General features: G+C 42.4%; 6 protein-coding genes and 1 non-coding gene across 24 annotated transcripts; 3 read left to right on the top strand and 4 right to left on the bottom strand.

Annotated features, from left to right (window-relative positions):
- Positions 1-44,538: 44,538 nt before the first annotated feature.
- On the bottom strand, positions 44,539-113,455 carry AMOT (angiomotin). 6 transcript variants are annotated; one of them, XM_074600569.1, is made up of 14 exons: positions 113,297-113,455; positions 91,951-92,465; positions 86,878-87,044; positions 84,522-85,440; positions 77,517-77,970; positions 75,557-75,701; positions 74,052-74,144; positions 71,219-71,364; positions 61,370-61,519; positions 59,406-59,596; positions 57,033-57,155; positions 56,123-56,355; positions 55,065-55,289; positions 44,539-54,024 (listed from the first exon to the last, which is right to left on the bottom strand). In XM_074600569.1, the coding sequence occupies exons 4-14, from the start codon at positions 85,391-85,393 to the stop codon at positions 53,924-53,926; spliced, it is 2,733 nt and encodes a 910-aa protein (XP_074456670.1). In that variant the 5' UTR covers positions 85,394-85,440; positions 86,878-87,044; positions 91,951-92,465; positions 113,297-113,455; the 3' UTR covers positions 44,539-53,923. The 6 variants fall into 6 exon arrangements, with proteins under 6 accessions (XP_074456670.1, XP_074456669.1, XP_074456668.1 ...); XM_074600568.1 differs by lacking the exon at positions 113,297-113,455 and adding an exon at positions 100,615-101,472; XM_074600567.1 differs by lacking the exon at positions 91,951-92,465.
- A 3,116-nt stretch (positions 113,456-116,571) lies between these two features.
- On the bottom strand, positions 116,572-129,571 carry PGK1 (phosphoglycerate kinase 1). Its single transcript, XM_074601915.1, has 11 exons — positions 129,379-129,571; positions 127,021-127,071; positions 125,762-125,917; positions 125,499-125,643; positions 123,279-123,382; positions 122,428-122,547; positions 120,291-120,405; positions 119,819-119,998; positions 119,109-119,286; positions 118,742-118,840; positions 116,572-117,049 (listed from the first exon to the last, which is right to left on the bottom strand). Exons 1-11 carry the CDS (start codon positions 129,441-129,443, stop codon positions 117,009-117,011), a joined length of 1,254 nt encoding a protein of 417 aa, XP_074458016.1. The 5' UTR covers positions 129,444-129,571; the 3' UTR covers positions 116,572-117,008.
- Positions 129,572-142,001: 12,430 nt separating this feature from the next.
- ATP7A (ATPase copper transporting alpha) lies at positions 142,002-167,152 on the bottom strand. 3 transcript variants are annotated; one of them, XR_012588967.1, is made up of 25 exons: positions 167,002-167,152; positions 165,164-165,205; positions 161,693-161,828; positions 158,444-158,933; positions 156,982-157,716; positions 155,008-155,214; positions 153,805-153,968; positions 153,138-153,299; positions 152,459-152,535; positions 152,070-152,295; positions 151,417-151,650; positions 151,026-151,117; positions 150,467-150,594; positions 150,145-150,299; positions 149,702-149,836; positions 148,639-148,833; positions 148,277-148,459; positions 147,742-147,955; positions 146,930-147,076; positions 146,336-146,478; positions 145,144-145,347; positions 144,418-144,535; positions 143,819-143,921; positions 142,589-142,978; positions 142,002-142,131 (listed from the first exon to the last, which is right to left on the bottom strand). XR_012588967.1 is itself a non-coding variant. In XM_074600151.1 (23 exons), exons 2-23 carry the CDS (start codon positions 161,798-161,800, stop codon positions 142,702-142,704), a joined length of 4,497 nt encoding a protein of 1,498 aa, XP_074456252.1. In that variant the 5' UTR covers positions 161,801-161,828; positions 167,002-167,148; the 3' UTR covers positions 142,553-142,701. The 3 variants fall into 3 exon arrangements, 1 of the variants encoding a protein (XP_074456252.1); XR_012588966.1 differs by lacking the exon at positions 165,164-165,205 and having other exon boundaries at positions 167,002-167,148; XM_074600151.1 differs by lacking the exons at positions 142,002-142,131; positions 165,164-165,205 and having other exon boundaries at positions 142,553-142,978; positions 167,002-167,148.
- A 68-nt stretch (positions 167,153-167,220) lies between these two features.
- MAGT1 (magnesium transporter 1) lies at positions 167,221-184,585 on the top strand. Of its 5 annotated transcripts, XM_074600401.1 has the most exons (11): positions 167,221-167,350; positions 169,649-169,729; positions 173,060-173,229; positions 174,064-174,181; positions 175,517-175,657; positions 176,162-176,302; positions 176,636-176,725; positions 179,181-179,244; positions 181,273-181,347; positions 181,765-181,855; positions 183,056-184,585. In XM_074600401.1, the coding sequence occupies exons 3-11, from the start codon at positions 173,060-173,062 to the stop codon at positions 183,069-183,071; spliced, it is 906 nt and encodes a 301-aa protein (XP_074456502.1). In that variant the 5' UTR covers positions 167,221-167,350; positions 169,649-169,729; the 3' UTR covers positions 183,072-184,585. The 5 variants fall into 5 exon arrangements, with proteins under 5 accessions (XP_074456502.1, XP_074456504.1, XP_074456500.1 ...); XM_074600403.1 differs by lacking the exons at positions 167,221-167,350; positions 169,649-169,729 and adding an exon at positions 170,271-170,416; XM_074600399.1 differs by lacking the exons at positions 167,221-167,350; positions 169,649-169,729 and adding an exon at positions 171,825-171,954.
- COX7B (cytochrome c oxidase subunit 7B) lies at positions 167,832-170,489 on the bottom strand. Its single transcript, XM_074600405.1, has 3 exons — positions 170,095-170,489; positions 168,582-168,706; positions 167,832-168,030 (listed from the first exon to the last, which is right to left on the bottom strand). The coding sequence occupies exons 1-3, from the start codon at positions 170,129-170,131 to the stop codon at positions 167,956-167,958; spliced, it is 237 nt and encodes a 78-aa protein (XP_074456506.1). The 5' UTR covers positions 170,132-170,489; the 3' UTR covers positions 167,832-167,955.
- TRNAL-CAA (transfer RNA leucine (anticodon CAA)) lies at positions 170,451-170,566 on the top strand. Its single transcript has 2 exons — positions 170,451-170,488; positions 170,521-170,566. It is a non-coding gene; the product is annotated as a tRNA-Leu (tRNA).
- A 4,841-nt stretch (positions 184,586-189,426) lies between the features above and the next one.
- On the top strand, positions 189,427-274,184 carry ATRX (ATRX chromatin remodeler). 7 transcript variants are annotated; one of them, XM_074601612.1, is made up of 36 exons: positions 189,427-189,620; positions 196,253-196,394; positions 200,947-201,059; positions 203,466-203,521; positions 204,110-204,162; positions 205,832-205,956; positions 207,170-207,289; positions 213,765-213,874; positions 216,088-216,155; positions 217,093-220,007; positions 223,318-223,396; positions 230,047-230,177; positions 230,681-230,860; positions 232,431-232,524; positions 233,065-233,173; positions 233,824-234,003; positions 234,396-234,537; positions 235,708-235,817; positions 240,460-240,606; positions 240,814-240,991; positions 246,365-246,502; positions 247,432-247,607; positions 248,779-248,896; positions 250,559-250,689; positions 250,984-251,072; positions 251,244-251,416; positions 253,781-253,934; positions 254,228-254,331; positions 255,673-255,781; positions 256,820-256,997; positions 258,398-258,592; positions 266,754-266,903; positions 268,559-268,684; positions 269,616-269,711; positions 270,277-270,405; positions 271,229-274,184. In XM_074601612.1, exons 4-36 carry the CDS (start codon positions 203,501-203,503, stop codon positions 271,505-271,507), a joined length of 7,107 nt encoding a protein of 2,368 aa, XP_074457713.1. In that variant the 5' UTR covers positions 189,427-189,620; positions 196,253-196,394; positions 200,947-201,059; positions 203,466-203,500; the 3' UTR covers positions 271,508-274,184. The 7 variants fall into 7 exon arrangements, with proteins under 7 accessions (XP_074457713.1, XP_074457711.1, XP_074457710.1 ...); XM_074601610.1 differs by lacking the exon at positions 196,253-196,394 and having other exon boundaries at positions 230,684-230,860; XM_074601609.1 differs by lacking the exon at positions 196,253-196,394.
- Positions 274,185-280,021: the final 5,837 nt, after the last annotated feature.

Genomic DNA, 280,021 nt, shown 5'->3' with positions numbered 1-280,021 from the left:
GGTTTGCCCTAAATGAGATATATGGTTAAAGACAACTCAGAAATAATAAACAAGGGGAGGATAAATGCTGTATCATTGCGTTTCGATTGAGGCGCTATGAATTCGGAGGAGTAGGCTTAGCACTGCGTCTGGCTTGGAGTAGTATATTTGTTAATCAACTGACAGTGCATTGTTTAAAGGCATCGCTGGTCTCCAAATCAGGCAGACTGAGGTGTGCTGCTGGGAGAACACAGCTGAGCTCTTTGCTCAGTGCACTGGGGGTAGCGGCAGCTCACGGCCTGGGGAAGAGGGCAATGGGATCTGTGAATCTCCTTCTCCATAGGACTACATAAATAAAAACATAGGGTCTGAGGACTACCAAAATTAACAAACTTTGTTCCTTAACTGCTTTCTTCTGCTCCTTAGCGTCAGGTTTGCTGAGAGCTGTGCAGTGTGGGGTGCCATACGTGACTCCAGCCCCATTGCCTGGATCTACGGCAAGGGGTGGGAGGTGGGAAGGGTTATTCCTGCTTCAGAGATGTCTGCAACCTGTTGGTGGCCACAAAGTCTGTGAGAAAATAAGGAGCTGAAACAATGTTCACGGCCTTGACTATCGCCTCTGCCATTCTCTGGCATCCAGCTGATCCTGCCGGTGTTCAGGGCGTGCGAAGTGGTGAGCCCCCAAACAAGGAGCACTCTTCAGCGGTTCCTCGTCACTGCCAGAACACAGCTTTCCCTTTAGCTCAGCTGGCATAGTGATAAATTGACTCCACCAACCCCAAGGTGTAGGAAGGGCCCAACATAAAGTAAAACATTAACAGTTATTAGTATTTGAATAAGATTTGGCAATATGGTTAGCAAGTTAAATAAGGATTAATGGGGCTTAGCTGCCATGGTGTATGTGTTTGCTATGGGAAACACATTTTCCCCACGTTGCATACACTGGAAATCTCAGTGACCATGTGACACATCCCATACAGTACCCATGACTTTCCAAGTGATGTGAAAAACTCACCCATCTGCACCAGATAAGGGGTTTGGGGTTTTTTTGTTCCTTTTTCATCCTCTAATGATCTGTCTGCTGCAAAATGAATTTTCAGTTGGCTGAAAACCTAGATGTGCTTTCAATATCTATCAAAACTTCCCAGCCTGACATTAGTCCTCTGCAACCACAAGCATCCATCACTGTTTCTTCTCCTGTCTTCAAAGCATTGTATCATGAATGGGCGGGAAGCACGGAAATTCAGATTATTTATATGGAAAGAAAGAAAATCCCCTGTTTACATAGCAGACCAGATTCTGCCTTGCATTTTCACACACCCAGTGTAGCACGCCTTGGGGTACATCTCTGGTGGGGTCTGAGCTTGAGTCCCTGCAGGTGGGGTCATGCCACAACCCATGTCTCCAAGGCAGGGGCTCCTGGTTGTGCCCGGGGCACAGTGCCAGGCTCCATCACTCAAAATCCTGGGAACGTGTCCTTGGTCCTTCTGTCCTGGGCCACACAACCTACAAATGTGCTTTTCTTGTAGACATGTATTTTTTATAGGCAAACATTCAGCCTACAAACTCCAGGCATCCTTTTGGATTTGTTGTCACAGCTGAAAAAATCTGATGGTAATAGGAGGGCTTTTAGGTATAACACACATGGTGGTTTTGCCACAATTTCAAGTCAGATTAGTCAATGCAAACAGAGAGCCTGATCCTGTTCTTAGCATCAGAGATGCACCATCTATTCAAGCTCTGAGTATCTTGTTCAGCAAAGCACTTAAGCACATGCTTAGCTGAATGAACATGAATCCTATTGCCTGCACTCTGTGGGATTTGCGGCTGTGCTTATAGATAAATACATCTCCAAAGTGGCTTAAGTACTCAATGAACAGGGATGAAGCACCTCATAAGCTTACAGTCTTTGCCAAACTGGGGCTTTACACAGATTTGATGGCTTTTAGAATGTTTGTGTTTTCCCCCAACACAGACAAAGCCCTGCGAGGTGAAGGGGATGCTGAACAACCGACCCCACCCTCATCTCACTGTCTCCAATAGTCACATTTGTCCCCATCTGACCGAACTCCCCGATACCTGCCTTGTACCACAATGGCCACTCGAATCCCACCGCTGTGATCATTAGGCAGACGCCTAAAACACAGCCATCTTTCACAGGATTCAGTTGTGTCTCTGTCCAAGTACACAATTTGTTTGGCTACCCCCAAAGCTGTGGTTAGAAAGCTGTGGTTTTCCGTGTTTATCTATTTCATGCAGGTAAAAGAATATAAACCATAAAAATAGTTTCTGTTTTAAGCTCCTGCATTCATAATATTTCCCATGTATATATATTTTTTTGTCTTTAAAATTACTCTATCACGACTAAACTGCAGCATCTCTAATCTGTACAGATGAAGATGCAGGAAATCCAGAACACGTTATTAATATACAGTAATTTCCACAGCATTAAGAGCAGACACATATTACGGCAGATGCTGTAAAACAACAGAAATACCTAACAACATGTAAAACGAGAGCAAACTGTATTCTGGAAAGCTTTTAAAAGCTGAAGGATGATGTAAAACACAATGGGCAGAAGCATCTGGAGGTGAGGGGAGCACAAGTAAGCAGGCGCGTTGAAATGCCGTACAGAAATGCTGAGCGCATCCCTCGCACAGCTTGATTGCAAATTAATTGCCAGGGACGGGGACGGCGGGGAGCTTTGCTCTGCCTGTCCCTCTCTAGCAGCGGGGCTGCCAGGGGGTCGCAGCCCTTCTCTGGGGCCCAGACAACGCTCAGGGCCCAGAGGCAGGAGCTGATGGCAGGATTTATCACTGCCATCACACTTCATTACAGCCGTTTAGTGTTTAATGGAGCGAGCAGGGCTCCTCCGTTGCACTTGTCCCCCGGCTGCGGCCGGCCGGGCGGGAGGGGGGAGAAGCTGCCCATGCCCCGCTGATCAATACGGGTTGAAGTGTTTTTAAGGGTTAATTTAATGAGCCCATCAGCGTGAGAGCACCGTTTCTCTTCATTCATCATATGAGGCCATTTTAGTTTGTCCCCCGGGTGGGATGTGCAGAGCCTGGGAGTGACAACAGACCTTGTGGCACAGAGAAGGCAAAATATGTCAAAAAAAGGGAATCACATCCACGGCCAACAGGAGCAAACCTCTCTCCCACAGCGCTGCCATGAATGGCACTGCTGATGGCTTTGCTGCAGTGTGCGCTCTGCAGAGAAACTGCTCACTTTGGGCGTGCAAAAACGAACGTAAGTGTGCAGCGAGGCTCTGCGCCTGCTGTCGTGGGCCAGGCGGGTCCAGCGGAGAAAGCCGATGTGTGTGTGCGAGTGTGTGTGCACGTGTGTGCTGGAGTCAGTCTTTGTGCTCTGTGCATCCCGGAGATTTGGGGATGTGCCTGGTTCCCCAGGGAGGCAATGGAAACAGCGCCAGGTAGGAAAGGGGTCTAAACAGTGCTGAGGGTGAGGCTGGCGAGTCACTGCCCAAACCAGGCTCCCAAAACCAGCCTTCCACCCTCACTGCTCTGTCTCGCTCATCTTCGGCCCACTTTGCTACCCTGAAGACACTAACAAGTGCAGAGCTTGTGTGCTGCAGGTCTCCATAGAATCATAGACTGGTTTGGGTTGGAAGGGACCTTAAAGATCACCCAGTTCCAGCCCCCTGCCCTGGGCAGGGACACCTCCCACTAGACCAGGCTGCTCCAAGCCCCATCCAGCCTGGCCTTGAACACCTCCAGGGATGGGGCAGCCACAGCTTCTCTGGGCAGCCTGGGCCAGGGGCTCACCACCTTCAGAGTGAAAAATTTCTTCCTGATATCTAATCAGGAGAAGTATGTACAAATGATTGAACAAATAACAATCGGTTTGGAAAAGTAGAAGCAGTAGCCAAAAATCCCACTGTGTGATGGTGTTACGGATGCTGGCTGTCACACGCAGTGACCCAGCCCAGTAATTTGCTGCCTTTAGAACTCAAACAACTTCATTTTTATTGCTTGAAATGTTAGCTTGGTGTCGATTGCTTTCGTACCACCTCCATTGTGCCCTGGGAAGAAAAAGTAGCCATCTATATGTGCTGCTGTCCTTCTGGCCACACATGGAGCGATGCTGACCTTGGCCAGTTTGAGGGATCTCAACGTCTCTTGCTCCTGCAATTCATCCAAATTCATCCAGCTACTTTGTTTGTGGGACCAAATAGGACATAAAGAGCCTCAAATTTCGCATCCGAGTCACGTAACACACGCTAAAGAGCTGAGAGAGTTAAGCCAGCCTCAGCTATATCGCTTTAATTTTTTAAATGCCAGAGATCCCCAAAAAGCATCACTCAGAAGAGTTTACCTACTTAAATCCTAAACACTCTAATAAAAATGCTATTTAAACCACTGGGATATATGAAAAAGAGGCCCTTGAAAGCGGATAAAACAGATTCAGCAAAGTAATTGTGCACACATATAAAACACTCATCCAGTAAACACTTCACTGGTTTTACATTATAAGCTTCAAATAATGCCCCATGAATTAATGCTGAATATAGTATGAGAGGTTACATCATGAAATAAAGCGCAGTAGTAAAAAAACACCCAAACCCAATAAATAAAATCTGCCTTCTGTCCTATACTGTCCCCCAAACACACGTTCTTGTTTCACCCATGAATTATAGTGCCTGGTACATCGGACGTCAGGGATTTCATTTCATTATTTCATCGAAGGAAGATCATAAAACCCGGTTTTACAGCTGCTGTACATAGTCTGAAAAAATGCCCAGAGAGGAGATGGAGCATACCGTTATCCCTACTCAAGTCAAGCCAATTAAATTGATTTCATCAGGAGGAGACTATTTATTAACCTCTTCTCAGCCTCTCTATAACTGGAGTTATTTAGGGTCCGTGCCTGCGATACAGGGGGGCGCAGCAGCAGAGGACACACGTCCTCACAAGCACCTGCCCGCCCCGGGAAAGACTTGGTGATGCCGAGGAGTCTCTGCATTCCTCTGCAAGGGTGAAATTTTCAGTTGTAGCACATTTTGGATAAAATCTCAAAATATTCCCTGCCTCATCTTTACATTCAGCCTCTTTTAGAGGCCACTTTGTTTATAAAATGAACTTTTGCCCCATCTGCATTTTCAAACTCAGTGGAAAAGTCTGGCTGAGTAACCCAGATGGCCCCAGCTCTCATCTCAAAAGCATCTTTATCAAGGAGAAATGGGAAAAATAAAAGTTGAAAGCCAGCCCAAACCAGCTCCAAATCCAGCTGCTATTGAATTACTTGGCAAATATTGGGAGGAACCTCAGCATTTTAAAAATAAAACCAGACATCTAGTTTTCTATTTTATTTAAATAAATTGTTCTGAATGTTTTGGTCATTTCTGCAACTAAAAGACACTTGCTAATTGTCCGTGTTGGGGTGCTGCATTCTCCAGACAATCCCTTTGCTTGGGATGCCAGGCATGTGCCCTCCTTCCAGGACAGTGCGGACCGTGTCCCTGCACGGGGACAGCCTCAGGGACTGCTGGAGGCTGTGTCCTTGGAAAGCAGTGACGGGATGCTGCTCACGGCCATCACTTGCGCCTTCCTCCACACGTCCAGCTACGATCCGAGAGGTGATGGATAATCTGTCTCCTCTGTGAAGGGCAGCTCTGCCTGGGGGAGAAAATACACTAAACTAGAATGGACCCTACCCATAGCCCCAGGTTTAAGCTGAAAATTTTTTCCCTCCACCTTTGAAAATATTAAGCCTAATATTAATACTAGGTCTAATTTTTAGACTTCTTGTTCCCTGCTTCCCAGATGCAAACAGGGCTGGAGCACAGCAGCAGGGCAGAGCTCAGCTCTTGTCCTTCATTCAGTCTTCATAACCTCTCCATTTTTCTAGGTTGGATTTTATTTCATGCCAATTGGTGTATGATAAACTGGCTCCTGGAGGCAGTTAGTGAGGGACTATCTTCCTCAGCCGCAAGAGAGATTTTGCCCTGTCTGTCATCTGTCACAGACTACAGTGCTTCAACGTTATACTCTGCTCCATGGAGAAGGATGCTATCCTCTGCTCCATCACCTGCCTATACGTGCTATGCCATATAACAAACTCCTATTGCTGAATTGAAGGAATAGTTTCCTTGCTGAAGTGGCAGGGGGAGAGAAGCAGAAAGGCCACCAGATTGCTTTCATTCCTCAAGGACCTCTCCAGGGTCACACTGAGGAGGGGGACAGGACGACACTCGAGTCCTTTGGCTCCAAGCGAAGCCCTGCTCCTGGTCTCATGCTGCAGAAGGAGCCCCGGCGCTGCCAGTCCCAGAGAGATTTCTATAAGGGTTTGCTTGACTCACAAACAGAAACTCTGCCAGAAATCCTAGTGAAAAACCCTACGATAAGGTTAAGAAGTAGAGTCTTGGGGCAGTGTTACGCAACCCGGCTCTATTTTAGAACCTCCTGATAAACCGATTTCACTTAAATTACTGAGCTGGACCTCTGCTTCAACGAGTTTCCGTTCCAGTCTGACCCTGCAGTTAATGTTTCCAAATATTTCTATATTTTCATCAATCATTGTGAGACCTCTTGTGCTGAAAGCATCCACTTAAAGGTCTGCCAGGGTGAATTCAGAACCAAATCTTGTAAAGAGAAGGCGTCGTAATGGCCTCGGGTTTGTACATATTAAAAATAAAGGTAAAATTCTTGGCGTTCACAGGTGCTGAGTGGAGCCCTGAGCCATACTGGGCCCACAAGTTGCTCTTTTAATGTTTTTTTTTCTCTCCTTTGCTTGTACTCCTCCATCGAAACGCCCAGGCTTCACACACCAGGGCTCTTTGCCAACACTTCCAGAGCTTTGTCCATGACTGGTGTATCTGCAAGGGGAACGTTTCCCTGTTGGAAGAGGAAAGTAAGCACAGCTCCAGCTGAGAGCTGGGAGGTGCTGGTGGGGAGGACCATGGTCTCATGCCGGAGCTCCCCAGGCTGGCATGCAGTACTGCCCTCCAGACTACAGTCTGTGATTTTCCAGGGAAAAAAGGGAAAAAGAGAAGGATTTTTACCCCTGTGCATGCTCTAAGCTCTATGTCACTCACGCCCGGCTGCTACCGAAGGAGCCACTCTTCCAAAAACAGGCTGTGGGAGATGGGGAATCCCAGCACAGCATCCTCGGAGGGCAGAGGCAAAACCTCTCGCGGCAGCGGCCAAGGGGTGCTCACAGCTCCCCTCCTACAGCTGCCTTCCCCTGCCTGCCGCTCCTGAGAGCGGGGACTCACGTGGGGGCTCCGTGCACACCAGGTGTGAGACAAACTGCCTCTGAATAATTTACAGAACATTTTCTCAAGGCATTGAGCAGACTTGAGCACGTCTTATTTTTCACTGCTTTGTATTATGCATGTAAGAGACTCTAAATTACAACTATTGGTACCCTAATTTCTTTAAAAGTAACTGCCTGTGGGGCAAGGTGAATAGAAATTATTTTTCTTCAAAGTTAAATATTCTTTATTTCAGCACAGATCTCCAGCGGAGAATCTGACACCCATAAACCAGGAGATATTTTTCACTCTTTTACAAGTGTGACTCAAATATGTATTGACTGCAGAAATGATTTTCAACCCGCAAATAAAGAGTTGGAAAGAGACGGCATTTACACTGACAGATGTCCTGGACTTTAATATTAATGACACTCCCAAGTTTGCTCCCAGGAGGCAGCACTAACAGTTGTTGACTTAATGATTTTTTAAAGAACAGTAAATCATGAAGTGTTATGTCATTTATTTTGAGGTACCATTTATTCCGGGTCAGGGGAAAAAAACCTGCTCAAGACTCAAAGTTCATTTAGGTTTTTTCTTTTGTCTTAATAGTTTAGTCCTGCAGTGAGTCTGAAAATGTTGGTCGAAAATCTTATTCTTTCACTATGAGACTTTTAAAATTAAGAGGGTTTTAGTGAAATATTTGTTTTCTTATATATTGTTTAGGCATTACCTGGCTTGGGGGTTTTGTACTCTCTAATTTTAAACATCTAAATTGGGGTCTGGGGTCTCTGGAGAGTCACTGGGAGTCTCCGTAGGTTCATTCCTTGCAAATAACTTCAGGATCCTCCTCTCCATGTGGGTGCGCAAGTGGGACACAGTAAAGACCCCTGGCACTGCAAAGTTGCTTGTCTGGCTTTGGTGTTTGGCAGCTGTCATGGTTTAACCGCAGCCAGCAACGCTCACTCCCCCCAGCTGGGATGGGGGCGAGAATAGGAAGAATAAAAGTGAGAAAAAAACCTCATGGGTTGAGATAGAGACAGTTGAATAGGTAAAGCAAAAGCCGCACACACAAGAAAGCAAAATAAGGAGTTCAGCCATCCCCAGGAAAGCAGGGCTCCGTCAGGTGTAATGGTTATTTGGGAAGACAAACGCCATCACTCCAAACATTCCCCACTTCCTTCTTCTTCCCCCATTTTTATTGCTGAGCATGATGTCAGATGGGATGGAATATCCCTTTGGTCAGTTGGGATCGGCTGTCCCAGCTGTGTCCCCTCCCAACTCCTTGTGCCCCCCCAGCCCACTTGCTGGTGGGGCAGCGCAAGGAGAAGAAAAGGCCTTGACTGCTCAGCAACAACCAAATCCATCATTGCACTATCAATCAACTCTGCTCTCCTCCCCAATCCAAAACACAGCCCCACACCTGCTGCTGGCAAGAACGTTAACTCCATCCCAGCTGAAACCCTGACAGCAGCCCAGCCTGCCCTCTGCTTTGAAGGGGCCAAAGCTGAAGCTAAACTGTCGAATTGTTAAACCAGATCAGGCTTAATTCAGGTTTCCCACCTGCCCAGCGTCCCAGCCATCCAATTCCACAATAGCCCGTGGATCTGTCATCATGGTGGAGGAGATGTATTTTTTCTTGGATGAACAGCAATTTGGTATTGATACCTGGCACATCATTTCCCTCTAAAGCAGCGCTACACAAACAAGAGGGATCTCTAAGGAGACGCTATCAAAAATGAGAGGTCAGAAGGGAAGCAGAAGAGCTCAGGTATCCAAAAGCAGCCTGGGGCATGGTTTGCATTATATCACAGCTTGTAAGATTAAATTGTTCGGAGAAGAAGAGCAAAAGCTTTTTCTTGTCTTTTTTTCTCCCCCCAGTACTATTTTAATCAGTTTGGCAGGAGAAATGAGGTCCACAAGGCATCTATCACCAATTTATTTTTTTACGGGTAAACATTTATAAAATGACAGATGTTTCTATGGAGACTTGGATCCCACGGTTACTTGACAAGTCGTAGACAATTAGACCAGGGGCTTGTAACAGGTAATATCAACCATGCCATGCTATGGTAATAGAAAACACCCACCTTGCTTTGTGAGACAATTTCTAAGGACAGATGTGTTAGCACTTGGAGATCTGGCAAGGAGCAGCTTTGCAGGATGGATTATTTCGAGCCGGATCCTGTTCCCGATGATGACAGCAGCAAAGCTGGGGCCTGAAGATGGTTTTTAAGATTTCTAGGTGCTTCACCTTCCTAATTCAACAATATTTAACATTACACATGTATCCACATGCGCATATACATATGAAAAACAATAAATAAGATTTAATTATTACTTTCTCTGTAATCATACAGCTGCACTATTCTGGGAATCATTTTATTGCAGCATTTAGGAACAAATTAGTCTAGTCAATAACTGCTGAGTGACAAGTGTGTTAAGTGTCATCTCTTCCTGGATGTTTCCTTCTCCCCCTCTCCTGCATTTAAGTACAGACTAGCATTTTTCACTTGCTGTTTCTCTGCATTCAGGAGCAGAGCCGTGACTCTTATCTATCCCTGTCAGAGGGGACGGACACCCGACCATATAAATATATATATTCTTTTACTATTATTATTATTATTATTATTATTATTATTATTATTATTATTATTATTATTATTATTATTTCCTCTTCCATTACTGTTCTTAAACACAACCCATGAGTTTTTGTTTTGTTTTGTTTTGTTTTTTCACCCTTCTTTTCTCCCTCTCCTCCCTACCCTACTGCAGGGGGGCAGGTGGGGAGTGACCGAGCGGCTGCGTGGTCCCAGTTGCTGACTGGGGCTAAACCATGATGATACATGGTGTCTGTAAGAAGATCTGAGCATGGGCTCGGGTCCCAGCTGAAGCCAAGAGATGCAAACACAGGGCTGGCAAAAATCTGACCAAAGGGAAAGAGTTGCTCTGTGGTATGCCAGGAGGAGACTCCAGAAACCCAAGCAAGGCATTTAAACTGAAAGAGGGGAGAATTCAATTAGATGTTAGGAAGAAATTCTTTATTGTGAGGGTGGTGAGCCCTTGGCCCAGGTTGCCCAGAGAAGCTGTGGCTGCCCCATCCCTGGAGGTGTTCAAGGCCAGGCTGGATGGGGCTTTGAGAGACCTGGTCTAGTGGGAGGTGTCCCTGCCCAGGGCAGGGGGGCTGGAACTGGGTGATCTTTAAGGTCCCTTCCAACCCAAACCATTCTATGATTCTACGATTCGGATGGGCTTGGTGCAACATCACAGGGGCTGCAAAGAGCGCTCTGGTGACCTGATAACTGCGCTGAAGCTGACCACTTTAAATGCTGAACTGATTGAAGCAGCCTGCCAAGAACAAATATCTGTTCTTCTTGCACACTTCTTATCAAATTAAAGATCCAGTATTGTTCACTGACTGCTTTGAGCTCATTAGGGAGGAGAGGGGGGAGGTGGTTGAGAGAAATCCATCATTCGCTGCTAAGTGCCAAAATGCCATTTAGTACCTGGGATCCAACTTGTTTCTGCTTATGAGAATGGCAGAAAATCACCCCAGCTCAGGCAGAATTTATTAACACAAATCTGCTATCATTGTGGCAGCCAGCATAGCCTTTTGCTTTGCACACTCGTGTGATTTGCCAACCCAGGAGCCTTTTTTCCCCTCGAGGCAGTTGATCCCCCATGAAATGCCGTAGCCCTGGCCCTGCGGTGGCAGGCTGGTCCCCAGTCATCCCCAGTGCCCTCATTCCCGGGCACTCCGCTCCTCCCACGCCGCGCCGAAATCAGTGTTGGACTGAGGAGTTTGCATCCTCTGGTGCCTTGGAGATGCTGGGGGTGGGGCGATGCTGTGGGACCGGGGCTTTTGCAGTGCCAGGGGTGAGACATGCACCAAGTTCAGCACTTCTACCAAAATTCGCATCATGAAAATGGGGTGTTGAGGGAAAAAAAACCTTTGGCCTGCCAACAGTCTAACCTGCACCCTGGTTGTGTGTTTGATATCTGTGGATATCAGCAAAATGTTTGTTTTCTGCTCCTTGCGATGAGCCCCCAGCGCCTCCGCCCATTTCCGCCAGGGCGGCTGGGTCGGGGTGCAGAGCCTTAGCCCCCTCTCCTTTTTTCCTCCCCAGTGAAATCAGAGCAAGCTTTTACTTTCATTTCCTCCTCTCTTCCCCAGCAGGCAGGGCTGCATAGATTCGGGCTTTACTTCCAGGCATAGACAAGTGTTTTGTATCAGAAAACCCAGCATCCCCCGGAGCCTCAGCCTTCAAAATCAAATTTGTTCCTCGCCCGAGGTCTCATTACACTCGCTGCCTCTTCCTTGTTTGATGTCCTGCGTTGCAGGCAATCACATCGATGCTCTTACTCATACCTGCAGCTAAAATAAAAGGCTTCTTTGTAAAGAAAATGCTCTGTGTAGAGCTGGCAATTGCACCTACGATAGAAATTGTCGATACGGATATATTCCCCGATAGCACCTACAGGCGGCGGCAGCTCTCATGATGCTCTCGGCCCTCGCTGGGGCCAAAAGGCTGGGGACCGTGCCCTCTGCTAGCGCTGCTGGAAAACACCTTCCTTGGTGTCAGGGCTCGATCTGTTGGTGAGAAAAGCTCTTTGATTTGTTGTTCTTGCATTTGTAACAGAAATGCAGCACAAACACCTATTCCTGCGGGAATTTTCTAGTTGAGTTATCAAGCTGTTTAAGATGAGCTGGGGCTAAGCCGCCTGGAAATCAACATGACAGAGGAGGCTCAGCTCTCCTTCGGGTTGTGAAAATACTCCCAGGCACAATTTTGGGTCAGGAAAAGGTGTGATGGAGCACCCAGAGCCCCCAGCCTCTCCCTCCCGCTTGGTGAGCTGCCGGGTGCTCTGCGCTGGAGATATTACAAACCACCCCATAAAAAAAACAATTGTAATTTGCAATATTTTAGTTTCAGCTCTCGCGGGAGTGGCTGGCACACCTCGCCCCTCATCCATCCTTTCAAGTGGCCCCCGCCGGCCGCCGCTCTCTGCTCCCTCACAGCCTGCCGGGAGAACAGCACCAATTTGATCCTGCTGTTCTTTAGTCTCTTGACGAACATTATTTCCAAATTACAGCCCTGAAAAAGATTTCAGCAGCCCCAGCAGGAGCAGCGGGGGAAATGAGGAGGAGATTGTGAGTTCCAGCCCCACGCAACAGTAAATATGCGATGGGGAACATGCTAACACTGCGGTTAAACCTGACACTCGCGTTGGGCGAGTTATTGTGTGCGTTGGATCTGGGGGATTAGGAAAGCTCTCGGGGAGGGAGCATGTTTGGAGGCTTCATGGACTCTTTTCTCTGCAAACAAGTTTTATAGTGTCTAAAAGCCTAACTATTCTCAACAGATGTATGAAACGACCGTGTCTGTTTATTGAGCAGTGGAATCGGTGATCCCTTAGGAGAAAGCAATCCCCCCCTAGTGCAAACCTCACTGCCACACCAGCAGCCCCGTGTCACTTGGGTTGATTTAGGTGAATGGCTCTTTGCAGCCCTCTCTAAAAGAAAAGCCAATGACAGCCCCAAGCACCGGCTGTTGGGAAGGATCCAGCCCAGGTAAGGCACCGAGTACGATGCGGGGAATCCACCCTACGGGGGCTGGTGACCCCACAGAGGGAGAGGTGGCAAAACAAAATCCATCCCCCATCATGTATTTTAAAGATCAGTTTCATCTCCCCTAAGAGATGGGGGATGCAGCTCAGGGTGTGATGCAGCCCCTTATCTGCCTTCCTCTTAAACCAGCAATCCTTCCTTTCACCAAACCAGGTTAATATTTCCCAGCTTCTCTCTCGGTTCTTGAGTAATTAATACTGATGGAAAATAAAAGTTGTAGGTGCTTGCTTTCCTCCCCTGGAGACTGCTGTTGTTCGGTGTTGTGGTTTGTCCCCCCAAGCTCTGCCCGCTGCCCATGTGGGCTTGGTAACCGGCCCCTCTGCACATCCTGGGACAGGCTGCAGGGGTGCTCAGGTGCTTAATTACCTCAAAATCTGATCTTATTTCTATTGATTAACAGTGGCCCAAAATTAAGGCAGTACTTAAGGAAAACCCAAGGCAAAAATATTTTCGTTGCCTGCTAGAAACCGGAGGGGAATTGACTGAAATAATCTGCTAAACCGGACTCAAAATCAGGGATAATCCATCCATATTGTCACTTCCCGACACAGGAAAGCACAGCAGACATCCATCAGCCCTGGTCCTGCTTTAGCATCGGGATCAAGCGGGCAGCCGCCCTTCGCAGGAAGGCAGGCTTGCAGGACAAGTGGCGCGGTTCCGCCGGGAGCCGTACCCTTCCCAATAATTCCTAATGGCCAAACAACTTCTAAAAAGATGTCAGTGCTTTCTAGGGCAACGCTGGAGCCATATTTCTGTGTCATTTTCTCTAGTAATTGTCATTTATTTGGGCCTGTTGCAGGTTGGCAGGAAGAATGGGTAGGCAATAATGGAGCAGGTTATTAATTATGCTGCTTTATAAACTCTCCATCATAACTACAAGCAGATCTTTACTCTGCCGAGAAGCCTATGCATGCAGACACAGCAAGTTACAAGGTATTATTAATTGTACCACATCACTGTTTACAGAGATCCAACCCCACCCCCATCTAGAAATGGACTAAACGAGACCCCTTCCATAAGTTTGTGTGAAAAATGGACCTAAAATGAAGGCGTCCACGGGGATGTTATTTTCAAGCCAGAATTGCATTTTCACCGCTATGGTCCTGTCAGCCCTGCAGCAGGGACGTTAGATTAAAGAGCAAAATTTAAACAAATGGCACTTTAAAAATGCCCTGAAGCCAGCCAGCTCCCAAAGACGAGGTGTCTGCAGGGAGAGACCACCAGCTTGGTTGTGGCATGGGCGTCTTGCCTGGATGGGGAAGCTCCTGGTCAGGAGAGCCCCATACGACCCTGGCTAGCCCTTATTCCCTTATTCCCAGCAACAGGGCAAAGCCTCACCTTTCCCCATTGACTGTTTTTACTGACTTTTAACATCGCTAAGCAATTAGACAAGTCGGAAATTTGCTTTTAAGATGGCCGTGGCTCACATTTCTCAGGTCAGGAATTACCTGGCACAAAAGCCGGCAAAGCTTCCTCCGGCCTATTCTGCCCGGAGCCCATTCCCGTTGTCTTTCCAGACTAACAACAGAAATCCACGGGGGCTTTTCTTCCCTCAGCTGGGTTTTGCATAGGGTCAGAAATTTGGCTGAAATACGGGAAGGTCCTCAGGACACAGAGAACATAACGTCGATAAACCTCTTTGTTCTTATTAGCAGTTGTACCCAGAAATACTTTGTCTTTTATCCATGCTGTCCAAGTTACACAAATTTTCCCTATTTCCCAAAATACCCTGCCAAACAAGAGGCCTTCCTCCGCCCCATCCTCCCCTCCTCATGCCACCGCAAAAACACAGACATGCTTTTTCGAATAACTCACCATTACTGTTGTCAAATGTTGAAATAATCCTTTTAGAAAGTTGCCTACTTTCCGGTGATTTTTTATTGCCGGGCATCTTTTTTTTTTGAGAAAAGCAATCCATTTGTATTTCCCTCTTTGGAAAATTCCTTTGACAAATTTCCTCCTCTGAATTGCTGTGACAGAAATCACTTCGCTGACCTTTCTGCTTTTTAAGAAACGGGAAAATCAGAGACAATAAATGAAAAACCTCCGAGTCATGTTGACAGCAATACAACTTGGTTCAGGAAAAAAACATTATTTATAGTTATCAGTATTTTCCTAATTTGTTTCCGTTTTTCAGTTGGGTCTCCTGAGCCTGTGACACATCTCTGGGATGGTACTTACAGCTTCTGCTCGTACAGGCACAGCTGCCCCTGGGGACACCACCTGTACTTTCCAGCCCTGTACGCAGAGAGGAGGGCGATGGTGGGATTTATAGCCTGGAGCCGTTGAGTATTTATGTGAAGGGCAGTTTGTGACTGTGATGGTGCTGGGGGAGGCTGGGTGCTCACTTTGCCAGTGCTTTTGTATTGGGAGTTGCCTCTGATTTTAGCGGAACAGACCCGATGGATGGGGCTGTGCCCCCGCCGAGTGTCCCCAGCTTGACAGAGTCAGGCAGGCTCAGCCCCGAGGGTGTTATCCGCAATGGGTATCATGGCCATCAGAAACCAGATGCCAACAGGGGGAAAGCAAACCAGTATGTAAGGAAAAAAAAGCTGAAATGAACAAAAGAAATGTAATCAGTTGAAGTATCACATGGCAACTGCCTTCCAGACCAAGACCAAGAAGACACGGAGGAGGCCATTTAAAGTTCATTCTGGGAAAATCAAAGGGAGAAATAGGAGTCGAAGGGGATGTGATTCAAGAGGGAAAGGTAGCGCAGTGTCTCAGACAGAGGAGCTGCTGCGGGCGCTGGCAGGGAGGGCAGGCTGGGCTCCTCCGAGGGACACCTGCGCTCGGGCAGCGACCAAAGGGCACGGCAGGGATCGGCAGCCAAACGTCGAAGGAGTCGTTCCGAGCAAACACTGCACAATTAAGGATTTGTTTGGGTTTTTTTTTCTCAAGATCATTGATAATTCTCTAATACTGTAGAAATTGCCTCCTCACAAGCAACAGTTGTGAACCACCTCTGCCTGCCGCTCCTGAAGGGCACAGCTGGGAGCCCTTGGGGCAGAAGGTGCTAGGGCCAGCGTGGGGCTTTTTTTCCTTTCTCTCTATTTTTATCATGAGGGAGCGTTCAAGATCAGCGTCGGGCAGAAATCCTGCCTCTTCAGGGAGTGCAGAACAGAAAGTGTCTCAGGCATTTCGGAAGCGACGCTAAAAAGCAAGCCTGCACACAAAGCACTGGGTACTCAAACACAACTCAAGCAAAGTAAATTATAACTTGGTGTGACATGGGCATGCTCTGCGGACAGAGACCTGACACATCCTTATTTTCTATAAATCCTCCAGATATCATATGATGGGCCATTTTCATACAACGCAAAGTATCAGTGAGATGCTGGGTGCTGCAAGAGGGACCACGGCGCAGGGGGTCAGCCCTGGTGCTGGGACAGACCCAGCACTCCCCAACCACACCAACGTGATGCTTGCTCTTGCGCTTAGATACCAGATAGGCACTCGATATATGATTACTTCTCAATTTTAAATGCTTTCTTTTGCCACGTTCTCTTGCATAGAGCATCTATCCGGCTGTCCCCGCAGCTGCAGAGCCCCTTTTGCGGCCCTGGTGCCCGCGCACAGCTGGTGCGTAGCTGAGCCAAGGCAGCAGTCGCCGCTTTCTCCTCTGTGCTTCAGCATCACAGGCAGAGAATAAACTCCCTTTGCACTGGCATCCATCCCCGAGCTCACAATGGCTCTTCTTGCCTTCTGTTTTCAAGGTTTGTTTAGGGTTTTTTTGAAGTATTAATCCTTAAAAATGGGGAGTCCATCAAGATAAGAGACTACTGTTAACCCATGCATCGGCCAGAGCCCCAAAGACAGCATCCCACAGCCAGACTGCGGCAAATCCAGCTTTTGCCCCGTACGGGAGGGCGGAGGATGAGCTCTGCGTGCCGGTAGATGCAACAGGTCCTTGTAAGGCAAAACCACAGATTTCTCCAGGGGCGGAGGAGCAGCGTGGAGAGTTGGGCAGAGGCAGGCTGGAGGGAAGTCAGTTTGTTGCAACATGATGATTTGGGCGTTGCGGTGCAAGATGAGGCTGGTGCTTCACATGAAGAGGGTTCCTACCTGCTCGGCACGGACCTTTCTCCTGCTCCATCTCCCGCTCCCACATCTGTTATCGGCAATGGCGGAGGAGGAGACCCCCTGCCACTGAGATGATGTGGCATCTCAAATCCCTGTTGATGTGAGTATCGGAGGTGCTACTCGGGAATTCCTGCCTTGCTGCTGCTGTGGGAACAAGCAAGCAATTAAGTGGGATGCCGAGCAGCTCCAGAGGCTGGTGGATGACTCAGTGTTTGCACCGGGCTGTGAGAACGCAATTGATTTTGTCCTTGTAGGGAATCGGTGTTATCAGCCTGGCTTTTGCACATGACAGGCAGTTTTTCGAACATTTTATGCAAAAGTTCACAGTAGGACAGTTGTATTTTTGGATCTCGCAGTGAGTGAAAATTTGGCAGAGGGAGGCAGAATTTGGATGGAGGAAATCAGACAGGGCTCCACCTCATGTCTCTCCAGCTTGTGGGATTTTTGGATTCGAGCATTGACGCCTTTTTTCTTTGGACACAGTGGAGCTTTGTGACTGAAGTCCCAAAGAAGGCATCAATAAAAACAGTGTGTAGGAGGCCTTTGGGAGAGCCACATTTCTTCCTGAAACCCCTATAACACCCCTCTGGGTGTCACTGGGGAAGGAGGACCCCCCACCCCATCCCTCCCAGCTCACGCTGGGTGCGAGACCACCCCACATCCCATCCAAAAAATACCCCTGTGGGGAGACGATTGCAAAACCTTGGGACAACCGGGAGCTCTGCCACCACATCTAAATCCATCAGATGCACCTTGTTGGAAGCGAAAAGGCCTGTGATTAGATTGCACTGAAAGCTTCAAGAAAAACTGCTTTTTGATGACAAAAATGATTAATTGCCATCCTTTCTGGGTAGATCACATCCGTCTGCAGCAGCAGCCGGCAGTCGGAGCGGTTCTGTGCTCTGCAGCTGGGGGGGATCAATCAGTAGAGGAAAGCCTGGTAGTCATCCAAGGGAGGAAAAATCTCTCTTTTTCACATATATATATGTATACATACATATATAGGTATCTTGAGCTTGAAACCTGTTTTCTGCAGCCCAAAGAGCACCTGTTTTCTATTCAACGACTCTGCAAAATACCCTGACATCTTGCATATTCCTGTTCGTGCCTTCATTTGCATTTGGTGTCTGCAGGACAGGACGCTATCTGGATGACATAGGAAGTTAATGAAGCCACGGATAATGAGGTTTCATTAATAAACAGTTTGTCTGTGGCAGCTTGGTGACAGATTTTCCTCAGACTGCAGCTGGGTGAAAGCAGGTATAAAACACAGAATCCTTTCTCCAGTCAGTGCTGTGGTCAAGAACCTCACCAAGAAGCAAGTGCCGATCTATTAAAAAGCATGCGCTTTTAAACATAAACCCAACTCCCGTTGCAATTTCCAAGCTGACTCTTTTATTCTCAAGCCACCAGGTGAAAACTGCTCTGAGCAGGCTGGGTGGGATGCAGGAGCTCGTTCCTCCTCCTCCTCAGCCCCATGTAGCTGCTCCCCTGCAGAGAGGTTTGGACTGGGAAGAGAAGGTGTTGCAGTAACATCTGCTAAAGCCTCAGCAGGTTTTAGTGCCGCTCCTCATTTATGGTGGCATTTGTACGACTGCTCTGAGAGCGGCTCTGGCCGTGTAGTCTCTTTGCTGCCTGGGCAGGTCATCGCGTGGGAAGGGGTTGGGATGTGCAAAATCTCCTCCAGCAGCACTACAAGAGGATGTAAAATATTTGTAGCATCAGCAAGCCATGCAAGATCAGGATCTGTCATGACACAGGCATTTCTTTTTCCCAATTAGAGGAAGAAATCAGCATTTAAAAACTGCAGAGCCTGCTAAGGTTGGCTGTCAGGGTGATGGGCTATCAGGCAAGCACCACCAAACCTGAGGTCTTCTCTGCGCCTTTATAATGGCCTTAAGTATTGTCTGGAGGCGGTGGTTTGTTTTTAAGCGATGTCATTGATTCCTCAGACAGAAGCCACCAGGAGCATCTCCCGGAGGCACAGCAGCCCATGGCGGTGGGCTAAGGGCACGCTGCAGCCCACGCTTGTAGAGATACGCTGTTACCTGAATAATCCCGTCAAACCCCCCGCCCCGAGTCCTCCGGGAAGGCACAGGACCCACTCGAACGGGTAAACACTGGGAACGGTGATGGAGGGCAGCAGGGCTGAGCCCCGCGAGGTGAAGGTGCTGCTTTCAGCGTCAACACGGACACTGGTTTTGCACAATACACCAGCCCCGCTCGCACGCCATATGCAAATGCCGGCCACGCCACAAAGCTGTTAATATTAATCATTTTCCCCTAGCTAATGCAATTTTTATTTATATGGGACTAATAAGCACTAGTTCTCACACTGATGATTTTGTGCTGAATAATTCATTCGCCAGCACATTCAGAAATGTGCAGCGCAACAGTTTGCACGCGTGAGATTTTCACGGTGATTTCTTTGGCGCTTGCGATGACGGCTTGGCTCCGCGTCCCGCGTGGGGGTGACGGGGGCTATGGCGTGCAGTGGCGAAGCACGGCGGCAGGCACCCACATGGTCTTTGCTGTTGTACCCAAAACCATCTCTCTTTCTCTCTCTCTGCAAAGCCCTGAAAGGGGCTGGTCTGTGTGCCGAGGTTTTCTGTTCTCTCCCACCAAGCCCAGGTTGGCTTTCACAGGGTGGCTCACAGCAGCCTTGCGCTTACCCAGGACCTGCGTATGTATATACACATATATTATCGGGACAAATTTTTTAGCAGGCCTGCTGCAATAGGACAAGGAGTAATGGTTTTAAACGTAAAGAGGGTAGATTCAGACTAGATATAAGGAAGAAATTTTTTACACTGAGGGTGTTGAGACACTGGCCCAGGTTGCCCAGAGAGGTGGTAGATGCCCCATCCCTGGAAACACTCAAGGCCAGGTTGGATGGGGCTCTGAGTAACCCGATCTAGTTGAAGACATCCCTGCTCATGGCAGGGGGGCTGAACTAGATGGCCTTTAAAAGTCCCTTCCAACCCAAACCATTCTATGATTCTATGATCTCTATCTGTGTATGTGCATGTGTACAAAATACACTAGAAATTACTGCTCTTCTGATGGTATCTCAAAAGCATCCTGACTGACTTTGCCTGCCTCCGGCACATCAGGAGGCAGTCCCATTTCTCCAGGCACTGCCACAAGACATGCCCCACAGCCAGTGCAAGGGCAGGCGCCCTGAACCCCCAGCTCCTGCCCCATTTCCAGCACTTTTTCTCCCACCTGTGGCCAAAGAGCCGTTTCCCTTGCTATTTAGAATACCCTGGGTCTGTAAGAAATGAATTGTACATATGCAGTCCATATCAATTGTCTTATACTCCCAGATTACTGAGGTGGGAAACTGTGGTCTGCCCATGCACAAAAGCCCGTCTCCATTGGGAGGGGACAGCCCCGGGTGCCCAGTGATGACCTGTCTTTGCTGAGGGCGACACCGGACCCCGGAGCCGGCCCAGAGAGTGGGATACAGCCCAATGCCACTGGTATGTTCCCCCCCGCCGCAGCAGGAGACACTGCAGGGACACAGGGCCCCGGAAGCTCCATCACCCTCATGTCATTGGCACGGCGGTGGCCTCCAGGCATCCCTCATGGTCCACCTGATGTCACCCCAAGAGCACTGTCCCCGTGGTCCTTTCTGTAAGCTGATGCACTTTTCTCTTGGCAGATGAGCTGTGTCAGACACCCCTGGAACCTATTTTGTACCATGTCCCCCAAGCCAGCTGCTGGGCAATGTCACTGCTCCCCTGGGAGGTGCCGTGTTCGATCAAGGTTTTAACTCTGAGCCATCCCCTTCAGCAGAGCACGTAGTTCACCGCCTTTGAAACACAACACATTTGGATATGGGCAGTCTTTAAGTTATAGACCTAACAAAGAGGTTTGGGTGGATGATTTATAAAGGATGGTAATAAAACGGACTGCACAGTTTAGATCTTAATAAAACTGCAGTGCCTTGTGTCTGATTTTATAGCCAATTTTTATTAACTCAGTACCTTTGTACCAGAAAGGTCTGACAGGTTTCTTATGGCTGAGGGTTCTCCTGAGCAAGCGTGTGTGTTTCAAAGAAGATCAGAAACATTTATCGCCCAGCAGCGGGAGATCGCAGACCCCTGGCAAACCCGTCCTCTTCCCGCGGGCCAGGGCCGGCATGGAGCTGCAAGGAGAAGGGACGTGCCGGGGAAGCACTGCTGCCATCCCTGGCTGCCGTCCGGCCGCCAACAGAGCCTGGCATCACACGTGCGGGACAGCTGGTGCCTGAACGCAATGGTAATTAGAAACGGTTTGCTAACAAATTTCCTTTCAAGCCGTGATCAGCAGTAACCGAGTACCCACCCCAAGCAGCCCTCTGCCCCATGCTGACCACCTCACGTCAAAGAATATTACTAAAAAATACGGAAACATGTCTTGGGCTATAGTTTGTAGCTGTGACAGAGAGGGATTTCCCACCTGGAGTGTGTGTGGGGACAAATCAGGGCAGCCCCCTGCCACGCTGTGGCGGGGAACCCCTCGGGACACCCCCGGCAGCGGCTGTGCCTCCACTGTCCATCCCCATCTCTCCCTCCACGGAAACAAAGTCCAGGTGTGAGGAACAGCCTGCAATGCAGCGGCCGTCCAAGTCACACGTTGTGCAGAGATGTGTTTATCCACTACTGATTATCCAAAGGATTTTCATCTTCTCTTGGACTCAGCACAACTCTTTGTGAGCGAACTGCTACCTATTTTTGCCTTGCTTGTTAGATTCGTTGCTTCAGTGGATGAATTTCTGCGGTGCTGGTTCAGAAGCTGCAGGACACTCTTGTATGAGATCCACGTGGCCATGGCCGTGGGATGGGGGGAAACGGCCTCGGGGAGCTCTCCTGCCAGGAAGGGCCATGGGCTTTGTGTTGTTTTTCCCGGAAAGCCTTCATCCCCACGGGGTTTAGCTAAAGGATTGTAGCTGGGGTTTCACTGACGAAAAGAAAGGAGTGAGGGATGAAGCAGGGCAGCTTCAGGTGCGCAGTGCCTGCAAACTGCCCCCAGCAAAGGCGAGTCTTATCCCTAACTCATCGTCCCAGCCTCATCTGTCTGTGTTCATGAGAAATGCAAATATGGATTTAAAAATACACATTAAAAGCATCAGTGGTAAATATTTAACCCGGAAACCTTGTACTTTCTCCTCCCGCTGTTTCCCTGGGTGCATGCGCAGTGAAGGTGAGCAGACAGGAGAAAGCACAGATTAATGCAGGGCTTGATGGATCATTTTAGTTGCTTTATTAAACCATATTTATATCTGATTTATTTATGCCCTGCTTCAGTTGTTTCATTGCATGAGTGAGACACGAAACCTTTCCCAGTGACATGTGCTGTTTTTTTCTTTTAGAGTTTTTGAAACGTTTAAGTCCCATGGGTAAGGGCAAACTCTCTGTGTTTGGGACACAGCTCTAAGAGTCTCCTTAAAAACCTGCTCTCATGCCAACCACTCAAAACCAGGGCCTGGCTAATGGGGGACTGTAGCTCTGGCTGCTTTTCTTAGCAGAAATTAAGAGAATTTGTGTGTCTGAGATCTTAGGAGGCCATGACCTGGAAGTAGCTTTTAATGAATGGAGACAGTCTTGAAAAGTCCCTTGCAGACCTTATCTGCGCTGCGCCTCATTGATTTTTATTTCCTACACTAGCTGCTGGCTAATTCAAGCCAGAATTGTGGCATTATTTCATTCTCTAATTTTTATCTCCAGATGATGAGACAGAACAGCCCCACATTCAAAGTACTGGGACAAGTTTTTGCACGACTCACATGCCTTCAGTACTGGAGGATTAGATGAAGGCCACGCTCCCATTGCTGTTGATAGAAAAAGCCACCTAGTCGGCTTCCCACAGAAGCAGCACAGAAATGGGGGTAAAAATGATCAAAATAGACAGCGAAGCTGCAAGGGCAATGCTATGAAAAGAGCGCGGTTTGGTTAACAAGGCAATTAGAGTACCCGGGGGAGCAGGAGAGGGAAAGCTGTCCGAAGCAGTTTCAGTCTCAGGGATTCCTGGTGGACTCTTTTAGAGAAGTTCTTATGGCTGCAGAAATTCAAATTTTACCCAAATTGGTGAATGCTGCTCCTCCGCTGGCCCAGGCGTTCCCGGTGTCCCGCTGCAGTGGGACGGCGCGGGATGCTCAGGCGGGATGAAGGGATTTTCCTGCAGCCAGCGATGGGCAGGTTTTCATTTACCCACTCAGGCGCGTCCAGTGCTAAAAAGGTCACATCCAGCTTCAGAACCAGAGCGACACGGCCCATATAAAGAGATCACTTGAGTGTTTTGCTCTGCTCTTTCCTGCGTGTACTACAGCGCCAAGAGACACAGGAGGGCGGGGGGTTTGATCGGGACCCAAACCCCATCCCAAGGCATCAACACCATCATTGCTGGCTGCTGGAAGACACAGCCAGCGTCCTTCTCCCTTGTATTCCAGGGTTTAAAAAAAGGAAAAAAAAAAAAAAAAGGAAGAGAAAGAAACGGAGTTCTCGTTTTGTTGCCATAGCAGCCTTCTGGATTATTTAGACTGATAGCATTTGTAAAAATTCAACAAAGGGTAGAGGATCTCTTGGAAATGGGAGCAGATGTAACGTTGTGTGCCATATGCCACTGGGAAAAAATCTATTGGCAAAGGCAACATCGTCAGAACGAAAGCCTAACCCATATTGTGCAGTGGAAAATGTCACTTTCTCTAGATTACAGGGTAGAGCTATAAAGCAGAGAAAATTATGTTCACATATATAATTGCTGAAAGACGTTCTCAGCAAAGAGCCGAGCCGCTGCTGCGGGAAGGTGGGCTTTTTCTCCCCTCCAGAACTTGATGAACCGCCATGTGATACAAAGAAAAGGTTGTTAACATTAAAAATTAATTAACCCGCACACGCAGCTTAATGGAACTCACTCCCGAGAAATCCTGCCTGCACAATAGATGAATTATAAGGGTCTCTGCGAGAGTGGTGAGTAATGGCGCCCTTGGAAAGCCGCTGCCTTCATACCCCAAGCTGCTGCTGCAGCAGCCACTGGAGTAATGTCGGTGCTTCTCAGTGAACCAGATCTAACCACAGAGCTGCTAAAAGGGGTTTGAAAGATGCTGGTGTCCTGATGGTGTGTCGGGGAGTTATCTGAGCAGGCATCGGGGCAAAAGCCTGCCAGGAGGGAAGGGGGAGCGGAGAGGCTGCAGGCGAGGGGGGGCGGCTCCCGGCTGCACCCTCGCCCCATCGCTCCCAAAAACCATGGCCCGATGCTCCCCGGATCTCTGGCTAACACAAAAAAAACGTGCAAGAGTTGAACAGAGGCTGGCCCATCCAATACCTGGGAGGGTGGAAGCCCGGCGGGGGGAAAGCTGTGGTTCTCAGGGGTCTGCTCTTGTTCGGATGTGCTGCTGCTGAAGAAAGCCCCGGGCAGCTCTGGCCGCTGCCTGCCCCCGGCACTTCCCATCACCAGCTTCAGGGGGCAAAAATTCCTCCTTTCCATAAAATTTGTCATTGCTGGTGTTTGCTGGAGGGTTGCAGGTTGGCTGAGCTCCCCCCTTCGGTGTGCTCTCCCTGGTTCTTCGATGCTCAGAAAAAGGGAGGAATTAATAACAATCTTTTAAAAAAGGGGTAAAAAATTATTAGCCCTCAGATTTTTTTCGAACGGGGGCAATTCCCTGGGGTAAATGAGAAGCGGCAGCCGGGGGAATGGAGGTGCTGATTTTCTGCCTCGGGTGCTGGTGATCGCAGGGTCCTGTCCCCACGCTGGCAGTGGCCAGGTTTGTCCTCCCTGTGCCTCCACCAGGCCCAGGCATCACCCTGGGCACCGCTGTTTGGGGGGAACTGGGCTTTTTTTCTGTCTGCTTTCAAGGGAAATGTTTCTGCCTGCTGAATGTCTTAATGATAGTATACAATTTGGAGAGTAGCTTTGGTGCCATCACAGCCATTTTCCCTGCACCTTCTCAGGAGCAACCACCTCACATCTCCAGCACCGGTCTCCAAAGCTCCCTGGAGCCCAGGTTTTGCCTGGACAACGTCCCCGAACGCAGTGTCCATTCAAGCGATGCTCGCTCTGTGCCCTTCTAACAACCAGGCCCCAAACAAAGCCAAAGGTGCGCAGAAACCAGGGACAGCCGTGGCAGCCTGGCAGGCACTTGCTGTGCGGGGAAGAATAAATGATAAATCCCCACCTTGGGCGGGTGAAGGGATGGAGCTGCCGGGCGGCATGAGCAGGACGGGCAGGAGGTGGGAAATTTGGGGATGAGCGGTGAGACAGTCACTAAACACAAACCTTTCTCCCTGCAGTAAAATGTGCCTTTTGTCCAGGCTCGGCGACTGCCCCGTGCCATCCCAGCCGGGACGTCTGTGCTGGCAGCATTTGACCTGGCAATGGCCATAGCTGCACGGCGGGGCCGCGGCAGGAGGCTGAGGCTGCCGGCAGCAGCGCTGCTGGCAGGGCCCCCTGGCACCTGATGCTTGTAGTTGTAGCAAAGCACTTCGGCGGTACGAGGTGATCAGAAAAATGATGTGCGACGCCACCTCGCATGCCTACGGCTCCAATGGGAGCACAACGAGGGGTGACAAGGAGCCGGTCACCCCTCGCTTGCTGCTGTTGCAATTTAAAAAAATAAATCAGAATGGTCATGTTCATTATAGCAAATGAAGACATGCGTTAAGCCGGAGCAGTGGGGAACAATTATTTGCTACCCTTCAAAGCCCGAAAGCAAACAGAAGTGGAAGGGCTTTGCTGCAGGCGGGAGCAGGGGCTGCCAGCCCAGCTCCCTGCCAGCCCTGGGCAGGGTTGCCCCCCCAGCCACCGGCTGTGTCCCCCACCTATGGGACCGGTGCGGGACCAAGGACTAGGAGCCGTGAAGGAGAAGCAGCCACTGGGGCCAGGTGACACAGTGCAATCACAAGAGCCGGTGCCAGCAGCAGAAGGGAGGAAGGACGTGGCTGGAGCCGTGGAGCCGGGGCAGCGGTGGGGAATGGAGCCGAAATATTCAGGACACACAGAGCCCCTGAGCCACCGCGGGCATGGAGCTCTCCCCAGCGCCTGTCCCTGCTCTGGGGTAGCCCAAGGCCAGCTGAGACGCATTTAACAGCCCCCGTGGCTGCTTGGGTTGTCCCTGGGGCGATAGATCACAGCCTCCAGCTGCGGCCAGTATCAGTGGCAACTCTGTCAGCCTGAAGGCCAGCAGAAATTACCTTGTCTGCACTTTCCGAAAGAAAAAGTTGCTTTATTGAATTGCCAGCCTGTGAAAAATTAATACCGTGTTCCTCTCAAGGGGAGAGAGCCACATAAAAGTTGGGCTCATTTTGACAAGATACCTTCAGCGAGTGTAAATGACTTGTAGGTTAGTCAACTTCTCTTTTTGGGGAATTCTGCAAGTTAAATGACAAAGCTTCCCCTCATCCTGAGGGTTTTTACTAAACTAGTAATGAATGCAAGCATGCTAATGTCTTTTTTTTTTCTTTTTTTTTGTATAAGAGTGAAGCAGCACAGTGGCTTTACCGCCTGGGAGCTGTTTGCCATCAGTACAGGACATCACTGGCTGTTTGCCTTGCTTTCTCCTCAAATATCAGTAAATAAAAAATGATCACAGAATGAAAAGAGAATTTTATCCATCATGGCAAATGATTTTTTGATGCACATTCAAAGCAGCAAATTAGGCATCTGCTGATGCTTTTCCATTTGCCACACCGAGGGGACAGCACGCTGGATACGGCCTCCAGTGGCGAGCAGGGGCCAAGGATGTGAGGGAGGGAGGAATGGAGGGAGGGTCACGGCCACTCCATGGGCACATGCTGAGCATGGATGGGGTCACCAGAACCAAAATACAACAAAGATCTCAGAAATCCACAGAAAACTCAGAAATCCCCCAAACTGCTCGCAGCCCCCGTTTATATCCGCTCTAGCGATGGCACCGCAAGCTCTCAGGCTGGGAGATGATGGGACAGTCACGTCCCAGCCCCATGCCAGCTCCGACCTGCACGGCTTACCCCTGCTGCGGTACCCAGGCACTAAAGCCGAAATGCTTTGCAGGCTGCTCGGGAGCTATTTTAATTCAAAGCGTAATTATTTGAAATGGCAATTATGTGTTTGGCGAGACGCAGACACAGGCGTCTCCAAAGTCCCCTCTGAAGGGGAGGCTCCTGGGAGATGCAGCTCATTGTCTGCCCCGATGTCTGTGGGGTTTTGCCCTTTTTGAGGCCAGGGCTTCTTCCCCTGGGAAGCTGCACCAGGGATAGAGGAACCTCCTTCTGTTCCTCAGTGCAGACTGCAGCATTTCACCCATGAAATCACTGTGGTACCTTAAAAAAGTCTTTATGAACTTAGGCAAGTTTTACTCATGTCTTAAAATCTGCAGCGTAAAATATTGTCGTTTTTAAGCCAGCTTGTAGCAAGATTTGTCAGCATGTAGGGCAGAGAGCTGGGGCCAGGGATGCTGCCCCTTCTCCCCGCCCCTGCAGAAATTCAGATAAAAGGGGGGAAAAAAAAATCCCTCAGTTTCCTACAACAAGGCTCGGCAAAAACAGGGATATGCCGTTAACGAGGGGAGGTGATCTTACAAGCTGCTGAAATGTTTTCTCCAATTGACTACTAATAAAAGCTAATTTCTCCAGACTCATTAGAGCTGTGCTGCTAACAGGGGCAGGGGCTGCAGCGAGGGGGGGCTGAGCGCCTGCCCTGGGCAGGGGTGGCTTCTCAGCAGGGCTGGCAATGCCTCTCACACCACATACAGAAAGTCCAATTATCTCCATGATATGTCGCATAAATGATGGAACATGGCCTTAAAAATAAACGCTGTCAAGGAAAGCTGTACGACAAAGCTGTTAGCAATAAAGGAGTTATGAGGGGAGGGGAAATTTGCCATTCAGAGAAAGATAACCTTGCAAATACGCTGTATTCCTGCCATGAAAAGAACAGAAACAACATGCTCCCTGTTCTCCCACCTATCTGTCCCTTTCAGCAAAATCCAAGGTTTCCCACAAGCTGCGCAAGGACCATATTTTATCTGCTCGTTCCCAGGTTCAGCCGAGGTTTCGGTAGGAGCTTGCTGAACTGTCGCTGCCTGCAATTAACACTTGCAACTATTTTTATAGCGGGATCCGGGCTGGGTGGTTGAAAGTCCCTGGATAGATGCTCAGACGTGCGCTGCGGCGAGTGCGGCTTCAGGAAGCCCATCGCCCCGACTCCACAGGCTTCTCCCCACCCTTCGTCCCCCCGATGCTTGCTGAGCCCCGCAGAGCTCCAGAGCCGCGTGGATCAGTGCGTGGGGAAAAGGGAACCGGGGCTCAGCTACACCTTTCTCTGCAAATCTTTGGTCTCAGCCCAGCCCTTAGGCACTGCCCCGCTTGGCACCAAGGCTCAGCATGGTCCTTACACGGCGTTTTTAAATCCTCAGCATGGCCAAGTCTGCTTCTGCCCTCTGAATGTCACCACCAGAATAGAGCGGTCTGTGACTTCCAGTGTCTTGAGGTTGGAAATTTGTCCAAAAAAGCTTCCAGGTGTTATTTGTGCTGCGAGGGAGCCAGCCTACAAAGGGTGGGCTGGAGCCAAAGGGCTGTGCAGAGAGCTGAGGGGGAAAAGCTGTGGGTTGCGCTGGCTATGGGCTCTCCTAGCAGAGAACCAACGCTTTTGGGAGCAGAGGGAGGCTGTGTGTAAGACAGCTGAGAAAGGCTGTGAAAAGCTACCCTAAGGACAAGATCCTGATTTATTTTGTGGCTCAGTAAATGCAACGTGGCTTTGTTGAGCTTCACAGCATTACCCTGGGTCCCGGCAGCCCAGGACACACTGCCCACTGCAGATACAAATTTCTCCTCTTGTGACGTGTCCATCTCTGCGTGGTCTGAGATACAAGACACTTTCTATAAGCAGAAACAACAGTCTGGACTTGAAAGCTCCTGAGCTTTGAAGTCTGGGGTTGAATATACCTTTGGCATCCCGAGGCCATCTCTGCTGGTAGCAGAAGCCTGCTGGTGTTACCTGCGCTATGGTGAGCTCAAAACCTAGGGTGACGTCTGCTGCTATTGCCCAGGCTGTGGATATGAAGCACAGTATTTTATTAGCTAATTCCTAGAGTGAACCAAGCGTAGATGGCAGGTCGTCTTATCTTCATAGCCCCAACAATGACTTTTTTGCCTCTCTCATTACTGCAGGCTCTGCAGAGCCAGTGATCACCCACCCTGCCCCAAAGGGTACTTGCTGGAAAGCCACAGTCCTCCTAGAAGATGTAAGTCAAAAAGCTTTCAATATAGGGGTTTTTGGGGGGTATAAACCCAAGAGAAGCTGCTTTGCCAGTGGAAAGAGGCAGGAGCGAAGGCCCGTGGGACAGGAGGAAGCTCTCGGGGCTGCTGCGGGCAGCACTGTCCCGCATGAAAGCTGCAGGCTCCAGCCTCCAATAAATTTAATTTGGGGGGAAGAGGGGCTGTTTTTGTATTTGCGGCAGTATTTTACCCCCCTTTGGTGGCAAGAAGGGGCTCGCTCTCCTGCCTCACCAGCTTTATTCCCTGCAAGCTATGATTCAATGCTTCTGCTTTTTAAGCTGCTTGGGAGAATGGGGATAATTAGTAATGAGGCACACGTGTTAAGAACATGCAATTATAACCCATTGGGTTATAATTTATGTCTTATCCTTCTGTGCAAAGTAATTAATATAGTAAAAGATTATTTATACCTAAGTGCCTAGAAGGCAAAGTCAGCTCTGCAGCAGCGACGAAACCCGTCTGAACCACTGCGCCCAAAAGAGGCCGGGGGCTGGAAATCCAGAGCGGACAAGGAGGGGCGAATTTCAGAGGAATTCCTGACTGACCAGAAACCGACGTTTTGGAAAGCCTCCTCTTCTTCTGGGCACCTTAAAGTGGAGGAAAAGTCCTGCTGGAGAGCAGCGGGGAGGTGGCCGGCTGGTCCCTGCTCTGCCCCTGCAGGGCTTTGCTCCTGCTGTGGCTCCACATCGGGCAGGGGCTGCCCGTGCCCTGTGGGATGCGTCCCTCAGCCCTGCTGAGGCTTTGGGCAATAGCACATTGAGATTTATTAAAGAATAATTTGGAGACCTTGTTTCCCACCCAGCAGCCACATTTCCTTGTCTCCTGGCCACAAGCAAGCAGGGCATCAGCGGGCTTGCAGCAGCCATCAGTAAGGTGGGGTAGGGCAGCTGGGACAGGGGACTTCAGCCAGCCACCAGCGCCACTTGGAAAGAAAAATGAGACCAGATTTCAGCTCTAAATATGGTCATGCCTATGCCCATGCAACAGTTTGTGGAAATTAGCAGGGACTAATTTTTTGGCCGAGGGTGTGCAGGCAGTCAAGACCCCGTGGTGTGATGAGTTTTCGTTCCTCGGCTCTGTCCTGCCGCTGGTCCCCACCAGCACAGCAGTGAGACACAGCATCAGGCTGACATGCACACCAAAATCACTGCAAACTCCTACTGGCTCACAGAAATAGGGAATTATTAACCCTCAGCACCCCAGGGAAGGTTGCAGCATGTCCAGGACGCCCCAGGACGGAGTTTCCTTGCCCTGTCCCTGCTGTTTCTGGAGCTGTAAGTCCCCGGGGCTGAGGCTGAAGGCAGCAGGGATGAACGCAGCCTGTCCCCTGCCAATACCCCCTCGGTGTCTGCTCAAAGGCAGATTTTGTTTGCCTTGGCTCTCTGTTTCCATGGCAATTCACACCACTGCGGTGGGAGCATCCACATGGGATGTACCTGGGAAGAGCAAGGACCGATCACTGCTGCCAGCCTCTGGCATGGACAGACCGGCTAGGCGGGAGCGTGAGGATGGGAGTTCAGGTGCCAGAACAGCTGAGGGGATCACCACTGTCACTATCCATGTCTATCCAAGGCAAAACCTGGATGCTCAGAGAGCCAGGTCTGTGTGGAGCAGCCGTAACGCAGCCGAGGATGAACACAAAGTCTCCTTGGGGTTGTGGCCTTGTGCAGAACCCTCCAGAGCAGGGCAGGGAAGAGACCTGCAAGAAGGACGTCTGCAGGTCCTGCAAACAGGTTCGAGTCTACTTAAGCTAAGAAAAAAAAGCCTCTGCAGGAGGTTTGATGGCCAGACTTGGCACAAGAGACCTTCAGCTGAGCCATGTTGGGGCAAATGTAAAAGGCCAGGGTGTTTGCAACGGCCCCCTCAAAGATGGGAAGCTAGAGAGGTATTCCAGGGTCTGTCACACAAAATAAAGCTGTATCAGGAAAACAAACCTCAACTGCAAAAGCCGTATTTTACACCACTCTACCCAGCAGTGCTGCTGCCGTGAGAACAGAGCTTGCGCTTCCACCCAAAATACACTTACATAAATAGCCGTTCCAAGCTCAGGTTTTTGCCCAATTTGGGATGGAGCAGGGGTTTGCGAGTCGCTTGCTGTGTGCCCATGCCTGCTTTCCAGCAGCTCCTGCTGCTTTCAACCATCTTGACCACCTCTGGCATGGGGGTTTTGCCAGCCCTGGGGGCAAGATCCTGCCGGAGAGAAAGAAAAGTGGGAGAAAAAGGTGTCTGTGCGGAGGCAGCTGGCAGTGTGCAGGCTGAGAGGGTGACCCAGGGGAGGTCATGGTCCCCATGCAGGTGGCAGGTCCTCCCGTGCCCCAGCTGTGCAGGAGCCTCCCCGGCCATGGGCTGCTGCTGCCGGAGTTTTCCCAGGGTGGAACAGACGCAGTGGGGTGCACCAGGGAGCCCAAGTCCTGGTTTCTGCTGCCAGATTTGAGCTGAGCATTTCATCCCTGGAGCAAAAATGGGTGTGAGAAAACAAAAAAATAAGTCGTTTACCAGAGGCACCCTAGTGCCGGGTCCCTGTCATAAACCTTTCTGTATGTATACTCACCACTTTACCGTGGCACAGGAGCTGCGGATCCTGCTGGAGGTCTGCACGGGGCATTAGGGTGGCCTGCAGCCATACGGTAGGACTGAGCGTGTGCAGAAGGAGCCCACAGGGCAGCCCTTCTGCAGAGGGAGCTCGGGCCACGCTGACAGACAGTCTCTGGGGCTTGGGGCAGACGGCTGTGCAACAGCCAGGCTTTCCTTTTTTTTTCTGGCACAGCCTGTATCCAGAGCAATTGCCAAGAACCCTTTGAGGGTCATTCACCCTCCAAGAAAAATTGGATTTTTTACGGGTGCAAAGGATTATTGCCCTTTGACAGTGCTGTAAACACTCCGGTGTGGCTGCTGATGTCGGTGCAGCTCAGTGGTGCCCATCTGGCCGTGAGTCTGCCGTGGCATAACTGTCCCCAGGATGCGGCATTGGATGGATGAGCGTAAGCAGGAGCATCCTCACCTGTCTGAACAGCACTTGCTCCTCCGCCTGCTCCATCGTGGCTTTCAGAGGTCATCGATACCACGGCGGCACTCAGTTTTTGCCTTACCCCATGGCAGCAGGACCTCATGCATACATACATCTCATCTGGGGTCCTTGTGCTCCTCCTAAAGGTCACAGCAATGAATTGGGGGGATTATTTCTCCCTTCAGGCAACATGAAAACTTGCAACGCCTCGTGAAATGCATAAAGCTCATTCTACAGGGAGAGATGAGCATTAAGCAGCACAAGAAGGATATGCCAAACACTAGCAGTGAAATTAATATTTTAAATTCTTTCTGGCGCTGTAAAGATGGGGAATTCGGCAGCAGGCCATCAGGGACCTCGGCTGGTGGTGATTTATGTTGCTCCGTGATGGAGCAGGATTTGCAGAGACACAGCTCCCCCCTCTCCTCCTTCCCTTCTCCTGCACAGCGAGGACTTAGTCAGGAAGGATGAGACATTGAAAGCCGTCCAGCTCCTTGTAGTGTCTCTGCTCAGCTGCTGCCCTGGGCTTGAGTGCTGCTCGACAGTGCTGGTGGCCATGGGAGGTGTTTGTCAGCAGATGCTCCTCACTACTGCTTCCAGAAACTGCGTTATGAAATGTAGTGCAAAGCGCTGTAATGAAAAAAGAGCAGAGAGAGCCCTCCAAACGCTGATCTGCCAGCAAAAGCCTGCTCCATCACGGAGCAACATAAATCACCACCAGCCGAGGTCCCTGATGGAGGGGACCTTGTGGCTGCTGATTTGTGCTGCTGGAGCTCAGCGATGCTGTCTCTGCTGGAGGTTGGTGAGCCCCCAGGAGCTGTTGCTGTGTGGTGCTCAACCCTGTTACTGGCAGAAGCCAGTCCAGAAACACTTGGAGCTGGATGGTGATGGTGGCTTTGATATGCTGATCCAGCCGGTGGAGCATCCCTGGTACCGGTGCAGCGCTGGGTACCCTGCCCCAGCTGAGCACACCAGGCGAGGACCCGGCCATCAAGGGCATCCCGGCCCCCTGCCCAAACCGGAGTGTCCCTCGCTCCTCTGCCTGCTGGGGTGAGCAGCCCCGGTGCCACCCTCCCCGTCGGTGACAAAGCACCTTCTCCCTGCGTCGGGAGATGGATCCGCTCCCACCGCACCCTCACTTCCCACGAGCGCTTCTGCGAGTGAGGGTTTTGGCAGGGCTGTGCGCAGAGATGGCAACTTTTCAGAAAATACTGTACAGTATTCACGTTTTTCACTCCATAATCACAAATATTCCCCCTGGAAACCATTGTAAAAGGGTTACATGAAGCCAAGTAAGGATGGAAAGCAAGAGAGCCCCATTGTGGCCGTTTGGGTGCATCCTCTAATGATGGGGGAAAGGAAAAGCATCTCCTCCTCCCCTTACCCTAGGAAGGGGCTTTTGGGTGTGGGATTTCCCTTTCTGTCCCCAGATGCCAGCCCTGGCCACACACCCGGCGAGACTTGCTGCCATACTTGGGTCTTGCATCCCTTGCAGGCAGAAAAGAGAGAAGGTTCCCCAAGTCCCACCTTTCTTGAGCCATTTCCATCAGAGGTGGCTTTTATCCCACCTTGTGTCAGGGAAGCTGTGCTGCTGGACTCCATTTTCTTCTGCCTTCACCTACCTACTCACCATCACTATTTTTTCTGTAAATCTCCAGTTCCTGTGTTCAGCCAGGCTCGAGAAGAGAGAGTTCAGATCCCAGAACAGGTTTCTTCCCTGGCGCTGGAGGATTCCCCAGGATTCCTCCTGGGATGTGCCCCAGCATCCAGCCAGCCCCAGTGATGCCTCCCGGCCGTCTCGAGGTTTGGATGGATCCCACCTGGACACCCCACAGAGTCTCCCCTCCTGTTCTCCGGCCAGCCCTGCTGTGGAAGGGCCACAATTTCCTGTTTCTCTTGGAAAAGGCCAAAACAAAAAATCAACAGCTTTTTCAAAGACCATGTTTTTCATGAGCAGGTTTTGGAGCACCAGAAAAAGCCCCAGGTGCCCAGAGGCTGGTGATGTGCAGCACCTCATGCCTGCCCTTGCCATCTCAGACTGGGAGTTTTTTTCCAAAAAACACCTGGGTTTTGATCCAGAAAAGAAATTAAACAAAAAATCTGCTAAAATAGCCGAAAAGGTCAATTGCGAGCTATTTCTGTAGCATCCCTGGCCTGAGCATCAGCCAGCGCCAGGCTCCCCTGGGGGACTGGGGACATCCCGCAGGCAGCTCCCTGGTCCCAGAGCAGGATCTCCACCTTCCCCTGCAAAGGCTAAAATTTTAGTTTTGGGGAGGTAATTTTCATTGGGTGGGGTTTTTTTCCACCAAAAAGCTGAAGCTCACCAGCAGCTGGGGTTAAGGGGATTTAGCAGCAGCTGTGTTCGCCAGTGGCTGGCTTGCGAGGAAACAAGGCACCGGCCGCGCTCGCTCCTGACAGCCCACCACGTCACCGCTGATTAGACCATTGCTCAGTGTATAATTAACCTCATGCTAATGAAGAGTGCTGCAGCAGTGGTGACGGCAGTGGGTGGCCCTTTCTCTGCCCCTGTTTTCATCCTCATGACAAGAAAGACATCGAGGTGCTGGAGCGGGTCCAGAGAAGAGCCACGAAGCTGGTGAGGGGTCTGGAGCACGAGTCTTGTGAGCAGCTGAGGGAGCTGGGGGTGTTCAGCCTGGAGAGAAGGAGGCTGAGGGGAGACCTCGCTCTCTACAACTCCCTGAGAGGAGGCTGTAGCCAGGTGGGGGTTGGTCTCTTCTCCCACATAACAGGTGATGGGACAGGAGGAAACAGCCTCAAGTTGTGCCAGGGGAGGTTTAGATTGGATGTTAGGAAAAATTTCTTCACCAAAAGGGTTATTAAGCATTGGAACAGGCTGCCCCGGGAAGTGGTGGAGTCACCATCCCTGGAGGTATTTAAGACATGTAGACGTGGCGCTTAAGGATGTCAGGAAGAGCTGGGCACGTGGCCGGGACCTGTGCCCAGCAGGCAAGAGCCACCACAGCAGAGATGCCTGCAAGCTCCCACTCCCTGTGGGAAGGCATCAGCAAGGAGGAAAATCTGTGCAGGTATGTATTGCCTCTGGTTTAGCTTCCCAGATCCCTGCCTTTTGCTTTGTTTGTGGGTTCAGGTTGGGGTTCAGTTTGCTCTTACACCGTATCAGCGCAGGGAGCTGTACGGGGGGGAGGCTTTATGCGAGTCCTGCCTCTCGCTCTGCTTTCCACTGCGGCCGCTGACAGCCGCAGGCACCCTGCTCTGAACAGAGAATAGCAACGCATCCAGCTGGGGACAAGGATAAACCCATGGTCTTCCAGCCCATTCAAGATGTCAACTGGGTGGCAACTCTCACACTGGGTCTGTTGTCAGTCTTGGGCATTTAAAGCTGCAAAGTTTCCTTAAATGCCTCTTGTCCTCTGAGACAAGTGATGGCTCCTGGCCGTGGAGGCTGGGGGATGATGTGCAGGTGGCAGAGGTGTCCCCACCACCCGGCAGGGCTCCTCGTCTCACCAGGGACTGCAGATTTCCCCAAATTTCATCATTGCTCAAAAGCACCTGCGAATAAACCCCAGCCCGTGCTCCACCATTTCATGGGAGCACTTTGCACACGCGTTGTCCCCATGGTGTTTGCAGCCGGGGTCCCTGCCTGTGGGCCGGGGGGGCACTGCTGGCTCTGGCCCCTCCAAGGACCATTCGGCCTCCCAAGAGCAAACCTGCAGTGGGCTCTGCTGCTTTGCAGCGGGAGCTCAGCGCAGGGTGAGCTGAAACCTGCGGCGTAAAATCCTCTTTCTATTCCCAGCCCTGCCGGGAAGCTTATTAGTCTGATTTCTCCTGGATTTGATCCGTGGTACAGCCTGTGAGCTGCGGCATGTGTGCTCCTGCGAGTGAGTAGGGAGTAAATGACTCGGCGATGCTCCTACTGAGCATCACCTTCCCTGTCCTTCATCACGAGCTGGGTTTTTCCCATGCGGGAATGGGGGCAAAGCGATCAGCAAGAAGCCAGCGAGCCTGGGGTGAAGGAAGAAGCAGAAACAGCCAATGTGCCTGGGACCGCCTGTTGCTCCTGCTAGTCAATAAACACGCGGTGAATGGATCCGTAGGGAGAGGAAACTCTGTTAGGTCTGGGATTTAATGGCCCTATTTTCTCAGCCGTGCCGATATTGCTCTGACCCCAGAGTCATTGCTCCCCCCACAGCCCCTCTGCCAATGCTGCCCAGAACCACCTGCGCCTGCTGCAAAGCCCATTCCTCGCCCTGGTGTGGGCAGCACGTGTGGATCGGGTAGGGCACGTGTCCTGGGGCGCCCGGGGACAGAGCACCCCCGCACGGGGAGGATGCGATGGGGTTTGGTACCGAGCCACGGCCTCTGCTTCTGCATCCTCTGCTCTGACCATCACATCCCTGTGTGTTCAACACTCAAACATTTAGAAAAACACCGGGAAGAGAAATATTTTGGAATATCATTTTGGAAGTGGCTGCAGGGGAGGATTCAGGGCATCGTTGGGTGGATTAAGAGCCCTGGCAGCAAAGTGCCTCGGAGCGCTGCCGTTTGTCCTCCCGGACAACGGCACCGAGAGCTGCTGCTCCAAGAGGAGTCTCCAAAGCCAGCAGATGCAAGGGCAAAAGCTAAGCAACACTCAGAGCTGGCGGCTTTGCATCTGGCTTCTGCTATGAAGGAAGTAATTAACAGGAATAATCACACAAGAGCAGCAGCACGCTTGGGAGTTGAGCAAGTTTTATCAACCTCAGCGTGCTACGTCTGCCTTCACTGGGAGCAGTAATAGCAAAAAGCAGACGAATGCAAAAAATCCCTGTAAAAGGAGAGACCAAGGCTCCAGGCAGAGCTTGGGGAGTTTCCGTCCACAACAGACACCGGGCTGATTTTTCAGAGGAGATTAAATAATTTAGTGGCCTGGCAGCACTGTAATTTTCTAAATCTTTCCCCTTGCAGAGCAGTGATAAAATGCCCCATTTATTGGTGTGGGGAAAGGATAAAGGCACTAAGAGCAAGATAAGGTAGATGAAAAGTTCCCCTGTGGGACTGCTGGCTGTACCCATCACGGTGACCCCTGAAACAGAGTGGGGCCAGTCCTGGCACCCGTTACCTGTTGTCCCATGTGCTCCCCGGGGCGGCGACAGCTCCTCCTGCTCTGGCACAAAGCTCCTCCCCACCTGGGTGACATCTGCCTTGTTCACGAGGGAGCTGAAAGATCCTTATAAAATCAAACTAAAGCACTTAAAGCATTCCTGGGAGCTTGCAGGAGGGACTCAGGCTCCCCTGTTTGTTGCTGACAGCCACATCAGGAGCGGGGCACGCTCCTTGCAGGCCACCCCGCGGGAGGACAACATCAGGTGCCAGCAGCAGGACGCAGGCTCCTGCATGGGGACATGGAGCCTTTCGAGGACAGGCAGGGAGTGGCAGCCACTCTGACTCATCAGGCTTGCACACAAGACTTGCAGATGGATGTTAAAGGCGTTTAAGTTTTAATTTTTTATGGTGTCTGACAGTTTATTTTTTAATTAAAGCTGCGCTTGAGCAGGAAGGGCTGTAGCTGTTGTTTCTAAGGCTGCTCTGCCCTGGCAGATGCTTGTGGTCATGTTTCACCCATCAGGTTTGGGAATGGAGTTCAATCCAGCTGGTGACCAGTCACAAGTGCTGTTCCCCAGGGCTCTGTATTAGGGCTGGTTCTGTTTAGTATCTTTATCAACAACCTGGAGGAGGGGATCGAGTGTACCCTCAGTAAGTTTAGAGAGGACCCAAACTGGCTGGCAGTGTTGACCTGCTTGAGGGTAGGAAGGCTGCAGAGGGATCAGGACAGACTGGGTCGATGGGCCGAGGCCAACAGTATGAGGTTCAACACGGCCAGGTGCCGGCTCCTGCACTGGGGTCACAACAACCCCATGCAGCGCTACAGGCCTGGGGGAGAGGGGCTGGAGAGCTGCCTGGTGGAAAGGGACCTGGGGGTGTTGGTCTACAGTGGTCTGAATGTGAGCTGGCAATGGACCCAGGTAGCCAAGAAGGCCAACAGCATCCTGGCTTGTGTCAGCAATAGTGTGGACCAGGGGAGGTTTAGATTGGATTTTATGAGAAATTTCTTCACTGAAAGGGTTATCAAGCGTTGGAACAGGCTGCCCAGGTAAGTGGTGGAGTCACCATCCCTGGAGGTATTTAAAACACAGGGAGATGTGGTGCTGAGGGACACAGTTTAGTGGTGGACTTGGCAGCGTTATGCCAAAGGTTAGGTTAATGGTCGGACTTGATGATCTTAAAGGTCCTTTCCAACCTAAACAATTCTATGATTCTATGAAGCCCCAGCCATCAGGGACCCCCGACCTCACCGCTCCAGCACAAAGCAGCAGCTACTGGGGAGACTCACCTCCTGAGGCAGAGGCTGCTGGTCAGATCCATCCAGAGCAAACCTGACTCGTTCCTGGGAAAGAGTAGCCAAAAAGCCCCTGTTTTGATGGACTGACACATGGCGGTGGTGACTGCTGAATCGGTCCCTCCTTGTTTTGCTTTTCACAGGCGCCCCGCTCTCCACCAATCGCTAAAGCCAGGCATAAAAGCAGACTTAATTATGTTAGCAAATGGCTCCCAGGAAATAATTGCCTCTTTTATGGAAGTGACCTCATTAGCCACTGTTAAATTGGGCAGTAACGGAGACATCTGGTGTCTCTGACATCACTGCACCAGCAAGGGATGGGATGCGACCACGTCCGCGCTCTTATTCCCAGGGTTCAGTGGTGGGTTATTTTTCTGTCCCTATGGTCTGATCTTAACACGCGTGGCCACGTCTGTGACGAAAGACGCAGAAGTGCCCAGTGCTGCCGAAGGATGGTCTGCGCCAGGGAACTACGGGATTAATTCCTGGCCTGGGAGACTGTGAGTCCTGCACAGACCTGCAACACAGTGGGCTTTAGCAAAGGGAAGATGGAAAAACACAGATGAAATCCTGAAGGATCCATCTGAGTGAATCCTGAAGGATTCATCTGAAGGGCTGCCTAGGCTGAAAACACATCTAAATCAATAACCAGGCAGCACAGCACAAATAGAGATAATTAATTACCACTTACTGCATTATTTATTATTCTAATGATTTGTCATTTTCTATAACGGTTCATAATTTTCTATCTGCTCCCTTCTGCGGCCCTTCGTCCTTGGTGCCTGGTGAACTTCCAGCCCTGGGCAAATGTCTCACCGGTGAAAACTAGTCCTCCAAAGATGATGGGAAAGCTCTTTGGTGCCCAGCATGCCAGCAGGTCATCCTGTTTCTGACCCAGAATGAATGAGCAGCCCCTTTTTTGGGGGGGTGATTGTGCCCAGCTGTGCTGGGTGGTGCACACTGGGCTGCGCTGCTGGGGCTCTCGCTGCTTCCCACCCTGACTCATGTCCTACACCTGCTAATGGTCCTTGGGGGTGAAAAAGAAGGATGCACCTGAGGGGCAGGAAGAGCCCAGGCACTTTCCTTGAAAAATCTGAGCCCGTATTTGCAGAAAAGTTGTTACCTGTGAAACTGAAGGCGGAGGGCGGGCAGCAGGACCGACGGAGCCTCCTCAGCTGGAGGGAGGATGCAGCAGCTCCAGTAAATCAGAGGTTTTAATGTGAAAACTTGCTGCTGGCTCCTGCAGCAGCTCAGTAACCTGCAGAAAGCAGAGATGGAAATTAGAGAGGAAAAGTTCCTGTGTATGTGTGAGCACGCAGAAACAAAGCTGGAAGGTGACTCTGGCTTTTCCCCATCTCCCATCACAGAGGCTGAAAAAAGCTGTGCTTATATTTTATCAGAGAAAACTGGCAATATTTGCCATATTATCTGCCTGGCAGCTGCTGTGAGCAGCCCCCTGGGTTGGAACCGCTCTCCTTTCTTAACACAACAAATGCAATTTACTGCGTCCATCACTGGGGACTGCCCGGGACGGCTGCGGTGCTGCGCGTGGCAGCGCTCCGGTCGTGGGGACTGCTCTTGACAATGTTGTGCCATGATCAATGCTGTGCCCAGCCCCGAGGGAGGCAATATTTGCTCTTTCCTGGCTTGAAGCTGCTCCAGTCTCACCCATTTGCAGCAGGACCCGGCTGGCTCCTGCCCGCCGCAGCCCCGCACAGGGCACCCGGCCAGCGGCTCCTGGCTGGGGGTGGCCAAAGCCGGAGTGTCCCGAGCTGAGCCCACCCCAGCACCCACTGCAGTGAGACGGCCTGCAAAGCCTTCCCTGCATGAGCGGTCGCTCTGCCCGTAAAAAGATACTTTTAAGTTCAGATGTGATGGGAAAAGCCTTTTCTAGCCAGCTAGGAATAAAATGGGTGACTTAATTATGATTTTTTTCCAGGTATGCACGGCCCCTGCAGGACACTGCCACTGGTGTTGGGGCCGATGGCAGACCTGAGACGTGCTCACCAGCTTGCCCTCCTGCTCCGTGCTCCCAAAGCACAGCGCCAGGTCCCCCGCAGAGGTGCTGCAGCAGCAGGGGGACACCGCACACCCCCCGCAAGGCCAACCAGCAGGTAGCAACATAAAAAGGGTGCTGAGAAATAACATCAGGCTCAAAGCATTATTTCTTCCCAGGCAGGATGCGACACCGAGGGTCACTGGCAATAAAGCCGGTGGCTCCACAAGCCACAGTTTTCCCAGCGAGCTGAGAGAGCCGGGGAAGAGGCGCCTCGGCAGAGCTGCGAGCGATTGCCATCTAGAGGCTTCTGAGAAACGAGTGGCCTCAAGCCCACAGACACAGCCCGAGACAGGCAGCACCCGGGCAGGGTCACACAGAGTGGCTTCCCCCAAGGCTGGAGGTGGCCGTGGTGGCCCATGAAAGCCACGGCAGCCGGCACACTCCGTCCCTGAGCACTGTGGCGGCTGGGACTGGGAGAAGAGGCTGCGGTGGCAGTGAAGGTGCTGACTTCAGGCTGTGCCAGGTCCAACGGTGAAAGAAAAGACCGATTCCAGCTGTATTTGGCCCATTCCCTGGGATGGGCCCCAAAGGGCTACAGGGAGGAGAGACAAACCCGGGTTTGTCGCAGCCCGTGTGCCCTCCAGCAGGGATACCCTTGCGCTTGTTCCCAAGCCGGTGTACCTTAACGTCTCTGCCCGGGGGTGGCTTGTGGGCTCTGCTTCATGAGAGGGCAAAGTGCAAAGATGGTCCAAAAAAAAAGATTAGGTTGCAAAGATGCAATCTCCAAAAATGCATCATTTCAGTATTGCATCACTTTTAAAGTTTCCTTTGTGACACCAGGGCAAACCTGCACCCGTGCTCCTGCAGCCTGTCTTTCCTCCCGCTCTCAGGTTTTGATGTGCTCAGTGAGAAAAGGACTGGAGGTTGTTTTGATTTTTACTTTTTTTTTTATTAAGTTAATTGCATTTTAGATTTCCCTGCTTCTTGGTCTTCTGACAGAGCCCCAGGCTGCTCTCCCAGGGCAGCGACATGTTTCATGCCTCCTTCAGACCCAACAAGGCACCAATTGTTTTCAGAAGCACAAATGAATTTAATAAGGGTCCCAGCAACGTTTTTGAAACCACGGCTGCCTTGTCGCACCTCCAGCCCCCCGGGTTGCATTTTCTTATCAATCTGTTTACAGCCACTGCTGAGAGCACTGCCCATCACTGGCGCCAGAATCCAGCCCGCAGCACGGAGCGGACACTGATAGCACTATTTAGGTGACAAATGAGAAGTGCCTCTCATTCAGCATGTTTATGAAGCATGAAATACCTTTTTTTTTTTTAAATCACCAGTGTCTAGGAAAGTCAGCAGTCAGTTCCTTTAAGTTTCTTGCTGTAGGTTGTGCTGAGCTGCAGGTGGAAATGCCCTTGGCAAACCCAAACGCTGCTGCTAAACTTTGGTGTTTTGCTTGAACCTCCCTGGAATAAATGCTGTTTTCCAAAGCCCCAGACGCCGGCTCCAGCAGGTGCTCTGCCTGCGAAGCACTGCCTTCAAAGGTGCTTACCCAGCGAAGCACAAATAGCTGCAAGTCAAGGTGAGGTTGGTGTCGCTGTCACCTCTGTCTGGAGGGACATGGGGACCCATCCCGGGGCGGATGAAGCCGAGGTGCCAGGAGAAAGTGGGGAGCGGGAGAGGAGCCCAAGGCTTGCAGAAGAAACCCAAAGCGGAAACCTGAAAAACTGTAAATTTTGGCATTTTTTAGAAGTACAGCAAAGTTGGAGGAAAGAGGGGGGTGAGGTTCAGTGGAGGAGCAGAAATGAGCCAGAGGAATAGCTAAGTACGAGATAAATAATAACAGGAGATCAGATGGCCCCCGCTAACGATGCTCTGAATTAGTCAGAAACCCCTTGTTTGGGAAGCGCAGCCACTTTTTATATCATCTCTCACCAGGCTGGAGATTTCCTTCTAAATGATGCTTTCCTGGGAAAATCAGGAGGGGAACAAAGAAGGGATTTTTTTTGCAAAATGCTGTGGGCAGGTTCCCCCCAGTCTGTGCCGCCCTCCGCTCCCGCCCGGGCTGGTTCCAACACACCAACCCCAGGAGCCACAGCCCAGCTTTCCAGCCTCACACAAGGCACCTTTCCAGGGAAATCTCCGCTCCTGGAGGGGCCCCGCCTTAGAGGCTTTAGGGAACTTTACAAGAGGAACTTAAGTCGTCATCCAGCAAAGTTTGGGATTGGGCTTAAAACCCACGGTAATTAAAAGAATAAAGATGATTTCAGCACAGCTCTGTGGCACAAAGTTCAACATTGCTTTCTTTCCCCAACAGCCCCTATGCAGAGGCGAAAAAAAAAAAAAGAGATGAGAGGAGAAATTTAGCCGTGGAAGCTGCTCAAATGCTTTGCTGGGGGTTTATTTACTTTCGGTGCTGTGGGATAACTGCGATGGCCAGCTTAAAACAAAGACCAACAACGCGCGCACACAGAGAAAAAACACCAGTGAAATGTTTAACGTTAACCCAGAACACAACTTTCCTGGAATCCATCCCTGACCTCCCCAAACATATGGTTTCATTCCTCCTTTCCTTTGCATTAAAAAAAAAAAGAAGAGACAAAGGCACAGCAGGTGCAGGGGGTGTCTCCAGTGGTGCCTCCAGCACAGCCACCGTGGCCAGGGGACCCTTGGGGTGACCTGTCCTGGCTTGGTCCAGTCTCCCTGACAGGCTGGACACTGGAAAATATGCCTTTTTGTTGGTCTGATGCCTGAAAGTGCTTTGTGCCATTGCAAGGAGGAGCTCAGCAGAGCATCACCTTGTTGGCGACGCCCCAGCGCCCCGAACCCCTGATGTATAACCTTAAAGAGTAAATACATGCGTCAGCATCAAAGCCTTTCCCTACGCGTGTGAAGCGCGGTCGGTTCAAGCCTGGTTTGCTCAGTCCCTCCGTAAAGCGCTTGTTTCCCCGTCCAGGCCTGGGGTGCCTTTTTTGAAGATGCGGCAGCAGCATTTGAGGGTGAAACCACCAAACAGCCGCGCACGAGGGGAGCTGGCATGGCACGGCTGCTTATCTTCACTACACCGAGCGTTTGAAATACAACAGAAATTTAGGTTTCATTATCTTAACAGGCTGTGTGAGGGGCTAAACTCAGATTTCAGGTTTGTAACCGTGGGGTGTCACTCAGCAGCGTTCATTTGGGGCTGGATGTGGGGGAGCGCAGACGCTACCCGCTGCGTCTGCACAACCGACCTAAAGCTGTCCTGACTCTCCAGGTTAAACCTGAGTTTTATTGGTAACGCACAGCTACGCCGGCTGTTGCATCTTTAATTTGTATTGTTTACTTAGTCAGCTTTAACCTCCTCATTTTCCACTCGCAGGTAATTTGCAGTTGGCACTAATGCAATTATGTTGCAATTATTATTTCCTTCTAGAGTTAGGATGCAAACATTTTCACGTGCTTGCAAATTTCTGGAAACACTCCGGCATCAATATGTGGAAGTTTCTACCATGGAGCGAAGGCAGATGCTGCTCGCCATGGCCAGCAAGAGCCCGCGGCACCCGGGGAGAGCCCAGGGCAGGGCAAAGGCTGCCGGGACAGCCAGGGCTGGGGGCTTGATGGGGACAGTGTCCCACCTGCAAGGGCAGCGAGGGGATGGACCTGCCAGGAAGGACAGTGCCCTGCAGCTGACAAGAGGGTGGGACCGTGGGTTTATAAACCAGCCCTGGAGCCAGCCTGGGGCCTGGGGCCACGGCAGGAGCAGGGGTGCTTGGGGACAGGCACAGTGCAAGGGGTCAAGTCTTTGGGGGCTTGCAAAGCAGGCCGTGGGAGGAAGAGGGTGTCTCCATGTGATTGAGTAGACCAGAGCTGGACAAGCTGCTCTGGAGGATGTTGAAATCGTGGTGTGTCTTCCCAAGCCCTTAGTGTCTGTTCCATAAGCCCCAGGCTCTGAGTGCTCACCCTACACCTTAACCCTGAGCTCACCGGTTTGCCACAGTCGGAGGGCAGGACTGGCGAATATACCTTTTCTTCTATTCTTCTTTGTCTTTTCTTTTAGTTCTTGGCTCCGAAGCAGCCCAGGAGACCCTCCATCCCAGGGCCAAGGTGGGCTGGGCTGCAGCAGCTGTGGTTGGGTGATGGTCTGGTGATGGTCCTCAAGAGGCTGAGGTTCTCCTCTGCTGCTAAGAGACTTGCTGAGGGTTAACAAATCCAGAAGGAACTCCCTCCTCAAATGAAGGACTGGGAAATCCCTTACTTCAGCACCCTGCAACCCCCCATGCTTCACTCCTTATCACTGGAAGGTGCCTTTTACCTTCCTCGCTACAGAGCATGGCAATACTTTACTATCTAAATCCCCTTTCACTCCCTGCAGATAGAGCGATAACAACCTCATGAAGCAGCAAACCTGGACAGAAAGGCTTTCTCCAGCCTGTCCAGGACCAAAACATCAGCACCTTGTCCCAGCTCCAGCTGGAGGACCTCACACAGGAAAGCACTTTTCCTTGCGTGCCTTGGGACACACGCCGAGGCTACCTGAAGGCAAGTGGCCTGAGGTGTGATCGTCGGGGTGGAAACGTGGGCAGAGTCCTTGAAAGCCTCAGCCTTTGCAGCTGCCAGTGAGTTTATCCCAACTTTTAACCCTCTGCACCCGAGTTATCCATGATGCAGACTCAGAAGCAGTAAGATCTGCCTAGAGAGAAGGGCTGGAAGACTTAATTAGCTGCCTGCTGGCACTTAGCAATTACTGCTGTACGGTATGCCCCAATTATGCTACTATTAACTTTAGTTCTCTGGAAATTCAATGATTAATAATACTAATAATTCTACTGACCTCAAAGTAATTGTGGAGCATTAAAGGAGAAAACTGTTTCTAATTAAGCAATTCCCAATCCTTCTGTTTTCTCTTTTTCTGAGCCTCTGGTGCCCTCTTGGCTGTCCCGGCATGGGGCTCGCCTGGCTGGGGAGACGGGACGTGCAGTGGGGCAGAAACTGCTCTTCCCCCCCCGCCCAAGAAGTGACATTCCTGGATCTCTTCAGCATTTAAAGAAACCAAAGCCTGGGTAAACCATAATCCTGCGCTCTGTAAATGACTTCTGCTGGGAAGTCTTTGTTTCGCTGCCTGATTAAGCCTCCTGAAGGAGACTCGTCAGCCTCCACCGGCCCCCGAATGTGTTGCCACAGGTTGGAAAGCAGCAGAGATGCTCGAACACCAGCTCCCTCGCACTTGCTCAGCGCTGCGGTCTTTCCATCGATTCAGGATTTAATCACAGAGACGAATCGAAAGGATAAATACTTCCCTCTAGGGAAGCTCTTGAGGACAATAAAAGGGTCCCAACTGCTCTCAGCTTTGTGTGGGGAAGGCAAAGGGATGGGAATGAGTTGAATGAAGATGAAAGTTTACCTGGGAAAAAACCCATCAACTGACCTACCACATTTCCAGAGGCTTTCCCTGAGCAGGACGGGCTGAAGGGGTGCATTCCCGGAGCACACAAGATGCCAGACGCAGCGGTCACACAGCCCTCGCCGGAGGTTGCCCCTTTGATGCTGGTTGGCTCCGGGAAGAAAATTCTTGTGGTTTCCTCTTCCTTCTGCTGCAGACAGCGCTGGGGCTGGGGTCTGGGCTGGGATGGACAGGCAATGAGCAGAAACACAGCTCAGGAGCTGCTGGGAGTCACGCCGGGAGCTTTTGCAAGCAGGGAAATAGGCAGAAGCGTTCCTCTCCCCAAATCGGGAACAGCCTCTCCCTGCGAGATGGTCACAGAAAACCCCAAACCTTTCAAATAAAGGAAATAAAAAAAGCCCGTGGTGTTTGGAGGTGAAGAAAGGGCTGGGTGCCTTTGGGGTTGCTGCCGTGCAGCATCATTGCCAGCTGGCAGGGCTCTGACTCAGCCCCAGGCAGCCCCAGCACGCGGCTTCCTCCTGCCAACCTCCAAAAATGGGTAATTTAATAAAAATTGATGCTAGCTCTCATGATCTGAATGTGATGCCTTTCAAAATGAGAAACAAATGGAAGCAGTCCAGCCCCAGTCTGTGCTGGATGCTTGCAGTAATGCTGCAGGAGGCCTGATGCAGAGCTCAAATGCAGCCTAGGTGAGGCCTGTTAACTCTGAAACCTAATGAGGCAAGAGGCTGCATGCTGCTCAGTGCCTTGCTTGGGGCACTACAGCTCAGCCAGCACGAAGCCAGGTTGTGCTCACTGCAAGAATAGCCACAATAGCCCTGTCTCCACGTGCTTCTTTGGCAGGAGGCAAAGCCCTAGCCTGCCCTCTCGTGCTTCGGCCCATTGGTGAAATACTGAAATAAGACTGAAATAAAGAACTGAAATGCTGCAGATGGGAGGGTTTCTTTCTTATCATTTTTCAGTTCCAAAACGTAGCATCAGAAAACAGAAGAGTAGAGAAATAACAAAGTTCCAAAACTGACCATTTATGTTTAAAAAATGACAAGGGATGAAAAGAGAATTTCATCTTGTGCAATGAGGCTCTCAGAATCATCAGCTTTCATACATTGTATGTGTTTATATGTATGTGTACATATATATATATAAAGGCTTTATATTTAAAAGGTTAGTACTCCTCTTGGCAAGGGATCAATGAAAATTTCCCTCCCAAGTTCACCTCCAAAATGCAAAGTGAAGATTATCTCATTCAAACATGTCACTATGTAAATATCACTTTAAAGGCACCTTTACGAGGCCAGTCTTCTGCTGCCATTTTATATTACTCTTTCTTACAAAACTCAAGAGAAATGTTCCAAAACATATAAAATCCTCAAATTTTGGTTGCCTTGGGGAGCGGGAAGGGGAGGCAGAAAGCTGTCTCCAGAAAGGTCCTGCGTTATGGAATTTTGCTTTTCTTCATAGCTATTTAAAAGCAATGATAGGCAATGTTTTGCAACAAATAAAATAACACACCTAGCAGTAGTACAATATTTGGGACCTGTTTTAGCTTCTAAGTCCCTTCCAGCAGCCCTGGGAGCAGTGGGACTGCCAGGGAAACAGCTGAGCACTACCGCAGTTTTACTCAGCAAGGCTTTGGAGCAAAGGGGCTCTTTCATTTAAAGGCTGAGCCAATTGAGGAAAAAAACCCAAACCCTAAACCAAACAACCTTTTAATCTTTTTCCCCACTTTCAAGCCCCAAATCTTGTCAGGCTGAGGAGCAGGAGACGGGACTGAAGGAGGTGTCTTTACCACGCACATGTCTGACACATGCATCCAGCAGAGTGGCCACCTGGAAGGGACAGCCTCTGGGAGATGGGTACGTCCGAGCGGGTTGGTCAACACGCTTCCAGGAAAGGTAAGGGGACATGAAAACCCAAACTATCCCTGCGTGGCTTCTCGCTGCTCCTCGTGGAGTCACGGTCGGATCTTCGCAGGCTGTCTTCCATTGGTGTCCTCCTTCAGCCGTCCTGCCCGGCCCTCGTGCTAACAGGGGTGTTGTGAAATGTCCAAACCCTCCCCTCACACCCGTTTGCAGATGGGCCACAGTTGTTTTGTTAAATAAAGCCAGCTATTAGCAAGCTTCTGTAGCTTTTTTTTTGTCTGGCTGGAGTTTTTTTTTTGGTCGTGTTGTTTCTACTCTGGCATGCCAGAGAGATTTATAGAAACAACATCAAAAGGCCTGAAGGCGTAGGGGATGTATGTGCTAAACTGACCACTGGCCCCCAGATTTGTCAAGCTGGTATTTATTACAGTGCTGGCAACCAGGGGAGGCGACAACTATGTTAAGATCAAATTCAAAAGTCAACAGTGAAAAATGCATCAAGGCCGACCCCTTTCTACCAGCTTCCCAGTAATCCCCTCTCCCTCCCTCTGCCAGAATGACAAGGGAGGAGAGATAAACTGGAAGCAATGAAAAGCACCAAAAATATATGAACAAAAAGCACATTGGTCTATTGAAGACAGCGATGTAGAAAGTACTCACATGACCGCAGGTTACTCACGTGCTGTTACCCTTAAACACCTGAAAAACAGTCCAGCTGTCAAAGACGACTGGCACAGTCACCACAGCTCAAAGTGACGGTAAGCAAGTGTCGTCCATCTGATTATTAAAAAGGCGTGAAAGCATGCGGAGTTGTGTGCAGCTGCAGCGCTGGCCAGAGGAAAAATAACAAGTGATGCTTAAGGGAGGAGACTCGAATGACTATTTTATCCTGAAAAATCTCCAATTAGGAGCTGAAAACCTAAAGACAGAGGCCAAGCAGCAGTGAGGACTAGATGAGGTGAAGACTGGTTTTGTTTTATAATCAATAAGGTTTTCATACTCAGAAAATTTACTGAAAAGCAAGCAAATCAGTGGAAAAAATTGAAAACACAGGGTCAATTCTTTAAAAACACACAAAATACTTTTATAGCTAACTACAGACATAATGATAGACATTTACAAGATCTCTTAATGCATATTTACACTTACTTTTTTGTTTTCTTTCCTGGAATTAAAGCTGCCATAATTTTCAAAGACTTTAGGGCTGTTTCAACAGCTGAATTACAAAACAGCTCGGTCACAAATTACAAAATAAAGTTGACGGCTTAAATAAGGAGGAAAAAATAATCCACGTGATTCACTTCAATGTAGATTTATATAGAAAAGATCATTCTCTTGACACATTTTCTAAGGTTGTGAAATGGCAAAATTTTAGTATTTTAATTTATGCTTTGATATTTTGGATCCTAAAGAGGAAGCAGCTAACTGGTCACTTCTTTCTCGCTTTTCAGACCACAACCCTGCTGAAAGGGAAACTGGGTTGAAGCCATTTGCCGCCTCCTCTAGAGAGCTCCTCCTGTAGACAGCTCCTCCTCCACAAGTGGAAAAGACCTAAATGACAGGACGGGAGTCCTGAGCGACGCCTCTGTCAGGGCGAGCCCTGCTCCACAGCCACAGCTGAAGGGCAGCTATTTCCCAGCGCTGCACGCAGGCAAGCCTTGGAACTGACATCGCTCCAGACTGCTCTCCAGTTATTCCAGCATCTCCACTTCTCATCCTGAGCGGAGCCCGAGCTGAACAAAATCAAGTATTCAAATACTTCAGAACTCGGAGCCACAGAGGTTCTGCTCGATTTAGGAGGGCAGAGAGTCGGCTTTTTCTTAAATCTGAATAGTTGAGCGCAGCATGGTATGGCTGCACAGCACAATGCAAACCAGAGGGGTTTCCACTTCTGAAAGCCTATGAGATGGTTGTTGTTGTATGTATGGTTGGACTCGATGATCTCAAAGGTCCTTTCCAACCATGAAGATTCTATTCTATGAGATGATGTTGTTGGAAGTCAGACTCTAAAACCAACTTAGAGGAAGATCTTTTTGAAAAGAAATGTATTTTCTTCATAAATACAGTACAATTACATTTTACAATGTCTTTTTTACTTTCTAGACATAAAAATGCTAGCTTTTAAAAAAGAGTTCCTATACAAATACATGAAAAGAGACACCCCCCCACCCCACAGCCCCCCACCCCTATCACGGAGCAAAACCATCGGCCGCGGCGTGAAGCAGCACAGTGAATCCCGGGCTAACCTGTGCCAGCCCTCGTGGGGAGGGAGGGAAAGCCGAATTACCCCTGGGGTTTTGCTTGTCCTGACTGCATGGAGATTATGTTGCCACCATTTTATAAGCAACGGAAAAAAGTGCATTGTCTGGATGCGGTTGTCGGGATTCACTGTACGGGCGTCACGGCTCATGGGATGCGGTTGTTACACGTCTCACGCACCGCTGGTCATCGGTGTGGGCTCCTGGAGCAGGAGGTGTCCTTGGAAATGGTTCTGGCCTCAAACTCTGCAAGTCCCCTCACTCAGGCAGCCTCAAAAACGAAGCAAAGCTAATGCCAGTTTTCAGCCTCTCACTCCACAAACTTGACAACAGAGGCAGGGACCACAGATGAAGAATTTCAGCCCCAGACACTACTTGCTGACCTTGGCCACCCTTTGCAGACTCCTGAGGAGCAGCTCACAGATCCCCATGAGTCCTCAGACCACAGAAAACTGCTGCTCTAGACCCCACGAGAGCTGCCAGGTAGGAGCTATTTGAAGTTCAGAATGACATCAGGCCAGACGGGAACAAAGGCCTCTAGATCTCAGGCAGTTCCCTGAGCCATCAAATCCCAAAGGAACTGCTCAAGGGAAGGACTTGTGAGTTTGGCCATTCTGTAAGCAGTGAAAGGAAAGAGGAAAAATAACTAAACTTCATTTTCTGGTTTCGCTCTACAAAGAAGAATATGTGGCTTTCTTTATAAAAGCTACAATTCTGCTTCTAATACCCGAGTTTAAGAAAAACTCTTAGTCTAAAATTTTGGTTTGCAAAGAAGGTCATTGCGATCATTGTGTTAAAAAATCACGTTCTACTAGAAATAAGCTCTACAGAAGGAAAAGGAACTAGGTGTGCAGTTTGTCTTCTTAAAGCAGTTTGTTTAAAAACAAAATAAAAATCTGTACAGAGAGACTGAAGACTATAGTACACATCTTCCTCAAAGCAAGCAGCTCTTTTACATTCACATCAGGATGGCTCTGAGGAAGCTCAAGGAAAAGAATACATTCCTGATGGCTCCTAGTTTGTCAGCATGGGAAGATGACCTCAAACTTCCATGTCAAAAGTTTTGGGGGTTTTGCTTTTGGAAAAAAACAAAACTACAAAATAGGGCAAAGAATCTGACCTTAAACTGCGCCATCTTCTTCCAAATTTACTTCCATGGGCACAGAACTGCTAAGGCTCCTGCAATCCTGATGCCTCGGACTGTCAGAGACTGCCTGGCTTCCATTTTTGGAGAAGACATTTGCTGTCCATAATCTGTATTTTATTCATAGAGAGCTATTATGTCCTTTTTTCTTTGTAAAAATAGATTACAGAGGCATTCAGTTTGAAAACAATAAGCTGCAAGGAGGATACCAATCCCCCAATATCAATTGGGGAAAATCAGTTTTCTAAAACAGCTTTTATCTGCAAAGGATGCAAATTTTCCTAGACATCTTAGAATTAATGTGAATCAAGTGAGTCGGAACTGTTTACCTAGAGCCCTACAGTTGCAAAACTTCTTTTGTACTGCTGAGAAGTACTTGTAAAGGTGGAATATAATTTTTCCTGACTTTAGAAGAACAGAAAAGCACTCAAAAATCTCTCCCCCTCTCTCATACAGACACTCAGTGGCATTTGATCTCCCTTATTGTGCAATCTAAGCTCAAACCACAAAATATAATCCAGAAAATTATGTTGAAATGGCAGAAAGATTGACACCTTGAGCTAATGAGAAAAGCTTCTCCTGCATTTTCAACTGTGGAGGAGGAGGAGAAATCACTTCAAATCACCCAGAGTGGGCATTACTTCATATAATGGGCTGGAATTAAGCCAACAGAAATAAATGTAAGACATTCTCAGAGATGAGAACGAAGAGGCTGTGAACAGTTAAGTCCAGAAAAGGGTGGAGAACTAATTCAGACAGATTATTAGAATACACTTAGGCAAGGTCTATCGCACTGTCCAGAAAGACATTGTCCCATACGGCAGAGACAGTCAAAGCCTTAAAGAGCTGGCTCTGAAGTGTCTAAAGTAGTGGTGATAGAAGGGAGTTTGTGCTGCCTGTTAGAGCAGTCACTGGTAAAGCCAGGCTATTTAGACTTAGTTCATATCTTACCAAATGCATTTTGCCATCTCTAACTTCTGTGGGTCTAGGAGTACAGCCTGAAGAACACTAACAAGCAGCAAATCTGTTAGAAATGATGGGAAGTGTTTTCCTTGTTTTTTAAGTGATGATCACTAGAAGACAAGCAGCATCCAACTCACTGCTGATCATCAGGCACCGCTAACTCACCCGTGCAGCAGACAGAAGGCACGTCCTTTCACCTCCCAACCCTCCATTGGGAGATTCATGTTCTATCTGTTGATCTGGTAAGGCCATTTCAATTGGACACCGTATTAGTAGTGTCAACTAAGTAGGAACTGAGGATATTCGCTAACTGTTCAATGATTAATTGCTGATTTTCCTTATTTCTGGGGTGAAATGAACTGAAATGAAAAACTGGCTACTCTAATGCTGCAAAGAAAGTTGAGACTAGCCAGGTTCCCAATGTGCGACCATTGCCTAATTAAGTGTTTTAACATTCAAGTAAAAAAAAAAAAGTAGTTTTTAGCAGAAATGAATATTAAAGTGTTTTAATAAAATGCAAAAACAGTAACAAAAAAAACCCCCACTCATTTACTTCTATTGGTCTTAATATCTCCCTATAGCATCTGCAGCCAAAGCATCGCTGCATCTGTGCTAGTTCCCAAAAGCGAACCTAATGCCTTAAATGTGTAACTTTCTTCTGTAATGCCTCTGGAACTGTCTTTAAGCTGCTCTCCCCAGTTCGATGAAGAAAAAGAATATTTTGGAAGGAGAGAATTTGCCATCTGAAAATTTACACAAAGCTCCTCTTTAAAGCTCTATTTCTGAGGCTTTGCTGTATCAAAAAGAATCTAGTATCTCCGAGAGGGAGGGACATACAAAGTAGACAGGCATCTGAAATATAGAAAAATCTGCTATGGAGAAAGATCTCCACAGATGCAGTAGATTAAGTTGCTAACACTGAAAAGCAACAGGGCTTGCCACTTGCACTATGGTAAATTTGGAGTAGTTCCACTAAATCCAATGGAATTACAATGGCAGAAATCTGATCTAACAGATCAAGACTGAGCCTGTAAACTCTCCTTTTTTAATTTACGTAAAACATGAACACAATATATTATTTACTATCCACTGTATAAATTATTGAAAAAGTACTTAAGTATAAAAGTGTGGCAAATCTTTCAATGAAACTAAAAATGTGAAATGCAACATTAATCACCGGAGTAATTTTTTTTTTAATAAAGAAATAAGACAATTTGAGAAGTTAAAAAAAAAAATAAATGCTACCACGCTGAACATGGAAATCTTTACAGCCTATGAATGTGAAATACCTATTCTGAGTTCTTACATTGAGTGTAAAGAGAAAGTGTAAAGAGAAATTTCCCTTGATCCCAGCTCAAATTTATAGCTTCTCAGGACACCTGTATTCTAAAACCATTAAGTGATGCTCACAACTAAGTCCCTGGTGCTGATCGTTATAAGCCCATTATGCCCATCTTACTGCATTCAAGCTAGACATTAAACCAACAGCTGTGAGAGTAGGTACTTCTGTTTAAGAGACTGCAAAAATACTGAAATGAAATACCAGACATAGTGCACCTAAGTTCTTGTTTTTTCTCCAGATGTTACCAGATCCAGTATTTAAAAATAAAGGGGGAAACTTTCAAAGAACAAGTGTTACGGGTTTTTATAATTTAGAACAAATTATAAATTAACCTGTCCATACTTCTGAGACATAATATACAAGAGCAAACAGCTGAGTGTTCTTTTATTACTCAGGTACTACAATTTTTTCCCAATAAAAATGTCTTTTAAAAATTTCTTGCTACTGTATCCCAGCTCAGATCCTGGTACAGCCTTTCAGATGAGGTATTCTACCATCTCTCCATCTGGGAGGTCCTGCCCCATGGTCTGAACAGGGGCTTTTCTTTCAAGAGTGCTGGAGTGGAAGAGTGGCCCATCTACGTGATGAGGAAAAACAAGAGACAGACAATCAAAGCTGTAACTTCAATGGGGTTAGAAAAATTACATTAACATTTTAAAAGTCATCTTCTGTCATTGGCCAAAAGAGAGCTAACGACTCCTTATTTCATTTTAAAAAATTCAATTCTTCAGGTATGTAGCCAGACAAATAAAGATATTTTATCAAATTCCCTTTGGGTATCTCCCACTGATACGCAAGGGCATATAAAACTGGAGCGACTGCATTTAAACCAACGTAGTCAGTGTAGACTTCCACCACAAAACCTGTTCCCCTGTCTCCCTCGATACCCATTAAATAGCATAGCACGGGCAAGATGCACAGCAGACCAGCCAAATTCACTCTTCCATAAAGAACAACATAATTGTAATGTGTCTGTAAGTAGAAGAGGCAAGGTTGTGTAATCTGCATTGATTTGGCAGAGTGGTCTGGAAAATGAGCAGCTCTTGCCAGCTCAGAGCTCTGTGGGAAGTAAATTCAGCTTCTGTGACAGTCACTGTCAACTGGATCTACTTGTGCCAACACTGAAGTCGGTCCTGCGACTGAGACACTACAATAACAAGACAGCTTTATCACGATAGTTAACTTTCCTTCTTCTCCCTCCCTCTTGTCTGAGGTCCACTTTGCTCTGAATACCTACTAAAACGCAATGGCCCGTTTCTGCAGCCCATTTTCATATGCTGTTTAAACCCTGTGTGCTACTCGCAATTCAGGGTAGACACTGACTCAGAGACTGTCCTGGATTTTGTATATACCTACTCCAATTCTTAAATCTCGTTATACCTCTCTACCCAGTGTGTCCATGCTTATGCTACCACTCTTACGGCTTTTTTTCCCTTTGGAGCATTTGAGACCCCTCAGAACATTGTCAAGCTTGCCTCTGAAACCCATCTGTCCTCACAAAAAGTAAACCCAGTTTTCCTGAATGGAAAAAGGGATGGCAGGGCCTGTCCCACAGAGCAGAACTGACGGCGAGTCAGTGGCAGGGACCCCTCTGGGAGAGCACCTGAGCTTTGTTACCTGTTTTGTCCGCGCTGTAGGCCAGGCTGGTACCGGGGAGTCGTCCTGGTGTGGGAGCTGCAGTGGAAGGTGCAGTTTTGCTCTGCTCGTTCCCCCGGTCAGTCTGGGTGCTGCAGTCTCTGCTGCCTGTTTTTGAGTGGGCTGACAGCAGCGGTGTGGAAGGAAGGACAGGAGAGGGGGTGGAGGGAATGGATTCGGAGCGATATTCTGTTCCCAGCAGAACACCTTTGTGGAAAAAGGGAAGGAAATTTCACAATCCAAGAAAACTAACTAGTATAGTTCTGCACTCCTCTCTGGTATTTGCTCTAGGATCAGGAAAGTGCTCCGTGCTTCATCAGCCAGCACTAATTTACCTTTCTATTGCACCCTTCACCACTGGATGCTGAAGTACATGAAGAATGGCAGTATCCTCATGTTGCTGCATGCAAAGATACGCAAGTGGGCACTAACACCTTACTTCCCTGTCTCTAAGCAGTGGCCCATCTATGGCAGGGTAAATCTGCACACCCTGAAATCAGCTGCCACAGATTCTCATTTACATTTCAGGTCTAGTCTCACAGGGAGGGCCTTTAGGCTTAACTACCCCCAGAAAAAATAAATCACCTAAGATTTGCTCTGTTACAGCTCATTTTCTCCGAACAATGGTGTTGAGCCATTCTAGACAAAAGTCATGTTAGTGCAGGCACAACACTACAGGATAACAATCCTGATCAGTATCTCTGCTCCTATTCGAGGAGACTGTACCCCTTCAGACAGCTTTAACAACTCAGCTGAAAGAAAAAGCTAGATTTCAAACATCCCTAAAATCAGGTACCAAATTGGGAATAAGGGCTTACATATTTTAATGACAAAGCCTGGACATCAGAAGTCACTATTTCCCAAAAGTGATTAAAACACACAATTGTTCCAAATGTGTTCCATCTTGCCTGCAGTCAGCTTTACTGCATGCCAGGCCAACTGATCTCTCTGTCCAACACACCACCTTCCTTCTGCTGCTCCTGCCTCCCCTCTAAGCAGTGACTCACGTATCTGAACTGCCACTGTTATTTAAAAGTTACCTAAGCTGCCTTTCCAGCTCTTGTCCTCTCTCTTCTCCTCCAGGATGGGAGTGCTGCTCAGTGTTGACGAGTGGGACAGCAAGCCCGAGCCAGCGTTCGATATTGACATCAGCGACTTGGCAGGTCTCATTGAGGAGAGCTGGTCTGTCTTACCAGGCTCCTTCCGGGAGCGCTGCTGCAGGACTTTGATCATGGCATCCTTCTCAATGATCTGAGCGTGCAGAGTCTTGATCCTTTTTGAAAAGTACAAAGAAGAATATTTTACTTGTACTCCTGTCTCCTTGGACTGAGGCCTCAGTGCCCCCAGAGCTGTGACTAGGACTCCCTTAGGCATTTGGGGAGGCAGAGAGAGGACGCCAGTGAGCTTATTGCCCTGAACACTGGCTGCTCACTAGCCCACCAGAGCCGATAATGCATGAGACTTCCTGTACACCTGCATGAGAGCGCAGTACTGAGATACGCACCCACCTTTGGCTACTGGAAGCTGCTCTAAACAGCCATGGAAGGGGCTTTGACACAAAGTTGAGAGTTATGGACAGGACATGAAACCAACAGGAAGAGGAGGATTAACTTCGGGCAGTCTGCACTGGACCTAACCCCAGGCAAAACAGTTCTGTAAGACTGTTAAGTGGTGGCTGGAGCCTGGGGTCTGATGAAAATGCCCTGAAGAGAGAAGAGGAACAAGCTAGATGCAAAAAAATCTAAGATGACTTTTTTTGCATTAGTCCTCAGTATCAAGACAGGTTTTGGATTGCTATGTAGATACCTCCTTGGCCAAATGAGTGTCTGGCATACTACATCGTTGCTATTGGTGAAGACACAAGAATTTCTGGTTCTGAGGCATCTACCCAGACAACTAATTTAAAGTCCTTGTCCTAAAGAAGCCAGAGAGGACCAAATTGCATTTTACCTTCCCTCCATGTCGAGACACCTCCTGTTGGCAAGCAGGATCTCTTCCTCCTCCTTCTGAATGCGAGCTTCCAGCGAGGTGTCATAGCTAGGGTTAGGCGAGTGGCTGATCACTGTTGTGTCCCTGAGAACAAGCAGGAGAGCAGATGAAGGACAAGCTAAGTTTGCTGCTTTCCTCCTAGCAGAACAGAATTTTTGCTCAAAAGTAACAAACAAGAATATCCACTTTTTTTGAGTTTAGAGTGGCTCTGTATCTTCCAAAAATCCAACTCCCAGTCCTAATGAAAGAAGGATTACAAAAATAGGCAAGTAATTACAACAGTAGTCAATCTACTGTCCATCGCAGGCCAGTCAATTCACTGCACTATTGTGAACTGATCAATGAGGTAAAATCCAAAAACATGAGGAGAGGGAAGGATGGTATAGAACACTATGCACCCTTCTTCAATTAAAACAGCGCAAACTTCGCATCAGATGTAAAGCTTTTTCCCCTTCCAACAGTATCATAGAAGGAACAGTATCAAAGGGAACGAGGCATAAAAGTTTCTTAAACAATCCTAGGTAGCTTTGTCCAAAAAACTTGGGAATGGGCTGAAAACAGTTTTAGACTGACTCCATATAGTGCCTGATGTTAACACCGTGATAGCTGTTCACTCCACTAAGTAGAACATAGTATTTCGTTCTACTTGTTGCTGTTCAGTCAGAACAAAGTTGCTGTGCTACACTCCATATCACTTTTGTGACTCATTAAGAGCATGTTACTGACTTAGCTATGCATTAACATAATTAGAAAAAAACAAACACACCAAAAATTAGGAGTTACCAAGAGCTCCAATTTTTTGTAGTAAGAAATCTGTTCTCTCAGACCCAGCAAGTCTAAGAACTGTCTCGTAAATGTACCTTTAACTCTGCAAAAGTTCAGATCAGGAACAGCAAATCACCAACATGAAGGGCGTAAGAAGGTCATTTATCAAAGAAACTTAACCTGACCCAGATTCCTGCCTGTGCTGTCAAGTATCCTTCCTGCAACCTCAACTTCCTAAGGGATGATATTTTCCACTATCAAAGAAAAGGGAAAAAAAAATGTGCACAGTGTAGATGAGGTGGTCACTAAAATTAGTGAAATCCCTCACAGCCTCTATTTTTGAAGGAGATATTATAGGTGCCAACTGCATATAAACTTGCAGAAGTATTGACACTAATGGAATACCCTCTTTTAGGGTAGAAATAGAAGAAAATGGAAAAAACAGGGGTTGGCTCTTTCCTGAGTGGAAGACATTCTTGTTCATTTAATAAAACCTGAACAGGCCTAACACATCCCCTCTCATTCCATGAGAAACAATAGACCAGACCCCTACTTATCAGCGCATGCTGAAAATATACCACGGCCTCTAAGGACAAGCAGTAGCAAGAGCCTTTAGAGAACCTCTGGGGAGGCGGAAAACAGTGCACAAGAAGCATCAATGCCCTAAAATAACAGCCTGCTTCTGCAGTGAGATAAGATAAGTCTTTAAACGCTAACACAGCAGATCTGCAACTTTACCCCTGTAATTCTAGTATGCCCTTACAAGCTAGGAAGCCAGCTGCGATAACATCCCTATTTGAATCTGGTTCATGAAACAATCTAAAATAAAATCTGCCATCGAGAACCAGAAACTAGTGAGCAATGAAATTATATGTAAGCAATACCTAACACTGAAGAGCTGCACTCCAATAACAGCTTTTGTTTACCAACTAGCTGAGGCACTTGGGCCAATTTACAGCCATAATAAGTGTTTCTGTACAGTTGTCTTGGTATGTGAGCTTGTTACCAAATTTCAGACACCCTTCCCTTCCCACCCCCACAAGCAGTGCTCTCCATACACAGCAGAATGTTTTTAGCAGAATTTCCTAGTAGATGTTTCTGGTTAATAACAATGTTGAGGACAATACCACAAAGTAATTTGCAAAAACATTCTGGAGAACAAGTAAGCCATTCAGGGTGAAAGATGTGAATCACCAAGCTTAGCCCACCTCACATGAGTTCAGCAAGTACTGATTCCTGTTTAAAAAAATAATAAAAAACCCGCCACACTCCTCATACACCCAGTTTTGAATCAACAGCTTCTAGGAATGGCTCAGAACAATTCTACCATGGAAAATGGCCCCTGTATGTGGGGGAATCTTCCCCTGGAAAAAAGTTTCTAATTGTTGGCAATTGCACAGCTCCCAGGAAAAGCAGCCAAGCTCCACTTGCATGCAGAAGTCTGAGAAACCGTTCAGACCACAAGGAGAGGTATCATGGGAGGGTGGTATGACAACATTCCTTGGTGGGAAATACGACATTCAACTGGAAAAAGAAAATAATCCCTGTACTATGAAAAGTCTCATTTACCTCTGAGCAGCCACAGTTGCAGCTGCATCCAAAGCAAACTGTCTCATCACACTCTCCTCCAGGTATTTCTGTTCCCATTTGGTCATGTCAGCTTCCAGAGCAAGAATCCTTTCTTCCTTCTCTCGCAGGAGTTCCATAAGCGCCGTGGCATTGTACTCCGAGACATTGGCAGTCTGAGATGTACCCTGACGCTGATTTCCAAAAGAAAAAAAAAATAAAAATTGTAAGACTCAGGGTTGGCTTCTTTGCTTTTTATCTGAAGGACAGAGGCTGGCTGGACACAAGACACCTCCCCCAGGTGAAATGCAACAGCCTATGCCATGTTGGGCAGACTACGTGATGGTAATGGTCTCCTTTAGAGCTTAATCTGAAACATCTGCGGGGGCACTTCAGCTTCCCTCTGTCAAAACCAGGAAGCAAGCTCATATAATGCAAGAAAGCCTCCTTCTATTTTCTAAGTGTTGAAGCCCAAAAGTCGTAAAACGCCAAGCACTGCTCCTAAGACAGACAGCTTAACTCACAGCACCCATGCTAGAGTGCTTCCTGGTGCCATTCCAGAGCTGGTCAATACTAACAAGCAAATACCCAAGATGGAAAATACTCCTCCCTAAGGCCTTTTTCCATGGGCAAAGCCCCACATGTGTGTCTGAGAGCTTGGATCAGGCTACTCAGGTCTGATGCCTACAGCCCATCCGTAATACCTAGAGTAACACAGACTTACTTCCAACACCGTTCCAGCAAAACAGTAACAAGTATACAAGAGTTATCACACCTTTTAAAAAAATACATCCAAAATATTTTTAAAGGATTTGGTTATTAAATCAGTGTATACCTGCAGATTAAGTAGCTGGGGATCAAAAATAATTCAGTTCTAAAACAAGATTTGGAAGATGGGCAGTGTTCCCTTCCAAACCAAGAAAGAGTGGAGATTTGCTGAGCTAATAGTTCAACAGATAAAATACAGTTTTATATGGACATCTTACCATACGTAGTTGGCAGGATATTTGATTTAAAAATAAAAAAAAAAATAGTTTAAAAGAAAATAAATGGGGCAGACAAGCTATTTTATGTTCAGCTCAGAATTCTTAACCATAACAAGAAAGCAATTTTTTTGTGTTGACTCAGACTCAATGTCAAAAAATGTGGGGTTCAGAGCACCTAATCTTCCAAAGGTAACACAGAAAAGTTTATCAAATTACTGCAACTCCTACTAAACCCAATACAAAAATACAAGGAAGATATAAATATCAGTTCCTATGCAGAGGTGGAAGCTGGGGGATAAACATAACCTGAAACTAAACATGATTTAGAACACAGGCCTGCATCCTATTTCCAGTAAAATTTACAAACTTGACAGCTCACCTGTGTTTGACATAGGTTGAAATAAAACTAAAACTTCGCATCCAATTCATAACACATCTGCACAACACTACTTCTCATTCATTCTTTTCACTGAAAAAGACTCACGCTACGATTGTAAGAACGTACTCTACGTGAAGCTCCCATTCATTTCCATCAACTGCATTTATAGAATTGATTTTGCTGGTTTGGTTTTGCTTTTTCTTAAATGCAAAGGTTTTTTGAAGGGCACCTATTTAGGCCAGTTGTTAATGAATTTTACATAAAATCTCAAACTGTGAACAATATTTTTAAAAATAATATAAAAGTAAATATAACCGGGTTACTTAAAGATAGAATACCATTTAGCTATGTGGCTATGCCTCAATCTTGTCACGTGATGGATCCCCTATTGCTCTCTTATCTAAATTTTCTGTTTGGAATGGAAGAACTAAATCAAGTAAAAACAATACAATGGTCAGCAAATCCATTACTCTAGCCACAAAAAGAAAAATTTGCTAATTTTACAAGATAGAAAAAAACACTGCCCTTCTTTTATGTATGGTGTAGGGTATAGTGTACAATCCTACAAGAAACCTAGTATGACACAGGGAAATGGTGGGTACCTGCTGCATCCGAAGAGATTCCAGTTCTCTCTCCAGCCGGGTCCGCAGCCTGTGTTCCAGCTGTTCCCGTTTCTCACACGCTGCCTGCAGCTGCACCAAGGCCTGCTGCATCTTCTCCACCTTCTCAACATAGACCTGCTTCTTTTTGAGCTGAAACAAAGGAAGAAAATGCAACCTAAGTTCAATAATGAGAACAAGTGAGTGAACTTCTGGCTTTGTACACATTGCAGAGCACAGAAACACCAGCAGGGATAACATGTCCAGATGACTGCTGCCAGCGTGCCTCAGACTTCAACTCTGGACTCACACTTGGGGTGTTGCAGATCTTTCCCTTCTCTGCTTTCCTGCGAGGTATATTTGTTCTTTTTGTCCTCAGCAACCCCATGGTAATGATGGGGAAACTGAGGTAATTATCTGTTGCAAATGGCTGAGAGCAGCGATGGGCTAGAAAGGGCATCTGGGTTCATAATAGAGAGCATTTAAGTGACCTGACATATGTTACCAAGGTAACTGTAGCAAAGACACAGATTACAGCTGGTCCACACGGTGGAAACGCTTTTCAGTACAGTATTGAAAATTGCTGGTGGTGTTTTTATGAGATTAAGCAGAAAGTGAATCAAAAACTGCAGGATCCTATTCCAGTCCCGTAACAATAAAATAATAAATAGGATCAAAGCGGACACTCTACATGGGCTGTGCTCTCTCCACACTGCAGCCAGGTTTATTCTAGCAGTCTGGCCACTCATCTCTTGGCCCAGTGTGACCTGAGAGGTCCAGCTCCATTCCTTGCCCCAGTCCTTCCATCCTCCTCCATCGTTCCTCCTGCAAACCCAGCTGCTATCCTGCCTCACGATAAGCAATGAAAACTACCACGCTGAGACCCCCAGAAACTGTCTTAGCAAGGTTAATCCACAGTTCAGGCAGAAAAAAACCCAACTAAAATACAAATAAAAAAACAGAATAAAATACACCCATAGCCCAGCTCTATTCTAATACATAGAATACTGCACACCTATGGACATAATTTCCTGTTAAGGAAAAGGGTAACAATGACAACTAGCCGGCCTTCTGCGGCAAATCTGGGGCATGGGTTTTTTAGCCATGATTGTCACAGACCCTGAAATACAAAAATAGCAGGAAGGAGGCAACTTTTCCCAACAGTCGGAGCCAAAGTCTAGAGAAGCACCACAACGCAAAACACAGACTCCCTTGTGCGAGTTCAAAGAGCTACTCTACAGCTTCATGGAAGAAAAGTACACTGAGGGATATCAAAGACAAAAGACACCACTTTTGGCTCAGGAAGTCCTTCTTGGAAGCGGAAAGTATTCTGGGAAAGTATTGCTGTTTGTTGGCCCCGTTCTGATCATGTTCCCTAGGAATCTGCTGTAGGTTTCAGCGGAGACAGGATACTAGGCTTGCTGGGCTTTGATCTGAACAACATGAGCTGTTCTTACATCGCATCTTCCTTCTGAAAAGGTCTTATCATGTGTTTCTTCAAAATTTTCCCTTTTCACACTCCGGTTCTTTGAGGCAATCCAGAGACTGCAATATGAATGGCAGAAAGAAAAATCTCCAAACGCTATTTATCCCAGACATGGTATCCTTTTCTTCTCCTCACAAAGTCAGCAGGCATCTAATCTCGCAGCGTGAATGTTGCTGCCCTAGAGGATTTTCCCTAAACAAGTATGTTATAATAAAAGTTACAATAAGTAGTGAGTAATCCAGCCAAAGGCCCTCCCACCAGTGCATGTACAGTAGAAAGGTATTTTTATTCTTTGATTGCTCAAGATTTCAAGCTTGTTTGGAATGGGAGGGATAAGAACATTTTAATACAACTTAATATTCCACTGCAGCTCTGCAGAAAATCAATAAAAAGGTTATACTTAATAGATCTTTTTATTCCAGATTATAGTGCTTAATAACACTGATTTAAGCTTTCTCAGACTCCAATAAAGTGTAGATTAATGCACTAGTTTTATATTTAGATTAACAGCAACTCATAGTAGTTATGTAAGTAGCCAAAAATGATAAACTATGAGTCAGCAGCAGAACCTAGAAATGGAGAGCACCCCGTATCTTGGTTTTGCATAAGAGCTTACTGACCTGGGCAAGAGTAAGGAACAACCTAATAAACTCAAGAGCAGCAAAATACCATGCATCTGGCTGAATAATCATCTCTTCAAAATCAGCTCTCCTCCCTCACTCTTCTGTATAAAAAATTAAGGAAAGAAGGATGGACACTAGATCTCTTATTACCTACCACAAAGCATTTACATTTCTGAAAAGTTTTTTAACACACAGGTAAAATTCTCCTTGCAAAAGCAGCCACTGACAACATTTTACTAGTTTCATAATTAATAAACCTGAGTGTGCGTATGTGCGGATTAGCGTTTTGGCCTGCATTCAAAGAATACCAAGAGCCCAGCCAAAAAAGAATTAGGACACAGAAATTCCACTGAAACGTTCACTTTGAAAGTGCTCCCATCAGCCGAACCTGCAGGTGAAACGTTGCAACACGAGGTGTTGCCCAACTTACCAGCACTGCCTGCACATGCCTAACCCATGCACCAGACCTAAAGTACAGGCACGGCGTGTTCAGTGGCTTTTCATAAAGACAACTTTTTTTTTCCCCTTCACAAAATACACTTCATCTTCCAGCATCAGAAAAAATTAGGAATGTTAGAAAATTTGGGGTTTCTGTGTGCAATTTTTTTAACGGCTTAAAAACAGAATTACTGCAGGAATCTCTCAAATCATTTATAGTTTTTGGGAACACAGATATTCAGTAAGTTTTAAAGGTATGTATGTGGTCCAGACAACTCAGCTCTCCTAATGTGTCTTTTGACACAATTGTCCTTTATATATGTGATTGCTTCATTTCATGTACTCACTGCACTCAGTCAACTCACTGCATATTCTGGAAGTGTCATTCATTTCCAGCTCTGCTATCTCTGCTTCCGCAAGTATTTGTGAGGAACAATTTACCTTCCTGTGAACTAGGAGTCTCCAAGAGTGGTAGCACTGAAATCTAATTTTTTTTTCTTTTTTTGTTTTAAAACTTTCTGACTTGATCTGTCCTCTCTATGTAAAGAGGATCAAGAATAATTCTTCCAAGCACAGAGGGATTTCATTACCATACATTGAGAGTATGATCATGTTTTTCTAAAACAGGAATTGGAAACAGGTTCCTGAGTATTGCCAGGGTGCTGCAGACATAAGTGAGATGGGAGGAACAAAAAAGGCAGCGTGCTGAGGCTTGTTCTTGGTCATTTGCCATGGATTCCCCACCCTCTCTCTTCCAGCAAAGAACCAAAACTGGCTGCTCAGTGCCAAGGGCCACAGTAACATCTACCACGGGGGAGATGGCATCAAAGGACGCTGGAGTTCTCTCCTCTGCAACAGGCCTTGCAGTGAACACGTGCTCTAGATAAGAGTTCATTCCTGAAGCTTTACACGGATGCAGTCACGCCCTTTGGTATACAATTTTAAACAAATTTGACAAGATAGTAATTTTCCTTTTGATGGCACTGCATTTAACTAAGCAGCAAGCTCATGCTCACATAAGTGTATTGTAACTGTTTGCCTTGAAGGGTGCTCTGAAAATGCAGAGCATTTTACTCATAATAATATCTTTATTATAACACCTCTTTAAGACGGTAAGATCTCAAATAATCTCAGTGCACATCTGGGAGCACTGCAGAGTGCTTCAGCATGACTGTATCCCTTCCTAACATTTCCTACAGCACATGGCACAACTTTAATCATGTGCATATCTTCTCCAGGTCAATCCCCGACTGCTTTGGAAAATGTCCTAACCAAGTATCAGAGGTCAGGCTTTAACTCTATCAACAAGATTTTCTAATTAAGCATTGTAAGCAAGAGCAATCACCCTCCAGTTCACATTCACTACAACGTTTATGTGAATTCTGCAACAGGACTGAGGACAAGAAAAATAAAGGCGGCAAGGGCTGGCTTCGGACTCTGCAGAAATCTAATACACAAAGGGTGAGTTGATGCAGGGAATACGAATTCTATTCCTTCACTTGATTTAGGCTTCGACAAACCATGCAATCTCTTTCAGAGACCCCAAGTCTTCAGAAAGGCTCTGAAGAGGGCATGGAGGTTTCATGCACACCACAGCGAGCCGGGGCACACAGGGATGAGGAATGTTCACCATCCAGTCACTAGAAGCAAAGGAGGTAGAAGCTGCAACATCCTCCGGACTGGAGCTGCCTCTGCAGGACAAATGCAGTCCTGGACATATCAGGTGAGGGGGAAGGAATGATCTTCTTTTGTAAAGAGATTCATTGCTTCCAGATGCATTACTCAGCAAAGAGTTTTTCTGGGGAAGTAGACAAGACTTCCTGCATAGCTAGCAATGATTCAGAAACTCTCGCAGGCATTTTGACAAACCCAGCCATTACCCTCTTCATCTTGGACAGCTCCTATTTCAGCAAATTGGTAACACTCGTCAGCATCTGCTTGTCTCCCACCCACTATTCCTGATGTCTTCAAAGTCCTTTGTTTAATATATTCAGGGTGTTTTCATTACATTCTGGGTTTATCCTAAAGCTGAATCCATTCAGATGCAGCTGAAAATGTGCTTCCCCACAAGAATTTGCCTGCTATGGCAGAAATGTAGCTGGGAAAAAAAAAAAAAAAAAAAGACAGTAAGCACGTTTAAACCACCTCTCCCTCCTGCAGTTGGAATATATTCCTCTAGGATGCCTTTGAACCCTCAGTTTGTTTGAATTCAGGCCCAATAAGGCGCCACTGGCCTCAGGAAGAACTCATGCTGAAGCAATTTGGTAACACTATCCTCTTGCTAGGGAATAGAGCTTGTTGCATGGGAATCTCGTAATGTCGTCTCTCCATTTGTTTGTGTTAAAATAAGTTATAACTCTCAAAGCCACCTCTGGAAAATTACTAACCGGCAGAATACGAGAGGTAGCGACACGCCAGTAAAAAGCCAGTTCTGCGTTGTTACGAGAATGCAGGTCGTTAAAGACACACACACATACTAGTTACAGGGAAGAGGGGGAGTTTTCTCTCCTCTCTACCCTAGCCATCCATGAACGATAAGCCATCCAAAGAGTGCCCCTTTAAAAGCAACTCTGTCTTGAAGGGAGTAGTTTGTAGCTCCAAGAGTCTAAGAATTCAAGTGAGACAAAGCTGTGGAGACTAGGAATATCTTTTTATAGACCCACAGAAGGGACTGGAAAAAATACAGACAAGCCTTCAAGCACACAAACTCTCCTTTGGGTCTCTTCCCTACAAGCCAGAGCTCTGTTCTGAAAGTATCTCAGACGCAGCATATAAAGTACAATAGATGTCATTTGGAAATGAACGTTTCTACATTTCCCCACAGACAGAACCCTCAGTGTTATCAGAAATAGTGCGCTATTTCTCTCCACAATAGCTGAGTGGGAAATGCATATAATATCTTAGCTCTGATATCTGGTTTGTGTTGAATTCTGATGGCTGAAAGACCTTATAGCTTCTAAATACAAGCCACTTTTAGAAAAGATACTTCATTCAAACTTCTTCCCTTCCCCCCGTCCCTAATTTGCACCCATTAGAGAGGACGTCTGGCTTCTTTTTCCATTGCAAGGTGTGTGCATGAGGATGGCAAAGAGTAGATATTTATATCTGCTTAGCGGTAGTCACTGTTCTTCAAAGCTGTTTCCTTAAGGCACTCATTAAAACAGTGGCTTGTAAAGTGGCGGAGCAAAGGAGTACAAGTTACACTACTATAAAAAACCCACAAACTTTAAAAAAGTTGAAGTGTGGTCTTCCATGGTATGAATTAACCAGGGTAAGCAGAAATGACCAAGTTCAATAGAAGTTCTGGAAATTCCTTTTTTAAAAAAAAAAAAAAGTGTGTAAAAACAGTAGCAGTTGTACGCTCTACATCCAGCAGTTGTGGTTAGATAAAGTATTTGGCATCAAACTCCCTCCTGGAATACTAGAAGCCTGGTAAGGACTCCCAATAAGCCAGCCTTTACCCAGAATCTCAGGCTGGTCAGGATGGTCCTTTCTGTAAACCCAGCAACTCCTCCTTTAGCCCAGAGCAAAGCAAAGTTTAACCATCTGCTCTGTTTGCTGAAGGCTCCCAAGGTGTACGCTAGAAGATGTTGGTTAAATCATGGCAACGTGACTACAGCAAAAGCTCACACACATGGGCCATCTGTGACCATCTACCAGCTACAAACCTGCCACATGCTGCAGTCATTCAAGTGTTTATATCAAAATTGATCATGGTAATCCACACTCCAAAATGAGAATTCTTCATTGCTTTAGCTGCAAATATTATTATCACTAACCATTTCTGACCGTGATACATGGTTTTAAGCCAACTCCATTTTACCTCAAATATATTCAATTTATCTCAAATTCATTGCATGTTCTGAAATAGTCTGAAGTTTTGATTTTTAAAAACACAGACTAATACTTCACTAGAAACAATTTTAATAAGCTGCCAACATGCCTAACTGTGGAACATCTACCAAAGGGAAGAATGAAAATGGAGAAGTGAAAATAGGGGTGAATAACCGGGTACCTTTATGTACAGTAGGGAAGTAGTAAAGTTTAAATATTATATATAAAACATACATACTACCGTTCATAGACATACTTAAGTTTGTTTTAAGCTTTTTAGCACTTTGCAGAAATAAATTCCACAGTACCGAAAACTTTAGCAGCCGCTTGTTCTAAATTTGAAGAGTCATTTCTCCCCTGCTAACAGACCAGGGAAAGTATTCTGTAACTCTCTACTTTTGCTTCCAACTGCTTCACACTGTCCTTCAGTTTCTCCACGATCATTCCTTTCTCCATCACATTTAGTATCCCTCTATCTCTTCCTTCCCTCTTAACTTGGATGCTAAAATCTAGTATATATAGAAGCTCTCAAAGCTGCACAGGAGTAGACAAGTATCTACATTTTACAGATGGGAGGTTTTGTCCAAACTGGCAATTCAGGCAAGGGATTTTAAAAAGAAACTGGAAGTTCCAATTCCAATGCAACATTTAAATTCAGCTATAGTGATATATGGCTTATAGCTCTAATTAGAACGGAAACATTCTTTTTATAAAGGATCTGGTGCATACAAGGCAGGGTAACTCTGCTTAATAGGAAGTCAAAACGGAAGGGGGAAAAAAAAAAAAAGCTGAAAACTTACATTACAGGATGCAACAACTGAAATATGCACACCCCCCTCAGGCCCTGAGCCAGACTGGCTGCCAAACCTTAGCATAAGAAACTCCACCCTCTTCTGCAGGACTAGTTTGGAAATTCCTGGCAATTACGGGGACTAGTAACTCAGATTAAGATGGCAAGAATATAAGAAATAATTGACAAATTGTTCATGTATCTTGGCCATTGAATGTCACTAACTCAGGCTGACATTTACAGTCCCTTCTAAATGGTGCCCTGAGCACTGAACAGCTTACTTGGCTGTCTTTCGGAAAGTTACCAAACAGCTCAGGGATTTGAGAAGTTCCCACAATTTAATACTAATGAGGCAACAAATGCTTTATAATCCTAAGTATTTCATTAAAAAGCGATTTGGGAAACCTGCAAAAGTGACTCTTTACCCCTGCTATTTCCTCTTATTCCCCCTCACCCCTAGGAAAAAGCAGAGTTAACTCCTGCTCCCTCACTGAGATGCTTCCATATTTATCTACAACAGGAAGGGTGGCACTTCCTGCACACCCTGGGATTCGAGCAAAGGTTGGATGGAAATGACCACAAGCCCTCATGCAGGGCATTTCACTCTATATCAGGATATATGTGTTTTTTAAGCTATCATGCAATATAGCCCACAGCTACTTACCTATTTTACTATTCTACCTAGGCAGAAATACTTTGCAACAGCACTGAACCAAATTCTTCTAGCAAAACAAGAGAGGTCTTTTGAAAAGAAAACATACAATTATTATTATCAATAAAGGCTTCAACTTTACTGTGAGGGAGACAATATTAGCGCCTACAGACGCTCAGCCTCAGCAAGTGCTGTGTGTGCTGTCCCTGGCTGATCGCAGCACCTCTATACACATTGAATAGTGTGAATAGTTCCAGGGAAGCCACAAGGATGTCCTGTGTACTTAGTCACTCATCAGACTTCTAGGGTAATAAGGTGCTGAAATCAGAATGAAAGTCTAAGAGCTCCAAGACATTACAGGACCAAATGACAGAACAGTTTTAGAACCAAAGAGAATCATGCCATGTTCAAATTACCCTATGACCTAAAGCTCCCTGTCCCTCTGAGCAACAAAGGTGCAAGCTGGCCTTGCTGCAATTTTAGTGAAATCAATGAACTTGACAACTGTGCACAAGGCTGAACGTGGCCAGTGATATTTAAGCTTTCCTCTGACTGTTCTTTTTTTGTTATCATAATTTGTACTGCACAGAACCTGGTTCCCCAGTGATGGATCCCAGCCTGGCGATGCTAAGTGCTGTACAAATGAAAGCTCCCTGCCCTCAAAGCTCACAGCCTGAGTCTGGGACTGGAGACAACAGGAGGAAACACACACGTAGGGCAGGCCAAGTAGACAGTCTCTGGGTTAGCGTGAACCATGGCCTAGCCTCTGCCAACCATGTCATGAGCATCACAGCAAAGGACATTTCAAAGCGACCTTGTCAGTGTTTGCAGTGAAGTGAGGACAGTCTGGGAGAAGGCACAGAAGGGTACTACTAAAAGAAGGGTACTACTAAAAGAAGGGTACTACTAAAAGAAGGGTACTACAAGGGGCAAAAATTAAGGACACCAGGGAAAGAAACACGGAAGGGTTCAGGGGAAGGGCTACTGAGGCAAATGTAGAGCTTAGAGAAGAGCAGGCTAAAATTAAGGCAGTTACATCTGTACCTGGGAGAGGAGGAAGGCACGCAAGACAATACAGGAGGATGTTCACTTTGTATTTGATCATTCCTCCTCTCTTGATACAATGGGATCCTGAACAGAGAGAGAAGTAGAAGCAGACAGGGGAGGGTTTGAGGAATGTCTCTGAAGACAGCAAGATCACTAACTCAGGTGGATGTAGGCACAGTGCTCAACTGAGGGTGACAGTGAGTGCTAGAGGAGGGCAGGAATACGGCAGAACTGAAGGAGGAGGGAACAAATCTGCTGTGGAGGAAGTGCACTTGGTCATGAGATTTCCTCCAGAGGCTCTCTATGGAGGAAGAGTGGGAGTAAAGGAAGCAGAGGCTGGGAGTGGGAAATGGAGCCTATGAGAGGAAAAGAGTAGGCGGGAGGAAAGAGGACAGCACTATGATGCAGAAGGGCAGAGAGGTGAGAGCCACGCGTGAGTGGCAGGGACAAGGCTACAAAAGAAACTGCTGTGAAAGCTGCCCAGTTAAGCAGCTCAAATGCATTATCCCCTCTTGGGAGGAATGGGAGAGAAAACAACCAAGGTCATGCCCAGCTTATTACAAACGCTGAGCACATATGGTGATCTGCACTGTGCACCACGATAACCTGTTGTAAGTGGAACACCTGGCAAGGGGACAAGCTGCATTCATTTCATATTAGTTAAAAGTCCATCCAGATCTGAATTTCTGCCAAGCTCAAGAGGTTGCCAGGGCTGGGATTTCAGTTCCAGCCCACTTTTATCAGTTGAAACAAAAAGAAAACGAAACATGGCTGCTCAGATGAAAGCACTTCCAAGGAAATACAGATTTGTGGCTTATCTGTGCACAGTTCAGTGGTTTAGCTAACCAACACAAAGCTAAGACGATATAAACAGCTTTGAAGCGAGCAGATTTTCTTATAATTTGCACAAGGCAAACTCATTACCACAGTCACTTTTACTGGAACCCAAGCTACCCTAATTTCTCTCTTCCAGCATCCTTACCTCCTCCTCCAGTTTCACCACCTTGGCCTGAGCGTTGTTCAAGGCCTGGTCTCGGATCTCGATGTGTCTTCGTTGGTCCTCATTGGTGGAGCGTGCAGCAGCCAGTTCTATTTCCAGTTTCTCTTTTTCCCGCTGTGTTTCCTTGTCTATCAAAACAAAGAGAGAGTTATCAATGGACAGCAATCATCTCTACCCAGCTTTCGGAGGCTTTCACTCCAGAGGCGAAGGAAAGATTGTACTAGAATTTCCACAAGAGAGAGAATGCAAATCTAGTGCTAAGGGCTGGGTGGGGGGAGTACATGGCTTTCAAGGAAGAGGAGAACTTGTAACCCTGAAAAATAAGCATGGTACCTTCAAGTAACAATGCACCACAATGCTAGTGAGGAGGAACAGAAGATGCATCACTCAGTACAGTTAGGTAATTTGCTCTGATTATGCAGATGGTTAGTGAAACTTGGCACCTCTTTACCTCTGAGCTTTCAGCAGTGGAAAACAAACTTGGTAATTTTAATATCCCAGTCTGGGGAGAGGAGATGGCAGACTTCTGTGCCTGAAAAACTTGTACTACTTTTTTTCACACTGACCCCACAGATAGGAAGGAAGGCTGTTCTGCCTGGGCCAGCTGTCCTCCTTCTCAAAGTAACACCCAGTTGTCCCACTTTGCTGACATCGGAGGAATCAGAGAACAAGTGAGCAATGAGAACTCCTCAGTCTTCCTCTACTGTCCTTAAAAACAGACATGAGCCAGAACTGAGGCATATATATAACTGTTCTGTCACTGCTCAAAGCAGATCTGCAGTTTGAGAAAGCCTTTTCCCCAGCACTGAAAGTCCAAGTCTGATGCTCTAAAGCCACCCCAAGCACAGCAGACGGTCCTTTTTTGCTGCTCTCCAGAAAGAGCTGGACCTGGCGAGAGCAGCTCACTCTCTGTTTCACAGAGTGTTTCACAGGAACAGGGCAACTGCCTTCATAAAAACATAAATGGGATAAAATAGTTGGGGACTGGAGAAATTATCACACAGGGGTGTAAAGCAAAGCCACAACACAGAGCTGATGTCCTCTGTATATGTTCCCAGCTCAAACCAACCAGCTACAATGATAACATTAGCACACTTGCTGGATACATAACCACAGAATACTCCCTGGAGTGATCTACACCCAGCACTGATGACACCAGAGAAACTGCATTCCAGAAACCAATATCCCACGACAAAGGAATGAGGACAAGGAGTGGAAGGCTTGAAAAACAGGAACTAGATCCTGGGTGTTAGTACAGACTGCATATGGAGTAGTGCACAGGCCCGTTTGTGCAAGCATGTGCATAACTATATTTATAGGACCACAATTATTCCCTTTCTTCTGCCAGCAGAGAGCCAGGAGCAAAGCTTTAGCAACGCAGAGTAGCTAAAGATTCCCTTCTGCTAGGGAATCAACACAGCCCACACACAGGTTGCGAAACAAACCTGTCCACCAACAGCACCCAGAACTCTGCAGAGCAAACCCTGACTGCAACTCAGAGCTAGTCTGTGACATAAGACACAATGACCAAGGCTAATGTCACCACCTACCTGTTCTTTTCCCCATCTCTCCCATCTCAGTATTTCTCCTCCACGCAGGAAATAAGTTGCTGAAAGCATCAGCATGTTAAAATGTGTTGCAGAAAATGGGCAGAGATGAGACAGGGTGGCATTATGCCAGCAGGTATCAATCAGTGCCAGCAGTCTGTTTGTTAATCTGAAAGTGCTTGCAGCAAGGCTTTTGGAGGTTTTGTTCCAGACTTTTCCCCAAATGAGTACTGCTTCACTTGACAAATGCCAACAGCACCCCTTGAAATGCTGGGACTGATGAAATATAGCACTATGGTTCATCCGAAAGGAGAAACTGAATGTGAGGCCTCACAGCTCTGACCTTCCCACCTCTCTGGGTGAACCTATAAACCTCAAAGTCCACCCAACCAGTTTGAATGCAAGACTAAATTCACAGACTTTCCACTACCACTAGGAGTTTTGAATTCACATCCTGACAGCCATCTGCTTGTAATGTGAGCCACAAGGAATAAGGTAAAGACAACAGGAAAGAGGGATACCAGCATTTGTCAGAGTAGAAGTGGCGTGTGTTACACCACAGAAAATCTTTATTTTGCAATTTTATTGCACTACCTTTTTATATAACAATTGGAGAAAAGCGAGCATTGTCAGAAGGGTGGAGTACACTACGGGATGACAGAAAAGTTGGCTTGCTGCCGTCGGCCTCAAGACATTTCAGTACAAAGGAAAAGCAGCATTTCACATTCGTCATTTTGGTTTGCCTTGTGATAAATCCACTGCTGTGGACAGAATTCATGACCCTTACCCAGCCCAGCATACTACAGGCAGTGTTCATCCCCTCTATTTTTGCTGAACTGGATAGGGCAGTGACAAATTAAAGAGGAAGAAGATAGGAGACCTACTAGGTTCCAGTTCCACTGGCCTTAACTCATGCCAGGACTCTTGTCAGCCTGGAAAGGTTTAAGGTTCCAAAGCTTTCAGGGGACAAAATAAGTAGACAAAATATCCTGTACATTATGGGGTAAACACTAACTTTACAGTTTAACTGCAAACTACATTTGCTCTAAAATCTGTAAAAAATGCCATCAGATGGACTTCAGAAACTGGCAGAAAAGGAATTCTTGAATCCCTCCTCCTTTCTCCACTGCCAGTTTTGAACTGTCACTGCCCTGATTTCTGTCCCCGTAGAAAACTGACAGATCTGAACAACACTAACTTACTGCATTGTTATCCTTCCCAGGATGACTGGAGCATTTCTACTGACCCACAATGAGTGCGTAACTCACTTTGTGCAAAGAGTTGAGAGATGGTTTTCCGATTGTCTTCAGACCCCTCAAATTCCTTCTCCGCAAGCTGCTTGTTGGCTGTCTCCATACGTTCTGCAAAATTTTTCAACAAAAGGAACACTAAATAATTAAAAACTTTCAAGCATTAAGTCACGTCTGCTCAGGACATTTCTAATGCAAGCTAGGGGAATGGCTCTCCTACTTCTACACAGCCAAAAGTAAAATGCCTATCAGAAGCTGGCACTCCCTTTTGAAATATTTCTAATTATGTCCTTGAGAATATTGAGAAAATATTCTCAATGAGACATAACAGGTTAAATAAAGTTCCAAAGAAAAGACTTTAAATAATTATAACACATAAGAAGTTTATTTTTTCAAGTTTTACAAATGTTAAGGACGCTTATTATGTACACCCAAATAAATTTCACCATGCAATTAAAAGATTCCCTTATAAATCTGAACTAAATCTCAATAGTCAGAAGATTAAATCACTGTTGTCCAATTACCTGACTTTAAGGAAAAGTGTAAAACCCTAAGGCCAGCTTAACAGTTCTGCTGCTGCAGGCTGTTAGAAATTTATGTCAGCCTATGAAAATAAGAATGAAATGTTTATGCTGTGTTTTATTATGAATAAGATTATTTAATGCAGGCCTTTGTGTACTGTCCTTCTTGATAGCACTGGGCACAGTATGGCCTTACTTCTTCGACGGAAAACAATTTCTGGAAACACAGTCTTAGTAAGAGACATGGGGCAGTGAGAGCAGATGACATGTAGGACAAAGAGAAGGCTTTCATAAAAAAATTAAACTTACGGTTTAAAAGACTGATTGTGCACCTTTAAACATCTCAAACTGCAGATGTTCTTCACCTTTCAAACTAATGCTTAAACTTTGACCCATGTTAAGGTCAAATACCATTTGACATCGCTCTCCACTGCCAGCCATCGTACTGCCTCAGCCGCTTTGCAAGAACCAGACACTAATAACATCTCTGGAAAAGGAAGGGAGAGCCAAAAAACCAGATGCCTACAGCGATAAGGAGTGACAAGACCTTCAGGAAGAGCAGACAGTCTGCAGTTTGTATGTCAGTGCAAAAGGGTCACTGGACAGGAAATAAAGTGAACATGCCTGGTGTGGGATTAGGCAGTCAGCAAAACGTCTTTCCATTTGTATAAACTGAACAAATTGTACAAATTGTGTCTAGGATATAAGACAAGACAAAATTCCAGGCTTGCATCTGGTTTATGGTATTTGGCTTATCACGTGTTTCTTCTCAATGAGAAACAGGCTGGAAATGAGAGACTACAGCACTCTCCTAAACCTGTCTTTTCTGCACTTCCAGCAAGCGCTTAAGATCTCAGACTACTGAATGTACCTGAGTATCCTGTCATATTCTAGTTGTGTCAGACACGGTGAATTCTGCAGCAAAACACTGTCCTGCCAAGTAAGTGCAACAATTAAAAAAAAACAAACAACACAGAAGAACAGAACTTTTACTTCATTCACCTCTTAGATCCCTGTTGAAATCATGAAGCCTACGAATTTCTCCTTCCAGCTTGTTTCTCATGGCCTTTTCCAGGGCATCTCGCTTAGAGGACGATTTCTCCAGGTTTTTGTACGCCTCTGAAACCTGCTGAATTTCTGTTTCCAGCTGCAGTGGAAGTGAAAATGAGCACTTACTATTTTATCACTAACAATTCTTTTCATTCAGTCTCAGAAAGGAGATCACTTTCTCTCAAGTTTCCTTTATTGAAAGAAACCTACACCTATATATTAAGTAAACTGGCAGAGTTTCAGGTTTGTGACGGATCCTTCTGTATAAAGAATACCAATGGCTGAAACGAAGATCTGGAGTCACCTTCCAGACTCTAACTCTGTTTCCCCAAGACGATCGGAGCCTTAGATACAGCAAACTGAAGAAGTGCAAATGTAATCTATTTTTTTTCTAAGACTGAGGCAGTTTGGCACTGCTGCTAGTTTGGGCAAAAAGCATTTATATAAATAGCTAATGCGATATCAAGTTGAGTAAGTAAAATAAAACAAGAAAGGCAGACAAAACTATGCTAAAAAAATGCTAGCGGCAGATCTTGCATTACTGATGAACTCCACAGATCCGTAATTGTTATCGTCCAAAATTCACAGTAAAACCTCCTGATGTTCTATGTTGACACTTCTCAACTTAGTTGTGCTTTTAAATATTCAATTTATTAAATGGGGGGAGGGAAACATTTGCAGTAAAATATGTTTTATCCTGTCTTCTAGCCTTGAGTGTAAAGCTTCTCTGATCACCCAGAGGAGATTCACTTCCAACTCTCCTCACTAGGCATGGTTTGCATTGCTATGGAAGTATGGATCCACGTAATAGCAAACCCCACCAGCACTGTCTACAGCAAGTGATCAACAGGGGGGTGGAGGGAAGTGCATTTTTATCCTTCTTTCAGTATCACGAAGCTGCCAAACGTTTCTCTAAAGCATTTCCTGGCCAGGAACCTTCCAAAAAAAATACAACAAAACGAACATATGCCCCGAAAAGAGATAACACAGGGAATAAATGAGTGTAGAAAGCCACGCCGGTCACCTGAACTCAAACAGGTGTTTTAAGCAGCCACACATTTTTATGACCCTGGAGACTGCTCAGTGCAAAGAGCACAGCAAGGCCCACAAAGTTCTAAACTGCAAGTAGCATCAGCCTTTTCACACCTGCAAGACAAAAGGAAAGCTGACCTGCTGCACAGCTTTAAGCCACTGGTCATCAAGAAGTTATTTCTATGAGGCTGCTGTGAAAATACCTTTACACATGCACATTAATGATGGGTCTCACTAGGATATATTTTTAAAATGCTTTAGCATCACTTACTCTACTTGTTTCAAATAAAGCCAAAGGTGGAAAATAGCTGAATCCAAAACAAGATATTAAGTTTTCATGGAAGTTATGTGGTATTGAGAGAGTGACAAAAGGAGTGTTGGTTTCAGTCCTGCAGTCCAAATGTCTTTAATGTAACCATAGCAGCAGTACTTGCCTTGCCTACTATCCTGCCAAACAGTTTTGTAGCAATGTCCCCTACTTAAAGGGACTATGGTCTCATGTCACTCCAAAAAGGCCCTTCCTGCAGTCTCTAAAGTCTTTTAGACTGATGGGAAAATTAAGCCTGCTGCTATAAAACCACTAACTTTAATTTAACCAAGCAAGCCAAGCAGTCAGCCTCTTCAAGACAGCTGATGAGGATGCTCTTTTGAGCATGGTCAATAAACTGTTAGAAGAACACTGAAGTCTTTGATTCTACCTTCTGACAAAGTTAAGCTGCTGCCCAAAGGGACAGGATACAGACTAATCAATCTGCATATAAAAGACTCTAAAAGCAGATAATCAGTCCCTTAAGCAAGTAATGTAAGAGTTGCAGATTAGATGATCCAATTATGGACGATAATAGACACAGGAGAGTACCCGATATCCAGAAACACCCACCTTCTGCAGCCGGGCTACTTTCTCGTAACACCCATCCAGCTCCTGTCGTAGAGACCGGTTCTCTTCTGACAGGATTTCCACCATCTGCTGGGCCCTGGAAACTATGGCAAAAGGATCTACTTGCATCTGCTGATATGGGGAAGGTATCTGCTGAGCTCGGGACATTACTGAATAGGAATCGCCTTGCTGCTGCTGCGGGCCTAAGAAGGGCTGGCATAGTCGGTACAAATCTCCCTGATGGACTTGGTTTGATAAGAATGGCTGCTGGGTCCGTGGCAGGATGCCAGGGTCTCCCTGGCTTGGAGTCAGAGGTTGCTGATGCTGGGAAGGGGACAGCCTGGATGGTGGCGGAGACTGAAGCAAAGTCAAAGATCCCAGGGATGTCAAGGAAGAAGTTGGGCTGTGGTGGTGAGGTGGTCTCTGTTGTAACTGCAGCTGTACATCTGGGTTCTGCCTGGAAAACAGAGAGCAGAAGCCCCATCAAAGTCATGCAGAAGATGGTGCACAAACCCAGTGACAAGGCATGGGATGACGTGTGTAAGTTGTAAGCACAGGTCTTCCCACATAAAAGTGTCATGTGAGGTCTTCCTCGTTTTTAGATGTCTGTTTCTAAAAAAATGCTTCAAAATCAAACCATTATCAGAAAATGTATTCTAAGTTTATGGAAGTCTTTCCTCTTGAGTCTATTTTTTACAGAAACACTAAGAAAAACTCCATCAACAAATACTGACCAAAATTATTTTTATAACTTTTCTCCACACTGTGGATAAAACGGCTAAACTGAGGACTGTTAGGAATGGGCTCATTTGTTCTGTCCTGAAATGTGCCATCTCTTATGGAGAAAACAATTAATTTTCTCCTGCAATTCAGGATACAGAGTCAAAGGGATTGGCTAAACTCTGTGCTAGTACGCCAGCACCACTGATTCAAGCTTTCTGAAATATCAACCATCAAGTTGCAGCTTGGTCAAATGAGAGTGTTAAAGGATCTGAAAACCTAAGGGTCAGAAGCAGCCTTTGATTCAGAGCTACCCTCAGTCCTATGCAGTAGCTACGTTTACTGCTCCTAACAATAACCTCTATAGTATATCAAAGATGGATCTAGCAATCTATAACATGCTTGAGTCTATCATAAAACTAACTCCAAGATACACCACCTCACATTTCCCAGGAGCCGGGGATCCTGAGCTCAACTTCCGCTACATTAGCCAAGTAAGAAATCTCTCTTAGAAGATTGTGTGGATTTATCGTGCTTGGATGACCTCAGGAGGCAGGTTTTGCTTCCTCCTCCAAAGACATTCAGCCTTTAACTTCTCTGGATGTTCTTTATTCTAACAGTTGAAATCATTCCCTCTGCATGCTGCAGCCAGTCTCTTCTTAAACACAGACCACAGCCCATTGCAGACCCAGTCTGGCAGTTCAACGTGTTCTTAAACACTCCTGTTCTCCTGATAAAATTTCCCACCTTTTGGGACGCAGTTCAGTCCTGCAGCTGGAAAAGCACATGCTGTTGTTCCACCTGGCCACAGCTGCTACAGAATACCCCCATGGTTGCCTGCGTTCAGAGGAAGGACTCTGACCCTACGTGCCTGCTCTGCTGAGTGCAGTAGGGCTGTACAAGACAGCCCGCAGCACAGCTCTTCCACCACACCAGGGGCATTAGTGGTATGTGAACGGACAACAGCAAGCATGAAGCTGAACTGGGAACTAAGGGGTTACACAATGGGCTTCTCAGCCGATGTGCAAACACTCGGCATCATCCTTCCTGTTCTCTGCAGAAAGAACTCATCAACTCTTCATACCCGTCCAAAGAGGAAACGTCTGCATTACTCACATCTGGCTGGCAGCACATGTAGGAGCTCGTACGTTCTCAGCCCAGCGCAAGGTTCGCTATTTCAATATCATATATCTTATGTCTCATTTTCCCTGCTTTCCAGCAGAGAAGTTGCATAGAAATCTCCAAGCTGATGCTCAAATTCCTTAAGAGGGAAATAAATCTAGCCTTTGGCACTTAGGAAAAAGCAAATAATGACTGCTCTAGTTACTGTTTCTCTCTTTCTCACACTCAGGTGACTGTGGTCCCTGCCAGCGACATCATTTCAGGAGCTGTATTTCGCCAGAAATGATCATACATAGCATAAGGATCTCAGAGGTCATGCAGAAGAAGGATGTGCAATTAATTTCCTCAGGAATGTTCAGTTTAGTGGCAGCAATTTGGTTCTTTCCCTCCTGGGATGTCAGCTCTACTTATTGTTGCATTTATTTCATTACCTTTATTTGCCAGTTCTCATAATGAAGAATGAAGCAAACTCATCACATGCCATGCTCAAGGTCGTCTGGTTTGTCTCAGGTGGTTTCCAGCTCCTTTCTTAGCTCACCCCATTATGCGCAGAGTTAAAACTTTGCATCTTCAGAAACCGCTCATCTCCTTGAGCTTATTCTTTACCTAACGGCATGAACCTCTGTTTCGATGTTATAATCAATTAGGGAATAATCTTGCTGTGACATTTAATCTATGATGACCTACAGAGGTTAGATCAAGAGATATGTTGCCAGTCTGCCTCATAGATGGAAAAAAACACCTTTCCAATTTTAAACCTACAGAATACTCTCTTCCAGTCTGAAAACAACCCGAAGCAGTTACTCAGAAAGACTGAATCGGTTGATCTCAGTGTGTTAATATTATAAGCCTAATGAGGCCTATTTAGATCCCAATGTTAACAATTTGAGCTATTTGACTAAAAGCATCTCGTTATTCTGCCATCGGGGACGCACGGACAGAATCTTGCCATTTCTGCAGGACCTGATCAGTAACGAAAGGAACACAAAGATAGACGAAGAAAAACAATAGCAGCAGCTAAATTCTGAAGGGACAGTCTTTGTACTGACATGCGTGGTAATGACGTGTTCTTTTAAACCTATTGTACAGAACAACTCTAGGAAATCATGGCTGAGTATTTCTAAACAAGATACATTTCCAAGATTTCCAGCATCTTGGCACTCACAGCTGAAGCCTCTCATAATCTTGAAATTATACCAATCTTAGGGGCTCAAGCTAAAACATGAGAGCTGGGAGCCTCTAGTTCTGTTGCATTACCAACAACATTAGAGCTTCCAAAATGTCACAAATGTGTTTATATTCCCAGCAAAATGAGATAATGCAACTGAGGTAATAGATCCTATCTTTTAAAAAAAATTAAAAAATCCTAATAACCTCATAGTGACAACTAGAGCTTTAAGATCTTGTATCCAAACTTTTACATATGTGTTCAAAGAACCTTTTAGCACCCCCACTACTTTCAATTTTGTCTTATAAAATATACATATTTTGTGGGTTCAAAATACCCAGCTCTGAGATCCCTTAGATTAAAGTGAGAACTGCAGAATTTATTTCTCTGGTAAACCAGTTTTGGACTGAGAAATTCAGAAAGGTAAATCAACACAACTGTACTTTTCAAGATTTTTAAGCCAGACTGTACAATTCACTATTGGGGTCACCTAACAGAATTGCTTATAGAATAGTAGTAGAAACTTCCTTCCATGAGAGAATCAGTCCTTGGGTAGCCTTGCAGTAGTAATCAAAATTATATCTGAACTAACCACTTCATGCAAAAATGCAGAAAAAGACTCTCAAAATAAATGGAAAACAAAATTACGCAATCTCCTTCCATTTGCCTCAGTGTCATAAAGACCTGAAAACCCCAAACGCAGGAAAAAAAAATCAGAGCAATAATTTCCACAAGTGTTCAAGTTTGAAAGCATAACTTTAAGGGCCACTTCATTTTGAAGACTGTATCACGCACGAATCTGCTTCCCTTACAGTCCCTGGCGCGTATCGGAGAAATATACCACGTGGGCCAAGTACAAACCTGGATTTATGCTTCTGCAACCACAAGGGTCACATTAGCTTTTAAGTCATGAAGACAGAGATATGGAGTAAGGGCAGCTCTGCAAGCAAACCCAGCCATCAGGAGTCCTGAGGCTGCCAGGATTGCAAACATCAAGTCACGCAGAAGATCTGCGGGTAGAGCAACAAAGTGGGGAGGGCAGAAGAATGAAGAGATCAGGAAAGGTCTCTGGCTCGTTAACATTTTTTCTGCTTTCACAGTTTCTCCTGCCTGTTTCATGTTCAAGAGGCTACAGTTCCCCTCTCCTCCACAGCCCTCCTGCACAAACCGGGAAACGCTGACTGCAGGAGGGAACAGACTCCGCTTGATTAGACAGCTGAAGTCAAACCGATGCATTTTTGTTCTGCTTCCTAGTCATACCTGATTATCCCCCACTTTGATGCTGCCCAGGGGAACACAGTGCACAGAAGTGATTTACTAATTATGGGACAAATTCTGCAGGCCTCCTCCTCAAAAAGTTTCTGTGAAGTCAAAGGGATTAATCACCACAGCAGGAGCTCAGTCATTTGGGCTCCGAACAGAGGATGGCGCTTGAATCAGAGAGACAGCGAGCTTCCTCTGCACCCAAAACTCTACCAACACGAGCCCCTTCTCCCTCGTGTCCCGCTGTGCTGGCACAGGAGACCTTGCACCCCGCAGGACACTGAGCTCAAGGCACCCGTCTTCTCCTTCTAGACCTGAAGGTTTGTTTTCATTACCAATGCTAAAGTGCAGTTGAGATATTAGGGAGAGAATAGGATTTTGGAGCTTCATATGCAGCCAGCCCTCTTGTGAGCTTTCTTTAAAAATTTCCAAATAACAGCACAGATGCCTCCGGCATGCCCGGCATTTATATTAAACCAACATCATTACGAACATATACGTGTTCCCAAACTTACACCACCGCCCAAGAGCAGGTGAGGCAAACTGTTTGCAGACTGGTTTAAACTTACCACACAGCCCATTCCTTTCCCAGACTGGGGAGGGTGAAGCATGAGAATGCTGTGAATTCCCCAATGTTTATCTTGCTCAACGAGTTTTATTTAACCGCATCGTTAGGTCACCCTCAAATTCCCCCGAACAATGAGGGGAAAAACCCGCAGAAAAGGGTGTGGCTTCACAAGCAGAAAGAAGGGGCTTTGTTTCCTTGACGCACGGTTCAAAAAATGCACACATTTACCAATCCAAATTAATCCCGATAAACACAGAGCTGCAGCGCAGAAAAACTGGAATCTCTGAAAATACTTTATCACTCCAGCTAGGCTGCAAAGACACTCGTTAGCACTGCCTGGTGCGAGGCAAACATGGTCCCGAAAGTTGTATGCCTTTAAAATCCTCACACCATTACCCAGCTGCACCTTTAGTAACACAGAAGGTTTCTTGTCTAAATGACAGTTTCTCTTAAAGTGTGTGGGAGAGGGAGGGGAATAGAGGACTCGCTCCCTTCCTTTGCTACGCTGCTCTGTAATTTATGGATTAGTCTTGCAATTGTTCTACTGCTTCAGCATTTGCTTGCAAAGGAAACCTCTCCTCTGTGCAGCTATTTAGGTTAAAAAGTAACCTCATTAGATTCCCAATGCTTTGAAGACAAATTTCAGTTGCTTCCCCTACTGGAAACCTTGCCAGCTGAACCTTTCTCCTCCCCCCCCTTCCCCCCGCCATGTTCTTTCAAAGCAGCCAGGATCCATCCAATACAGACAAAAATCACCCTGTCTAGAGGAGCTGACTGTTGGCGTGTTTTCAAATACCTCTGCCTTAAACAGCAAGCAGGCTACGTCTCAGATTCACTATATATAATATTATGAGTATTTCTGATGCAGCATAACCACCAAGGATCTGTTTCCCTTTCCTGTGTGCACAGAGATTTGAGGCCTTTGAATTTTCAAAAACATTTGCAACGAGCTTCTACAATCATTACCCCCCCTAAACCCTTTACTTCCCCTTTTCCTGGCCTCTTTATTATTTATTTAGCCAGATCAAAGGGCCTTTTCATCAGGCTTGTATGCTGCTGAAGTCATTTCAGATCACAAACAATGGTGGACAAACTCTGAAAATAGCTCCCCATAGGACTAGGAAGGTTCTAAGCAGATTCAAATTCCCCAAAGCTCAGACTCTGTTCCCAAATACAGACTGGTTTCTTCTCCATGCTCCCCTCAAAACACAACACAATATGCGCAAACAGAAATGCACAGAGCCCTCATCATTTACTTATGTAGCAACACCCTCATGTTGCTCCTCTGCATTACCCTTTTAGCTTCAAATGGGGCCAAAATCATTACACCAAATCCCACCTGGTCTTGGACAGAGATGAGATGGTAAGGAAACAAGTAAAGTAAAGCTGTATTTTTAGCCCACCTGAATAAAACTTCATCTTCACCCACAGGGACATCAGTATTTGGCTTAACCCAAATCTAGCTCCTTATCTAGAGGAAACCAGAACAGGCTGAGATTTCAAATGATGCAAGAAAAATTAGCGAAAGCTAAACAAGCAAGTCTGGGATGAGGCATGAAGCACGCTCCATTTTCCACTGCTACACTTTGGTCTGCTGAAAATAAAATCTGAAAAACTCTAAAGGAAGCTCAGGTGATTTCTGTTACCTGCACCATTGTTGCTTTCATTCATTTCCTCCTTTCCTACGTAGCATTTAGATACAGTTTAAATCTAAAAAAATCTTTTGTCTGGGCAGATGTAATTAAAGAACAGCTTAAGTCTTGCAATAAGTAACTGCAAGTTTCTCCAAAAATCACACCATAACTTTGGCTTTTGTAGCAAACCTTTTGTAAGGCTCTGGAGCCTCAGCATTAAACTTCCCCATGCCATAAAATCGAGCTGGCTTGTTTTGTTATTTTGTTTTTTTTTTTCCCTTTTGTGTGGTTTTTTTTTTTTTTTTTTTTTTTTTTTTTTAAAAAAAGATTCTGGCCTCTCTAGGAAAGCTACTGAAACGGGTTACAGTCCTTCCAGACACAGTCGGTAGCTGAACACAGTATGTTGTCTCACATAATAAAGATGGAATCTCTCCTGAAAGAAAACCTGCCTCAGAAGCAAGGGCAATGGACTGAGTTTTATACTGTCTTTCCCTATGTGGCTGTCATGGAGGTTGTTTCAAGATCTTGCTTACCTGACTGACCCATACTCAGGGGGATGTTGATACCTCATCATAGGCCCATCAGATCTTCCCTGCTGGCTCATGCGATGATCACTATAGAAATGTCCCGAGTCCTGAGGTTTGCAGTTCATAGACGGGGTGGACACATTTTTGTAAGGATACTCTGGAGGAGGACCCCGCTGCTCCATTCCTTTCATGTTGGGCTGGGAAGGAGGCTGCACTGAGTTCTTGTAGAACTCATTGGAGCCAGAATTTTTATAAGGGTCGCTGGACTGCTGAGGAGAAAGTGGAGAGAGGGGGGAGAGTGGCGCGCTCGTGACAGGCGCATGGGCCTTGACACCGCTGGTGGCCAAAGACAGCTGCATCAGCCTCTCGCTCAAGGAGCGGACATGCCCTTGCTTGAGGTCCTTAAGTCCTTCATCCTGGTGGACCTTCCCTGGGCTCACTCGCTGAACTGTGGGCCGCCCTTCAGTCCTCATCTTTTGGTTGGTGACGCCTGTTACATAGAACGCTGCCCCAACGCTGGCATGCGGCTGGCCCCTGAAATACTGTGACTGAACTTTGGCTTCCTCATAGGTTGGGAGATCCTCGCTGTTCTGAAGTCGCGGGGAGAGCTGCTTCTCCATGATGCTGTTGTCCACCTGTATCTCCTGGCCCTGGGGCTCCTGTCGGGCAGCATGAGTCACAAGCTGGTGGTCCTGGGAGCTCAGCCCTTCGTTCTGAGATGCTGGACTCCCAGTGCTGTTGAAAGGGGGGGCATTTCCTGTGGCTTGCTGGTGTAAGGCAAGAAGGTTACGGTTGTCATTTGGGTTTCCGTATCGGAGCTGCTCCTGCAGCAGGCGCTGTAAAACTGTCGTAGCTGCTTGCTCTTCTGAATTCCTCATCTCAAACTGTGGTGCCTTTTGGGTGGAATGTAAAAGCTGCCCTTGACCTAAGGAAAGGAGACACGGTTATTAGCGCCTGAGTGGATCAAGCAAGAGACATTTAAGAGCAATGGCTTGAAATACAGAAAAAAAGCAGGTTAGGTTACCAAAGGTTCCCATAACAATGGGAGTCATTAAGGCCCTTGACCTAAGAAGGACTTGCATGCCAGGGGGCAAAGCCTCGAAAGGTGATGAAAGGTGACTTGCAAATTTATAGGAATATCAATCGACTGCAAGCTGTAGGGATGCATGCCGAATACCTCAGACAGCAAGGCTGCTTTCAGGCGGAAAGGAGACCCATAATTCACAGAATGATGGTAAAAATGCCTAAGACCTGTTTGCTTTACACTTAGGGCTACCAACAGTGAAATACATTTCCCATATTTGCAGGCAGACACGGATTAAAGGGTGAAATCAGCAATTTGTCAGTTTTAAGGGGGGGGGGAGGGAAAGAGCCCTATTAAGATAGTATATGGTTCAAAGGAAGTAAAGAAATCTCTTAGCTTAGATTGCTTAAAGCAATTAATGAATACCTCGTTAGCCGGCAGGCTTTTAGAGTTAAGAAATACCCAGAGCGAGATCAGCACCTAGTCTCTCTGCTGCAGAAAACACTACATACTGGTGCAAGTGAGGACTCTCTAACTTCCTGCTATACAAAGGCAACCAAATCCTTACACATCTAAATATCATCAGCTGAACGCATGCAAATGCAGGAGAAGGAAAGAGAGTTGTCTGATCTAAGGAACAGAAAAAGACCTCTGAGTGGCAGGAAAAAACACTGTGTACCAATGAGAGAAACACAAAGAGCCAATGTCAAGCACATCCTAAGTACAGATTAAGTCAGTGACCAACAGTGATTACACTTCACTCAGTCTCCCAGTGGACTCAGGAATTTGTCATGGAAACTCAAGCCCATTGGCCTTGCAGGAGTTGAAATATCCAAAACTAATGATACCTTTGAGACACTTAACTAAAAGCAGAGCTACTTTGAGATAGAACAGTTCAGAACAGAGAGTAGGCTTTACTCGTTGGCTAAACTGTGGCTCTGCCCTGACAGCAGAATGCACGTTGGTATTCTAGCACTTTATTTTGACACTTTTTTTCTGTGTAACATCATCCCTTAGCAAAAGGTAACTAGCTCCCAACAGTTTGTTCCATGGCAGAACCAGGGATGGACTGCAGAAGTCAGGATACCTGAAGCATCTGCTTTGTTCTGTGTCTCCACAAGCACCCAGTTTCCTCCCTCAGGGCAGCCTACCACAGGAATCTACCCCTGTAACACAAGGCCTCGAGGTACCGGGCAGACAGAACCCTTCTGCAAACCTTAATAAAGAGAAAGTTAAAATCCACCTCATTCCAGGCTGCCTCACCAAACTAGGAATTCAGGCCCTGTTAAACAGCCTGGAACATTAATCTTCTGAAAGCCTATTTGAAGTGGCACATACCTATTTCCTTCACTTTGAGTTCCTTGGTAAGGAGGAGCAGTTCTGCCACATGTGGGGGACACACAGAGCCTTCCTCCCGCAAGTCCAAAATCTCGACTCAGAGATGGCTTCAGTCTCCTCTTCAGTAGGCCAGATCACTTGATACTCTCCTCGCTTCCAAAATAATTCTGAGGAAAGCATTGAAAACATCATTTTAATCAGCAGATGAGACCCTAGAAATAATAAACCTTGGCCCATATTTCAGATTTTTTCTTTTGTAGCTTCTTGTTTTCTCCCAGAGCCCAACAATTTTGATCCCTTTAGGATGAATGAACCCCCCTGTCCCTAGCAATCTACTCCAGCTGCTGCTTTAATCATGACAATTTCTGCTCCAAGATTAAATGTTGCCAAGTAATGCTCTGTCCCATCTGTGCCTCCAAGTGAAACAGTGATTAAAACCCGCTAATTCTTTAACTCCATTGTTTTATTTTTTGCTAAGAATGAAAGCTGCGGCACAGATGACAATACCCTGTGCTTATGGCTCCTTTTCCAGTCGTACTGTATATTTCAAACTGTATCAGCAGAAATCCTTTGATGAAAGGTGATATAGTCAAATGCTTTATAAACTTCAACAAATTATGCCTCAGAAATGACTATGAGAATGATCAGTGTACGAATATTAGCTTTATTTCACAGACTGGGAAAAGTGAGGGGAAGAAAAGGACACTGACAAAGTATATGCCAAAAACATATTGCAGAACACCGCTCTAATTCCCAAAACATTCTTTAATTACGTTACTTTTCCCTTTCAGAATATAAAGCACTAAAGAAACGTTAACCATTGAGGGGAGAATCAGGAGAACGCAGAAAAATGTGTATTTAGGCGTGTTATTCAAGAAGCAGCTAAAACTACCACTGAAGGTGTCCTAACGAAAAAGGCAAACGACACAAAAGAAGTGAAACTTACTTGTGCACTCGGTGTGCTTGTACTTAAAGGGCAGGCAATTAAAACAGAACTAGTGAAATTAAAAATATTCATCGAGATGTACAGTTTAACTTAATTTCCTGGAATGTTGCAAAAAAATAATGTGAACAGATGTAGCGAAGGAATGCAGACGTGGATACTTCTGTCTCTGTCTTATTATGGCACACATCCACACCCAACAAAAATTATCTCAGATCTGCAAGTTAAATACTTGAGGTGTCAACAGCAATTTCAAGGCACATGAACAATATCTAACTAGGGAACAAGGCTGTGTTGTGTGGTATGGTACTTCAAGATGGTGGTTGAAAAAAACATCTAATGTCAAATTCTTAACTGGTGACTTAGCTCAAGAGGGATATATTGAAAACAGCTGCCAGCAAATATGCAGTAAAGAACCTTTAAACCAGGCATTAAGATAGCAGATAACCAGAGCAATTTCTAGCCTCTTTTCCCAGTGTTGCACAACACAAGTTGAGGATTCCTTGTCCCCCTCATACCAGTATCATCACTGACTCTTCTTTTTTTAAAAAAAAAAGTTGCCCTAAGCAACCCTTTTTAGTAGAGCATTAAAAGGCTTTTATTATGCAATACGATGCTGCCTTTCCACCCAAAGATTTCTTTTGTCTCAACTGGAAAAATCTAAGGGGGGGGTGGGGGGTGTTGTTTATTTTTTTAATACAAAGATACAACCCAGCTTGAGATTCTGCCTCTCTGCCTTAAAGATTTTCTCAACAGACAAATTCAATCTGTGCATGTTTAACTCCTTCAAACGTTCAAGGAAGTAATTCTGTATGCAACCATTTCACACACACAGTTTCACTTCACAGCAACACAAGCTTATTCTGCTGATCTGATGAAGGGAGGGCACAGTTCACAGGGAAAGTATTTGCTGGAACTGAATACTACTAATTTTAGTGTGGATGTAAACTAGGAATTAGCCTGGAAATCCAAAACAAAAGGTGGACTGAGATACAAATGAAGACATTCTGGCCAACAAATCCACTTTCTTCAAATACCAACTGTTAGCATTAAGCCTTTTTTTTTTCCAGTTTTATCCCATTATTTTTAATTAACAAAGAAAATCTTGTGCAACTAACTTGGGTGGCAGCATTCCTGGAATCTGCTTTCTGAGCAAGCTGGAAACTCATGGCAGAACCAGTGAGTTAACTTTTTTATGTAATGAAACACAAAAATGAACAGCACAATCAGTACTGAAGCCCATGTGCTATTTATTTGGACACCAAACTGTATCTGTGTTAGGCTCTTCCAGAAATTTCAGTTTTCAGTGTGCCAAAGATAGAAATTAGGGAGGTGCACTGCAAAAGTTATTATGATAGAGCTGGAAGGAAATTAGAATAGGTTCTGTAGACTTTTTAAACAGGCATATTTGGGGATTTAGCCCAAATATATTACAATGGATATGGCTGAATTCAGACTACCAAAAACTCTGCAAAACTCTACTTGGCTTATGGATTGGATGGCGCACTCTTCGTAACCACAAGGCCTAGGACCACCTTGCTTTTCAAGTGGAAAATTCTGTTTTAGGCCAATTCTGTTCCAAGGAATCACTGTGAGGTAGATTTCCCAGGCTGAACCGATTTTCCTGTTTGCTTCTGAGCATTGTAGTTCTGTTATCTTACTACCTTATTCTAACTTCTAGTCTGAAATTATTCATGGTCGCTTTATAGCTGTATGCTCTTGAGCAAAACATCAGAGTCTAAAACTGGTAGAACTAACGCAGGAATAGCAAACAGCGTTGCACGTAACCATGCTGAGATCAAGAATAGGCATAAAAGGGGAGGTAGCATAGGTACTATTTAAGGAAGAAAAGACCTATGTTTGCAGGGCACTGTGTGAAAACTCAGTAGCTGAGGCTTCTGTCTTAAACATCATGTAATTATGCACAGGAACCTTGCCAGTCCCTCGTGAGGAAGAAAGATTAATGAAGAATTTAAAATGATAATACTGCCAGGCTGTAAGGAACCAAAGCAGCACATTTCTGTACAGCATGCAAATATTTTTCAGCATTATAAAAATAAACAAGCTTAGACAAGTGAGCTACTCACCACTGTTTGATGAGTGGCTATAATGCTATAGCTCAATTAACCTGCATGGAGCAATAATAACCTCACAAGCAAAGAGAAGCATCTTTCTTCAGCTTGTGAAACTAAGAGGAATGCAAGAGTCCCTGTGAGGACAGCCTGTACATACTTGCCCAGAATTACTGCTTAGCCAAGAAGCTAATTAGCTTACACATCAGGTGGGATGGGAACAGGTTCACCATCCCAAAAGGGCTGGAGTACAGTTAAGCGCTTTCAGTTTTCTACTAGATTTTGTGTCACACACACACAAAACAATCCAGTGACAGTGTCAGGCTTCAAACCCAAGCAGTAAGTTTTGCTAAGTAATTCTATGTTTTTCTTAAAAGATGTGCATGTGATAATGCTTATCCTGGCTGGCAACAGGTGATGGGATGCTATCAGTTAGACGAAGTCTTAGGTTGTTTTTTTAGGTGCAGAGTTATCTTCAGAAGTACCTGCACACTGTAATAGAAGAGGGCAACACAAAACAGAGATAACATAGAAAGGACTGGCTGTGAAGTCCCCGGGCAATCGCAGAGACTAGCTCACATGCTGAGTCACCCAGTGTTTAACAGAAATATGCCTTTGCTACATGGCCTACGCAAAACCCAGCAGGTTGATTGCCTGATCCTGCAAAAGTCGCTTAACATGAGTGTCTGTAAGACCACTGGAAACATGGTTATTCTGCACACACATTCACTTTGAAGTGGCTAGGAACACCAGACTCACAAGGGTGAGGTCCAAAATTATTTAATGAATAGTGCAGGTTATCACCGAATGCTCTTCATTTCAGCCCTACCCAAGGAGGAGGAAGGGAGAGAATACACACTAAGCCAGTCCTTGAGAATAAAAGTTCCCAACGTCTGGCGCCAACACCCAAACCTGCAAGGCAGCACACAACAAATCCCAGAGCTGTGATAGTGTTTTAGCACCTGCTCCTAACCAAAAGTGGGTTTCAGACTCCAACCATAAACACTTCCCCAGCTTTCATTCAACCGTCCCGTCCCTGCTTGCCTAGATCTGCTGACTGTGGCTCAGGTGATCTTGGAGGGTGGCACTGAGCAGGTGCATGGAGCAGCGCCAACATTACTCATCTTCATACCAGAGGGACAGAGTCACTGGGCAAACAAGAAAAACTTCCTTCTTTTAACTAAAAACAAGAACAATGTTACCCGGAGGGGTGCAAATAATACACATACCCATTACATTAGATCACCCGGCAATTATAGCAAGAGGCCACCAGAACACCTGAAGACTGATCATGGTTCTAACTCCTTTCTGGGCCAAATTGAGTCCACCTTCAGCAAGGACTAGACTGTCTCACCGAGAGCCACTAACCATTCTCCTGAAATGCTCGTGGTATTGGGATTTAGGCACAGAACAGCACAAGAAAGCCTGTCAGGCCTGAAGAAAAATCAGCAAGTTGCTTGCTCTGGCTTGAGATAAATAAATCAAGACATCAACATAGGAAGACCCCCTCTAAATAACATGTCTAAGGAAAAAAATGAAAAGACCTTACTTGACCTTTGAATTACCGCTCCCTCAGTTTAAAGTATCAATTTCTTCAGAGGGAAGTACCTATAATCTTCACCAACATAATTTAGGTTTTATATTACAAAGGAAAAAAAAAAACACGAGAGAAGAATAAACACTTACAAAGCCTGTTATAAACAGGAATGCTTCATGGCTTTTAAGCATTTTGATAAGACTGCTATGGAATTTCAAGTTCCTCCATAAAATTTCAAAAGTCAGAGGGGCAAGATGATTTATTCTGAATATACTGGTCTAATGGTAAAAGCAGTCTAGGTATATTCATCCAGCTGTTTTTATTTGGAATATTTCTAAGTGAACACATCACACCATTCAGTTCCTTAAACTGTTATGCAGCACTACCAAGCATTACGCACACATCTGCAGAGACAAACCTTTAATGGCATGCACTGCAATTTCTGCATATTTAATGAAAGACTAATTCCAGCACAGGCGACATAAGGTCCGCTACTAACTTCATAAAGCCCAAGATCTCACCTTTTAGATGTCTTCTTGATAAAACCAGATCAAGCTTACACAGGTTTTGTCACACCAGGTCTCATGCGCTGCCTCCCAGCGCATACCGAGCAAGATTCATCTGCTTCAAACTTCACAGATTTCCAGTAATTATCCTTGTAGAATCGGGGAACTGTTGTAAACTCAAGCCGCAATTTTAATTCGACATCGAGTTTTGTTTTGTCTTTTACGAATGCTCCGCTTCTTGCTGCTGCTGCTAGCACTCAGGCAGCGCCCTGCTTCTGTCGTCAGCAGCCCCGGTCCCACAACTATCCCAAGTATGCCTCAGCACCATTTTCATTGCATTGTGTGGTTTCTCCATTCCTTCACTGATTTAGTCCAGGCCTCTCCTCCAGGCTCTCAGATAATGAAAACCATGTGAGAGTAAAATGTAATCTTCAAACACGCAAACCAGTTTCATGTGCATTATCAGAAGGGAGGAAAACGTTGACAGTGCATCATTTGTCCCTACAGATAGGATCAGGCTGTTTTAATTGCTGGTGAGATAAAAAAAGATTAGAATCACCATCTACATTAAAAATAAAGTAAAAATTTGAACCTAAAAGCTTAAATCCTGAAAACAATGGAAACCCACTCCCCAAAAAGATAGATCTGTTTTATGCTACCGTAAGGTAGCTTTTCCTCGTATGTCAGTTGTGACATCCTGAATATTTGTATCATAAATTGACATAAATAAAAACCGCAGGTGGAGAAGGGCGTAGAGAAGAAAACGATCACTGTGGCCTAACTTTAGTATGGCATTTTCTGGCTTTTTCTAGCATTGCCACAATTTAAACTATTTTAAGCACCCATATGGAGGAGCTCTTCGTATTTCACAAAGCAGTTTTACAGAATTTAATGGGACCTGTCACAGACTACAGAAAGCAAGCAGGCACGGGCCTTCCTTTTTTCAAAGGGCTGTGTTTGGTTTTTTTTCTTTATAGAAAGAAACAGTTAAAATACTGATAACTTATTGGTTGTCAGTCAGCCTAAATGCTCATTCTGAGATGCTGTGGCTCAAGGAAGGGAACAAACCTAATGCAGTTCTGGGATAACCCAATATCACGAAGCAAGCCCATTTTGTGATCTCAATAGATAGCATGGGTTAAAAAGATGGATCTGCCTTTTTTTTTTTTTCCCAAAAAAGTTAAACCCAACAGAAGATCCAGACCACCAAATTTTTAGAAAGCAAAGATGTTATAAAGGAATACCACCAAAACCACTTTTATCATAACCACCTGGGTTTTTCATGTGCACCTTGTAAAACCCTTTAATTACTTGTAAGATGATTAATTAAGCCTCACCACCACACTGGGAGGAAGATATTACTAGGTTCGTTACAGCGCACCGTTGATTGGCTAAGTCCTAGCCAACATGTATGTTTTTGTTGCCACAACTATGTCATGCAGGGAATTGATTTCTTCCAATGTAACTATTCCAGCAACCACTCTAAAGCAGATGCAGTTACACTAGGAAATAATTGTTTTTAGGTATATTACTTCAGAAACCTTGTGTAAACCATACCAGAAAAACTTCTCCCTTGCTAATATAAACTTCATCACTACTAGAAAGATTTCCCATCATAACTGGAGCAGCAAAAATTTTAAGCATAGATCCTGCCCAAAATCATTTTGATCGAGGACGTAGGCACCCCAGAACTTGCTCAAGCAGAAGGCAGGGGAACTTTCTGAGTATTGTCTACAGCTGGAGAAGACACTTCTGCATGGTATCCCTAGCAGCTGCAAAACCAAAAGAGTTAGAGCTACACATTCCCCTAATGAAGGAAATCTGCATGTTCGTGTTTCGATGGTGCAATGTCAGCAACTAACAACACACCACGATCTTATGCCACTTAAGCACCAATGTGTCCTAGAAGGAACTTCACTGCGCAGAAACCACAGGTAACACATTGCTCCTTAAGCACAAATCTACAGTAACTACCCGTGCCCCAGCCGTCACTCAGAGCTCTAGTCAATGCCAGCAGTGCTTGCAGAAGAAAATGCATTGAGCTCTCCACTGCCCGAGGAACGTGACTGCAAGGGCCTCGCGGGGGCTGGAAAACCTGCCGTCTGGTGTCTCACAGGGCAACACGCAGCTGAAGTGCTCCCTCCAAGCCATTTGCCTCCCACAGGCACCATCTTGGGCCCAGATCTCCATTTCAGCCTTCTGACACCTCTCCGCAGAAACGTCCCCCCCAAATGCCACCTGAGCAGTTCGGGATGGGGCCAGTGGCCTCCCATACACATTTGCTCTTGCTATCCCTACTTCCCCAAATCAGAAGTGCATTGGTCTATCGCCAGGTGGTAAATCCCCCACGGGTGCTAAGAATTTTTTATTACTTTTTCTTTTTTTAAACAAGATCCAAGTGCTCCACAACTGATCCCAACTTGGCAACAGCAAAAGGTGGGTTTTTTTTCACATAACTTTTCTGCCTGCTCTCTACGGTTCTAGACTACATAATTGCTCTCAGTCTCTTCAACCTTTATCGTTCTGCAGTAAAAAATCTTTCAAATTTGTTTTTACCTAATACGAATATCAGCATTCAGTTGTGATGATTTCAGTAAACTACAGATTACCAATTCCTTGTGCACATCCGCAGGCTCTCTTACACTGGTTTTATGTTTTGTGTCCCTGGAAATATGGAGGAGGTTTCAGCTTTGTTTCTTTTCAAAAAGACAATGGGAAAACTAGGAAGATATGTTTTCCCACCCTGTTTTTCCCAAGCCCCACAACAAGACGGGCTAGCCCTACTATGAAGCAATAAAATTTGTTTCAGCTGGACACAGAACCACCCAAATTAGTACAGTAGGAAAAGTCCACCAAACCCTGAAGTGAACAAAGTCACTGAAATGTGGAATTACTTTCCTTGAGGGTTACAGTAAATAATCCTAAGAGATTAAGTAAATCTTTTAAAAAACAAGTTGTGTAGCATTTTAAAGCAAACAAACATTACTGTGATACAACTCTTAGACAAGGTCTTACAAATGCTAATTATTTCGTTAAACAAAAACTTAAATTGGCTTAATTCATAGATGTTCATATAAAAGAACTGCTTGACAACATCTTGTCTACAATTAGACACTGTAAACACTTTGCTAATACAAATAATAGCAAGGCCTTTAAAAAACAATTTTATTAGATCAGTAAACTTTTTTATGCTTTAAACAAAGTCTTGGTTCTCTATTCTTATCAATAGTGATGAACCTTATATAGTCCAACAGTAGTTACCAAGGAAAATCACCAGACCTCTACAAACTCCCAACGATTTTCAAATATTTAGTATTTAAAAATAAAAAGGTTATTTTAAGCTTAGACACAACTGAATTAGACAACAGTCATTCTGAGAGAGGATGAGAAAGTAAAAAAGAAACAAGTATGAATGGCAGTATTTATCTCTGAACCCCTTCTGCAGGATGAAGAATGCAGACGGCGTGCCAGTAAAATATGAGACGATTCAGCTATTAGAAACAGGAGAGAGCACTCACTTTCCCAGCGCTAAGCTCACAATGCGGGAGCTGCTCACAACAAAGCATGACACATCGAACAACCATCATATGAAGGATGACCACAACTCATGATCCCCAGGCGCTACAGGAGACTCCAACACACGTTCTTCCTTCACTTAAGCTACGCACCTCACATAACCATTACTCTAATGAGACAGGATTTTAAGGCTTTGAGAACTCTTATTTCCACAGGCCTTTTTATTTTGTTCTCAGATTTTTTGTTTTTTCAGGACTTCTTTTTTTCCATTCCTATTCATTCACCTATTCATTTCTCATTCACCAATCTCCTGCTTACATCAAATGTTTGGTTTACCCTGAATGGACATTTATACACAGGTAAGTTTCAAATATTTCAATATTTCAAATATTCAAAAAATTACATCCAAGCGTCTAGGTAAACACAAATTTCATGAACCCTGAAAAACTCCTTTATAGTAGGCAAGTAAGACAAATATTATATTGCATATTTAAAAATTAATTGCTCCTAGGAGCACCTTTACATTAATATTCCCCAAAGTTGTTGAGATTTTTTTTTCTGTCTTGAAGATTACGTGTCAAGACTACTCCAGAGAGCCAAGATTTGGCTATTTGCTGACTTTAGAGTTCTCCATACAGTACAGTATTTTCACATGGATACAACTGCAGCATCAGAACTGTTTAAAGCATGAACCAAATACTTTTGCAAAAGCTGAAGGTATGGCCATGGCGTGGAGGCTGCAGTATGCAATTCTTCCTGTGGCTGGCACTACATTCCAGAGCTGTTTGGGAATACACTCTCTCCTGTCTAAAAGGGTTTAGCAACTGAGAAGCTCCTGCAGCCAAACCGGACTCATAGGGCAGCTATGTGCCTGTTCTTTCACATAGACAATGATTTAAAGCCTACAATATGATGATGCCATATATGGGGCACATACACAGAGAAGATCAGGCATAAAAGGTAGATGAAAGTCTAATCTAAAAAGTAACTTTTCATCAGAAAGACAGACAAGCAAAGAATTTCTGAAAGCAGAAAACGAGCTTACAGGAATCGGTTGTGGCCCAGATACAACACAATGGACTAAATCATTTTGACAAATCCTCTAGTGCTTCCTGAAACTTTATAACCCCAGCGATAGGCAATTTGGAACACTTCTATGGAGAACCAAGAGATCCAAGTCCTCTCTTGTATTTCAATGGATAGAAGAGGAGAAAAAGAGCCTTCAACCTCATTGCCAATCACCAAGAATGGCTGTTCTCACACTATTATAAACATTTGGTATCCATGGAAGGGGGATACCTAGCAGCAAACATTGGCAACCAAGGACATTCCACTCCCACTATATTGTCCACAATAGCAAGGAGAAAAAAAAAATAATCCATAAGGCTGTTTCAATTAGGAAACCTTTGAGAAGACTTCTTCAAAAGTCAGTGTCTGAAAATACCTTGAAATATCGGAATGTGCAACAACAGTAAGATGGGGGAAAACAAGCAACTTACTTTATTCTGAAAGCATTTACACTTCACCCCAAAGTGGGAACACCTAATAGTCCAGGAACATTATGCCAAGAACAAGGTCATAGTTTTCTTTTTAATTCAGAACTGAACCTAACACACACCACATTCTGCACTGAACAGAGAATCTCATAAGTTACAGGTGTTCGGAGCCAGGTTTCAGTTTAATACAAACTCTTGACATGCAAGAACTTTCTTATACTGGGCTTTGTCTTTCCGCCAGGTTACAGTTCTGCAGCTCTTTAAAAGCTGTCAGTAAGAATGAAGCAAGAACTGCAAAACGGAGTTCTGCCCCAAGAGAGGTATGAACAGTTAAACTCATTCACACCTAAAAGTATTTATACATTAACATGCGCTTGGACTGTTGATAATTCTCAAATTGAAGACTTATCTCTGTATATACATTAATACAGCAACAACATGAACCTACAACAGATTTTGCTCCACGTTAAGAAAATAAAGCCTTTAACGAGCTGAAATATTACTTCAGCTGTTCATTTACTGTAGTAACAGTGAGCCCTAGCCACAGACCAAGACATGATTGTGCTGGGCTCTAAGTAGAGTTCAGTGGTGTAAGTTGTTCCATCAAAAAAACCACCACCACCGCACCCCCCCAGAAAAAGTCACGTTACACTCAACTGGAGACAAAAGGAAGGGATAGAAGAGGGAGAAGCATTTATGTTTCTTTTGAGAACTTGGGGGTTGCAAATTCTCCATTTTACTGTCATGGTTAGGAAAACATGGCAGTGAAGCAATGCAACCTTATTTCTAAACAAACAAAAAGATTGGTCTGTCTGCTGGCGAAAGACAGGATAAAGAGAACAAGAGAACTATTAAATTATCTACACTTCTGGGATTCTTGCTATTCTTTTGCAAAGTGAATGGCTTATGCTAATCAGGATGCATCTGAAATACATCATTCAAGCCTTCTTGTACAAATATAGTTCTTATTTATCCATAAAGATCCCCACCAGCTGGCAATGTTTGCATACAACACTAAACCCAACTACAAGAGCCCATGCATTATGAGTCATTTTACATTTAAAAACATTAGTTCTTTTAGCTATTCTTGAAGATGGTGTATCCCATGAGAAGAATTTTAGTGGAATTCAACAATAATACACTATGCTTCCGTCCTACTTCCTTTAGCACACAAGAAGTTACAAGTTTTCTGTTGTTTGGTGTTTTTTTTTCTCCTAAGGGTGCTTTGCCTAAAGAACATCTTTGGGGAAGGGATAAAAGAATTTGCACCAATCCCTTCTATATGAATCAAATATTTATGCTATACCCTCTTCAAGCACTTTCATCTAGTAACCTGTGGAATGTGATCTCCTGACCTTAACACTCAAGCACGTCTAAATCAGCCACCCTTTGAGCTGTATTACAGACTACAGGCAATTTTTATACACTTGTACTACAGACATACAAAAACCTTCTGGCCCAGCCGTGGCATTTGTGCTACAAAGCATACATTAGTCCAAAGTTGCTTGAGCATGCTTCAGGAAAGAGCAATACTTCGATTCTCACGCGTTTACAGCACAATCTGATGTCATGCATCACCACAAATAGGTAGAATGCTGAACCATGCTATCGGTACATTAACCAGCCATCACAATTTAAATACATGTCATGCCAAACAATACCACAATTATGAGGTGCCAGCACCACCGAAATTCCATGTCCCACTGTAGGGCCCATTCTGCCTACTCCACACTGCCCAGCTTCCTTCTGCCTCCAGCCTCCTCCCCAGGACAGGCAGTGCTGCCTGCAAAACTTCTCCAGAATTATAAAGACAAAGAGCTTGGGGGAAGACCAGGTGGCCCTTTGCCTCCTCCTAGAAGTCCTACTCTTTCCTCAAGAAAATGCTAGAGCAGAAAAAAATCATTCCATGTTGTTTGTGGCTCTCAGGAATGTTTTAAGGACAGGGGTTATGTTGCAAGTAAGCGTCCTGGAGAAAAAGAGGAGACCAAGTGCCCCACATGAACCTGCAACTTCAACTACGGGACAAATCTTTCCAGGATCAGCTCATGACCCTACTCCTACGAGGAGCAGTCACTGAGGTAACCCTGGCAAAAGCCTGACCCAAAGACTTAACAGGGTCATGGTCTTGATGGTAGGGTCCTTGTTTTTTTTATCAGCCCTGAAAAAACTACATGATGCTGCCCATCACTCACACAGGAGCAGCATAAGGGTGTAGGACAAGCTCAAGATGGTTCTTGTATTCCCACCCTGATGTGGCAGAAAGGCTCAAGTCCCCAGAAAAAGTCAAGGGTAGCAGAAAAAAAGTGAGATTACAGCCAAGACCTGTGCCATGTCCTCTCCCTTATGATGGATCCTGGCCAGTCACCTCGCAAGCTGCCCCGCTGGCTGTTACACCTCAGCAGAGACTGAGACACCCTCAGTTCTCTGAGGGTCCATCAGCTCAGAGCACACTGACTTGCTGCATGCAAGTCCCCCCTCTAAAGAAGGAATGGGACACCTTTTCCACCTTTTTTCCCCACAGAAATCCCCCCCCGGGGAGGGGGGGTGGGTGGGGGTGGGGAGAAAGCAGATCAGAGACCACCACAGACCAATATTTAGCATTTCCTGCATCATCTACAGGAAAAACCCATGCAGTGGGGAAGAGCATGATGTCAAGGCCAGATTCACCACAGAAACAGCCAGATCCTCCTGCTGGGGGACGCTGTGTGTTTACACAAGGAACAATATAATCCTCCCTGCAAAGAAGACTCCTACTACCAGCCACACAGACTTCCAGAAGACCTTCCCTTGCACAAAAGACTGGTAGCAATGAAACTCTGGCCATGGGAAGTGGGTATGTGGGTAGAGAGCTGGAGCAGAAGGAAAATCAGAAATTCCCAGTGGTATTACCGCTTGTAAAACAGCACACATTCAGCACTCGTCCCTAGAGAAAGGAGTATGCTACAAAATATGTTTCCCCGCACAGAGACTGGGCCTCCATCCAGTTATTATGTGCACATGTCCCTGCTGCGTTTTCAGCCTTACTTTAAAAAAAAAAAACTCAAAACAAAGAAAACACAACCTCGTAGTCACTCTGTACAGTGCCAAGCATGTTCCTAGCCATGTTCATTAATCTGTAAAGGCGTGTTAATTATGGGTTCAGCACTTTTACACCTTGTGACACAGTAGTAAAGCACTTAATGTAAAACAAATTCCAGTGTGAAACAAGAAATCTCAACTTACTGTGGAAGCCCTGTTTGCACACGTGCATACGTAAACGCACATACATGCTTCTCTGTGAAGCACGATGAGCAAAGACAACCTTGACACGTGGATTACAAGCACAATGACTGTGATTATTTTCTGAAAATAAAAGAGCACCACAAGAAACGTGGCTGCTTTCAAACACAGCCTGACACAAACCCACTTCAGCGCCTTCCACGGAATTTTACTTCATCCAATTACACACAAGTACATTGCTACTAATTTCAGCTATTTACTGACAGTGGTGAAACGGGTGGACGAGTGGTTGGTGTTTTTTTGCAAGAATTCTGCAAAATGAAGAGTAATCTTTACAGGAGAGAAAAGTGATGGGCAAAAGCTGACAGAGAAGAGACCTAGCCTAACTCCCAGGTTTAGGCTGCAAGAATGAACGCCGAGTCCCTTGCGCCATGAGCACGTCTCTTACCTACTGATCTGCTGAAGACAAAAGGGTTTTCTTCTTTTCAGAAACTGGACACTTGTAGCTCGTTGGGTCAGTCACACAAAGCTTCCCTGCTGCCAAAGGTATTTTTTTCCCCTCGGGTTTTTGTTGTTGTTGTTTGGTTTTTTACCCCAGAGAGTAAAGGGCAGAGCAGTGGATTCAGCAGGGGCAAAGGGTGGAATTCGAGACTCAACAAGCGAACTGCAGAGCTCTCTCTAAAAGATGTTGTATTTCAAGGCGCTTTCACTTGCAAATCCTTCTTCATCCTCAGTGTCAATAAAACTGGAGGGCGGGGGGGTAAACTTTTTTAACTGCAGAAACAAACTGGACTCCACAGAAAGGGGAACGTGCTATCAACTGGATTTGTGGCTCCACTTTTTCTTTTATTAAAAAATAAATATACTTTCAGACAGGCAATCAGGATAGATGGGTAAAAATCCGGTACAGTCAGACAGGACCTGCCCGCAGTCCTTGGAAGAAGGATAGCGGTATCTCAAGAATGGCAGAATGAACAAAAAGAAGGGAAAGTCTGCGTCCCGGTGGAGGTGGCCCGGCGCAGCTTCCGCTGTCAGCGGCAGCTCCCGCGGCCCCGGCAGGGAAGGGCGGCCCTCAGCATCGCGGCCGGGAGAGGCTGCTCCGCTCCGCGCCTCCTTCTCCGCGGTTACCTGTGCGCAGCGGGGCGAGGCGAGGCCGGAGCAGCCCCGCGGGGCCGGACGGGCGGCAGCGGCGTCCCCCGGGCACACGCTCCCCGCGGCAGCGGGCTCACAGCGGGAAGGGCAGGGCCGGGCCGGGCAGCTCCGCTCCCTCCTCCGCCTCCTTCCGCCGGGCTCTGCGGCGCGGACGCCCCGCGGGACGGGGCTCCGCCGGGGCGGGTAGGAAGCACCGCCCCGCCCCGCCCCCGCCCGGGGACCGCCCCCCGGCCCGGCCCCGCCCCGAAGGGCCAGCAGGGCCTCCTCCAGCCAGCCACTTGGCCAGCAGCACAAGCGTTCGCGGGAGCCAGCCCCAAGGGGTACGGAGCGTTCCACTGAGTCCGCGGAGTTAAATGGGTCCGCACCAGCCCACCCCGGCCGAGCATCTGACTCGCCCGCCTTTTGCTGGCCAAATGCTGAAAATAATTGAAAGCGTGGCAAGAACGGATCGTGCCTCACTGCATATAGGGAGGATATTAAAGGAGTTCCCTGTATACAGTGTAGTGCTTAAAATTAGCATATACATCACGGAGTCTTCCGAGGCTCAGCCTGTCATAACAGTGAACATCCACCGACCTCTACTGCCCCGACACAGCTGGATCTTGTGGCTGGTGTGGAAAGCGGAGACAGAAAAGACTTCAGTACTTTCCCCAAATGCAACCACAATTTTCATAGAATCATAGGACAGTTGGAAGGGACCTTAAAGATCATCCAGCCCCCCTGCCCTGGGCAGGGACACCTCCCACTAGACCAGGTTGCTCCAAGCCCCATCCAGCCTGGCCTTGAACACCTCCAGGGATGGGGCAGCCACAGCTTCTCTGGGCAACCTGGGCCAAGGGCTCACCACCCTCACAGTAAAGAATTTCTTCCTGATACCTAATCTAAATCTCCCCTCTTTCAGTTTAAAACCATTACCCCTCATCCTATTGCTATATGCCCGTGTAAAAGGCCCCTCCCCATCTTTCCTGTAGCCCCTTTAGGTACTGCAAGGCCACTATAAGGTCTCCCTGGATCCTTCTCTTCTCCAGGCCGAACAACACCAACTCTCTCAGCCAGTCTTCATAGCAGAGCTGTTCCAGCCCTCGGATCATCTTTGTGGCGTCCTCTGGACTCACTCCAGCAGGTCCACATCCTTCTTATATTGGGGGCTCCATTTTGCTGTGTTTTATCATTTTAACACATGATAAAAGATGGTAGCTCCATTCAGAGGTGTTGCTTGTTTGAAGGCCTTAGCACCTGGAATCACGCCGTTGAACTTCAACTTAAAAGATAGTTGGGCTTTAAACATGTAACAACCTTTAAAGAAAAGCATGAACATATCACCTTTGTGCATGCCTCCCCCTTCAAAGAAGGCCAGTCAAAGGATGCCAAAATGTTGATAAAAAGAAAGGCTGAAGCCACGCTCCCTGTTTTAGAAGACCTAGCAGCACTTAGTAATGGCAACAACGCAGTCATTTCTGCAGTGGCACCAACCTCTGTGTCAGAGAGTTCTGAAATGGGGTAAGCAACTTTAACTTCTCCTAGTCTGTAATCAGGGCAAATCCCCCCCTCTAAACAAGGCCCGAGATAACAAACTGGTCCTTCAATAGGGACCTATTTGCGTACAAACAATGGTACCTTGCCTTTCTCACAATCTACCTCCTCCTCTGCCTCTGGCATACAATGCACTTGAATCCTCCTGCTCTGAGCTCACTCCTGTCCATGAACTCCGAGCGACAGCTTCTGCTTGTCTCCCAGCTCCTGTACACTAACTTGTAATTTCAACAAAGAGCAAAACAAAAAATGAGAGAAGCTCTTACGGTGTGTCCACAGCTGACTTAATATGCTAAGGCCTGGCCATGCAAATAATCCCAGTTTGGTAAGGTTTGGCTGTAAAATGACACCAGTTTCCAAAAGTACTAAATGTGCAAAAACTGGCCACATGTCAAATCCTTGCACTGTGAAACTTGGCCCTGCTAGAGTTCATTAGGGCTCTTCGTGTGAGAACAGATAACATGATTCAGCCATTTATCTTTTAATTGCTCTAAGCAAACAAATCCTTTCCAACATTCACAACTGTTAACATTGAAAAGAAAGATCTGGAAAAAAATTCAGGAAGTCAAATTTCAGAAATCCCAAATGCAGCATATATAAACATCTCCCCCCTCCCCCCCCCACATTCATTCACTGGAACAAGCTAATGAAGCACATATTTGTTAGATGCTGTGGGGTGGAGTTGTAAGGGAAATATATAGGTACAGTGCATTAAAGAGTCATAAACTATGCTTCAATCACACATCCTGTCTCCCTCCCACACGCTAAAAGAAAATAGTAGGGAGTAAAGAGAGAAGGTCACCAGGAAAGTAAAAATATTGCTTAATGCAGATGCTGAAAAGCAGCTAGCCTTGCCTGAGGCATAACAACCTCAACTCATCTGCCCCTGTTTATTCTACAGAGCACTAGCACCATTCATGTTTAACCCACACAACCGGAGATAACAGCTTTATCGGAACTGAAAAAGAACAAAGATGTACGAAATCCACATTCTCTTCCTTAAAATATTCTCCCTCTGTATCCTCCCTTCACCCGGCTCCCCGCCCAGCCCAGCACACATCTGAACGGCTGCCAGCGGAGGAAGCGAGCAGTTTCCATACACACATCACGCCACAATGTGGGAATTCAGGAAACAACACAAGAAAGGGGTTCCTAATAACTGTTCTAGCGTACTCGGGCCAATTTATACAATCATACAAAGGTCACAGTAGATGTGTTAAAAAGCACAAAAGATAAACGCCACAACGGCAACTAGTTCAAAGTAGGAAAATAAATCTTGGGCTTACGAAGTGTTTGGATGACCTGGAATTGCTCCACCTACAATTTTTTAAGAGGTTGTCCTTCACATTCTTTAAAATTCCTCCATCTTAAAGTTCCTCCCTCCAGGAATCCTTGTAACTCTGCCGTCCTTTGTCTGCAGCAGCTGGAGCTCAGGAAGCTGCTGATATTATCCCTCATGTACAGAGAGAAAACACCACTCAGTTCTGCGTTCATTCAGTGCAGCTGAGAAGGGTGTAAATTAATTTCTGTGGATCTCTGATCTCGGGCCAGTTTAACACAGCTTTTCTTCTTGCACATAAAAATAAACTGTTAATACTGCTCAGAAGTGCCATTTAGCTCTTGGGACCAGACAGTACACCCCCCACCACCAAAGCGGGGGGTTCTTTGTCTAGTCTCTAAATACGCTGTTGGGTGAAATAATGGCCCTACAGTAAAGAAACAGTAATGTAAGCAATAGTCAAAAAGACTAAGAGGAGGAAATGACGCTAAGCTTACTAGGTGAGCAGAGGCAAGGAATAGGTAATTCTGACAAGGGAGATTACTTTATCTTTCTTACCATAGAAGCCAAATAGTTTGACAGATACATATATTGCAGAAAAGGAAGTAAATGAACAAATATATTAGGGGATACAGATCAAAACAAGATCAGATTTCAAAACTGCGTAAGAAATCACAAGAAATTTGTGGAGAAGGCAACGAGGCACAGGAGGGTTAAGTGGTTTGTCCAAAGCCATGCTGGGAGTTCAGTCTAGGCTTGTAAAGTCTCTGAGAGCCACAGAACCTCCCTTGCTGCCCACACGTACAGCGAACCTGGACGCACAGCATCGCAGCTTCTGCTGACATCTTACCACCGGAGTGGACAGCACTCAGGGCCTTCAGGGTGGTCACGGCCATTTTTAAGTTGTATTTAGAGGGTTTGATGTTGCTGCTATATCCAGCCCCAAGACATAATACACCCTCAAAGGCTCCCTCAGGTCCTGCCACTGGGTACAGCTGGAGACCAGCTATGCTTTCTGAAGAGAAACAAAATCAATCTGATGGACATGAGACTGAAGTATGAATTATACATAAAACCAGTTATCATTCACCAACAGATGGTGATGACAGGTATTCATAGACCAACACCATGAAACTTGACATGCTCAGAATTTCTTGAAAAATTCTACTTTTCAAAACACAAGAGCAGGAATAATTATGCAGTATGTATTCCTCTGTCCTTCACTAAGTAACTGCTGTTGTGTTTCTACACAAGTTTATTAAGCTACCAATTCTATATAATAAAACTTAAATGAACATATAACTTCTGGGAGGTAAATAACTGCTACTGAGACTTTTGCATAGCCAACTTCATGTCTTGTCTATATTGCGATTTACACTGTAACATGGCTTCTGCTCATCTACGGTTTTGTATGCTACTGCATGTGATTTTTTAAAAGTGTGTCAGTCTGGATGGTACCTCTCATGGAGTGTAACTCAAGTTTGGCACAGTTCCTTGGGTGAAGAAAGGGCCTGCAGACGGAGGGGGAGAAAAGGAACAGCTTACCACAGTGAAATGCAACCTAGAGGTCAGCAGTGATGTGTCACCCATGAATTGATTGATCAGGTACCACCTGTAAAGGGAATTATTCTAACTGCTGAACCTTGGCCCCTTTTTATGCAGAATTTCAGAAGAAAGCTGTGTAACCAGAAGAGGGACAAACAACTGCCAACTATGGAAAAATAAATTAAATGTTTCAGCTTTGCTCTAAACACATTCACATCCCAGTCCCTTAGACTTAAATGTAGTTTTGGCAAAATAAGGACAGCAGGGTTAGTCTGGACAAAGGGATTTCCTTACAAGACACTGTTCTCCCAAAGAAGGACCCGTAAGCCTTTAACTGTATCAAGTTGTAGTAACAACCTTGATACATGAAAGTTGACCATCTCCCTTGCTTCTCTGCACTCTTGCTTCTCATGCCTCTTTAAAAAGAGATGTCTCTTCAAAATCTGCTGAAATTAATTAAAAGATTCCCTCAACTTTCAATGGATTTGGATGAGAGTGAACTGCAAGAGTAAGGCACAGAGGCCCTGCACTTCAACACAGTCTTTGTTTGCTCTCGATGATTAAAGAACGTATGAAATCACAAGAGCGAGATGTACAGCAAGGTTCTGCCGCAAAAAGCAGATTTGATAATCCCGGTATTTCAATGACCATAAAGATTAAGAGGGGAAAACCACAGCTGATTAGAAATCAAAAAGCCTAACCTCTTCAAAGTCTCCACGACTTACAATGGTACAACTGTATTGATAAACAACATGGGGACAGGGGAGAGGGGGTGCTTTTTGATGTAAAGCTTTTGCAACTTATTTTTAATATTGATGTCAGAATCAGACTCAGAACTGAGAAATGAAAGAGGCCCAACCAAAAATAATCTTGGGCTGGAAGTAACCTTCCATTGCCTGGAAAGGTTAAAAGTATGGTCTTGGAGAAACAATGAGTGCCATATAGACGCTTGAGCTCTACTAATGGTAGGAGCAGGGCCATCTTCCCCCACTACATAGAAGATGTACTGAATAGTAAATAGATTATTTTGAACATGAAATTAAAGAAGAAAAATTAAAAGAGAAATAATATCATGTACAAAAAAGGTCAAATGTATTAGAACAAAATATATGAAGTTCTGTTAAATAATTGATTCAAAAAGTGGCAATTATAATTTTTCTGAGCACATAGTTGTGCTCCTAAAAACGACCTTTCTCCTGTGGTAAGCTACAAAATGATTGATAATTAGAGACAGCAAGATGTCAAGTTACAGATAATTGATTAACATTTCATTTTCACAGGAATAAAAAACTAAAAATAGAATTACAATCCACTTCAGAAGCTGCTGCCACATTCTAGAAGAGCACCAGCACTCTCTGCTGGTGATCTTTGTTCAATAGTTATCTAGGGGAAAAACGAGGAATGAAGCCGCATTATGTTTTTGAAATGGAATGCCATTTTTGTTTTAAATGGATGATTAATTAGATCCTTATCAATTTAGCAAGCAGCAGCTCTAGGAGCTAGTTATGTTTTTTGAAACAGTACAATCATTACTAAGAAGTAATGCTTACTATGGGCAACCATCATTTACTGGAATAAATTTCACTGTTGCAAATAAACATCTGATGTTTAATGCTTCTCTCTGCAGAAAGCACTTCTGCTGTGCTGTAGCACAAAGACAAGCTGGTGTGAGAATTCCCGTGATGCCAAATTCCTTGGCTCCACCCTGACTTTCCATCAATTTTAGAGCTACACCAAGAAAAACAGCTCTTCTTAAAAAAAGTCCTGGTATAACACCAACACCTTCCCCTACAGTAGTCACAGTGGAAACGCTACTATGTTTTAATCAAAGCAAACCCGCTCCCAGCCCTGCCTCTGTTGCACCCTCTGCCAGGAAGCTGGGAAAGCTTTGACTCCTTCTCCCCAGCTTGCACCCAAGTCTTGTCCACATGCCTCATGGATTACTTTACTGCATCCGAGACTGAGACTGCACAGAGACAAACAGATCAGGAGCAAATAAATAAAGTACCTAAGTGACAGCTGTCCCAGTTTCTAAACTATGCACAGATCAGGCATCAGTAAGAAGGGTTAAAGACTGGCAAATTGAATCCATGTGCAGCTCGTGAAAGTGTGGGAAACAAAAGAGACAATGTGAGTTAAGGACAGAGTATTCATTAGCAAGGGCTCAAGTTTCTTGGCTTTTGCCGGTCTGCTTCCCAATGGCCATTTTTCAAGGTAGCTTTTTGTTCTTTAGTTTTGAACATAGTCCTGGAAAGACATTATACTCTTTCTTAGCTAATGAACTAAAGCTCAGTACATGTTGAACTGCTTAAAATAATTTGTCTTTTTAATTCCCTGGGGGCAAGAGGGGAGAACAATGTCAGAGATGCGTTTTTTCAGCTGGGCTACAGTGGGCTTTGGATCAGAGCTTTATATGACATAACTGATCCAAAGACCTCAGACACCTTCATAAATATTAATTTACACTATGTAGTAAATGCATCAAGAAATCCAATGTTTAAAAAAAAATACCTGAGACTTCATAATGCAGACAATTTGAGTCCGAGTAAAGCCATGACTGGAGAATGGCTGCCAAGCTCCAAGCTGCTGCCCCAGCTCAACTCTGCGTTGCTGGGGCTGGACCTGCCATTCCTCCCTTTCAATGCCCACAAGGCACTCAGCAACTTATTAATGAGGGTGGCTTGAAAGCGTTAGGGATGCTGAAGAGATTCAATTTACAGCAGCAACATTAGGTTGGAAAAAGGGCTCCCTGTCATTCACAGGGAGAGGCCTGGGGTCCCCAGTTTTTCCACTTGAGGAGTGCAGTCAACCTTCGTATCAGGTGGAGTGTGCAGCCATTGCTGAATTAAATGATGCGGGAGCGTGAGTGATACCAGCAAGTGCCACATGCTCCCAAAGCCCCGTGGTAGCTCTATACTCCTCCACCACGTGGGAGACATCCAGAGCAAAGACTGCAAATCCCCTGGTGCCTAGGGCCAGTTCTTTGAAAGCAGCTCCATATCTGGTAGGACATAAATACCACCTCAGGATCTACTTCATAAGGTCCCTAAATATAAGGGAAAATCTGATATTTGCTTCTTCAGAAAAATCTGAATTTTGGTAATCCTGGGGGGCTTGGAGGGGAACTGTTTTGCTGCTAAATCAAGAAAAGCAGCAATTAGGATGGAGTTCCAGAAAAAACAGTTAAAATAGCGGGTCAGAAATTGGCACACAGGGTCTATTTCACTGTTTCAGTCAGTAGATATCTGCATATTAAGTGTAGCAAGATACACAGTATTTTACTTTGACTATTTCACTTTATGAAGTAAAAAATGGGAAGGACAGCTCCTGAATTAGAGAAACAGCTAAGAGCCGGAAAAGGAACAAACACAGTGGCAAAAAAACCAGTCATACGTCAAAATCAGAAATAATTGTCCTAATGCATTCTGCTCCTGACAAATCTCAGCTTCAGAAGAGGTTCACATCTGCAGAGAGTCCCAATGAACTTTTTAAGCATTCAGGAATCACCAACATTTGGCTGAGTGGGACAGAGTGACAGCCAAATACCAAGCACAGAGCTCTAAAACACTGCATGAGGAACAGGGATTCCTGCCCAAGGGATCAGAGCAAGTTTCCCACTGTAGAAAAAGACAAAAGGTTTCAAACTTGAAGTTCTCTACTTTTCAAGGAAGCTAGTATTTTGGACATGACAGGACTCAGCAAGAGATCACTGATCTACAAAGAATGAGAAGATGCTAAAAGCCTTGAGAACTTGAGTTAACTATAGGAAATTAACATGATTACTTTTTTTTTTTAAAATATATTAGCTATATGTGCCCGACTGCTCTTAAATATTCCCTTCCCACATACATACCCACACCTTTACCTTCATACCATATGAATTCCGTATTCAGCTCTGTCCCTTGATCATTAATGCAGACTCCTAAGCTTCAGACTTCAAAGAAATGCACGCGTAAGAGTCACAGGCACAGGACTGGAACAGCGTCAAAGCCTCCCTGTGCAGGAACCTCGATCTTCTGTTTGACTTCGCTGTACAAATATCTCGTTCTATCAAGACTAGGAAATTCAATGATTTATGTAGGGCTTCCCACAGATTAAGTTAATAAGGGAACCCAACAGTGCCTCATCTCCTTCCGCCTTCCAAACACTGGTAAATGAAAGGAAATGGGAATGTCTCCTGGGGTAAGGGAAAGATGTGAGTGCTCTACAAATGTGCGAGGGAAGAAACCAAAGCCTTCATTGTGTGGGTATTCTCCAGGAACCCTCTTCCCTTCTCCTCCCTGCCATAAGTAGCATATGATAATGTTCTTAGGGAAACTTGGTTCAATTGCAAAGCCTCACCCACACCAATCATCACCTACAACAGTGGTGTTTTAGTTTGCTTCCTGCTTTTTCTTTCATATTTTTCATTCCTTTGTCCCTCCCCGCTTTCTTCTGTTCTCACCCTCCCTCTTTCTGCTGCTCAAAACATCTCTGCTCCCTGCTTCCTTATTTCTGTAGGTTCTCCTCTATCGTTTGTAGTACATTTCCAGTATATCACCAGCATTACTCAGGGCTCCAGTCATGCCTTACTAGTCAAAGCTTCCAGCATATGAGACTGAATTACAGTTTCACACAATACAAATGAAGACATTACGGCACAGATACATCAAGATATAGGTCTCTCCAAGACCCTATGGGACTTAAGGACTCATATTAATGTAACTTGCAATCATCATCCCTTTGAGTTACATTTGAAAATTACACCAGCATTCTCTGGCCAAGATGAAGCCTCATCACGAGACAGTCAGAAAGGCAGTTTGGCCTTTTTCAGCTTTATTTGTAGCTGCTCATATATCGCCAACTTTCAAGGATATTACCCAACACCAGACTAACACAGGTGCAGTTTCTTTAGTGGTAAGAAAGCTGCTATAGGTCATCAGATTTGGGCATTTTCATTGACAAGATGATCTATGCTTGCTCTGAGCTAAGTTAGACATTACAATGGTAAAGTTTGAGAAGGTGTCGTAGATATACATGCTTCAAAGGGCCTTATGATCCCTCATACAACATTAGGCTAAAGTGACAGTACTGATGGTAGTCAGTGTTACGGAGCAACGATTTACTTACTGAGAAGGTGAACTATAAAGCCAAACTCAGAAATTCTCTGCCTAATGAGAATGTTGCAATTAGGTCATCACTGAACACTGTGTAACCACAAATCGGAGCAAAAACATTCCCACAGAATAAGTAATATGTGACAGTAGGTATTTGGAATGAGAACAAGGATTTCACCCATGTAGCCCTACTGCTGAATTATGTAGATAAACAGCAGTCCCAAGACAGTCAGCTTCCAGCGGGGACATGCAGGTGTCAGGATACACAGACCCAGTTTAGCACTAGCAACCTAGAGCCTAAACTCCCAAACATGAAAGTTCATGTCCAACTTTGATGAAATTTGACAAGGTATTCAGAGCAAGTTTCGGGGTCAGAATTCTATTTAGGTCATGTACAAACTGGATCCAGGCCACAACCTTCTTTGTATCTTCTGGACTCCAATAACTATTTCTGCTAAAAAGCTAAATTAGTTCTATGCCTAACCTTGCTCAGTTCAGGCTGTACACTTTGGTAAGGCTCCGAACATGAGATCTTTATTCAAATGACAAGATAATGGACTTTAATAGGAGAACACTCTCCAGACTGCTTTTGGTCACTGGAACTCCCTGACCCTCTCCCTCCCTTGGGTCCTGCACAGGCACATGGAAGTACCTGTTGCTGGGGCAGACAGGTCAGGAGAGGCAAGATTTGTGGGTTAATGGGATGCTGTTCTATCAGGGAGATTAGGTTACAAGGCCGTGCCTTTGAAGGCTAGCTTCTTCAGTGTGGCACTTTGGTTTACTACTGGGGATTTCTTTTAATTAGATTGTACTCTTAATTATTTATGGCCTATATTATCTACAGAAGCTGCCCAAAACCTAAGCCTTAATAAGGATAATTGGAATAATCGTATTTTTACCTCTTTTGTAAAGCACCTTGAGCCTTACTGATGAGAAATGCCAGGACAGGATTAGATGCTTAATGAAAAATTATCATTAAAAAGTGGAATAAAAACGAAAAGTGAACTAAAATTGAATTTGCTATTTTATACTTCATTAGGGATGAACTAAGGATCATTTATCAGAGGTGACACTCTGAAAATTTTAACCTGAAAACAGAATGGGGATCTTCTTTATGCATTTCACAATGGGAGACTCCAGGTGGGGATGCCAAGGGCCAGAGGCAGGACCAGCATGTCGTGAGAAGTCAGAACAGCACCCAGGAGCCTGCAGTATAGAAGTGCCGAGCTCACCTACCTTATGCTGGCAATTCAGTCAGTTCTTGGCTATTTACAGTATCAAGCAAAAGCAGAGGATGTTTAAGGTCACCCAAGTTCCGGTGTCCGCCACAGCTCCTCCACAGTAAAGATCCGGCCTTCCAGCACTCACCTTCTTCAAAAAGTACCCCAGAATTGAGACAGGTGGGATTTGTGCTTCTATTTCGACCATGTGGTAAATCTCACAGTGAATATCTACAGGCCTACCTGAATCATTCTGCTAATGAAAGGCATAATCTTTTGACCTGAGGGCAGACCATGAAGCAGTAGCAGGGATGGCTAAACCCAGAGCCTCAAAGGGCTGGTGGGATCCCCACTATCCACCAGGGAAGGATGAAAATGCAAAGCTTTTAACCCTTTGGGGGTTTATCACCCACAGATTGGCATTTTGTTCTCACACAGATCAAAGCAGGAGGATTTGGAGTCACTTCTGCTTAATTCAGAGTTTGGGCAGAGGCGGGTGAGATCCTGCGGGGCTGGCAGGGACAAGGACTATGGTGGGAAGAGGAGGTCAGAGCAGGCACCATCTCTTGCAGCAGGGGCAGAGGCCCTGGACCTCCTCTGCAGGGCTATAGGAAGCAAAACACCCCCTTCATTATCTAGACTTGAAAATGGACCTGGGAAGGGATGGGACCGCTCTGTTCTACCCTTCACACAGACCCCTCTGTCCCCACTACAACACCCATCAAACAGCCTCCATCACAAGCCCTCGAAGCCTTCACCTCACCTCGCCGCTCACCCATGGGGGGCTTCCCCGAGACCACCAAAGGTGCCTGCGGCGACCCCCAAACACGGGACGCGGTCCCGGCGTTTGAGGGCTGAGCCCCACAACTGCCCCACACCCGCCCACCTCCGCCGGGGACGGTGGTGGTCCCCGTGAGGGCGGCGGAGAGAGACGGGAGCCCCTTCCCCGGGCTCTGAGGGGAGACCCCCGCCACCCGGGAGGTGCGAGGCGGGGGCAGCGCGGGGGGTGGGCCGGCATTTCCCTCAGGCAGGAGCCGAGGGAAGGGCCGGGGCCACGGCGGCCGTTCGGCGTGAGCCGGCGCGGCGCGCCCCCGCCTCAGCAGCCCCTCCGGCGGGTGAAGCCCCGCGCCGCTCTCCGCTGCACCTGCCCCCGGAGCCCAGCATCCCGGCCGGCCGGGCGGGGCGGCCGCGGCCCCCTCCTCGTCGCGGAGGGCCGGCGGGGCAGCAGCCAGCCGCGCTCCCCTCAGCCAGCCAGCCCCGTAGCGACGGCCCCAGCCTCTCCCCACCTCCGCACCCGCTCCTTACCCCGCGGGCCCCTGCCCCAGCGTCCGCCCGCTCATCCATCTTGCTCCTCTTCCCTCCGAGGTGACAAAGCCGGCATGGCAATGAGAGACACCGAGGAGCTCTGGGAAGTGCCTACCCCAGATTCAGTTATTAACTTTCACCAGGCGGCTGCAACTACGGCACCCGGCATCCCCCGCTGGGCCGGCGCCGGCAAAGGCGGCCGGGAAGTGTAGTCCTCCCGCCCCGCCGCCGCCTCACCGGGCCGGGCCTCACCGCCTGGACGCTGAGCGGGAGCACAGCCCTCGCTGCGCGGCCCTGGGGCCGGAGGGAAGCTGCCTCCGTCGGCTCCTTTAGGTCCCCACGTCTCGGCCGATGGGGGAGAGGTGGCCCAGGCAGGTGCTCCATGAAGGCAGCTCCGCTCCAGCAGGCCTGGGACACGCAGGGGGCTAAAGGCGCAAAAGTCCACTGTAAAGCAGCAGCTGGGCTGTGAGGCACACCAAGGAGGCAGGCGTCAAGGGGAACGCACAGAAAAAGAGGGGATGGAGACACTCATCCTTCCCTCCAAGAGAGGGGGGTGCCTTCCCCACCATCACAAAATGGCCGCTGCCCACAGGAGGCCTGTTCCTCAGAAAGGCAGAGCTGTAGCAAAAAGTTTTGGTGTTTTAATGCCAGCCAGAAACGCAAATATTAAGGATGTGAATATTAAGGCTGTCCTGGGCCCCCTCTGCCATATCAGAGCTGATGACCCTGCACATGGCTGAGTCACCAGTGCTACAGGGTGACTGCCATTTTTACAACTAACTTTTTCAAGTACCATTTCGAGTACCACATTTTACAACATGGAAACGCTTTCTCTACCTTCTACAGTTAACAGTAGATTGTAAATTATGCAAGGAGACACCAGTATGAAAGCTCATGTATTTTAGCCTAAAAAGAGCTTACTTTCTTGACAACCAATTTTAAGTCTTTTATGTTGAAATTTTTTATAATCTCAGCCATGAGGATTTAAGCTCTTCATTGTTTATTTCACCTGGCTCTTATTATCAGCCCACTTACCTGCTAAATCTATTACCTTCATAACATCATGAGCTTTCTGCGACAGCTTTGTCTTCTAGTGTCTTACACAATGTTTCTAACAAGCAACATTGCTCGCCCGAAAAACCCTCTCAACTAAAGCAATAAAACTGTAAAAGCAGAACCATCCAAGATTCATTTCTAGTAAAGTCATCAGAACACATGGAAAAATAATCTATGAAGATGGGTGTGACTCCAGAGGATGTCAAATTTAGTGAGAGAAGGAACCTCTAGATGCCTTAAGAGTATTTTATCACTCTAAGAGCCAGGTGCTAAAAAATATTAATAGGGAAAGCTTAAGAAAATATCTGGAAACTCTGTCACTCAAGTGATGAGCTGCTGGTCATCAAGTGTCCAGCTCCTGCCACCTCACGTTGAGATGTTTCATCGATTTTTCTGCACAACCTGTAAAGCTGAATATCTCTCTGGCCTTGCTGTACAAGGTTTGCTGCGTAGAGAGCACACACACCTGAACATTACATTAATTAAAACAAGCCCTGTGGAAACAGAAGGACATTTTAAAGATGTGAATAGCAAGCATCTAAAGTCAGGTGGGAAAATGTTAGGAAGTGCAGACATCTGTGTCTATGGGGCATTAATATTCCTTGCCATATTTGATTACAGATAGCATTGTTTTGTGGCTTTCAATGAAGAGGGGAAAAACCCCAGCAGAAGTAGTGGCCACACACCAACCTTTCACTGTAAACACCAAGAAATGAGCTATGGAGGGAGAGCCTGTTATTGCTCCATGGGAATCCAGCAACACAGGGGTGTAAGAGTGACACTAAAATGGGCCGCGCTATCACAGAGCCTTGTTTGACAGAGCCAGACAAGAACAATCTGTTATAAAACATGGTGGAATGTTTGTTTTTGTAGTACTGGATTTCCAAAATCCATAGTCTTTTTGTGGCCGACAAGCTCGCTCCTTTCTTTGCCTCGTTACTGCAGCTGTCGGAGGTCTGCACCCCTGCCTGGAAAACATGAGCAACAGTGAGCAAGCAATCCTAGCAAAAATCTGCATCATTCATGCGTAATCAGACAATGCTTGGGAGATTTACAAAGGAGGGGAGGAGGAGGAGAAAACCACAGTGCTGCAGTCATTTGCATTACTTCTAGTTTCTTTTCTTTGCAATAGTCACTTTTAGCTTTAAAATGTAAGGAGTATATATATTCTATACACAGCTTTATACACACTTCAGCATTATTGGGTTTTAATTCGCATCCCACCGTGACTGAGTAAAATTTGGCAAATAGGCTGTGTCTGTTTATAACACATGCTTTCATTTTGTTTTGGTAATATTATGTACATACATACAAATTAACTTAAAAGCATAGTCTGTGTTGTGGCTTACTGCTTACCTCAACGATTCTCTCCATGGTTTGTCCTGGCTGCTTTATACTATTCAGGCCATGCAAAACCTCCTGGGAAGCACCCTAACAATACCACTGTGAATTCACAAGGAATAAAAACAGGCAATCGCTGCTTTACATCACTTACTTTTCTCTGATCCAGCAGGAAGATACACAAGCAGTTCAGCTAGAGCACTGCATCTTCTTATGGATCTTACAAGCAGGGCCGTGACTGCTAACATAATCCAGAACACGCTTTTGGATGCTCAGAAGCCAATCTGAGTTTGGCATAGTCCTGGGTTTGGTTTAGAGCCACCCTGTGCTCACATTCAGGTCCTGCAGCAAACATAGGAGCCAACGCGTGACACTCAAAATGGAAATCCCAACTTTATACATTTGCAACGTGTTGGTGGTCCTCCACTGACAATACTTGAGGTTCTGCAACTTGCTTAAGCCACACACACACGCCTGATTGTCCAACTGTGTGGTTTTAGTATGCTAATTTTAGTGCTTTTAGGACCCCAAACCTGATCAGGGGCGCGTTGCGGTTCTGTTTCCCATTACTCAGATTTTTACCTGCCTCTCATCTTCAAAGTTTCCCCTATATTCAGATTAGATACGTTAGTTGCCTACAACAAAGCAAGTTCTCTAGATGAGAAACACTTTTAAATTTGCACTTTTTTTACTAGACTGGCACATTCAAAATTTCATACTTGATGGCATGGAAGTTTTAATGTAAAGGCATATCTGTAACAATTTACTTCCTTACCAACAAATTTCACTCTGATGATGACTGGGTGCTTATAAATCCACTGGATAAAAATAAAAGGATATTACCAACATCAGAAAGAAGGACCATATGCAAACTGGCAGCACTTTAAATATGTTTATTCAGCAGCTATTACAATCAGCCTCCAAAAAACTGGAGTCCCCTCTTGTTTCTGAACCGTGTCAAGTGATGAAAACGCTTGCTAAGAACATTGAAGCTACACAGTGCACTCCTTTCTGAGAAACAGACATGTCTAACAGGGATTAATCTCTTTGAAAAGGCAAAATATAAATATATACACTCTAAGTTCACAACAACAGTTTAAACTCACTACATTAATTCAAGTGGGATATCGGTGGACAAATCCACATCATGTAAACTGCAGTCGTAAAATCTCTCTGCTGTCTTCTCCTCAAACCCTGTCCAGTTTTGGTTTACATTCTGTGATCTGCCTGTCGCAGAGTTGAAATACAGAAGCATTGAAGTGTTGAATCTCAGGGGCTGTGCACAGGACCGGGAAGCGGGGCGATAATCTGTTCTCTACACATTGCTCAAGGCATCCACGCCAGGAAGAACCTTACCTGTTAGCAGTTAAAAAATATAAAGTTAAAGAATATCCTCTGCCCTCAAACAACTAAACTTTACACTCGCAACTGCAACATTTAAACATATATAGAAAATATAGGTTAAAAATGGAAGAGCTTGGTTCTACATACACTCCTGTTGACAACTGTGGCTCTTAAGACATATGCGTTGCACTCAAACTGTTCCACATAGTAAATACCTTTTAGGGCTGGAGTAAGTATCCAGCGCACAGCTGCACTCCTATGTCAGCAGGCACATTCTTAACATACCACAGTCATCAATTCTCAATTAACAATAATGGTGAATTTCTATCCAAGTCTCTGCTAGGGTCAGATCCAAACACCTAAGATATTTTTCCATTAAGTTTGATGGCAAACAGATTTTTGATTGGATCTAGGGAGTTGCTGCATACTTTCTTCAGTCCCTAGTGGCATGTAAATAGAATTCTGGAGTGTGTGGTGGAAATTTTAAGAATGAATTAAGAAAAAGAAACAATGCCTCCCACAAGTCTCAAGTCTTTTACTGGGACTAAAAAACCCAGGTCTAGATACTTACATGCCTCATTCCAACTGATGGAAGCAAAGAATATGCTCATCTTTGAGTATGAGAGCCCAGATTATTAAAGCGCAATGTTTTCTAAAGCATTTTTGGCTTTTTGTCCTATTTTAAAATAATGAAGGGAGACCAATCTGGTTTTGCTTTTTTTCAGAAAATCTACCTTCTAATGCTCAAGCCATGTGGCAGTACTGAATTTTAACACTGTTCACAATGCTCTAGTTTGCTGGGGGTTTTGGAGGGTTTTTTGCCCTTTTTTTTTTTTTTTTTTTAAATCTTCAGAAGCTTTTCTAATTAGCTAGACTTCCGTTACTTTTAAAAGATCACACACAAACCCACACTTTGGGCCAAAACTTAGACAAGTTTGCCTTTTGAATAAATCGGTTACACAGTGTTTCTTTCTAGCCATCTGCATTCTTTCCCTCTACTATCACTCCCTAGGCAACAGAAACAAAAGCTCTGTCTCGTGTGTAACTGCTGGAAACTAACAGCTGCAATGCAGTTTATTGCAGTTTCGATTCTACAGAGAAGTTGACAGTATTAGATAATTTACACATATTGGGAAACAGCTAATTACCAGAGGAAATGAAAACCTATTTAGAGTACAATGTAACTCATTAGAAGAATCCTGTAGATTCTCACCATTTTGAATTCAAAGTAACCTCGTGCAGGTTCCTAAGTGATCACCAGAGGGCTCCCCAAAACCAGGGAATTTCAAACAATGCGCTAAAAAGGAGACCTCTGGCAAAAATTCGAGACTATTCTGATGAGATTTCCCTAACAGAAACTGGGCATTTTAAACAGTCTGGTTAGCATATCTCAGGGGATCATCTACAGAAGAGAGCCCGCTCTCAAAGCTGTTTTATCTTCTATTCCAGCATTTTTGCTTTCTGGACTTTGCTTTCAGACTGTGCTGTTTGCAAGAATCACTCCATTTTCTTTCCTCTCTTTCTCTAGGAGGACTACAAAAGAAGAGCAATGAGCTCCTCATTCTTCAAAAAAGCTACTGCAATTCCACATGGTGGAACAGAAGAGACATTCATTCTATTGTTGTGCTTTCTTGAATCAACACATGGTAGAGCACCCAGAACTCCCTGATTTGCTCAAACAAGTTAAGATAAAAGAACGGTTACCCTCTAGCAGTTCCAGGCTGGCGCCACCTCCTGTGCTGACATGGCTAACTTTATCCTCAGTGTTCCACTTTGCACAGCAAGTGGCTGTATCTCCACCACCTGTAATACAAACAAAATCAGTGAGACACAAAGAAACTTAGATTTTTTTCAGCTTAAGGGCCATAGCCTTGCTACAGGCTAGCACCGCTTGCACATACTCAGCATGAGTACATACAGCAGTTTTTAGAGCCCTACCTCCAAGCTGAAGGACAGATGAAAACATGAGGAAAGAAAAACAATTTGATCAGTATTTTTAACTTGGGACTGACAAGCAGAAGTTTCCTTGTTGCATTTAGAAAGACAAGAACACACACATACAACTACTTACCGATAATGGTGATGCTGCCCTTTCCAGTTACTTCTACCACTTTGTCCATCAGGGCTTTGGTTCCTTTGGCAAACTTGTCCCACTCAAAGACACCAACTGGACCATTCCACACAATTTGCTTGGCCCTTCCCACAACTTCCACAAACTTCTTCACACTTTCAGGGCCACAGTCCAAGCCCTAAGACGAGACGCCACAGATATACTTACTGCCAACCCTCATCTCCAATCACCAATATCTAGCTGGGATCCTCTGAAGCTACCCCCTCAACCCCGGATATGAAGCAAGAGTTTCTCTGCTCTGAATACCAAGGAGCAGAAAGCTGCTGCCGTAGGGTGGAGTTTGGTGTAGTATTTATCTAAGGATAAGTCATTTTTAAAATCAATGTAAAATGCTTGAAGCCTTGGTTAGAAACTTTTGCCAACTCTACTTAAATTCCAGTCAAATAAAAGGGATTTCTCCTGCATTCAGATCTGAAGGTTTTAGAAGAATTTTGCTGTTTTAATCCAAATCTCATAAAAGCTACTTTAGACTTAAAAATTCAGAACAACACAGCTTCAATTTCATTAAACCAACACACTCTACACAGCTTGACTGCCTTCAGAAACATTTGCAAAGGATCACAATTACTCTTTCTACTCCTTTAAGAGGTGTCCTTCCCACCCCACTGCTGCGTACTACTTCTCTTAGTCCCTTGCCTATTAAAACCTACCATCCAGCCAGCAGGAATGCCTGAAGCCACTGTGGCTTCCCCAGTCTGTGCATTCTCATCAAATTTGTCTGCAGTGACAAAGTCAACAGGCAGAGTAATCTTCACGCCGTTCTTCTCTGCCTTGGCCATCAGGTCCTTGACAATTTTTGATCCCTCTTCATCAAACAGAGAGTTGCCAATCTAGAGAAATTGTTTGGGAAAAGTAAAAGAGAAGCCTTTCTTTAGCTACTGGTCTTTACAGAAGAGAAAAGCAGCAGTCAAGCCAAACTACACAGACAGCAATTCTGGAAAGACTGTTTTCTTAAAGTACACAGCTAAACATAGGCAATAATCTGATTTTTGCAAAGTGATTGTCAAGTAACTTCTCAGCACTCCCTACTTTTGCAGAGTTGAGACAGCCAGTTCTCAATACCACAATACATAAGCGACATTCTGACCATATTCTTTAGTAGGAGCTGACATATTTTCATACCTCCATGTTGTTGATCACCTTCAGGAAGGTGAAAGCCATTCCACCACCAATGATCATCTCGTTGACCTTATCCAACATGTTACTGATCAGCTGGATCTTATCCTGAACTTTGGCTCTGGCAAGAGAGAGAAGGAAAAAGAATAATGTAGCCACTGCCCAAAACTCCTCAGACAGAACTTACTCTCTAGTAATCTTTAGCTAAGACAGCATGAAGCCTCACAAGGACATTCTTACTTTACAAAGGGATGGCAGAGGAGGCAGTAAATAGACACAAGTCTTCCATCTTCCCTCTTTAATGCCATGTATGGAATTTTTGTTGTTATCTAAAAGAAAGCTCCATAAAAGACCGTAGAAAACAACCCTGAGCTACACCTAGCCTGGCACTCAGGAAACTTGCATTGTAGTCTTAGTTTGATCATGCCCTGCTTGGTGACATTAGGTAAGATGATTTCTTCTTTCTGCTTTATTTTCCTCATCTCTAGAACAGGGATAATGACATGAATTTCATGAATAAAATGCTTTCAGACCTAACCATAAGAAATATGTATTGCCTCTACAAATCCAATCTTAGTGACAATGGAGAGCTCTGGTGTGAACCAGCTGCTGACCCCAGTTTAAGCCGTGCAAGTTGCTAATGTTGCTACACTGTGGGAGCTGGACTGGTAAAGAAGCGTTGATGGGATGGGACGGAGCCACAGCAAAACCCTGCAGAGCCCATCTTGCCGTATGCAGCTACAGGCAGAAAGAGATGTGAAGGTGAACTAGATTTTTGTTTCTTTCCCTTGCACTTACCCTGCTCCTGGCACTGAATTACTTTCCTGCACGTGGTCTTTCTTTGCCAACACATTTCATTTCCAGTTTACATGTTAGTACAGTTGTTCTCAGTTCATCTTCTAGGCCCAATTTAGTTATATATAAGCAGTAGCGAATCTACAGCTGGACCACATGCAGCTTCCAAGTGTGACCTCCCTCTGGTACAATCAAGCAAGAGTTACTCAATCTGCTATCCCACCTCCGAACCAGCTGCACCGCCAGTGGAACAGTGGTGCTTTGAAACAGATAAAGGTATATTCCGGCTCTGAACTGCTCTCACAGCTCCTCTTGTGACTCACTAAGATGGAGTTGGCATTCATCAGTCCTTGGTGACACAGGGAGTTCAGTATCAAGCTCCTAGACTGGGACATGCTGGTCACCCTTGTTAGGCACCTCTCAAAAAAATGTTATTTTGTTCCCCCTGGATTTACAACACCTCCAGACTTTACTAATAGGCCTGGTATTTTAACATTTTGGCCATCCTAGTTGCTGCTCTAACTCAAATATCTGACAAAGTAACTAACAATCTTTCCCTTGGTGATATACCTGCAACTTCCATCAAAGGCAATGAGGAGTTTATAGCACTTATTGATGGGTCGCCTGCAGCTGTAAACCTTGGAAGGGTACTAACAAAAAGAAAAAAAGCATTGTTCAGTATAACCAAGGTCACAGAAGTAGTTTAAAACTTTATGTGAGAACCAAGTACTACTACTTAAAAAATACATTTATGGGTGCAAAGAGCAGGAATAAGCCACATATTTCCATCAAGAACACGGGAATGTTACAGTATCCCAGCTTTGTGTTACTTAGCAAAGTGTTTTAATTCACCTGATGAACTGAAATACACTGTTATAGAACTACAGTGCTAAACTGCACATACAGGTAAGAAAAATTGGCGGCAATGGGAAATTACTTCTACACACAAGCAGTCACTTGGTTTTGCACCTTCAAGTTTCTTTGCACGCTAGCTGCTGTGGAAAAGCAGAGGCCCATCCAGCTACAGTAGGTCACCATTGCATAATGACACACCGTGTCAGTTTACACAGTGCTGAGCTGGCAGGATGCTTGTACTCTGAACCATGGAGGAAAAGTCACTGAATGTTTCAGGGCCATCGTGTGTATCAAGCAGCTCTTCACAGGAGGGGACATGGTCAGTTAGCTCCTCTATAACCCACACCTTACAAAGACCTCAGAACTTATCTGAAATCTGAAATGTAGGTACAGTTCAAAGGAAAGCACTTGTTTGCACCAAGCCAAAGTAACTTTTCATTTCTTACAGAGGAGTTAAATAGAAATACAGAGTCGATATATTCTTGAATCTTACCCTCCAAGAATTGCTAAGAAGGGTCTCTCTGGACTCTCTAGGGCCTTAGCAAAATAATCCAGTTCTTTCTTCATCAGGAAGCCAGCAGCCTTCTGAGGCAGATTGACACCTACCATGGAGCTGCAGAATAAAAGTAAGAGTAAGGAAAGGAAAAATTTTCCATCAGTACAGGTCCAAACACCCCTGTGTCTCAGCATTATAAAGCAAATCATTTAGTCAGCTGCAGCAATGAGAATAGCTACTACCTGCATGAAAACAAACAAGAGGTTTTAGTTTTCCTAGTTTGATAAGATGGCTGTACGCACTTACTTTCTGAGATTGTTTTTGCACGGACACATTGATACGCAAGACATGTATAGTGTTAACTAGTGATCCAAAACGTTGAGGGACAAATAAGCATAGCAAGAGCAGAGATGTATTCCTCCCATAGCACTGGATTATGAAATCAAGATCAAAGAGGACCACTAGAATCTGCAAGTACACATATCTAAACACGGTCCATGAGAATAATTAATCTGGAGCTATTAATCTTTTGGAAAAGAGGTCTGCTATAATTGCAGGACAATTTATACAAGTCCTAAGCAAGTAATTTTTGTATCTTCAAAGCCTAAAAATCAATTCAAGTCTTAAAGAGTTTCATCTGTCTCCTGCTCCCAGAGGCAAACTTGAGAGAGCACACACTATTGACAACTACCTCCACTAAATCCATTGCTCAGGAGCAAACATAGCAGAATGACAACGGAATAAGCCCAAAAGGAAGTTAAAACTCATTGGGGGCAGAGCTGCATGAGTTGCAATGGCAGACATCATTTTGCAGTTCAGCCTATGGAAAAAAAAAAATGGATACACACCTGTGAGCTCGGTGGGCCGTTCCAAAAGCATCATTGACATAGACATCTCCCAGTTTAGAAAGAGAGGCTCTGAAAGCCTCCACTTTTGCAGGATCAGCCTTGATCTAAAAAGAGAAAGAATGAGCAAAGTCATCAATTTGACTTGAAAATCCAAAGCAAAGAAAGGTCAGCTGAAGAAAATCATCAGTTCATCCTGTTGGGTCACTGGATTTCATATGTTCTTTCTCAGTCCAGCAGGAGCAACAAAAAGGTTTAAACTCCACGTTAAACCCCCCAAGACTGCTATTACAGGCCTGAGGACTGTTCACACTTCAAGTTTCTAGTCCATCAACAGAACAGGAATGAATTACAGCGCTACCAACCTTTCAGTCTCTCTCCAAGACTTCCCGTTTTGTGCAGTGAACACAGGTAACACAGAAACCACATGCAGAGACAAGGCAATGCTGAGATGAGACTAAACAAACTCATGCTCGCTTACTGAACAAAGAAAGTGTGGTCTCCAAGTGCCATAGGTAAAAGGACGAGCTCCTGAAGGATTGATTTAGCAGCTGCACATAGCAGGCCACAGGTGAAAGCAGCCAACATCAGAAAGCTGGAGATAAGCTTAGCATGTAGTGGGCAAGAACAGATGCATTTCTGTTAAAAGACTTTTTCTCCATCCTCCAAGCATCCTACCAAGTCCTCATGGGACAGCTCATGTAGTTCGGTTTTCTTTCCCACCATGAAAAGACAACAGAGCTCACTTTGACAGTAAGTGACTGCTCAGGCCTAGTTTACAGCCACTTGCTCTTAAAGAACAGCCCAGACTGGCAGTCAGAGATCACCTCTCCGAGAACCTTTCTGCTTCATCAGCTCACCAGCCCAAGTGAAGCCTCTGCTAGCACCCAGATGTAACACCACAGGGACGTCAGCAGGAAGGTACTCTAATATATGGCAGATAGGTTCAGGGCGGCTTTGGGTACCCTTTTATTCACACAGCCTGAGCAGAAGACAAGCCAAAGGGACTACGCAGATTATAGAACAATGCTGTCAACTGCTCCTTCACTTGGTAAATTGCCTGGCTTTACCCAAAGAGATTAAGCGCTCCTGTTAAAACCAGTAACATCTGTAAGCAGAACACAAGAGGCTCTGAAGGAAGGAACCATTACCACTTGATCTGCTTTGGAAAGCCAGAGTTTATAAGCACCAGCTAGTAATCTGCAGTCTTGTATCGCATCACTATTTCCATACACTGACTTTCACCTCTGTTAGGATGAGAAACAGGTCTGTCAACATCTCTCCTGTTGTGCTCAACTGCAGTGCATGCTTCCGTATGCATACATCCAGATAAATAACCTCAGAATTAGAGAAATGCACAAAACCAGGGGACTGTTTCCCAAAGCAAATTAAATTCTTGCCCCACTCTTCTCCCTGCCACCACATTGGCTTTCAGTGGCACACAGTTCTAACAGTGAATAATTCCAGACTTGTTCAATTTCTCACTGCCATCTGCAAAGGCTTATTAGTTCTCTGTGTTAGTTTTCTAAGCTACAAGAGTCCTGTGTCAGACCATAAAGGGCACCACATGATTTCAGCATTCCACTCCACGCACTGAATCTGAAAGGAGCCAAGGCCTGCACAGTCAACAGGGTCACCATCGCTAAGAAAAGCAGGTGTCTGGAGCAAGCACTCTTCTTGACCTTCAAGAAAATGTCAGAGGTGCAAGGCAGCCCGGTTCTAGATGCCCACTCATAAGAGCAGACAGGCTTATAAAAGGGTTTGTTAATCCCTATGCTGCAGGATGTTTAAACATTATATTAAAACATTAGCCAGATAACCAAGAAAAAAGTGTCATTCTTATGGCCCCAGTGGCAAACTATCTCCAACAGACCTTGTTTCTTGTTTTAGACATCCCAAAATAAAGTCTAATAAGCAGCAATCAATTTCCTGTACAGCCCTATTTTGCTCCTTTTTCCTTCTTTTACAGACTACGCCACCATCAGCAGAGTGATCTGTAGCCTTTCACTGAAGTTGTCTTATCTTGTAAATTCAATGCATTTGACTAGAACTTTTGCACAGCATGGTACAAATGATCGGACATGCTGAACTAAAGATCTCTGACATCCTTCTGAGAGTGAATTCATAAATAACATTTTAGGCTGCTAGCTCCTTGTCTATCTGCAGCAAACAAGGTAGTAAGACCAGAACAGGCATGCACAAAAGTTAGACTTGAAGTTTCACCTTGTTCCCTGAAGCATCCTTCCCTTTCCCTTCTTCTTCTACATGGAATCGGAGGTTCTCTAGCAGGATGACGGAGCCAGCTGCAGGATTAGCACAGGCCTTTTCCACCTCAGGACCAACACAATCCTTCAGGAATAAGACCTCCCTGCAAACAAAAGGTATACACTGTCATCCCACCAGTGACTCATTCTTTCAGAAAGGAAAGCATCCAGGTCTGCCACCAGAAAAAGGGTGGTACATGCTGGACTGCTCTTCTACCTCACCTGCCCATGAGTGCTTTAAGCTCCACAGCTACTGGGGCCAAGGAGAACTTTTCAGGCATAGGAACACCATCTGGGCGACCCAGGTGACTCATCAAAACCACTGACTTGGCTCCATGATCCAAGCAGTGCTTGATGGTAGGAACAGCTGCCTTGATTCTGTAATGGCAGAGAAGAACAAGTTAAAAAGGATTCAAGCAGAGTTTACCACACAAGTAGACTTAGTGACCACTTACAGAAGAGCCTTGGGAGTCATCCCTTAAAAATGACAGAAGAAATGGAGTACAAAAGCTGGGCAGAACAATTGCTTAAGAAGTCCATCTTAGCTCTGGCGTTCACATGGTTCAGCCTAGATCTCATCAGTAAGTCTCCAAAAGGGAGACCAGGCTTCTTAGCCGCCTATCCTTGCTAGAACAAATGTCTAGGAGACTAACAAGATCCAACAAGAGAACAGCTTTCCCTATGGAGCTAACTCTCCTAGGGACTGTGACAATCCTGAAGCACAGTCCAGAAAGCATCAACAAAATTCTCCGCTCCAGCATGTTTTCATATGTTTCACTGTTATCTTCCCTGCAATGTAGGACATGGAAGTAAAATGCAGTTTGTAATCTAAATTCTGCTGATTTCTTGTAGCTAAGAAATGCCAGGACACACTTGAACATTGGCAGGCTTCCCAGTTTAGTCTGTGATCCTGAACCAATAAATAGAGATGATGGGAATGTCGAGCAGTGAGCATATTGTGGGGAACAAAACTGGCATAGGCCCACAAGTGACAGACAAGCAAGACAAGACATTTGATATCTAAACCTGTGTCTTTGTATGCTGCACTAGAACAATTATTCTAACATAAGCCAACAAGTTCACACAACTGCAGGGTAACCAGGATGCAGAAAGTCTTCTGGATACTATGAACAAATACAGCAAATTTTCACACACAGCCAAAGGGATGTGGCTGTGAAATGGTCATAACACTTCATACACATTTAAAGAATTAAGTTTAGGATCTGTACAATTAAGGGACTTTTTCTATATGCTTTGCACAGCAGCTATGATGAGAAGAAGCCTTGTAGTTAGCACAGTCTGCTAATAGCTACAGGGGTTTTAATTAACACTTGTTGGACCTTCTCTGAGACACCTTTAGTATTCTGGTACAAGCAACGACAGCTTAATCATGGCAGCATTCCAGGTACTGCTAACAGAACTGGGGTAAAATCAGAGCTAGAACTTTGGGACTCCCATCTGGGATGGAAATTATGGCTCACCTTTGATTGTTGGTTATGTTGTGATCCTTCATTGGAACGTTGAAGTCAACCCTAAAAAAAAACAGAAATAAAATGAAATACTCAACAAATGTCTTTCACAAAGAGTGAGAGAACCTGCCAGTAAAGTCACTGGCTAGAAAAGCAACTTTACAATTAGAGTAAGATTTTTAGCTCTACCTTGTACACAAGTTCCGTTTTGAAATCAGTATGTTATTAGCTACTTCTGCTTGTAATAACAGAACACAAAGGGAGAACAAACATCTCCTGAATCACTTAGTAAAGCTATGCCACCAACACATCCTAATGCTCATGACCACAGTAGCAATGATGCTGAAGCAGGAAATAAGAGATTGAACAAGCTCCCCACAACCTTCTCATTTTAAACAATGTGGTCTCAGATCACCGACTTGGAGCTTTCAAGGGAAGGGAGGCAAATAATGAAAAACTGACATTGTGCTCTCTAACGAGGCCTCTAAAATACCTGGTTGGGCTACTACGGCAAGCAGGCAGGCTCAAGGAAGCTGTCCAGTTACTGCTTCGAACTTCAAATTTCCCTTCTCTGCAGCTCTAATCCCTCTGCAGACGAGTGCTGTGGCTTTACCACATTCCCACTGGAAAACCTAAGGTGGATCTAGAGGTAACTTCCCTACTCCTACCGGATGGATGAATGAATGGAAGGGAGGAGTTTCATCAGCCATTTGTCACCAGCATACCTCGCGCACATGTGCTGAGGAGCAGCCGCGGGAAGCTGTGTTGCATAACACCAAAGGCAGAAATTACTCACAGAATTACGGAAGGGAACAACCAACCCACTGTAACAGCATATCAGAGTGAGGAAAGTGAAATATGGCATTACGGTTTGCTCTTTGTTATTCTGTATCTATATTAAAGAGCAACAACAATTCAGGAAGTTGCCTGAATTCTCTTGTAGCCTGCTCAGCACGAGACACAGATTGAAAGAACAACAAAAGCCGCCAGCAGAACAGGAGTAGCTGAGCAGAAAGAAATTGAACTGGCAGCCTCACAGTACAGTGGACTAATTCTAGAAAGGGGAAAGAAAAGCACCATTATCGTGCTATTATTCTAAAATGAGAGAATAAAAGAATAGTTTGCTTTACAGAGGCATCAGAGCTACAAAAGAAAGACCCAGCTCACCCTTCTTCCCCATTGCACAACACCTGAAATCTGAGCTCCCTCTGAATCCTTTCTCCTCCCCATTCCCAACTTCTCTTGAAGCTTCAGCATTAGGACTTGAAAATAAGCGGGTTAGGAGTATGCCAAAGTTATGATGAATATGAGAAGAAAAAAGGAAGTATTGATTTTAGCAGTACTGAGAGCACATGGTGACTCTTTTCAGGGAAATGAGATGCAGGCAGGAAACACAAAGATTGACACATCATCTGCTGTTTCACTTGGTTTTAGTAGCTCATCGCAGAACTGCAAAGACAGAGGTGTCCATTAACTATCAGAGACTAAGAACTGGCTAACCCATCCCCTGCCAACCCAGGACTGTAACACAAATCAGAAAAGGAAAAAACAGTTACATGGCAAAACCCTCACAGTTGTTACAGAGATAAAAAGCTCTTTTGTTGTACCAGATTTAGGAAGCGCATGCAAATTCTGAGCCAGCTTCTTCACTACTCATTACGGGAGCGAGATTCTGGTAATCAAATTTCTAGTGAACTACTAAAATAAGATGGCAGAGAGACAAGATAAAAAGCGCAAGTTGTCTGACGCAGACTACAGGGAAGAGAAGTTATAATTTTATTACACCTGCCCACTCACCGAGCAAGGTAACAGCCACTTACTAGTCATATTATGGTGACCTTGACAAAGAATCCCACAATAAAAGTATTTCGAGCAGGATGTGCCCTTATCGCCCAGTATCTGTCAGCAATTCCAACATCAGGCTTTCAGCAGGCCTTGATGTTTTATAAATGAGCCATGAATTCCTATTTTAGGGTTTTACACCAGGACGTGCTGAATACCGGCGACTGGACTCTTATTGCAAAATGGAGAATTACCGTTTTATTTGGGTAGCTGATCAGAGCCGTATTTTCAGTTTTTCATTGCAACACTTTTTGGATCTGCAATAAGGCCCGCCCGGATCCAGCACGGGGGGGGCCGGAGGGGGGAGGGCACAGATCAACCCCGCCGGGGCCCGGGAGGCCATGGGCGGCTCTCTACCCCTCTCCATCCCCGGGAAACATCTCCCCCACCCCCGCGGCCTCGTGCCCTCCTCACGGGGCCCGGCTGGTGCTGGGGGCCGCCCCCGGGGACAAGGGCACCAGGGGCGGCGGCCCCGTGAACGGCCGGGCCGTTCGTCCCCTCACCGTGCGTCAGACCCCAGCTCCTCACCTCATGACGACTCGCTTGCCCTTCACGTCCACCTTGTCGAGGGTGAGCTTGTTGGAGAGAGACATGGTTGCTCCCGGCTCAGACCAACACGCAGCTCCGCTCTGCTACGCCGCCGCCCGTGCTCTGCCGCAGCGACCGCCAGCGCCGCCGGCACCCAGCCCGTCCCGCCCCTGCTCCTCAACGATTGGGCCGCGCCGCCCGCCGAGTGTTGCTATTGGTCGAGCTGCCTGCCCGTCAGCGGCCTGCCCGCCCCCGCGGAGGCCCAGTCACGTCCCGCACGCAGCCGCTCGGCGCCTCAGAGGCGCTGGGCAGGTACAGGCCTCGACCGCGCCGCCGGGCTGCCACAGATCAGGCACGAATTTAAAAATGTATTTTATTGTAGAATTAAAAATAAATCTACAAGAGCAGCATATAAAATGTTTTTTTTCTGGAAAACACAGTACAGCAGTTCCTGCAGGTAATGTAAACCTGCACAGTCCCCCAGCAATACTGTTCATCCAGCTTTTGGAAATAATCAGCTATTTGTTTTGTTGCCTCCTTAAGTACTTGATCAGATTTCACTGAAATGAACCCTCTTTCGTTTCCAATCTCTGAAGGAGATGGTCCAGAGAAGGGCAATGGAGCTGGTGAGGGGTGTGGAGCACAAGTTTTGTGAGGGGCGGCTGAGGGAGCTGGGGGTGTTCAGCCTGGAGAGGAGGCGGCGGAGGGGAGACCTCGCTCTCTACCTGAAAGGAGGGTGTAGAGAGATGGGGATCAGTCTCTTCTCCCACGTTAACAGGCGACAAGAGGAAATGGCCTTAAGTTGTGCCAAGGGAGGTTTAGATTGGATATTAGGAAAAATTTCTTCACCGAAAGGGTTATGAAACACCGGAACAGGCTGCCCAGGGAAATGGTTGAGTCACCATCCCTGAAGGTATTTAAAAAACGGATAGACAAGGTGCTGAGGGACATGGTTTAGTGGTGGACTTGGCAGCGTTAGGTTAACGGTTGGACTTGATGATATTAAAGGTCCCTTCCAGCCTATACAATTCTGTGATTCTATGATCCAAATTAATAGTTCTGGGCCTTATCTGAGAGTAAAATATCCATAAATGGTGGATGTCTGTCAGTTGGTGGGGATCCCTCAAATGAAGGACAGATGCCTGCACAGCCAATACACAGGTCTGGCATCTCAACTAAAAGGCAAAACTCAGGATATTTTTAAATGACCTAGATAGATTCATATTTTTTAAGACAACTGGAGAAAAGAACAACTGTTTAAAGGGATACACTTTCCGAAAGTATGGTTTGTAAAAAAATTCTTTTTACCCTTTTACCCTTCGGGTAGCTAGGCCTTTCTGTTTCCTGGCAGGTTTAGCTTTTTGCTACACTCACTACATATGCAGACACTGCTGAGAAAATGGTGATGGCAAGCTGAGTGCCTGACAAAATCTTTTTTTTTTTTTTCTGACAGAAAGGCCAAACTTAGAGGAAGAGCCTAAAACAGGCAAGTGAAGTGCAGGCAGAACAGAAGAAAACAGTGTGCACTTACAAGAAACAAAGTACAAAGATACATAGAGAGCTAAACTAATGCACCGCTCACACATGGATGAAAACATGCAGCCTGTGTGGGCTCTAGGGCAGGAGACTCTTGTCGCAAGACTTGTTAGAAGGCTCGGAAAAGGATGGGCCTCCAAGACAGGTTAGAGACATCATTTTATCCAAATTTTATGGCAATCTCAACAGCAATAAAAGCTGAAATGACACAAGTGGGAAAAAACTGATAAGTGATGTGAAATATAATATGTGAAGTCACCTGTTAGGATGCAGAAGACCAGGTAAGCATCACCTTAGTTTATCAGTGTGTGTCAGCAGAGTTTATAATCTACAGATATAAATCAAATTAAATTAGGTTCAGTAATGGTCTCAATATTGACTGCAGAGTAACTCTGGAGTGTATCCAAGGGTCCTTCCTGCAAATTAGTAAACAGGCCTGAACTTGCAGTAGCCAGCAGGGTCCCTGTAAACCAGAGAACCTGGGGGGCACTCTCAGTGTCACCAGTGGGCAGGGATGTCTGGGAATATCGATGCTGATACAACATCCCCCAAGGACCAGGAGCCGAATCCTAAATCGGTCCTGAATCCAGCTTTCCCAGAGTCTGGGAGTGTTCCGTTTTCGGATCCTCTTCCAGGATTAGTTCAACAAAAGAGCTCTCTCAGGAGCAGGGATTGCCTGCACACAAGCATGGCTGCTAAGAGCTGCTTTTACCCACAAAGCCTGAAGCACAAACAACAGCAGGTGAACAAATGCTGATGTTAAAGTACTCTGGGTAAAAATACTCTGGGTAAGGAAGGGGTACTCCAGATCCACAAGAGCTGTAACTACTTAACTGTTCTGAAATTAATCTATTTCCTTCTCCCTGTCTACTTTGTGCTGTGCTGCTTTCTTTAAAGGAAACAGTTAAATTCCTTGATGCTGACTCAGAAAGGGAGGCTCTTTTCAGCTGCAGTCCACAACCGCATCTTTGCCTCACCTATTACTTTCCCAGGAAAATGGATTCATTCATTAGCACAAGGCTTTATTTTAAAAAGCTTGCGTGCCACCTTCTAGGGGTAAAAAACTCGGGAGGAGAAATGTCACAGTGTGTGGCATGAACACAGTAACTTGAGCAGCCACAGCAATGTAAGATACCATGCTGACTGAGGAGAGGGGACAGTTTGACACTTGCTAATCTCCAGTTAGAAGAGGGCATTCAGGAATAAAGGACTAAGCAAGCCATAAATAAAAATAAATAAATAATAACGACCAAGAATACCCAATAGGACTAGCTCCACTACAACTCTGTGATACTAGACTAGGCTACTAGAATATCATGTAAGTCTGTAGTCATCTGAAATAAAAAGCTTAGCACAGTTATAAAGATCTATTGTTTGGGGCAGAACTGCAGCCATAGTTCCTAAAACGTACTCTGGTTTTACGCTTGCTTGCTTTCCCTCCAGTTTTTGGTGCAGAAGATGAGGTAGGAGGGAGGAAGTCGCATGAGAACTTGCAGTGCCAGAATGTAATTCTGGATGGCATGTGTCCAGGACAATAGAATTTGTGCATTATAAAGAAGTGATAAAGAAAGGGGAAGTATTAGAGAGTGTGTTCGAGACTCGAAGCTTATTTCCATGCCTGAGTCACCTTTCTGTCCTTCCCTCCTGTTGCAAAATGTTTAGAATATACTGCAAATATTTAAAGAAAAAAAGACCATGCAAACAGTTCAAAAGCTGTACTTTTAAATTAACCAGTACAACAAAGCCAGGAGGGCAAAGGGCTGGTAATGAAAAAAAAAACCAAGGATCAGGCGTTAAAACCTGTGACCATCTTAGGAAGTAATTTCTAGGAATACGAAACAGAAGCTGTACTTTAGACTGACATAGCTATTGCCTGCATGATCCTGCTTGCTTCATTTAGCCAAAAGGAACGGGATTATGGCAAGTTTAGAGAGATCATGGGCTTTGGTGTACTAGCCTGCATATTTATATGAATAAAACTGAAGGGTTGTGGTTTGCAGACCAATAATCTGCATCTTTATCTGTGTTGCTATGACCCAGTCTTCAGAAACTTCCTGCTTTTATAACCATCCTCTGCATTTTAAGTTTCTACTTAAAAACAGCCTTCAGCACAAGTTCTAAGTTTTCTTTTCTCCTTGCAGTAGTGCAATATTCAAGCACACATATCTTGTAGGAATGATAAGAGAGCATTCTTAGGAGAGTGAGACGGAAGACGTTCAGGAGGGAGACTAAGAAATAGCCTTTTTTTTTTTTTTTCCTCAAATGTTGGCTCTTAACCTTATATGCCCAGATTTCAGAAACAGAGCATCACTGAATAAGTCTAGAGCAAGACCATTTATATTAATGCTTTTACACATGTATCATGTATTTCACTGTGGGGTTTTAATACCACAGTTTAAAAGTAAGATTTAAAAAAAATATATTATTTAAAACCTATTGAATTGATTTGCAATACAAATTTTCTTGGATAATTAAAACTGATGGTGTTTGGGGCATGTATTTTAATATTCAGTATAAATATCAAACATACTCCCCTCATCAATCTTAACTGCACATTTATCTATATTTAATGCAATCAGATCCTATCTTTTGCTTTAGCCATTTAATACTTAAAAAATGTGTAACAATAATCACAAAAAATGTCTAACAATAATCACCAACTAATAAAAAGATAAATCCCCGGTTATACCGTCCCAATAGATTTGCCATTGAACTGTGCGTTCAGTGAACAGAATAAATCAGAGGTGAGAGTGGTTTGGGGAATCTGCCCTGCACCCGGAGCTGCTGCCGGAGCCTGGGAGCCGTCCCGGCAGACCCAGTTTTTACCAAGCAGATACTGTTTCTGGAGTTTTTAATAAACAGGGCCCTCTAGGGGAAGGTGGGTGAGAACTCATTGGGAAATGTTAACACTCTACCAACATTTCTCTGTGGTTTCACCGTTCCTGCAAGGTGCAATGGAAGGGTTTTTTCTGCCTCTCAGCAAGAAAATTCCTCCCCAAAACTCTGCCAGGTGCTCTTTCTATGCTCTTTCCCTATTTCTAGGTACCTGATCAACTCATAGGCTTTCCCTTTTATTGTATTTAAATATATTTCTTTAATTGCGCTTATTTTAAACTTTGGAACTTACAAATCTGCTTTGTTAATTTGCAATTCACTCGGTTCCCAAACCACTGAGCACTGAAGGAATATGCAGATCTTGTAATTTTCTCCTCAGTTTCTCTCATGCTTCCTTAACAAGGGCAACTCCTTACAGCACAAACCAAAGTTGGGGTGCTCCGGGGTAGGCAGGCTGCAGAGGTGACACCCCACTGGAAAGCTGTCCCAGCACCAAGTAAAAGGGAGGAGACAGGAGGAAGCACCGATTCAGGAGATGTCATTATTTTCAGGCTATTCTGCATTCGCCATGGGTGTCTAATGAGTTCAGCTCTGTTGGTGACCGTACCTACTTTGCACGTGAGCATTTTACAGCAGGAAACGTTCATTTATGTGCTCTGTAAATTATCAGCCATCTGTGGCTCTATGGAATTAGCAAAGAGTGAGAGGCAGAGAAATTACAAGGGATTTGTTACAGTGTGCATGCACAAGGTTAGCTTTCACCTTTTTATCCTACACAAAAGGTGGAGTTAACCTGCTGGCAATTTCTCTGCCCTTCAGGGCAAGGCCAGGCCTCTGCCTCCATGCATGATTATAAAGCACGCATTGTGCTGTGAGCATTACCAGGTAGGAGCATTAGCATTTAAGGACAAATTAGGCAAGAATATTAAGACTTATACCCACAAATTGACTACTACTCTGAAGATTAAAGTATAAGCGAACAAAAATCCTGTATGTTCTCACCAGCTCCAGCTTTGTCTGGTTTTTATAATCCTTCCCAGCTCTTCCTTTTAATCATCTATTGGGATATGGAATTTGAGTAGCTAGTCTGGCACTGTGGAAAAAACTACCTACAGCATGGGCAAAATTCTATGCTTCTAGCACCGCTGCAGCCAGAGAATAAACGTGTGTGTCTCCTGGCTGCTCCCGTCACCTGCCTAATGTCAGCAGGTTGGCAAATGATTGTGCGTAATCTCATTCCTAACATTAGCAGGGAATGAAGGGCTTCGTGTCTGTCCAAGTATAAAATTGGATGGGGGGGTTAAACTGAAAATGCTAGTCCTACTCTATACACTGTCTCTTTTTTCTTGCATCTGAGCATGTATGCGTACAGCTCTCACACTCTCCTCAAGAAATTTATTTTAGAGATGTGCTTAATGGGATAAAAAAAAAAATCTTACCTTTGCAGGAGTTTTCATTCATGACATAGTAGACATGATACAAGTTCACAGCTACTACTTAAATTATCCAGTCAACTGGAAGGAAAAAAACAACGTTGCCAGTAGCGCAGCTCTGATATCAAGACAGATGCTGAATTTTGAATCAAAGCCTGACCTTTAGGGCTTGTCAAACTGTTCTGCAGAGATGCTTTCTAAAAACGTTACTTAAAAAAGAAAAAAAAAGAGTATCTTAAAAGAAGATAATGTACCCATATGAAAATGAAAGCATTTAGGGAGTGGTTAAAAAATAATCTATGCAGGAACTGTGTGCTGGTAAAACAGACTCTATCAGGCCTGAAAACATGATGTTTCAGGCAGCAGCTGTAGAGGCTCCGATATTAACCCATGGAGTACCTGGCTGTGGCAGGCTGCTGGAGTACAGTGTTTCTGTATACTCCTGTAATGCCAAATGAGAAAATAAGTTTTAGAATAACATTAATCCTACCATTATCTACTGTATCATTTTCCATCGGAGCCCCAGAAGCTGGTATTTGTTCCACTAATTTCATACACGGTAGAATGAACATATATTTGATCCAAATAATTTAACCTTTCCCCCCCACAAAACAGTAATATTGAGTGTGAGCGCTCTGCTCACCACTGTCACAGCTGCTTGCTGCCACCAAGGTATGGGAGGCAGGTGAGAGGCTGCTGCGGTAAATACCTACAAGAGCTAACGTAAAACTGAAATCAGTGGCTTGCAACAGAATTTACTCTGTGACAACTCAAAGTTTTCACTTTGGAAACCTCATTGACTTGTCAGATTTCAGGGGGGGAGAGGCATTTTCAAGTTCCAGGAGAGTCTCAATAATTTCTAATTCTTTATCTGTTGAACTTGGTGTTAACTTGAATCACAACTGATGTATATTGGCCAGATGAATGCAGAGATTTTTTATCACATGTTGTTCCGAGGAGCATTTGACACAGGATTTAGGGACTCCTGGGTACTTAATGAGTATCTGGGGGTTTGATCTGTGGGTTAGTTTTTTTTTTGTTTGGGTTTTTTGTATGCTTTTTTGTTTATTCGGGTTTTTTTTAAATACAGGTTGTTGTAAATAAGATGTGTCAATGAATCCAGATCAGGGTCCTCCAGATTAATCAGTGATCTTTCCTGAAACTATGGAACCTTCAACTGAGATAATCTTAAAATCCAGATGCGTTAATCTGGTGAGGTTTCTGTTCAGAGGGGTTGTGCAGCTTCACGTCAGGGTAACTTACTTGGCTTGGATATTTCTCTTGCTGAGATGCCAGAAATGTTGTCGTGTGTTAAACAAAAGACTTTCAATTATGGAAGATATTTAACACTACCAGTGACATCAGATAATTTGGACATACGGCTGTGTTCCGTGCAGCAGGTATAAAGGCCTGGTTTGCTGCTGAGTGATACCTTACCATGACTCTGCAGCTTGGTTGGCCAGTCTGGATTGACTCATGAAAATAAGCTGGTTTTTTATGAGTTTCAAAAGATAAAGATTTTCCAGATCTCAAAACACACTTTCACTGATACAACTTATTTTATTCCATTTTAGCCTTGTAACTATAAAGCTGCTGAAAAACAAAAGGTATTAGAAAACAAATGTTTAATCTTATCCTAACTAAGGCTGAGATGTGTTTTGTGCCCTTACACAAGTTACACAGCAAGTATCGTATCCGTCCTGTGCAGAAGCCTGAGGCTGCAGACGAAGGTGCTTTGGATCCACTTCACTAAATCTGCTGCAAAACTATAGCTGGATATATATGCAAAAAAGACTTCTAGTGAATTTTTATTTTATTTTTAAATTCAGTCATAGATAAAAGTAGACTGTTCAATTTGAAACAAGAAGGTGCACATGCACTCTTAACCCAAAATAAACAAAGGCCTAAATTAAGGAAGCCTAAATGTTTTGGCTACTATTTCTGTGCAACAAGCCTGTATTTTCAAAACCACAAGTGCTAAAAACTGTAGGTCGCCACAGCTGTTGGCACACATTAGGCCAGTGAGAGTCATTCAAGATGGTGAAATTACAGGGTTGTGTCTTAACTGAAAGCAAAATTCTTCATCTTAGACTTAGGTGCAAACTTAGTCTTCTGCACAATAGCAGAGCTAGTGAAGACAAAGACTCATTCTGCCTAAAAGTAGTGGCCACTAAGCACGTCTGTACAGCCCATGGGATCACACACACCTCGCTCGTTTAGAGCTGGCTTCAGATACTCACCTCCTAGTTCACACTGCCTGGCAGCATGGTCTTGCAGACACTCTCCCAGCCTCTTCCCTAGTGCAGCAGGATCTGCCCATCCAGCTCTGGCCAAGCAGAGAGTCATCTCAGACACAGAAGGAGACAACACCAGGGGAGGTCTTCATCACACATCATCACACTGGAAACCCCCGCACTATCTCCAAGTGAGACCAAGCCAGCGACAGGCAGAGATAAGATGAGATGAGGTCCCAAGGGAGAGAGCAGATCTTTGCAGGACCCAGGCCTGAGCAATCCAGAAAAATAAAAACCAAACTCTTCTTCTGGCAATACAATAAAAATGGCACTATAAGACCCCAGGAGCCAGCCTGGCCAATCTACCTGCAAACAGGCATAAGGCAGGGTGGAGAGGCAGCCTGGCAAACACAGAGAACAACAAATGTTTTGAACAAAGCAGCTTTTTTTTTTTTTGGGTAAATGAAAATAAGAAAAACAGCTCAAAGGAGTACTGGAGCATTCAGTCATAATTTACTTAAAATGCTTGAGAGATGCCTCTAGAAAACTAAGACCTGTTATGGCTTCACACCTTTTGTCTGTACCTTCAATTTATCAGGATAAAGTCCCCTGGAGATGTGCTGGCCATCACAGACCACAGCCTGGGCACCAGTCAGACTGCCTGGACCTCTTCTAACAAGGTCAGCTAGGGAGCTGAGAAGGTGATCTGCTCCTGTTACTGCTCCTCACTGCTTCACTGTCCAGGAAGGTATCTAGGCTTTGGCAGGAAATTTGTGCTAGATTTGGACCCAAATGATTATTTTGGGGATAGGAGCCTGGCTGCCTCCATGAGAGGAACACAGGAGCACTCAGATGGAATTCTCCCCACCACTCAGTGCTTGGCGCTTGTCTTTGGGACACGGAGTGGCTGCATAAACCACTGCACTTCAGTCAGGCTCTTCTCAGTAGTGCCCCATGAAAGAATAAAAAGCAATGGGCACAAATTGAAACACAGAAAATTTAATCCCAACATAAGAAAACACTGTTTTAGTGTGAGAGTGCATTGACCACCGGGACAGGTTCCCCAAAGAGGCTGCGGAGATATTAAAAAAAATCTCACTCCCATAGCTTGCCTGCTTTAACAGATTTCAACTATGTGACCTCCAGCAGTCTCTTCCAGCCACAGCTGCTCCACAATTCTGCAATACAGTGATGTTCTTTACATGATGATTATTTCACAGTTTCCCGACTCTCACCGCCACCACTTGCCAACAGCCCTACAGTTTCGCATAGGCCAAGTGCCTTGCTCAAGGCCACACAGTTTAGCAGAGCTGGAAACATACATAAGAAACCCTGAACCTCAGCCCTTTTTGCTGAAAAGCAAAAAGCAGCAGTGCTCCACTTTTCCCACTTCACCCGGAGTGCTCTTAGTTGTGGAAGATGAAGCGTGGGTGTCACGCAAAGCTGCTTTCAGAACCCATGTCCTGTATATGCCCATCTCAGTCCCACAGGGCAATCTCACATCACCCCCTCCCTGAGCTGACAAGTTTGGCCTTTTTAATTGAAGAGTGCCAAGGAATCAATCTGGGGAAATTTTGTACAGCTGGCAGTAGGATCTGTTAAATCAGCAAAACAAATATTGAAAGGACATCATAGAACATGACTTAAACCAGTTTTTGGATGTTACATTTTTATTATATAGCTTATAATTGTCATTACAATGATGGAGGCACAGTCTTAAAAGAATAAGAAGTGTGAGACTACACGTTTCTAGATGTAAAGAAATGTAACAGCACTAAATTACCATTCCACAACAGCATTCATTTCTCCATTCTTCATACCAAAATCAAGTAAGAAAAATCTCGAGTTTAAAACATTTTGTTGGAAGCTCTGTTTTAAGCAAAAAAATAAACATAGTTTTTAATAAATAAAAATGCATGCTTGCTTGCTTCCATTGTTTTTTCAGCTTCACATTATTTTTCATATAAAATTTCAAGTGTCTACTCTTGTAAAAGTTTATTGGTAAGATTCAAAGAGCAATTTTTAAAGCCTCGAGCATATGTACTTTGTTTTTTAAATAGAGCACAGGTTTTATAAATAGCTAGTTACAGAAAACAATAAAATAGACAAACCAGTAATACATAATTTCATTTGTAACTGTGTGTTTCCAAGTGATATTTCAAATTCCTGAATCCAAACTGTCTCCAACACGAATAAGATATTTACATATTAAAACATTTACATTTGGGAAAACATTTAGCTCCCCCATTATTTCACTTGGACTGTACATTCAAACTGAAAAATATTTTGGTTCTTCAACATAAAGCACCTTATAGAGTATTTTAATCACATGATAAACATTCTGTACGTCAATAGCGCACCTTTCGGGTGGGTGTTGGACAGACAACCTATTTTCAAAGCTCTGGACTCTTAATTTCTTTATCAGCTATACATTACCCAAACACACCGTGTACTAAGTTCAAGTTCAAAAGACAAGTCCAGACAGATTTTTCCTAAAGAGGAAAAGTAGGCTGAAAGGGTCTTCCTGGGTCAGCGAGTCCTGAACACTGCTTTTGCTGGCATTGCTTCATACAATCTGCTTTCCACCCGCAGTAGCTCTAACAGAAGGTGTCCCAGGACCTAACAGCTGTTGTAGTTAAAAAGCTTCATCTGAATTCAAGGCTAGATTTATCACAGCCACCTTACACCCATTCGTTCTTGGGCCAACACTGGTCTTCAGCTTAGTTATTTTCTCTCTCTAGAGTTTGATCCTCTGACTGCACTCACAAGTGCTCACTGCTACCCCATCCACTCCCAGCCAGCGTTACTCCTTATTCCCCAATAATCATCTCTGTACCTTAGTAAGTATCCTGGTTTTGAAAAGTAGCATTATTTTGCTGTAATTGGATCAAATGCTGGGTTTCACAAAAAATGGAAGAGCCTAGAAAAACATCTGTATTGGGAATAAGTTGGCGATCAAGCCAGCATTCCTCTGTAAACATTCAACCTACCTACAATTTGGACAACAAAAGGTCAAAGCCGAGTGCTCTAAAAATCTATTCAGAAATAATTTAACAAATTCTTCATGTTGCTTTATCTACCAACCAGGAATTTAACCCTAAATTACTACTCTTTCTCCTGCAGTGAGAGCACGATGTCTGTCTTTTCCAGCCATATATACCATAGCCAACACCTGCAGTAGTCAAACCCCCACCTGGAAGCATGCTAGGATCTGCCTCGTGTCTTCACAGCACGATTAAGACCATCCACCAGCACAATCCAGACAAAAAACCCCCAACATGTAGAATACTTCCCCTTCAGCTGCAGAATCTTGCCAAGAACAACACTGAGAATGAGTGTGCACAGACAAGAAAACTGAAATCTTTGGAAACAGTTTGCATGGTCATGAAGCACTAAAATCCCATCACAATAGGATCAAACAGTTTTTAGGTAACTATCTGCTTTGTAAGAAAACAGCTTTGTTGCTGAAAACTAAGAACATCATCTTACGGAATGGCTTTGCAGTAATGTATCCTAGCATTTCTTAACACTACAATACATACATATAGCTATAATCTAATTAAAAAAAATCTGTATTGATGGAGAGATATTAAGAACCTAAATCCTGCAACAGAAATATTTTGTTTCTTAAACTAGCAGCAGCAACAAATTATGTTGTTCTCCTCACTGCAATATAGCCAGTACACTGATTTACTAACAACATATTCCATAGCACAACTCTTCTTTTCATACACTGGTACTTTTCTGGTAGTTCTCTGATAAAATGCAAAAGCTATTTACTTAAGACTTTTTACATACACAATCTATGCACTGACATCAGACTTCAAATTAAAAACTAGAACATTACAGAGAACTCTTTATGGTACTCCAGACTGAGTGTTTCTCCCCTACAAGCACGAATTGGAATTACACGTTAACACCATGGACTGTATTTTGTATTGTAATTCAACATTACTGAACCTAGCTGTCTCAGCAGAGTATTTAAAGAACAAGGTTAATTAAGTAACAAACAAGTAGCTACCTACTGGGCGATGAACACCTTTATTTCTCATTGAGAATATTTGTAATATTCATGATTTAATGATCAAACCCTGCATTTTGGTATTTCAGTTCAGTAACAAATGAAGACTGTCTTAATTCCCAAAGCCTGGATCCGAACATCCCAGGAAAGGAGGTTTGGATCAATCTATGGAGTGGACTCTGGACCATTCCTGGTATACCGGCCTTAAACTTATCTTGACAAGCAACTGATGTTAGCGCAGTATCTGATATATATTACATTCTTTGATGATGTCAGAGATCTGCAAAGACTGAACTGTAAAGATTTGAAAGGCAGTCTGTGTGACACCAGTCCAAACTGCTCTGGTTCATTTCAGGAGTGCTTGTTAATATTGGTAGTGAGCACTAACTACATTGCTGCCTTCTCAAAAGCTAAACATTTCAGCTAATACCACGTCACGTTCATATCTTATTCAGATGTCGCAGGAGTTCTTGGCTTAGGACAGGTTGGGAATGAGCAAACCTCCCAACCAATTCAGCCTTCAAGCAGACAATCTTAGCAGCAGGAGTGTACTGGGGCACAGACGTAAGGAGTTAAATGCGGGTATGCTGTTAGAAAGCAAACACAAGACCTCTCATTCCTCCTTCACAGAGATCCAGATGACAAACGATGAGATGACTTGAAGCCAGGAGTGTGAAAAGCTGGAACCAGATGTCTGTAAGAAGAAAAGGCATTTGAGAGGAACCATTTTTGGAAGAAGGCAGAATCAGGCTATGGAAACGAGAGGGTCCTGGAAGTTTTGAAGTAAGGCACATCTATCTGCAAATGCAGAACCTTTAGTATTTTGCAGATACGGTAATTTATAATTTTTTAACACAGTACTAGACTTGACTATGCACAAAATAGCCTGTTACAATGCTGGGAAATAGGCTTCTGGTTCCTTAGTTTCCTTAATTGTATTTTGACGTTTTGCCAAAAAGAACGCTACACTGCAAGCTTCATGGAATGGTAACATGGCCCTGCCTGCAAGCGTCAACAACCCCTGCACCAGTGTTTTGGTAAGTCTAGTCTAAAAAAAAAAAAAAAAAAAAAAAAAAAAAAAAAGAGAGACCCTGGAAAGTCACTGCAAAAACTAGCTTTCTGCATTAAAGAAGAAATACATCCGAAAAGACCTCCAGAAACGATCAGCACATGCACAGACTTCTAAACAGCTGTTTTGGTTGCTTTTTCATTTTGCTTCAGGGTCGGTTGTTTTTGCTTAGCCAGGGCAGGAGGGACGAGTCTTTCATAATGCTGTGTCGTCATCTTCTCCAAAATCTCCCACCAAAAGCGAATGCTTATCTGGTTCATTAAGGACAATGCTGTTCACTGAACGCTTGTCTGAAAAAAGAGAATTTATAGAGGCTCTACTGTAATTGATGATTCGATCCATTAAGCTCAGTTTAGGAGAGCCTGTCCCAGTCTCATCAATTCCAACGTGGACGCTGATTTCTGATGGGCTCTTGTGCCTCATTTGGCCACGGGCACGGAACTCGAGTTTCTCAGCACTTGGTTTCTGGTACCTAAGGAAGGAAAAAACAAAAGATGCCAATGCATGTCAGGTTGAAGTAAAGTACACTAAAATATGGAAAGAAGCTAGCCTATGTGCTATGATCATGCACAAGCCAGAGACGTTTATAATTTGATCAATGATACGGCGATGAGTTTCATATTTTGCAAAGCTACTATGCAACCAGAAGCTAATTGAGTGCTTTTTGGCCAGGACACAGGAGAACAGGTAGAGCTGACCCGCCTCACTCAGTATTTAACTGCTTTGGTAGTGCTGAGCATCCCCAAAATGTAATGGCAAAGTGTACCTACTGGGAGCAGACCACGGTAGCTATCATTTACCAAATCTTCTGCTCTCCTTCTTCTGAAGCCTCCTGTGTTAACTAAAGAGCAGACAGTACCATTCCCATCACAGTGCTACACTCCTGCCTGCAGAGTGAGGAACAATAACACAACAACAAACGCAGCGGCAAAATGCAGTTTACTTACTGCAACAATCCTCAGTGTCGGTGTGGTGTTTACAGCCACATTGTCTCAGAAGCCAGCATGTCCTGACAAGATTTCTCACTAAGGCCACTAAGGAATTTTCCATTCTGAACCCACTTCCAATTTATATATTTCTCTTCACATTAGAAATAATTTTTTTTTTTTTTTAAACACTACTGTCTGAAGCACTTTGGACCAACTGACTCCTCAAGCAAGAACAAAACCAACTGCTGCTAAACACAGAACTGCCCGAACCATTCTTCAAAAAGCTTTGAAATCTGTCAGTCCCACGCTTATCTTCTGCCACTCAAAGCAAAGGGCCTCAGCTTCCAATCCAAATAACAAACCACAAAATTGTTCATACTCACATCTTTAAAAGCAAAGAAGAAAGCACAACAGAAACAGAGGAGGCAGCCATTGCTGCAGATCCCATCCAGGGCTGCAAAACCAAACCAATGGGCAGGAAGACACCTAGAAAAATAAAACAGCAAAAAGTTCAGAGCAGGAACACGTTAACACATACAAGTAAAATTAGATAGTCCACGTGAAACTGTATTTCAATATGTAAATAAATAGGATTTTAGTTTAGTGCTAAATAAGTGACAAATATTTAAGTATTTGTGTTCTATCTCAGCTAGAACCTACAGGTGAATACAGCTGGATGTGTCATTTCGTCAGTTCGAAGTTCAGAGGTAGCATGTCTTGCCCGCCTTGCAGCAATCTGCTTGTTTGCAGGATCAGGCTCATTCAATAAACCTTTTATCTTAAAAGTTATTTTCATGTGCTGAGCAAATCCATAATAGCCAGAATGTGGGAGGAGGACAGATCACAAGTCTACCACTGCAACGTTCCCAGGCAGAGACAGTCAGAAATAAGGACGACGGACACTCTTCCACACAATAGCAAACCACCACAATCCTCTACTCCCTAAGCGCAAACTCAGTACCACAGGGCAACATTCACTTACCAGCAGCTATGGGAACTCCAATGAGATTATAAATTAGAGCAAAGACAAAGTTGATCCGGATCCTTTTCACAGTTTTCCTTGATAAATCTATACTTGCTACCACATCCATCAAGTCATCCTGCAAGTTCATGTGTTTATTAGAGAAGTCAAAGAGAGGAAAAAAAGCATACATGTAGCATCACCACACTCCTATTTTAAAGCTGACTACCATGCACTGGATATAACAGACTACAGGTAGGAAGTATGCTGTAGGCTGCTCTAGTTTGTCTGCATAGAGCCCATGCAATCAGCGCCAATCTCATACCACATGTCATCATTGTCATCCAAATGACGTATATGCAGCACCACACAGGACAGCTCTAGACACTGACCACAGCTTCTGTCAAGGTGGTGGCGAGGCGTTGTAAGAAGTGACTATAACCTTGGAGGTACTGTGGAATGTTACTGAAATATAATTTATGTTTGCTGAAGGTCACGTCACTTTTTCCTCCTTTGCCCACTCTCAAACTTGAATTACCCCAAAATCTGTAGTACCCAGAAAACGGGGAAGTTTCCATCACAGGATAATTACCACGACACTAAAACAAGATGAAGACAATTCTTTGCTCCAGTTCTCCTGGCTCACGAAGGCTGTACACCTCAGCAGTGCTCTGAATCATTCAAGACATCCTGGGCCTTCTAACCCCTCCTATCATATCCTTTTAATGAAGCACTCTTATTTCTTACCTTAATTAGAACCACATCAGCTGCCTCAATGGCTACATCAGTACCCGTGCCAATAGCAATTCCCACATTGGCCATGGCAAGAGCTGGGGAGTCATTGATACCATCTCCAACCATGGCCACCCGTTTTCCTTCATCCTGTAATTGTTTCACTTTGGCTACTTTGTGTGAGGGAAGAACCTCTGCAAACACTTTGGTGATGCCAACCTACAGAGAGACAAATACGAAACTGTGTTGCAGGTTTTCTACCAGCTATCAAAGCTTCTGCCTCTAATAGTGTGACTAGGAAGGTTGAAACCCATGTTATCACTTATGAGCTAAAGACCAAACCCAGCTGATAGGAAAATAGCTCTGAATTCAAAGTTGATACTGTTTCCATTCAAAAAGGCTTCTTTAGTTCCCCTCCTTATTCTGAATTTGTTTATATTATTTTCCACAATACACCAGTTCTAAGCCAGCCACAAGCAAGATCAACATGACACAGCATGCTTCCTCTGTGTGGGTTGCAGCAAGCTTCAAACATAAACACATATACGTCCTCGTCACAGGACTAACTTCTCTTCTAACGCTTGGGAAACCCACACTTTTAGAAGACTGTAGTGTCTGAATTAATGAAAATATTTACTTTATACCCAGCCAGGCTATGTGGGATTCAAGGTCCCAATGTTTCTGAGCCTTGCCAGGTGCAGGGATGAGGAGGAGCAAGACCCAGACACTTGACCCAAGCTGGCCAACAAGATGATTTCATACCATGAATGTCACATTAAATATAAATTAGAAAGTTTGCTGAGAAGTTCTCTCTCTCCCTTGGTGGCAGTGGTTCAGAGAACTTCTTGCCCCATGCTGGACCCCTGAGACCTTCCTTTCCTCCCCAAGCTGTTGCGCTTGCAGCGTCCCACATTTGCTGTCCCCTGCTGGGAGTGCACAGCTTCCTGCTGATAGAATGGGCTGAGTAGAATCCTTGTATATTTTATATTGGTATCAAGATCAATACTGGTTCTGTAGTGTTATTAATGTTAATTATTTAGTAGTATTCTATTAAATCTGCTTATATTTCAGCCCTCGGGTTTCCTTGTTTTTTCCCCCCCAGTTCCCCTTCCCAGGTGGGGAGGGGTCATCGAGTGACAAAATAATTGTCTAAACGACAGTAAATTGTTGTGGGTTCCTCAAACCATAACAACGTATAACAGCTTACCTGAGAGGCAATAGATCTTGCTGTTTTGCTGTTATCACCAGTCATTAGGACAACTTCTAATCCCATAGTCTTCAAAGTGTGGACTGCCAGCTCCGCTTCTGGTTTCACAGTATCAGCAATAGCTATCAAGCCACAAAGCATTCCTAAAAGAACAGAAAGAAAGAATATGTTTGTAATAAAGATCTTTACTGCTTTAGGAAAAACACGTAACTTTTTTTTGCCCCAGTAAGACCAGTTCCAGAAACAGTAGTATCAACAGTAAAAAGCAGAATGAGAACAGATATCAGGGCAACGATGTTTAAGGCAATACAAAACATGGACTGTCCAACAGCAAGAAAAATATCCTTCTTTCTCCTTTCTTCCCCTTTGCTCTCTTTGAAGTCTCTGTATTATGAAACGCTCCTGTCAACTGAAAAAGGGCAGGAAGAAGTCTTTCTCATATCAAAGTGTTATAAAACTAATTATCTCTTTTCATCTTATTATTCTGCTTTGCATATTAACTGCTATGACATTATTACTTCTTGCTTTCTGTTTAAATAGTGACAAATAAACCTCTGAATAAAAAAAAAAAAAGAGACACAGCATTGAACTTACCATCAACAGCTGCTAGAACTGCTGTGCGACCTCTCCGCTCATGTTCCACCATGGCTTTATCAACTTCACTTGTAACAAGGAGGCAGTTTCTACTCATCCATTCCCGGTTCCCAATGAGAACAGAGTATTTTTGAGAAGTCAGAGAAGCTGAAGGAAGAAAATACAATCCTGCCATCATACAGATAACCAGGAAGCTTCCCTCCAGCTAATCCTACCCAGGTCCTCCCAGTATGCACAGAAATATCACTGCAGAGAATCCAAACAGAAAGTAAGTCTTTCTCAATGCTTTCTGCCCTCCCAATCTTTCCACATGTTCTTGACAAAACAGACACTAACATTTCTTCAGTAACGGGTAGTTACCACATCAGTGGACCAAGAATCACAGGTCACAGGACAGTAAAGGACGAAGTCCCTTTCTCAGTGCTTCTGATTTATATGTAACAGCCTGATATAGTTGAAAGATCTAGCAATGAGCTTTTCTTGGTTGAAAACCAGTCAGTTATGCAAATATACATAATTTTGGCTAGCAAATGGTAACTGGGGATGAAGCAAAGCAAAGCCACAGAGAGGTGAAATACAATTCCTGCATGATTTTCCAGCCCCATATTCAACATGTAACTTCAAACTGTATTTAATGAAAATGTTGCAAGTGATGTGTGAGCATGAAATAAACTAATGATCAACAATTTCAATGTGTGCCTTGATGCAAGCCCAGTTCTCCAGGGCAGAAAAAAGTGACCTCGTTCTTAAGGATCCTAAAGACACCAAAGCAAAAATTATCCCTTTTATTCTATAAACCAGAGTTAGCTTACTTGGTAGGTCAGCATCAATAATCAAAGCAGGCTGCATTGATTCGTCTGTATTTTCCTCAATTTTCACAAGTGTCACATTTTTAATATTGTTTTCTTCAACCATTTTATCTTTCCTGTAGAGTAATGCCTCAATATTGGTGACTTTACAACTAATGCCGCAGCCTGGAACCACCTGAAAATCTGTACATGTCCCAAGGGTTTCCGAGTCCAGTTCCTAAAGAAAAAGGACACAAACTGAGAAAATTTTGAAGTGTATAAAAGCATGCCACATTTATGAACCCCACAAAGTAAACTGCAGTCAAACTAGCTCTAACAGGAGCAGAGGAATAGTCAATCAATCATCAAAACATAAGTTTGAGCATCCAGTGCATCTGGTATGGCATTAAGTGATCTATGTGGCTCCACAATTTTCAGCTTTCCCAAGTGAATACCATCAGTTACTTTCTAAATGACACAAGACTATTCATACGTATTAAGTACTGCAAGAGAGTTCTTCCATAACACAAACAACTCATTGCCTGTACAAATAACCTACCTTTTTGCAGTATTTTGTTATTGCTACTCCAAGAGGATGCTCGCTATTACTCTCTGCAGTCCCCAGTATCGCCAGCATTTTATGATGTGGTAGTTGGTTACCCTCCACTAGAAACTTCACCTGCATCACTTCTGGAGTCCCATGAGTAATAGTACCTGTCTTGTCAAATACAACCACCTTCACCTGCAGCAAAACAGGAAGACTTAATTCAACAAAGCTTTAATGTACAGCTTCCTTAGAAAACCACCCAATTTACCCAAACTTCCTACCGTGTACTGATCATACATCACTGATGGACAACTGGCACAATGCCACCGAGACCAGCCGTTAAAGCTCTTGTCACAATAACCCACATTTCTTACCTTATGTGCCATCTCCAACGGCTCTCCTCCTTTGATCAGGATGCCGTTCTGAGCTCCTACTCCAGTACCAACCATCACAGCTGTCGGGGTGGCTAATCCCAGAGAGCAGGGACAGGCAATACACAAGACTGTGATAGAGGCTTGGAAAGCAAAGCGGATTATCACTTCGGCTGCAGAAATGCTCTTATTGTAACCCTAGTGACAGAAGTTTATTTTAGTAATACAGGAAGTTGAACAACAGAAACAGTGTATTCAACTACACATTGCCTTTGTTGTGAAAAAAAAAAATAATCTGCAAATAGATAAACTAAAGTATTAAAAAGTAAAGCACAGGCAAATTATGCAAAAGCTGCGATTAATGACTAATTAATGACTAAGTTCTGTTCTATACTGCATATACCCACAATCTGGTTTATTTATCGTACATTTTCCTAAATAAGGAACCACACAGTGTAACAACTCTTTTATGCCACAATGTAATAAAAGATACCCTATCAACTATATATATAATAACAAAGGAAGAGAATATGACGATTGCTTTCCTGGGAACTAATAAATTCTAATCAGAAATAGTCATGACCCAAGAAACCTGTGATCTAAGCAACCCTCAGGTACAAGTTAGGATCCTGATCCTCCTCTGCTATCTGTAATGAATACGAATTCCACTGATTTCAAAGATGAATTTACGTAGAGCTATACTAACAAAACTAGAATTGGAGCTTATGACACAAGGTATTTCTTTTCCCCTCAGAGAAGGAATGGAAACTGGGAAATTTTGATGTTTAGTATTTACTGGTTTTTTAATTAACTTTTTTTTTTTAAATACTAACTTCACGAATTGATTAATTACTGCAGATTCTCTTTAAGTATAAATGTAGAAGTGATACAGCATAAAAAAAATATACAATATGAAAAATATAATACTACTACTACTGCTAATATAATATCTATAGTCAGCAACAGCCTGCAACGATAATTCAGAAAGGGAACCATGCAGTCTAATAGACTTGTAGCCTAACTATTTTTGAAGTATTTCAGAAGGTGTTTAAGGAGACTTACTTACCAGAAAGTATTTTTCTACTATTTCAAAATCCACAAATCCAATTATAATCCAGGCAAAAAGGGTAACCACAGAGACAGCCACAATAGAAGGAACGAAGTAGCCACTAAGTTTGTCTGCAAATTGCTGGATAGGAGCCTAGGAAGGAGAAACACGTCAGCTTCAGTAACATTATGCGTACTCTCTTTTATGCCTTCAGACATAGATATAATCACAGCTTCTGTTTGCAGCACATTTGGCAAGCCACACTTTATAACTACATCTTCGCTTAACAAGATGATGAGACTTGGAACAGTAGACTACATGAAAGTCCTTATTCAGCAAGACACTTCATCATGCAACTGCAATTCAAATCTAAACAGTCTTAATCGCTCTTCAAATGATTTGGTATGCTGATGCCTAAATGATAAGACAAACCCCATATGCTTAATTTGACAATACTCTACCTTTGAGGTCTGGGCCTCCTCCACGAGTTTAACAATCTGGGAAAGAGTTGTATCAGCTCCGACATGGGTTGCTGAAATCAACAGTGATCCATTTTGATTAATAGAACCTGCAATAACTGTATGGCCAGGTTTTTTAGTCACAGGCATCGCTTCACCTAAGGAAAAGTCAATAGCAGACACTTAAGTATATTTTTCATCAATATTATTATAGCTACCAACTCGTAACATGCAATTAGAAGAGTGAGAACATCAGCTTCAACTTCCCTTTTTCATATTTGTTTAAAGAAAAACATTTTTACACTTGCAAAAAGCAAATGCTTACCTGTGATAAGAGATTCATCTACCATAGAGTGTCCTTCGATAACACGACCATCCACTGGGAATTTGCCTCCTGGGATCACTCTGACAATGTCACCTCGTTGAACCAGTTCGACATCAACTTGCTCTTCACTACAATGATGTACAGTGTTTTTAATAAGAGATTGTTAACTGAAGTTACCCAGGGAAAAGGAGTTGTTACTATACACAAAGCATAATCTCATCGGTCGACATTGTTAATATATATAAAAACTGTCACAAGAAAGGCCATTTTTAAGAGCACTATGATTATTTTATCATAATTTTATCTACTTTATCTCAACTGTAAAGTTGAGAAAATCCATTAATTTTCTTATTGCAGCAAAGACTAGCAAGATTCCAAAAAACCCAAATCAGAACAGTGTTGTTTTTTCTGCATTTTAACGTTTATATCTGGCAAGCCTGCCAGGAAATCTGCAGTTATTTGCTTCATAGTTCTATAGAATAGTAACATTTGTCTGTGAATTAAGCACATCAACAACAAAAAAGGAACAACAGAAAAAGCAAATGACAAAGCAAAATACCTTAAAAGAACGTTATCAGGGCCCAAGGTAACAATAGTAGCTTCAGTAGCTTGTAAGGAAATTAGTCTTGCCAGTGCTTCTGACGTTTTACCCTAGAATAATAATTTTCATATTTTTCTGACTATGCTATTGAAAAAAATTGCTGGGTAAATGACAACTACGTATGTTGTAATTTACCCTATTAAGAAAATACCTTCTGTAAACAGACTTATATTAAGTAATTTCATATTTTTACTAGTGTGGTTACTGAAGATGATTTTACAACAAAGAAGTTTAGAAGAACCTAACAAAACTTCTTCATGGGATTTTTTTTTTCAAAGGTACACAACATTCTGAAATGATTTTTAGTGTCCTGCAGCTTGTAGATATCACGGGCTTTTATTTTCCTTACCTTTGCAACATGCTCTAGCCACCGGCCCAAGGAGATGAACACAAACAGCATAGGAGGTGTGTCAAAGAAAGTCACAGGGTTTACTTTTGCTTTCTCAGCCATTGCAACTAGGAGAATAACAAAGGAGTAGGCAAACGCAATGGTGGTTGCCAGAACAATGAGCACGTCCATATTTGCAGTTTTGTGCTTCAGGGCTTTGTATGCCTGTATGTAGAAGTGCCAGCCTCCAAACATCTGTAACGAGAGCATCAGTTGTATTTTATACACACATTCATAACACACAGCAGCAGCATTTCCAGAACAGAGGGAGACAGCCATTTTATTTGTGTTATTTGCCTTCTCCATCTCTTCCTGAACGAAATCCCAGCTCTAGCTATGATCTCTACCTACCACAGCACTTGCAAATCTTCTCACCTCCATGCAGTTCCACCAGCTCCTCCCCATGCCCACCAGTGCAGCGAGGCACCTCTACACTGCCTGGCCTGCCCGTAAGGGCCCCAGCACCACTGATTTTGACAAGAGCAGTAGCCCACAACCTCAAAAGCATTTTCTATCTGCATAGTTACAGCCACTTCTCAAATTTAACTTCTTCATCATCTTCCATATTGAGTGTTTAAGCCCAATAAACTAGGAGTTGTCATATTCCTGCTTACCTGTACAGGGACACAGAGTAAAAACGACAGAAAATTCATAACGGACAATCCTGGTAGGAGCTGGTATTCCAGGACCATAGAGGAGTGAAGCGCCTCCATTTCCTCACTGCTCATGTTGTGATGTGCGTGAGCATCTGCAAGCTGACTGTCCATAACCATCATGTAAATCATCAGCCCCATGACAGGAATACAGAAGATGAGACTCACAACAAAAGACCTTTTCCACCTCAGATTTAAAAGAAGAAGAAAAAGAAATATTGTTTCACAGTCAAGTGCTGAATAACATTTTAGCTAGCAAAAGTCACCAAAAAAATTCATAACCGTACTGTTGATTAAAAAAGAAGACTCAAAGATGTTTACAGGATCTAAATATGTTCAGGAATACTTACTGCCTTATTTCCTGTTTGTGATCTAGGTGACTAGCAGATCTATCTTTTTTGACTAATGACGTAGCAAAACCTAAATCCTAAGGAAAAACGCATAAGGAAAAAAAAAGAACAGTCGATTTTTAAAGACACTTTGTGCTCATGTAAAGTTATTGCCAGATTATTGATGGTGCCAGCCTTACATTTCATTTCCTTTATTAACATTTCTGATACAACTGCTACTAGTTTTTATTTACCTTGCAAAGAAAGAAAAGCAACCCGATGTAGAAATCAACCCTTCTAGAACATTAAAAAGCTATTCTAAAATGTGTCTTTCCAAAATGATTATTCCTGAAGCACAGAAGTAGCAAAATCGAGGGACAAAGCCAAGAAACTTATTTCATCTCTCCTGCTACAGTACTCATGAATGTGCTTTATTTTTCTGCAAACCTATAGGTGATAAGTTTAACTCTACCATAGCCTGGCTTTCTTAGTGTTTCTGTTTAATAACTTCGGCAAAGTCATAATAGACCATTGCTTTTGTGCCAGAGCACACATATTATCTGCAGAAACCCGCACTAAGAAGATAGCAGATGGAAGAAGAGATTTTTTTTTCCTTTAATAGTCTTCCCTTCTTTTCTGTATGTAACTCTTCAAAGCACACTGGATATTTCGTAAGACTTGGTGCCTTCATGAAACTTACCTGTATCACTTGTATAACATCTCGAGGACCTATAATCTCAGGATCATATTTAATATGTGCTTTGTTGGTTGCAAGAGCTACCGAGCAGTATAAAACACCATTAGTCTTCATGAGGGTGGATTCTATTTTGTGTACACAAGAAGCACATGTCATTCCTCTCACCTGTAAAATAAAGGTTCCCTCCTGTTATCAAAACCACAGGTTACTCAGTAAATGCATCTTAAAAAGTAGGAAAAGAAAAAGTGCTTGTGACTGTCCTGAATTACTTATTGCATATTTCTGGGGTCTGAAGCAGCAAGATGGAGCTTTCCAGTTAAGGATGAGAGCACCACAGAGGAAGCATAGCACAGAGACAAGGTAAAGTTCTGTTGGCTCTTCAAGCTCAAGCTGGGGTACACTGAGCTAGCCTCAGCTACCAAAAGAAAATATATAAAAAAAATAATCAAAAAGCCACAGGACTATTTCTCCGACTTCAGTGTAGTAGCCAGCACAGTTTGCAGGCCAAGATATAGTTTGTGATACATACCTGATGTACTCTTATACTTTATTTTTTGTAAATTAAGCTCTATTATATGATTAACACTTTAGGAAGCAGATGCTTACACAAGCACATCCAATAGATAAAACCAATAAAGATGGAGGTGGTTGGTTTTAATTACTAGCTTACAACAAGTTCCAGAATTCCATCTCCTTCACCACAGTTTTCCATCACGGTAGCTCCAAATCCCAGTTCCCGTATGAGCTCTGCAATAGCTGAAGGGTGTATGACAGCAGGATTATATCTCACTTCTGCCTTTCCTGCCATTAGGGCCACAAGTATCGAATGTATTCCTAGTAAACAAAACGTGGGATTGGCAGATCATATTTAAAAAAAGCACGGTAACATCATGGCACAATAGCAATTTATTGAAATTGAGAAAGCTACCATATTGTAGGTACATATAAAGAAGAACATCATCATTTTTGGAAGATACATCAACAAAGCAGCAAAAGCACCAAAGTGTAGGTGTGACAGATCAAAGTATCACTCCATATGAGTTGCATGTTTTTAACAGTCCAATTACAAACATTCAAACTACGCTACATGAAAAGATGATCTATTTTTACTTAAAAGAAGTTCTTCTAAAATACAGTTCCACGTATTTTTCTGATCTGCATTTACCATTTCTAAAAGCCTCCTCTTCAAGACAGAAGATGTAAGAGAAAGGGCAGATCTAACAATGTGCAATCCTACTGTACGCTAAGTGAAAAGGATTTAGATTCATCCATTTTCTAGGATGAAAAAAAATTAAATTTCGGGTTAACCTGGGACACAGCCATCTTCATTACAATAATTAAACAGTCTACATTAATGACTTTTCATTACACCATACTCATGCAACTATTTGTTCCTGCAAATATAATCATCACACTGACAGAAGACAGACATAGTTGTCCTGACTCACAGAGCTAAAATTAACTTATGTCTCTTTAATCCATATTAATACTGTCCCTCTCTAATAGCTGCCTTTCTAATACAGACATGTCTATTTCTGCCTTTAAGTTGCAGACCTGGGCACATCCCTCCAGTAGAAAAGATTTGGTTTAATCTCAGAAGGACCCGTATTTGATCCCTATATTCTCTCTGGATCACTCCAACTCCTACTTTTGCAAAGGGAGCCTCTAGCCAGCATGCCCACAGAGCAGCAGGAAGGACATTGTTGTCACCCTGTGAACCTACGGCGAGCAGATCATGTTCTCACCCATGAAACACAGCAGCAATGGTACTTCTCTTGCCAACCCACCCATTAAGAACGCTGTGTAAAAACTAGATGGGTTCTCTGAAAGACAAGCTTAGAAATTCAACAGATTACACCGACATGTATCTTACCGTCTTCTCTTCTCAAATTTCTCTCAATGTTGGCTACACATGAAGCACACGTCATTCCTGTGACTTGGACATAGCACTTCGATATAGTCTTTGTCTCTTGCCTAGCAAGGTAGGCTGGGGACACTTTGGAGGGCGGCTCGGTTTTGTGAGATTCCAGCTGCACTTCGTGTGAGGGCTGAGCTATTGCCACAGAACGTTCTGCCTTTGCTGAAAAGGAGATTGCAATTCCTGACATTACCAATAGCCGTTGCAATGAGGTATGAGCTCGTACTGCACCAGCCATAAATACATGCTGCAACAAATTTAGACCAAAAAAGTGGTAATTGTACATGCCTTGTCAATCAATCAGATTCACCCATCTGTCAATTAAGAATAAGCAAGAGAAAACAAGACAAAGGGTTGGGCCACTGATGAACTTACAGACTTTTTTCTTACAATTTTTCCTTTTGCCTTTCTCCACTGTATTTGTCTGTTCTGTTGCACATCTTTTGTTCTCTTCTGTAGGCTGTAAGCTCAACCTCTGCATTGCAACCTTAATTTAAGACACAATTTTGTTGACTTTACCTGGGGTACAAAGCTGAATTTGTAAGCAAGTGCAAGTTTCATAAGCAAAGTCAGTGTTTTTGACCTTAGAGAAGGGCGTCCAAACTGCAGAGAACTGCTTCTTACAGCGATTCAGGAGATGCTATGTTTATGGGGCAGCAGAATGAGAGGAATTAAATGGGAGCACCTGACCACTTCTTGTTATTGTCATAAAATAGCTCACATACTGTACTTCTCAAAATTTAATCTTACTCAATCAAGAAACGGAGCTTCCCTGTCCCCTCAGGAAGCCTCGCTTCCTACTGACATTCACCTGTATTCTCACCATAAAAGTCTTCTGCATTCTACTGTCTAGCCATCTGCTCCCACTGTGCGATTCCTTTCAGAGTACCAGCCATCACAGTAAGAATCTGTACTGGTTTGGGCTGGGACAGGGTCAATTTTCTTCGTAGTAGCTCAGATGGTGCAATCTTTTGGATCTGCGACCAAACAGCGCTGGGAACACACCAATGTTTTCGTTATTACTGAGCACTGCTTGCACACCATCAGCAGCCTGTTCTGCTCCTTGCACCACACCACCAGTAAGTAGGCTGGGGTGCACAAGGAGTTGGGAGGGGACACAGCTGGGACAGCTGACCCCAACTGACCAAAGGGATATTCCATCCCATCTGACATCACGCTCAGCAGCAGAAGCTGCAGAAAGAAGGAGGAAAGGGGAATGTTTGGAGTGATGGCGCTTCTCTTCCCAAGTAACCGTTATGCATGATGACACCTTGGTTTCTTGCAGATGGCTAAACATCTGCCTGCCGATGGGAAGTAACTTGCTTCGCTTGCACACACAACTCTCGCTTTACCTGTTAAACTAACTTTATCTCAATCTGCAAGTCTTTGCTCTTTTACCCTTCTCCTCCCCATCCCACCAAGGGGGAGTGAGCAAGTAGCTGGATGATGTGTAGCTGCCTACCAGGGTTATCTCACAACATCATTTTAACCTCCTCAGTGATGTCCACACTCTTCAGATTCTCGTCACTCCTCAGCCTGGTTAAATATCCCCTCACTAGTTTCTCCACAGGAGCCAAGTTTTTGATAATTTGCTATTAATTAAACTTCAGCACAGCAATCCATAATATTTTTCATAGCTAGCAAAGCTCCAATTCCACATTCATGCCATGAATATTATACAGTAGCAAACTGGAGCACCAGTATTTATCTGACATATTTATACTTGCAGATATCTCAATCACTTTTAATAAGTCTGATGTATTAAAGGAAGCACACGTATATTTAATTATCTCATTGACAATGAAGATATAAAGCTTCTCTTGGCAAGCATGAAGTATACATCAACTGCTAAATTCCATCTTGGGTGGTACCAAATCCAAAACAGAACTGCATAATCCTTTTTGATTTAAAAGTTTAATATGTCATTACCTGATAAAGATGCATCAAATCCCATATCCTCTATTGAGGATCGCAAGTCTTCTGGGCTCGTTTGCAGAGGGTCGTATTCTATAGTCCCATTGCGATTCGAGAGAGAGACATAGATAGATTTTACACCTGCCTTTTGGGATATGACTCCCTCAATGGACTGCACACATGAGTTGCAAGTCATTCCTTCAATATTTATCACAACAACTTGAGTAAGTGGCTGGCTAGCATCCGTCAAAGCTGGATGAGAAGACTTCAGTGGAGACGCCAGCGTGGAGAAAAACGCTACATTTTCATATTCATCAGGAAGGCTGACTTTAAATGTCTCTGGAGACACTGCCTCTATGGCTTTTCTCAGTACGTCTATGCTAATTAAGTTTGGGTTATAGTTTATAATAGCAGATTTCTTCTCTAATGAAACAACTATACCCGTTACTGATGGGAGTGCTGATATGGTACTCTGAATATTGAGGACACACGAACTGCAGTGCATGCCATCAATTCTGAAGACAATTGTCTTTGTATCATTCACATTTGATATTTCTTTCAGTGCTGTCTCAGAGCCCTTGGTCTGAGGATTCCTCAGCCTTTCCAGGTCAATGGCACTGAGCCTGAGGGGTCTAGGCTGCTTTTTGAAAGATGCTGTGAAACCCGCAGCTTCAATTTGATGTTTTATTTCTTCTGCTGTAATTAGATGAGGGTGGTAGACAACAACAGCTTCCTGATTGTCCAGGGACACTGAAAATTAATCAATAAAAACAAGTGTGCATTACTGCCCTAAGCATAATAAGCCCGTTGTCCTAAGAACAGATCTTGTCAAAGCTTTCCAAGAAAGCTTTAAATGCTCAGAGATGTAACTCCAATGGGAAGGAGATTTAATTGGTTTGGTAAATATCAAACAATTTAGTTGTTCAAACATTTTTTGTCTAGTACTACACCAGTTTTCAACTCCCCTTTTCCTCAATATTTTGCTTTTTCTCCAGGACTTTCACAAATGGCATTACTATTTCTTACTAGATTTTATCAGGGGCCTGTGGCAATACACTGATGCCAAAGCTATTTCTACCACTACTTTGTCTTTTAGATACCATCACATATATGCCAATATTAATTTTTAATTTAACAGAAAAGATAAACTAAAATTAGTTACAGTACAAAAAAGACATCTGGTATTAGAGATTCCTATAACTGGCAATAAAATTATGGGACGTAACTACTCCAGGCCCCCTACCAAAATACAAAGCAAGCACTGAATACTGTCACACATGTAACAGCAGCAGCCTCACCATGATTAGGGCCCCTTTCTTCACTTCTAGTCCAAATTAAACATGTAAGTGAACACCTGGTACCACTAAGAGTAACTGTCACACTAAGCTATCTAATCTAAATCCAAGATACCTCCACAATGCCATCACAGAACAGCACGATCAACTTCAATACATATAAAAATACACTAAGGTTTTACCCTTAATTCGCTGAATTCCTTGCAATTTGCCAATCCTCCCCTCAATGGTGCTGGTGCAGGAATGACAGGTCATCCCCTCTACTTTCAGCCGCAACATAACACTACTTGCTTGAGACCAGCTGGAATCTTCACAAGTTCCAGGCGTTACCTCTGGTGCAGAGATACTTAAATCTACTCCTGGGACCATTTGGATAATCTGCTTGCCATTTATAATGGAAGAAATGAAAGTCACCACTGCAGTTTTTTGATCGGAGGACATTTTAACATCCATGATACCTTTGTTCTTTAGCAGTGTATTACAAATCTGTTTAGGTGTTAGAGCTGACTGAGTAGGAATAGTAACAAAAATAGTGTCAGGTATAACAGGTTGTTGGTTTGAATCAGCTAATGTAGCATCAAATCCCATGTCGTATATTGCTTCCTGCAGTGTTGCTGGAGTCTGCAGTTTTGAGTCATAAATGATGACTGCATTCTTATCCTCTAGGGATACCTTGCAAGGGAAAAAAAGCAAAACAATTTAGCAAACTGCAATACAAAGTGTTGAGAACTAATACCCTGCACAAGTCTAGGACTAGATTTAACTTGTACCTATGCTCGTCCAGTACAATTTTATCCATCACTAGTCACCTTGAAGAGTAGAACCATACCAATAGCCACCATAAACTAACTTCTGCTCACCTGTGCAAGAGCAGGCTAGAAAGAACAGGGGTTTTTCCCTCCCACCAGTTTCAGAATCCTTCACAAGTCTGTCTGGCCACTTTTACTTAAAACACCCAGACTGCACCAACACATTTAATGAAACTTCCAGAGCCAAACTCTCTTGAATTACAATGACTAACCCAATTCAATTCCAAAAGCAAAACAGCCCACAGAAAAAATTCCAATCACACATACAATTCTGCAGTTAATAGTAATTACCCTTAGGCTACGAGGACAGAAGAAAACACTCTTTGAGAAAACCCACAGATTTAAGTGGCAGTGAAAGAAGTCCAGTATTTCTAGGCATCTTAGGCACAGGCTGTAAACTTGCTATGAGCAATAAAGCGCACCAGACCTCACAGAACAAAATTCAGTTTCGAAATTTGATATATGACAAACATTAAAGAAGCTGGTTTTCCTCTCTCTGTACATTTTGGTGATCCAGAGACATCCTGATTTGGTACTAACCTTTCACATCAGATGGTACAAATATCCTTAATTTAATTTGCTCCCAACCAATGATACATCAAATGCAATTATTGCAGTTTCCAAAAGGGAAAGCCAATGCCTGCCAGAGGCCCAACACATTATCATTCAATTCTATCTTTTCTCTAGGCAAAGGTACAACCTAAAGACCACAGTCATGATTAAATTATACCAGTTAAATCATTTTAAGGACCACCTTTCTTCATTTTTGTCCCAATCATGGGCCTTAGCAGATTTAGCAACATAGACATTTATTGGTTTCATTGCAGTTGGAGGCAAAATAACCTAAATGCGAGTCTGTTTGTCTGTATTACCCATCTAACATTCATCTCTTTTGCTGACCTAATTCATAATCACTAAACAAACCCCTGTTTTATTATTCTCAGAGATTCTTCTGAAACAAATGATCTGGCTAAATTGAAGTTCTGATGCTGTAAAGAGGATAATTACTAAATATGACCTCTTAAAGTTTCTTATAGTCCTGTTCTACTTAGTCTAAGTTTTTGTAATATATTTTCTTGCCCAAAGTAGTTTTAGAAATAGTATTCAGCTTTGGGATAAGCTATTTACCTTAAAACCTAAATACAAAACTCTTAGTACTGTCCTTTTAAAAACCTGCTTCATTCCTTATGTAAAAGACACTATGGAATGCATATCGTCTTCAATCAAGTTAAAGTATGAATCTCTCCTCCTATCTGAAGTCATCTGTGTATTCTCAGAAATTAGCTGAAACAATTAAAAAAAGCAAGGTTGACAAGATTAAATCTTTTGCTGGAGTAAGGGAGAAAAGGAGGATTCTGAAGTCAGTTTATTTGGGGTTATTATTTTCCAGGCCGCTTTTAGCATTCATTTGACTTCATTTCATGCTTGCAGATACCTACTGATTTATGTGACCATACCACATCACAGATGTTAATGTTGGTATCCCTATTTCTCAACCAGTCTGTTTAGTAATCTAAGGTTCTGGTGTCAGAACATAGCCTCCTGTCATGTTAAAGCTCCATTACAGCTGAAGGAAGATAGAAATATTACATGTCTTGCAAATATTTGCTGTTGTTCACCAAAATTTCAGTGTGCATACGTGAACTCCTACTCCAGGCACTGGTACTAACAGTGCATCATTTGCCTTTGTACAGAATTGTGCACCACAATCACAGAACGCTTCTGAATCTGTGCAAGGGACCTCTGTGTACCATGAGTTTGAAAGAAAAGGCTGGAGGCTTGTGAGCAAATACTAACACTTATTCAGTATAAGGGACAAGGACAGTTTGCTTTTTTCACCAGTGGCTTTTGCTTTATCTTATTTAAAAGTTTCCTGTTCTTGCCTTGCCCCCCCCCCAACTTTTTTCTCATTACTTCACAATACTGAATTAATTGTAAAGCAGAAAATTATTTGAGAGTAACAAACAGATAATCACGGAATCTTCAGAGTTGGAAGGGACCTCTAGAGATCATCTAGTCCAACTCCCCTGCTAGAGCAGGATTGCCTAAAGCACATCCCTCAGGGCTGCATCCAGGCGGGTCTTGAAAACCTCCAGAGAAGGGGACTCCACAACCTCCCTGGGCAGCCTGTTCCAGTGCTCTGTCACCCTCACTGTAAAGAAGTTTTTCCGTGTATTTGAACGGAACTTCCTATGTTCTAGCTTGTGCCCATTGCCCCTTGTCCTGTCGCTGGGAACCACTGAAAAGAGCCTGGCTCCGTCCTCCTTAAACCCACCCTTTAGATACTTGTAAACATTAATCAGGTCCCCCCTCAACCTTCTCTTCTCCAGGCTAAAGAGTCCCAGCTCTTTCAGCCTTTCCTCATAAGGGAGGTGCTCCAGTCCCAATGGCAATGCCAATGGCAATGACTGCCAGTCCCAATAATGGCAGCTCCCATTGCAGTGAAGTAAGCCCTTGTTTTTCTCTTATACCAGAAATACACGAACGCACTTCTAACATGACCCTCCCATGAAACATACAGAATATACTCTTTCCACATATTTTCCTCCCTTGGTCCATACTTCATCATGGCTTCTCATATAAGAGCAAAGCTTTGTAAGAAATAGTGATCGCGTTACTTACTTTAACGTTACGGACACCATTCATCTTCCCGACATGCTGTTCAATGGTTTGAACACAGGAATTGCATGTCATCCCCTCCACACCGATGACTATAGATTTTGCCTCCATTGTGAAGTCTACTCAAGTCTTCTCATTGCTGTTGGCCAAAACCAATAAAGACATTTGTTCTTAAATCATTTCACAAAGACTGAAGTGAAAACAGGCGTTTAACAGATGAGGTACCTGGCCAAATGTAATTCTAGCAGATGTCAAAATCTGAGCAAAGCTGAACAGGAAGCAGAACTTTAGGTATTTATTCCTATGAATTTTCAAAAAGGGAAAGTGTTCAGACATTTATTATTTGATTTGTGTTACAAGCAAGATGATGCAATTGCATGCAGCAAGCCACAATTCACCAGTGCACGAGATGAAACTGTAAGGAGTTTCAGCAAGTGAGAAAGAGAGACACCAGCTCTTGCAACGCTAGAACGATAGAGGACAGCACGTAAGTCACAGTGGCACAGGTGACGATCATGTTTTTCCACATTTATATCTCATATATTATCCTATGCTGGCAAAAACAAGTGATACTGAAATTAGCCCGAAGAAGCAAATCAAGCTTTTTCCACATCTCATTCAGAAAAATCTAATTTCTGCTCCTCTGAAGATTACCATTTTTATTTGTGCTCACAAAAACAAGCCCAGAAACAAATGACTGAACCCAAATCAAATTAATTTGTAGAAATAACGGCTAATGCAAAGGACTTCTTTTGTTCAATGCATACTGTTAAGTAGCAGAGGGGGGAAAGAGGGCAAAGGAAGTGATTTCCAGATATTTTTTTCAAGCTTTTGAAAATTCACATTATTTTTTCCAATGACAGGTTAGTGACCAGGAAAATGATCACAGCCGGCTGCTTAATGTTTGGCTGCAGTGGAGGCAACAGCAAATTTTGATGATTAACAGAACATCTAAAGTCAAACACGTGTTTAACTTGTTTTTTTACCCTGGGGACTTATCTGGGAAAACTAAATTACATTAAGCATTAACAATGTTTAATAACATTAATTTGCTCGCTCCTTGGTGACATTTCATAACCGTTCCCTGTTAAGGAAGGTCTGAAAGTTTCTGGTTTCGGTTTGAGACATGCTACAAACCATGTAAGAATACAAGAATGTTTCATCATAGAAGCAGGTTTATCCCACTGATGCACAAAACTAAATGCTGAAGCTTAATCAACAAGAAATAAAGACAGTATAAACTTCCGAATTACTGAAATTTCCAATAGATGAAAAACATATTTTTTCTTTTAATTGCATTTCATGTGAAGAGCCAGGAACACACTGCAAATTTCTGTAAGCCACTAACTTGTGGAAGAACTTAACTATAATTTCTAGGTCAAAAAAAAAAAATTCACTATGTAAACAACATGGAAGATAGTCTGAGAAGTTAATTTTAAATATGCTATAGTCAGTAGAAAACAGGAACAATAACTCATCCCTGATAAGAACAGGAAAAAGACAACTCTACTCAGATAGTTATTACAGATCTCACTTCTCACCTATTCTTACAAGACCCAAGTTATTAGAAACACACACACAAATATTTGTATGTAAATATTCACAACTTACAGAAATATAGAACTGTCACCTGACACACAAGAGAATTATGAGACAGCAGAAGAGTATATTTTAAGCAAAATTCACATTGCAGGTCCTTTCTCGGGCTCATCTGCTATAAGCTTCCATGTCATCATATCGAAATATGATCCTTACTGATTACCTCAGTTCTTCCCTAAGGAATGTTCAGTCCACAGAGAGCAAACAAAGACACAGTTGTAACTCCACAGTCAGGAAGCAATGAATACTCCCACAAGGCTGAAGTACAGATAAAGTTTCAAAAAGTACTTGATTTACAGTGTGTTTTGTGAGCACAACCGGACACATCCAACTAACTAAAATGACACACAACAGCTTATCACAGACAGAATCAATCTGTCCTCTAGTAAGGTTTGGACAGAAGTAAATCTACAAGCGTTTCAGGTACATAATCAACTTGATGTGGATCACAAGTTGTTTTAGAGAACAATAATGGTTTTATTCTTAACCAATGCATTGCTCCATCTATAAAACACCTTCATCATCAATTTGTAAGAATTTTAGGATTTGACAATGCAAACAAATGGCAGCCCTCCCCCATTTATCTAACAGCTACGTAGTTCAAATACAAGAAACCAAAAGACTTCAATCCAACTGCTGCTGTTTTGGAATATCACCTAAAGCAGCTTCATCTTACGAAGCGCCTTGGCTTCAAACAAACTCAGTAAAAGCTTACTGTATTCTCTACTATTTACTGCTTAATACCTTTGGAAACTCCCATTTTCTATTCTCTTTCATGACTTTCACCTGTGTTTTGCAGTACACAACCCAGTAGTACTTCCTTGTTTGTATATTAATCCCACCAAAGAAGCAGCAGAGCCCTAGAAATAATCTGGCTCTGCAATAGTGCAGAACCGAACACAGTAGACTACGTGTGGAGGAGTGATGCTCAGTGACAGAACAGGAGGCATACAAAGGATAATTAAAACCAAAACGATATCTGGAGACAGTCATAAGTCCTTATATGTTTTTATCAGGTACACTTTTAGGCTTAATGCTTGGGTTGCCTGTGTGCAAGTTAAAATCCAAACATTTCATTTTCCTGAATAAAGTCAACTAGTGTTCTATTAAGTGAATGAAGCAACAGAAAGAAAAAATATTTCTGCTGCCAACAGCAATTGCTCCCTATGGAAAGGAAAATTAAACAGTGGTCAGGCACAAGGTGACTGAGAAACTCGGATTCATCTCTGTGAACCATTTTTTTTGACGTGCTTACAGCAGTCTTTGTAAGTAATACATCTGAAGCAAGGTAAGGATTGATGAAGTCAAAGTCATTCACAACCTCACACTACCAAAAAAAAAAAAGAAATTATGAGCAATGTGAAGACGAAGTTAAAACAGTGGTAAAAGCCCAGACTCTCACCTTACTCCCCCAAAAACACTTCAGTGCTTCTAGTATCCCAGCTAACCCAGGCATCGCAGGGTGACAAAGCACTGTGCACCACAAACACACCTTGTGCCTGTTCTAGGACCGTAAGGATGCTTAACTGGGAAGCACACAATGTTTCTGGCTGAGTGTACAACTTCAGTTTTCACCGAAGTCTTCTATAGATAATTACCTTGAATTTATAGCTTCTGAAACTGAAAGAGGTCAAAGCCAGGCAAAAATCGCACAAATGCCAGAAACATCATCTGTCAGATTTAACTTCAGCCTCTGGATTCTATTAAATTTCTAAATGGCTGAGTCCTACTTTATAGCTTGCTTTATTTATGGCAGCAGAAAGATACATTACTAATTATATTAAATGGAAAAAAGGTACCTGTCCCTAAAACTCTGCAAAGACATATGAAAAAGAGCAAAGGACAGCACAAAAGGAAAAAGCTGTATCACCTCACCCTTGCGCTTACAGAAGTGCTGGAGGACGGGTTACAGGAGGTCTGGTGGAATGCAAAAGAACAAGGTTTTATTACGCTCATTGGCAAACAATTACATTTGAAAGTATGACTAGATATATGAGGCTTAATCACCGAGGGAGAAACTGCACATCTATAATAAATACCTGCCACAGAGAGCTACATGGTACTCTAAATAGGTTGCAATTCATGTTGCTCAAGATTTTAACGAGTCTTGCTTGGTCAGCAGACTATGGAAACTGCTCTGAGGGACCTGATTTCTATACAAGCCAGCTGAAAGAAAACCAAACAAAACACCTTGAAACCATTCTACTTCATTTCTAACAAGAGTTTTAGAATACTTGAGACAAATTCTTAGCAAATCCTGTTATTTCTTTGTGTCCTTCCACTACCTCTTCCAGTCGGATTTTTGGAGAACGTGAACGTTCCCCTGGAAGAATCACAGCAAATATCAGGACAGAATATAATTTATAAACCCTGGTCATATGAGCACACTAAGGCCAACTGGGGCTCCTCTTTCTTGAGCTTAGTCTCAAAAAGCAAGGCAGAACAATGTGGAATACATTATTTAAGTGAAAATAAGAAGAATAAACCAGCAAATGACACGTAATGCTAGTTTTTACTTTCCCAGTTCACCACCTGGGAAGGAAAAAAGGTTTACGTCTTTTCTCTACAAAGTATACTGTAATTATCAATTTAATCAAATTGCATTTGTGCTCACACTAACTTCCACATTGCCAAACAGAAAAAATTATTTCTTGGTTTATTTACATTCAGAAACACAATTCAACAAGTATTTAAGTACAGACATGAAATCTTTGGTGACTGCATAAAAGATTTTAAGAAACTTTTCACTAATAATTACGGGCAATTTCCAGAACACGCGTACAGAGAAGCAATAGTTGTGTTTGCTCTTGCTCATTTTAGTGAGATTTTACACTACAGCATCGTTAACAACTATTTGCCCAGAATACTTACAGTATGTTTTTAATGAAAACATCAGAAAAATGTACTTGTGCACACAGTACTGCCATCACAATGCAAAACACTAAGTAAGACGTTTCAGAGGTACAAGTTAAGCAGCAGGGTCTCAGGGAAGAGGCTCTGTAACTTGTGCACTCAAATGGATCACAAGTCTTTCTCTGAGGATCGCAGCGGCAGCAGGGGTACTTTTTCAGGCCCACCAGTGAGCGCACACTTACTGTGCACCACGCAGCAAGGAGATCTCCCCGAGGCGCGGGTGCCCACCGGTCAGCACAGCCTGTCGTGCTTGCCCTCAGCAGCCTGACCCTGCCCAGCCCGCCGGCACTGCCTGCATCCTAAGGGAGCCACAGGCGCGCTGGGGGGGCTCCCGCACCGCTGTTTGCCTAGCGCCGGGAAAAATCCCGGAGGCAGAAGCAGTTTGCAGTGAGGCGGCTGACCAGGAAATACCGCCCTGGGCTCAGAGCCCTCGGTCGGTGGGTCGGTCTGCTGCCGAAACGCCGAGTCACCCCCTGCTCACCCCCCGAAGCCCACGCCGGCTCCCCCGGGAGGAGCCACATGCCACGGTTCTGCTGGGAGCCGGGGGGCTTCACCACCCTTCCTCGCTGCTCCGCAGCGGGGTGCGGAGAGACCCGCGGCCGAGCCCCAGCTGCTCTTTTTGGGCCTGGACCCCCCACGGGGCGCCGAGGGACGGGGCGCCCCCGACCCGCGGCTCAGCCGGCGGGACCCGCCCCCGCCCCCGCCCCCACCCCGCGCTGAGGGGACACGTAGCGCAGCATACCCCCTCCCCGCACCCTCTCTTCCCGGGAGGCCGTGACACCGTCCCGGGCCGCACTCACCGGAGGCTGCGGGCGGCTCCGACGGCCTCTCCCCGCTGCGGGGCGGCGCCTGGCACTTTGCGCTATACGACCGGACAGCCCCGTCCCGCCCTGACCCACCGGCAGCGCACCGCCACGTGACCGGCGCGCACCTCGCCCCGCCCGCTCACGTGACAACAGCGCAGCGGGGCACGTGACGGCGACTTGATGATACCAAAATTAATTGGAAAAATCACGTTTCCGTCAACATCAGCGAGCGGCCGCGCGCAGACACTGCCCGCTGCGGGGGAGCGGCTCGGACACTCATTTTAGCTCTTCGGGACGCCCAAAGGCCTCTGAGAGAAGCAACTTATTTGCAGTGATTCAAGAGGTAAAGATACTGTAAAAAAATGGGATCTCCACAGAAAACATAAACTTTGCCATTAGACGTGAACTCTGCGGTGGGAGTGCGTGTGAGGTTCATTGAAGCGCACGCATCTAGCAAAATGGACTGTATCTGTCAGCACCAGAGTAGAACAGGGTTCATGAACACGCTGCCCAGGGAAGGGGTTGAGGCACCATCCCTGGAGGTATTTAAAAGACGGGCAGATGTGGCGCTGGCAGACACGGTTTGGATTAGTGGTGGTTTTTGTCAGAGTTAGGTTGATGGTTGGACTGGATGATCTGAAAGATCCCTTCCAACCTAGGCAGTTCTATGATTCTGTGCTGTTTTGGATCTGTCCCTTATCCACCAGCGACCCTCACAGGAACAACCGGGACCACCTACAACAGGATTTCATTGTTTTGAGTTTTTACACCATTTCTTACACTGCAGCAGACACGGAGCATAGAGGAAACCTAGAAGAGCCAGAGAGATTTCTAGGTATGTTTATTAGACCAGGAATGCCACTGTACAAGTGGTATCAGAGAACAAATGCCATTACATGGTGATTTTTTCAGTGAAAGTTTAGACCAGTTTATTACAAGCAAAGGCTGTTACTCCCTCCATTCTTTTGGAGTGATTCTGCCAACAGGTGACAAGCCCCACTCAATTCCAGCTTGTGTTAACACCTGTAGGAGGATAAAAATCAAGATTATTAACTCTGAAATCAAAGAAACCTTCCTATAGAGGACTATTTCTATTGTTCTTGGTTTGTATTTCTTGTATTAGAACATGACATCTTATCTTCTAATAAAGCAAGTGGAATATATTTATATTGAATAGTATTTAAATACCTCCATTTTCTATCTCAAAATATCTAGCTTTTGAACAAAGAATCTCAAATGTAAAACCCCATCACCATACTGTTATTTTCATCTATAAATTTTTCTGCTAACACCTCTACCTGTATAGCTTAGAAATTGCGGGTAAAATAGAGAACATTTGTGTTTCTACTACATTTTAAAATCAAGCAATAGACACAGAAATGTGTGTAACAACTCAACATCAGAATATTAACTAGCACAACTTTAATTTCTATCACATTACTATTGACTTAAATAAAAAACTCCTGAATTCTGGCCATGTAAGTTATTTCAAACAAGTAACCCCTTGTGAAACTTAGCTTGCAAGTTTACAGCTACAGTCACAACAGAACAGTGGAAAAAAAAGGACAACTTACATATCCCCATACAGTAACAAAAGCTGCAGCTCCACCAAGGAGTACCAGGTTTCCATATTTATCATGGAAGTCAGGCTCATGTTTGCGATGAGCTTGTCTTACTGCAGTATGCCGAATGCCACGAGCTAATGAACATTAAAGAGAATTAGAAGTACAGAAATCAACTAAAATATACATTCAAACCATTCACAAGCCTCATCTCCCATCACTGGAGAGGCAAGCATAACCATTGAAAGACTTTATGAAAAGCTGAAAAAAATTGATCTTTTGGACTTAGAACTATGGAATGATTCCAGAACTTGGATATACAGAAAGCCTTGCATTTCGTTTCAGCTCTCCCAATTTCTCTCCAGAAAGTTACTCCTGAAGTCTAATTCCAGTAAGAAAATCCTCAACGTTATCTTTTTCATTAATATGTTTTCTTCGGGCCCTCAGTGTGGAAGTTGAAGTACACTTTTAAGTATTACTATTTCTCTAATAATATATTTTGTTTAGTACTTAAAAGTTTCAGATTTTTGCATGTAAATATCTATATTGTCAGTATGCGTACCTAATACAAGCATTTTCAGGATGAAGCTCAGCATCAGATTAAGCGGTTGAAGATAGTGGGTATCGGTAACACCTTTCCCTTCAAGATTTTTGAAGGGAGGGGAGGGAGGTGAAGAAGGAAGTGGAAATAACCGTGGGCCTTCACATAAGGTAAATAATAGAGAATGAAATGCAGGAGGATATCTTCAGATGACAGGATGTATGATGTACGTAGATGTAACGTATAAAAGGTATACTTATTAAGGAAAAAACAGGATTAAGAATGAGACCACCAGCTTCAAAACATGGAGACTGTTCAGTAATTGTGTACATTTGATGAGACAGCGATTTGTGCATAGAGATAAACATTACAAAATAGAGTATTTTATCAGGCCAGTGGTTCACATTTACCCAAACACAACTAGAGAAGATCTACTACATCCCTAGCATGCTGTGAGGCTGCATAAGTTTTTTTTTTTAAGCAGAAAAAAGAAGCTTGAATATCTATTGAGAAACACTGCTAATCTCGTTTATTTTAGGTGCACGCACCTCGGACACCACAAACCAGGATCAGCTCTGAAAGGGCTGGGTTAAGCATTGGGGAGTCTATCACTGAAGAGGTAATTTTACCCTTGAGTTTGAAGGCTGGTCACTGACTAACTACCTTGACACCTCAGGTAACAAGACCTAGACGTGCCTTTAGTTACCATCGAGGATAAAAAGCACCGAGGAAAGGAACGCAAGGTCAGCTCAAGTAAAAACAACTAGGAGGTAAGAGAGGCAGAAAAAAAGAGAGGAAAAAAAAAGCAGCAGACGAAGGACGACAAGAGAGTCGCCCGCAGCCCCTCAGCTGCCCTCACGACTGTTCAGGGACAGCCCTCACAGGGAAGGCACCCCACCGCGGGGAGACCCCCTGACGAAACCGCCTACTCCCGAGAAACACCCCCAGCACTTCTGCATTCCAGAGAGCCTCCTCCTTGCTTACCGGTGAGGTTCAGAGCAGCCTTTGCCACAGGGAACATGCTGACAGGCGAAGTACGGCCCTGCCCCCGCCGGGATGCCGGTACCCTTGGCGAGCGGTGAAAAACAAAATGGCCGCGCCGGAAGTGGCCGAGCCGCCGCGCTACCGAGCGGAGGCCTGTGGGTAACGGGGCCGCGCGGCGGCGGGGGAAAGGCGGCTCCTCGCTGCGGCGGAGGGAGAGCGGGGGAAGCCCCGTAGTCGGAAGAGAGGGGCCCCTCTCCCGTTTACAGACTCGGGAACACCCCACAAAAGACTGGGGGAGGCGGGCGCTGCCGTGAGGAAAGCGGTAAGAAGCTGCCGGCGGCTTCCCTGTTCGCAGTGTCAGGATGGCCGAGTGGTCTAAGGCGCCAGACTCAAGGCGTTCTGCGCCTTCCCGTGGCGGGTTGGGTATTCTGGTCTCCGTATGGAGGCGTGGGTTCGAATCCCACTTCTGACACGACTTTTTTTATTTGTGTTTTTTTCCCCCTGTGGGAATTTAAATTTATACAAGGGCTGAACAGCTATAGACACAGATTTTAGTGCAAACAGAAATTGCAGGGACATTCTGCGCGGCGCCAGAAATAATTTCTGTAACGTACGTGTCCCCGAATAGAAAAATAAAAAACGAAGCAGGAGTAAAACCACATTTCTGTGGCAATTACACTCAAGAGCCTGTAACCCATTACCCACCAGCTGAGGATTTCCCCGAGTACAATTTTAAGTGTCTTTTTAACACACAACCCAGGAATACACTTGCATGTATAGAACCATAGAATGGTTTGGGTTGGAAGGGACCTTAAAGATCATCCAGTTCCAGCCCCCTGCCCTGGGCAGGGACACCTCCCACTAGACCAGGTTGCTCCAAGCCCCATCCAGCCTGGCCTTGAACACCTCCAGGGATGGGGCAGCCACAGCTTCTCTGGGCAACCTGGGCCAGGGGCTCACCATCTTCAGAGTGAAAAATTTCTTCCTGATACCTAATCTAAATCTCCCCTCATTCAGTTTGAGGCCATTACCCCGTGTCCTATCACTATGTGCCCTTGTAAAAAGTCCCTCCCCATCTCTCCTGTAGCCCTTTTAGGTACTGGAAGGAGCTACAAGGTCTTCTGGATCCTTCTCTTCTCCAGGCTGAACAGCCCCAGCTCTCTCAGAGTGTCCTCATAGGAGAGGTGCTCCAGCACGTGATCATCTTCATGCCCCTTGCTTCGTTTAAAACTAAGCAAACGCACGCCTTTGGAGGAGCTACCGGTTAAGTTCCTTGGAGTTTTACTCTAGATTCCCTTTTTGATTTCTTGGGGCTTACCGACGTGAGGCCTGGCCCCGCGCAACGGAGCCGCCCCCCTCGGGGACCTCCAGCACACTGCGGCTGTGTAGCAGTTCGCAACGTCTGAATAACTGCAGGCGCTGAGGAAAGCCTGGGTGTATCCTGAAGGTGTAGGGCTGCAGCAGGGCAGCCGCGGCGCCCTCTCGAATGTGGGCGATGAAGGAAGACCCCCACCGCCATCTCCCCGGGGTCCCGGCCCCCCTCTGCGCGGCGCGGCGCGGCACTCAGACCCTCCCTCAGGGATCCACCAATCGCATGGCTCCAGCTTGCCTCGCTCCTATAGGCTAGCGGCAGCCCGTGCTGGGGGCAGGTTTAACGAATCAGAGACCGGCGGCCTGTCGCGGGCCGGCACCGCCACCAATAGGAAGCGGCTGGGCGGGGCTGCTCTGCCCGTGGGCCGGCGCCCGCCAATAGGCGCGAGGCGGCAGAGCGGGGCGGTTATGGCGGCGCTGCCGGGCCTGGCGCTGCTGCTGCTGCTGGCCTGGGGCGGGCTGCCCGCCGCCGGGCAGAAGCGGAAGGAGGTGGGGTGCCGCCGGGAGCCCCGCGGGCTGGGGCCCGGCAGGTCGCGGTGCTGGGGCGACCTGGCTCCACCCTGGGTCGGCCGTGGGCCTCCCCCAGCCTGAGGCTCGGCCGCCCCCGGCAGCGGCAGCCAGGCCCTGAGGGGAAGCCCGCGGGAGCGCCTGAGGGCTGAGCGGAGCATTTAGCGTTTTAGAATCATTGAGTTCTAATTTCTCTTTTATTTTCGTGCGTGTTTAATCCCAGGCTTTCCCGTTCTTGTCTTCTGCTGTGTGGGATGTGGAGGGGGAGAGTGGGTGGACTGGCTGTTTTTGGTTATAATTCCAAAGGTGTTCCTTATTTCCGGACATTTGACTCCTAGGGTTTGAACATGTCCCTCTATGTACTTGTGTCAGTTGTAAGTCAAAGAAGAGTAGTTTATTATTTACCCTAAAGTATTTATCTGAAGAAGGGTGTTAATAAGGAGTAGAGAAGTATTTTATGATAAAAGTGACATTTAGGGGTTTGTCACTTACCTAATACTTATTTGTATAATGTTATAGAATTGGTTGGCTCATTTTTAAAGAAAAGCTTAGTGTTGAGCGCTCTTCAGTTCTCCAGATATGTACTGAATCCTTTTTCTTTTCCAGCAACGCTGAAAATTAGGTGTTGAGCTCGCTTCCTTGGTGCTTCCATCTCTAGTGTTGATTCTGCTTCCACCAAGTTTTGAAATCTGAAAGAGTGTGATGCTTAGCATCAAATAAATACTGAGGAGTGATTTGGGCCAGTTTGTACATATAAAAGAAATCTTACAATTAGCAACATGAAAAAGTACTAGTGAGCTGATAGTCTTCACCAGCATGTGTAATACTAAGTGCTTAAAGACTGAGTGCTTAAAGCATGCATATTACTAAGTGGTTAAAGTAAATGTATAACATTAGCATGACTGTCAGAAGGATCTGTGAATGCCTTCAAGAATCTTAATGAAGTATCGCATCATGTGGAGAGTGTTCTTATGAAATACAGTGCGGCTCTTTGTTACGTCAAATCTAAAAACCTTCAAGATTGTACTGCGAGACTAGGAAAAAAAAAACAACAAAAAAATCAGTGTTTCTCTGACTTTATTTTCAGATGGTGTTATCAGAAAAAGTGAACCAGCTAATGGAGTGGGCTAGTAAGAGATCCGTTATTCGAATGAATGGAGACAAATTTCGACGCCTTGTGAAGGCACCACCCAGAAATTACTCAGTGATTGTGATGTTCACTGCTCTTCAGCCTCACAGACAGTGTGTTGTATGCAAGTATGGGCTTAATTTAGTCCTAAATTAGAAATGGGAAGTCATCATATGTTTTTAGGAAATTAAGTTTAAGAACAGGATAAAACTTTCATGTATGTAGGAGGAATATACTAGGGTACATTATAGTAGGTTTATATTTGAAATTAAACGTGTGGGAATATATATGTAATATGCATGTAAGAAAACAACATAGCCCTTAATTATTTATCTCCCTCCTAAAATAATTGTGGCTTTGCAGGGACAATGTTCATGCTGATAGGCTTCTGGAGAAACAGAGGGTGTAAACTCAACTTTCCTGGCATGAGCTGCTGAAAAAATGTTTGTAGAATTACTGCTGTCCAGGCAGTCTAAATGTTCTGCTAATTAATATGTTGATTGACACTTAATTATTTACAATTATAATGTGCTGGATCCTTAACCATATTATGGCCTTCCTGTATTAATCCAGAGGTGTCAGTGGTCTCTAAAGGTGATTTTTATACTTAGTTGAAATTAATTGGTTTCTTATCCTCTGATATGGAAAAGAGGGCACACCTATGCCCATTTTGATGCTGTGTTAACTAGTAAATCATGAGCTGCTGGATTCCACTTAAGATTTCAATTAGAATTGATCACTGCTTGTGTTCATGGACTCAACAAAACTTGCCCTTGCAAGTGCCAGATGCTTCCCTTGATTAAGATGAGTGTCTGGCCTTAAACTTTAACACTAGAAAATTAATGTGGGGTATGTGGTATGCACCTGTTAATGGGGTGGGTGGCTACAGCTCCCTCAGCTGTTTTATAGCTTTTGTTCTGGACAAACATATGATACAGCATCTCACTTTGTGTGTCTTACAGGCAAGCTGATGAGGAATACCAGATTCTGGCAAACTCCTGGCGATATTCCAGTGCATTTACCAACAAGATTTTTTTTGCTATGGTAGATTTTGATGAAGGCTCAGATGTATTTCAGATGGTAATGTCTTTCTTTTTCTCTTCTAATGTTATTTTTAACTCATGGTTTGAAGACTGAGGGCAAGAAGGCAAAGATATATACAAAACTTAGCGTTAAAATGGTTAAAGAAATAATTGAAAAGTTATAAGCTGCCACTCGGAAGATATGAGGAGAAGAGCAGAGGGCAGTAGCATGTTGGCAGTAGTATTAAGAGAACTGACAAATCTGGAATAGGCACTAGGAGTGAACTGGCTTCTCTGACTGGTTTTTCTGACTTTGTCTCCTATAATAACTTACAGTGTAATTATTAAGAAAATCTTTTATGATACATGAAGAGGCAAGATAGAAAGCACCAATGTTGTTAGGGACAGCTATTACAATTTTTATATTACTAGAGAATGATAAATTAGGCTTTCAATGTGTCTTAACTTAGTTTTTTTCAAGTACCCAGTCATTTTGCTTTTCTGCTAACAATATGTAACCATATTTTTTTTAAATGTATGAGAACATTGCATGTATGCTTGCAACTGTAGACCACATTAATAGTTCATTATAGTTTTGCAAATCTTAGCTCTTTTTTTAAAGAGATACTCATCTCTATTTAAAAGCTACACAATTTAGGCAATGGTATTTTATTAAATGGAAGCCTTTTGACTGGAGAAGGGGAAAGGGTTGTCTTTTATTATTATTCTTAACTTTTCCTGTAGTGTTATGTCAAAAATTAATTCATCAAGCTACAGCCTTTATAGATTATTGTATGTATTCCTATTTTGCAGATTTCTCTTCTCCAAGTAGTATTTAGAGAAGAAACAGATTAAAAAAAAACCTGAAATGCTATGGGAAAATAAGTGTTAGGAAAACATAGAGCTACATTTTATAAACAACTACTTTTGTTTACCTATTATAATATCCTCTTAGCTGGTCTGAATATTTTGAATTGATAGCTATTGATCTGAGTACTAACAAAGAAATGTAAATCGCTTTAGAAAGCATGATCAATGGTGTTTAAAAAAAAAAAATAGCCTTCTCAGAAGTAACAATTTTTTTTAAGACGGATAGTGACGGCACTAAAAAAATTTTGTTTCTCAATACCAAAAGCAGAAAAAAGCATGGAACACAGAATGGAAATTGCAGGAGTATATAGATAGCTTTTATGAAGTACAGAAATGCAAGCTACTGTGTGCTGTCTCTACTCTTTTTTTTTTTTTTAAGTCGTTGCCAGTGAAATCTATTTACTGAATACTTACTTCTTCTGATTGATGTAGTGATGATGTTGCAAGATACAAATGGAATAGAAATGTTTTACTAAAAAGGCCTTTCATGGTGCTGTATCTTCTGTGAATTTTCTAAATACAGCTAAACATGAATTCTGCTCCAACCTTCATTAACTTTCCTGCTAAAGGGAAGCCTAAAAGGGGTGACACGTACGAACTTCAGGTGCGTGGCTTTGCAGCTGAACAGCTTGCTCGTTGGGTGGCTGACAGAACTGATGTCAATGTAAGTATATACAGACTTTCCCCATCACCACCTCCGCAGCACTCCCCTACTGTGTAATTTCAGCTGTGAAATACCTCAGTTGTGTTCTGTGGCTAACGATCTGCTCTCAGATACTCTAAATACTTCTTGTCTACAAAATCGAATTGTGGCACGACAACATCTTTTAAGTTTTCTTGCATTCTGTGTTCTAATATTTTGCGTAATTCTGTATTTGATAAGATGGTAAAACTCATCTCCTGCTTTCTCCCTTTTCTGTTCCTATGGAAGAAAAACAGTCTTTAAATTATTAGGTAGGGTAAAGGTGTATAAAACTGAAGCTACAGTAACGAGGGAAGAAGCATTACTTACTTCCCAAGTCAGATGTGTTATATAGAAAATTTGTATGTGTGTTGATTATTCCCCCCTGCTCCCTCCTCCCCTCTAATATATCGTGGGTTTTTTTAGCAGGAGTGTGGGTATGATGTATAATCCCATTGAGGGAAAATAATTTAAATACCTGTTTAGATTCGTGTGATAAGGCCACCAAACTATGCTGGACCATTGATGTTAGGACTGCTTCTGGCTGTTGTCGGAGGCCTCGTGTATTTGCGTGGAAGCAATCTGGATTTTCTGTACAACAAAACTGGCTGGGCGTTTGCTGCTTTGGTGAGTAATTATAACTATTGTCTACCTGTTGTCATGAGTTTTGTAGCAATTCAAGTCTTTAAAAGTCTTTCTATTTAAAGATGCTTAAACCTGTTAGAGGAAAACGAGGTGCACTTAGTTTTACTTTTGGGTAGTCTGATAATACTTGGTCTTGGTCTTTTCAGCTCAGTTAATGCTTGATTGGATGCCTTTTATACAGATAAAAGGTAGGACAATACTTAGTCTAAGATTGTATTCCAGACCAGTACATTTTGGTATGAAATGAAAAGAAATTGGGTAAAAAAATAAAATAAAAAAGTCCCTATTAATTTGTGTTTCTTCTTTTCCTTTCAGTGTTTTGTGTTAGCAATGACATCAGGCCAAATGTGGAACCACATTAGAGGTCCACCCTATGCTCATAAGAATCCCCATACAGGACAAGTGGTAAGTCTTTTCTTTGTTTTCTTTTCTACATTTTTGTTGTATTTCTACAGAATAAGGGGTATACTAAAAGAGGCAAGTCAGAGTGCAAATTCTATTCTTGCCTTCTTTCTTTGTAAGTCAGTGAGTCTAACCACTCCTGCAATGAGCAAGGCAAATCAGAGAGCTGTTGATTAGTTCAGAGAGGATCTGTCTTCTCTTAAATATGCCTGTGAAAGAGTGGTGGTGTTTTGTGCGAGGCAGGAGCGTTAGAGCTCCAGTCAAGATTTAGATTTTCTTCCAATTAGCTTTATCCTTTTCTTCTCTTTAAGCCAAGAAGAAACTCTTTTGAAAACTCTTGCTTTAGTTCGAAGAAATTACAAAATACTGATCTTAATCCAAAACAAAGTGCTCTGTTGTGTAATTGCATTGTGATAACTTCAGCCCTTACCTAGAATTCCATTTTTGGTAGGAATGACCTTCCTGCCCGTTCAATGATTCATTAATTCTGTAAAGAATGGTAGCATTAGTTCTGTGATGTTCTAAGAGTAAGGGCAAATGTTGCATAAGGGTTTTTTAGGTGTCTTACTTTCTGTGCTCAGTAATAAACTTTTAAGAGAGAGAATGAGAAATGCAATTCTTAATCATCTGAGAAATATTAAGATTAATTTACCATCTAGCAGCATGTTCAGTTTCATGTTAGGGACTGCTTGAGGTGCTTTCCATGCAGTAAAGCATTAGACAGCAGTCATGGATGGTGCTCTGCTGGCAATGGGACATATGGGTTCCAAAGTATTACTTCGAGGTTTTTCTGTTGTGTTAATACCTAGAAAGATCAAGGTCTTTTTGTGTAGGAACTTGGATTATTCTAGTAATCACAGAAAGCTAAGATGGTACTAAAATAATGCTCTAGTGTAAAAAGGATAGCATACAGAGTAACCAGAACTATTTGCTAACAAGTTGTTTGGATTGGGGGGTGTGCGTGTGTTCCCATCTTGCTTCAGAATCTAAGGTGAGCATTTCTTTCATCCTTCCTATTGTTCTCCTTCCAATTCTCCATCTCCCCAAAATGTAAAAGTAAATAAAGTGATACATCTTGGAGGAAGCACAATGACAATGCTCTCTGCTTTTATTCTGAGGGTAGATTAATTTAAATTACTTGGTCTCTTCCATTTCTCTGACCTCCTGTGTGTCTTTTAACCATTTCTATTTGTTTTCATGTCTTCTCTTCAGCATTTGTTTACCTGTGACATTTGCCATCCTCTATCTTGTATGTATATTGTATCCCTAGTTCTGAAGCGACATGATAGTTCTAAATTGCCATGCAGCAAAATAAGGTGTTTATGTTGAGTCTTCCATGTTAAACAGTCCTGCTGAGCCTGGGGATTTCATGTTTAAGCTGGTCATTTTAGCTCATACACCCATCTAATGACTTCCATATAAAAACATCTTTCTTCAAGATTCTTAAGGTAAATTAATGTCTAGTGACCTTAGACGTAGGAAATGTCATTCTTTGGAAAAATCAGTTTTAACATCACTTGAAATTTACTGCTCTGTACATAATACAAAATGAGATACACTGTAGAAGTAGTCAGAATGTACTGAGAGCACTGCATCTCTTCAGGTGCTTACGCATCACATATTGGCTTTTCTCATGTATTTTACTCAGGAGGGAATTAATTTGGTGAAATGTCTTTTCAGGCCCAGTTAGGTGGGTAAGGCCCTCTATTTTTCCATAAAAAGTGGATCTGCTTATCAGACTTTTTTTCCTACTTAAATAAAACAACGCAACCATAGTGATGTAAAGCTTCCCATAAGGGATTAAAAAAATGGTATTCTCTCACAAATTTCAAATTTTCTGTTAACCCAGTTGGTTACTATTAATGGAAATAAAACTAAGCCAACTTACTGAGAGGAAGTTCTCATATTCTAAATGTGTTCTTGAAAACACTTCCTTTAGTTTCTTCTGTTTACATCATTCCTAAGCCTTTTTGAGACTGAAGAATAAAGCTTCGATGGTATTGGTAATGATGTTCCTTTTCCTGGTATGCCATGAAAAAGACGTCAAATGCTTGGTTCTGGAACCAAGTGAGTAGGGCTCACAAGCAGAGGAGCAACGTATGTAACCTAAGAATCCAAGTCTGGGAATGGATCAGATTCAGATCGCAGTGGGTGCAGGAGGCCATAATTATGGTATTTTGCCCTGATGAACAGGGGATCTGGACCATGAAGGTTGTAGCTGCACTTGCACTTCTTATAATCTGAATGATACTTTGGGTTGATTGTGCATGTTAATAAAAGAAGGATATTTGACACTGACACAGCTCCCCCCTCAAATCCATAGTCAATGGATGAAATTGTTCATGCTCTAACTTCTGTCTACTGAAAGAGACCGAGTTCCAAGCTCTATAGATGTTGGTAATTGAGTCAAAGTTGACTCCAGTCTTTTCTAAATTCAATTATGCTTTGTCTCTTACAGAACTATATCCATGGAAGCAGCCAAGCCCAATTTGTGGCAGAAACACACATTGTTCTTCTGTTTAGTATCCTTCCTACTGAGAAGCATGTGGTTGGTGATGATTTTTCTGTTAGCTTATGCAGCTGCTTTTTCTATGAGACTACTTTGTCAAGCTCGTTACTGTCACCTGATACTGATGCAGAAGCTTGTAGAGCCTTCTGTGCTAACAGTTACGCTTTTTCTATGCCAGTGATATTTAACTTAAATAGAAAAATGTTTACTGCTTTCTCACCACCTTTTTCCTTGCTTAATGACTGAGATTAATACAGTGTTAAAGATGTGGATCTTTGTGGAATCATAAGATTCTTCAGGATAGCCCCTGTTCCTCTGTGCGTGTCTCTTGTCTCTTTCAATCTGGCAGACTTAGTTGTTGCTTTGGTGTTTAATTTCTTCCTCTATTACTGATCTTTTTTCTTTTATTTCTTTGCTTACCTTCTTTACTTTTAATCTTTCCACTCGTTTGTGGATTCAGGATTTTTCCATGCCAGTATTATGCCATCAAGACAGGCAAGCAGAAACTTGCAGGTTGAGAGCTTTTGCATGTCTCATTTGTATAAAAATGTTTCTTTGGAGTCATAAGAGTTGTAAGTCACTCTAAAATTCAATGTTCTTTTCTTATGTTCCCACATACATGTTTTTGACCCAACATCTGCAACTTCAGTTATCTCTGACTCAAGCTTTTCTTTCTTGTCTTGTCACCTGTGTCAGTCTGTGCATTATTTTATCTTTTATTCAGGATTTTTTATTTTATTTGAGAGTGTCTTTTTTTCCTGCAGCTTCACAGTCCCAAATTGTTTACATTTTATAGTACACAAGTATAGCAGACTTACTGCAGGCACATTATTTCAAAACTTCATTCAAAGTGCCTGTCCTCTTCACGGCTTGACAGTGATTAACAAGTCTCTGTTGCAACCCAGTGTTCTTTAACAGAGTGACTTCTGGTGATTTCCTCCTTTTCTCTTCTTGTTTTATCTATTCAAAATCCAAATTTCAGCAAGTGAAACATTGGGATTTTGTAATAAAATAATATAAAGTAAGCAATTGATGTTTAAATATGCTGGTGTTAAAAGAACTTCAGCTCTCTTGCTGTGTATTCATTATAAAGGATTTTTTTTTAACTTAAAATGTCCATTTGGAAGGGGACTTCTGATCTTTTTTTAATTATTCTTGCACTTCTGATGCGCTCAGTCAAATTCAACCTAGAAACTTTTTTGTAGATGTTTACTTGTGTTATTGCAATCCTTCATGTTACAGACCCAATCTACCAGTCGCTGCAGACATTTAAAATAGTAGGAGTTGGCAAGGTTCCCGAAGGCTGAAGTCGCTTTTCTCTTGTGCTCAAGGTAGACTGTATCTGAAATGGGAGATTTCTTAACGGTCCCATTGCAGTCAGTGCTAAGTATTTCTCCTTTCCGGAGGATTGGGACTGAACCTCTATCATGAAATGGAATGAAATCTTTGAGAATTTGGTATTTTGTTCCACTGTTCTGCTTTGCTAGGATTCACTCTTTGCAAATGTTAGGCCTTTTAAGTTGTCTGTGCTTCCTTAAGCTTCATTCACAAGCTTTAATTATTCTTTTTAATTGAAGAATTATAAAAGACTGAAATATTGCTACTTGGAAGAGATCCTGTAGATTAAATATTGCATGCATTTTATTCATTCTATTAGCTGAGTATAATACAGAAGTTGAATTCCTTTTGGGATTTTCCAGTGGGGTAGAACAGCAGTAGGAGTGAACTGAGCTCTCTGGGAAGGAATGCTGTTTCATGACAAGCTGAAATAATAAATGCATGTTTTTAATTTTGTGTCACCACCTACTATATTTTCCAGTTTATATTTTAAACTTTGTATTTATTGTCTCTTAAAAGTTGACTATGAATACCTTTTATTTGCCTTTTCCCCCCATATTTGCTGGTTTAGCTGGGAAGTCTTAAATTTTTCCATTGAGTTTTAACGTCCCAGGTATGGCATGGGAGCTGAATTTACAAGATTAGGAATGAGTGTATTGAGTCTATTGTATTTTGTCAATTTAGCCTTAACTAGCATTCATAGATGGTGGTGTTACTTTAGGAATGGTACTCCTCCACGAAGCTGCTACTTCGGACATGGATGTGGGGAAAAGAAAAAGTAAGTACTAATAATTTTCTTTCTAAGAGAAGGTATTTTCAGTAAAGACTTTTGATATACTATTTAATAGAAATGCTTTTGCACTGTTGGTTTTTGTACACTTCCCGCCTCTAAGCAGAAGTGAATCGTTTGTTTTTTTGGCAGCATTTGGAGTTGCTTAGCAAACTGCAAGATAAACTCAAAGCCCTTTTGGGAAATGGGGAGATACAAAGATGCTTTGCAGCATTTTGCTAGTAAGGGAGAGAAGGGACTTAATTTCTCTTAAAGCAATGGTATAAAATTGGTTTACAGTAACTCTAGAGGTGTTATCTGACCTAATCTGTAAACATTACAGAATGCTTTTGAAGCTTCCAGTCACTGTGGTGTTTTTGGAGACAGCTGTCAAATTACCAGAATCTTGTTCTGCATCTCTTACAGTCATGTGTATTGCTGGGATTGGCTTGGTGGTGCTGTTCTTCAGCTGGCTGCTGTCTGTCTTCAGATCTAAATACCATGGCTACCCATACAGGTATGTCTCTTTTGCCACTTCAGTCATTGTTTTCCTGTGCGTTGCAATACAGGTACAACGCCATAGCCTTCTTTAAAGAAGGTGGGTAAACACAAAGGAGGGTTTAAAGATTGAGAGCAGTATAGGTTTGGTTTTGGTTTTTGTGTTTGTTTTTTTTTCTTCTGGACTGTATGCTTGTGAATGAATCTGTTGCTGCTGACTTCTGTCTCCTTGTCTGGTAATATTAATTTAAACCAGAATGGAGAAATAGGCAAAGGGCCTATTTCTGAAATCTAATCTGGTGGGAAGTACTCCTTTAAAAATGTTCCACTTGCTTCTCAATGAGTGGCCATGTTGGTCAATATAATCACCAGAAATAATGGTATTTGGTGGATGTTGCGATTTTTCAGTCTGGACAAAGGAAAGATTCTGGTACTCTCCTATTCATGCCATTACATATTATAAAATGTTTCTATTTTTGTAGTGATATCTCAGCCAATATATACTGAAAACAAGTGTCTCTTTTTCTACTTTTCCTCCATATCCATACATCTTGATTATTAATCCTTATTTGTAAGAACAAGGAGGATGGCTGATGCTTTAAAGCTGCGTATATTTTGGGATTGCTTGTGTAAAGAGTCTAACGCTACTAATTGACTGCTTAATATATATATGACTGGTATAGATATCTTTTGTGTTTTTACATTTACACGTAAAACATGTTTTTACATGTTTTTATGCATTTTGAAGGAATAAATACATGCTGAGGGACCAGCTTCTAACCATTTCAGCTTCTGCAATGAGTTTAATTTTCTGGAAGGCTAATCCCGTAGGCAAATATTACCCCCTTTCTATGGGAAGTCATTTTTTAAAAAAAAAAAAATCTAAACACTAAAGTTTGTTATTTCATGAAGACTTTTCTCAAGACCAGAAGAGAGCTGAACTTATTCCCTGTTTAATAGCTTGTCAGCATTTATTCTGGTCTATGCAATGGTCGTATGTGCTTCTGCTAACTTTGTAGGTAAGATGTGGTTATCGTAACTTCTGAGTTACTAGAAAACTCGCTTTTAAGTGACTTCTCCACAGCTGCTTATGTTGTTGTTGCATCCGGGCCAGTTTCTCATTCTGATTTTCTCGGGATATATGAAAGCTAAGTGGAATGTTGCACACCTTTTGTTTCTTATAAAATTAATAAGAACGTTTGCTATTTTGTACCTGCAGTTTCCTAATGAGTTAAAGGATTCCGGAATCTGTAACATCAGAAAGACGGTGACCCTGAAATGGCGTGTAATGGAATGGAAGAGCTAAAAGCGTGTGGTTCGTGCTACCTCTCTTTACACTGAATGAGATAGTTAAACACTGAACCAAAGATGACATGTAGTGCCTTAAATATAAGAAGCAATTTGCTCTGAAGGACACAGAGTATTAAGATGCAATCTCTTTTTCATAAGCTTTACATCTTCTTAAACAGCTCTACTTCTAGTGAAATTCAGAATTTAATGCTTAGAACTACATTTCTGTAGACTAGCTAGAAACAATACTTTAAATTCAATGGGATAATCTGTTTTCCATATGTTTCTTTTTCCCCTCAAATATTTATCACTTTATTTCCTGATTGTGCATAGCAGGTGACAATAACTTCTCTGTCATGCCTCTTCATGGTTGAGAAAACATCTTCATGTACCTGGAAATCTTTTCCTTCAGTCTGTGTGCAACCCTTGGAGCATACTCCGAATTCCAGTGTGGAATGTGCATATTCTAGAGCTGTATCTCATTTTTGAGATTAACCGCTGTATGATGCGAGAGGTTGTTTCACAGACGAAGGGGGAATTTTAAACAGGTAGAACAGAGTTATTAATTATTAATTAATTATTCATTAAAAACTTTCTTTGCCAAATGCTGAAACTGCAACATTTACGTTTTAAACATTTGCTCAGAGACAAAAAAATATTGTTATGCTGACCAACACTCACACTCTCCAAAACAAAAAGCAAAGCTCCAAAGGTAACTAGCTATCTGTAGCATGAATTAAAGGTTGCTAAGTGGCTTTCAAGTTACTGCTCGAAGCCCTGACAAACCAACAAGTATCAGATTTTTGGGCACTATGTAAATTCTTGCATTCTCCATTTATTTTCTCCCAAGTTTTTATCCTTGAGGAGGATATGGGAGTGGGCAGAGATATCTAATCCCAGGATAAATATTGTTACCCCAGGAAAGATTTGTTAGCCTTACAGTTGAATGTATGTGCCTTTTGCTCTCTCCTTTTGGTTCTCTTGCCTGACAAAGATACTTTGCCTTAAGGATTCTTGAGTGGAAGACATTGTGCCTCAGCCCAAACCATTGTGTAGTTCAGCACCTGCACTACAGGAAATCTTTGCAGTGTGATTCAGTAATACTTCCTTTCCATAGGCTGTGGCCAGCCTTGGAGGTTACTAATCAGAGGAAAATATGATGAGACTTCTGTCTCCTGCTTTCCCTTTCCCCTGTGTCAAGGCATTATAGAATTTGGATGCTTTAGATTGACTCTTGGAAAGGACTATATCATTCAAAGTAGAATGTTATTATTATGCAATTTTGCTAAATTAACACATATTTCAAGTGCCTTAACTTCACTAATTTACTTGTTTGATGTTTCAACTTGTTGAGATTCATTTTTCTATGCCATACAAAATGACAAGCCTTAGTGGAATGGATAAATGGTGTGCCTGACTGGATTTTGGACAAGTTTCAATAAAATTTTTTTTAGTCTAATCCATGCTCCTGTGTCTTTTGAACTTTAGCATAAAACAAACCAACCTTGTTTCTTCCACTGTTGCTTCAATGTGTTAATAAAAATGTGTATATAGCAAATAACCTCAGTATGGCTGAGTAGACTGTGTTAGTAGCATGTTTATGTGGGAAATTACAGCCCAAAATGTCAATACTAGAAGTCTTCTCGGGTAGCCACCTTAACAGCATGAAGATTGCATGGATTTTACTTGTCTTTGATAGCTGTCCTGAGGTGAAAAGCTTGGCTTCCTGGAGTCCTAGACAGATCCACTAATAGCATTTCTGGAGGTGGAATCTAATTAGTGCTGTAGATTTGCCTGGAACATCTCTGGACTACTATGCCTGTTGTTTATTTTCCTGCCCTGTTGGTACAATGCTTCCAATAAACTTTAAGGTTGGTTGTAATTCAGTCATTAGCAATGCAGGTAAAAGTCTTACAAATCTCATTCTAAAGTTGTAATGTTTTTTCTTAAACGTTCAGACTTGTTTTCTGGCGTGGTACATGCTTTTTAGAGGGATAGGATAAAGTATCTAATTATTTATTGACTAACTTTAGACAGTTGCATATCATGCTGACTGATGGTGGAGACACGTTGACTTCCACTTAAGGTGGTATAGAGGTTAAGAGTTTTGGGTTTTTCTCTTTTTCCATGCTGACATATGAAATGAAAATAATGCTTACTTTTTCCAACAGTTTTTCTGCTCTCTAGGCTGAAACTGAAGTGCATGGAGGACGGAACAAGTGTGATAGTGGAGCAAAGGAAGTTTGAGTGCTTGCAAGGACCTGTAGCTGATTTAGAGAGGATGCAATTCTAGAAAGATTTAACTTGTGCAGCACTTGAGAGGTAATGGCTAGCTATAATTAGTACCCAAAGTGATTCTTTGGGACCATTGACACGTGCATCTCACTAACTAGTTAGTACAAAGGTGGAAGAGACAATGCATTTGAGAACTGGTATGCTAAAACTGGGAGTTTGATGAGGCCATCTCATTTAGAAAGTGAGTCATTCAAGAGCTCAGAAGTACTGTAAAAGCTAACCTTTTAGAGAACACTTATAATAAAAGGAGGAAATGCTCTATGCTGTAGCTGAAAATGGACTGTGTGGTTTCGTTAATGTAGCTGGCCTCAAAGACTACTGCTTTTTCTGCTCTTGAGTAGGGGCTGTGGTGCATTTAAAAATTATTTTGGGGATAATAGCTAGGAATAATTCAGGGAGCTCTCTGAGGTAAGCCCAAAGCAAGACAGTAAATCTAATTGGATTAATCTAGGTAAGGGTTTGTGTTATCTACAATTTACTGGAAGCTCCTGTCTTCAAACCACTCTAGTGTTCAGCGCAGAGCATGCTTCATAATGGTGGTGCCTAGTAGGCATTCCTGCAGATAAGTCTTTCACAGAGATGCTTCGGAAGCACGTGCTCTTCAGGGGCAGAGCTGCTTAGTCCTCCAGCAAGATGGAAATTGTGCTCAGCTCTGCATCTGCTGTGTATGACTTGGTGCTTGTGCAAATGACCTTAATTAATCCCTTGGGTGGTGATGTCCATGTGGCCGACTGTACATAGGCAATTGTGTGATTAAGATACACATTCAGACATGAGGGTAAGAACAACTGAAACCTTTTGGCAGGCAATGGGACAGCCATCAGTGTCTGGGGAATGTGATGAGATGATGGCTGCCTAGACAGATGGCTGCCACTAGTAGAAAAATGTAGATGCTTTTATGGTCATGACTACTGGGACATCTAACTAAACGTACTGCAAGGTTTTTTCTAAGCCTTGTTAAGAAAGTGTAAAAGTAAGCATAACTGTGACTTTTTATTCCTAGTCTATATTCTTGACAAAGTAGAAGTTTGGGAAGTACTGAAAAAAGTCAATTGCTTAACTTCCTAAACATTTGGAACATCCAAAGAAAATCAAATACCTGAATCGCTTATGCTTGTTTGGATATACCACCCATGACATCGGATTATGCTAGATCATGGCATCTTTTAGCCAAACTCTATCGTGAGAAAAGAATGGCCTGTAGTGTTCCTTTATGGCTTATTGGCAATGGTTTCTGATAGTGTGTTTTAAAAGTTATCCAGTCTACAGCAGAGAATCACTTATGCTGCAATCAGACTTTTTAAAGAAGTTAAAATTTTTAAGTGCTTTCATCTGTTATAAGAAATTAATTCTCACAAAGGATTTGGAAAAGTACTGGCACTTTGTTTCTTGATTGGACCTTGTTGTTTACTGCTTTCTCATGCTGAAAAGGTTTAATTATCAAATACAAGCCACTACTCAACTGATTCTACATCATCACTTTGAACTTTTTTAAGGGGTATAGAATAACAGCAAAACGAAGAACAAACCCAAGCTCTTGAGTAAGCAGTTGTCTGTTTACAGTTTTTATCATGCTTTTTTGTCTGACAAATAGAGAACGAGTTTGATTGCACATAATCTATTCCATTTAAAAGCTCAGATCTTGACCATTCCTATAAAATGAATTTAAGCTTAGCGTTTTATTGTTCTGGATTAATTGTGCTACTTTTACTACAGATAATAATCTGAAAAAGATGTATATGTAGTTTGTATTTCTAGGTCAGGAGCACGTAAAGTTATTAAAATATTCTCTTGTCAGTTGGTAACTATACATGTCTTTCAGCCATTTTTCTTAAAAGTAGGCTAATATCTACTTAAGAAAACTAATTACTATCATTATGGGGGGGAAAAAAAAAAATCTGTGTGATGAGACTTTACAGTGGCCCTTGGTTTGTGCTGCAAACCAAGCTCTGAATCCTCATTCTTCCAGGTATATTGGAGCAGGCAGTGGTGTCCGCTAGTGGAGTGCTGGGGGAAGGGGTCCTGTGTGCTGGGGGAACTTAACTGTGGGTATGTTAGATGTACAGAATGTTTCTCTACAGGTGCACACAGCCTCTCTCCATTCGCAGATTGCCCTGTGCTTCCACAATTTGTTTTTTGACAGCCTCATGATACTGTCAGGTTTTGTCTTCTGGAGTAATTGTCGGGAGATGGGAACATTTCCATTCTTCCTTTATCTTGACTTTTCTCACAAGTTTTCTTTTTCATGTGCAACTTTATGTAGAAGTTGTGAATTGGAGGCAATTAAACGGTTTGATTTGTTTTAAAAACTGCTTTTAAATACCTGCTCCTATCTCCTAAGGAAATAGTAAAAGAAAAAAATGTTATAGAGTAAAAGTAATAAATACATATACTACTGATTTAGAATAAATACATATATTAGACTATAAAGAAGACTAGCTCCCTTGAAGAGGGAAAATAAATGTTTTGTGTTCTTATTTTAATCACATAATTGGAATACTAATGCAGAGCTAAGAATAGGTAAGGCTTCTGGTGTAGTTCATCTGTCTGGTGGCAAAAAAATGGAATAGCTTTTTGCAATTTTTTTAAATGGAATTTGTAGCAGTCATTTAACACTTTTTTTTCCTTCTAAAATCTAGTTAGAAGGCAGGTGATGCTTTGGTCTTCTAAAACTGTAGCATTGACCATGAGATGGCATTTGTTAACAAAGCTGCTGTTAAATCTGCTGTTTGGTATTACTCTAATTCAGCAAATACAGGATGCAGTTCTTGGGTAGTATGTTAAATTCTAAAGCAAATTCTGTTTAGACCAGTTTGTAGAATTTCCCTGGGATGTGTAAGCTTGCATGTGCCAAAGTGCAAAAATGCTATTTATTCTGTTATCATTGCCTTTTAGAATGAAATAGATACGGAGGAATAGTTATACTTAAGATGACAAGGCTTTCACTTACAATTTTTTTCTTGTATTTCACACATTGCTTTATGAAACCAGGTGAGTTGGTACCTTTTTTTTAAATTTCTGTAGAAAAACATATTAATTTTCAAAATTGGTTATCTTTATCATAAGGGAGTAATACTTGTGCCACCTGTTTCAGATTCTGTGTGGTACCGGACTTGGTTTTGATGGTCTGTTCTGCTTAATTCGTGTGGGGAGACGGAAGTTTCCATGAAAACACCGGCCTGTGGAGCTTGGGAGCCTTCTCACGAAAGCATGTAGCTTGTTTCCCTCTCAACAGGGATATATTCCAGTCCTTTTCATATAGATTTTAACATCTGATGGGAATGTAGAAGCTGCTAGTATAAGCAGGGAAAATTATCTTGGCATACTTATGTGAAGCTGCCAACGATGTTTCCTTATCTAACAAATTTGCTGATTTTAAAAAAAGCTCTAGCAAAGCTGGGCTTAAGTGATGTTCTTGCTAGCATTGTAACTCGGGTGCTGTTCAACCTTGATAATTCTCAGTAGAGCTGACATTCGTATCTTGCTGTCTCTTTATGCTGTTGTTGGGAAATGCTCTCCCCTAAAGCTTGATTCTGCCCTGCTCAGCTTGAGTCGGTGGCTGACCCCCACAGATGGTTAGGGTGGTGCTGGTGTTAGGGTTTGGCTGTCATCGCTGTGTTACTCTTTGGATGGCAGGTGTATTTAAATGCCGTGATCAACTCGATGGTGTTGAATCCAGGTTGTGTGAGCGCCCAAAGCTGGGGTGCTCCGAGGATGGAGGTGGTGGCTGGGGATGGGGTGAGACCGGACCCTGCGCCCGGCTCCCGCTGCAATGGCGGAGGCCATGGGGCACCTGTAGGCGGGAGCCTCCTGCTGGGCAAAGTCCTCAATACACTTTGTTTTGAAATGATGTCATGGGACTTGGTGCGTGACGTCAGGCTCCTGCCGGTGATGTAACCCTCCCTCTAGCCAATCGGAGCGGGGAAGGTTGGGACGGTGACGTGAACGACCCTAGCAACAGGCCCCGTCGGAGCCGCCCAATTAGAAAATCGCTGGGGGCGGCGAGGAGCCAATGGGAGTCGGCGAAGGAAGAAGGCGGCAGGAGGCAGGTCTCCCTCAGCCTCCCTCCGATAAGATGGCGGCGGAGCTTGTGATGGTGGCAATAACGGCTTTGTCTCCGTCCAGCGCCTGAGCCCGGTTCCGGCCCGGCCGGCCGCACCGAGCAGCGGCAGCGGAGACATGACCGCAGAGCCCGTGAGGTACGGCCCGGAGCCCGCCCATGACGGGGGGAGCGGCAGCCGCTGCTGGCGGGCGGCCTCCGCCGCTGCACCACCCGCCTCGGCCCGCGGCCCGGCGGCGGGTGTGGGGCGGGGACGGGCCTGGGGCGGCGGAGGATGGCGCGGCGGGAGGCGCGGGTGGGTAGCGTAGCGTAGGGTTGGGGTGGGGGGGTCCGGGGACGGCGGCGGCCGGGCCGTCACCTCGCCGCGGCCCGGCGCTTGACCAGCGGCGGCACGCACGCCCCTCCTCCCCGGGAACGGCGGGGTCGGGGCCGGGCCCGGGCCCGAGGGGCGTGTAGGGCTGTCCCGTCCCGTTTCGGCGGGAAGGCCCGGAGGGGCGGGGCCGCCATCGCCCGCCGTGCCCCCGCCGCGGGGATGTGCCCTCCGTTTGTCCGCCCCCGCCCCACGTGTTTGCGCTGTAGTAAAAGTCCTTCCATCCCGCCGATCCCCCCCCGTGAGGGGTCTGTTTTCACGCTGGTTTACAAGCATCTCCCTTTACCTTTGCAGAGCAGTGTCCTGCCGTGTTATGCTCCTATTTTGCTGCGTAAAGTAAGCAAGCTGACAAAAAAACCCCGAGTAAAGTCAGTGTTCAGAAAAACGCCATGTTCAACTATTAATCAATAGTTGGCATTGTGTGCTTTCAGTTTATTGGTATCTCAAGGGGTCTGATGAACAGGCCATCAACCGCAAATACTCCAAATGCCTGAGGCACTATATAAACAATAAAGTATTGTCACTTGACCCTCACGAATGTTGCACATATCATCAAAATCAAACAGTGTTAGGAAAGGGAAGCGTCGTGCTGTCTTGATCACTGAGCTTTGGATAAAGTTTTTTCTCTGGTCATATTTGTGTATCTTTACCACACGGTTTTAGACTTGAGTAATTCATAACTTCTGTTTAGTTCCAGCCAAAAGTTAAACGGATGGTAGTTCTCTTGTGTATTGCTTGATTTTAAAGCCTTAACGTTTCTGAGAAAGTAATGCATATGTCATTTACTTCTAACAGAAAGAGATTTTTAAAAGACTATAATTGTTATTGATGTTGATCACGTCTTGGATGCAAGTCATGAGTATCGCAAATATACATTATTTGGTGCATGACTTCCCAACAAAGTTAGCAGTTTGTTCTGCGTATGTTTTCTTCCTTATTTTGTAAGATAGGGGTTGCCCATCTCTCCCCCTTTCTCACTCCTACTTTTTCCCCCCCTCTATGTTCTTAAAGTATTTTGACAGGTTAAACCACATTTGTGTTGGATCGATTATTTCATGTATAGACTAAAATACTAATTAAGGGGCTTTCTCCTTTTTCTTCACCAGTCCCCGAAAATCAAGGGTAGAGTTTGATTTTTGTATAGCAAAAAGATCCAGCTTACTAATATTTATTGACTGTTCTACAGTCATAATTAGTATTATATATTCTGAAAAATGCTTTTTCATTTTGCTTTCTATTTTACTGTGACTATTGTGTTTTGTTCTCTGTTTTCCCATATTCTGCTTTATTGTTTTTTGAACCACTTGCTCCTGGTCTACATTATGAAGATTTTGTACTTAACTCTTTCCATATTCTTATGTTGTCATTAGTGCAACTATTAGTGTTGCTACTAAGGGTCTGCTTTAGTTGGTGCTTCAGTAGAAGAGGATACAGAAACTCATATATTTTGCATGCAATTTTTCAGATTACCTGTAGACAGAAAGGTAAATTGTATTATTTGAGATTATTTGTAATCTTGAAGATCAAAAAGTATGTACAAAATAGATGTGAGATTATATGTAGTCTTTGGGTTGGATCTGTCCCATGTAATAAGCAGGCACTGCAACAAACTACTTTTAAGTAGGTGGACATAATATTTTTTTTTTTTGGATGCTCCAAACTTTTCTTCTGTTTATGAACTCAGTTCTCATTCAGTCTAAATGTTTTTTGTAATTCTCATCCCGTATAGAGCTCATCTTGAATGGTTTGGTTTTTTGGAAGAACGGTGCTCTTCTAGGAAGTAGGCATGACATTGTAGGGTACTGTGGTTTCAGGGTTATAAGCTGATGAATACTTTGCATGGGCTTTTTCTTATTTTCTGTCAATTCAAGTTCTACTTAAAATTGGAGTTGGAGAGAGCAAGAGGGAAAAGAAAATCACAGCCACATTCTTTCTCTCTCTCTCCTTTGTTCCAATTTCCCACAAGTCCTGTTGGCCTGTCAGCTGCCTGCATTTCTGTCACCCTGCACAGTCACCCCTACACATTCGTTTCATCTTCTCTTATCTGTAGTTTTGCTCATGTAAGACGCATACAGAAATAAAACGGGAGATTGTTGTTAGAATTCTTTGGAAGATGTGCAAACAATAGAATTTTGATGGAAAATCTTTTCCCAGCTGTTCTGGAATATAGACTTACACTGTTTAAAAGGAGAGTAATCAATCAATACTAGCCTGGTAGCTATGAAGTTTTAAACTTTTGTTATATGCAATACTTTCATTGAATATTGAGAACCTAGGAGTCTCCCACCACCAGGATGAGAAGTTTGGGATGTTGAAAAACATGATGAAAACTGGAGTAACTTACTAAGAAACTTAAAAAAAATAACAATGCGGCCTCTGTAAAAGGTTTATAAAGACTTCTCTACAGCTTTTGCCCAAAAAACCAATCGGTTCCTACATTGTACAAAATAAGCACAACAATAGAAAAAGAAAACAACTTTTGAATCTTACTCACTTGAACCATCTGGTAGTCAGTGTTGTGATACTAGATTTTTTTAAGTTGGCAAAATAAACTTCATGTTTTTAATGATTCAGACTTTGCAAATTTCGGTATGATAATATGGTAGCTTGATCTTAACGTTTTTGTTAATTTTTCTGCATTTTTGAGTCACCTGAATGTCTTATTCTATGTGATACTATAGGATTGTTTGAGGCATGTTTTTTAATGCCATAATAATCTAATTGGAAGTAAGTCAGTAGCAATCTTACATATTGTCCGAAGGTACAGTGCAAGTTAGCTGTCTTTTACACAGTCATGTGGTAAGCAGATTCTTTGACTCTTCCCTCAAGAAGGGGCGCTGTCATCTTCTGTGTCAGGTGTGCCCCAGAGCCAATGTGTTTGCACTAATTAAATGAAATTCTCTAAGAGAGGAACTTACGGTGGTGACTTCATTATTTCTGTTTTAGTACAATACTGTCTCTGTTTGGGTTTTGTAAGCTTTGTGTCAGGATCTCTGTAGAGCTTGACTGAAGGTATCTTCATTTGCTGTGAGACAATTTGGTGTCACAAGGGGGTGTATAGTACAAATTCAGCAGTAGGATGGCCTTACCATTGTGGAAATTGAAATTCCCAGTACCGTTATAGATGAGCAGTTGCACACTCTGCTTGAGGAGGGGAAAAGTTATTGCTTTTTACATGGATATACCTCACCAAAAGAAAGTATCAAAAATAATACTAAAATGTGCTGTATTCACCATAAAAACAAATGCCTGCAGTCCGTGACAAAGTAAGTTTTTTAAATTGGATCCCTAGATGTGGCTTTTATAAGCAGGAAAGCCTAAGGATACCACTGAACCTCATGAAATCACATTTCGTATCACTGGAGCTCAGCTTGTGCCTGCAGGTGACTTGGAAACATAAATCAGTTCATAGATAGGTCAGCTGCAGGTTGTTCCAGTAGCGAGTCAGGAGGAGAAAGAAGAAATTGAAGAAATTCAGTAGCAAATATAATGCAAGGTTTTATATTGATGTTAAAAGGTGGTAGGTAAAGTGCCCTGATTTACTAAAGGAAGAGTGTAAAGCTTTCGTAATTTGTTAAACGTCTTGCCACCAGGCAGTTATCATTCAAGATGGATGATGGATTGATGGATGTTGATTTGCTTGTTGTATTTTTTTTTTAAATTTAGAAAAAGAGTGAAACCTTGAAAAATTCAAGAACTTGATTATGCAGGATGTTGACCAATTTCAGCTTTATTGCCATTTTTGCAGTTTATTTGCAAGTCTGAAAGCTGCACAGTTGTAGAAATTTCTGTCTTATTAGCTCTGTCCAACTGTAGGTCTTTATGGGTTCAGCTGTAGAAGCCTTGTTGGGCAAATACACCTACTGTGTAAAGCAAACCCCCAAAAAATTAGGCAATAAATTCAGGACTGACAGTGGGGCAAACTGACGTGACTTTTATCATGTGAAATAAAAAACTGTGCTTCAGATGGACTACAACCCTTAAAACCTCTAGCAAATGTGATTGGAAATATCTGGGAGACTTGAAGCTACACACTTTAATTCTTAGGCAGAGTTTGTAATGAATGATGTCTCATTGAGAATCTGTGATTGAACTCCAGGAAGCAGAAGGCAAATGAAGCAAAAGAGAAGGCGGTTTTAGAGTTAGAGGGACATGATGCTATTGGATGTGGAGGCCTTCTCTCCCTTTAAACAAAGCATCTTTAAGGCTTTTAAATACAGCTTTCTATTTTGTATGTTATATATGCTAGTTTGAACTTCCTTTCCTGAATCACTGTAGTAAGGTATTGACTTAGCCATGATTTTTGTCTCATAAAGGTGAAAATACTGTATTTAGATTTTTCAAGTGGTTGACTTCAGTCTTTTTTAGCTTCCAGATGATTTTGCCATCAAAGTTACAGACTTCTATGTGGCATTCAAACCAACCTAACAATGAGATTGTGTCTTAGTTTTTTTTTCTTTAATTTTTTTTTAGCTCCCATTAAAGAAACACATCAAAAAACAAAGAATTTTTCACTTTTTAGTGAAGCATGGTAACTCCTAGCCAAACCCTGATGTGGTTGTTTGGATAGCACCTTAACAAAAAGAAATTGTGTAATCTTCCTTGAACAGAATAAGCAGAATAAGGGGTCTCTTAGTGACTTTTAACCATTGCTTTTTCATTCCCCTTGTGTGTCTGGAGGAAAATAATTCTGTTTACTTGTCTGAACCTGTTATGGTGTACTTAAGCTCCAAAGTTACTTCAGCCTGTGTCTTCAACTGGATGGTATGGCTTGATTAAGCCCCTGTGAATTTAAAGTCATTTCTAAACGAAGTAAAAGAGTGAGTCTGTGTTAACGAAGTCGTAAGCATGGAATCTTTGAGTTTGAAGAAGTGCTAGATGCCTGCATCTCTTCTCAGTCAGAGCTTTGGTATTCAGGTGTTTTCTGACTGTATCTGATTTAATAAGTGTAATGTTGTATGGTTCCATCTAAACATTTGAGAACTTTTTTACAGTGAGAATGGTCAAACACTGGAACTGGTCGCCTAGAGAGGTTGTGGAGCCACCGTTGGTGGAGGTACTCAGAACCTGACTGGATGTATTTCTGGATGACCTCCTGTAGCTGTCTCTGCTTTTGCTGGGAGGTTGGACTAAGTGATTTCCAGAGGTCCCTTCCAACCTAGATGATTCTGGGATTCTTGGTGTCGTTTGCCTCACCAACTAATTTTGCTGCTGCGTGATCGTTCAAGCTCACATAGTGTATTGCTGCCACTGAAGTTATAGTCCCTTCCTCCCCAGCTTGGGCTATCATCACCTCTTCTTGCAGAAACATTTGTACCAATGAGCAGTGACCTGGATTAGGGAAATTATCTCGATTTGGTAGAAGAAATGGCTACTTTCAATATGGATCAGCTTCTGTGCGTAGGTTAAAACAAATACTCGTACTGATGTGGAAGAGAAAGGAGAGAACTGAGGGTGTAGGTGGCATCGTGTGTGTGTGTTGGGGCACGAGGGTTTGCATCCTTTGGCAGTAGAGCTGGTTCATGCCAACTTGAGCAGATTGTGTGAATCCTGATTGTAAAGCCTCACTTATTTTGGCATAATTGGTGTATCAGTATAAATAAGTTATAAAATATTAGTCTTATTTGGGCTGTACAATATCATGTTGCTTTGCCCTTGGAAAACCACTGTTGAGTTAAAAAACAACCAGTAGGAAGTGGTCTGTTTCTCCACCTTTATAAAACCATATTGTTTTACTTGTCCAATGGATACAATGGTAGGCTGATTTTATTTTCTGGTTACGTATTTTTCTTCAGAGAGAAGTAGGTTTCTTTGCATGTTGCAGGTATATTCACTCCTCTTCAGATTAGGGATAAGAAAATAAGAAACTTCTGTTGTAGGTTTTGTCGTCTTTCACTCTTTACAGTGGCCTTAGGCTATTTGATTCGTGTGTGTTCAGCCACAATATCGATACATTTCATATGAAATGACTATGTAGGCTCTGCTCTTGTAACTGGAATCTTTGAATTGGGGTAAGTCTAGTACTTTTCCTTCTCATGAAGAAAAACTTCTATGAAGATTTGTAGGTGACAGAATACTGTCCTGATTGTATCAAGGCTTAGGAAGTATGAAAAGAAGTTACATACTTTTTTGGGGGGGGGGGGGAAAAAGGATGCCTAGTGTGAGTTCTGAAATTTTGTGTTGAATTAAATTACATCAGTTTCAGCTTTATTTACTATAAAACAGTAATTGTCAAAGGTGGTCATGTTTGTAACACATTAGACATAGAAATGCTTTAGAAAAATATGTTGTGACCTCCTTCAGAACTTTGGGTTCATGCATATTAGCATCTGAATTAAGAAGTGCATTTTTGAAAGCTGTTTCCAGATTGTCTTTGCTTATTAGTTTTGTTGATAATGCAGGGGGTCCTTGGAGTGCACAAACTGGATTCCTTCTGTGTGGAACTAAATGGAGAGATGTGCTTCAGCATTCTTGATGTGCTCCAACTGCTAGTGCTTGTTCAGTCTGCAGAACCGGACTAAGCCTAGTTTGGCTTACTGAAATGTATGTAGCATGGATATTGGGTCATCAGCACCAAACTCTTCTGTGTTCTGATGTGGACACGGTCTTTTTCTTTCTCTTCCTCTTCCCACAGTCTTAATTTAAATATCCAGAATTCTGCTGTGGGCTGTTGGATTTCTACCATTCACATGGGCATACAATCTGAAGCAGAGGATAGTAGTCTACAGACCGGCGGTTTAAAAGCATGCTTGGTTTTATTTTTCTTTAATTTTTTTTTCCTAAGGATTGTTTAATTTTGTCTGCTTAATACTTGTTCTGCAGTATTTAATTTCAACTTCAAAAGTGAAAAATGATTTGACTTAACTTGAAGCAGCTGTAGAGATTAATTTAAAAAACTTGTGCCCTTGAACTACTTTAAAAGTTTAAACATAGAAAAATTTTAGGCAAGTGTTAAACTTAAGGAAGGTGAGTACTTAAGATAGGAAAAATTTAGGAAAAGCGTATTTGTCAGCATTGACATAGATGAAAAGCTGGAAAGCACTCCTGTTTCACCGACTTTCAGGAGCCACTTGAAATTCAGATGAGGGACATTGAATTAGACTAAAAGTTGATAGGATCTTCTGGAAGAATGAGAAATTAATTTGTTTAAAGAAAATACAGTTTTAAAACTGTTCTTCCAGATGTTAACAATAACAGGGACATTCCCCACTTATGTTTTTGAAGTGTCTGAAGAAAGTAGATAGAAACTGAGCACAATAACAAGGTTTTTCTAGTGTAGTTTCACAGTATAATCCAAAATTAATTTAATTTCCAGGCAATAAAATCTGAGTAGGGTAATGAGAAATAAAACTAAACCCTAAAACACCTTCCCCCATCCCTCCCTTTTTCTGGGATCAACTTCACGCTTGATTTCTCTACCTCCTGCTGCCGAGTGGCACAGGGGGATGGGGAATGGGGGTTGCGGGCAGTTTGTCACATGTTGTCTCTGCTGCTCCTTCCTCCTCACACTCTTTCCCTGCTCCAGTATAGGGTCCCTCCTATGGGAGACAGTCCTCCATGACCTTCTCCAACATGGGTCCCTTCCACGGGTGCAGTCCTTCAGGAACAGACTGGGTCCCCCGTGGGGTCGCAGGTCCTGCCAACAAACCTGCTCCAGCGTGGGCTTCTCTCTCCATGGGTCTCCAGGTCCTGCTGGGAGCCTGCTCCAGTGCGGACTCTGCACAGGGTCACAGCTTCTGTCAGGCACCTACGTGCTCCAGCGTGGGGTCCTCCATGGGCTGCATGTGGCTATCTGCTCCACCATGGACCTGTGTAGGCTGCAGGGGGACAGCCTGACTCACCATGGCCTTTCACCAGGTGCAGGGGAGTCTCTGCTCTGGTGCAGAGCACCTCCTCTCCCTCCTTCTTCACTGACCTTGGTGTCTGCAGAGTTGTTTGTCTCACATATTCTCACTGCTCTCTCGGGCTGCTGTTGCCCAGCTTTTTTTTTCCCCCTTCTTAAATATGTTATCCCAGAGGCACTAGCATCGTTGTTGATGGTAGTGCATTTGCATTAAGTATGTTGTGTCTAGATCAGGACACCACCTGTCCCTTCACTTTTCTTCTTATAAAGTCTATTGATTTGTAGAATCATTTAGCCTAGTAATGTGATTTGCATATTACATACTTTTTTTTTAATCCTAATAAGGGCTAGGCATTTACTGTTTTAAGATTACAGCACTTGCTCTGAATTTAGGTAAGAAATGGTATTCTTCTAAGATAGTTTCCCAAGGTCACAAATCAGGTTCATGGCCAAACCAATAATAGTAGGACACCTTTCCTTTCTTTCCTGTTTTAATTAGGCTAAACGGTGTTGAAATAGCTCTGGACTGATGGTGAAGCCAGTTGCTTAGAACATGCAAGCCTGAAAACTCCAGTAAATAGTGTAGGGACTGTTGCTGTATAGTAGAGGGAGGCTGCTTGTTTCACTTAGTGCTTCTGAGATGGTTGTAAATTTTTAGGCTCCTATGTTTTTTTGTTTTGTTTTAAATGCACATTTTATAGGTTGTGATCAATTTAATAGTGAGTATTAATGTATTACAAAGAAATGAGGATTTTGCAGTAGAAGCTTTAAAAAAGATTGTAGATAATATGTTCTCAACTATAAATGCATGACATAAAATTGCTTTTGTACAAAAACAGGTAAAGCACTGCCCTAAATTTAAATGTCTTTGTGGTGAAGTATAGTAAGCGTAACACTTTTACTTACATTTGACCTGATAGTCCTTAGTACAGGCTTATGGTGCAAAATGCTGAATAATCAAGAGGAAAAGCAAGTTGAGAAGACTCTTTAGTGTTAGTCTGTAGATTTTTTTTTTTTTGATTGTTTGTCGGTATGAACATTTTCCTCTGAAATTACAATTTTAGGCTAGTTAGGATAAGGGTTAATAAATAGCAAAGGGTTAATAAATGTTCCAAGTGTTAGTCACAAAGACACATGCATACTATTCTGAATTTGTTTTGTATTGAGAACAATAATATTAAACTCATTTTCTTTTCTAAAATGTTGTTACCAAAACAAGTTATTTATGAACTAAATGAGCAGAATTCCACATGTGGATTTTTTTGGTTTTACTACCAAAAATGTACTTTTTTTGCGGCCTTTCTGAATGTGCATTAGTTCTTCAGACCATCTGTAATGGATATAAAATCTCTTTATGTACTTTTACTATCAAATAATTCTGAACAACTCTTTAATTTTTTTTTTTAAACTAAATGTGAATAAATTGTCATTAAATCTCCTTTCCAAAGCAGAGCATGCAATCTGTTAAAACTGAAGTGTACCATTATCATCTGTAATGTTTTCCAAGTATGCCCTCCATCCATGACAAAAAGGGAAGCCCAAGTTTAGGGACTGGCAGTTGTGTAGCAGCATGAGTTCAGTAATTAGAGGGAAAGACTTTTAAACAGATTGAGAGAGAAATTTTAAGATACACTTGAGAGTAAAACAGGCTTTGTTACCCACTTTTAAAGTTGCTCAAGTGAGTGATGGTGTATGTATGTAGCCTTGAAAGAAAAGCGTCCTGTAGTCATGCAGAAAATCTTTCCATTACGAAGTGCTGTTTTGTTTTATTTTGAGTACTTCAGAAGATTTAAAGAAATTACAGGTTTGGTTTTTTCTTTAAAAGGATGTTTTATGCTGGTCTATATGTGGTTATTTTCACTGGTTCAGATAGTCATTTGCATTAATGTGATGATACCCTTTCAGTCATTGCTCAAGAGAACATTCGCCTGCATGTCCTTCTTATAAAACAGGTGATTTTTATTTTTTTTTTAGCAATTACACTTAAATTGAAAGTCAGAAGTTAATAAATTGATGTGTTCAGAGAAATAGTAGAGATGGCAAAGGTGAGTGGATTGAGCTTCTGATAAGTATTCAAAAGTTGCTACAACCTGTACAACACAGGCAGAAAAATCTTACTACTTGCTGTCAGAAGACTAGTTTGAAAGTAATGGGGAGATAAAAAGTGAAAAGGGTGAGAGCCTGTATCCTGTAAACTGGGTTAATTTATGAAAGGTGTAGTGTAGTTCAGCAGTTTGAAAACCCATATGTAGCAGGCGATAAGGTGTGATGGCTCAGCCATATCAGCTGGCAGATTGTGGAGGACTGATAGTGTCCAGAGGGAAGCAGTGACAAACAGCGGAGACTGACAACTCTGGATATGGGCCTAAAAGGCCGACTGCTCCTGGCCTCAGGCAGTGCACTTGAGGCTAGGGAAAGGCACTTGTCTCAAGAAATTCTGAAAGCTTTGGGAGGAGAAAATCTGAAATAAACAACATACAATGAGAGGGAATAACATGTTGATTATGAAGCAGTATAGCTTTTTAACAAAAGCATAGGATAAAAGAGTCGTGTATGCACTCATTACAGTAAAAAGGCAAGACTAACATTTCCTGGTGTCTAAAACTGCCTAGTGAAAATCCCCAGGGTAGTATTTTTTTGTAAATTAATTAATACAAACATATCAAGAAATGATTCTACCTGGCTGGATTTTGACAAAACTAATACAGGACCCAAAGTATATATGTACGTGGCTGATTTAATAGAAGCTTTGCATAAGGATGTAGATCTGTCATACTCAATGGACCTGTTTGTTTCTAAGGTTGTCGGTGCAATTCTGCTATTCGTAGTGTTTTATATCCTGAAAAGTTACATTTTAGGCAATAAAATAAAGATTTTATTTTACCTGTTCAGCTTCTGAGAAAATATAATCTTACATTCATTTTTCGTATTTTCGTGTCATAGCAGAATTACCACTCAGACTTCCTTGAATTCTGTAAATAATTTTAAACAGCAAAAAATATTTTAAATAGTAAAAACTATAGTTTTTACTATTTAAAATAGGCTTTTTCTTGTTGCTGTTAAGGGAGTCCTTGGTGCTTTCTTGTCAGTAAGGCTGCACCTATTATTTTCCTCAGGGTTTAACAAAATTGTATGTTTTTCTTGTTTGCTTTGGTGTTTTCTTGAAGAAGAGATTAAACATAATTCCTTTCAAGCTTGCTAAATTTGAGTGAGATATATAGGTAACTTGAAGTTTTACTTGTATTTTGACAGTGAAAGCAAGTTGAATACACTAGTGCAGAAACTTCATGACTTCTTGGCTCACTCATCGGAAGAATCTGAGGACGCAAACTCTCCTCCAGCATTATCTAAAAACAAAACTATAGGTAAAAAGACATTTCTTTTATTTTTAATGTATATATGATTCTAAAGTCAAATAACTTTGTTACTTCACTATATCACAGTTCACTGGGGCAATTATGCAAAGTCCTAATGTGATTTAAGTGGCATGAAATTCAACAAGAGCAAGCGTAGGGTGCTGCACCTGGTGAGGAATAACCCCATGCACCAGTACAGGTCGGGGGCTGACCTGCTGGAGAGCAGCTCAGCTGAAAGAGACCTGGGAGTCCTGGTGGACAACAGGATGACCATGAGCCAGCAATGGGCCCTTGTGGCCAAGAAGGCCAATGGCATCCTGGGGTGGCCAGCAGGTCGAGGGAGGTCATCCTCCCCCTCTACTCTGCCCTGGTGTGAGGCTGCACATGGAGTGCTGTGTCCAGTTCTGGGCTCCCTGGTTCAAGAAGGACAGGGAACTGCTGGAGAGGGTGCAGCAAAGGGCTACCCAGATGATTAGGGGACTGGAACACCTCTCTTAAGAAGAAAGGCTGAGGGATTTGGGTCTCTTCAGTCTGGAAGAAGGACGGCTGAGGGGGGACCTTATCAATGCTTCTAAATACTTAAAGGGTGGGTGTCAGGAGGATGGGACCAGGCTCTTTTCAGTGGTGCCCAGTGACAGGACAAGAGCTAATGGGCACAAACTTGAGCATAGGAAGTTCCACCTAAGCATGAGGAGGAACTTCTTTCCTGTGAGGGTGGCAGAGCACTGGAACAGGCTGCCCAGAGAGGTGGTGGAGTCTCCAACTCTGGAGACATTCCAAACCCGCCTGGACGCGTTCCTGTGCAACCTGCTCTAGGTGACCCTGCTCTGGCAGGGGGTTGGACTAGATGATCTCCAGAGGTCCCTTCCAACCCTATGATTCTGTGATTCTATTTCTGTGCTAGGCGTTCCTTGTTCAGTTTTCCTGAGTGTGTAAGGCTAGTATCTTGTTTTTTCTGCTGAAGTAAAGCTTTTGCAGTCCTTCTACTTGTGGAAAAAGTTCTGGAGATTATACTTTCATAATTATTTGGAAAAGATTTCTACGTGTAATCTGGAAACATTTGAAAACAAAATAATACTTCTGAAAAACCTTGAGTCCTACGCTAGGTCAAGTTTGGTATTAGAAATTTTTACTTACAGGTTAGAAGTAAGTAATGAATTTTAAACATTTTGTTTTGGTTAGTCGCAAAAAGTGAAAATATTTCATGAGTACTGAGTAAAATTTGTTTCTAAATTTAACTAGGTTAAATCTGTTTCCTGGTTTAATTAGGACTGGATACAGGTGCAAAACCTTTCAGTCTCTACTGTTTAATGAGCTAAAAGTTGTGCTGAAGTGATGGAGTACAGGAGAATGAGAGTGTGTTGGCTGTGTTACGGAGTTTATTTTCGAACTTCTGTTGTCCTAAATAATGAACTTATATGGGTTTTCTGGTGTGCCGTTACTATCTTTTATTATTTTGTCTTGAGAGAGAGACTGCTGCTGTTGGTGCTAACCTCCTTGTGTCACTATCAAACTGAACTGTTAACATAGGAAAAAGAAACTATTCATGTGATACTTCAGCAGAATAATAAACTAAACTGTGGTGCAGTGGAAGGTGTCCCTGCCTGTGGCTTGGGGCTTGGAACTAGATGACCTTTAAGGTCTCTTCCAACCCAAACCATTCTGTGATTCTAGCAGAAAATTGATTGTTTTTCCAAAACTGAAGTGTAAGGAATATAGTAAGTTGCAGTGCTAGCAGTCTTATGTTAAAATCACCAATGATCATGATACATATCCTGTAATTATGCTACCACTTGTGTCTTTCTCAGTAGTGCATCTATTAAAATATTACTAAGCCTTTTGAGCAACTTCATACAAGTATCATTGAATAACTGAACTTGAAGCTTTCCCTTCCATTACCTGGACTGGTGGATGGAACAGGTTCTAATAGGTTGCATGGCTTTAGGTTTTAAATTCCACAGTTCCCAAGATGGAGAAATGGGAATTCTCTATCATGTCCTGTATCAAATGGAATTTTTGTCCGTGGTTCCATGATCACAGATTTAATACTGTGTTTTTAATGTGAAGATGTGTAAGTGAAAATACTTAAACTAACCTCTTAGAGATTAAAAAAATGCACTAACTGTATTATTTCTTCATACAGCATTACACTTTAATTTCTTCAATATTTCTTCGACACTGGGAAGGCTGTCTTTTAGGCTGTCAGCAATTTAACTGAAAATAATTTCTAAATTATTTCTGTAAAATGTATGCTATTCAGTGGACTGTTGTTCTGTTGTGCAACAGTTGATCTCTGAAAGTCACACAGTCATCTTTATTCACACTGGTGAAACATAAACAATGCGATGATGTACAATGTGAAGAACTTTTAATATTTCTTGCATTTCACTGTCTTTCTTTAATTTTTCTCCATAGGTAAGAGTAGAGAACCTAAAAGTAGTCTGGCTTCAATGGAGAACAATAGAGAAGAGGTAGGAATAAAAATGCTTTTGAATTTTAGTTGCATGTCTAGTGCAGAATGGCTGGTATAGAAAATGCTAAATTCACTTTGTTGCAGTGGTCATGAGCTGTTCTCAGTCGGTTCTCCAGAAAGCTGAGAACTTCCAGCAGGTAGTGCAAGTGAGAACTGCAAGGAGAGAATTTCCTCAATGTCACGAAGACTCAGTGCTTGAGATACATGCAGTGTTTCTCTCTGAATGTCTCAACTTACAACAGTGCCCTCTCTTAATTTCTTTGAAGGTGTTTGCATAGGCAGGTTAGTCAGCGTTAGTGACTTAGCTGAGAGTTTGGCAACACCTATTTTTAAATCTGTTTTTAAGAGAATAATGACTTCTTGTAGTCTTACTACTGATCTGAAACTCCATAGATTTAGTTTAACTGGACTGGCATACTGTTGAAATTGAGTGTCACTTTGCTAATGCTTTTCCTACCTTTTTTTTTTTTTGTAAGAGCGCTGGTGACTTCTGAGATGTGTTCTAGTTAATGTAACAAACTGTTTTTGTTGACAGGTCACTTGGTCACAAATGTGTTGACTTTTTGATTTTTTTTCTTGGTTTTAGGGCAGTAGTTCTTCAGAAAGAACCAAATCCTTAGGATCGTCACGTTCAAAAAGGTTGGTTTGGAAAATTTAAATAAATAAATTACTTTTTAGCATGTGAAACTGTACAAAAGTCCGTGCACTTTGCCTGATACTTTTAGTATACACCAGTATAAATCTAGTTATAAATCTAAAGTTAGCAGACTGCTGGTAAAAAAAATGCCTCATACTGCACTTAAAATTCAGACCATCTTTCGGGGTCAAAGGTTAAGATCATAAAGCTTGATTTTTATTAACAAAGGTAACAATATTATCCTATGTCTTCAGGACAAAAGGGTTTATACAACTGTTTCTTCACTCTTTCTATTCCTACATGCAGGATTCTTCCCAAAGTGTAAATTGGGTCATACAGAAAAAGGGTTTATTTACCTTACTGTTGGGAGACTGTGGAATCAAAATGTTTCTTTAAGCTGTCCTCTGCAGAAACTGCCGTTTGCTGTCTCTCTGCCTAATGCTTTTCTGCTTTTTGATTTAAAAAAGTATGGAGTTAACTGTTCACCAAACAGTTTGAACCTACAGGAGACAAATTATATGTGACCTAAGTAACAGCAAACTTACTCTAGCAAAACTCCTCATCTTTTGCTTTCAGCTGATGCTTATTCAAGTTATGTCCTTCGTGATTTTTTTTTTTTAAATCCCAGTATACTGTATAGATGGGTGAGCTCTCCTAAATGCATGATTTCAACAACTGCCTTCTTATTGTTCCTTAAAAGTGTTGTATATCTCTTTTCACTCTCCTTTTTGTTGAAGTTGATTTTATCACGTCTGCTGGAATTGAGTAATACTCTTCATTCTCCTGTTTCTGTTTGTCTTGATTCATATTTGCAAGTGTGGTTTTATATTTGGCTTTAATTTCTCCCTCATATTCCGAATCCAGTGTTCTGCTGAACTCTTTCAATTTATATTATTTATACCCTCTTACTTTTTTGCTTCCTGTCTCATCACTAAAGGTATTTTCACTCGTACATTTATCATACTGTGTCTGATACTGGCACAAACAATATCCTGCAGTAGTTCATGTATTACCTTCAGACTGCTGAAGATTATGCTCAACATTTTTGTTTTTTTCTTTCTTATTTTCTCCCTGCCTCGACATAGTAAATTCATTCATTTTAATGGATTCAGTTCTAAGTTATGTTTGTGTGAAATTCTGGCAACCGGTCTTTTTATTCAACACTCAGCTTTTTCATTTCTTTCTGCATTTCCTTTATTTCCTTGCAAGCATCTTTTCTGCCAGGCTGCTTTTTGTCATTTGCTAATACCTGTGTGTTCTCTTTGTGCTGCCTGTTAAACTGGGAATGATGGATAAAATTTCTGAGCAGACATTCACTTGTGTTTCATTTAGGCTTTTTTCCTAAAAGTGTGACTTTCCTGCTTGCCTTCTTACAAACACATGAAACCTTGATTTTACAAAAAGAAAATACGGCAACCCTGTGAAACAAAAATACTTTATTAGTATATCTTTTTATTTCACATAGGAGGGGAGAATTCCTGTTCCTAACAAGAAATTACAATTTGTTGTAATAACTCAGAGCATCCCACCTTATAATGTCTTAAATGAATTTAAAAAGAATATAGGTTTCCCCAGTTAATAGGGTGTTTTGCTTGCAAAGCACTAGGCTTACCTGTATTGCAATATGTAATATTTGTCATGGTGTGATTTTTTTTTTTTCTGTTTATGCAGGAAACCTACAGTTGTAACAAAATATGTTGGATCAGATGATGAACAAATCTTAGATGAAACTGTAAATGAAGATATTTCAAATGAAAACTCAGAAAATGATGTTGATATGAAAAGCTTGCCTAAAGGTAGTTCATGTCTCTCTGTGTTTCTGAATTCAGCAAATTAGCCAAGATTTTGATGCAGCATAAATAATTAAGTAGAATGCATGGGTGCACAAACACACACACACACAAACACCCTGTGTGTGTGCATTTGAAAGAGGAAACCAAGCACACTTAGTTTTGCACCCAGCATACTTTAATCTGTGGGTACACCAGGGTGTGCTGGTGGCTTACTTTCAAATGTCTATTGACAGCAGTATAAAACCAACATGAAACAGGGGAAGTGATTTATTTCTGGTTTTTTAGGAGTCTCAAACTCTGTCACTTTCAGGTCTTAATTAGTTTATCGTTCTGTGTTTGAGATTATTAACAATTAGATCAACAGAAGCAAAACTAAATCTGGGAGGTTATCTATTTTTAAGTACCCGTTTTAAAATAGTTAATACTATAGGCCTACATCTCGCTCTTCTTAACTATAGTGTGAGTTTGATTAATCTCTTCCATTTCTTATCTGTGAAAGTCAAAGGAAAAACTGGAGGGACTGCTGCTGCTTACTGCATGAGTAGCAGTATTTAAAGCAGTCACTTTAAAATTATTTTATCAGAATCTTAGATTATTTCCAGTGTCCTCACAACAAAAGTATTAAAACTGATCTCTTAAGTAGGAAAGATGGTTTTTCACCCACATAATTTTGATTAGTACTCTTCAAATAAAAAAGTAAATTTCTGAATTTTGTTAAAGACAAAGCAGGTTTTATTCTGTTGCTTTTTCATGAAATGACTTCAAATGAGAAAAACAGAATAGAAAGGGGGAAAGAGAAAAGAGCAGTTAATCTAAGGCTTTTACTAGATTTAAGTGACCTAACCAAAGTTCTTTATCTGTAGCAATGCACTGCAAATTCCTGTACAACACACACCCAGCAGTATGACAGTCCTGTTCTGCATGTACCTCATCAGGGCAAAGAGAGCAGAATTTGCTCCTCAGAGCCCGTTCAGTCTTTGGCTTTTGTCCTACAGCTGCAAAACAGACGTAGTTTGAAGTGTGTGGTGGTGGTTTGGGGTTTCACTTTTGTCTCTTTTTTTCTGTGAACGTCTGTGCATTCAAAACTTTGTTGAGTTTTAGTCACCAGATTGCACTATTTTTTTTTAAGGTACTAGGTTGGCTGTTATTTAAACAGGACTTTCGCACTTCATTTGGATGTGTAATGGTTTCCAATTTCTAAATAAAATTATTCTAGGTACAGTGGTTGTACAGCCTGAGCCAGTGCTGAATGAAGACAAAGATGATTTTAAAGGGCCTGAATTTAGAAGCAGAAATACCGTTAAAATGAAACCTGAAGCTCCCAAAAAGCGTGGAGGTAAATACAATTTAAAACATTTATTAAAACGTGTTTAAATTGTTGCTCATGACCACATTTGGTACATCTAAAAATTTTTCGTATTTCTAATAAATTATCCTAAAAATACCTCCACTCTTCTGGCTTTTTCTTCATTAAGGATTCTAGCTCGCTGAAATTAGCCTCCACTGCTGTGCCTGCAATGCAGCAGTGAAAGCTAAGATTAGTTCTCATTAAACTACTTATTTTCAGTAGCTATAGGATGCATCATTAGGTACTCCATATGGACCCTTCGTGCTTTGTATTTAGAACAGTTGCCTGGTTGCTATCAGGTGTTACAGGTATTCCTTTTTTAAGGAGTTACATTGGAACACCATTGATACAGGAACATCCACTGACTCACCAAGAAAGCAACCATGTTTGAGCAGAGATATGTATAGGCGTATATCAATCAGTAAGCTAACAAGAAACCTAAAACCTCTAACAACTCAAAAACCTTTTTTATTTTGTTTTTAAATTGTGGGAAATTCCCTACCAGTGGGCCCTTCTAAGGAAGGATATCTTTGAAAAGCTGCTGTGCCAGCTAGTTTTCCGTATCTGCTGCTAAAACTGAGGAGAAGTTAGGTAGATAACAGTGATAACAAAAACTCATCCCATTTGATTCCAAAGAGTAAAGGAGAGGGAGGATTATTTATAAAGTAGCCAATAAGAAGGTAGATATTTTTAACGCTGCTAGCAATATCTTAGTTCACACACCTACAGCGCTACCCAGGGCATTCAGACAAACAGCTCTTGTACACACTATTCATTCTTCCCATTGTATCATTTGAGATCCTTGCTGTGTTTTAAAGTGTTATTATAATTTAATAAGTGCTATTTCTCCATCTGTGGTTGAAGGGGAGTGAAATGGACTGTGTGGAAATGTGCTTGTGCATACATATGGGCTCATGCATGACTTTAATCGCATTTTGAGAACTGACATTTTCTCTAAATTATTAATCTTTGAAAGTTAGTTTGTTCTCTTCGTGCAAAATGTCCTGTTCAGCCTATAGGAATGCTTTTTTCCATTTGTGTTTAGAACAATTTTACAAGAGGTCCAATGGAAATCTTCAGGTGTATAGTGTTAAAAGGAAAGGACACTTCTGCTTGAGCTTTGTGGCCTGTGTCTGCATCCCCAGTACAATTCGTATGACCTGCCATTCCAGATTTTTTTTCCTCCATTCCTAGAGAATTTGCGGGCCTTCCTTTGGGCTGGTTACTTGTGTACTGGTGCCTGACATAAGATAATAATTTTGGAAGGGACATCAGGAGTTTGAAGCCATACCTTTGTCCAGGGCAAGCTCAGCTATGTCTGTGTCACTGCTGATAGTCTCTGACTTGATTTTAAAGCTATCCAGTACATGAGTTAAGCTGCTGTCAACTTTCAGGGAAATGGCATAGGTATTGCCTGCAGCTGTGTTGTCCCCATTTCCAGACCAGGAAAGGTGTCCAGGCACAAGTGACGTGACCACAGTCTTCCTCAAGAGCAGCCAGATTAGGGATGTATGAAACCAGTTTTGTTTTGTGACCTGCACAGAAGAGACAGTGCAGATCCATTTATTCTACATCTGCATGCAGCAAGTCTAGTTACGTGAAGTGGCACTTACCTTTCTCTTGCCACTAGAACGAGGTGCCAAGCCTGTGCACATAGGAAGTTAAGCACGCAGTATGCGTAACAAACAGGGGGAGCTTGAAGCCATGATGCACCAGGAAAACTACGACATAGTGACTATCACAGAAACGTGGTGGGATGCCTCACACGACTGGAGTGCCACAATCAATGGCTACAAGCTCTTTAGGAGGGACAGACGGGAAAGGAGAGGTGGTGCAGTGGCCCTGTATGTTAGAGAATGCTATGAGAGCTCAGAAATGAAGTATACTGATGGTGGGGTGGAGAGTGTTTGGATTAGGTTAAGGGCTGATAAAGCTGATATCGCTGTGGGAGTCTGCTATAGACCTCCCAACCAAAGCAGTGAGGCGGATGAAGCTTCCTATAAGCAGCCGGGGGAAATCCCGCTGTCCCTTGCCGTTGTTCTTGTGGGGGACTTTAACCTCCCGGATATCTGCTGGGAATACAACACAGCTGAGAGGGAACAATCCAGGAGGTTCCTGGAATGTGTGGAAGATAACTTCCTCACACAGCTGGTAAGTGAGCCGACCAGGGAAGGTGCCTTCCTGGACCTGCTTCTTGTGAACAGGGAAGAACTTGTGGGGGAAGTAAAGGTTGGTGGCCATCTAGGGCACAGTGATCATGAGATGATCGAATTTCTGATTCTTGGAGAAACAAGGAGAGGTGTTAGTAAAACTACCGCTTTAGACTTCCGGAGGGCAAACTTTGACCTGTTCAGAAGACTGCTGGACAAAATCCCTTGAGAGGCTGCCTTGAAGGATATAGGAGCCCAGGAAGGCTGGACATACTTCAAGAGAGAAGTCTTAAAGGCACAGGAGGAGGCTGTCCCCGTGTGCCGAAAAACAAGTAGGCGGGGAAGGAGATCAGCCTGGCTAAATAGGGACCTTTGGCTGGACCTCAAGAACAAAAGGAGAGTCTATGACCTTTGGAAGAGGGGGCAGGTTTCTCATGAAGACTATAAGGATATAGCGAAGCTATGCAGGGAGAAAATCAGGAGAGCCAAAGTGTAGCTAGAGCTCAACCTAACTACAGCTGTTAAGGATAACAAAAAATGTTTCTATAAATTCATTAACAACAAAAGGAGGATTAGGGAAAATCTCATTCCCTTATTGGATGCAGAGGGAAACATAGTCACAAAGGATGAGGAAAAGGCTGAGGTGCTCAATGCCTACTTTGCCTCAGTCTTTAGCAGTGGAACTAACTGTTCCCTAGGCACCCAGCCTCCTGAGCTAGGAGACAAGGAGGGGAAGCTGAACGAGGTCATGACAACTGAAGAGGAAGTGAGCAGTGACCTGCTACGCCGCTTGGATGCACGCAAGTCTATGGGACCGGATGGGTTACATCCAAGAGTGCTGAAGGAGTTGGCAGACATGCTCGCCAAGCCACTTTCCATTATCTACCTGCAGTCACGGCTAACTGGGGAGGTCCCAGTGGACTGGAGGGTAGCAAATGTAGCGCCCATCTACAAAAAAGGCATAAAGGTGGATCCAGGAAATGATAGGCCTGTCAGTCTGACCTCAGTAGCAGGGAAGGTCATGGAGCAGATCATCTTGAGTGCCATTACAAGTCATATAATGGACAAGCAGGGGATCAGGCCTAGTCAGCATGGATTTATGAAAGGCAGGTCCTGCCTGACGAACCTGATCTCCTTCTATGACAAGATGACCCGATTATTGGATGAGGGAAAGGTTGTGGACATTGTCTACCTAGACTTTCGAAAAGCATTTGACACTGTTCCACATAGAATTCTCATGGAAAAACTGGCAGCTCATGGCCTGGATGAGCATACGATCTGCTGGATCAAGCACTGGCTGGATGGGCGGTCCCAAAGAGTGGTGGTCAATGGAGTTAAATCCAGCTGGGAGCCGCTCACAAAGTGGCGTCCCTCAGGGCTCAGTGTTGGGACCATTTCTGTTGAACATCTTTATTGATGACCTTGATAAGGACATAGAGTGTAGCATCAGCAAGTTTGCAGATGACACAAAGCTAAGCGGGAGTGTTCATCTACATGAGGATAGGGAGGCTCTACAGAGAGACTTGGATAGATTGGACCGATGGGCCAATGCTAATGGAATGTGCTTCAACAAGGCCAAGTAGCGGGTCCTGCACTTGGGCCACAACAACCCCATGCATCGCTACAGGCTTGGGGAAGTGTGGCTGGAGAGCTGCCCGGCAGAAAAGGACCTGGGGGTTCTAACTGACAAGCGGCTGAACATGAGCCAGCAGTGTGCCCAGGTGGCCAAGAAAGCCAATGGCATCCTGGCTTATATTAGAAATAGTGTGACCAGCAGAAGTAGGGAGGTGATTGTCCCCCTGTACTCAGCACTGGTGAGGCCACACCTTGAGTATTGTGTCCAGTTCTGGGCACCTCAATGTGAGAGAGATATCGAGGTGCTGGAGCGAGTGCAGAGGAGGGCAACGAAGCTGGTGAAGGGCCTGGAGAATAAATCTCATGAGGAGCGATTGAAGGAGCTGGGACTGTTTAGTTTGAGGAAGAGGAGGCTGAGGGGAGACCTCATCGCTCTCTACAGCTACTTGAAAGGACACTGTAGAGAGGTTGGTGCTGGTCTCTTCTCACAGGTGATTAGCGACAGAACAAGAGGGAATGGGTTCAAGCTGCAGCAGGGTAGGTTTAGGCTGGACGTTAGGCAAAAATTCTTCCCAGAAAGAGTGGTCAGACACTGGAATAGGCTGCCCAGGGAGGTGGTGGAGTCACCATCCCTGAATGTGTCTAAGACTCGTTTATCTGTGGTGTTAAGGGATACGGTGTAGGGGAGAACTTTGTAGAGTGGGGTTGATGGTTGGACTCGATGATCCCAAGGGTCTTTTCCAACCTAAATGATTCTACGATTACTGGTTTAAGCAGGTAAGCGTGTAGTCCCAGTTACTTGAGATCCTGAATTCTATGCGTAGTGCAGGTAAATAAATAATGAAACAAAAGATGCCATATATTGTTCTTTATGGGAGTGCATCTTTGCATTTTTTTTTAGGAGTTATATGTCCTGTTTATATTAGAAATAGCAGTAGTAATAGAACTCTTGCCTTTCTAGCATCCAGATGCTATTATCCAAGACTCTAAGAGGCATTGTATCAGGCCTTATTTTCAAGTTTTGTGTCTGCAGAGTGGTTATGGTTATATTTTTGCTAATAAACTCATAGTTAGGAATGTCTTCAAAGTAAGTATTAATGAATTAGTAGTTGTTTAATTTCTTTGGATCTTCATCATTTGTAGGAGTAACATGGTTTACAAAGATTTGCCTGATAAATTATCTTTTTTTTTTTTCTGGTGCCAACTTGCAGATTTTAGGCAGTAGTGCTTCCCCTTAAAGTCATAGAGAAGGGGAAAGCGGCTTGGGACTTCACAGTGAATAGCGTGTTCTTCCTCAGTTGGCTATTACTCTCTGTCATTCTTACACCCATTTAAGGGCTGTGATGTTTGACAAAGCCTGGGTAGGCTTCTGTACTGCTTGGTATAATAGAGTGGGGTACTCTTTTCCAAGTAGTACAATACTATGGATGTGTTTACTAAACATTTGAGCTTTTCTGGGGGACGTAAGAGTGCTTTGCAAGTCCACGAGCTCCGCAGTACATGCGATCATGCATGCATTGAATTTGAAGACAACAAATCATGTATTAAAAATTTCAGACGTGCTATTTTCACTGAATTGTAGGGGTGTATTAGTTGTTTTTACTGGCCTGTAGGCTATGTGAGATTGTGCTTTAATAGCACATTGGTAGTACCATGTATTGTATCTTGAGAATGTTCATCCAGTTCCTTAACATTGTGTTGTTGGTGCTTGCTTTTAATTCTGTGGTAGTCATTACTTTAAAAAAAAATAAAATATATGTCTGTACTCAGACTGTTACCATTAAATTAACCATTTGAATTCACTTCCTTATACTGCTTAGTGAACATGACAGCAAAAGACAAGTCACAGTTAAGTGATCCCATATCAAACCTCTATCTGCTTGATCCCAAATTAAGGTTTTGAAAGTGTATGAACTGAGCGTATGAGATTTCACAAATGAATTTCCTTTTTCTTGAAAGCATCACTGCTGTTGAAAACAAAATGTTCTCATGGTATTAATTAGTCAGTTTAAGAACCTGGCACATAGCAAGCCTCCCAACCCCAGGTTCATCACCTTTCAAAGTGAATTGCGGGATTGACATTAATGAAACGCTTCCTCAACCAAAATAGGGACAGCAGCAGAGTGGTACACAAACCGTGGGAGCAATCAGCAAGATCCTGAGAACATACATATTATAGCAAAATTGTAGTTTCAAAAAAAACCAACAAACCCTACCATCAGGAAGGGAACAAAAAGTGAAAAAAGATTTCTTCAGGCACTATTACAAGGATTTCATACATCTTCTGTAACGGCTTCCCATATTTTTCTTTGAGAAGCTAAAACTGTATGTGAAAGAAATACCATAATACAAACATGAATTAAAATGGTATAAAATAACAAAGATTAAATGAGGTTGTACAGAATATCAGGGCTGCTTTGAAAGATTTTTAGTGATGACACTTTATTTAGGTGTGTTCTCCTGAGGTGACCAATTTATCTGAATTAAATCTCTCAAAGGAAAAAAATTGTCTCATGGCCCCAAGGGTACTATAGAACTTAGAGATAGATTCTTTCAGTCTTTAAGTGGTGAGTGGTTACAGAAAGATTTTTTTAATGCTGGGTGGTAAAGTAATAAAGGCATATGAAAAACCTAATAGGCCAAAAGATTGTAAGAAAATGAAATAGGTATATACAGATTTTTTTAAAAAAATATATAAATGAAAACAATTAATATGTGGTTTATAATCCTCTCTATAGAGGAAGGACTACATGGAATTGTAAGCTGTACAGCTTGTGGGCAACAGGTGAACCATTTTCAAAAGGATTCGATCTATAGACATCCTACACTGAAAGTTCTTATTTGTAAGGTATGTGGTAAACAGTTCTACAGTTCATACTGTTTGGTTTTGTTTGAAATGTCATATTGGTGGGATTTTTGTGGGAGTAGTTCTTGTTTATTAGCCAATAAACTTTTCAGTCATTAACTGTTGAGAATAAGGAAACTAAAAGCAGAAAACAAAAAGTAAAGCTTACAAATTTATATTACAGTTTACAAATTTATATTATTTCTTTCTTATACCCCATTTAAACTCATTGTGGTTTCTTTATAATTTATTTTTACAGATTTATGCTAGATTTATGCTATTTAATGCTATAATTTTAGTGAATTTTTTGTGTTAAGTGATCAGTCTGAAATTTCTGGCTACTCATAATGTATTATAAGAGCAGATTCAACTCTGGATCTCCTGTTAAAGCATTGTATGTAAAACAACGGTGGAATAAGAAGCAGAAAAGTAGCTTCAAAGCCATCTCAGTTTCACTTGTGTACAGCTCCTCGACTATTATAATTTGTGGCAGCCTCTGTAATGATGGTCTAGTCCGTAACCCAAAACCAGCATCTAGGTCTTCAGCTACGTGGTTTCATGGTGCCTTCAGTTAGGCCTTAATCTGCCTGCAATGGGAAGAGGTGGGGAGCAGGGGAGGAGGGAAACATCCCTTCCCCCTGTTTTGGAGACCTCTCTTAATTTTCAAAGAGATGTAGAGATACTTCTCCTGCATATCTCTGTAGCTGTAGAGATTCTGTATTTATAAAGGCATCTCTAAAGATAGATACAGATCTGTGTTACAATGCAAAATTTGCATTCCCGTTCTCTTCCCTCCTCCTGCTTCCCCCCCAGTTCCAAATTAATGTTACATATTCAGCGGACACACTGTCTCAGGCATGTCTGTCTAGTCTGATGTTCTGGCTCATTCCTCTTATTCATTCTGGCTTGTTTCTTTTATAAAACATGCTTTAGAAAAATCAGCTTATAAGACAACTGTTTTCAGTCTTCGTGGGAGTCCTAACTCTTGTTCCTAGACGCGGAAATCCTTAACGTGCAGCTGTACATATTCTTGCAATGCATTGCAAGAATATCTGGTTCATTTTTGAAAATTGTTTAGGGTGTTGGATTCAATAGCAGTTCTTGACTGCGAGGTCTGCTAACTAATTGTGTCACTTGTTGTTTCCTGTAAATTTTCTGTTTCTGTACTTAATTGAACATGGCATTATGTTAATGTGAGAGAGGGGAACGGAAGTCCCTGATCTGCATACTCCATGTCTTCCATGACTTTCTAGTTTTGCACTTTCTAGTGCCTAGTTTTTCCCTTATTTTTCTTCTGCTTAGGTAAACAGTCCCAGACTTGGGAAGTTGTTTTCCTTTGACTATAAATGTTCCCTCACATGTCTAAACATCAGTTTTTACTGTGGTTTTTTTTTTCCTGATTGTTATTGTTTAGTTGAACAAGTGTATAACTGTTCCAGATAAAGAGGCATCATTATTTTAAATTCAGGTGTTGAAGCCTCTTCTGGATTCTGAATTCACTGATTGAGGTAAAAGGACAGAATTTAGCTAAGAGCTTGTATTAATCCCGATTCAAAGTAGAGCTTCCAAGCCCTGGAAAACTTTCTTTACTAGCAGCTGGGAAAAAGCCCCACACCTTCAAAATTTGGTTATAGAATTCAGCAACTGAAGCCACTCCTACTACTAGCTGAGTTGTAGGGGTTTTTTTCTTAGCATTACCAATTTTTCAATGAAAATGCCTTGTTTGCATCTGGAAATTGAAGCCTTAGATGTTAACATCAGGATAGATGATGAAGACCTTTTTATTTAAAGTCGTACGGGATTGATTGCTAACATAAGGAGCATACAGCTGAAAATTGTAAATTATGTATGATTAATTGTGTCGGGGAATATGTGGTGTTGATTTACATAGGAAATAGATGGAAAAAACTTTCATATTTGAAGAGAAACATTCAGTTGATGTTTCAAAATATGTAAATACGCATCTGTCAAACAAAAGCTTATTTAATTTTCAAATAAACCTTGAGCTATCTAAATAGGAAGTCATGGTTCAGGACCTGTTGTATTTATGGAAGATGTTTTTTAGACTAATACAAACATAAAAAGATTAGAATGCTGGAGACCTTGCAGCTGATGCTTTTAATGGCTTGCTTCTAATACATGCTGAAATTATATGAACTACTGAAATCCAGCAGAGATTTAATAAAAAATTCCTTGTCCTATCTCTTTCTTCACAGACTTGTTACAAGTATTACATGAGCGATGACATTAGCCGTGATTCAGATGGGATGGATGAACAGTGTAGGTAAGTGTACAAAAAATGAAATAACACCCACAGGTCTTCTGTTTTGGGTGTGGGTTTTTTTTTCTTGCAATAATGAAATTATTGACAGATAAAGACCAGTACGTAATGGCTTAGTCAACAATTGTTTCTCGCAAAGAAATGCTCAGCCTGAGGGTTTTTGTAAATATTTGATTGTTATTTTAGTAATTAACAGGAAAGCATTTTATAAAGAAATCCAATAGTAAACACTTGTAAGATGTCACATTTTCAACTAAATAGCATGGCACCTTACAAATACTTTAAAGGTGAGGTTAGAATCTGACATTCTAAACCTTGTGAGCAACAAAAACTTACTTTTCCAGATGCATCTCCCACTTTTGAAATACTAAAGTACTTCTCTGTTAAATATCTAGATATGTAATCCAGTCAAAATTGTGCAGTCAGTGATGCCTATGAGCTTACTTGTCATCTGCTTTTCGGGTTTTCGTCAAAGACTATGCAATCTAGACATAGAACAAAAACCATATTTTTCTTTTTTTATATGTGCCTGCAGTAGTAATATACCAGTTAAAGCTAGAAAGACTTAAGCTAATCCATTTTGCAGTAAAATAAAATATTTTTTTAAAGTTCTCAGAAGAAACATGGAAAATACAATTCAATTAATTTTTTTCTCTTAACTTAAAATCGGTGCTGAAATTGTGTTCGGGTATTACTGGTCATTTCAGTTTTGTGAATTGTTAATCTAAGATCTTAATTTTTCTGACTTTCCAGTTCAGTCAATTGAGTGCTTTTCAGTCATGCTTTTAATTTTGTTTTCAAATAATGGATATCTGTTTATCACCTGAATTTTTAAAATGCAAATTCTTTATCAAATAGTGAAAAATATGTAAATTTCTCAAACTTGTCACCTGGTTGATATGCAGATAAGACACTTAACGTTTCTTATGTCTGATTTCAGGTGGTGTGCTGAAGGTGGAAACTTGATTTGCTGTGACTTTTGCCATAACGCCTTCTGTAAAAAGTGCATTTTGCGCAACCTGGGTCGAAAGGAGCTATCGACTATACTGGATGAAAATAACCAGTGGCACTGCTATATTTGCCATCCAGAGCCTTTGTTGGACTTGGTCACTGCATGTGACAGTGTCTTTGAAAATTTAGAACAGTTACTACAACAAAACAAAAAAAAGATAAAAGTTGACAGTGAAAAAAGTAAAATATATGACCATACAGTCAAGTTTTCTCCAAAGAGAAATAATTCAAATTGTAATGGTGAAGAAAAAAAACTAGATGATTCATATTCAGGTTCACTAACATATTCTTATAAAGCCCTAATGGTGCCAAAAGACTTGCTTAAGAAAACAAAAAAGCTGGTTGAAACTACAGCGAATCTGAATTCTAGCTTTGTAAGCTTTTTGAAAAATGCTACAGAAAATGTAGAAATAAACCCAACTGTGCAACTTTGTCAGTTAAAAGCTTTTAAATCTGTGTTGAGTGACATGAAAAAAGCTCATCTAGCACTAGAAGAAGGTCTGAACCTGGAGATTCAAGCTTTGAATGTTAAAAACAAAGAGAAAAATACCAAAGAGAAAAAAACTGATGTTAGATCAGAAAAAAATGAGGTGAAAAAAGATGAAGGAAAGGAACATGTGGCATTAAAAGAGGATGACACTGTAAAGACACAGAAAAAAGCTGTATCAGAACGGCCTGAGAGCGAGCCCATGGATCAAAGTGTTCCAACAATGGAGCAAACAGATAAGAAGTGTACTTCTGGTGAAGATAAAAGGTCTGGCAGAAACGAAGAGCCTCAGTATAAACCTAATAGTACAGAGGCTTTAGACATGGATATAGTGTCCATTCCCTCATCTGTTCCTGAAGATATTTTTGAGACTCTAGAATCTGCTATGGAGATTCAGATTACATCAGATGAGACAGACAATGGAAATCCAGGAACAGATCACGAGACTTTAAATTCCAATACAAAATTGAACACTCTTATGAAAGATCCCAAAGGTGGTACTAAGTTAAAGTCATCGGCTAAAGGAACAAAAGAGTTGATTGTAAAATTGACTCCTGTTTCCCTTTCACGGTCAACAGTTAAAGCTGGAGATCAAGAAGGCAATCTAGAGAAGGGAAGTAAGGATGCTGATGTAGTACCTAGAGCAGAAAAATGTGATTCTGTAAAACAAAATCATAATGCTGGCAGTGAACTTTCCACGGAGAACGAAACTGTCTCACTTGCAGAGGAGTCTGATCTCAGGAGATCACCACGTGTGAAGACCACACCTCTAAGGCGCCAAGCAGACATCAGTCCTTTAACATCAAATTCAGAAGAAGACAGCAATGACACATGTAATGAAAAATGTAAGAGGAAATCATCAAGACAGACAAGGAGGAAGAATGATAAAAGAAATTCATCTAACAGTATTGTTGATGGTCCTAGCCCTAATAAACTTTCTAAATCAAAAAAGCCATATGTATTAGATAATAGCTCAGATTCTGAAGAAATGCCGGCTGTTCTTAAAGAAGTAGCTATGATGAGTCGCAGTTCTTCAGATATTGATAGTAATAGTGAAGCACCAACAAATGATCAGAAGACTTTAAATTTTCTAAAGAATTCACCAGTAAAGGATGAAAATGGAAAACGAAAAAGGAAAAGTTCCAGTTCTGGCTCAGATTTAGATGCTAAAAGAGGCAAATCAGCTAAAAATTCCACTACTGCTAAAAAGAAACGACAAAACTATTCAGATTCTTCAAACTATGATTCTGAGTTAGAAAAAGAAATAAAAATTCTGAGTAAAATTGAGTCTGCAAAAAGAGCGAAGAAAAAATGCTCACGAAAAGATGATAGTTATGATTCTTCTGAAGAAGAGCAGAGGAAAAAAGTAAGCAGTAAGAGAAAGAAAGATTTGAGGAAACAAAGAGATAAATCTTCTGAAGATGATGATGCTGAAAAGCCTTCCCCAGAGAAGGAGATTAATCATTCTTCTAAAGATAAAAAAATTGGTAAGGGGTCAGCTGCTAAGGAAAGGACAAACAGAGACTTAAAAGAAAAAACTGTAAAGGGAAAGCACAATGAGTCTTCTGATGTTGAGAAGTCTTCACCGGAGAAAGAGGAGAATTGTCCTAAAGGTGAAAAGCTAACTGAAGTTAAGAAGGGCAAGGATTTGAAAAAGAAAAAGGTACAGGAAGATTCTTCGTCAGAGAGTACTGAGAAATCTGCAAAGAAAGAGCATGATTTTGATTCTTCAAAAGACAGATTCAAGAATAAAAAAGGATCAGAAAACAAAACAAAGAAATCTGAAAAACCGAAAAAGAAAAGTTACAAGAAAGAACAAGAAGATTCCTCTTCTGATGTTGAAAAGTTACCTCCAGAGAAAGGAAGTAGCAATTCTTCTGAAAATGACAAAACTAAAAATGAACCAGTGCTTCAAGAAAAGCAAAGGAGGAATTTGAGAGAGAGAGTATCTAAAAGAGTACAGCTTGATTTACCCTCTGATGCTGAGAAATCTCCCCTAAAAGAGGAGAGTTTTTCTAAAGATGCTGTGCGGAGTCAAAAACAAACTGAAACTAAAGAAAAGAAAAAAATAAGCCACAAAAAGAAAATGTCCAAGAAAGAACAGAACGACTCATTGTCCTCTTCTGATGAGGAGTCTTATGAAGACAGTAAGAAGAAGATTAAAAGAGGATCAATGAAAGAAAGTAAGAAGGGTAACTTAAAAAAGAAGGTGGTTTCCACTTCCTCTTCCTCATCTGATAAGGAAGAAAATTATGAACAGAATTCAACAGGTGATGGAAGCAGCGATGAGCAGAAAATTATGCCGGTGACCGAAAACTTAATGCTGTCTGCTGGTACAGGATTTTGTCAGTCATCAGGTGTGCAAAAGATGTTCACCTACACATATTATTAATATAATAATGGAGGAAGTTTGTAAGACTTGTGTAATAATAATCTAGAAGTGAGAATATTCATAAGCAGGTGTAATTACACATTTAAACAGTTGGAGCCAGTTATGTTTTCTGATACTAATTTGGAAGCACCCATTGCAATTTGTGCAGCTTGTCACTTGTAGGGAAGAAAGGATGTGACTGGAAATGGAGAGGCTTAAGAAGTCTGTAATTCCAGCAGGTGTTTCCTTGCAGCACAGCTTTCAAAAGCCTGTTCCTCTTTTGGCTGCCCAGGCACTATTTAGCAGAAGCTGGTTTTAAGCAGTAGGCATGTAGTGATCTCAAATTCGTTAGCTTGTGGTTATGCACTAGGGATGACTCTGAAGACTTGTGGCATTGTAGTATACAATTTAAAAATCAAGTGCCTCAAGATCCTTGTGCCTTATGAGACTTATGAGCTTTAGAGCAGCTGGTGTCAGTTAACAGAAATCTGTCACTGCTTATTGTATTTGTAGCAGGTTTAATAGTAATAATTATTTTTCTTGCCAAGATAGAACTACCTCATCAGTGTCTTATATCTTTAGGAAATTAGAAAGTAATTCAGAACTGCTGAATTTGAACACTTGGTCTTAAAGAACTTTAAAAGGGACAGTAGTTCTCACATTACATGGACAGTACACATTTTCAATAAATGGATTTTCAACTAGAAAAAATGAAATCTATTTGCTGTAACAGGTAAATTGTTTCCTATTTGTTTGCTTCTAATGATGTTTCATAGAACTTTCTGTACATTGACTGCACCGTAACTGTTGGCTCGGATACAGTAGTTTGCAAAGCTGCAACTAAACAAAAAATGAATAAAATCATTTTATTCACAAATGAATAAAATAGCAATATGTTTATGAAGATAGCAGAAGGGACATAGTTGCATTTTGGCTTTCCCGAAAAGCCCTTGTAGGCAGACACTAAGTGCAAAATGAGATGATTGATATCTGTGATTTCTTAAAAAACAAAACGAAACAAAAACCAACCACACACAAAAAAGCCACAAAAAACAAACAAACAAAAAAACCCCCAAACCACCTGGATTTTAAATTAAACATAATGTTCCTCCTTTTTCCTATCAACTTGACGCTGACGCACTTCTTCCCTAAGTTTTTCTGTAGTTTAGTTCCCGGAGAGTTACTAATCTCTGCAGGTGCAAAGCTTGCTTTTCACAGGTGCTGTGCTGCTTTGGCCTTTCAAGGTCCTCCGCTGAAATCAGTTGTGTCTCTGCATGTAATACTGGGAGTTTTAGGGCTTTTCCTGCCCTTGCTGCCAAAACAATGTTTTCCTCAGTGATGCCACTGCTGGGGGAGATAACAAATAATGAACATTTTATATAGTAATGAACTAGTGTCTTGCATGTGGTAATTGCCATGGCTGTTAAAACACTCCCCATAAATAATTGATGATATGCAGTGAGTGTAACCCATATGCAATAATTCTCAGTGTCACTGGACCTTCAAAGAAATATATTTTAAAAATAAAATTGCTCATGTCCAGTGTATGTTCATAGACTTGGTATTGAAATGGCCTAGGAGAAAAAAGTTGGTTGTAATACATCAAGAAGGTGTCTGAGGCAGCGGCAGTGATGGTTTTATTTGCAAGTCACAAGTGGAAAGATTGGATAATGGTTGGATGGGAGAGATGGATAATAGTGTACAAATTGAAAAAATGAGATGATGATGTAGCATGATTGACAGTAGAGTTAGACTGAGAGAAGTGGGTTGGTTTAGCCTGTAGAAGAGAATACTAAAACGGGGGTGTCTTAATTGTTGTCTTCTAATCACCTAATGGGTACTTATAGAGAAGGCTGGGGCAGATGAATGATGAAAGGATGTGAGGCCGTGGATACAAGTTTTGGCAACAAAAACTCTGATTAGATATTAGGAAAAAAATTCTTTACAATGAGAATGGTCAAAGCCTGAAGCTGGTTGCCCTGTCAAATTTTGGAATCCCTGTCCTTGGAAATACTCAAAACTTGACTGACCAAGGGCCTGAGAAAGCTGAGCTTACTTTTGAGTTGGCTCTGCTTTGAGGGTGGAGGTGGAGTAGATTATATCCAAAGGTCCCTTCCAACATTAGTTATTATATGGTTCTATGAGAATCTGCCTTTGTTACATTATTTTAAGAGGAGGCCGACTTGCCCTTTCTCTTCAGTTTGCTTTTGGCTTAATAGGTGGATAAACAAGAGTCTTTTCTGTCTCTGAACAAGCTGTGTAGGTTGATCATTGAATGGGACTTAGAGTTTGCCTTAACCAACAGGGTACTTCTGTTTATCTAAGCCCAAGGGTGAGGAGCTTTCTGTGATCACCTCTTACACAGTCCTGTCAGGCATCTGATGAGCGGCAATTCCAGGACAAGCGTATGTTAAAACAACATATAGTGCCTCTTGCAGCCTAGTTGTAGTCCACTCCCCACAGGTAGAAAATGAACAGTAGAAATCATGAATATGGGGATCTCAGCACATTAGGATTTTGAGGTCTTTTTTCCTAAGCTTAATTTTACTATCTAGCAGATTATACTGATTTATACGCGAGTTAGAAGAAGGAGAGCAAAGAAAGGGGAAAGGCCTGGGAGTGTGCTAGAAATAATGTGAATTCCTCTCAGTTCAGCCAGGAGAGCGCAGAGGAGTTTAAAAGGCAGGTATCATACTGTGCTCTTCTCTCTTGTACGTGTGGCATGCTGTTGGTTTTGATGTCCTTTCCGTATGAGACAGTATCCACATGGTGCAGATGAATTTTGATATTTGCAGTAAGGATAGCACAGGTAGTTTTCAAAACAGAAGTCTTGACACATGCGCAACAAATGTACATGCGTTGTATTGGATACTCTGAAAGCAAAAATAGGCAGGGATTACTGTTCTTGAGCACTCACTAATGGCAGCGGGGTAACTCATAAGTTGGGAAGTGATTCTGCAGTATATTTGTTTCAGCCTTCTTTTCAGTTTACACTTCTTGGGAAACTTAATTTCTGAGTCCTAGGTGGACTACTCAGTCTCTGTTTGTTTTGGTGTAAAAATCCAGATCTCACGGTATGTAATAAGGAAGGAATTGCGAATTATGTGTAGTAGCAAGCATACTATGGATAGGAGTACTGCAAGATGCTTTTATTAATAAAAATAATTATATGTCAAGATAGGTAACTGGCTTTTTTGTTTGCTAGTAGAAAAGTGGTGGTGGTGGTGTTTACTGCTGATTTCACATGTATTAAATGTTCATGTTGCCTGTTTTTTTGTTTCCCCTTCCTCCCCCAGGAGATGAGGGAGAGACTAAATCAAGGGCTGTTCCAATGGAGGAGGAGGAAGATGATGATGATGACGATCCTGAGAATAGGTATGATACCATCCATAAGGACTTAAAAAAGATTATAACACACCCTAGGCGTGGGCGCAAACCGGCACAACGGAAGAGCAAGCAGGTTGTAAAAACCACGACTGCCTGCCTTGTAAAGACTCACTCACGGGCTTCCCGCAAGTTTGAACAAGGGGCCAGAAAACAGAGGCCAAAATCCAGAAATGCAAAGAAAGTTATTTAGTTATCTAACACACCTTGCGTAGGGTGTGTTATAAATGCACTGCAGCACTGTCCATTTTATGTTCTCATTGGAAGTATGAGGTTTGTGACAAATATTTAATTCAGACAGGTAAAAGCTTACTTCTGATAAATGTGAATTTCAGCTAGTTATATCAATAGAAGGTAAAACTTTGCATCTGTGCAAAATGCAGTGCTAAATTATTTTCAGATTGAACTTGGTTATTATTGTTACATAATTTGTCTTTTTAATTGAAAAACATTTTCTCAATAAAGAGAAAACGTAAATGTGGAGAAATCAGTATTAGATATTTTTCAGCTGTTAATTAAATTGAGTTTTAATCCACTAAAGAATACTGAAGTGTCTAATGTGATAGTTAAGGCCCTGATTCTACAAGCACTGTGCATAGGCTTAACTGGTATCAGAGAGACTAATTATACATATAAATTTTAAGTCTGCGTAGATATCTTCAGAATTGTGGCTTATATGTATTGCTTCAGTTTTAAGTTCAATAAAAATGAATCTATGTAAGATATAGTTAGTTAAGACATGTCATATTTTACTAGTACTACTGTAGTTATCAAAATTAGCCTGGCTAGAAAATGTTAAAGCTTCATTTACTAATGAGCGAATGCACAACATGAAGTATTGCTCAATTATGAGCCACAGTTTCTTTTTTTTGGAAGTTATTGTAGTTAGACTAAAGAGTTGTTCAACAAATTTTCATATAGTATTTCAGAAACTGATTTTTTTTCTGCCATATAGCATGTATGGGACCAGCTTCACAGCTTTGCACAGTTGCTGATGGCATCCTTTTCTGCTTCTGAGCCTTACTAGTTTAGAATACGGTATCTTTGTTTCACAGAGTTGTATGTTTTGATCTGTGGCTGAAGTGAATTTTAAAAACACTGTTTTATATCCTTTACGGACCTCAGTTTGGCATCAAAATGTTGCTGCTGATGTAGTTCTTGTTTGTTTTCAGTCATCAAATTTAATCGAATAATTCAGCTTTTAAAGAAAGATGCTCTTTAGGGACTTGACAGCACGGGGTCATAAGCAGAACACATAAACATTGGTAATACAAGACTTTTTTTTTAAAATGATGCTTTAATTTCAGTCCTGTTTTGATTTTTTTTCTTTTTTGTTTGTTTAAGTGTTTCTGGTTGATAACTAAGCCAATCCACTTCTGTCAAAGTTCAGTGTTTATCATACAAATGTTACTGACAGATATTAATTATTAGTTTAAGAGCTATATTGGGAAATGAGTTAACCCAATTGATAACAAACAAATTAGTAATATGAATTTGAGGTTTAAAAATCAGTTTCTGTACTTCATTTCTAAGCTGAATCTTTGTTGAAATTTTTATTAGGGAATATTTTGAATATATATTTGAGATGGGGAGATACTTTGTCAATAAACAGTTTTGTCAACCTTCAGACATGTTAACTGGTAATTGCAGTCTAATTTTACATTCATCACGTGTTGTACTCGGCACCAAAATCAGATATATAAAATGTAAAGAGATGGAAAAAACTTCAAGAATTTAAAATCTTGTTCTTCTGTTTACTCAACACAAAGTGTTTAAATAGTTTACCTACTATTCAGATAAGTTGCCTATTTTCTTCCAGGCCAAAGAGGGTACGTAGTACCTACAGGGTATTTGTAGTGTGGGAACTCTCATGTTCACAAGTCTCTAGTTTAGATGTTCTGTTATTTGCATACCTTTGGATGTGCATGACATGAATTTTAATAGTCTTGAAGTCATCTTTGCCAAAATGCAATATCCAAGTGGATCATAATATGACGTAGAGTGCTGTATGCTTTCATCTTATGTTGTGTAAATATCTATTATTGGTCCTTCTGATCTTTTAAATGGTACTGTTTAATATATTTGCAGTAGTTTTGTTTATTAAGAAGTTAATAGTGTATTGAATGCAGAATGCCTTTAAGTATTTGATGGTTGCAATAAATTTTTGTAAAACGTTTTTCTTGTCCAAGCATTTAATTTAATACAACTCTGACAGCTTGAAAATCAGACTGTTTCAACAAAGACAGTACAGTATTTAGAGCAAGGTGTTTGGCAGTTTTTACTACCTTTTTTTTTAAAAAAAAAAACAAACGTGTGACACTTCGTCCAAATATTCATCTCTTATGTTTTAAATGGTTCTAAATTTTTGTACTAGTATACCAAAGGCCCACTTAATTCAGTAGTGCTCTAGCTGAAAGAATAGTGGCTTTTATTAGCCACATAAAAACGTCCCCTTCCCATGGCCCCAAAGGCTTGTTTTGGGCAACCTTATTTCTACGTGTAATTAGTAGGTATTTATGAACACTACGTGTGAGTTGGTACAATCTAATTGGTAGTAATACGTCATGATAATTAACTAATACTTAAAATTAATGACTTTTTAAGAAGAAAAAACACTTTTACAGTGGTAGCATTGTCTCAACAAGATCTTTGACAATCTATGAATGAGTCCATCATATTGGCAGTCTAAAATTCATGAACAAGAGTGGTACAAATTGTCGTGTGAACTTGACTCCACGAGAGGCTGCACCTACTATTCCTGTTTTGCTGAAATGTCTGAAGGATCATTTAAAGTAGTCCTATACTGTGAACAAGCAACTCCTGGGTAACTTCCAGTTTGCCCCTTTTTAAAAAATGTTTTCTTTCAGTGTAAGTTAAAGAATACATAGTAACCAGTTCATTATTTATAAATGGGTATTGTCGGTGTCATTCTGACAAAGGTGAAATATATTTAAATCCTGATTTATATGAAATTATACATACATGTATTGTTATTTTATTCTAGAGTTGGTTTTATATGTCCTGGTTGAGATTACAGTCCCATTCTGTAAGGCACTGTATAAATACATGTTGGGAAAATGTCGTTTATACAAATCTCACGATGTGTTTAGATAAGATGGAGCGAGGTGAGGCAACATGACATGCTCAGGGTCACAGCAGATCAGTGGCAGAAGTGAATGAAATGCAGGGGCTTTTTGTTCGGTTGTTGGGTGTTTTTTTTTTTTCTTTTACTACCTGAAGTCCTGTACTGGGGGTCATGCTGTCATACCGGGGTATGTGCTGGGGGTCATACTCTGTGCTTCTTACTTAAATTTGTTTAGAGTGTTCAGCTATTAAATCTGGTTGGCCAAGAATATCTTTTATGTCCTTAACCCAAGTAAATACTACAGGATCTTGATTTTCATGGGTTTCTCTGGAGGACTGTGAGCAGGGGAGTTTTCGCACTATCATAGCTTCTTTTTCTTGGTACTTGCAGTTCGATGTTAATGCAAATATTAAAATGTTAAAGCTAGCATAAGAAGTTTCTTAGTTTAGAAACTTCGTCACTTTAAATGGTTTTATATCTCAAAATAGAAATGTGATGTGTTATCCTGAACCACATTTAATTTAATTTAAAACCATTTTTAAGAGTCCAGTACTCAATTTATTCCAATTCATATAAGCCATTTGTTGTATCAGTCATTGTTAGATGCGTTTACAAGGCTTAATCTGTTTGGTTCTAATATTGCTTGCACTTTTAATTCCTATCAGATATGTAGTTATATTAAAAATAGGAACCTTAATTCTGATCGTCTCAACAGTGTCTTAAATTTTCAGCCTGACATAGTACCAGTAGAACGCATTGAAGAGAATGTAGCTTTCTTCACTAAACAGTTTGATTCAAAGTGGCTGAATCTTTATCATAGCTAAAAAAGTCTCATTTACTGTCTCAGAGTATAAAAGCAATAACTTATTAATCAATATTATTATAAATAATTAATTAGAAACTAGTTAAGTTTACCCAATGTGGTTGGTGGTTATGATGATGATGAGTAGGAAGATAACAACATCTTCTGTTTATGGAGAGTAGATTTTGTGCATGGTATTTTTAGGTGAATGATGCATTTGCTTTTTTATTTTTTCCCTCCCCCTATAAAAATATTTCCTAAAAGAACAAATAAAAACATATGTCTTCTTTGATTAAGAACCAAAGTCAACGTTTTTGTTTCAAAATATATAAATAATTTTTTAAAGGTATGAAAGGTAAGTATTGTTATCCATGCACAAGTTGTGTTAACTTTGCTAATGCAGTCGAGGACAATCCAAAATAAGTCAAAGGCAGTATTACTAGGCTGTAGTTTTGGGACTGAATTTTAAAATTTTGCAGTTCTTTTTAGTTTTTCTGCTTCTTTTTCTCCTCCAAAGCAAAACTTTGGTGATGATATTGTCATTTTTTTTTAAACAAGAAAAGTAGCCAAACTGCTGTTGTCTGCATTTCCTGGAGTAGGATTACACAGAATGACAGAAGGTTAATAGCTCATGTTGAAAGCTTTTAAAGAGACACCAACCTGTGATATTCCAAGCAGTTTCATTTTGAAGAAAAAGTTCTTCTGACCATTAAGAGATGGAAGAAATATAGTCTTAATTTTTTTTTTATAAGGAGCTATTTATTCCTGTTGCTATTATACATGATGTGGTGGGTTTTAACAAAAAAAACCAAACCACCACCACCACCAAACTAAGTCCCTTTTCCAAATCCTGTGCATGGACCTAATGCAAAAAAACATTTGGAAGAGGATGTTACTTATTTATGAACTTTAGTAGGTTTTCATTGGGTTCACACTGTGATCTGGTGGTATATATGGAATTAAAGCTTACTGAGTGTTCTGCATTTTTAAAATTTTAAACAGCTATTTCTTCATAAGCCATTTCTCAGGGAGGGTGTTTTGAATGCCGATGGATAGGCATTGACTCACTGAAAAATCTTAAATATTTATTAAACCATTTTGATTCCATCACTTAATAATAACTGAATATTCATTAGCATTAGAATCTTCTTGGAAAATTTGCTACCACTCAGAAAATACTGTACAAAGTGTTAGGAAAGTTACCTTGGGAAAATTCCCTTCGAAAAGCTCCTTTGTTTTAGGGACATATTACATGCTGACAAATGAAATACAGATTCTTTAAAACCTGTTTTATAGTGCTGTGTAAAAGTAACAATTTTTTAATGTATAAGAAGCAGTAAGTAAGAGATCACTGTTCCTCTGTCATTTACAAGTGAAGCCTAGATTGTGGTTTAGTTTCATGGTTTTTGAACTATGGTTTGTTTTGGCTGGTATAAAAGCTTTCCCATTCTGAACTATGTGCATACAGTATCCATTAATTCTCCTGAAAGGCAAGACAGACTAGATTTGACCTAGGAAAAAAAAATTCATTTAAAATTGATGACCATGGAATGAAAACTATAATATTTCTGATATTTATATGAGGAATGCCTGGTTTCATTCTTTCAGGTTTTTTTTTTTCCACCTGGAAGTACGAGTTCTCAGATAAGTCCACTATTTTCCTATGCTTTTGACTTATCATTTTATATTTTGCCTTGGATAGATTCATATAAGATTTTTTTCTTTTATGTTGCAAGAGCATGTCAAGAAATCGCTTTTCCATGGTAACTTTTTTGTATGTTAGCTGAAAACATTCTTGTTCTGAAATCAACTGTGAGGAGCTGAGCAAACAGTTTGGGGAACAGGAAATAAGTTTGTAATTTTTCTTTGAAGTTCGGGTCCCCTAATGTTTGATAAAACTTTTGTGTGTATATGTATATACACATACATTTTTTTGCTGTAGTTGCTATAGGGCAAGTTCTTGTAGTTAAATGAGGGATTCAGTGTGTGTCTCTTTCCCAAGGCGCTTCATATCAGTTCATCTTGAGACATCATGAGTTGCTTCAGTTACTACAGCGTCTCTTTTTGCAGTAGGGTGGGGGCCCAGGCAATTAGAATGGTAACACCTTTGAAGGCAAGCTATGTAGAGGTAGGGTAATACATTCTTTTTTTTTTTTTTTTAACCTGTGAGTTAATGAATTTGCAATAATTTTTCTCCTTGTTTAAAACATGTGTTCAGTGATACACTGTTTTTAAAACTATTACTGTTTACATATACGCTAGTCAAGTAGATTCAGTGCCTCAAGAAATTAATCTCATTGATTTAAATCAAGTAAGCACAATAACCATTTTGGGTGGGAGTGATTTGAGTATTAGGATTTGGTCTGCAGCATCTTCTCATTCTTGTTACGGTTAGTTCATATAGGTGCCTGTCCCAGAACTGACAAGAGTCCATCCAAATAGACTATGAATAAAAGGAAATGTTTAAGTTTGTATGTTTTATAGCTATCTTCAGTCTTGCTGTAAAGCATGAAACTTCTTTTTGAAGAAGCATTATACAGATTTGCTTTCTTAAAAGCGAGTTAACACGTTACATTTAACATAAGATTTTTGCTGATATATCCTGTCTTACCACAATGACTTTTCATCATGTATCTTTTTTTTGTTCAGCTTTCAACCAATTTTTTGAAGTTCTGAATGGTATAGGATTACACTTATCGTTCATGGATTTACTTGAACAATGGAATAAATAGTTCTTTCTGTTTTACTTCAAAGAATTGCCAAGAAAATGCTTTTAGAAGAAATCAAAGCCAATCTTTCCTCTGATGAGGATGCATCTTCAGATGATGAATCGGATGAAGGAAAAAAGAAAACTGGAAAGCAAAATGAAAACACGGGAGATGATGGTGAGCACCAAAAGGCATCTGGGAAAAAGCGGTGCTGTAGCCCCTGTCATAATTTCAAAGATCACTTGGGAAAATTATAATTACTAAAGTTTCTTCAGTTTTCAACAAAACAGTATCATTGATGTTGATAGGTAGTTGCCAAATAGAGGCCAGTGTACATGACATGAGGATTATCTCTTTTACTCTTCTTTCAGTGGATCTTTTTGTTAATAGTCTGTTGGGTTTTTTTAACCAATTCAGAAGTCCAAGGGCTTTGTGAGGAGTAATCTATACGGAAAAGTAAGACGTGCACATGCATGGGAGAGACCTGACTAACATGCACAGTCATTGAAGAGACATTCCAAGAGTTCAGGCAGTGTAAAATACTTAAAATTTGAGGGAACAATGGTATGCTGGAAAAGGACAGAATTTAGCCTAAATTAATTCATATTTTAATTCTTGCCAAATCTAAGTGAGAAAAAGATGACCAGTGTGCATGTTGTACTGCCTCTTATCTCTGACAGAAGAAAATGAAAAGGAAGATAATTCTGAATCGGATTCAGAGGAAGAAGAATCAAAGAAGCCTAGATACAGACACAGACTGCTGAGGCACAAGCTGACAGTGAGTGACGGAGAATCTGGTGAAGAAAAAAAGGTGAAACCAAAAGAGAAAAAAGAAGGCAAGCGCAGAAGTAGAAGGAAAGGTACATAATCCAAACATTTTTTGTCACAAAAAGTGCTTGCTTCTGTAAAATAAATCCAGAGCATGTTATAGTGGAGATTTGATCTAATCTTGTTGAGTCTTAGAATGTTGATCTTAAATAACAGAGGCAAGACCAGTATGTCTAATTTGTGAAAATCAATCTTGTCCTTTGTGTAATTTCTCTCTTTAACTTGGACCGTTAGTAGGCCTTTGTGCATCAGAAATTTCTCCATCCTAGGATTTAAATGTTGCAAACTTCAGTTGAACACCAGATGGCACTACGAAATGATGCTTGACTTGGATTTTTCATTTTCATTGTTGCATGCAGGAACAAAGGACCAGCCAGCCCCTTGCTTGTAATTGTTTTGAGCAGAGGAGGAGGGCGATAGTAGCGAGGAGTGCTCGCTGCCACCCTGGGCCGTGTAGACGATAGTGTTTCCTGGCCTGTGGCAGCAAGGGTGCGCAGTATTTCCCTGGTCCTAGTGTTGCACTAATGCTAGATGCCTTTTGCCGTGTTCCCCACACAAAAAAAGTGCAGTGCAATTCGTTTTTCGTTTTCCTTCATGAAAACACTTATTTTTATCTGAATGTGTATTCGTGCTTTTCCTCCCCTACAGAATTATAACTCTACCAGCAACGTTTCTTTCAAGAAAAGTAATTGCAAATTACAGTGGCAATGTGCAAATAAGGTGCAGCCAGACTAATTCTCAGCATTCTTCAGTGTCTTTTTAAGTTCACTAGTCTCAAGTAGAACAATATACTTTATTTCAGCTTGCCATTTTTTAGCCCTATGTTATTAATACTACGTTTCCCTACGTATGTAAAACAATCCTTGTTTTATGCCCTTGTTTTATGCTTTGTTGTTCATAAAGCAGTTAACCTTTCCACTGTGTTCAAGGTCAAACTGAAATTACAAGGGTGCTGAATGGCATGCTGGTCTTAACTACCTATAAACGCCAGTGATGGCTCCCAAAAGTAGTTAGGGAAGTATTACCTAATGCTGCTAGTTTAGGTGTATTTTTAATTGTCTTTTGAGTCAGTTTTAAACTTGCATTACCTGAAGAAACCTCAAGCCATAAATGCAGTAATATAATTGCATGTGTTAGTAAGTAAGGGTTGTTTGCATGAATTGCGAAGTATGATTCATCTAAAACATCTGAAACAAAAGCTTCTGTTTAAAAATCTCTGTTCTCTGAAATTCTGTACTGTTCCCCATTTTGTTCCCTCCTCCACATCCACTGTCTTTGAAATGTGACACTTCCTAATATAATGCTTTCTGTCACTTGCTTGTAAACTATATTTAGGTGTATTCTGCATAAAGACCTCAAGTCTTACTGGCATAGTACGCCATCTATCAGGACTCAGCTAGCGCTTAGATGTTAAGCTTTTCTGCTCTGTAACCCATATATTCCTGTTGCTTCTTATTAGTATGTTTAATGGTCCTATACTGTCTGAAATGAACTATTACGGTGCTGGTTGATCTTAAACAGTTTGTTGTATAATTAGAAGATAGGGAATGTTGCTAACTTTGCAATTATATTCAACATTAAAGCATACTTTTATTTTTAAAGTGAGCAGCGATGATTCAAATGACTCTGAGTTTCATGAATCTGCAGTTAGTGAAGAAGTCAGTGAATCTGAAGATGACCAGCGTCCAAGAACAAGGTATAAATAAAATTCAACTGTGCTTACCTTGTGTTTGGTTTTTGGGTTTTAATAGTGCAGTTTAGACAGATGGTAAAAGTTAAAGACTTTGGATCAGTCCTTAAAACCTTTTATGATACTTGTCTATCATTTCGTATCTCCTAATTAACTTTGCTGCAAATGTGAGAATTTTGAATTTGTACCACAGTATGTGGTACACAGCAATTTGATGAGCCAGTACGAAAAAAAGATTAACAAAAAATGAATATTTTTATGCCAAATATTTCAATGTCAATTGAGGAATAGTGGGTTGCAATAGAAAAAGGATACTTAACAATTCTGAGATTCTTCAGGGTTGTCTGGAATAGACTGTTGCTATGCGTGTCCAGTGAGTTGAGGGGGAAGAAAGAATTTGGAAGTAAACCCCTGATTGCATAAAAGGAATACATATTCTGTTAATTAGCAATGTATTTCATCTACTTTTTTAATCACTGTTTTTCAGTGAGGCAATGAATTATTATTGTTAATCAATAATACTGCCTTTTTAAAATTTTTTTATAGATCTGCCAAGAAAGCCGAGGTGGAAGAAAACCAGCGCAGTTACAAACAGAAAAAGAAACGAAGGCGTATAAAGGTTCAAGAGGATTCTTCAAGTGAGAACAACAATAAGGTACTATATTGTGTTTTGAATTAATAAATGGGAAAAGGAGTTCCTGTCTCTTCTGCCAACTGCTTACAGACTTGGGTATCTCAAACAGCTCTGTACAAAATACAGTAAAAAATCACAACTCTTCTGAATGTTAATTCAGCGATAAAATTTGCAAAATGGCACCATTATGGAGAAAAAAACATTGTGTTTAACTAAAAGCATTTCCTATCTAGATCTTGATAAAGATGCATTATATCTTTTAAGTAAATGGAATTTTTAAACTAAATGTAGAACCTGACACAGATTAAGGCTTTCCTAGTATTACTGTTTCTTTTCCTATGGTGGAGTAGGTGATAGCTGATCTGATCTGGCGCCACTAGAACAGAAAAACAGTTCTTTATTAATAGTTATCAGTTACTATCAAATGATAACTGTACCTTTAGTACTGCCTTTGCACAGTTGGGCTTATCTTTAATATCTCAGAATACATTATAGTTAATGTGGCACTTTGTCATGCTGTCTAACTTGTTTTTAACGAGAAAAGCATTTTTTTCCTTATGAGCTAAACTCCACCTGTGTATATAAAAATTTTTGGGAGCTTGTCTAAAAATGAAGGACTTGATGGTCTGTGCTATAATTTTCTTTCTAATACTTTATTTAATTTGTAATAGAGTAATTCTGAGGACGAGGACAATGATGATTCAAAGTCTCCTGGAAAAGGCAGGAAGAAAATAAGGAAGATTATTAAAGATGATAAGCTTAGAACAGAAACACAAAATGCACTTAAAGAAGAAGAAGAAAGAAGAAAACGTATAGCAGAAAGAGAACGGGAGAGAGAGAAATTGAGAGAGGTATGTTCTGTTTTCTTTGCAAAATGCTAGGAAGTTGAATTGTTGATGAAGATGACATATTTCTATCTCAACTTAATTTGAAATGTAATTTTAAAAGTAGTTATATGTAGCCTTGTAAGCCACAGGTTTTATTTGTAGTTTCCTGCAGGATAACACTGGTAAGTTTTATTTAAGACTACTGAGATCTTCAGAAAGCCATTTCAGTTGCCTGCTGCTTCACTTTCCATGGGGAAGAGTACTCTCCCCAAGTAAGCTGTGATGCATAGTAAAGAATTTAAGGTTTGTCTTTACTAAATAAATTATTATCCAGTTTTGCTAAAGCTAGTGTCTGTCAAATGCTTGGTGTTATTCCCGTGTGAAGTATTCCTATGATGCCCTGTTTCTGCTTATAGGTGATAGAGATAGAAGATGCTTCACCTCTGAAGTGCCCCATTACAACTAAGCTGGTTTTAGATGAAGATGAAGAAACCAAAGAACCATTAGTGCAGGTTCACAGGAGTATCGTTACCAGACTGAAACCACACCAAGTAGATGGTAAGGAAAGAGAATTTTAATTTTTTTCCCCTCCACTGGCACGCCACCTTATGCAACCTGAACTAGAATCGTAAGAAAAACTCCTTAGCAAGCAAATGCCATAATAAGGCTTAATGCTTTATTTTTGGGACATCTGAACAAAAGTAAATGAGATCAGCAATGCATAGTTCTATTTTACAAGCAAAGAACCTTAGAAATGCAAAGTTGGAAGCGTCCTCAGAATCGTCTAATTCTCCACACTGAGACAGAATCAAATATATGTTTACCCATTCTATTGAGGAATTAGTATATTCACTTTGTACAGTTTTCAGCGAAGATTTTAAAATCTCCTAGTATTTTCCTGGTTTTCTCAACAGGTTTTTTTCTGATACCTCATGTGACTGCAAATCAAGCAGCTTCTTTCCGTACTCAGTTTCTAGTGAAGCAGAAAAGGGACAATAACCAATCATAATTTTCTTCACAGCTCATTCTGTTATTTTAAATTTGCCTCAAAGTTCATAATTATAGCCTTTCCATTTTAGTAAAAAACTTCTGGACTTGCTTCAACTCTTAAAGGGAGGTGCCCTGAACCAGTCACAGCACTTAAGCTGAAGCCTCCCTCTGTGCTGAGTATAGCATAGTAGAATACAACTCACCAATAAGTACATTGCAAAGAACAAAAAAATCACCCAGCAGACCCTCATGTTGTTAATGTGTTTTGTTGGGTAGCATATATTTCCTTTCCTTTTTCGGCTCTCACAGTTCTTACTTCATTTTCTTCCTCTTTAAGCATAGAACTTCACATCTAATCTGTCTTGGCAGAATTTCTTCTAGTTGGTTTCAGATAATTTTACTAGTTTACCAAGATCATTTTACTCTTTCCATGAAATCCGTGCCGCTTTTTGGTTTGTCTCCTCTTTTCTGCCTGTTCTCAAGATTGCATCATCTGCAGTCTGCACAGGAATGTTTTCTAGCCCAGATGCCACATCTTCAGTGAAAACTGAATATAATTAAGTTCAAGACAAAGATCATCCCACATACAACACATTGGACAGAAATGAATCAATAATTATCCGGAGCACTGCTTTTCTAAGAGTTGTCATGATGTTAGAGTGATCACACTGATCTCTTATCAGGTGAACTTTAATAGAATGAATGTTTAATGAGAAAATTTTCAATTATTTTCTTCAGGTGTTCAGTTCATGTGGGATTGCTGTTGTGAATCTGTAAAAAAAACAAAGACATCTCCTGGTTCTGGATGCATTCTTGCTCACTGTATGGGTCTGGGGAAAACGTTACAGGTAAGAAACAAAAGTCGTCTTATTTTATTGTCTGTAGCTTACTCTCAAAAGTTGATCCATCAAAAGCCAATTTTAATGACTTCCAGAACACAGTAAAACTGTTTCCTAGGCAGTGACTCAATGAGGGTTGCTGGAGGAAAATGTTTTGTAAGAGATCTTGAGGAAGAAGTTGTGTTTCATAGTACACAGCTTTGAAAGTTCTGATAGACGCTTGTGCTCTCTCCGCTTATTTAAAAATATCTAAAATTGAATTAGGTAATCATTAATATTAATGTGAAAAGGTCATATTTAGTGATGGCTCCCTTGCAGCTCATAACAACAAAGTACGGATAGTAGTTGACAGGCTTCTGGAACCTGTGTCTAAGACAGTTTAATAATCTTAAGCAGATTGTTTTGTTTGTTTTTTTTTTTACTGTCTTCCTCATTCATGTGTAGCTCCTTAAATTATTTATTTTCCTCATTGGTTTTTGGATTTATTTGTTGCACTGATAAAGTAGAAGTTTATCAGGGTTTTTTGTTTGTTTTGTCTTTTGGTTTCTTAATGCCAGACTTTTAGTCTCTAAAGTCAGATGCTTTGTGTTTTAATATAAACCATGTTACGCTAGAACTTAGACTCTTCTGGACTGAGGGACAGGGGGCATTTGTTTTCTATTCCAGTAATTGTCCATATGTACATTGGTATTTTTGGGTTGTTGTGCATCACAAACTCTTAAGACCAGAAACTTTCATTGCCTTGGCAGTTAACTATAGGGCATACTTTCAACCCATTTTTCACTTCTTTATTTCATTTCTTTGGCGTTACAATTCTTTACTTCCTGAGATCTTCAGGTTGAAGCCTTCATCGTCACTTCAGCACATGTTCCTTCTCCTTTACACTGCTGAAGATGGCTTTGTAAAAATCTGTAGCGTTTCTTAAAAAATATTTACGTATTTCTTGGTCTGATACGAGTGGCTCTTCTGCCACATTAAAAGTTGCACAGTGAACAACTTACCATGTCTATTAGGCTTCAAAATCTGAAGCTCAATCCCCGTCTTAAAATGTTTCTTCTGAAACTGATCACCCAAGCAGTTGCTGTAAAACAATGCAACAAGCTCTTTTTGTTGGGCCTCTTTTATAATCTTTGCGGGCCTCAGGAGAAGCTTATGCCCTTGACCTGCAAAAGAGGTAAAGGATCAAAACCAGTTTTCTTGAATTCCCTGCATCTCAGTATTCATGCTGTCACCTTTTCAGGGTAGTCAGTAGTGTTGAATTCCTCGTGTGTGCTTGTTTCCAAGTATCAGTCAGTCTTCATAAATTTTGGTTTTGCATTTAGCCACGTGTAGCATCACCACAAATCCTGTGAGCAAAGAACTGGGGCGAGTTGCCTGTCTTGGTGCCCTGCTGCCTGGTCTGTTCCCAAGAATTCCTTTAGCAGAAGTCATTTGACAGAAGAGCGTTTCCCTCTGATTCTGGGAAAGAGAAAGGGAAATTTTTGAGAACCCTGAAGAAGAAAGGAGGGTAACAACCTCATCTGTGCTTGAAAAGGCCCTTGGAAAAGCAGGGCCACATTGGGCTCCCTGTCCTTGGCCTTCACTGATGCTGTGTTTCCCCATTTCTGGAGGAGGGAGATATTCCCCTGTCTTTATCAGGACACCTGGCTAGTGAAATGAACTGCTGCGAATCCTTTTGATCTCTGGCTTGAGCTGAATCATTATAAATCTAACTTGCAGCTTCTGCACACACTGGAATTTATTAGAACTGATTTCAACTCGGGATCAATCAGGGCCTTCCTGTGCCGGGAGTGGTTCTTAGCTATAAAGTCACTTGTCAGGAGATCTGCCCAGTGCTCTGGTGAGTTTGTGACCAGCAAGTCTAGATCACGTTATCATCCAGCACTTGTGCAGCACTTCATTTTAAATTCTTTCTTCACAGGCTCCAAATACGGATGCACTTTACTCATTGCCTGGAGTGCAGTCTCTTTAGCATGGTGATGATGGTTCTCAAAGAGGTTATTTTCTTCCTACAGTAAGGATGGGATCCTTAAAGCATCTGTGAGGAAATCCCGTTTCACCATCTCTTCTGTCTTGGTCAGTTGTGGTAGAAGCTTCCCCATTGGATTGGGAAGCCCTGTCACCTGACTTGAAGGCTCAAGATCTGCTCATTTGTAGAGAGGTCAGTATATCAACGTAGTGGAATTCCAAGCTATATGAAAGATGTCTCAACATTTTTTGTACCATAGCTAGACACTGCTGTAGTCTGCCAGTGACAACAGCCAGTGTTACAACCTTGTTAGTCACTTAGCAAGGAAGATGCTGTAAGATCCTGTTGACAAGCAGTTGTTCTTTGACACCTGTGTGTTTGGAATGAGGTGTCTCAGTAGCTTTATTCTCTGTCGTGCTCACATGTGCCTTCTAGTTGGTGTTTGGCATAGTCAGCACACCTTGATGCTGCTAGATAGCAGACTTGGCTTGGCTTGAGGTCTTCCATTATTATTTTTAGAGGCTCCAAGAGAAGATCTTCAGAGAGAATCTAGCAGGGGAGGTATCTGTTATTCTTTGCTAGCATTAGCTATGCATTGCTGGGTTAGATGGCTTCCTCATTCTTGTGTCTTCCCTCTAAACCACTACTACCCAGGATTCTTCAAAAACTTGAAGTTACATGAGAAATACGTAATCCTGCTCTCCTCTGACCTAATTCAGACAAATTTTATTTAGGACTTTCTGATCCTGAGAATCTTCTTTCTTGACCTATGAATTGCAGGGTATGGTCATGGAATGCCTAGGCTGGCGCAGTGTTTAGGTCCCCTGCAAAGAACAGGCTCAAGGGAATCAAGGGAAGCTTGGATTTTGTGTGTTTTTTTTTTAATTTTGTGGGGTTTCATGGGGTTGTGGGGTTTTTTGAGTAACACAGAGCTGTAGATAATCAGAGGTACTGTGACCATTCACTGTATGTACTGCTTAGGTAAAGCAAGCTACAGTCTTGGTTGTGATACGCAGCATGTGGACAGAACGCTTTTAAGAACTCCATCTGCAATGTATATACCTTTGCTTTGTTTATGGAAGTTGGGTTGACACACGATATTTTGAGAATCTGCAATCCTATAGAAGAGCACTTTCATACATCCTTTGAAAATCAGATTTGAAGAGTATATTTTTACGTGATTAATTCTAGCTTAGGTGTTATGGTTCTTCGGGAGTTAATTACACCTTTTACTGGAGATTTGCAGTATTTTACAGAACTGTTGTGCTTTAATGTAGCAGTGCAGTCTAGGTGACTTTGTACACTTATACTTTATACACTATATACTTTAGTTTGATGAAATATTCCACAGCAGAAGGTATTTTGTACGTGATCCAGATGTGTTCATGACATCCATTTTGGCGGTAACTTCTTGATAATCAAAGAAAGCCACAGTTACAAATATGTAGCAAGTGTTTTTATGGCCAGCGTTTGTACCTTAGGTAGTTGTTTTTTGCCTTATGTTGTCATTTGTTGGTCCTTCTACTGTACTCTGTGACATTTGTTTTTTCTCTCTTAAAAGAGCTAAATCCACGATAAGTTTTGGCAGATTTGCAAACTTGCAAAGAATGTGGGTAAAGGATCAGGGAAATAAGGCAATTAGGGACTTGCTGGCTGTCCAGGACGTAGGACTTTTGTGATTAGTCTTCGTGGAGAGCTTTTGCATCTGAACATGAGATGCTTTTTTCTTGATCGCAAACCTGCTAGTAATTCCTTTCACATTGCAGCAGCTAAAAGCAGTTGCCCAGTGTTCCAGGCGTAGTCATGCAGTTTGAAATTACTTTGAACAATGTATTAAATCAGAGTTGCCAGATACCAGGATTTGATCTGGAAAGAACTTTGTGGATGTCATACAGTTATGTGGATTAGAGTGCAATCTTCACCATTAAAAGTCTACTGCGAGAGCTGGAGCTGCGGTGGGATCACCGACTCTTCTAAGCGCCTGGATTTTTACAGGTTACTTCTAGTCCTATATTTATTTGCTACTGCTCAAAAACAGGCAGCCCAGCAGAAACACTGAGTGACATAAAAGATTTTAAGTTTTTTTTTCCCAAGCCTCAAGGAGGTGTTACCATCTGCAACATATAGCCAGTCTGGCTACAGGGTGAATACTTGTAAAGCATTTCAATAACCTGCTTCAGAGCTCTTTTGAGAGAATTTGCCAATATGTTGAAAAAACATGGAAAACGTTGACTTAAGACTGAAGTTTCACTTTCAAGAAATGTGATACATTTATGAAGTCCAAAGAGGTGAACTTATTTAATGTTTGGGGCGACTTTTGGGAGAAAACTTAAAAATGACCCAATAGAAATTTTTAGTTTATGAAAAGGATTGGTGAAATGTCAAGGATGTCAATGTTCCTTATTTATGAAATAATTCAGCTGTCTGGTGCAGTTCAAAACTACGTGTGTCTCGGTATATGAAAGATGTATGCAGCCATGTAACATAGAGCAAGAGTGTATGACTTTAAAATACATGTGTATTAAATTTTAAGCAGCGAGTTGTTTAACAAACAGAAAAAGAATGTTTCAACAAGACTTTGTTGGTAACTTCTTTACGGGGAATATGTACTTACGTGTTTCTTTCCCAGTGTTTAATACTCAGTGGCTTATTTGACATTTTGTCTGTTTTCTCCTCTTGCAGGTAGTAAGTTTTCTTCACACAGTCTTGCTGTGTGACAAGCTGGATTTTCGGACAGCTCTGGTGGTGTGTCCGCTGAACACTGCCTTGAACTGGTTGAATGAGTTTGAAAAATGGCAAGAAGGTTTAGAAGATGATGAAAAACTAGAGGTATAAGGCTTAAAAAGACTTCTTAAAAATGAATAACTGAACGGTTTACATAATTGGGAAGCTCCACCACTCAAAATATAGGCTAAGGATTGCATTTTAAGTATGTGAAAAATCTACTCATATAAAATACACCTTAGGTATTTAAAAGTTACACTGATACTTATGTATTTTAAAAGAAAATCAAGCATGTTTTTCCCCCTTTGAAAGGTCTGTGAACTAGCAACTGTGAAACGCCCTCAAGAGAGAAGCTATATGCTCCAGCATTGGCAAGATGAAGGAGGTGTGATGATAATAGGATATGAGATGTACCGTAATCTTGCACAGGGCAGGAATGTGAAGAGCAGAAAACTTAAAGAAATATTTAATAAAGCTTTAGTCGATCCAGGTAAGTGAAAATTATTACAAGTATGCATTATACATATTGTACTTTCTGGTTTACGTATTATGAACTAAGTAATCTTGCAAATGAAAATCTGTTGGGCAAATAAACAATAACATTAGTAAGATGTATCACATTTTCTTTGCTGGCTTTTGCTGAGTTACAGAAATGGTTGTTCAGAAACTACCCCGTCTGCTTTTGTAAATAGACTTCTGTAACAGTCTTTTCTATTATATCAAATACGGACATGACTACAAGAATATATACTGGAAACTTTTCCTAATACGTATCTTTTTTGCGAGCATTGCTTTCTTTGCAAGGTAATTTGAAGTGACTCTCTTGGGAATTTAGGGTTATTATAATCTGCTAATGTACTACAACCACAAGCTGCTTTATCCTTGATAGAAATCTACCATTAAGGGAGGAACTGCACATGAGAAATAGTTGAGAATGCACCTTAGAAGTGTGAACAAACAAGTGTTAATTAGGTGCTAATGAACTGATTGCAGATAAAGCACTTAAATAATTCATTTTTTCAGTCTAAGAGACAGATGTCTGGTTGAAGCTCCGCTTAACTGAGCAAACTTATATAAGCATGTATGTAAGCACTTGAAAATATTCCAAGTTGATATAACCAATTTACCATGTGGTCACCAAAAAGAACTAAAAATTATAGCATTAACAAGTTTCACCAAAATAGCAAAATTCTCCTACAAATTCTGAACTGGCAACTGATATCTGAAAACAACTCATGGTTATGCAGCATGCAGTATATCTTAAAAACTGTTTTTAAAAGGCACATTTGCCATAACTTTGATATTTCTCTTCAAATTGAGAATGGTGAAACAGTAGGTACAGTAGATGGTTTCTTTGCTTTTTGGAGGTAGTTTTTCTTGGGTTTTAATTATCCAGCTGGACTCTAAGTTTCTTGACAGAGTGTGGTTTATTTTCTCCACCCCCACCACCCCTTTCTGACTGATGAAATACAGCATTGATCTGGTTTATAATTGTACTTGGTGAGCTTGATTTTTGCGAAGTTTCAAATAGTAGTAGGGCTTTGAGTTTTGTTCTAGCAGACAAAGGGATTCTTGTAATGGGGAAAAAATAACTTTGTGATTATTGGCATTGGCCAGTTGGAATTGGCATCTCCAGCTCTTCAGAAAGCCTGTTTGAGCAGCTAAAACATTAATTAATTTTCTGCCAGTTGGACTCACTAAATCACATAATTGCTGTGGAGTCAGGGAAGCTCCAGTGCAGTAGCTTATGAACTGTTTTTGTGATCATGTTGACTCCACATGCATTATTTAAGCAATGAAGAAAATGCACTTCTTGCCAGTGTGTTGTCTGACTCCTATTGATATTGCAGTTACTAAAAACAAGACAAAAAAGGGGGGGGATGGGAAAGCCTTTGCTATTAGTCTGTATCTGATTTGCTTGGGATACTGTGTTTGTTGAGAACGTTGCCAGGAAAGTCACAGCTAGAGAAGAAAAGATATGAACTGCTGCCTTGAAGTAGTGGTGATGGGACAGTAGCCTGGCAGAACAGTAGCTTTGTATTCAGTTGGTTGTGTTCTGGTGCAATAACGAAATAAAGTTTTATACCCTCTTGTAGTGATTGATTTTTGTGGAAAGTGTAAGGGTGGCTAAACATAGGGGTTGTTACCATGTGTCTTTTTAGTAATATTGTCCCTTCCTTCATGGATTGGTATTTATGTAACTTCGAAAACACTGGACTGTGGAGTGGGTTGGCATGTTGGACATGCAGTTTTATGGAGGAGACACAGTCACTTGTGTAACCTTTCTTGTCCCATCTCTTGCAAATCTCCTGGTTTTTACATCCTGCTTGTAGGTGTGGTTCTGTTCTACTTCCAAACTTCCTTAGACAGCTCAGGACAGCATGATAGAGCGGTGTTTGTGACAAGGTTATTGGCTTTTGTAGATTTAATCAAGTTCAGAAACTGCAGCACACTGAGCCTTGTAGGTTTCGAATAATTTCATATGAACGTGGAACCCACTGTTTCATTCTCTTCTTGGACTAGTTAGTCGATAGGATGGAATCAGACCATTAGGGAAACTAACCTTGAAATAACTCCATAATTTTTATTGTGCTTCAAATCTTTCTTTATTTTAACTAATTACAAAAAGAAAGAAGCGTTGATCCATTTTTATCCATTAGTTCTTGGAGACATGTGGATTGGCTAAATTGATGAGCAGTATCTTGCAACAACCATTACTTGTTTGTTGCTGTCTTTGTGAATCGCAGCATTGGCAATACAGCAGGCTGCCAGTAAAGAGTTACGAAGCTATGTGCTGGCTTACTGCTGTGGCTGTAAATAGGAAAGCTTTTGCCTCTGGGAGCGTTTTTAATTTTAAAAGTTGCAAATTTGGTATTTGAGCGATAATTTAATGGTATGTGTCTGGTTAAAATGAATGCTGCTAGGGTAGACATACCCTATAGTAGAAGCTTGTATTGCACTGTATACCACAGAAGAGGAGACCAGAGAGGGAAGGTTTAGCCAAAGTTTATGGGTGGAGAAGTAGTGTGAGAAGTGATTTCATTAATTAACTAGCTCTGCTATGTGAAATAATAGCAGGATTATATATGCATGCAGAGCAACAAATGGTTTCCCATAATGCTTTGTGCAACTGATGAGATGCTGTTTGGTTTATTGATAGCTGTTGTGCTTTGCTTGCAGCATTTCAATAACTTTGTATTTTTTTACTTGTTGCTACTAATAAAAATTCTATTACTGTTTAGCTTGGAAACTGCACTTTAATTGGCAGTTGTATGAAGCAGACAAGTTCTCGTAGACGTCAGAGGAAAGGGAGAACTGTGTGTCTATCTATATATCTGTCTGAGTATGCTTTATGTATATCAGTATATTAATGTACAAGTACAGCAAGAAGGATAAGAAGATGAAGACTATGAGCTTTGAGGAGAGATTGGAGGAGTAATGCTTTTTAGCCTAGAAAAAACCAAATTGACAAATTTCCACCACGTAAGAGTTGGTTACTGAAAGGACTGTTACCAGTTGTCTTTTACATCAGTTGGAGAAAGGAAAGGGCAGAATTTATTCTGATTTGTAGCAGAGATCATTTAAATTAGGTATTACTGCACAGTGTTTTAGAAAAAGAGAGAGGTCATGGAGTTTCCAACTTCTATCAGGAAGGATATGTCCCTTTCTCATAACTCCTATTTCAGATGAAGAAAATTGGATTAAATGATCCCTTGAGGCCCCTTTAAGTTTTGCATTCTTTTATAATATTTTGAGAAATGTTCTTTCCATAATGAATTGCATTCATGTTTTTTAAGAACAAGGAAAAAACCCACAAATTTATGAAAATCCCCGCCACTGAATTGTAGCCAAGATGTTAGTTCAAGATATCAATGCTACATGCCTGCCAAACCAACCACGAATAATTTTACTAAGATAGTTTTTTCATATTTTTACTATCATTCACTTACTCTAAACAACAGCTTTTGAGGTGGATTTTTTGGGTGTGGGGTTTTCTTCTAACTAACCATTTCATGTTAATGAATCACAGTCTTCACTGAAACTGATTCGTGGGGTATTTGCACGATTTCAATTGCTATCTGTCATTAGGACTTCATTATCCTTCTTCTCTAATGTCCTTTGATTCTGATTGTAACCATAATGTACGAGACCAAATCTGTTTCTGAGAATGATATATTAATGTGCAAGTTGTCACATCTGGCAGGGAGATGTCACAAAGGCTTCAGTTCTAGAGAACGGCTCCAAACCATCTCAGTAGTGCTGTACACTGCAGAACAGCTTGCTTGCAAGATCCTTACTCTTCAGGAAACGCTAGAATGAGGACTAGAGAAAGGATCTGTTGCCATTAGGAGATGTTTGCCTAAAATTAAAAGAAGGCTTTGTGTGTAGCCACTCAGTGTTTTGCATGCTCCCAAAACACGGGAAGGTACAAAAGTCGTGAAATAATATGGGGAACTGTTTCTGTGGCAGATGTGAAAATTCAGAAATAAGTAGGCTTGGACAAGTCTAAGTGTGTTTGGAATTCATATGAGGATTTTCATAATTGTCTTCTAGACTTGGTTAAAAAGACTTTTTTTTCTTCTGTTTGGAAAAAAAAAAATCTTCTTGACTCCTTTTCTGTTAGCATGTGAGATTCAAATCACTTTTTGACACTTAAAATGGCACCATTAAGATGACTGGCACTGGCATTAAATCATGGAACTAGTCAAAGATATAATTGATTCTCTGTTGTTGATCACTGCCTGAGAGTTAATTTTCTTCTTAACAAGGCAGTTTAAACTTAGTTTGAAAGGGGAAAAAAATTTTCTCAGTAAGTTATAAAAATTAGATTGTCCATGCTGATAAATACTTCTTTGCCACCTAAAATATCAGCCATTTTAGAGTTGAATAGATGAACCCAACTGATGGCTTTGTATTGCATTTTTCAAAGATGCATAAACTTGACTTCCACTGACTTCATGGTTGATAGTACTGGAATTGAGGTCAGGTTTAGGTCTGGTAGAACATTTATTCTAAATTACTGGCTGGATCCTAGAATGTCTCTTACTTCTCCTTTCAAGGAAAGAGCTTCTAGAAATTGCATCAAATCTGAAAACTGTTAGAGTGTGTGAGTCTGTTTAGCCAAGTTTGATATTATTTATCTTAAACCCCAAATTTTAACACTTAGTAATTCTATTAGAGTTGCTTTACGTACTGTGGAAATGTATTGTCGTGTGGTTCTGACATTCCTTGTACAACTCACCTAAAACAGCAGTCTAGAGTCCTTGGGTTTATCTTCTAGAGGAACGCTGAGGATGTTCCTGAGGTGACTTTCAGCTACAAGGTGTCAGTTCGCTTGTCTGTAATTCGGATCAGATTTGATTGTGTCTTGTCTTAGACAAGAATTTTGATTGCACTGTTTACCCCTATTGATACTGACCTGTTGCCTTAATGAAAAATTACCAGTTGCCAGATTTTTGGTTTCCTTTAGAAGTGACCGGTAGATGGCAGCCTAAGATGTATGTAAGGAACTGTTTTATGAAGTTTTGACAGGGTGAATGGACATATAGACATGGACACATGAGCTGCATGGATAGATAATTTTTATAGGAATATATATTGCAAAGGTGTATTTAATCCTGCCTAGGAAAACTTCACAAGCAGCAGCCTGTAGTTTACCAGAATGGCTACTGTGAATGCTTGTGCAAAGCTGAGTGAGGACCTTCATGGTTCTAAAAATAAAAAAAAACCAAACCACCACAAAACACACAAACGCACAAAATTTAAAAATACCTTAATAACATTAGCAGAAATCTTGGATTCTTTAGGTTGCCAGTTTCTTTGTGGTTATAAAAGATGGAAGAGATCTAATATGTCTTTCTAGGTCCTGACTTCGTTGTTTGTGATGAAGGACACATATTAAAAAATGAAGCATCTGCTGTTTCTAAGGCAATGAATTCTATTCGATCCAGGAGAAGAATAATTCTTACAGGAACACCACTGCAAAATAATCTTATAGAATGTGAGTATTTCTCTGGTTTAAGAATTGTTTATTTCCTTGAATATGCTTTTGCCTTTCAGCAAATATATAGGTAGATTTAGATTGATTAGAAGGAAAGAATTTAATACGGTGAAGCTCTTTGCTAGGTTTCTATATCTAAAAAAGCCCTAACAATCTGGTTTTGCATTTTGCATTTTAAATCATTGTCTCAAGATGTGGTTCCATGGTGGTTTAAGCCAAATTAAAATGAAGCTGTTGGGAATCTGGCCTCTACTCTATCCTTTCCCTTGGCATGGCCTTACGTACATCTGATTCCCCAGGGAGTGTCAGAAAATTAACAATGAAGAAGTGAATAGCTTTCTGACAGTTTAGTTCCTTGATCTGCCTGACCAAAGGACCAGATCAGTCTCAGCATGTCAAAAGGGGAAGGCCAAGAATGTTCAGAGGGGAAATGGGTGGACCGGGTCTTGCAGCAGCATCAATTTAAATTGTTTTAAACCATTGTAGAGCAGTGTTCTTAGTGAATTTATAAACAGTGATTTACGTTGCTGTCTTGGGAATTTCATTCTAAACTGGCTTGTAACGTTTGCTTCTGTTTGTTAGTATGCTGTAATGTTTTTTCCGTTGATTAATATGCTTTTGAATCTATTGAAAAACCTTTGCAAATATGATTTTGTTATGTGATTGCTTTGGTGTACAGCAGCTTTCAAACTTTGTGTAACAAACACGATGAGGTAGTTTTAAATCTGACATTAAATTTAGAAGTTACCTCTGTGTCCAGAGTATGGGTAAGTTTAAGATGTCCTGTCTAGAAAATGTTGGGGTGGTTTGGGTTTTTGCTCAACCGAAAGTTCATTGTTTTAGATATGACATGTTTATTTTCTGTTAGAATTAATCCCAGTGCTGTACTTTGCATTTGGAACAACTCAAGCTTGGTCTTTTTGTCCTAGATCACTGCATGGTTAACTTCATTAAGGAGAATTTGCTTGGTTCAATTAAGGAATTCCGAAATCGATTTATAAATCCAATTCAGAACGGTCAGTGCGCAGACTCTACTCTGGTAGATGTCAGAGTAATGAAGAAGCGCGCACATATTCTCTATGAGATGCTAGCTGGATGTGTTCAGGTAAGAACAGTTTTACTATAACAAATTACTTAAATTAGCTGCAGGGAGACAGAGGAGTTACTTCATCTAGTTCTGATAAAAGCACTCAAAAGCCTGTAAACTTGCTATTCGAGAGGTCCATTGAATCCATTATTTTCACTAATTACTAGATCTCTTGTGGTTTAACCCCAGACTACGCATCACACAGCCACTTGCTCATTCACACCCCTCACCCCCCAGCAAGATGGAGGGAAGAGAATTGGAAGGGTAAAAGTGAGAAAACTAGTGGGTTGAGATAAGAACAGCTGTTATTATTATTATATTATTATTATTATATTATAATAATGGTGATGATGATGAAAAGGAAAGTAACAGAGAGAAATAAAACCCAAGAGAGAATAGTGATGCAAATGAAAACAATTGCTCACCACCAACCGACTGATGCCCAACCAGTCCCCGAGCAGCGGCCAGCCTGACCCGAGTTTTATTGCTGAGCATGACGTCAGACGGGATGGAACATCCCTTTGGTCAGTTGGGGTCAGCTATCCTGGCTGTGTCCCCTCCCATTCCATGTGCACCCCCAGCCCACTTGCTGGTGGGGTGGCGTGAGGAGCAGAGAAGTCTCTCGGTCAGGATCAATACACCATTCACCATTTGGATGAAGGGGTTGGTGGAGAGAATCAGATTAATGTAAGAGTCAAAGGAAAACAGAAGTAAGCTTTGCATTGCCCCAAGCAAGTATTCAGAAACTATGTACTCTAAAACAGTAAACGGTTAACCTGAGTGTGAGTGAGTTCATCCGTGCTACAAATGTTGATATTAGCTGCTTGACTCACCCACGTTTCACAAAAAAAAGGTTTTCATATTTAAAAAACATCCACAAAAGTAGTTACCAGAGCATCTCCTGAAGTTGCAGTCGACTTTGCAAGGACTTGGAACTGGGACGTGGGGTTAACAGGTCATATACTTTTGACTAGACAACCACATTTACTAGGTAAGATGGGCTTTTGCAGACAGTGCCTGTAATTGGATTGTATTTAGTGGGCTATTTTTTTTCCCTTTGTGGTTGGAAAGCATGTGAATCCTTGTAATTTATGTGTGGTGCTTTGTTGTTTAGGATGCCAGAAGTTCTTAAGCTCTCAGTAGTTGTTTTCATGTTTATATGACTGAAGTACTGTTTGTAAAATTACAGAGGAAAGATTACACAGCATTAACAAAGTTCCTCCCACCAAAATACGAGTATGTTCTAGAAGTTCGAATGACACCTATTCAGTGCAAGCTCTACCAATACTACTTGGATCATTTGACAGGTACGTGCCTACAGTTCTACAGTTCTGTAGGTAACAAGGCTGATGGTCATTTAACAAGGGGCTTTTTCCCATAGGTTGGTGGGTTTTCTGTATCTGCTATTTGCTCTACAGATGCCTAACAGGCACTTTAATCTGCCTAGACTTCAAGGGCTCAACAGAATTATCTGAGGTTAGCCAAGTTTGCATTTGTGAAAAGGGGTTGTACTGTTTCATGATTTACCAGCCCTTTGTGGGCTGCTTAAACTCCCTGAACTAGTAAAAGGCATTATCTGCTTTCTCTGTCTTTATCTTGGGTGAGTGTCCTGCCAGTTTGGTCAGCTCAGTCAGTGCCAGAGATGACACAAGAAAGGAGAGGGGAAACAAGAGGAAGTAAAGACAAATGGCCTTTTTAGAGGGGAAGAAGCTGTTGAAGCTAACCGTGGCTCCAGTCTTCAGAGCAAATTTCCATGCTGGCTGCTGCTGACCACATTAATTCTTTGCATTACTGTCAAAAGAAGATGACGTGCTTTCTGATTTTCATTAAATAAAAAAGGAAGTCTTGCTATTGAAGATAAATATAGTAGTATAGTAGGCAAATTGCTGCATTCGTCTGCAAATTTTTTAAAGTTACACTTTTCTGTGCATTGTAACAGGCATAAACTAAACCACACATTTTACATGCAGTTTTACCAAGTGTTTCCTTCATTTCATGAAAATTATACGTGTTTTCTTTCCATTCTGTAACATAGAATATTACAAAATCTGTAGGACTTGTTAACTTGAAACTTGTTAACATTGAGTTTCTCTGTAATGTTAGCTCAGCTTTAGGGAAGTCAAATCTAAGAATTTCTGTCATCCTTACAATTCCATTTCCCAAAGTCATAGGAGAGCACAAACGGGAAGATACTCAAAGCTCTTATATGGTTAAAACATAGCAAGAACTTGCTTTCTTAAAATATTTATACTCCATAGACGTTTACTGGGATTGTCTTGTGCATTGAGCAAATGCACCGAATAAGCTTTGTGCCTGTTTTGCAGTAGACATTTGATGATTGTGATGCAATAAATACTATTTTCTTGCCAGTAAATATGCCTTAAATTATGCATATAATAAATAGGGAAAAAAACTTGTTTCAAGAACCTGAAGTTAATGTGCTGCTTAGTGAGAAATTGAGACTACACATAAGAAATTTAACTCTCTGAACATTGTACTGCTTTGCATTAATTTGTCCTTGGACAATGGAAGAAATAGGCTGGGCTTTTTAAAGATTCTTTATTGTAACAGAATACCGCAACATTACAAGTCATTAAATAAAGGTAGCTCAAAATAGTAAGCCAAATTTATTGAAACCAAAATGCAAATTACCTTGGGCTGCTTTTGCAAAACCTAAATAGACATGACTGTCCTTTTAAGAGGATTTGGATTCATTCCTATACTGTGGAGAAATGTGCTTTTATGTAATAAGGTAATCATGTTTCCTATTATCAAGAAAAAGGGGAAAATCTAATTTTGACAACTTTAACTAGGAAAAAAATGCCTGTGACTCAGTAATTTGACCTCTTTTACAAGAGACGTTACAATATGATGTGCATCTGGAAAGAACACTCAGTACTGCGCTAACGGATTGTTCAAAGGGGGAACAGTATGTGGCAAACTTTCTAAAACCTGAACTTTATTGTCAGGTGTAGGTAGTGGCAATGAAGGTGGAAGAGGCAAAGCTGGAGCTAAACTATTCCAGGATTTCCAGATGTTGAGCAGAATCTGGACTCACCCTTGGTGTTTGCAGCTGGACTATATTAGCAAAGAAAATAAGGTAAATTAGATATATCAAAATACTCTCTATTGAGAACTTTCCAAATAAGCTTTGCCAAATGCTAGGTAAAGTTTCGTCAAATTAATGGAAATCTTTGTTGCTGTGGGGTAATTTTGCTGCTGGTTTTGTCATATTTTTGTTTCTGGGTATGTTGTCATTCTTAAAGCATTTTGCAAGGCCAACCCTTTGTAGAACTTACCATTGTTTAAATGAAGATTAAGCAGATGGCTAAAGGTTTAATAAAAGCTTCTGGATGAGCATACTCAATAATACTTCTGTTTTTTCTCTTTTGAGGGCTATTTTGATGAAGACAGTCTGGATGAGTTCATAGCTTCGGATTCCGATGAAACTTCAATGAGCTTAAGTTCTGATGATTGTGCAAAGTAATTGAGCTTTTATTTTTTTTTGTTTGTTGGATTTATTGCCCTAACAGAACTTAAGGGATTTCTATAAAAGCGAATGTTTATTTTTTTAATTTTATATATCTATTAGAGTATGTTCTCTAACAGTAGAACTTTTAAAAAATAATGGGGTGTACAATGTTACCCTTTTAGGAAAAAAAAATCCAAGGGGAAAAAAGTGAAGAAAGGGTGTAGCTCAAGTGGAAGTGGCAGTGATAACGATGTTGAAGTCATTAAAGTCTGGAATTCAAGATCTCGTGGAGGTGGAGAAGGAAATGCAGAAGAACTTGTAAACAACCCTCCATCTGTTACAAAATCAGATGAAGGTGAGTATAATATACAAGTAAATAAAATACAAGTCAGCTTCATTTTGCAAAAGGCGATTTGGTAGGGCTGTCGGGACTTCTGCTTTGTTGCAAACTGGCAAAGTCCTTAATTCTGTGGACTGCTTCTATGCTTACAGTTCTTGCTACTTCTAATAATATACCTGTTTTGAAAAAACAAGGTGCATCAGTTTAGAACTCAGAAGCTGCTCAGTTATTTTTTTTTTTAATTCACAAGTAGAAAACAATACAAAGTTAACAGGAATTCTGCTGCTTTTCATGTCTTTTTAAATATATTGGGGAAAGATTAATGGAAAGGTTAAGAAATATGCATGACATTCATGGTTGCACCTGCAGTTTGAAATGGCTGTGGAGAAAGCAGATATAACGCAGCAGGAATACGAGACCTTTTTAAAGATTGTTATTCAAACTACTTATATCTGTAAGTTTTATTTTTGGATTGTCCTTTAATAGTCTAGCTTTTGTCTTGTATCTAGTATCATACAGCTAGTTTTCTGATTGTGCCATTTATGGTGTGTCTAATCACTTTCCCTAAATAAACAATTTTTTGGGGTCAGTTAAGATGAGAAATATTTTTTTTAGCTCTCATTTCAATTACAAACATACTGTAAATGTGTAAGGGGAAGAGTGTGTGTGTGTAAAATACGTAACACATACAGATTAAATGTATTAAAGTAATTATGTTATAGGCAGGATGAGTTTCTGTCTCCATCACTTAAATGTTTACCTCTGACATGCAGCCTTGTTCAATTTAATGTAGGTACAGAATTTCTAAACAAAGATTGGATGCTGCACCAGATGAGGTTTGCGGGTAGACTTTCTCTCTCGCTGCAGCTCTTGGAGGCCCTTCTGCAAAGTTTAGGAGTGAAGACAGAAATCGATAGGTGGTGTGTATAGGATTTTCGCATAGCACATCTAGGTCTCATATTGTTCTTTCTTTGTTCTGGTATTGAAAAAACCAAAAAAAGCTTTAAAAGCTTGTATGAAGGAACCCTCACACGGGAGTTCTGTCAGTTCTGTCTTGCACCTGAAATTTACTGGTGTATCACAATTGATTTGCATTGCATAGGCTGAAAATGTAAGTGTTTTGAATTGTTCATGGGATAGAAAACTTCTACTACTTAAGTAAATATTTCAGTAGATGAAAGTTTTTATGTGAAAAAAGTTAGTGTCATAAATCTAATTAATCAATTTTTATCACTCTAATGCAAACGGCGTTAAATCAAAGATCATAGAAATACCATAAAAGAAATTAAGTAATGTAAATCAAGATAATTCATGGTTCCTGTCTGCCTTTCTGGTTCTGGTTATAATGCTGAATGCATGCTTTCTCCTGGTTGAATTCAGAATAAACATAAAGCAAGTATCACTAAAGATTGGCACGGTCCGCATCTGACACTTCGGGGTGGATGATACAGACCCCAACAGACTTGTTTTGCTAGGTGCATGGTTACTTTTGTGTATTTTTAAAATGACAAATGGAATTTTGTAATTTTTTCCAGTACTACTTTAAGGGGTTACATCAAATTAACAAAATTAACTTATAAGATAGTAAGATGTTAAAAATAGGATTGTTCCCATGTATGTATTTTACAGGTTTTATTAGTGTAATAGTGTGTTAGCAGATGAAGAGACAGGAAACTTCCTTAAAGAACTTTGCTATGAGGCAGAATATAATGGTGGAATTTTTGGGTTTTTTTCTTCTATTGTGAATCAATATAAAAGGTGGGGGGAGTTATTTTTTTGTCCTGTATGCTAATGTTGTCTTCTAAATTAGCTTAGGAAAAAAAGATCCTAGATGTGAGCCTAACAGAAGTGAGAGGAGATGGTTTATGGGTTTTATCTTAAGCGCCTGTATTATTGTAATGTTTGGAAACTTTCTTCTAGAGAGTTCATCTTGATAGATGAACTAGGTAATCCAAAAGACCACTGTCTGTCTTTTTCCAACAGTTTCGGATGTTTGTTTGAGATTCAAAATAATTCTCTTTATTGAAAGCTTCTTTTCAACAGCTGTAACGCTTATGGATGAGTTTTCAAAGATGTATACTTGTTCGAAACAAAGCTGTTAATAAATACTTGTGTGGAAAAGGTAGAGATGGTAGAAATATTTGTCGAAATATCCTGCAATACAAAAAGGGGATTTGTTACTGTGATGACCTGTGCTATTGATAACTGCTAATGGGGTTATTGCTGATAGTGCAAATGCTTTTTCTTTGCCTATTTAACACCTTTCATACCAGTTAAGCCTAATAATGAGGAGACAGTTCTGTAGTTTGGACATTTCAAAGCGTTCAAAGGGAGACAATGCCCTTACCTTAAAATTTTTTTTACTTTGTTTTTTTAAAGGTAAAGCTACATCTTCTTCCAATCCTGGTAGCCCAGCGCCAGATTGGTACAAAGATTTTGTCACTGATGCAGATGCTGAAGTGTTGGAACATTCTGGGAAAATGGTGCTTCTCTTTGAAATTCTTCGAATGGCAGAGGAGCTTGGAGACAAAGTGTAAGTCAGTTCCAGAAAGACGTTTAATGGCCTTATGTTAGCCTGACAGTGTTCTTTGTTCAGTCTTCATAATGCAATAGCTCAGTTTTCTGAAGCAAATGTGTATGTTACATTCATTTTTATCAGTGGGTTTACCCATGCACGCATGTACTCCACCGGAGTCTTTCTCTGTGTCTAGAGAGACTGTTTGTTTCAAAGGTAGTATCAGAGTGAGGAGAGAAGAAAAACAAAGCAACACAATAATTAAAATAACCTCAGAGGTGAATTTTGTGTTTCCCTGTTTCTGTTTTCAGCCTAGTGTTTAGCCAGTCCCTAATATCTCTGGATTTGATAGAAGATTTTCTGGAGCTGGCCAACAGGGAGAAAACTGACAAAGACAAGCCTCCTATTTATAAAGGTGAGTGCCACCTTGAACAATCGCAAAGCTAATAACTCTTCTATGAGTCTCTATTCAGTCCAAAAGGGAATGGATTTGAAATAATTGTTTTCATTAGAAGTATTGTATGCTCTATACTATTCCTGAAGTTGGCAGGATTATTGGTCTCCTCTGCAGGTGGTCTCTGCTATCCCATTATGCATTATTGCTTCTGATTTCATTCTGTATCATCCATGCTTAATATAGCATAAGCAGATTAAATGTTCATCATCTGAAACGAGAGAAGGCATTTTGCTAAATTCTGTACAAAAGTGATGTTATATGCTGATGCGTGGCAAATTCTGATCCTTCCTACTGGGAAAGAGATAATGAACAAAAATTAGACCACTTTAAAACAGTGTGTAGAACAAGCAAAATGTGAATTTAGGCTTTATAGGTACTGGATTAGATTGTTTTATAGGTTTCATAAGGGAACGTAGCATTGAATTATTATCCTACTGATGCTCAAATGGTGAGGAATTGCTCACTAGCCAGACGTGTCCTCTGTGTATGATGTTTCTTTTGTTTGCACTGTGAGATCCTCCCAGAGCTCCTGATGATGCAGTTCATGTGAAATTTCAGTTCCTGGTACCTGTTGATTGAAGAATTCCTTTGAATCTGCCATTCCTTTCAGATATCTCACTTCTAAGCGTAAACATGTTGAACAGTTGCATAAGAGAAGTGTGGCTTGGTGTTGCCAACACTGTAGTTAGATGAAGATTTCCAGTATCTGTGTCTCTCAGATTTACTGTTTGTGGCTGTTGCTTCCTCAGCTTCCTTACGTTTGTCATCTTCAGATGTTACGAGCTGCCTGTATTTTATGGAGTTTGTGCCTTTAGTCTGAGATAATGTTTTAAGGGGTGGAGTTTTTTTCATTTGTGGTGGTTCTTTTGGTAAGCAATTAGATTATGTATCATAAAGGTTCACCAGATGGAGACCTTCCTGACATAACTCAACAATCTCATAATTGATTGTATTGAGCAGTGCTGTCTCCTAAAAATGCTATTTTCTTTATAATGGATGGCACAGTGGGGTTCATCTTGTGTACATATACCTTGATGGCCAAAGGAAAAAAAAAACAAGGTTACGTGTGAATTGGGGAGAGAAGAAAATCTTCCATCAGCTGTAATTATTTTTTTCCCCCCATTTGGCAAGAAGTAGCCATAACTCAAATTAAACTGAAATTAAATTAATTCAAATTAAACTCAAAAATAATATATTTTATATTCCATATTTGTTCTTTTACTAGACAGTTGTGCATATCTAGTATTCTCAGTCTCTTACACGGTCAGCATTTTAATAATTTGACTATTACATTTATAGGTGAAGGAAAATGGTTTAGAAACATTGATTACTATCGCTTAGATGGTTCAACTACAGCTCAGTCAAGAAAGAAATGGGCTGAAGAATTTAATGATGAAACTAATGTGAGGTGAGATCTCTTCTGAAATGTATGCTTACTTTTACCCCTTCTGTTGCTCTTGTTCCTTGTTTCTTTGTTACTTGTATTAGCTGAATGACCTCTTAAGGCTAGGCAAATAAATATCAGAATGTTGTCAGGTGCAGAACTTGCACAAAAAGTGTGCAACAACAGTAGGTTCTGGTTTCTTGAGATTACTTCCATTTGTACCAATCAGTACTTGCTCAGTGTTTTCTTGCTGTTTTTGTTCTTGTTTAGACTGTAAGCACTTTGAATCAGAGACAGTCTTTTTATTACAATTATCTAAAAGGATATAGGGAGCTAGGAAAGTCAGAGCTCTGTGGGGTCTGGCCAGGAGACAGCGGTCACTTGGCTGGTAGAAACATACAGCTCTCAGCCATCTCCGGAATTGTCTCCCAGCCATCCATGGTTCATACAAGTTGGGACTTTCAAGTCTTATTTAGATAGGGAGATAGACACAGACTTGAACAAGTTTAATGAAGTTAAGGAGCTTCACCTTCTTAGATTTGTTTAAAAAATAAAATATGTAGCTATGTTACAGTCTTTTATAACGTACAGAAAAAAGAAAAAAAGGAACCAAGCAAGCTAATTCAGTGAACCTGAGTGAGGTGGTATTAAAAAAAAAAAGCAGATACATCAAAGAGACAGTGTCATTCTAGAGTTATCCTGAAAGTTTGCTAGCCAGGAAACAGTTTCAATAGCATGGGATATGCCTGTTTGAAATTATGGTTTAATTTGATATAACTAATTTTATTAGAGTTTGAAAACGCAAATCCACAAATTTTTTCTTACCCACCAGTTTTTGTTAACAGTTGGTTTGCAGAAGGGCCTGATCTGCATTTCTGGGAGTGTATGTTTTGCTAGAAGTGTTGTCCTTGTAAAATCTGCATCTGCTTTAGGCTTAATACAGTATCTTAGAGAAGTTTTTGGGTTATTTCAGTGTATGAACAACTCCATAGTAATACAGCAACATGGGAACAATAGCTGTTTTCCAAAATACTAAAATTTTGCAACTTTTCTCTGTTCCAGAGGCCGCTTGTTTATTATATCCACTAAAGCAGGTTCCCTCGGAATTAATCTCGTGGCTGCTAATAGAGTAATCATCTTTGATGCTTCTTGGAACCCATCGTATGACATACAGAGTATTTTCAGGGTTTACCGCTTTGGGCAGAACAAACCTGTGTTTGTGTACAGGTTTTTGGCTCAGGTACGTTTCTGTCTGATATGTTTATGATATTCTGGTCCTGCAATCAGATGTGTAAACTGTAACTATTTGGACTTGTGTTGAAGTCTGTAGAGGTCCATGCTCATCTGGTCATCATCTGGCCCTAATCTGATAGCAGGATTTGGCGACTGAAAAACCTCTTGAAGGAAAGATCGGTAAAATAAACAACTGAAATGCCTTCCTGTTAAGCCCACCTCGTCTGACACTTTGTGTAACACAAAATCTGGGATTCCAGCAGTGATTCACACATCCAGGCTTAAGATAGTGCTCTCAGCTTTTTTAATTTGCACAGCACTAAAAATTCTTCAGTGAATAGACTGTGTAGAGGATGGTGGTTGTTAGGCAATAGGCTTGCTCAGTGTAGCTCTCTTCTACAGACTCCTGGTCTGTGTACCCCTGACAGTCCACCTGGAATGAAAACACAGGGAGCTGAAGAATTCTTTATAAAGAAGGCATCCAGTCATGATTTGAAACTTGTATCACACCCTACAGATATTATTAGATGTGTAATATTTCTGATGGTCACTGATCTATGCTTTTTTAAAGTATAATGCCATTATTTCTGTTAGGAAGTATCTTGCTTCATCTTCTTCTTCTTCAGGTGTTACAGAGTAGATGGAAAACCTTTTCCCAGTAACAGTACTTAACTCCTGGTCAAGTCGCTATATACTTCCCAACTTAAATTACTTCTTGTAACACATCACTGTCAGACATGGGGTTTTTCTTCAGCCTTCAGTCTATTTTTGTAGTTTTCTGTGTGCACTTTTGAACTGTTGATATCCTTTTTAAATTATAATGTTCAGAACAGGCTGTACTGTTCTCATACTTCTCATAGTCATCATCTTTTTTTAAAAAAGAAAAAATAAAATTTTTCCTCTTTTAATCAAGGATCTAATTTTTTCATACGCAGCCGTGATGAATTAGACTTCAGTGCTTCCCTTCCCCTCTGCTCTCCACCCCAGTGTTATGGTATCTGTTTTCCCTTTTTACAGGCTGCTCAAAGCAGCATAAGGTACATGCTGTGGAAATTGCCTTTTTTTTGTTCATAATCCTACTTTGGGGAACAGAAACAAAAGTGGATCTCTTCAAAATACTACCGAAAACATACATTTCTTACTCCAGCCAATAGCTAGATGACATCTGTCACGTACACAATTCATATCACTTTATGTCCACTTCCAGGAGGGTTTTTTCTCTTTTTTTTTTTTTTTTTTTCTCAGCAAAGTATTTTCAGGTAATTTTGTAGATACGGGGTCAAAGAAACAAGGAAAATAGAGCACTGTTATGTTGTTACTCTAGCTCTTCTGTAGCTATTAACTTTTTTCCCTATATGACAAGAAGGTTCAGTATTTGTATAAAAGCAAGTGTCTCTGGTTTTTTAGGGAACGATGGAAGATAAGATCTACGATCGTCAGGTAACAAAGCAGTCACTGTCTTTCCGGGTTGTCGACCAACAGCAAGTTGAACGTCATTTTACTATGAATGAACTTACCGAGTTGTACACTTTTGAGCCAGATTTGTTGGATGATCCTAATTCAGAAAAGAAAAAGAAGAGAGATACACCAATGTTGCCAAAAGTAAGTTGATGCACATCACTAGGAATTATATGCTATAAAAATATTTTACGTCTGTTTAACAACATGGGGTATTTGATCTTGGAAGAAGAAGAGTGCTGTGTTTTCACTTTAGAGCAGTATTTTTCACTTTGGAGGTGAATAGCAGGTAAAACAATAAAATACGTAATTAATATAATGGATGGTATAACAAAATAGATGAGTTTCCCTTCAGTGTAATTGACCGTATAAGAAAAAGATCTTCAGTTAAAAGACAAAAAATTTAAACCAGAATAAACAAAAATACTTTTTTACACAATTTGAGTGAGTAGAAGGTTTTACTGCAGGAGACTGTGGAAGCCAAGATTCAAATTAACATCTAAGTGGGTGCTGGTGATACCTAGCATTACCTCAGTTTGTGATAACAGATCTGTGAGGTGATGCTGTACTTCAGGGTCTGGTTTTTATCTACCTAGGTAAGACTTCGTAAGAGTCAAATTAACCCATGCTTTCCTTTGCCAAGCGTTTTTGGTTTTTAGTTCCTTGTTTGACTCTTCTTGTAGGGGACCAATACTAGAGATACGGTAGAGATAGGAAAAAAGTTGAACTTGTTTGCTGTTTAAGTGAGGAAAATTGGGCAAGCTAAGATTTTTGTAATCTATTTTTAGTGTTGCCAGTACTAGCAGAGACCAGTGACGTTCTTGCAGACAAATTTATACCGTTTACACAGCTTAGTGTGAATGCTGATTTTCTGTACCCTGAGATAATATGAAGTAGTGATGTCAGACCTTCTTCCGACTTGGTGCTAAATGAACTTTTAAGATCACACTGGTTTGTTTTCACCGAGGCCTGCCTGAATCTATTTGTAATGGATGTGGCATGTGTAGTAGTGGTTCACTGTCACTGCTCTACGGGTTCACTATCCTATGTGATACTTAGGGAACCGAAAAATTTACTAACGGAGTTTAAAAATGAAAACTATGACTTCTACAATCAGGCAGGAGTAAACTTCAGGGGAAAGAGTAACTGGTTCGGTTACTTTATTCTTTTTTTCCAAGTCAGTTTGTATTTAAGATTAGGCTAAGGTTTTGTACCTTGTCTAATTTATATTCTTTGTGTATGTGGTCTGCTAAAGACTAATTAATTATTAAGCTGTTGTGCAATTGTCTCTGCTTCTTACCAGGTGACTATCTAGCGAACAGTAACATGTAAATTTGTGGCCCGTGGTTAGTTAACTGGTTACATTTCTGAATTACTTCTGTGTTTAGGTCATTACACTGCATCTGGGTGTGGGGAAGGAGGTTTTCCAGTTTGTGAATCTATTAACTTCCCAGGGAAAATGGTATGTTTTCCATTCTAGACTATCTGCAGACCACTATAACATAATAAATTGTGGTCAGGCATCACATTGGCATTCTTAATAGTTAAGCCGTTCTCTGAAACAGTCTATCAGACCACCTACAGTGTCGGTGCAGCTGCTGGGGGGATTTAGGAAGTGTTAGCTCTGTAAGCGTTAGTCACTATTACACATGCATTTTAAAACCCTTGAAAACTAATGACTATATCTAAGCTCTTTCTATTACAGTGTTTTTCACTGTAAGCAATAAATTGTAGATAACTGAAAACTACCTTTTTACTATGTCGTGCATTTTTATTTTGGCAAATTCATTATTTTTACCTCCTAAAACATCTTCCTTTAAGTTGTAATTAATAGTATTTATTTTATCCTTTTTACGTTCTTAGTTATTTTATGCCATATACATTTATGCTTCCACAAACTCATAGCTAATGCATCACCATTTGCTGCTGCTGATACTTATTTCTAAGAAAATAAAAATGGGTTGAAAACCTCTGAAGAAACTGAGTATGTTTACTCGAAGCCTTGATCAGTCCAGTGCAGTAATTATATTTTGAAAGTGACTTGTTTTCTTTTACAATAATAAATCAATTAATAAATGAACTGTAATGTAAAAGAGAAAGTTTATAAACTCCAAACTTACTTTATCATTCAGTTACAAATATTAAGTTCCATATTAATTTGCTTCCAACCATCAGTGTACGGTTCGTGTAAGTTAAGTTGAATGCAAGCTTTTAACCAAGTCCCTGGCTGTAAATAGAGCAAATGTACTGGAATTCTTTTTGCTTTTTTTGTGGTTTTCGCAAATGGTATTGAATGGAGTTTCTTCCTTTTAAAGTAGTACATCTGAGTACATACCATGTGCAAATTTCTAATCTCTTTTTTTAATTTATTGGTTGAAGAGGCTATAAACCATCAGGTAGATTCATGTTATTTTAGCAGTTTGTGTATTTATTTGTTGAAAGCAGGGCTTTGCATTCCTGATAGCCTCACAAAATGTGGGAAGCTACATTAACCCCCAAATACTCTTTCCCTGTCTTTGTCCCCCTGAATTAGTCTTGATAGCACATAAGAATCATGCTGGATGCCGAGTTCCCTCGGCTCCTGCGGGAGTTGGGAGCTGCAGGTGTGAAGTGTCGTAGGAAGGAGCACATAACTCCGGGGGCACGTGTTGCGCTGGCGGGCAGAGCAGCCTGCTGCACGCACGGTACCCTGTGTGTTCCTCTGTCCCTGGTATAGTTGTGGTGACAACTTCAAGGCCATCAAATATGCCCGAGTGGCAAGTTGCTGTGATTGAGTCGTGGGTGGTTCAGCCAGGGAAACGCCAAGTGAATAGTCATGTTTAGGGCGACTTCTCTGCTGAGCCGGCATTGACCTGCCTTGCCTGGATGAATGGCGCTTAGCGCCAAGCTAGTAGACTGTCACAGAGGAATTTATATCAGAGAACTTAGTTTCATTTGGTACTTATGTTTACTATTTTGATGATACCCCTTATTTTTTTAAATTATTTTTGCCTGCATTTGTCTTCCCTGTGAAGCTCAGCTGGTTGGGGTATTTTGTTTTCATTTTGTCCAAAATTGGGTGCTTGCTTTGCACAAAAAAACCAAGCTAGTCCAGTAGTTGCAGTGACTCCCTCCTTGATTCCTGTGACCGGTTTAATTGAATTGTGGCTCATACCTTATTTATGATACCGTAAGTTTAACTTTTATGTTTTATTTTGTATTCTCTTTTTGGTCTATCCAATTCTCTAAAATCCTACATAAGCAATCAAAAGCAAGTATCAGCTGTAGGAAGTATTGCGGTGGATGTTATTCTCTAAATTGTTTAAGGTTATTCATTCAGAAAGTTAACTATTCCTTATTTCAGTGTATTTTAGCAGAGATGCATGATTTAGCTTAGTAATTGTAAAACTTCTTAAAAATTAAATGAATTTAACAACACACTCATAGTATTTCTTTAAAAAGTTGATTAAAAAGACTTATGAAAACACTTTATTGTAACATCGATTCATTACACGGCATTTGGAGATTAAAATTTTCTTTAAGATCATGTTGCATGAGGTTCCGAAGCTTTGTTCACGGTGAGTTCAGCACACCCAACCTGATCTCTGCAGCTCTCAGCTCGAAACAAAGACCACGAAAACTTTACATGTATTACCCTTCCATCATTGAGCTGGCTGCCCCTTGCTTACAAAGCCTGAGCTGTTCCTTTATAATTACCAGCAAAGCAAAATAGGCATTTAGGCTGAAAGAAGGCTTTGGTTCTGCCTTGTACAGGTTTTGTGTGTAATTCTCTCTCTTTGTCTTCAGGCCCCGCTTACATCTTCAAAGCATAGTCTGTTCAACAGTGATCTCACTCTGTAATTTCACTGTTGTGCAGACGGTAAGGTAAGGGATTACCTTTGTAATCCTTAGCGCCCGTGTGAAATGCACAGTAAAAACTTGTAAATATACTAAAAGTGTCCAGTGGAGATACACTAGGCTCTGAAAGAACAGATTCCTCAGAACAGGGTTAGAAGGATGTTTGAAAATGTGCGTTTTAGAACAGAACCCTTCCAAGCGTGCTTTTCAGAGGGAATTCTGAATAGGAATTAGGTGAAATGTTTTCTGTCTTTTCTCCAGCTGTCTGAGCATGAATGTGGAAAAACCTGGAGGGATAATAGGTTTTCTACTGGATGTCTGTCGGAGAACTTTGGGACTGCAGCAACACCCCATCGTAGGAAGGTTCTTTAGGAATACAGCCGGGAGTTGAGTATGTTGAGGAGGAGTGATTCAGAGATGGGCTTTAGGGTTCTTCTTGTAACTCCTAGTTCCCAGTTTTAACACGCTTAACTTTCTGATGTAAGGGAGGGGAAAAAAAAAAAAGTTTTTTAACTCTTTTGCTTTTAATGAGTTAGGAGAATTCATTCTATATTGTTTTAAAAGTCAGGAGTAAAGCCGTTATGTGAGTGAAGAAACAAATACTATTTGATTTTTAAAATACATCCTTGAGAATTTTGGTTTTGCAATAATCCAAGTTTCAGTCAAAGACCGGTTTTCTTAGAAAGTGTTGTTGGGGGCGAGAAGATGTTGAGTGTTGCTATTTTATATAAAAAGTCACACAGCAAATGTGCAGTATGTAGTTTTCCTGGAAACTTATCAAAGTTTCATGTCAAACTTTAATTTTTGCAGCAGTTTTCTGCCCTTTGCGGTCAGAACAAGACCTTTGGGTTGCCGAGGAGCCAGAGCGTGTGGTTCTTGGGGGGAAATATGCATCTTGTGCTAACTTCATCGTGCCGTTCTCTGCCCTTACCCCTCTGAAACAGCTTCTGGGTTTTGAACAATGTAAACACTTGGTTTTAACAGAATATTTTTGTTATGAATCTTGTTCACATGAATTATTAAATTAGTCTTAACTTCCAGTGCTTGATTTCATTCATCCGCTATCCCTGCAGAGCCGGAAAGGACTGCTTTAGGAATATAGTTCAAAAAAGGTGTAACAGGTATCTTAAGAGGGAGTAATCACTTGGTCAAGTTTGCTGTATTTAAGTTTAGAAATAATTACTGTATCTAGGCGATGATCTTTATGCAAATGTAGTGACTCATTATCTAACACAGATGAAAGGCATAAGCAGGTTTTGTTATTATTTCTGTAGAGTAGCAATTAAGAGGGAAAGTTGGTGTAAAGTGAGCAAATTCTGTTTAATGTATTGATTGCATTTTGGGTGTTCTGTTTTACTTTGCCATGAATTTAACAGTGGATCTGGAGTCTGTTTTTAAATCAATGTGATTTGTGACTGGGCTGTTGTTTTGGGGTCTTTTTAAGTAGGTTCTCAGACTCTTAACACTTGGCTCCTGAAGGATTGTATACTGGGGCAGACTTGGCTGATAGGTAGCTAATGGGAAAAAGTTTTTTCACGACAAATACTGATAGCCGGACTCGGTGATATGTGCAATAGTTGTGCCTTACCTTGGCCGGTGCAGTACGTATTTCAGAGCAATGTGTGTGAGGTGGGAGCTGGACAAAGACGAAATGGGGGAGTGCCGCGTGTCCCTTGGAGCTGGCACTGTTGCCCCCTCTGTTCCTTGCTTATTCTTCCCCAGATCAGTGTGTTCAGTGGATTAGGGTCGCACTCACAGTTTTATGTGAAATGAAAACTTGGCTTAGTTGAGGTCATATAACGCAGATTGGAAAAGCAGATTAAAATAATAGTTCAGATTCGGTTGGATACAGCATATCATTATTTTATACTACCTCAGGACATAGCCAGGGCATGTGTTTTACTGTAGTTCTGTACTAAAGGACAGTTCTGTGAATTTTGGAAGGCTGTTGATTTCAGAATCAGAAGAATTTGCTGCTTATTTAAATTTATTTTTATTTTTAACCTTGGTGTTAAATGCTCAACTGGTTGAGGAAAAACTTGTTTATGAATTACAACATAACTCACATTCCTTCATGGAAGATTTCCTTTGTAATACATTTATCTCTCCATAGCATTTATTTTCCATCAGGATTTTAAAAAGACAAAACCTTTTTTTAAAATTCAAAACTTTTTTATTATCTCTTCGTTTTTTCATTCATTACCAGGATTTCATCTTAAGGCTTATAAACCAACTGATAATCACTGTTCTACCAACAAGCTAAACAAGTAAAAAGGAATGCTTATTCTAATGATTTTTTTTGTGTCTAAGGTGAATTTATTATTTTTTCAATTGTACAATTAAACAAACTAAACAGCAGCATGTTCCAAATCCCAGTTTTCGAGCTCTATCGTTAATGCAAAATAAAGTTTAAACAAAGAAAAGCAAACACACAGTTGGTTGTAATTTAAACCACATTTTGAAGACTGTGTTGGCTAAGTGAGTGTGGATTATATTCCAGTATTGTTTTCAATAATAGTGTTACCATGGAAATTAATGCATATGCATGTCCAGGAACCCTCCTCACACTGATGTACAGCTACGGTATGCTGAGAGCACTTTAATCGTGTTAGCTTACTTTTGTAATATCTTCCCGACTTCTTCACCCACTTCCTCTAGATGTTTTCGTCATATCCTATTACTGCATCCCTTTCTCTCCCACCACCCCAAAAATACCATTATTTGTTCCTTGTGCCCATTAGTTATGCAGATATGAAGTTGAATATTTTGTTGAGGAGCTGGCAAAGAAAGCATTGATTCAAATGTAGGGAGACCAGATAGTAGAAGGATGAAACAAAGACTAGCTTATGTCATTGGTTAACATAATTTGAGTTTTAAACACACACAGAAACAACCAACCTTCTGTAACTGTTGTGACAAAACCACCAGTCAGGACTTCCACATGCAGATCCCAGTGTTGTTGCAAAAATCTGTTTGCTTGTGGGTGCAAGCCGTTCTTTCCAGTCGTTGATAGTAAAATGTCAGGGTAGGACAGGTTTATATTTCCATTTGCACAAAAGCTGAGCGGAATAAGGGCTTGATGTGGAGTGGGTCTGTAGGTATTGATAGAATTCTACTGCAGAAAGTATATTTAGTATATTCCCTGGAATTCATTTCAGGAGTAGTTCAAAAGTTCAGTGAGATAATTTTTTTTGTATTATGAATCTTAGACTCAATGCTAAAGTATATTGGAGCTGTCTTAATTCAGAAAGCTCATCAGTGATACAAGTGCATTTAAAAACACCCACCATGTTCAATAATTATCTCCAAAAGGGGACTCCTGTAGTGCCACATGAGCAGTTTTTAAGAGTCTTATAGAGCGCGTTTTTCTTCATCTTTTGCAGCATTACTTTTATTTTAACATAAAGAGAAAAACTGTGGAGACTGGAATGTTGACTCAGTGAGAATGAGGATTGCAAAACCATTACTACCTGCCTTGAAATACCACTTTTTACATTCATTTCCTCTATCTGCTTTTATATCACTTTTTAATTGAGAAAATGATCTATCATAATGTGGCATCTGTAGTCCGGACAAGGATGTCAGCAACTTAATATTTTAGTTAGCAGCTGCTTCGTTTTTACTTTACCTAGGAAATACTCAACATGTTGGTAACTTGTAATTTCAAAAAACATTAATAGGTTTTATGTATAATTTTTTGTATTAGATATCTTAGACTGAATGCTGAGGTATATTGGAGCTTTCTTTTATATATACATATATATACAAAAAATGAAAATATAGATATATGCATATAAAATGTTAGTATGCCTGTCAACAAAACTTTCACAATAGTTTGCCATTTTAAAGAACACTAAATATTTTGGTTAACCGTAAAAGCAATTAAGCATTAGGGATACGGTGGCATACAGAGGTCTAAATTGCAACCTGCTGATCAAATCTGGTTCAGAGCAGTGATTTGACCTTTCTTAGTGCAGATGGGTGGGGAACTATTTATCTCGACATGTATCTTAACAGTTTTAAGAAAGCAGCCTTTTCTGCTGGATGCGGATGGACAGTTGATGGACCAAAGTGCTACTTAGTGTTTTAAATCCAGTAGAGGTGCTCTTTGTATATTACAGATACAGATTATTGATGGGTCCTCTCAGGTATCCAGCCTAAGCAAAGGAAAAATCATTGGGCACATTCCGTTCTTTTTAGGTTCTTAAACTGCATTTATTGTTGTGGAATCTGAGTGCATTCCTGTGGTTCATTAAGTGATTGGACTGTCGTCTCTGTAACAGATTGTTAATCCATTACCCTCCCTCTGAGGAAAATTGTACTTTTAAATTATTTTTAAATTTTGTTTTGCTGTGAAGTGCTCTGAGCTGCTATTTGTGAAATTGGGTGAAAGTCAGGCATGCACAGAGAGTAAATAGAGTAGAGCTACTGAGTGACTTCTCATTTTATCATCTCTTCATTTGAACAGGATACAATTCTAGCAGAATTGCTTCAAATTAATAAAGAGTATATAGTTGGATATCACGAACATGATTCACTCCTGGACCATAAGGAGGAAGAAGAACTCACTGAAGAAGAAAGGAAGGCAGCATGGGCAGAATATGAAGCAGAAAAGAAGGTAAAGCTATCTGTATCAGGTTTACATATATGAAAATAACCTTTCCAGATTTAAGTACCACTTAACTTTTCAGTTTGTTTTGGGGAAGTTAATTTTCTTATAGGCCAAGAAATGGATATGTAAAGCAAACTTTGACATATGGAAAATTGAGATACCGTGTCTCGTTTGCTCTTCCGATGTTTTTTTCCTTTTACACACATACAGATTTTTCTATTTCATAATAAAACTCAACTGGTGTCCTGTGTAGTACCTCTCTTTTACCATTTGAGGGAAATATCTAGCTCCATTAAAGGTATACAATTGATTTCAGAATTTTTTGCCATGATCCCACAAATATATAAGCATCTGCCAGAAAGGGCCTAAAAGCTTGCTTTTTTTTTCTGTTGTTCCTTGTGTATTGTTTATTTGATATTTAAGCAGGTAGTAGAATGAAGAAAATTGTAAATTGGCTACAGGTTTGGGATTTTTTTTGCTGTAAAAGCAATATGATAACTTGGTGCAACCGGAGTCTAATAGCAGAAAATTCCTGGAAAGGCAAAGTTTGGTATTCAGATCTGATCAGTAATCTGAAAGTACAAAAAGTGGATGTATAAATTGCCACTGGCCATCCTGAGTGAACAAGTGACAAATGAAATGGAATAGAATCACAGAATCATAGGGTTGGAAGGGACCTCTGGAGATCATCTAGTCCAAACCCCTGCCAGAGCAGGGTCACCTAGAGCAGGTTGCACAGGAATGCGTCCAGGCGGGCTTTGAATGTCTCCGGACTTGGAGACTCCACCACCTCTCTGGGCAGCCTGTCCCAGTGCTCTGCCACCCTCACAGGAAAGAAGTTCCTCCTCATGTTTAGGTGGAACTTCCTATGCTCAAGTTTGTGCCCATTACCTCTTGTCCTGTCACTGGGCACCACTGAAAAGAGCCTGGTCCCATCCTCCTGACACCCACCCTTTAAGTATTTATAAGTGTTGATAAGGTCCCCACTCAGTCTTCTTTTTTCCAGACTGAAGAGACTAAAATCCCTCAGCCTTTCTTCATAAGAGAGATGTTCCAGTCCCCTAATCATCTGGGTAGCCCTTTGCTGCACCCTCTCCAGCAGTTCCCTGTCCTTCTTGAACCGGGGAGCCCAGAACTGGACAGAATATTGGGAGAAGGTTTTGTGAGGGTGAAGAAATAGGAAGATATAGTATAATAAGCACTGAAATCGACCAATGAGAAACCCAAATGGGAGATGAGCTTTATATTCCTGCTAATAAACTGTGCATTTCACTTCTTCAAAATTTGATTACAGGCAGGTCAAACTCAACATTAAGTAGTGAGTTTGCAGTATAAAAAAAGCATCTTAAACAACTCTAAGATATACTAATAAGCCTTGGTCATTTTTTTTTCTTAGGATACCAAAAATATTATAATTAAGCTAAATTCCTGTATTACTCAAGGCTAGAACTTAGGTTCCTCTGTGATTGAAATGTCCTTTTGAATGGAGGTTTGGAAAGGATCTCCAGTTTACTGAGCTAGGTCAGCCTTCATGTGCAGTCTACGGTGCTTGTAACCTTCTCTGAGGGCTGATGCGTCTGCCTATGCTAGTTCGTGGGTTAATATAGAAGACCGTGAATTGTCAGTGTTATTCAAATTAAGTGCATTTTGTGTTTTTTAAGGGCTTGACTATGCGTTTCAACATGCCAACTGGGACCAATATGCTTCCCACAAATTTCAACTCTCAAACACCATATATTCCTTTCAATTTGGGCGCTCTGTCAGCAATGAGTAATCAACAGCTGGAGGTAAGTAGCAATCCGAGTAGTGTAACATCTCTGTGTTGCTGTAAGCATGTATTTTTCTGCCACAAATAATGGTAAATGTCATTCTTAAATATCTTGCTATTTATGTAATCGTATCCTATTTTTAATCATTTTTTGTGCGTGTGTAGCTATATTGAAGTCTAACTTGTATGCATATAAACCTATACCCATGTAGTATCTCAGGATTCTGGAAGATTAACTACATTTTTGGCAGACATTAATTGCCACATCTGGCTTTCTACCTCCATCTGTCTTCCGCCTGAGAAGGAATGGGAGAGAGGAACGCATGTGCAGTTCCGCAGCTATCCCAGCTCTTGGTTTGCCATCTCAGCTGAAGCAGCTGAAGGCGTTTCTTCCTAGTAAGATGCCAGGCTGTAAACAACAGGAGTTGAAGCACAATTGTCTTGCGATACCTGCTCGTGTCTGGTGAGGGGTCTGTGCTAAAGAACCTCTGACAAAGTGTGCAAATCAGGGGGTCCTGTGTTGAATATACCTGAGGAGTAATACACAATATATGCCACTATTATGCTAAAATAGATAATTTTAGCGTAACAGATAATAACTTGAGCATGTAGAATGAGTTGAGACTGTAACGTCATCAAAGTCAGTATCACAGAAAATGTGCCTGAGTAGAAATGTAGTGCTCCTGTGATGATCTGAAAACCTTTGGGTACAAAAATAGTTTTCTATAAATACTGTACAAATTGGCAGTTTTATACATGCTGTTCAGTTACTCTCTGCTGAATTTCAGTTGTGGGGAAGCTTAGACCCATTGACTTGCACAAATTGAGAGAAAAAAGTAATTAAAGTCTAGGTACATAAGGCAAAGATGAAGAAAACTTGTAAAAAGGTTGGCAAAGAAATGTGTTCATTGTATCTGTGCTTTATAGTTAATTTCCTGGTGTTTTCTCAGGACCTTATTAATCAAGGAAGAGAGAAAGTTGTGGAAGCAACCAACAGTGTAACTGCAGCAAGAATTCAGCCCCTTGAAGACATCATTTCAACCATAGTGAGTGAAATGGGTAACTGTAGGTTTAGATCAGGAGATGGGAAAATGTTAAATGTTATCAGGCGAATAAATTACTATTGTATATGATCATTTAGCTAGTTAATTGCATTATTAATGAATATCACTTCCAGTTTGTATTGACCTTTATCCCTGCAGCTTGCAGTAACCCTTAGTGGTATCTAGATGACATAAATACTTAGAAGACTAGCAGTTTAGATCCATAATTATTTGCCATGCTCTGAAAATGCTGATTTTCTACAAATAAGAATAATAATTACACACAAATAAGATGTATTTCCTGTATCTTGTCCTTACCTATCTGTCTTCGACTGCCACATTTCTAACTTGCTCCTAGTAATCTAAAGGTGTATTACCTTAATTAGCAGTTAGAAGAACTAGTAACTCATACTTCTGATTCTGGTGAAGTGTAATTTTGCATTTACTGGAAATTGGGCTGTGTTTTAACTCTTGATGCAACTCTGAATGTAATGCAAGACCTTGGTTACCATTATGATTTTGTTAAAATGACTAGTGCCAAGAAGGTTTTGTTTTTTCTCCTTTTCAGTGGAAAGAAAACGTGACACTCACGGAGAGCCAAGTACAGGCCCTGGCACTAAGCAGGCAGGCGAGCCAGGAGCTTGATGTCAAGCGCCGAGAAGCCATCTATAACGATGTCCTTACTAAACAACAGATGGTAAAATATCTAATATTTATTTGATCAACTGCCCGTGTTTGAACTGGGATGTTGAGTATGGACTTTGCATGTGTGTGTTCATAAAATAGAAGTTTAGGTACATAAATACGCACTTACAGAATGTGTGTTTCTGTGGGTCAGCATTTGCTGACATCGTGTAACGGTGTATGTGACGTAATGTCAGGAGATGGTGACTTCTGCAGTGTGTCAGATTGCATTGCTCAGCTTCATTGAAGGAGACTCCATGAGAAGTTCGTTTAAAAAAAAGCATATTTGCCCAATTTTTCTGTTGAAGGAGTTTGCTTGAAGGTCATGAGGCTTAAAGAGAAAGCTGATTCCCAGAGCTCAGAAAGCAACTTACAAAACACAGATCTTAGAAAGTACTGGTTTTTTAGCTTAGAATTATTTTGCAAAATCTGAAGGTTGCCCAGATGATGTCAGTGGGAAGAGTTTTCTCTTAATCAAACATTTAGTGACAGTCTGCATGCAGGACTTTCAAAGGGACGATAAATGGCAAATAATGTTGTAACTTACACCTGGGAATAATTTCCCAGTATTAGGTAAGTTGCTATGGTAACGCGCACTAATGCTGCCTGCAATACAATAGGCAAGTCGTTAAGAGAACTTAGCCCTAAATGGTGTTACTAAATGGTTTCTACAGTAATCAGCTTGTGAATACCATCACATTAGTGATGGTGATAACAATGGTGCTTTTTTTCCTTGGGCCACGCTATCCCTAACGAATTGATTTTAACTCTGAACTTGATACTTGCAGCATTGAGAGGGGTCGAGCGGCTGTAACAGCTCTGCTTTCCCTTCACAGTTAATCAGTTGTGTTCAGAGGATACTGATGAACAGAAGACTACAGCAGCAGTACAATCAGCAGCAACAGCAGCAGATGTCGTACCAGCAAGCAGCAATGAGTCATCTCATGATGCCAAAGCCTCCAAATTTAATCATGAATCCTTCCAACTACCAACAGATAGATATGAGAGGAATGTATCAGTCAGTGTCTGGTGGTATGCAGCCACCGCCGTTACAACGAGCACCACCCCCAATGAGAGGCAAAAATCCAGGGCCTTCCCAAGGGAAATCAATGTGATTTTGCACTAAAAGCCTAAAGGATTGTTAAAATCAGAGAAAGAACTTTTATTTTTTTAGGAATCAATGGCTTAACAGAACTCAACTGTAAAAAAAAAAAAAATTAAAAAAAATTAATGAATAGTTTGGTTTGTCCCCTTAAATGCCATGTTCCATATTAGTGTTTCAGCTTTGTTTAAATAGGACATGATGTTTTCCCTGTTGTCAGTGATGTTGCCTAGAATCTTCTTACATATGTTGAGTACAGGAGATAACAAGTTGTTTTCAGTGAAAACAAGTCCTCCCGTAACAATAGCATCTCCACAGGTTTCCTGTCTAAACTCCTATGCTTGCTTTTAGTAGCTGCGAAGCCGTCATCAGATTTGAGAAGCTTAGGAAGGACTGCAGGTCTGTATGTTTCAGTATATACCATACGTGAATTGTAAACAGCTGAGTTCTTGATTAGAGTTGATTCCTCAAATTATGGAATACTTTTCTGCTTACCCATTTCTTTATATTAGTGGGAATAGTAAAACAGAAATAGTCTAGTTTCCTTCTGACTGAGGTCTGGACTCATACTATATCATCTATGCTGAATGGAACACAGGAACTGAAGATACTCTTTGAACCAGAATCAAGTGCAATATTCTTGAGGAGTACTGCTCTGAAACTCGAGTCATGCAGTTACACAGAAACTGTGTGTACAGCCTTAACTAGTGACTTGGGGAAGATGGTTGTTCTTCCCTAGTCTTCTGCCATTTTTTATTTTCAGTTTTATGTGACGGAATAACAAATGGTGATCTTAGAGTTGGCGATGTTTATCCCTCACATGCTAATTTACTCTTTGCAGAGTCCAATACAAAGCACATTTCTGTTAACTCCTTAATGCTGGTGCTACTGTCTTTTCCCATTGCCGGCAATGGGAGACAGGCCAAGAAAATTAAATTCCTGGTATTTTGGGGGTTAAAATAGTGATGGTGGCCAGGGTGAAACCCTGCTATATGAACAACTTCAAAATGGCAGAACCATTGCTGATTTAAAATCGATACAAAGAAAGTGCTGTAGCCACTTCCAGAGCTGCCAGAACAGTGAAATAACTTTTTCTCTATTAGATATAAGTTTTGGTTATGCACTCCTCCCCGTTCCCTTTCTTTTGTGTGAGAACATGATTTAGTACTCAAAGAGATTGTTTTGGTTTGGTTTTTTTTTTTTATGTAGACCAGAGATAAATTTCTGGTTTATTATATATCATTAGCACTCTCTTTACCCACACTTTTTGTGCTTGTGAAGGTCTAATTAGATACAAATAAGACTTTTATTTGAATATAGCTTGGTTGATTCTTCCCCCTACCCCCCCAAAAAAAAAAAGTTTATAATTTGGGGGTAAAAGTAAGTGACAGGAACATTTGATGCAACGGTGTATCGACTTCAGAGAACTCTGGAGAAAGGAGCGGATGGAGGCGTTTGCTCCAGATGTTGCTGGACTCTTCTGACTTGCTGACATGAACTGAAAGCGTTTTGGTTTCTGGAAGGTTTCTTGCAGGAGTTTGAGTTCTTGCCCTGAATGGACAAGTGGTTTTTGCATCTAAATATGCAAATCTTACGCGATACTTCATTTTGCGATTGAAACTTGGTTTGCGATCTGAACAAAGTTTGTTTGATCTGTTGCAAAAACAGCTAACAAGTTGCTGTCTTGGACTCTTTTATTACAAGATACCGCAAAAGAACCTCAGTATGTTCTAGTGCTTTGCCAGCTCTACAATTAAATTTAATCTGGGGGGAGGGGAGCAAAAAGAGACGCATTCACACTAGAAGAAACAAGATGTGAGACTTTGAGACAAACATTTGAAGGCAAATGTACTCTGGGCAACTCACACCGATATTCCTACGTGTCGTGAATAAGAGAAATAAGTTTCTACCAAACCTGGGAATGTTCAGCGGAGTTTTACAGTAACTCAAAAGACTTAAATGTGGAAGTTTTAGGCAACATTTAAAGGCACATTTTTTTTCATTCTGGACAAAACTGCGGATAACAGGAGACTAACGCATAAGAAGAAAGCAGAGATAAGCATTGAAATAAAACTCGGACCACTTTGCATACATGTTTCTCACTTGACATTTTAGCTGCATAACAATGTGCTTTGAGTATAACATCAAGCTTTAACAAATATTTAAAGACAGAACATACATCAATAAGATAATAAAAGGCTCATTTTTATATTTGTTTTAGATGTTTTAACTAGGTGAAATGGCTTAAGATGACAATTAAAAATGTTGCTTGTAATACAGTTTTGCCTGCTAAATTCTCCACATTTTGTAACCTGTTTATTCCTTTGGATGTAAAGCGTTTTTGCTTAGTATTGTGATATTGTATATGTTTTGTCCCAGTTGTATAGTAATGTTTCAGTCCATCAACCAGCTTTGGCTGCTGAAATCATACAGCTGTGAAGACTTGCCTTTGTTTCTATTAGATGGCTTTTCAGTTCTGTATTAAATATCTTAAGTACTATAGAAAAGGTGTCACCTCTTCCTATAAGGCTGTTTTGTAATATATATAAGGACTGGAAATGTGTTTTTAAAAAGAAGAAGCATTCAAGTATGACGATATACTATCTGTGTTTTCACCATTCAAAGTGCTGTTTAGTAGTTGAAACTTAAACTATTTAATATCTCATTTAATAAAGTGACCAAAATACATCAATGTGCCTTGTGCTACATTTGCAGTATGGCGTTAACGCCGCAGGGATACAGGCTGAGAACAGGTCTTTGAGAACCGCACTGCGAGTTCGAGCTCTTGGAGTTTCTTCTACAGCGAGGGACCCGTCACTGGATGTAGCCGTTCATTTCGGGTAGGGAACACAGTTGTGGTCCAGGTTTTCAGATTATATGAATTAATAGTAGCTTCTGCAGCCAACCTGTCTGTTAAAAATGAAGAATGAGTTACCGCCCAGCGATGATAAATTGTTAAGAGTGAGGGGAAGTTCTATGTGGTTGAGTTAGAATTAACCTACTTGCTTATTTTAACCTCGTAATTGTACTTCTTTCTTAGTTATTAAATCCCACCTGTTGGGTAAAAAACCCTTCCCTATACACAAAAAATGTGTGACAGTTGTGTTTTAAATCTGCCCCTATGCTCATTCCCTATACTTGAAGCTTTTCTGTTGCTCCTGGCCAGCGCTGCAGCACGTTACTGCCCGGGATGGGACGGGTCGGGTCTGCTTGGGGGGGTGCGGCTGCGCTCGCCGCTCGCTGAGAAATGGCAGATGCCGCAGAAATCGTGTCTGGTGTGGAAATGACCAAATTGCGCTGTAAGGGCCAGTGTGGGCAACGTGTTTTTAAATATCCCTGTAACTTTTAACTCGGTTAAAAACTTTGATAGAGGGCAGCGGGAGGCTCGTGCACGCAGCGGAGGCTGGATATGGGCTGCCTGGCTGTCCTGGGATGAGTCCCTGTAGAAGAGGCCTCTGAGGTGCTCTGACGTGCAACAGCGGGTTTTGGATGTGTCAGCTGCTAAATGCTTTTACCCTGTGGGATTTTTGTCTTTACCTTAAAAGCAGAACCACGCCAGGCAGGGTAGATTCATCAGTTCAAGCAAAAAACGTTTTGGATAAATTTTCAACCTCTACAGAAAGATAAATGTTCTAAACGTCCCCAGCTGGAGGTGTTTGGAAAAATGTTGGTGTTGCAGCGTCAGCCATACAAGCACACAGCGTCTGAAGGTCCCTCCCCAGAGCTGCTGGGGTGTTGCAGTAACCCCACCTGCACCCTCTGCCCTGTGGAGTGTACCCTGGAGATGTCCCTGGCGTGGGGCACCGGCAGGGCTCCCCCGACCACATCTTTGGGAGAGCTGCGCTGCTGTGCGAGGTTGAGAGCAGTAAGCTCTGGCTTTGGAGGTGGTTTGGGTCTCAGAGGCACCCACAAATCGGGACACTCTGCAGGCAAAGGTCTGGAGAAGCTCCAGGTCTGCCATGTGCCTGCGGGATGAGTGGTTCAAGGCCAGGCTGGATGGGGCTTGGAGCAACCTGGTCTGGTGGGAGGTGTCCCTGCCCAGGGCTGGGGGTTGGAGCTGGATGGGCTTTAAGGCCCCTTCCAACCCAAACCATTCTGTGACTGTGTGCGGGACTCTGGGTCCCCTCTGTGCCTGCAACCACTGCGTGTCAGAAACACATTTTTCATCTGGTCACAGCTGCTGAACCTGCTGTGCCCGGTGAGGAGGGGGCTTGGAGGGAAGTGGTGACTGAGGGAGGGTGTTGGGAAGGGGCCAGGGACGCTGCCCTGGAGAAGGGCAGGGGGCTCTGGGGGAAGGTGATCCCAGGGAGAGGGGGTCACCCCTCACGGCTGTGCTCGGCTGCTTCCGAGGTCTGATCTCAAACGCCACCTTGGCTTTGTGTTTAATGACTGGTGTGCATGAGAACTATTTGAGACACTGAACGTGAACCGGTAAGTGATAGCTGGGGCATTAATCAAAGCGTAATCCAGTGACAACAGCTACTTTTATAATGGAATTGCACGAAGCCCATTTCTGTGGATTCCCGCTGATGCCTGTTAGCAGCAGCGTAGGCAGAGACATGGTGGGTGATCTGCCACGCTCCATCACGGACATCTTGGTGCTAAATACTTTCTGGGAAGAGCCCGAGACTCCTTGGTGGAGTTGGTTTTGCAGGGCTCTTACTCCAACCCAGTCAGCGCAAGCACAAGACTATGTCTTTTGTTATTTTCCATGATGAGAATCTAACACCTCTGAAACAGTTACTTGCTTTGGAAAAAAATAGTTGAGTCTTCTGCTCCCTATTGCATGACTTGGTCCTCTTGGTTTCAGTTCCTCTCTACGCTTCCACTTTACACTGCATTTTTGGCTGCTGTCGGTGCGTGGATGGCAGGCTCTGGTGCTGGGTTCCGCTGTTTGTTCTCTCCTCCTGACTGCAGGTGTGTTTTGTCTTTACCTTCAAAGCAGGATCGGGGTCTGCATTTGTAGAACTGCAGCCACAGAAAGTGCTTTTCCTGCAGCGCTGCGTCCTGCGTCCCAGCCCCGTCCCGGGTGCTGAGCTCTGCCCGTGTTTCTGACCGTGTCTCTGTGGCTGCCCCGGGAGGCCTACAGCCTGGAGAAGCAGCACATCACACCTACCCGGCATGTTCGCCCACTAATTACTTTCAGCACAGGTCCCCACTATGTTGTTTCCCACCTAAGTGATTTTTCCAGCAAGTCTTCGGCGCTGTTTTATTCTCCAAAGAGCAGAGAAATAATTTACCCGCATCTGCTGGTTAATAAATGATACCAAGATATCAGGTAACCCAAATATCACCTTTGGTGTATTGTGTGTCCTGTGGCTTAGGGTGAGCGCTCAGTAACCTCTCTATTTCCTTGCAGCGCCTTTGTCGTTGGAAAACTTTCTGGATTGAGCTGAAGCCGGACTTTGCCCTGCAGACCGCTCCCCCTGCCAGGATAGCTGGTGTTTCAGCCAAACCCCCAAGTACGAGTTGACGCCAACCGTTGGGTTGCAGGAGAGGACATGGTCCTCTCAATGAGGTACCCCGGGGTCATCCTCTACCACCAGTGCTGTTCCAAGGGGTGCAGATGTCTTTTGTCTCAAGACATCTCAAGACACTGAATTTCAGCCCTTCTCCTTCAGGAATGCTCCATCCCCGGGTGCCTTTTTGGGAACATCTCAGCCATGGGCTGGCAGTTGCAACACATCTCAGAGGCAGCACTGAACCAGAAGGACACCTTTCCCGCCTCTCAGTGCTGAGTTCCTGGACTCCCTCTGCTCTTTTGGGCTCTCCGTCATGTTCTCCTGGGAAGGTAAGTCTCTGGGGCCCCTGCTCCTTCCCCTGGCGGGGAAAGGAGCCCTGAACCGTCTGTCCCACCCAGGAGAGTTCCGTGGGGACGTCCCTGAGGCCACACGTGCGTTGCTGCTTATTGGTCTGTCTCCTCCGCCCCCTCCAAGACCGTCCCCGTGCCTCGGATCACGGGCCAAAGCTGGGGAGACGGAGGCTTTTGCTGGGTCTGCACTGTGACATGCTCAGCGCCACGGTGGCCTTAGGCAGAGGGTTTCCCTCCATTTCTGCCCCCCTCCATAGCAAGACTTGAGAAATCGCCCATCTCTTTGCCGCCGACCTCCTCCCTCCTGCTTTGCACAGCTGGGATAACGTTTCCCTTACCAACGTGCCCACCCCTCGGGTGGAAGGAGAAGGGTTGAAAGCGATGCCTTTTGTCCTGTTTACTGTGGTGTTCGCAGACCCACAGCTTTTTGTGTGTAGAACAGCACTGCGGGGTGAAGGGCGCAGCTGGGTTTCTGCGGGACGGTGGCCTTTGCCTCCCCTCTGGGAGAGGTTACAGCTGGCCGCTGTAACTTTGAAGCACATGGAAAGGAACTGAGATCCCAAACGTACGTTGATGTTTCCTTTTGCTAATTTAGGAGAGAGTCTCTAAGGTGAAGCATTGCAAATGTGTTTTCCTCTAAACCTGTCCTAGCAGGAGCAGGGGAGCCCCTGGGGCCCGTCCACCGCAGCTGGAGCAGTCGTGCCAGGCCAAGGCCCCGTCCGCTGCCCCGGCTGTGGGGCCCATCCGCCAGCCCTGTCCAGGCCTCGGGGACGAAGGAGCTGTTGGCATCTCCCATTGGCTGCTGGAGGAGGGGACAGCCCCACTCCGCCTGGGGACGGGCCCAAGAGGGGAGAGCGTCCCCATGAAAACAGCCCCTGTGCATCCCTCTCTGCTCCCCATGAGCAAAGCCTGCGGCAGTGAACTCCGCTGCGATTAAGCTCCCAGGCCAGTCAGATTACTCGCACCTTTAAGTATTTTTGTTGCACCAGAAACAAACCCAGTAAATTCCTGCTGAAAGCCACCATTCGGGTGGGATTTAGCAATGCTGAATTCTCCCCTTCAGAGAACGTCCCACATGGGAGACACCACCAACCTTTCCAGTAAATTCTTTGTGGATTTTGTCGTTTGCAAGTATAGGTGTTTTTGAACCCAGATCCTGAAAAGGTGTTTTACACCATCCCTCACACCTGCACGTCCCTTCGCAGCAGGAGGCCCTGCTGAGGCAGCTCTTCAATTTGGGTGTCGGACGAATGAGTCCATCCCATTGCCCTCACGGGCCAAATCAGCGCCCTTCTGAGTTGGTGAAAAATGTGCTTGGTGTTGCTGAGATCAGGCTTTGACCTTCATTTTGAAGAGGAGGAGCAGAATCTTAACCACTCGATTTATCTTTGATGGAAAGCACTGGCTAGAGGGAGGCAGGATCACCCCGGGGAGCACAGCGAAGCTCGAGGGCTGAGGGATTTCCCTTCGCGCAGGGGAAGGTCAAAAGTACACTTCAGGACACTTCTTGTGAGGGATCGTGCTCCCGGCATGGCTGGATGAGATGAGATGTTTCAGCAGTGACTCAGAGGAAGAAGGTAAATAACCACTTTTTATTTCAAACATGGGATTAAATTCCTTCATGTCTGGATCATTCAAGGAAAAGCTGCTGTAATCTCCTCGGTGTGATCTGCAGCCCCTCCTCTGGTGGCTGCTGGTGCAGCTGGGACAGCGAGGGGACATGGGAGGTGACAGAGGGCGAGAGACGGACAGGAGCCGGGATGGGCACCTGGGCTGCCGCTCCCTTAGCGGTGCAGCTGGGGAAGCAGCTGGTGCAGATTGTCCCTATGTCAGTGAAATCGTTCTGGGAATTCACGGACTGAAGCTGAAGGAGCTGAGATTCGACCTGGACTGCTTGGCAAGGGGGAGGCTGAGAAACAACACTGTGAAAAATGCAGTTCTGATACGGAAAACCCCGACTCGAAGCCACTACAGGTGTATTTGTACCTATTTTTGCACGGTATGGAGGACCACATTTCATACCGGGTTCTCATCCATGCTGCGAAGTGCCTGTACACCACCATGCTCCTGCTCCTACCATGTGCTTGTGGGGGCGATCTTCATCCACGTTAATTACTTAAAAATGAGGGGTTTTTAAAATTGCTTTTGTTGCTTTCTACTTTTTCTCCACTGATTTTCCATGCTGCTTCAGGTAAGTCTTATGTGAGATGGGGCAGTTTTATTGCAGGAACAATGGGTCCATCCAAACAGCAGATGCTCCAAATGTTTCTCTGCCTGATTTTCGCCAGGACCATTAATCCACAGTGGCTTTGTCACATGCCGAAGCGTCTCGGCTGCCAATGGCTCACACTGAGAGCTGTGCCGGCGCTTCCCTGGCTCTCCAGGGACCACAGAGGTGGTGGACAGACCGAGCACACCAACCTGCCCATGAGGTTCCTCCCTGCGCAGCGATGGTGATGCACGTTCTGGGACAATCCCATCCGATGGCCATGAGAGCTGAGCCGTGCCTGGTGCTTGGCCAGGCGCGAGGACCCATTTTGCCCATATCACAGTAAAGGAGAGGGCTGGATTTGCAGTTCTTGGAAATTACGGTTCATTCGACTCCCAGACAGTCATTTCAGGAGGGTCCCGCTTCCCAGGTCCATTCCAGGTACGATTTGATGTCATCTTTGTAGAAGAGTTTGGCATTTAGGTAATTTATCTTTACCATACGAA

This window comes from Larus michahellis, chromosome 9 (genome assembly GCF_964199755.1).
Source record: "Larus michahellis chromosome 9, bLarMic1.1, whole genome shotgun sequence".
NCBI classification, from domain to species: domain Eukaryota; kingdom Metazoa; phylum Chordata; class Aves; order Charadriiformes; family Laridae; genus Larus; species Larus michahellis.
This window is presented reverse-complemented; position numbering and strand designations above follow the sequence as displayed.

What these genes read in the sequence shown, in the direction of transcription:
- PGK1 (XM_074601915.1), bottom strand. Translation starts at nt 129,443, where the DNA reads ATGTCTCTCTCCAACAAGCTCACCCTCGACAAGGTGGACGTGAAGGGC. An exon ending in CTTAAAGCACTCATGGGCAG is followed by an intron (nt 125,644 to 125,761) that starts GTGAGGTAGAAG and finishes TTTTGTTTGCAG; the next exon opens with GGAGGTCTTATTCCTGAAGG. An exon ending in CAGCCTGGAACTGCTAGAGG is followed by an intron (nt 117,050 to 118,741) that starts GTAACCGTTCTT and finishes AACTGCTAACAG; the next exon opens with GTAAGGTTCTTCCTGGCGTG.
- MAGT1 (XM_074600399.1), top strand. Translation starts at nt 171,874, where the DNA reads ATGGCGGCGCTGCCGGGCCTGGCGCTGCTGCTGCTGCTGGCCTGGGGC. An exon ending in GCTGGGCGTTTGCTGCTTTG is followed by an intron (nt 176,303 to 176,635) that starts GTGAGTAATTAT and finishes TTTTCCTTTCAG; the next exon opens with TGTTTTGTGTTAGCAATGAC. An exon ending in ACACATTGTTCTTCTGTTTA is followed by an intron (nt 179,245 to 181,272) that starts GTATCCTTCCTA and finishes TAGCATTCATAG; the next exon opens with ATGGTGGTGTTACTTTAGGA.
- ATRX (XM_074601609.1), top strand. Translation starts at nt 189,601, where the DNA reads ATGACCGCAGAGCCCGTGAG. An exon ending in AGCTCCCAAAAAGCGTGGAG is followed by an intron (nt 207,290 to 213,764) that starts GTAAATACAATT and finishes TCCTCTCTATAG; the next exon opens with AGGAAGGACTACATGGAATT. An exon ending in CAAGCCTCCTATTTATAAAG is followed by an intron (nt 254,332 to 255,672) that starts GTGAGTGCCACC and finishes TTACATTTATAG; the next exon opens with GTGAAGGAAAATGGTTTAGA.
- COX7B (XM_074600405.1), bottom strand. Translation starts at nt 170,131, where the DNA reads ATGTTCCCTGTGGCAAAGGCTGCTCTGAACCTCACCG. An exon ending in GGCTGCTCTGAACCTCACCG is followed by an intron (nt 168,707 to 170,094) that starts GTAAGCAAGGAG and finishes AATGTTCATTAG; the next exon opens with CTCGTGGCATTCGGCATACT. An exon ending in TTGTTACTGTATGGGGATAT is followed by an intron (nt 168,031 to 168,581) that starts GTAAGTTGTCCT and finishes ATCCTCCTACAG; the next exon opens with GTGTTAACACAAGCTGGAAT.
- AMOT (XM_074600569.1), bottom strand. Translation starts at nt 85,393, where the DNA reads ATGAGGAATTCAGAAGAGCAAGCAGCTACGACAGTTTTACAGCGCCTG. An exon ending in GAGCTGGAAAGGCAGCTTAG is followed by an intron (nt 55,290 to 56,122) that starts GTAACTTTTAAA and finishes TTTTCCACAAAG; the next exon opens with GTGTTCTGCTGGGAACAGAA. An exon ending in CTACAGCGCGGACAAAACAG is followed by an intron (nt 54,025 to 55,064) that starts GTAACAAAGCTC and finishes CTCATCACGTAG; the next exon opens with ATGGGCCACTCTTCCACTCC.
- ATP7A (XM_074600151.1), bottom strand. Translation starts at nt 161,800, where the DNA reads ATGGAGGCAAAATCTATAGTCATCGGTGTGGAGGGGATGACATGCAAT. An exon ending in TATTGATGCTGACCTACCAA is followed by an intron (nt 147,077 to 147,741) that starts GTAAGCTAACTC and finishes TTCTTCCTTCAG; the next exon opens with CTTCTCTGACTTCTCAAAAA. An exon ending in CAAGATCTATTGCCTCTCAG is followed by an intron (nt 145,348 to 146,335) that starts GTAAGCTGTTAT and finishes GTCTCTCTGTAG; the next exon opens with GTTGGCATCACCAAAGTGTT.